The sequence below is a fragment of the Bombyx mandarina genome, chromosome 06 (assembly GCF_030267445.1).
Source record: "Bombyx mandarina strain Sakado chromosome 06, ASM3026744v2".
In the NCBI taxonomy this organism is placed as follows: Eukaryota; Metazoa; Arthropoda; class Insecta; order Lepidoptera; family Bombycidae; genus Bombyx; species Bombyx mandarina.
Genome location: NC_143213.1, coordinates 53,711 through 319,949, shown reverse-complemented (window position 1 = coordinate 319,949; position 266,239 = coordinate 53,711). Strand labels below are relative to the sequence as shown.

At 41.2% G+C, this 266,239-nt stretch overlaps 6 protein-coding genes and 1 long non-coding RNA gene across 11 annotated transcripts; 3 read left to right on the top strand and 4 right to left on the bottom strand.

The window, feature by feature from the left end:
- Window positions 1-2,479: 2,479 nt before the first annotated feature.
- LOC114251613 (synaptic vesicle 2-related protein) lies at window positions 2,480-23,481 on the bottom strand. The gene is made up of 10 exons (XM_089728225.1): window positions 23,243-23,481; window positions 21,469-21,630; window positions 20,855-21,017; window positions 19,979-20,100; window positions 15,714-15,946; window positions 14,792-14,946; window positions 13,727-13,874; window positions 11,890-12,167; window positions 4,390-4,517; window positions 2,480-2,563 (listed from the first exon to the last, which is right to left on the bottom strand). Exons 1-10 carry the CDS (start codon window positions 23,352-23,354, stop codon window positions 2,514-2,516), a joined length of 1,551 nt encoding a protein of 516 aa, XP_089584351.1. The 5' UTR covers window positions 23,355-23,481; the 3' UTR covers window positions 2,480-2,513.
- Window positions 23,482-34,002: 10,521 nt separating this feature from the next.
- LOC114251607 (immunoglobulin superfamily DCC subclass member 3) lies at window positions 34,003-155,984 on the bottom strand. 4 transcript variants are annotated; one of them, XM_028185942.2, is made up of 24 exons: window positions 155,825-155,984; window positions 84,310-84,469; window positions 82,955-83,079; window positions 73,744-73,888; window positions 73,196-73,267; window positions 72,177-72,363; window positions 71,153-71,293; window positions 66,779-66,943; window positions 66,465-66,537; window positions 65,990-66,187; window positions 65,449-65,534; window positions 63,173-63,254; window positions 62,645-62,815; window positions 62,107-62,215; window positions 61,146-61,304; window positions 52,975-53,108; window positions 52,025-52,191; window positions 49,563-49,662; window positions 48,593-48,741; window positions 47,573-47,693; window positions 47,284-47,380; window positions 46,766-46,823; window positions 44,701-44,793; window positions 34,003-42,124 (listed from the first exon to the last, which is right to left on the bottom strand). In XM_028185942.2, the coding sequence occupies exons 1-24, from the start codon at window positions 155,880-155,882 to the stop codon at window positions 41,882-41,884; spliced, it is 3,093 nt and encodes a 1,030-aa protein (XP_028041743.2). In that variant the 5' UTR covers window positions 155,883-155,984; the 3' UTR covers window positions 34,003-41,881. The 4 variants fall into 4 exon arrangements, 2 of the variants coding, with proteins under 2 accessions (XP_028041743.2, XP_089584350.1); XR_016323239.1 differs by having other exon boundaries at window positions 42,069-42,124; window positions 44,701-44,805; XM_089728224.1 differs by lacking the exon at window positions 61,146-61,304.
- Window positions 155,985-168,922: 12,938 nt separating this feature from the next.
- On the bottom strand, window positions 168,923-184,777 carry Moca-cyp (nuclear cyclophilin protein Moca-cyp). 2 transcript variants are annotated; one of them, XM_089728221.1, is made up of 18 exons: window positions 184,419-184,777; window positions 183,600-183,705; window positions 178,994-179,081; window positions 178,535-178,564; window positions 177,200-177,339; window positions 176,465-176,582; window positions 176,250-176,378; window positions 175,945-176,017; window positions 174,178-174,285; window positions 172,874-172,946; window positions 172,411-172,491; window positions 171,995-172,057; window positions 171,796-171,910; window positions 171,521-171,703; window positions 170,771-170,992; window positions 170,447-170,531; window positions 170,281-170,374; window positions 168,923-170,197 (listed from the first exon to the last, which is right to left on the bottom strand). In XM_089728221.1, the coding sequence occupies exons 1-18, from the start codon at window positions 184,611-184,613 to the stop codon at window positions 170,109-170,111; spliced, it is 1,992 nt and encodes a 663-aa protein (XP_089584347.1). In that variant the 5' UTR covers window positions 184,614-184,777; the 3' UTR covers window positions 168,923-170,108. The 2 variants fall into 2 exon arrangements, with proteins under 2 accessions (XP_089584347.1, XP_089584348.1); XM_089728222.1 differs by having other exon boundaries at window positions 176,250-176,375.
- Window positions 184,778-196,468: 11,691 nt separating this feature from the next.
- LOC114249942 (heterogeneous nuclear ribonucleoprotein F) lies at window positions 196,469-205,577 on the top strand. Its single transcript, XM_028183667.2, has 8 exons — window positions 196,469-196,731; window positions 196,925-197,053; window positions 197,948-198,112; window positions 198,460-198,598; window positions 200,687-200,841; window positions 202,743-202,867; window positions 203,416-203,523; window positions 204,181-205,577. Exons 1-8 carry the CDS (start codon window positions 196,614-196,616, stop codon window positions 204,292-204,294), a joined length of 1,053 nt encoding a protein of 350 aa, XP_028039468.2. The 5' UTR covers window positions 196,469-196,613; the 3' UTR covers window positions 204,295-205,577.
- Window positions 205,578-215,315: 9,738 nt separating this feature from the next.
- LOC149502759 (uncharacterized) lies at window positions 215,316-219,461 on the top strand. Its single transcript, XR_016323238.1, has 3 exons — window positions 215,316-215,953; window positions 218,377-218,435; window positions 218,706-219,461. It is a non-coding gene; the product is annotated as an uncharacterized LOC149502759 (long non-coding RNA).
- A 4,486-nt stretch (window positions 219,462-223,947) lies between these two features.
- Window positions 223,948-250,283, top strand: Dad (Daughters against dpp). The gene is made up of 5 exons (XM_028183677.2): window positions 223,948-224,467; window positions 235,981-236,034; window positions 246,068-246,148; window positions 246,898-247,100; window positions 247,937-250,283. Exons 1-5 carry the CDS (start codon window positions 224,188-224,190, stop codon window positions 248,285-248,287), a joined length of 969 nt encoding a protein of 322 aa, XP_028039478.1. The 5' UTR covers window positions 223,948-224,187; the 3' UTR covers window positions 248,288-250,283.
- Window positions 250,273-264,896, bottom strand: LOC114249963 (synaptic vesicle glycoprotein 2A). The gene is made up of 10 exons (XM_028183694.2): window positions 264,677-264,896; window positions 261,049-261,267; window positions 259,943-260,105; window positions 256,819-257,000; window positions 256,366-256,550; window positions 256,029-256,180; window positions 255,479-255,706; window positions 253,769-253,954; window positions 252,458-252,585; window positions 250,273-250,518 (listed from the first exon to the last, which is right to left on the bottom strand). Exons 1-10 carry the CDS (start codon window positions 264,786-264,788, stop codon window positions 250,463-250,465), a joined length of 1,611 nt encoding a protein of 536 aa, XP_028039495.2. The 5' UTR covers window positions 264,789-264,896; the 3' UTR covers window positions 250,273-250,462.
- Between the last annotated feature and the right edge of the window lie 1,343 nt (window positions 264,897-266,239).

Sequence of the window (266,239 nt, the reverse complement as noted above, 5' to 3'; positions counted from 1 at the left end):
AAATAATTGAAACAAGTTTATTCATTATGTAACCATTCATATACCAAAATGAACTTAACAAAACATAGATTCTTATGACACTAAAGTTTATTCAAAATGACCTCCGTGATTTTGAATACAGGCCTTTAATCTGCGCGGCCAGTCGTCTATCGCAGCACGAACGAGGTCCATGTCAATATCGGCGGCTGCCTTAATCAAGGATGTCTTGAGTGACTCCAAATTGGGATGAGGCTTTGAGCACGCCTTTTCCTCCAAGTGTTGCCATATCTTGTAATCTAACGGATTCAAATCTGGACTAGAGGAGGGCCAGTCTTCGTGCCGGATGAAGTCGATTTCACGCGCCGCCAGCCAGTCTTGTGTGCTCTTCGCTCTATGAGCTGGCGCCGAATCTTGTTGGAATACCCAGTGCCTGTTATTGAACATGGCATGAGAAACAGGTTCCACAAGGTTCGTCAGGACTGTATTTTGATACACAACTGCATTCGTTTTTACACCTTTCTCACAAAAATGTACATCTGTTAAGCCCCAATAAGAAACTCCCAACCATACCATGAGCGAGGATGGAAAATGACCTCGTTGGACACGCGGAATACGGTTGCTCGCTTCTTCACTACGGTGTGCGTACACCTTATCATTTTGTTTGTTGTAGCTCTCTTCTACGATAAAAATTTTTTCATCCGAAAAAAGAATTTCCCGATATTTTTTTCCCGCGTACCGCTTCAACAAAGCGCGGCATCTCTTCAGTCTCAGGTCCATTAGACGAGCATTCAAACGATGTTCTGTTTTTCTTCGATATGCCCGAAGCCCTAAGTCTTCATTTAACACCCTTTTCACCGTGGTTCTGCTTAACCCCATCTGAAGGGCCAACAGTTTCTGCTTACGTTTGGGATTTATTTGAATTCGCGCCTTCACAGCTTTTATCACTGCTGGAGTCCTAACAGACCGAGGGCGACCACTTCTTGACCTGTCATCTACACTAGAGTCTTCATTGTATCGTTTGATGGTACGATAAACGAATCTTTTGGTTATATTCAAATTTTTCAGTATTTTTTTTTTTTTTTTATTGCTTAGATGGGTGGACGAGCTCACAGCCCACCTGGTGTTAAGTGGTTACTGGAGCCCATAGACATCTACAACGTAAATGCGCCACCCACCATGAGATATAAGTTCTAAGGTCTCAGTATAGTTACAACGACTACCCCACCCTTCGAACCGAAACGCATTACTGCTTCACGGCGGAAATAAGCGGGGTGGTGGTACCTACCCGTGCGGACTCCCAAGAGGTCCTACCACCAGTGATTACGCAAATTATAATTTTGCGGGTTTGATTTTTATTACACGATGTTATTCCTTCACCGTGGAAGTCAATCGTGAACATTTGTTGAGTACGTATTTCATTAGAAAAATTGGTACCCGCCTGCGGGATTCGAACACCGGTGCATCGCTACACACGAATGCACCGGACGTCTTATCCTTTAGGTCACGACGACTTCAAAATCAATTAATGACAATATGTTAAAAATTTGAATTGGCGCGTAACCGCAACGATGCAACGCAATAACTGCAACACGGTCTTCTTTAAGCGTCCACTCCATATTTAAAAATGAGTAAAATTCTAAAAATATACATTTTTATTTTCATGAACAATTCGAAATTCGAATTCAATAAACTTTTTTGTGGCCAGCATTCTAAAAGAAAAGTTTTTACTGTGTGACAATACTTATGACCTGACTAGTTATATATATATAGGGTCGAATCCCACCAGCAGGTACCAATTTTTCTAATACGTACTTAACAAATTTTCACGATTGACTTCCACGGTAAAGGAATAGCATCGTGTAATAAAAATCAAACCCTCAAAATTATAATTTGCGTAATTACTGGACGTCATGTGAGTCCGCACGGGTAGGTCCCACCACCCTGCCTATTTCTGCAGTGAATCAGTAATGCGTTTCGGTTTGAAGGGTGTGGCAGCCGTTGTACTGTAAAAATAGAGACTTAGAACTATTATCTCAAAGTAGGTGGCGGTATTTACGTTGTAGACGTCTATGGGTTTCGGTAACGACTTAACATCAGGCGGGCCGTGAGCTAGTCCACCCACCTAAGCAAAAAAAACTACACATTATACATTAGAACAGCACACATTACAAGTAGCATATACATGGATCTCACACTACATGCTAACACAATTACAGGTACCAACCGCATGCATTCGTCAAACAAGCGGCTCATTGTGTGATACTAGAAAAATATAAATATGACATTACACGTAAATTTAACATTATTACACACGAGATCACAACTTATCCATCATCACCATGAACGCACAGGCCTCCCCCAAGGTGTGCCACAGGCCGGTTCTACAGCAAGACATATTGTGGCAAACAAAAGGAGCCACATTCATATTCTTAGTACTACTCCTGTGCCATGACCAGCTTGTACACCAGCTTAAAAAGTGGAATGAAAAATGAAATACTGTTCAAAATTTAAAATTTTATTTGTCGTGTTCTAATTTATTTTTTAATTCGGTCGGCCGGCAGTGACAATGACACCAAAGCGCCACCTGTGAAATACACATTTTACAAACTCAAAAGGACAACTGCACAGGCTGTTCTAGTTGGTGCAGTTGCTGCAGGCCGTCGCAAGCAGACTTGGCAGGGCACCGTGGCGGCGGAGAGGAAGACAATCGGACGAGTCTTTCCAAAGAAAAGCGCGCAGCCCAAGACCGATCGCGATGGCGAAATACTGTTAAAGCCTTCTGCCCCACGTGGAGGCATTAGGATCTTAAATAAACAGACAAAAGAGCAACTATCCCCTCAAAACCGGACCTAATGCGCTTCATAAAGAATTGGACTTGTGGTACGGAACCGCTCGAGTCAATAACGGCCACCCGCAATCAAATTTAATCACTCATACTGGACGCAGTTGGTGAACATTAATTTAATACGGTTTCCTTTTAAATAAATGGTATCTCCCTGCGGTGTTAGAGCCCCTATATAGTGACGTCACTGTACGAATAACCCACAGACACAGCCCCCTGAGTTTCTCGTCGGATCTTCTCAGTGGGTTGCGTTTCCGATCCGGTGGTAGATTCTTTTTTTATTTTTTTATTGCTTAGATGTGTGGACGAGCTCACAGCCCACCTGGTGTTAAGTGGTTACTGGAGCCCATAGACATCTACAACGTAAATGCGCCACACACCTTGAGATATAGTTCTAAGGTCTCAGTATAGTCACAACGGCTGTCCCACCCTTCAAACCGAAACGCATTACTGCTTCACGGCAGAAATAGGCGGGGCGGTGGTACCTACCCGTGCGGACTCACAAGAGGTCCTACCACCAGTAATTACGCAAATTATAATTTTGCGGGTTTGATTTTTAATACACGATGTTCTTCCTTCACCGTGGAAGTCAATCATGAACATTTGTTGAGTACGTATTTCATTAGAAAAATTGGTACCCGCCAGCGAGATTCGAACACTGGTGCATCGCTCGATACGAATGCACCGGACGTCTTATCCTTTAGGCCACGACGACTTCCGACGACGACGATTCTGCGATGCACTGCTCTTGCTAGGGCTACCGTTAGCAACGTCCTCAGGTTACAGCCCCGTGAGCTCACCTACTCGCTCAGTTACGCTGACATAGCCTTTAAAGCAGCAATTCCCAAAGTGGCAATAACGCTCCCTTGTGGGTGCTGCAGGCCTAAAGAGGGGCGTTAACAGACCCAGAAAATAAATGGGGCGTTGTGTAGAGGCCTGGGAGGCGATTTGTAATTCCATCTAGGAGGACTCTTAGACATCGACTGAGCTCTCGCTATAGTAGTTTTTAAGCAGATGAAAAAATGGGGGCGCTAAAGAATAATTTATTCTCAAAGTGGATAGTAGACAAAATAAGTTTGGAAACCAGCAGGGGCAGGGGTAAAGGCTACTAGCTTAGGTAAGAGAAAAAAAACTTTTCCTCGCTGAGGCTTCGTAACCCGAACGCATGATATATTGTACCATTCGTAGCAGTCCTGCAAGTATTATTAATACTATGTACTGCTATGGTTTAATCTCTCTTTTTTTCAATTATACATTTATACAATTATAAATGATTGTCTCTGTCTACTAACAGTGTGAACTTTATAATGAAATTATTAGACGAAACCGACAGAGAGACTTACGCGTATTTGTCATTGACTTATTAAAGCGCGGGGCTAACCCGCTTACACGTCGCAGCTACCACATAACTTGGTAAAGCCAGTCGCTAGATTATACAATTAAAACTTAGACTTTATATTTCTATCGGTACATCCAGATGGTGATGACTATGAATTTCGATTCTTTATCTGTTCCTTATCTAGAATTATAAAAAAATTAACAGTGAGGAATTTAACCCCAAAACATACTTAGCATGTAAGCACTGCACACGTAGAATGTTGTCTCACAATTCGTTGTGATATAGGCGCCGATGAGATTGATTCCTCCCAAGCCACTCAGCCTGGCTACCATCACACCAAGACAGGCTGCCATGCCCCTGTGAATCAGCAAAGTGTCGACTGTTCTTTCATAGTGTTTGGAACCGCAGTAAAAAGTTTAGTTGCAAAGCAACAGCTGTCATTTATATTTTTTATAATTTTTAAATTTTGTTTCTAAAGTCATTAAGGAATAAACTGTCAGCCATGAAAGTTGCATGATAATTTAATTTAATTTTATTGTAAAAATCTTCCTCCTAACAAATCCAAAGAAAATATAATTATCTAAATAAGAAACCGTCCGCTACATGGTCCATCGAGCCGAGATACCCAGGAAATAAGGGAAGTGATCAACGTTTGATATTCAGGACAAATTAGTGATGTGTAACCCATTACTCTGTTTTTTGTTTAGATTATTTATATTTATCATATTACAAGCTGGGTTAACTATGTGGTTTGTTTAATGTGTTTTTGTTGGCATTTTTTTGGTAATAGTCTGTCTTTCACACTTGTAAAATTATTTTATTATTAATTATAGGTAACATAATAGTGTGACTGTATAGTTCATTTTAGTTGTCATTATAGTTCATTAATTCAATTATAACTTCTATCAATGCCAGATTAACTAGCCCGCTTCTGCCCAAATACTTCCAAAATGAGTGAGAAAGAAGAAAAGGAGTTAGTTAAAAAACGAGCTAGTCTAAAAGGCCGATTGACTACATTCAGAAAGTACATCGAGGAATTGAGCGGTACGTTGAATCAGCAACAAGTAAATGAATTGCAATTAAGAATCGGTAAGATCGAATTATTATTTGAACAATATGACGTAGTACAAACTAAAATAGAATGCCTCGCTGACGATTTCAGCTCGCAAAGCACAGAGAGAGAAGATTTCGAATCGATTTATTACAAATCCCTTTCACAGGCTCAGGAGATTCTTTCTCGTAATTCTAAACTGTTACAAACCGATGCGCATAGTTTTGAGAGTTGTTCTCATGTGAGCAATCATAGCCTGGTTAAATTGCCTACCATTAGTCTACCCAAATTTAATGGTTCATATAACAACTGGCTGGAATTCCATGACACCTTCAGTAGTCTTATACATTCGAACGAGGCGATAGGAGAAATTAATAAATTCCACTACCTCAGGGCCTCGCTAGAAGGCTCTGCTGCTGTACTGCTTCAGGAGATTCAGTTCTCTGCCAGCAACTATTCTGTGGCGTGGAAGCTGTTATGTGAGAGGTACGATAATAAGCGCCTATTAATTCAAACACATGTTAATAATTTATTTAATATAGACGCAATAAAGAGTGAATCTTCGTTTAATTTAAGACGTTTCATAGATCAGCTGAATAAAAGCCTGAGAGCTTTAGAGTCGCTGGGCGAACCGACTGATCATTGGGACACTCTTCTCATCCACATGATGAGTCGTAAAATCGAACAGAAGACGCTGCGTGAATGGGAAGAGTGCAAAGGTCGTCTTGATAAAGAAAAGCCCATTTCTTTGTCCATATTTCTCGATTTCATTCGTAACCGGGCCGATCTATTAGAAACGATGGAATTTACTCGCCCTAACCTTCCTCACACACAAGTTCAGCCACCACAGTCGCCTAAAGGTCAGAAAATTAAAACATTAGTTTCTGTCTCCGGAACGCAGCCGTCGTCGAGTGGCGGCGCTAGTATTATTTCTGGTTCCGGTACAACATCGTGCCCACACTGTAAGGGTGAGCATTATCTTTATAATTGCGATAAATTTCTGAGCCTTAATAGTGAGCAGAGATGGGAATTAATTCCTCAGTTCAAGGTGTGTTACAACTGCTTTCGTAGTGGTCACTATTCGAATCGCTGCAAAAAAGGTGGTTGTACTTTATGTAAGCGTAGGCATAATACGCTGCTGCACACCTATTCTAATAATAAACAGAGAATTAATCAGCCCGCTCCTAAGCGTGACACTACGGCAATCGCCTCCGCCATCCAGCCTGAACCTCCTGGTAACCACGGCCTAACGTTAGCCACGTATTCTGCCGCCGCACCTTCAGAGATTAGTAAAGATGGTATATTTGCGACGGCTCTCGTTAAAGTTGTCGATAGTAATGGTCACGAGCACATCATACGTGCTCTTCTGGATTGTGCGAGTTCGTCTTGCATAATTAGTGAGAAAACGGGTCGCTTATTGAATGCCAAGTATATTGATATAGATAAACCTATTTTCGGCATCGATAAGACTAGAACGAACACTTCAAAAATGTGTTATGTTTCTTTCAGTTCACGCACTGAAAATTATTCCAAATGTCTTCTTTGTTATGTATTGCCGTCCATAACTGACGACGTGCCTTGCCATTCATTTGATGTTTCGCATTTAAATATTCCCGCTAATATTATTTTAGCCGATCCCCAATTTTATAAGGCGTCAGAAATTGACATGATAATTGGATCTAATGTCTTTTGGGATCTGCTCGGGACACGAAAGATCAATCTGGGAGATAACATCTCGATCCTCTGGGAAACTCGACTTGGCTGGTTGGTGGTTTCCGGGGATCTAAGTGATGGTCATGGATATGCTCCCCTAATGTGCAACTTTACAAAACTTGCAGACATTTCTCAAGATCTTGATCTCGGCGTTAATGACACTCAGAACTTGCTGTCGCGGTTCTGGCAGCCGAAGGAAGTCGGCCTTAAGTCATCATACTCCGAGGAGGAACGAAAATGTTTAGAACATTTCGTTAAAAATACGAAACGTCTAGCTGATGGTTGTTTTCGTGTGCGTGTACCCTTAAAACGATCTGCGGACTGCTTAAGTGACAGACAACTCTAGTTACCTTGCCGTAATGTCTTAAGCAGATCGGCCTTAAATGCAGTGACAAGAAGATCTCAGAGATCATCATTCACGACTTCTACGTGAATGATCTCCTCACGGGGTCAGACTCATTTCAGGAGACGTTGGACATTAAGGAAAAGTTGCCGCCGCAGAGCTCGCCTCCGCCAGGATGCCTCTGCGCAAGTGGAAGTCCAACGATCCTCTACTCTGTCTTACCGGTGATCCGTGCGACGATAGTTCGTCCCTCAGTTTAAATATCGGATCCCTTGAGTCGTGTAAGACATTAGGCCTCAATTGGCAGACAGCCACAGATGAGCTTTCTTTCTCTGTCGATTCGTGTGAAGCCTCGCCTTCTACGAAACGCTCTATGCTTTCGGTCACTGCACGCATTTTTGATCCCATGGGGTTAGTTTCTCCCTGCATTATTCCTATTAAAATACTATTGCAGCGGCTATGGGTTCATAAGTTATCATGGGACGAACAGCTCCCATTTGAAATAGCCAAAATTTGGGCTAATTTAATTAAAAGCCTTCCGCTTTTAAATAATTTGCGCATCCCTCGCCTTATTGTTTGCGAGGCTTATACTTACGCGGATCTCCACATTTTTACAGATGCGTCACAAAGCGCCTATGGTGCTTGCCTTTATGCACGAAGCGCGAACGTGTATGGACGAATCAAGGTCTCGTTACTTATGGCCAAGAGTAAAGTGGCTCCATTAAAGCTAACGACGATCCCTCGGTTGGAGCTCTGCGGGGCTCTGGTAGGAGTGCGCCTCTATGAGAAGGCTATTGATTCACTCCGGGTTCAGGTCAGGCATACTACTTTTTGGACTGACTCGACGATTGTGTTAGGCTGGCTTAAAATGTTGCCTAGTAAATTACATGCAATACATGTATGCAGAAAGCTATATCCATAAATCAGTCATTTAAGCTCTAAAGAGTTACAGAACGCTTTGAACTTGATTATTAGGAAGCTCAGTCTGATTCGTTTGTCGAATACAAGCTCCTAACTCAGGGACATTTGTTATCTCCTAAAAGTCCCCTCAACAAGTTCAATGTCTTCCTTGATGACGCTCAAATTATGCGTGTTGGTGGCAAGTTTGGAAACGCGTCGGAGTTTTCGTATGAGAAAAAATATCCTATAATCCTACAGTCCACTCACATTCTCACAAAACTCGTATTCAAGGCTGAACATATTAGGCTTATGCACGCTGGGCCCCAACTATTATTAGCTTCTATAAGAGAAGTCCACTGGCCTATTGGCGGTCGCAATTTGGCCAAGGCCACTTACCATAATTGTATAAGATGTATTCGCATGCGAGCACAAACAGTTACTCCTCTTATGGGAAATTTACCTGTGCACCGCCTCACTCCTGGTCGCCCGTTCGAGTGTGTAGGCATCGACTATGCTGGACCCATCTCGTCCGTTAACCGCCTTGGTCAAGGTTGTAGAATCGTTAAGGTCTCCATCGCGATTTTTGTATGTTTCAAAACAAAGGCGATCCATATAGAATTAGTAGGTGATTTAACCAGCAATAGTTTTCTCTCTGCGCTACGCCGGTTTGTATCACGGAGAGTTAAGCCTACTCATATATATTCGGACAATGGTACGTCATTCGTCGGTGCGTATAAATCGGTACATTCTTAAAATCCAATTGCAATTCTTTGCCTGATGCTTTGATCGAAGAAGGTATTAACTTCCACCTGTGTCTACCTTACTCTCCTCATTTTGGGGGTCTTTGGGAGGTGGGGGTTAAATCTATTAAATTCCATATGCACAGAGTATTGGGAAATTGTAATTTAACTTATGAGGAATTGATCACTGTCCTAACGCAAATCGAAGCAATATTGAATTCGCGGCCGCTGACTCCACTATCAAGCGATCCCGATGACATGATGCCGCTTACTCCTGGGCATTTTCTCATTGGCCAGCCCTTTACTGCAATGCCTGCTGCTGAGTACTAGGACTACCGGCTAAGCAATCTCACCAGGTTCCAGCGGTTAGAACTTATGCGACAACATTTTTGGGCCAGATGGTCAAAGGAATACATTAGTGAGCTGCAGCAAAGAACAAAATGGCGCACCAATCAGTAATCGCTGCAGCTTCACAGCCTGGTTGTGGTGAAGGAAGACAATCTTCCGCCACTTAAATAGAGACTGGGCTGCATAGTAGCTGTCTATCCAGGGTCCGACGGAGTCAACCGGGTCGCAGACATTCGTACCTCAAGCGGAGTCATCAAGAGGTCTTTTAATAAGATTTGTCCCCTGATTGCGGATTAGTTTTGGGTTGAAAGGAAACCTTTCAACATCCGGGGGCATGTTTGGAACCGCAGTAAAAAGTTTAGTTGCAAAGCAACAGCTGTCATTTATATTTTTTATAATTTTTAAATTTTGTTTCTAAAGTCATTAAGGAATAAACTGTCAGCCATGAAAGTTGCATGATAATTTAATTTAATTTTATTGTAAAAATCTTCCTCCTAACAAATCCAAAGAAAATATAATTATCTAAATAAGAAACCGTCCGCTACACATAGCATAGATCAGTATCTTAATTGCATTGAATTAAAAGCTACCTTACTCTTCAGCTAGAATAATTAAAGAAACTGAAACAAACTAGACCTTGGTACCAACTCAGACTTGGATCATATCTTATTATACATTGTTTTATTGCAAGCGCGTTTGTCGCATAAGTCGTTTCCTCTTAGAATAATTCACATGGAACTCAAATCGATCCATACTGTGGTTACCTCACGTCGTTGTGTCTCACTGAGTTTGCACAGGCGATGTCCTAATTAAACTATCTTGAATATTTGAGAAAATAAGTGGTAATTTGCTTAACAAATTCCACGATATAATGTGAAACCCGCGTACGCGTAGTGCATTAAGCTTTGAAGGACGGGGAAAACTGCTTTATAAAACAACTAGCTGGACCCGTCCGCTTCGCTGGGCATTTAAAATTAACATTATTATTTCTCATCCCCACAAAGATTCTCATCATTAACGCCCCCGCAACTGGTGCAGGGAGTCCACCACTCGTATAAATATTAGCCTATCCATTAAATACATGTACTTTCTACATGGATACAAAGTTTCAAGTCAATCGGATACATGGTTCAGTAGTTATAACGGAACATCCGTAAAAACCACTGTGGACTTATATACCTAGTCAGGTCATAAATTCTGTCACATGTTTAATGTAAAATAATTGAAACAAGTTTATTCATTATGTAACCATTCATATACCAAAATGAACTTAACAAAACATAGATTCTTATGACACTAAAGTTTATTCAAAATGACCTCCGTGATTTTGAATACAGGCCTTCAATCTGCGCGGCCAGTCGTCTATCGCAGCACGAACGAGGTCCATGTCAATATCGGCGGCTGCCTTAATCAAGGATGTCTTGAGTGACTCCAAATTGGGATGAGGCTTTGAGCACGCCTTTTCCTCCAAGTGTTGCCATATCTTGTAATCTAACGGATTCAAATCTGGACTGGAGGAGGGCCAGTATTCGTGCCGGAAGAAGTCGATTTCACGCACCGCCAGCCAGTCTTGTGTGCTCTTCGCTCTATGAGCTGGCGCCGAATCTTGTTGGAATACCCAGTGCCTGTTATTGAACATGGTATGAGAAACAGGTTCCACAAGGTTCGTCAGGACTGTATTTTGATACACAACTGCATTCGTTTTTACACCTTTCTCACAAAAATATACCTCTGTTAAGCCCCAATAAGAAACTCCCAACCATACCATGAGCGAGGATGGAAAATGACCTCGTTGGACACGCGGAATACGGTTGCTCGCTTCTTCACTACTGTGTGCGTACTCCTTATCATTTTGTTTGTTGTAGCTCTCTTCTACGTAAAAATATTTTTCATCCGAAAAAAGAATATCCCGATATTTTTTTCCCGCGTACCGCTTCAACAAAGCGCGGCATCTCTTCAGTCTCAGGTCCATTAGACGAGCATTCAAACGATGTTCTGTTTTTCTTCGATATGCCCGAAGCCCTAAGTCTTCATTTAACACCCTTTTCACCGTGGTTCTGCTTAACCCCATCTGAAGGGCCAACAGCTTCTGCTTACGTTTGGGATTTCTTTGAATTCGCGCCTTCACAGCTTTTATCACTGCTGGAGTCCTAACAGACCGAGGGCGACAACTTCTTGACCTGTCATCTACACTAGAGTCTTCATTGTATCGTTTGATGGTACGATAAACGAATCTTTTGGTTATATTAAAATTTTTCAGTATGTTAAAAATTTGAATTGGCGCATAACCGCAACGATGCAACGCAATAACTGCAACACGGTCTTCTTTAAGCGTCCACTCCATATTTAAAAATGAGTAAAATTCTAAAAGTATACATTTTTATTTTCATGAACAATTCGAAATTCGAATTCAATAAACTTTTTTGTGGCCAGCATTCTAAAAGAAAAGTTTTTACTGTGTGACAATACTTATGACCTGACTATTTATTAGTATAGATAAATAAATAGCAATTATAGTCTTTGACATAGTGCCCTAGGGAAAACAGCGACATTCACACCAAAATATCTACAGGTTCCGGTGCCTATACGAAGTAGCGCGTGAACTCATATGTCAACCAAAAAAAATTAACTCACCGGTAAGAAGTGGGATACAAGTCCACATAATATGAAAACACTACACCAATTCCAAGACCCACGAATGCCAAGCCGAAGAACAGTATGAACGCCACAATATTATTGGTGACGGTTGTCGTGGCGGCCCCGACCAAGCCGGATATTAGGAATATGCTGATAGACAAAGTCTTCTTCCTAGAAGACAACTTTGAAATGGCCAAGTTGACGGCCACAGTAAAGACACCGCTGACTAGTGCTCCCAGCAAGGTCGTTGAATCTACCCCAGTTACACATGCAATCTGAAATTCAAAACAGTTTTTAACGTAACTTTTTAATTCATGTAGTTTTGAATATTCTCACGTAACAAATGCTAAAGTTCTGTATGAAAAAATACACGCACACGAAGATCCTTGCTGACTGCAGCCCTAAATGGAATCCCGTGGTACACTTATCAGTGTCCCTCACCCTTAAGACGTAGAGAAATATCAAGATCAATTTTATCCCAACTCTCTAGCTGTCCATGCAACTAAATTGTTTCAACTTTTAACTAAACCAAGAGAGGATGAGCCACACATTTCAGATTTTAAATACTTAGTCTGGCCATAAATACTGTTACAATAAAAATAAAAATAAACTATTGCAAATAACATTTATTACTTTTACAGTGTGTTAGTTTAATATATAAATATAAAACAATTTAAAGTATAAAAAGCTTATTCGAAGTGGTCTCCATTGGCTGCAATACAGTCCTTTAAACGTTGAGGCCAGTTATCAATAGAAGCACGCCCTCTTTCCATGGGAAAAATTTTCACTGCCAATCGTACGGATTGTTTTAGGGACTCCAAATTATCATGGCGTTTAGAGCAAGCCGTACTCTAAAATTGACCATAAATCATAATCCAGCGGATTAAGATCGGGACTACACGACGGCCAGTCTTCAGCTCTGATGAAGTCCGAAACGTTCGTTTCCAACCAAGACTGCGACCGAGCTTTATGACCTGGCGTCGAGTCTTTCTGGAAGGACCATTCTTGATTATTGAACATGGTGTTGTTAAGGGGCTTCACTACCTTCTCAAGAATGGTATCTTGATACACTTGTGCCGATGTATTTTCACGCGACATGGTTCTAGGTGCTATCTTCATCTCCCGAGATAAAATCTTTTGCTTTCGGACAGGATTTCTTCGGATTCTTTCCCTTACTGCTTTGACCACCTTTTTCGTACGAACACTACGTGGACGGCCAGATCTTTTTCTGTCACAAACAGAGGAGGTCTCATTGCACCTATTAATAGCCCGGTACACAAACATTCAGATTCCAAATTCAAATGTAATATTTTGTTTATTTTTAATTGTAACAGTATTTATGGCCAGACCTTAGTCTGGCCATAAATATACTGACTACTTATAGTCAGTTTTCAGGGTTATATCGTGGTGACGCGTTTTTTTTAACTAAAGATTTAAATTCCTGCGCATAGCTAATTGTCGATATTAATACGGATACCTGTGAGTTTATGAACAAAAAAATTAATAGTATTTCACCAACACTTGTTTTTTGGAGCGTAATTTTTTTTAAGCTTATATTTTTAAGATCAGTGTCACTAGTCAACTATCAAAATCAGCACTATAACTGAAATAAGTTTTTTCAGCAATTTTCAAGGCAGTTTCATATTAATACCCACAAAAACATGCAACCTTGAACCTAGGTGGATATTAGCTTTGAGAGAGCCCTCTGATCTTACACGTTCATTTAAACACACGCTTCATTACATTTTACTTATTGACGTCCGATGCCTTCCTACATTCAATAACGGACATCCATCAAGACATAAAAAAATACTTAGCTAAACTGTCTGAATACCTGTGAAGTTTCGCTACCGGCTGCACTGCTGTTACTGATGAAACTAATCATTTCGCACAGCCCAGCTGGGCCAGTGATATTCGGGGAAGCCAAGTTCCCGATGATACTGTCAACTAAGAAGGGGTACCAGACGTAGAACGCGTTGCTTCTGGAATTCATAACAAAGATTGGTCAAGTGTTATCTTTTTTTTAATTGCTTACGTGGGTGGATGAGGTCATGGCCCACCTGGTCTTAAGTGGTTACTAGAGCCTTTAAGCATCTACAACGTAAATGCGCCACCCATCTTGAGATATAAGTTCTAAGGTCACAGTATAGTTACAACGGCTGTCCCACCCTTCAAACCAAAACGCATTACTGCTTCACGGCAGAAATAGGCGGGGTGGTGTACCTACCCGTGCGGACTTACAAGAGGTCCTACCACCAGTAATATAGGTATATTCAGTTGTTACACAATTTCTAAATAAGGCTTTTTGATATAGTAGCGCCCGCAATATTCACCATCCCTGCGGCTGGTTAAATATTCCCTGGGTCACGAAAAAACAACTACAATCGGCCCCCGTATCGCAAATAGAGATCTCATGTCCGAATCTATGTTCGTCATATGACTAATGATGACCGTGTCACAAAATTCTTTAAAATAATAACAACAGTAGAAAGAAAAATAGAGCTGAAAATTTAGCTGTAAAGATGGATTCCGTAGATGCCCTAATGATGTCGTAGTCTATCTGACTATGGTCTCGTAGTCCAAGTAGTAGCTCGTTTGGTCACATGGATTCTTTTTTTTTCGTTCATAATCGTTGGTAGCCTAATAGGCTATTCCAACCTAGAGCGGACTGTTAGGTGAGCTCACGGGCTCAACCTGAGGGAATTGCCAACACTAGCCCTAGCAAGAGCAGTGCTTCGCTGAGCCTACTACCGGATCGGAATCGCGACCCATTGAGAAGATCCGGCGAGAAACTAAGTGGGTATATGTATTCCTACATTAACATCTAGTCTAACTTTTCAATTGAGGAACGTACCTTTGTCTCTTGATTTCAATAGAACCAACTAGGAACGTTACTCACACACTGTAAATAATGCTTGTTAAATAGAATAATGTAATGGTCCCAAATAGAAGAGGCGGTTTGAACAACGGTACCGTCTGTTGCCACAGGGACCTTAGGAACGGCACATCCTTAGAACTCACGTTGCCCTCCTCGTTCAGCACTAGTTTCTTGACCTGAAGAAAACAATAACCCCTTAAAATTCACTCGACGTGGCCTGTTGCATAAAACGCCTGGTGTATTTATATTGAGGCATGCGACTGTGTCGGTGTTCCAAATCTCAGAGGCAGGTACTTTAGGCATGTTCATGGATAACCTTGTATCTATCTATCAGCCCGCAGACGTCCACTGCTAGACATAGGCCTTCCCCAAGCCTCGTCACAATCATCAGTCCTGCGCTGCTTGCATTCAGAAAAAATGATAGTAAAAAATCCAACCAGCAAAGTTTGTAATTTGCACAATATAATTACTGGTGGTAGGGCGTTTGTGAGCCCGCACGAGTGAGTACCATAACTCTACACCTATTTCAGCTGCGAAGTTATTATAAGTCCCAGTTTTAGAAGTTGAATAATATTTATAACAAAACCCATGAGACTTGTATTAAATACTAGTAACATTCGCCCGCGCTCTCTGTGCTCAACACATTTGATCGTATCCGCGTCAAGGCAGAACAGTTCGCAGCCATCAGCTGGTTGTTAGTAATCATCGCAGCCCGTAGAACTACTAACAGCAAAGTTACAAAGTTCGTATGTGCATCAGCGCCCACGCATATTACACTTGAAACCTCCACTCATTACACTAACCAGCATACGATACTTGTATATGTATTCAACTACCAAGCCCTAAGAACTTAACATAAAATTGATTAAGTCCCCCTAAAACACATCGTACGTGGATTCTGAATTAAGGATTTCTGTGATGAAGCGGAGATATCGATACTCACCGGAAACAAACCGTCTTGTCGATTAATCTCCCGAATTCTCTTGATCACTTCCAAAGCCTGACCCTCTTTGTTACTATTCAAGAGGAACTTTGGGCTTTCATACAAAAAGAACAGAGATATAGCGCTGATCCCGAGGGGCAAAGCCAGCACGATGGTCAGAAGACGCCACGGTATGAAAGTCAGAAGGCCAAGGTCATATGAGAATTTTTGATTTAGGATTCCGTATGCTATCACTGAAAGGATGAGAAACATTTTAGAAAGAATCAACATTAACTCGTGACTTATAACATGTATCAATCCTCATCCTCGCATGCTGTTGTCACTTCCATACCTTTTGCTACCTTACTTTCGAATTCCTAACCTCCAAGATCCTACCCGAAGGCGTAGTCGTAAGGCATGCTACCAGCCTGCGCAAGAGAACCCCTCCATCTTAAGTGTTTCAGGGGTGAATAGTGAAGGGTTGAAATTCTGTGTTCAGTTTTCAGTCAGTCATTTATATCAGTTATTATAGCAATCCAGCTGACTCCAAATTATGTCTCGAGTTGGACAGCGGCATATTTGTTGTTGTCCAGGGGCTCCGGAAAACACTTGAGACCAGGTGGACAGCAACTCATCAGCCCATAAGACTGGGGGGACGGTGGTGGGTGACACATCACATCTTCATCTTCATTAGTCACATCTTCATGTGACTAATGATGACCGTGTCACAAAGTTCTTTAAAATAAGAACAACAGTAGAAAAAATAATAGAGTTAAAAATTGGTAAAGATGGATTCTATAGATGCCCTAATGATGTCGTAGTCTATTTGACTATGGTCTCGTAGTCCAAGTAGTAGCTCGGGTGGTCACATGGGTCGTTTTTTTTCGTTTGTAACCGTTGGTAGCCTAATAGGCTGGTTACTGGAGCCCATGGACATCTACAACGTAAATGCCCCACCCACCTTGAGATATAAGTTCTAAGGTCTAAGTATAGTTATAACGGCTGCACCACCCTTCAAACCGAAACGCATTACTGCTTCACGGCAGAAATAGGCAGGGCGGTGGTACCTACCCGCGCGGACTCACAAGAGGTCCTACCACCAGTAATTATGCAAATTATAATTTTGCGAGTTTCATTTTTATTACACGATGTTAATTCCTTCACCGTGGAAGTCAATCGTGAACATAATTTGTCGAGTACGTTTTTCATTAGAAAAATTGGTATAGTCCCCGGCACGTAACTTGGCAAGAGTCGCTAGATGCGCAGAAGTCGTTTTTTAGGTCTCTTTGATTGTCAAGCGGGACGCGGGGAAAGACGTAGCACCGTTCCGAGCGCGCGATTGGTGAGTCAGTCGACGCTCCCCTCCCGCACCGAGTCCACGTTCCGTTCGGTCCCGGTTACACATGCGCCTACTAAGTTGTAGGAACCCTTTGTTTATATTAAGCTTTTGTTAGGAGTTGTTATTATTTTGTTAGGAGACTTTATGTATTATTAATGCATAATTAAAAAAAAAAATAGCATTCTGCACTCCTCTGTATTCTCTATAAGTGTGGGAAATTTCATATTCCTCCGTCCGCGCAATTTTCGAAAAAAGGGGTACAAAGATTTTACTTACGTATTAATATATAGATAATATAATACAATAATATTCACGTGCGAAAAGCTGTTTTGAAAAAATGATTTCCTAAAGCTGTTTAGGAAATCATTTTTTAAATTAACATCAAAAGCGGAGCGGATGATTTTTATTGTTTCTTTGTTAGTTTCCATGAAACAGAGACAGAAATGTATTTGTGTTTGCGATGACCCTGGATCATCCGACACAGATGCGATAACAATTACAATTACAAAACATCGCTATGTATGCAAATCGATTAACATATATTTCATGGTTAAAATTTGAAAAGCTTAAGGCATTTTAATTTATTTAAGAAGGTTTTTTTTATTACTAAACACGAAAGCGGTATTCATTATTTTTAATGTAAATGTTACCGTTACAAACCAATGGCGCCAAGTCTCTGCCAAAGCATGCCCATGATCGTAGAATACCCCTTAAACCCAAGGGGAAAGTTTACAAAACGATCATTAGACCTGTCGTGCTCTATGGATCTGAATGTTGAAATCAAACCTCATGCAAGAGGAGTGCATGCGACAGAGATGCGAATGTTGAGATGGATGTGTGGAATGACAAAAATGGAAAAGATAAGGAATGAGTATATCAGAGGAACTGTGAAAGTAGCCCCGGTGATTGACAAATTAAAGAGATGACGGTTAGCGTGGTATGGACATGTGATGCGTAAAGAAGCGCATGCGACTAGGAGATGGAAATTGTAGTGCAAGGTAGAGAGGGAAGAGCTCGAACGAAGAAGATATGGATGGAGTGTGTGAATTATGATAGAGATGAGAGAGAGAGAGGAGCGAGTGTTGAGATGACGGCTGATAGAAGAGAATAGAATAGAAAAATTCGCTGTGCCGACCCCACGTAGCCGGATAAGGTGGAGACAAAAAAGAAGAAGATACCGTTACAAACCATTTACAATGCATTTAGTGACAGGCTATCAGCCGCTGGCATTGTTGCACGAACTACGAGGGCTGCACTAAAAGTATCGGGAATGGAATATTTCCACTGTTCCTGTCATATTAAAATCTTTTTAATTGAAAACTTCTTGGTTTTAAAAATCTAATACCATTTATTTATTTAAAAAAAGATTCTCGGTCTTGTCACGAGGTTTTGTCAAACTTGTTTAGTCGTTGAGAAAATGGAATTGACTCGAGAAAATTCAAGAGCGATGATTTATTATGACTTTCGAAGTGGTTTAACACAAAAACAGTGTGTTGACCGAATGATTTCTGCATTTGGTGATGAAGCCCCATCCAAAACCACAATTTATCGCTGGTTTGCTGAGTTTCAACGTGGACGTGTCAAGCTCAGTGATGATCCCCGTCAAGGTCGTCCAAAAACTGCAGTCACCCAAGAAAACGTTGATGCTGTGCGTAAGCTGATTGAGGAAGATCGACATGTGACATACCGCGAAATTCAGGCAACTTTAGACAAATTCAAATTCAAATTCAAATTGTTTTCAATTGTTTTCCCGATGGATACCGCATTCGCTCTGTGAAGAGCAAAAAGCGGCTCGCGTTACTTGGTGCGTTAGAACTCTCGAAAGATTTCACGCAGGATCCTCAAATGCTGTATACAACATTGTATCAGGTGACGAATCCTGGATATACGCTTACGAACCCGAAACAAAAAACCAGTCACGAGTTTGGGTGTTCGAAAATGAGTTAAAACCAACAAAAATTGTTCGTTCACGGAGTGTTGCAAAAAAAATGGTGGCCACGTTTGTCTCCAAAACCCGCCATGTTACGACTATTCCTCTTGAAGGACAAAGAACGGTTAATGCAGAATGGTATGCTAGCATTTGTTTGCCACAGGTCGTTTCTGAACTCCGTAAAAAGAACTGCAACTGCCGCATCATCCTCCATCACGACAATGCGAGTTCTCACACCGCGCACAGAACAATAGAGTTTTTAGAGCAAGAAAACATAGAATTATTAGACCATCCGCCGTACAGTCCCGACCTAAGCCCTAATGATTTCTATACTTTCCCTAAAATAAAGAATAAATTGCGTGGACAGAGATTTTCATCACCTGAAGAAGCTGTGGACGCCTACAAAACGGCCATTTTGGAGACCCCAACTTCCGAATGGAATAGTTGCTTCAATGATTGGTTCCATAGTATGGAAAAATGTGTCAAATTTCGCGGAGAATACTTCGAAAAAGCAATAAATACATTTTTAAATAGTAATGTTGTGTCACTTCGTTAATTCCCGAAATTTTCAGTGCCTCCTAGGTACATACTATTATGCCGACACAAGTAACGCTATCTGTTGTCGAGAAAAACGGGTATCGAGACGACTAGTAGCATCGGAAATGATCTGGAAAAGTGTAGACATGTCGTACGGGCTATACAAGCGTTGCAAGGAGGACATGAAGGCAGTTAGTAATCAGTTCTACTCGAAGCGAAATATTCAACGGATCACCTGAAGTGAAGCGAACGAAGTTAATCGTGTTAATGTATTCTACTTTCAGTGCCGTGATAATTAAATAGAGTTTTAATTAGTATATCCGTGATTTTTTATTTATCCTGAACCCCAGCTCCTAACAATATCTCCTAAATGTTAGTATTTGACCACACACATATTCCCTTTACTCGATTCCGAAATTCAACGCTAAGCCCATACATAGGTACCTCATACAATACCGTCACGATAGTTATGATACTTACGCATATATGTCGCGAAACCAAAATTCAGAACACTTGTCATGATCAGTAAGAAAGCGCCCTTTACTCTCACCGAGCATGATTCACCAAGTAACGTATACGTTGCTGACTGCGCACAGCTACAACTGTAGAACAGAACATATGTCGTATTTATGTGTGAAGTTTCGTAGTACTGTGAATTTAAGATAGTACGTTTGGTAGGAAATAGGTCCACTTCGATAAAGCGACACGACATGAAAATCTTCTCATCGTGGCCGCCGGAAACTACATAGCCGATCCTGCGGGCCAAATGGTAAACAGTCGACGTCGCCTAAAACACGTCATTTCAGATCCTCCCGATCCACTAACGATGCTTTTAGGTACCCCAAGCACCGGTCATCGCTCTCGTCGAACCCGTCGCTTGCGACGAAGGGCTCGTCGAGTAAATGAACCCACAGACACAGCCCACTGAGTTTCTCGCCGGATCTTCTCAGTGGGTCGCGTTTCTGATACGGCGGTAGATCCTGCGAAGCACGGCTTTCGCTAGGGTTCGTGTTAGCAACGTCGTCAGGTTTGAGCGCGGGAGCTCGCCTACTAGTTAATGTTGCACTGATATGATCTTTCTAGACCATCAACTTAGGTAGAATAAAAAAAAGGAAATATGTCCGTACAATGTATTATGATGATATTTTCAACTAGGTAGCAACGGGCAGGTATAGAAGTTAGTACAAGCTAGCCGTTATTAATTAATTCCTTACCTATTCGCTGGTAACCTAAGTCGCGACATTCTTGTTCTGATGTGTGTGAGCTCCGGTAACCACATAACATTAAGTAGGCCATGAGCCCATCTATACAATATACTAATAATGAACAAGAACATATCAAAATAAATATACTCACAAGCTGGTGCTGATAAAACGTAAAACAGCTAATACTATCCAGTGAGTTGAGAAGGCACTCAAGGTAGACACTACGTAGCTGACCGACAAGGCTATCAACAAACTTTTTCTTCGACCCTGAGTGTCCGATATATAGCCCCATGGATACGCCATGATGATCGAACCTGACACAGAAATACAATTTAACTGACATGTACAAGAAACCAGGTCTATAACTGCGACACGCAAGGCAATCCTCGTGTCTGAGCCTGTGGACATGGCTCCATGGTATGACCATGGTGTGTCTACTGTTATGGTGCTCTGTCGGGGCAAAACGTTTCCTCTGTCCAATCCAAATATATTTTATTCAGACTTTAATAGTGATTTATCCATTCTACACAGACTTCACAGTACAATTCATTTCTTTAGGACTTCTCTTTCGTCAAATTTCAAATAACACTTCATAAGTCGTTTGTTATTTCTCCTCCTGTAAACCCGAAATATGCCAATTTTCTATTTCTCAATTTATGACTTCGGAGTTTGTTCAAATGCCACCTTCAGACTTTATTATTTTAGTTAATTTCCGGTAACTAATAGTAACTCTTAAATTTACCATGAACCGTGTTGATAGCTTACCCCCAAACGGCATGGACAGAAGGATGCTCTTTTGAGCGTGGTCCAACTGGAAGTCGCAAGAGGCTCCTGTAACAATAACGGAGAAGCCAAACATGTCCAAGCCCATAGCTATGATGGCCGTACTCATGGTGGCTAGAAGAATTATGTTATAGCGGCCATTACCTGAAAATAATTAGGCGATGAAGCCAAATAAGTTCGTAACTGATATTATTTACAAAAGACCTCGAAAATTCAGTGATGCCTCAATACATACATGTACTTATAATGAATACGTTTCCGTGACAACATTCAAGAGTGCAACGACCGGCGACCTCCCAAATTATTTAAAAATGAATAATTTAATTTGCTGCAGATAGTCATTTAAATTTTACTGTTTCATTGCTATAAGTTGACGAATATGTTAATGAACTTATGGTACTTTTCTCGAACTTTTTATTGGTTTTAAGTCGTTTTAAGTCATTTTAAGTATAAGTTTTAAGTCTGTTTAGTCTCGTGGCCTAAAGGATAAGTCGTCCGGTAGCTAACGATGCACCGCTTCGAATCCCGCAGACAGGTACCGATTTTCTAATGAAGATAAGTACTTAACTCAAGTTCACGAATAATTTTCCGGGTAAAGGAATAACATCGTTTGCAATAATCAAACCCGTAAAATTTGCGTAATTACTGGTGATAAGACGTCTTGTGAGTCCGGTCCGGTCCATGGAGCAGTAATGCATTTCGGTTTGATCTATCCTTCGCAGCCGTTGTAACTATACTGAGACCTTAGAATTTATATCTCAAGATTGGTGGTGCATTTACGTCGTAGATGTCTATGGGCTTCAGTAACCAGCTAACGCCAGGTGGCACGTGAGCTCGTCCAACCATCTAATCAATAAATAAATAAATTAAGCAAACACAAATTTATTTTCCGTAGACCGTGGCACTTGTTTATTCATCTAGATGGAATTCTTAGGTTTCATAATATGAATGAAAAATACTTATTGAGCGTTACTCAGATATCTCTCCATAGCATCGAAATGTAACTTGTTTCTTTTTGTTTTATTGCTGACGAGCATACGGCCCACCTAATGGTGAGTGGTTACCATCGCCCATGGACTTCAGCAATGCCAGAGGCAGACCCAAGCCGCTGCCTACCGCAAACTGTAACTCGTGCATAAGTTGGTGCCAAGGCACGAGGGCTGAGAACTATGGTAAGTTGGCCCGTACCGTCAGTCGAGGTGTCACACTCATCATGGACAGAATTAAATTAGACTTCGAGTCCAAAGTCCTCTCAGTTGTCCTTTTGCATGACATCGGTTAAGAATCTCTTTAACGGTGTCTCCGCATCGGAGTCAAGGTAGCCTATATCAGCAAAAATATCTCAACTCATGCGCCAGAAAAACGTCGGATTTTAATTTTTAAAGGACAGTTATTGAGCGATGGCAATGGCCAGTTCACTGGGTTTTTTTATTTCTTAGTTGGTTGGACGAGCTCATAGCCCACCTGGTGTTAAGTGGTTACTGGAGCCCATAGACAGGTACAACGTAAATGCGGTACCCATTTTGAAATATAAGTTTTTAGGTCTCAGTATAGTTACAACGGCTGCCCCACCCTTCAAACCGAAACGCATTACTGCTTCACGGCAGAAATAGGTAGGGTGGTGGTACCCACCCGTGCGGACTCACAAGAGACCCACTGACTCACGCATCTTTACGGAACGCCTGACTGTTTTCTCAATAATCAGAAAACCGTAGTCAATTATGTACATAAAAAAAACGGTTGAGAAATTCCTCACCTGCTAATTCTATAGCCTCATCAAATGTATGAGTCTTCGCAGCCTCATTATCATAACCGCAAGGTTCATTGTTGTGGAAACCTTCGTTATCGTAAGCCGATTGAAGCACCATTTTGTGACAAATACAAACTGACACTGAGAGCACGTTCTAAGCACGTTAGAAATAATACAACTACGGCTTTATTGTGTTGATGTTAGTACATTTCAATTGTATCGCGTGCTTAGTGATCGGTGAATGTTGGTGTCGGTTCGACTCTTAGTCGGAGTCAAAGATTAGGTACTTTAATTAAAATTATTTGATATTCTGCTTTGAGTATCGTAACATACCTAGTCAGGTCATAAATTCTGTCACATGTTTAATGTAAAATAATTGAAACAAATTTATTCATTATGTAACCATTCATATACCAAAATGAACTTAACAAAACATAGATTCTTATGACACTAAAGTTTATTCAAAATGACCTCCGTGATTTTGAATACAGGCCTTCAATCTGCGCGGCCAGTCGTCTATCGCAGCACGAACGAGGTCCATGTCAATATCGGCGGCTGCCTTAATCAAGGATGTCTTGAGTGACTCCAAATTGGGATGAGGCTTTGAGCACGCCTTTTCCTCCAAGTGTTGCCATATCTTGTAATCTAACGGATTCAAATCTGGACTGGAGGAGGGCCAGTATTCGTGCCGGAAGAAGTCGATTTCACGCACCGCCAGCCAGTCTTGTGTGCTCTTCGCTCTATGAGCTGGCGCCGAATCTTGTTGGAATACCCAGTGCCTGTTATTGAACATGGTATGAGAAACAGGTTCCACAAGGTTCTTCAGGACTGTATTTTGATACACTACTGCATTCGTTTTTACACCTTTCTCACAAAAATGTACCTCTGTTAAGCCCCAATAAGAAGCTCCCAACCATACCATGAGCGAGGATGGAAAATGGCCTCGTTGGACACGCGGAATAAGGTTGCTCTATTCTTCACTACTGTGTGCGTACACCTTATCATTTTGTTTGTTGTAGCTCTCTTCTACGGTAAAAATTTTTTCATCCGAAAGAAGAATTTCCCGATATTTTTTTCCCGCGTACCGCTTCAACAAAGCGCGGCATCTCTTCAGTCTCAGGTCCATTAGACGAGCATTCAAACGATGTCCTGTTTTTCTTCAATATGCCCGAAGCCCTAAGTCTTCATTTAACACCCTTTTCACCGTGGTTCTGCTTAACCCCATCTGAAGGGCCAACAGTTTCTGCTAACGCTTGGGATTTCTTAGAATTCGCGCCTTCACAGCTTTTATCACTGCTGGAGTCCTAACAGACCGAGGGCGACCACTTCTTGACCTGTCATCTACACTAGAGTCTTCATTGTATCGGTTGATGGTACGATAAACGAATCTTTTGGTTATATTCAAATTTTTCAGTATGTTAAAAATTTGAATTGGCGCGTAACCGCAACGATGCAACGCAATAACTGCAACACGGTCTTCTTTAAGCGTCCACTCCATATTTAAAAATGAGTAAAAATTCTAAAAGTATACATTTTTATTTTCATGAACAATTCGAAATTCGAATTCAATAAACTTTTTTGTGGCCAGCATTCTAAAAGAAAAGTTTTTACTGTGTGACAATACTTATGACCTTTTTTTTTTTTTTTTATTCGGGTAGAGGGGTAGAGGGCCGAGCCTCCTACGAGGTCCCCGCGCAAAAGGGGCGCGCGGGGTATATGAGACTCAACGATCTGCATGGTGTTGTGAGCAGACCACGGGCCCAAGGATTTTAGGACCCACCCACTAAACGACTCCCCTGCACGCTTACACCCGACGTCCGATCCCCTCCGAGGTCAGAACCCGGATGAGGTAGGGAGGCTACCGCGGTCAACACTACAACCAGACGGCGCGGCTCACCCCAAGGACGCCCAGCCGACGAAGCCTTCGAGGCGAATCGAAGGCTCTGAAACGTCGGCCGTCTCGGTACGGCAGCCCGTCGGGCCGCCCAGACGGTGCCGCTGGTGTCCCGGAATACCCCGCTGGACCAGAACCAGCCTGCCGGGTCGGGACGCGATACACCGTCGACCGGTCACTCTAATCACTCCACGGCAGCGCGCTAGAGTGCTGGTAGCGCGCCGCGCGGCCTCACCCCCTCAGGTCGCCCCTTGACCTTCACCGGGGGGAGGCCGCTACCTACAGGGGCCGGGACGTGCGGGCGTATTCCCGCCTCCGGCCCCCGGCTCGACGGCGACGGATCAGTGCGGAAAGGGAAGAGCTCTCCCTCTCTCGCTCCGCCGCCTCCTTCTGCGAGATGGTGGACTCGCAGAAGTCGAGTATCGCCTTCCAGGACGCGTCGCTGCCGAGCATCGTAGCCACGACGCGCGGCAGCGAGAGGTCCTCTCCTATGACCGCGACGAGGGCGGCGCGTTGCTCGTCCAATCCAGAGCAACGCGCCAATGTATGTTCCGCTGTGTCTTCCTCGTCGCGGACAATACTTATGACCTCCTTCTTTTCTTTTTCTTTCGGGTAGAGGGCCGAACCTCCTACGAGGTCCCCGCGCAAAAGGGGCGCGCGGGGTATGTGAGACTCAACGATCTGAATGGTGTTGTGAGCAGACCGCGGGCCCAAGGATTTTAGGACCCACCCACTAAACGACTCCCCTGCACTCTTACACCCGACGTCCGATCCCCTCCGAGGTCAGAACCCGGATGAGGTAGGGGGGCTACCGCGGTCAACACTACAACCAGACGGCGCGGCTCACCCCAAGGACGCCCAGCCGACGGAGCCTTCGAGGCGAATCGAAGGCTCTGAAACGTCGGCCGTCTCGGTACGGCAGCCCGTCGGGTCGCCCAGACGGTGCCGCTGGTGTCCCGGAATACCCCGCTGGACCAGAACCAGCCTGCCGGGTCGGGACGCGATACACCGTCGACCGGTCACTCTAATCACTCCACGGCAGCGCGCTAGAGTGCTGGTAGCGCGCCGCGCGGCCTCACCCCCTCAGGTCGCCCCTTGACCTTCACCGGGGGGAGGCCGCTACCTACAGGGGCCGGGACGTGCGGGCGTATTCCCGCCTCCGGCCCCCGGCTCGACGGCGACGGATCAGTGCGGAAAGGGAAGAGCTCTCCCTCTCTCGCTCCGCCGCCTCCTTCTGCGAGATGGTGGACTCGCAGAAGTCGAGTATCGCCTTCCAGGACGCGTCGCTGCCGAGCATCGTAGCCACGACGCGCGGCAGCGAGAGGTCCTCTCCTATGACCGCGACGAGGGCGGCGCGTTGCTCGTCCAATCCAGAGCAACGCGCCAATGTATGTTCCGCTGTGTCTTCCTCGTCGCGGACAATACTTATGACCTCCTTCTTTTTTTTTTCTTTCGGGTAGAGGGCCGAACCTCCTACGAGGTCCCCGCGCAAAAGGGGCGCGCGGGGTATGTGAGACTCAACGATCTGAATGGTGTTGTGAGCAGACCGCGGGCCCAAGGATTTTAGGACCCACCCACTAAACGACTCCCCTGCACTCTTACACCCGACGTCCGATCCCCTCCGAGGTCAGAACCCGGATGAGGTAGGGGGGCTACCGCGGTCAACACTACAACCAGACGGCGCGGCTCACCCCAAGGACGCCCAGCCGACGGAGCCTTCGAGGCGAATCGAAGGCTCTGAAACGTCGGCCGTCTCGGTACGGCAGCCCGTCGGGTCGCCCAGACGGTGCCGCTGGTGTCCCGGAATACCCCGCTGGACCAGAACCAGCCTGCCGGGTCGGGACGCGATACACCGTCGACCGGTCACTCTAATCACTCCACGGCAGCGCGCTAGAGTGCTGGTAGCGCGCCGCGCGGCCTCACCCCCTCAGGTCGCCCCTTGACCTTCACCGGGGGGAGGCCGCTACCTACAGGGGCCGGGACGTGCGGGCGTATTCCCGCCTCCGGCCCCCGGCTCGACGGCGACGGATCAGTGCGGAAAGGGAAGAGCTCTCCCTCTCTCGCTCCGCCGCCTCCTTCTGCGAGATGGTGGACTCGCAGAAGTCGAGTATCGCCTTCCAGGACGCGTCGCTGCCGAGCATCGTAGCCACGACGCGCGGCAGCGAGAGGTCCTCTCCTATGACCGCGACGAGGGCGGCGCGTTGCTCGTCGAATCCAGAGCAACGCGCCAATGTATGTTCCGCTGTGTCTTCCTCGTCGCGGACAATACTTATGACCTTTTTTTTTTTTTTTTCGGGTAGAGGGCCGAACCTCCTACGAGGTCCCCGCGCAAAAGGGGCGCGCGGGGTATGTGAGACTCAACGATCTGCATGGTGTTGTGAGCAGACCGCGGGCCCAAGGATTTTAGAGCCCACCCACTAAACGACTCCCCTGCACTCTTACACCCGACGTCCGATCCCCTCCGAGGTCAGAACCCGGATGAGGTAGGGGGGCTACCGCGGTCAACACTACAACCAGACGGCGCGGCTCACCCCAAGGACGCCCAGCCGACGGAGCCTTCGAGGCGAATCGAAGGCTCTGAAACGTCGGCCGTCTCGGTACGGCAGCCCGTCGGGTCGCCCAGACGGTGCCGCTGGTGTCCCGGAATACCCCGCTGGACCAGAACCAGCCTGCCGGGTCGGGACGCGATACACCGTCGACCGGTCACTCTAATCACTCCACGGCAGCGCGCTAGAGTGCTGGTAGCGCGCCGCGCGGCCTCACCCCCTCAGGTCGCCCCTTGACCTTCACCGGGGGGAGGCCGCTACCTACAGGGGCCGGGACGTGCGGGCGTATTCCCGCCTCCGGCCCCCGGCTCGACGGCGACGGATCAGTGCGGAAAGGGAAGAGCTCTCCCTCTCTCGCTCCGCCGCCTCCTTCTGCGAGATGGTGGACTCGCAGAAGTCGAGTATCGCCTTCCAGGACGCGTCGCTGCCGAGCATCGTAGCCACGACGCGCGGCAGCGAGAGGTCCTCTCCTATGACCGCGACGAGGGCGGCGCGTTGCTCGTCGAATCCAGAGCAACGCGCCAATGTATGTTCCGCTGTGTCTTCCTCGTCGCGGACAATACTTATGACCTGACTAGTTATTTTTTTTTGCTTAGTTGGGTGGACACGCTCACAGACACGAGCCCATAGACATCTACAACATAAATACGCCACCCACCTTGAGACATAAGTTCTAAGGTCTCAGGTATAGTTACAACGGTTGCCCCACCCTTCCAACAGAAACGCTATACTGCTTCACGGCAGAAATAAGCAGAGTGGTGGTACCTACCCGCGCGGACTCTCAAGAGATCCTACCACCAGTAATTACGCAAATTATAATTTTACGGGTTTGATTTTTATTACACGATGTTATTCCTTCACCGTGGAAGTCAATCTTGAACATTTGTTGAGTACTTATTTCATTACAAAAATTTGTAACCGCCGAGATTCGAACACCGGTGTATCGCTCAACACGAATGCACCGGACGTCTTATCCTTTAGGCCACGACGACTTCAATTTTGTAGGAAATACCAATAAAACTCTAATTTAAAAGCGTTTAAACGTGATTATTTTCCAAATCCTTGTGACTCTTGTGAACCCATTAGGCTAGGTGCCACCACCCTGCCTCTTTGTGCTGCAGAACAGTAATGCGTTCCGGTTTGAATACCGAGTCAACCATTTTTTAGACTTCTTCTTCTTCTTCTCCATCGCTCCCTCATTGCTGAGGATCGTGACTCCGTTTTAGCTTGTCGACTGTCAGCCTCCATCGGTTCCGGTCAGTTGCCTGGTGTAGTGCAGCGCTAAGTGGTCCGCTGGTTTGCTCGGAGATTTGGTCGGACCAACGTTTGGGGCTCCGGCCTCTAGGACGTTTTCCTTCTACTTTCCCAGTGACCATCAGACGTTCCAAGTTGTCTACTCCTCTGCGGGCAACGTGGCCAAAGTAGCGCATTATGCGTTGCAGACAGGTGGCAGACAGGCGTTGAGCGTTCTCCATTTTAAGCTGATGTAGGACCGAGATGTTCGTGCGGTGGGCTATCCATGGAATCCTTAATAGGCGGCGCCAGCACCACATTTCAAAAGCATCAACTCTGTTTCGGTCAGCTGATTTTATGGTCCATGTTTCTGCTCCATAGACTTAGGTCTTTATAATTCTCGATATTGGTGGTGACATTTACATTGTATCTAGATATTTTAGTATCCATTTAACATCAGGTGAACTGTGAGCTCGTTTCCCGTCTATGCAATAAATAATAATAAAGGGGTTTTCCAATAGGGACGCTCGAACTTTGATAACTCATAGCGGCCGTCTTGGTAAAGCAATAGCTGTCAAATTTGGCATGAATACATATTTAGTCGTGACATTTCACCATGGATCGCTTTGACGACACGATTGTCCGTCGGTATCATCGGCTCTTATTTCTTCGATGATGCGCAAGGGGCTGTGCTCACTGTTAATGGCGACCGATGTCGAGCGATGATAACAAACTTTTAGTGGCCTAGGATACATGGTATGGGTATCACGAACATGTGGTTCATTGTGGAAACATTAAATTTATTGAATTATAAATTCGAAGGCGTGTGAGATCATGTGATCGCACCGCTCGACTACTTTGTGTGGGGTTACGTGAAATCTCTAGTCTATGTAGACAAACTAGTCTATTGCCGCCATGAAGGCCAACATAACTTGCGCTCTTCGTAAAATTGAACTCCATTTATGCTGATTGAGATATGCGAGCGTTACGCGGAGGAACATGGACTCAGATATAATGCCGTTAAAAGCGAACTGATGGTATTTAAATCAGGTAGAAAAATGTATGTTGAATATTCTGGATCCAAAGCAGTTTTTAGGATAAAGTAGTTTTAACGCTCATTTTAATTTTTTGTTTTATTAATATTATTACTGTTTTTGTTCTATTCCGATTGTAGGTATTGTTTTTATTAAATTCTGGTATACTATATGAAATGTTAATGGATGCAAAACTTTAAGTAAATGAAAAAATACAAATAATTATTATTATTAAAAAATACACCACATACAGCAGAGTCGAGGCGGCCATTTGGCTGAAATTCCCTACGTAATGTCATCGAATACGCCGTAAAATAAAATTAAAAAAATTGTGGCATATGACTTAAACATATTTTTTATTTTATTTTTAAGTTCGAGCGCTTTTAATAAAAAACCTGTTATGAATGTTTGCGATAGCACACATAGATACAATGCAAAACTGCCATTATTGACTACTTTTTAATATTTGATAGCGGTGGAGACGACAATGTATGTGTTTAGTCACGTATAACGGAGATATATAGCCGGTTATAGGAAACCATTTCCTTTACCAGGTAGGTACGTAATTACCGCTACCAGTCTTGGAACATATGTTTGTTTATCTATACACAGAAAAAACATCACGATAATATAATATAATGAAATATAGTAAGGAGAAAATTGAGTATAAAGTTACTGTTCATTTGTATAATAGGGGCTTACTGGTGTTAGGACCTCTTGTGAGTCCGCACGGGTAGGTACTACCACCCTGCCTAGTTCTGCCGCGAAGCAGTAATGCGTTTCGGTTTGAAAGGTGGGGCAGCCGTTGTAACTATACTTGAGACCTTAGAACTTATATCTCAAGGTAGGTGGCGCATTTACTTTGTAGATGTCTACGGGCTCCAGTAACCACTTAACATCAGGTGGGTTGTGAGCTCGTCCACCAATCTAAGCTATAAAAATAAAAAAATAAAAATAGGGGTTAAAGTATGAAATTCAAATGGTACCTATGAGGTTCTTCTTTTAAAAAATGTGCAACATTCGATTTATCGACTTTCAGTTGTTTGTTGTATTCAGCTCAGACAAGAAAGATACGATACTTCGAAAATTCGAGTGATTTTTGAATACGAGATCCGACGCGGAACTAACGCTGCAGAAACAGCTCAATGTTGCGTTTGGAGAGGGGACTGCTAATGAACGCACCGTGCGATTTTGATTTAAGCGCTTTCATGATGGAAATTTTGATTTTAAGAACGAACCATGTGGAAGACCGCCCACACATGTGAATAAAAATGAATTAAAAAAGATGGTGGAAGCCGATCCGAGCTAAGCTACCAAGGAATTACCGACATGGTCTAACGTTACCTTACCAACAATATCATTTGCGTCAAATCAATAAACTAAAAAAATATGAAAAATGGGTGCCTCATAATTTGACTGATCTGCAGAAAAAAAAGCGTGTTGAAACTTGTGTTGCCTTGTTGAATCGATACAGAAATGAAGGAATATTGGATCAAATTGTGACATGTGATGAAAAGTGGATTCTTTACGATAACCGTAAGCCAAAAATACAATGCCTGACCTCAGGTCAAACACCGCAACAGTGTCCTAAAGCAAAGCTTACCAATAAAAAGGTAATGATAACTGTTTGGTGGTCTCAGCCACGGTCTCAGCATAGTGTTATGTTATAGCACTATAGTTTTCTCCGATCTGATCAAGCAATAACGGCAGACGTCTACTGTGCCGAACTCCGAGCAATGATAGCAAAACTTAGAGTGAAACAAACCCGACTCATGAATCGATCTTCACCCTTATTGCTCCATGATAACGTGAGATCTCATACAGCACGAGAAAACATTTTAACTATAAACCAACTGCATTAGTAACCATTCGTCACCCTCCGGATTCGCCAGACCTTGCTCCAACGGTCTACCATTTTTTCCGTGATTTCGACAATTTTCTACGTGATTTAAAGTTTTCTTCCCAGGAGGCAGTACAAAATGCTTTCACACACTTTGTAGAATATAGATGACCAGAGTTCTATCGCAAAGGCATAAATGACCTTCCTATTAGATGGCAGCAATATATAGACAATAATGGTAAATATTTTAATTAAATAAATATGTTAGTTGAAAAAAAAAAACAATTTAAATTTTTCAGTACCAATCGGCAATTTCATACTTTAGATATTATATACTTTTAGACGAAAACACTACGTAAAAGACTTCACAATGTGATTTGTAGTTTGCCCTGGCATACAGACGTCACCCGTGTCTCTAAGAAGGGTCGGACCTATTTGACCATTTTATAAATAGTCGCCGCAGTCAGATGCATTAGCAAGTTTGACATCGTGTAAATGTGAAAGCCGTTAATTTACTGCAATTTTAAAACTTATTGTATAATCTTAAAGCATTTTTATCTTTTTTCTTAGTATAAATTGGCAGGCCACCTCACAACCACTCGGCGTTAAGAGCTATATCTCGCTACAAAGTCGCCCTGATGCCGTCGGAATGACGACCATCTAGCAACTCATACTATGACGTAAATAATCTCGCTTAGCGGCAGAACTGGACAAGTCAATGGCGTCGCTCCTTGTGCGGGACCCAAATTATGCAAATATATAATAAACAATGACTTAGCGTGAAACCTTTTGTACGTTTTATCTCTTATGTTTAAATAATACGCCTGTTTTTTGGTATGAACTAAGAAAACAATATTCGTGGATATTCGTTGCAGTTTGATAATACAGTTTTGTTTATTTCAAAATTAGAGTAAGATCGCTCAGACAGAAACTGGCATGAAACCGAATACTTCGTATAGTCAAATTAATTAAATAACTGAGAGAGAGAGCGGGTTGATCCAGTGGAGCGTTCCGGCTTGAAAGGTAGCTGTTATTAACGTTAACACAATATCTAGCCTGATAAGAATCCGGTCCCGAGAGCCTGTTAGTTCTCATAAGCTCTGCTCTCCGACTCTCGTCGAAAAGAACCTCCATAGACCTATCTGCCAATAGAGAGAGCACTTACGTCAATCTATAGATTTTATCATACCAATGGCGCCTTAACATTTGAAATCCCTGCAATTGAAAAAGGAATTAGAATAGGTCAACATTCAACGAAGATCACTTTACAATAAAATTCGGTGATTTTAGTCGAGTCTGGATCTCTAAACTATAGTAATTTCCAGGACAATTATTTAAATAAAACTTATACTACTTATACTACTACTACTATACTACTTATATACTTATACTACTAGCGGTAAGCTGCTGCTTGTTAGTCAGTGCGTCCGTTGAGCGTCTGATAACATTATATAGCTGGCCCGCGACCGTGCCGCCTTCATATTAGGACGTCTCTACCTTATGATTTGCAAGCGAAGAAAATTGTCCCTTCGAAATAAGGTGACACTCTACAAAACTTGCATACACCTCGTTATGACGTATGCAAGTGTAGTGTTCGTTCACGCGGCCCGCACTCACTTGTAACCCCTTCAAGTTATTCACTCCCGTTTTTGCAGGATGGCCGTCTGAGCACCATGGTTCCTAAGGAACGTGGATCTCCATGATGACCGGGAGCTTGACTCAGTCAGTAATTATCTACAGTCGGCATCATTGCGCCACTTTGATAAGGCGGCATGAGATGAGAACCCTCTTGTCGTGGCCGCTGAGAATAACATACCCGATCCTGTCGACCGAATGGTCGACATCGTTCAAACGTGATTACGGATCCTCCCGATCCATTAACATTAAAAGTAGCGGGCCGTGTGCAAATAAATTTTCATAGGCAAAACAATGCATTAAACCCAAGTTCAAAATCACATGTATATTTTTACTTTTACAAATAATAATCTTAACAAATTTAAAATAATTTAGAACCCACTGCCCAGTGATGGTTTTCGGTTATGGATGGTAAGATTAATAGTAAAAAAACAGGTTGTAAAATTACAGTTGGAAAGGTGGGACAGCTGTTTCTGGGTAGGTGGTGGTCTTGATGTTGCGTCTATGGGCTGTGGTAAGCACATAAATCGAGAGCAGAGCTCATCAAAAATCGTTGGAACATGAAACAGTAAATAAAATAACTCTTTCTTTCTTCTTTTTTTTAATATCATTTTCAAATTCGACAAGACCGCAACATTACATATCATTCAATATCATCGGTAACAATAATTACCATATCAAAACGGAATTATTGAAATTACTTTTTTTTATAAAACACTACATTTTCATTAGTAATTATAAAGACTCAATAGAACACTTATCTAACGGTGATGGGTAAAATAGGTTGAGGTAGATTCATTTTTTTAATCTAATTTTTTTCGTGGGAATATGAAGTTAGTTTTGTCTTTTGAACACGCTTCAATCAGACGTTTGCATGCAATAGCTTAGTTTAATGATTCTCAAAGTATTTTATATAATCTATCTACAGAGTTAGCTTGGAGGACCCATACGTTTGTATGAGACGCTACCGAAGGTCTGTCTCGAACGGATAACGGAGGCAACTAGTTTAAAGTAATCTGTTATGTTATGACAATAATTTACTATGACATTATAGTTGAGGTTATTTTTCTAAATAAAATACGTATCATATCTCTAGCTCCTAGATTGACTCATAAGAAAAATCGCTAAAATTAATATAATGCAAACAACTAGATAGCTTGATTGGTTTCAAAGAACAATAACGAAAACTCACATTAGTAACTGATTGGTTTCTCTTATTACACATAAGCCAACATGTTGTAGCGCATGTTGTACCTGTTCGACATAATATCGGGAGCAAACGACCTATATAGTGTGGCCCACAAACAAACAGGACTGCAACATTCGCTTTTGTTGTGTAAGCCCTCATTAAAGTTTACAATTTCACCAAATTGAGTGTTCAAAAGACAAAGGAAACAGTCTTTTAGAAGTTAATAATTATGTTAACATTGGTGTTCATAACATTCATTTATATAAGATAATTTTATTTTGAAAGCATATATCTGACTGAATTCCAAGAAATCGCATATTTTATTGTACTACAGCTACTCTCGCTTAGAATGTTCCGAAGTGCACGCAGCCCGGAACGCAATCGACTTAAACACGTGGCGATGGTAGCCGTGAGAAGCCAGGGCTGAATTCAGTCAGTGATCTTATCCCGTTTTCAATTATTATTGCTCTCAAAGCGAACTCAATAAGTTTATCAAAGGATAAAAATGGCAACATTTAATTAATAAATAATTCGGCTCCAAAACGCTATGTTTCATTAATGACATATTTAATTCTAAATTCACGTTCATATCCCCACTTATAACGTCAATTCCTTATACGATAAATAAACTGAGCAATTCTATTGTTTTTTCGTTTCGTTGTTGACAACTCCACGCGTTGCCACGAAATAACAATAAAATGTATCAGTTAGACTTGCACTAGATGTAAAGCGCGGATGTGGCTATACTTACATTCAAATTGAGCCATCACACCCATCATTATTTATTACATTACTCATTCAAATTCGACGCCAATTGCTTTTGAGTAGTCTAAAAAGTAATTGTCAAATTGTTTTCTGCAGCGTTTCAAAGATTCTTGGTCGAAGGCAGGGTAAAATTCCCTTTTCCAACGCTTCGAATGCTTGCGCGATGATTTTACTATTTAATATAAATATTTTCGCATGTTCTCAAAATTAACGGCATGCTGAATCGATAGATAAAGTAACAACTTCCCAGCTGATCGGGAAATGTCACAAAAACCCTGTAAAATATGTCGATTTTTATTGTCGTCTGTCATTGTTACAAAATTAAACTATTCGGTCCGGTTTCGTCAAATTTCGTCGGTTTCGTCAAAAATCACAGGACAATTTTGCAGCGTCAGGTTATAACTATAATTATAATTCCCCGTTTACGAAATGTTACACATTCGAAAGTATAATTCATTACTTTTTAAACTACTCTACAATAAAAAACAGCTTTCTATCGAAACAAAAGTTTTTTTAAATCAAAGAAAACAAACCAAAGGTAATAATGACATTGTTTGATAAATGATAATTTTAAGTGAAAAATTTTAAGAAAATAAACATCGCTACGAATAACGTGAATACTAATTTATTAAACAAAAATAATGGACGAACTTAGTATAAGTACATCTCTTGCAGTTCGAACAAGAGCCGACTCGGAATAGCTTGTGTCGTTAATTCAATCCTATTTATTTCAATGCATTGGACAGGATGATATATTTCTTTAGGTTGATTCAATTTTATATAATTATAACATGCTAAACAATATGCCTATTGTGAAGATGTTAAGAGCCAAGAAGTGGAGAAGAAGTGGTCTCAGCTGTTTTTACTATTACATAAACATATTTAATTATTTCAGAATCTTGTTTTTGTTTACAAAGAAATTACCATCCTGAGCAAATGCAATTTTGACAGCTATTATTCGACTGCCTACTATCCCAAAATTAATGTAGGATCAGTATTTTAAATATTAAATTCCCCAAACATATTAGAAACAATTACAATATTATAAATACACTTGTCATTTTCTTAACATACGAAATATTATTTGATCTAGATTGCCAACATTGAAAACAGTAATCAGTATGAACAACATTTTAAAACTGTATTTACAACAATTAAATATATAATACTCTATTGCTTTGTAATTACATTTATCACGAGATAACTATACCATATAACACCGATGGCTGAAATAAATAGTCGCACAAGCCACAATCAGCAATCGCGTTTTGAAGTTGCTCTAGTGCGCGTTTAAAAGTATTTTTTAGTATGTAGTTTATTGATTGTTCTAAAACTATACGTATTACAGCTGTAACCGTGTGAAACTAATGACTTGTACCACCACTTACATCATTCAGGGACGTGTGGTCACGACACGTGGTTAACATTGTTTTTGTACATTCAACTGAATTGACAATTTTGAACATTTCGTTTCTACATATAACTATAATCGGTTTTATGTGATCAACAAGTGTTTGGTAATTTTTAACAACGACATATAATATAATAATTACGAAGCCAGTGTAACAGGCGACCCCGTTGAGAAGCATATTTAATTCTGCTGAATCAGGACTGTGCCAAATAATTTGTAGATACTATTTGGGTTGTGTTGTTGGTTGATTTGTTGACATATCAAAGGCATTATAAAACAATGTGTCAATCTAACTGCTACAGTTACTGTGCCTATAAATAATAATAAACTTCGGCGGACAAAAACTATTGCATCAATTGGAATGTGTTATTTTCTACTGTATAAATAAATAATATATAAAACTGTGGAATGAAATACCCGCTAATTGTGTTTGCAACATTAGTGTGTTTGCAGCGCTCTGCAAATTGTGCCCAAAATCATAAAACTGTTGGCTAGTGGGAGGCACTGTGTGACGTCATCGATTTAAGCACGATATCAGAAGTTCAAAGCTCAATTTATTACTTCTTGTAATATTAGTAGCTTAATTGTACTATATATTAAAAGTGAATGTAAAAAAACCTTCACTTAAAAAACACCCAAGCTGTAAACCTATGAATTGTGATCGCAACAATGATCAGTTTCAAGCACTGTTTAAGCTAATGATGCTATATACTATATTTTATACGCTAATATTATTAAAAATATAATGTATCGGGTGTGAAAATACAATACGTCATAAAGATAATACGTGTATTGTAACAAAAGAAAAATATAAAAATTGCAACTTGTGGCTATATAGTTTTAAATTGGCATTGCAATGACCGCGCGGCCAACGCAGTGATTACGTAAAAAAAAAACTAATAAAAACTGCGTCATTTTTTAAGTATACAGACAGACTGATTACTGGTTTAAGTATTGCTTATTTTCCACTCGAATGGTCAAAGTTGATGTTATTAACTGAATTATATTTGACCGACCGCGCCAAATTAATTTATTATTAGGAATATCTGCACTTGTAGAATATGCATATTATATATATGCATATGTATGCTTTAATCTCGCTTTTTCTTTTATCGGCTTGCAAGTTCCGAATGCACGTCATTACTCTTAATCAGACAACCAAACAACGGATGTACCAATATAAATAAAAATAAACCCGAGAACACGTAACAGTGCTATTTAGATCGTGTCCACGATTCCCGAATTTGTTCCGAATCAACTATGACATAGGTGTTTAAATGTTATTTATGAACAGGTAAATAAATTAGTTTCTGGAAATTTTATAAGACGTTAATAGAATTGCGACAACTTTGAAAGAAGTCCTCGTTAGATTGGCACTTGGTATTAAACAGCGGATGAGCAAACTGTTATGAAACACGGCCAGAAGTGGTCATCCGACTGGCGCGGCCGGCAGAATACCCGACTGACTAATAGTGAGCTTGAAGGAGGAAGGTAGTGGAGGCGGCCTGAGTGTACCCGCACAGCACAAGGCACGTCATGTAGAATTGCGAACGAAACTTCGAAGTCAGCAGGGCGTATCTAGTTTAATTACTATTATTTGTCAATTAATTTTGTTCATACATGTATTCAATCAAAGTAAGCGGTATATATCTATTTATTGTATGTATATATTTTGTATAATAATGTATTTATTGCCAATAGTACACCGCAAAATACCTGTTATATCTTTATATTTTCCAGAATTTCTGTAAATTAAACGGTTGTCTGGAAGAGATCGCTAAAAGCGATAAGACCGCTTATTGTACAAATGCATCTGCTTGTTTACTGTGTACAATAAAGCATATTCTCTCTCTCTCTATTCACTAGTATTATTCAGAAGATCAAGGTATGCGAGTCTGTTCTCTTTTTCTAATTACTTCTCCTACTCGTTTTGTAGATAATCTGTCCGAATGCAGACTAGCGGTTACCAAAATAAAGACTGATTAGTACCGACACTGCTGCGCTCATTCTGTGTTCACATGAAACTATAAGTAATAAAAGTACTTAATGAATGCATATTAGTGATAACTTACTTATATTAAGAATGAACATTTCCACCATTTTTCGGGGACAATATCCTTATATCCAATGTGTTTCAATTTGTAAAATAACACTGAAAACGACCACTTTAATAAATCTGTGTTGTTTAAGGCGAATGTTAGTAATATTGTTTAACACAACCTCGAGTGAACTTGCGATTGTTTAAATTATTAATAAGGTACTCGACACAGTTCAATCTTACATTAAAATATAGTGAAAAGTGATAACTAAGACAATATTAAACCTTAAACCGTTTCATTAACACACTAACATAATTATTAAACACAAATATACCGATTTGAACTATATTAAATTTCTTATTGCTTTTTCTTATACATTTTTTAAGCACAAACCGATATTTTTTTACTGTCCAAATTTAAACCCGGTGGAATATTTAAGGGTCGGATTATATTATTATAATTAAAAAAAATTGGTATTAAATCACGTAAGAGGCTCGGAAAAAGTAAAGTAAAAGTTGCTACTTACTACATGCAGTAGTAATAATAGCTGCTTACCTTGAACTGGGTAGGTTTGTTTATTAGTGTTTTAAACTTTTCTGAAATTCTGGTAGGTACTATTTTACTTCAAAAGAAATCACCAGAATCCTACTTCCAAGAAATTATTGTTAGATAAAAAATGAACTGTATAAAATTAGTATCATCAACAACAAAAAAAGTGTAAAAGATAAAACCTTGAAAAATCACTGCATCTGATATACTAATATTAAGTTATACGGAACCAAAGTTTACACCCTGTGACAAAATCTAGGGTCAAAGATAAAAATCTAGAATTTTTTGAAACCCTAAAATTACACTTAAGTCTAATTAGCTTAGTGTAATTGAATTATCAGGTACATTTTCCCTTTTTATAGTATTAAATCATCATTTATTACACGGACGCATAAAGTTGAATTTCATCGACTTAGAGGAGAGAGAAACCATATAATTAATTAATCAGCAATACATTTATATTAATCTGTTGTAGCACGTGGAATGCTAACCTCACGGGAACGATTCTAAGAGGTAGTAGATATTATTAGTAGTAGTTTAAATAGCTTTTGAATTCACTCCGTCAAGCTGGTGACTGATAAATATGTTTACACATAGTATCGGCTTTCAATAAATACACAGAGTTAAGAGGAAACCTCGTTAAAATTAATGATCTGCACATTTGTAATGTACGCGCCGGTGCGTGTGGCGATAGAGTGACGGACGCAACCATCAGAATTGCAATATAATATGTAGATTCAGCGCGAAAAGAAAATATACAGCCTGTAGCACCAACCCGGTCGGCGAATAAATGATGATTTCATTTCTGTACTTTATAATAGATATTTACAATCAAAACTTATAAAAAAAATCATAAGCTTATATATCTACATCTTCGTTTTCACACTTTATACGTTCCAAATTTATTACATTTCAAACCATTAAAAGGGTGTATAACTTATATAATTGTACCGAGGTGCTTCATTAGATAAAAGTAAAACACGACAATCGAATAGAATTAAAACAAAACGTGATGTTTAATTGTATTGTTAACTTCTGTAGAGATAAACAATTAGAAAATAATCTATGCATCTTTGAACTATGGAATAAATAAATGGACATAATTTCTGTAACAGAAAGTCACTGTTGATAATCCAACGGTAATGCTGTGCAGCTTCGGTGCTAACTTTGCACGCACGTGGCTGCTTAACGTACAGACTAACTAAATAACATTTCCAGCTTGCTATAGACGGATCGCAATGGGCAATATTGGAAAACTATAAATAAAGTTAGATGCGCTCTGAATAATAAATTATGTTTAAAAACAACTGTTTGAATTTGAAGTTTAAACTACTTTAATAAATATTGTCAACAAATCATCAGGAATGAAACTTAACTTGTTAATCTAAGGATAAAATATCAAAGAACCTTAAGTCGCTAACAATAAATAAATGTACTATAGGCTGCGGGGCGCGGGCGACGTCCGCCGCGCGCGTCGCCTGTGCAGCGAGCAGCTTACAACAAACAAAATGAGGTAGTTGCTAATTGTGATATGGAATTCATGAAAACAGTAGCAGCAGCTCAAACAACGCGGCCCTAGCGCTATATATGTAGTCTCATTAATATTTTGAACGTATCAATAACATCAAGGATAACGCGTATAAACATTTTTTTAAATTTAATATTATCGAATAGTTCGTTGTAATATTTTTATTTTTATTTATACATTATGTCAGATTTATATATTATGTACATATATATTATTTTTATTTCTACCTACTCGTTTTAAAGTTAATCTATAAGAATGGTGTTATTTTCATTATAACTGTAATTATTCGTTATTATAATAAATTTTGTGTGCGTTTTTCATGTTATTGTGATGTGATTGTCTGGAGTGGAATGTCAACTTCAATTGTGAGATAGCTTCTGTGGCTTTTTAACCTGTTATTTTGTATTGAAAATAAATATACATCTATTTTATTTCAACGCCCGTAAATATTACCGAATGTTATTAACATTTCATGAATGTATTTATATCTGTGTTCGGATTGTATTTTGGTCTATATTTTGTACGATTACTTTGCACTAATGGTATCCACTATTATTTTTAGTACTTTATTTCTTCATGCTTAACAGTTCTGAGGCTACGCTTAGACAAATGCTGTGAAGTGTTTGTGCGGCATGAGGCATGCGGTGTTGGTCCGCAGCCACAGCCGCACGCCGACACACGCGCGTGTCGCGAGAATAACTTCGCGTGGCATGTCCGTTACAACGACCGAAATTTTTCATTACAGTTTAGTTAAATAACTCTTAAATTATTTTTACCCGTACTATTGTTTACGAAATATCAGCCTTATCGAAAATAAAGTCTATAGGAACGAAACACGCCAAGCTATCCTCGCCAGCGTCCGGGGCGACGCTTCAGATCCTGTCCTATACAAAACTGTCAATCTCAAACTGGAGGGACGCGACCGGGGGGGGGGTGCTCCTACCCCTCGTGTAGTTCCGCGCGGGGGAGGGGGCAGGGGCACTCAGCCGTTGGGCTGAAGGGTGGGCTGCAGTTTGGTGTCTTCCGGGGAGGAGGGTGCGGGGCGGGGGAGCTCGTTCATGTTGTCGTCGGGCAGCTTGTTGTAGCGGCGCGACAGGTCGTAGGGGGTGTGCGTGGGGGGCGGGGGGTCGGGGGGCGGCGCCGCGCTCTCCTCGTGCCGCGACAAGTCGAACGCCACCTCGTACCGGCGCTCTCCCCTGCGCGCGCGCCCGTTCGGCCTCTTCGACTGTACAGAACACTTTATTGAGTTTAACTATTTTTACACGCTTTATACCTAGTCAGGTCATAAATTCTGTCACATGTTTAATGTAAAATAATTGAAACAAGTTTATTCATTATGTAACTATTCATATACCAAAATGAACTTAACAAAACATAGATTCTTATGACACTAAAGTTTATCCAAAATGACCTCCGTGATTTTGAATACAGGCCTTCAATCTGCGCGGCCAGTCGTCTATCGCAGCACGAACGAAGTCCATGTCAATATCGGCGGCTGCCTTAATCAAGGATGTCTTGAGTGACTCCAAACTTGGGATGAGGCTTTGAGCACGCTTTTTCCTCCAAGTGTTGCCATATCTTGTAATCTAACGGATTCAAATCTGGACTGGAGGAGGGCCAGTCTTCGTGCCGGATGAAGTCGATTTCACGCGCCGCCAGCCAGTCTTGTGTGCTCTTCGCTCTATGAGTTGGCGCCGAATCTTGTTGGAATACCCAATGCCTGTTATTGAACATGGTATGAGAAACAGGTTCCACAAGGTTCGTCAGGACTGTATTTTGATACACAACTGCATTCGTTTTTACACCTTTCTCACAAAAATGTACCTCTGTTAAGCCTCAATAAGAAACTCCCAACCATACCATGAGCGAGGATGGAAAATGACCTCGTTGGACACGCGGAATACGGTTGCTCGCTTCTTCACTACTGTGTGCGTACACCTTATCATTTTGTTTGTTGTAGCTCTCTTCTACGGTAAAAAATTTTTCATCCGAAAAAAGAATTTCCCGATATTTTTTTCCCGCGTACCGCTTCAACAAAGCGCGGCATCTCTTCAGTCTCAGGTCCATTAGACGAGCATTCAAACGATGTCCTGTTTTTCTTCGATATGCCCGAAGCCCTAAGTCTTCATTTAACACCCTTTTCACCGTGGTTCTGCTTAACCCCATCTGAAGGGCCAACAGTTTCTGCTTACGTTTGGGATTTCCTTGAATTCGCGCTTTCACAGCTTTTATCACTCCTGGAGTCCTAACAGACCGAGGGCGACCACTTCTTGACCCGTCATCTACACTAGATTCTTCATTGTATCGTTTGATGGTACGATAAACGAATCTTTTGGTTATATTCAAATTTTTCAGTATGTTAAAAATTTGAATTGGCGCTTAACCGCAACGATGCAACGCAATAACTGCAACACGGTCTTCTTTAAGCGTCCACTCCATATTTAAAAATGAGTAAAATTCTAAATGTATACATTTTTATTTTCATGAACAATTCGAAATTCGAATTCAATAAACTTTTTTGTGGCCAGCATTCTAAAAGAAAAGTTTTTACTGTGTGACAATACTTATGACCTGACTAGTTATTAGCTTCACTTGTATGTATGTTTGTATGTTTGTAACTGACTCCTTTAGGCGCGATTTTGACCCACTTTAAACGGCCAGATTTCATTCAAACTTTGTAGATTTATCGTGGACCGAGGACAAATCAATAATAAAAAAAATTAGAAAAAAAATTGAAAGAATTGAAATTCATCTAAAAAATGAAAAATAAATAATAGGTTAAAAAAACTACTAAACACGCTTTATATAAAATTCAACTAAAAAATAGAAAATTAATTTTAATAAATTTAAATTGAAAATAGTGTAAAAAAATATAAAGGTGTATATTATTGTAAAAAAAGCGTGGGGTTGCATGGTGTTATTAGTTATAAATATTTTTCTGACAGATATGAGTAGAAGAATTATTATTTGAATACCTAATATCTTAAAAAGCACCCCACGCTTTTTCTATGTTTTAGTTGAATTTTATTTAAAGCGTGTTTTTTAGTTTTTTTAAACTATTAATTATTTATTACAATCAGTCAATGAATAAAATATCAAAACGGAACTTTGTCTATCCGTTAACGCTTTACAATTTTGTTTTTAGAGAAGGTTCTAATACAAGTACTATTACGTAATAATAGTAAATGGCTATTAAAGCTAACGTTTAAGCTTTCGCTTTAGTCTCTAAAGACACCATTAAAAGCGAGTTATTGAAAAAAAGCACAAATTGCGCGTAATGTACTTAGAAGAACGATTAATAGATAACAGAAGCGCGAGCTCAGCCGTCTCCTGACACGCGGAGGAAGCTTGGAGTCGGCGCTGTCGATACAACCTGTGGCTCTGGTCACCACTATAGGCGGGGCGGGCTGTGAGCTCGGCCACCCGTTTATCCAGTAAAAAAAAGTACCTCGACGTGTAAGTTTTCTGGGATGTTGGATAGTCTACAGTACAGTTGAGTACATTATAAATCCTATTTATAAATAAAGAGCCATCGTTTTGAATTGAACCAAGCCAATCACGCGTCTCTTTTTTTTATTGCTTAGATGGGTAGACGAGCTCACAACTCACCTGATGTTAAGTGGTTACTGGAGCCAATAGACATATACGACATAAATGCGCCACCCACCTTGAGATATAAGTTGCCCCACCCTTCAAACCGAAACGCTTCACGACAGAAATAGGCTGGGTGGTGGTACCTACCCACGCGGACTTACAAGAGGTCCTACCACCAGTAATAGATAACAAGAGTGAAGTAGTCACCGAAGGGTTCTCTGTGATGTGGACGGTGCCGTTGAGCAGGGGCTCCCCGGCGTCCTTGACGCCGTTGGCGAGCCGCTCCCTCACTGCGCGACCCTGTCATAAAGCCTTGGCAGTTTTAATTTCAATCTTAATATCACGACATTAGATTCATTTCACATTAAAATAATAGGGAGTCAATAATGAAAATAATAATTATTGTTAATGGTGCAATCGACACACGGCACGGGAGGTGTCCTCAAGAAAACGACCAACCGTGTCCACCAGTGGGGCGGCCAGGGGGAGGGCACCCCAGCTCGAGTGGAACTCCAACTGCTGCAATCTGCTTTTATGCTTAAGTTAGTTTTCAGATCATACTCGTACTACATAACACTCATTATGGAAGTCATTCACGAGTTCCATTGTAAAATAATAAACATAAAAATGTAATATATAAAAATATATATTTTCACCTCAGCAGCTCAAACATGCCGGTTTCGCTGCTAGACAACAGTGAACTAAACGCGATTTTGAATCGAGCGTGGGTCAAAGTAGGTTTTTAATTTTTTAATTTTCCGTACCACGAATTGACATTGTTCAGTCATAAATTTGAAACATTCGAATTTTACTGTGCTCTGTCTCTGTCACATGCATATAAGAAAGCGAGTAAAAAAAACAAATCCCTCCACTTCGATAAAGCGGCACGACACGAGAACCCTCTCATCGTGGCCGCCGGTAACTACATTCCCGATCTTGCGGACAGAATGGAAAGCAGTCGACGTCGTCCCAAACACGTCATTTCGGATCCTCCCGATCCACTAACGGTGCTTTTAGGTACCTCAAGCACCGGTCACCGTTCTCGTCGAACCCGTCGCTTGCGACGAAGGGCTCGATGAGTAAATTAACCCTCAGACACAGCCCACTGAGTTTCTCGCCGGATCTTCTCAGTGGGTCGCGTTTCCGATTCGGTGGTAGATTCTGCGAAGCACGGCTCTTGCTAGGGTTCCTGTTAGCAACGTCATCAGGTTCGAGCCCCGTGAGCTCACCTATTAGTTAAGGCGACGCTGATATAGCCTCTTAAGGATATCAGCTTAGGCAGGAAAAAAAAACAAATCCCTTCGAAATTCGATTTTGGAATTCGACCTCAAAGAAAACACGTTCGGAAAGGCGTAATACCCTAAAATTTAAAGATATTTGTGATAAAGAAATTACGTTTTTTTTTTAAGTGAAACTTCTTTAGGCGCATGAGGGTAAAATTTTTACAGATGTAACGTCTCGCGGGTATGCAACGGAAGTATCGAAAAAGAGAGAGAGAGCGATCGAGACCGATTGAGAGAGAGTAAGACAGGGCGAACGTAGCATAAAGCAACTAGCCATGGAGTGAGAGTAGTGAGCAAGCAAGTGAGAAAGATCGAGAGAAAAAGTGAGACAGAATGCTCAGTTCCTACATACTTTAAAACACACGTATAAAGTATTTTATTTTTAATACAGCGTCTTCTGTGAGATGTTTTAATACTAACGTGTGTATGAAACCTCTTGTAGTGAATTTTAATTTAGGATATACGTGAAGTTAAAATATCAATTCACAGAGGGCGCTACCTTATACATAAAAGGTGATTTACAATTATTTACTAATGACAAAATTTTACTAATAATATACTTAGACATTTAGGATAATTGTATTTTAATTTTTGAAGGTTTCACTTCTAACACGTGTGAATTGCACACATGTTATTTTTTTAATAGCTATTTCAATATATTCCTGTTCATTTCTATGTCTCCTAAGTAATATGTGTTCTCACTGCTGAGGTGAAAAGTTATGTGTGCTACACGAGAGCAAAGTTTTTTGCATCTCGTGCTGTTGAATCCCTCACTACGCTCAGGATTCTATCATAGAAGCCTTCGCTTGTCCGGGACTCAAAATCAGCACTCCAAACAAAAAACAAGTTTGCTCTCTTGTTGCCAAATATCTGTTGTAGTTGTGTTTGATTCAGTTAAAGTGCTCCGTCATCAGGACCCGCCCGGCGGTGCGGGGTCCACGCCGGATATATAAGGAATAGGTACACGTAAACTTACATTAAGTACATACCTGTAACTCGGAGCTCTCGCCCTGGCCGTCAGTTGTTGGAACGTTTCTTCGACGAGAGCTGGTAATCAAACATCAATTAATGTAGTTGAAACACTAAGTTCTAGAAACATTTCATCAGTTAATATTTCGTTATGGGGGCATTTCCATCACTTGAAAGATTTAAATTTGAAACTTTATCTATATATTAATACGTGAAGGAAAGCTTTGTATCCCTTTTTACGAAAATTGCGCGGACGGAGGAGTATGAAAAAAAACATTACACACACTACCATGTATTTGACGCACACACGCATACATACTATTTATTGTCAAACTTTTGTTCTTGACGTCTGTGGTCAAATTGAGAATACATTAAATATGGTTTGTCTTTATTAATATTTTTCCATAGTGTAGTCTTGCCGATATTTGTGATTATAGAAGTATACAAACTTACAATTTCAATTAATTATAGTCGAATTTCGACTACTGCGGGGCCACTAGTACACATAGATGAGTGCATAACATTGTTAATGGATTACCGGTCAGGGGTCAGGAACCTCTTCCTGTGCCTCCAGATGCAGATAGCAGCCACCGCGAGCACGAGAAGCAGCAGCACGCCTCCCACTATGCCCAGCCCTGGGACGTACCATTTAAATTAGACTATTACCAGTAACTGACCAATTCAATAGAAACAAGCTTTAATCAAATTTATTTTCGTTAAAAGTTTCTTTTAAGTTGTATGATCTAATTTTCAACCAAAAAACAAAGTCTTTTGCAAGTAGGCAAGTATCATTAACACAACACGTGTAATTCACAACAATATATTACCCAGGTAGAGTGTGGAGTAGTCAGACGGGTGCGGCGGAATGGTCACAACTTGTGATTTCTGGTCCGGTCCAGGGGCAGCAACCACTACGTACGTCTTTACATTTGGGTCTAAGTCCGTTAGCTGTTGAGGAAAATTCATCTATATACCTAAGGGTTTTTTGAAGAGGATCCAACAGCGTCATTAATTGAAAATTTATCAATGCAAAGCTTATGAGGACCAAAAGCCGTTCACTTCAACTAAATCTTCAAGATCGACTTCAGTTGTCGTAAAAATAAATTTCTATCATACTTCTTTTAAGGAAATGTTTTCTAAACACTTGTTTACGAACAACTTCGACGATGAAAGAATAACGTTACAATTACGTTTTTTTTTTCCGCTTAGATGTGTGTACGATCTCAGAGCCCACCCGGTGTTAAGTTGTTATTGCAGCCCATAGACATCTACAACGTAAATGCACCACACACCTTGAGATATAAGTTCTAAGGTCTCAGTATAGTTACAACGGTTGCCCCCACCCTTGAAACGTTACGTTAGAGCCCATTCAAACATAGTCTCCGTGTATACGGTACCCGTTTTAACGGATACGACAAAAAATTATGCTTCGTTCACACGTAGGCACCGTACCTATAACGTTCAACGTATCCGTCATTCCTGGATACGATGTTCCGCCGCTATTCTACCAGGATGAAAGTTGTTTGTGTAGCTGCACCGCCCGCCGGCCCCCTCACCCCCGCACAGTTTCTATCCGGTAAAATTGTACGGAAACATGACGGATACGTATTCCGTTCATCCAGCATTCGATGACGAAACGGAATGTCAATTTACCGGATCGGTTTTATTTACTGTACACTGAATACTGTACCATATGTGAAGTCGCTCACACAACTCTATGCTACATCGATTAAAAAAGCATATTCGACAAAACGGACCAGTAAAACGGAGACCATGTTTGAACGGGCTCTTAACGTTGCCCCACCCTTACGTGGAGGCAATAAGTGAGTGGGGGGAGAGGCACGCACCGTGACGGAGTTGTGCGGCACCGTGAGCTCGACCCAGGAGTCCAGCGACTGCGCGAGGTTCTGCGTGTAGCGCAGCACGCGCGGCCCCCGCCCCCTCCACTGCACCGTCACCCCGCGCGCGCCCACGGTGTAGTGCAGATCTTCCACCTCTAACCAAACTCTTATATCAAATATATAAAAAAAAAGGCATGCCCGCTGAGTTTCTTGCCAATTCTTCTCAGGACGGAGGCTAGTTCTTGTGAATTGGCGGTAGTTCTTTTGACGTTCAACAAGTATGTACTTTCATTTATGTTGATTTTTTTTTTTATTTGATTTGATTTGATTTGAAACACGACCGGTCACTACACGCACCAGACGCTCCTGTCGTTACCAGGACCTTTCTACTACTGGTCTGGTGTATTCCAATTTCATTTTAATTCAAGAGGGTCGTTTTTAATACGCTTTTATTAGTCTGTTAGTATGTAACGGAATCTTTGAACATTATTTTGACCCCCTTCAAAACGTTGAATTAACTCGAAATTTGGTATACTTATTAAGAACCGATGACAAATCAACATTAAAAAAATTTGAAAAAATTGAAATTCAATTAAAAAATGAAAAATAAATAATAGTTTAAAAAAACTAACAAAATACGCTTTCTTAGAAAATCCAACTAAAAAATAAAAAATAAATTTGAATTAAAAATAGTGTAAGAAAAAATGATTTTATTGTAAAAAAGCGTGGGGTGCATGGTATCAGTAGTTATAAATATTATATGAACAGATACGAGTAGAAGGGTTATTTTGATAATATCCTGAAAACACCCCTATTTATAAAAAAAAGCATATTTTGTTAGTTTTTTTAAGCTATTATTTATTTATGTTTAGTATTATTTTGGTTTATGTTTTTTTTCTTATATTTTTCGTACAACAGACCATCTTGGTACAAAATAATCAAATTGGATATAAAAAATACCGAAAAAATATCTTACCTGGGACTTCAACCGGTATCGTCATGATTTTACTGAAGCCCTCTGGCTCGTAGCCCGTCACGATCACGTACAACTCCTTCGTGAGATCTAATCCTGTTAGCTGTATCAGAACAATAAATTACTCGGTGGCCTGGTCATCTTTTGTAGCGCGTCAGGGATGTTTGCAGACGCGCACATAGATTGTTTTTACGCTACCATGCGTAAGAGGTGTGCATCTCTGGTAAACAGAGTGAGGGCCAGCTCCAACAGTATCCTGAGCATGATCGCAAGCAGGCTGGACTGTATATACATGGGTCGCTGTGGTGCCATCTCCCATGGGATGTTACCACAGTAATTCATTGTGATGTAAATATAACTACTAACATAGGTCTAAGTCTTATTAACAATTTATATGAGTCATGGATACTTGAAATAAAAACATTATTATTATGGTTTATGGATATATTTTTTTTTCTCAGCTAATGCTGGTAAGTGTGAACCTAGCACGGGCTTACGCCAAGTGAGTTGGTTCATTGTGTAGTGTTGTAGGGGTTTGAGTAGTGGATGTAAGGAATCGTCGCACTATGGAACAGGTGTCGATTATTACAGATTTTTGTAAAGCGATATATGAATATTTATTAAGATGAAGTTCTGAGAGCGATGTGTGTAATGATTTTGGAATGAGTCCGGTTGATGAAATTATTATGGGTATAATTTTAACGGTGTGTTGATGCCACATTTGTCGTATTTCATCTGCTAGTGGTATATATTTTTGTATTTTCTCGGTGTATTTTTTCCTTATATTTTCAGAATTAGGTATTGCAATATCTATTAAGTATGTAATTTTTCTATCTTTTAGTGTTAGTGTAATATCCGGTCTATTATTTGTCGTGGTTTTGTCGGTAATGATGTCTCTTATTATTATTATTATTATTATTATAAATGGGGGGGACCACCACCGCAGTAATTATCACCATACGACAGTAATTATTACATCGGACAAGAAGGGACAACATCTACTAAAGCACGCTAACCATCTGAAGACATGAGTTTTAAGTTCATACAGTATAACGACTGCCCCACCCTTCACACCGGAACACCTTACTGCTGCGTGCGGCAGAGCGGTGGTCTCAACCCTTGCGGACTCTCAAGACACCCTACCACCAGCACAACAGACCCTTGTTTCTTGTCCCCAATTAAATATAATTTTTCCACGCCGTGAGACATATACATACAAAAAGACACACTTATTGTAAAAAAACTAGTCTTTAATTTTATAAAAATAACGAACTGACCCGGCAAACGGTATTTAGCCATGTATGTTATTTCTAGGAAACATTTTTTTAGTTCAATAAAAATAACTATCTACTAGGTATAAGTGTGCGGGGATATATTTATAATCGAAAGCGTTATAAAGAATAAAAGTATGTTTTATTTAGGTTAATAAATAAATCTTTCTTAAAGTAACGAATATGTTTTTACAATTACAAATTACAATCTTTGATAGCTATCTAAGCATCAAAAATAATTATTCATATTTTTACTATCAATCACGGCAGTTGAAAAAAAAATTAATCTCTCAGCGCAATAGAGTGTACAATATTCTTAGTTAGTCCGTCTTTAGCCAACATAAACAAACTGGATGGTTTTCCCACGCGAGAACATGCCACATATAGTTGTCCGTGGGAAAAGCACGGTGTTTCCAAATCTAAGCCACATACAGACAATGTTTGTCCTTGTGACTTATTGATCGTTATAGCGTATGCCAATCTAATTGGGAATTGAGTGCGTTTGAATTCAATTGACACATCTGTAAGAATCATAGGGAGTCGTGGCAGCAACACATTTTCGCCTTGAAACTTTCCGTTCAAGATGATGGCTTCAATAACGTTTTTCATTGATTTTTTAATGACTAATCGTGTGCCATTACATAGCCGTGGTGGGCTTAAGTTACGAAGCAGAATAATCGGAGATTCAACCTTCAATTGTAAATGATGGTGGTGGCATGACTGGCAAATCCAATGCATTTAAGAAATCTTGCCAAAAAAATGAAAATTTATAATTAACAAATAAAATATAGGGGCTGATCGTAGAAGGGTGAAAATTTCAGAGTAATATGAATTTTTTTATTCTAAGTCATGACAAAATAATAAACAAAATTCTTGCAAAAAAATATTTAAGTTTTTAATTAACAAATAAAAAATAAGGGTTGATCGTAGAGGGATGAAAATTTAGGGTTGTATGCATTTTTGTATGCTGTATCATAAAAAAATAAAAACAAAAAATGTTGTCTAAAAAATAACAAAAATAAATTTAGGGGTGGACCACCCTTAACATTTAGGGGGATGAAAAAAAGATGTTGTCCGATTCTCCACCCTGGCCGATATGCACGCTAAGATTCACGAAAATCGGTCGAGCCGTTTCGGAGGAGTTCAATCACGCACACCGTGACACGAGAATTTTATATATTAGATTGTACTCACCAGTATCGTATTCCCAGAAGTCTCGACGGTGGCCCATTGGTCAACGGGCAGCTTCAGGTCGTTGGAGTACTGTAAAATAAATTTTTTTTCCGACACGCTGTTCCAAGATACCCTCATCGTCGTGGAATTTATGTATTTATGGTTCAAATCGTTGAAGCGCTCGATACCTGTGAAATAATGGTGTTTGGTTTCAGTATGGAAGTACTAGCTGAGCTCTGCCAGTGTGCAATACGTCGCGATCTTGGGATACTATTGCATCAGAAACCACTTGTATTACCCTTGTCTTTGTAAATGAGGATCGCCCTTACAAATTTTTTATAAAATAACAAAGGTCTTGGGATCATGGGCTCTTAGACCATCGTCAAGACATGGTCTTGTCAAAGCAAGACATTTATTAATGACTAGCTTTTGCCCGCAACTTCGTCCGCGTGGAATAGTTACCTTGGCATAACGCTAAATTTTACCCGCCTCTTCATTTACGTAGAATATCATCTTTATAAAAACATCTTCACAAATAATGCATTATTTTAGAACAAATTTGGTTAGCATAAAAAACGTTATAGGGAGTCAACCTTAACATATAGACATATGCTGTCGCGGACTTTTTTTAGATCTTTTAAAGGGGAACAATTCTGTCATACATTATTTTAGCGAAAATTTTACGCACGCAGCGGAAGCTCTCAAAAGGAAAAAAAAACCATTTTGAAACATTCTTTATTGGTGCTTCGCTTGCGTTGGTCTTAGCGTGATGTTCTATAGCCTATAGCTTTCCTCGATAAATGGGCTATCTAACACTAAAATAATTCTTAAAATCGGACCAGTATTTCTTGAGATTGGCGCGTTCAAACAAACAAACTCTTCAGCGTTATAATATTAGCATAGATGTCAGATGAAATCCAATTTTAAATAATTATTGAATTAGAATCTCGTGCGGATACGTGAGTCAGGACCTTCGGACTGCGTGCTGATGTCCACGGGGTCGCTGAAGGCGCCGCCGACCAGCTGTCCCGGCAGCCGCGCCTGCACGCGCACCTCGTACTCGCTGTTCGGCTCCAAGTTGTCCACCGTCGCCGTGTTGCTCTTACTGTCAGTGCGACAGATTTTGGTAACAGTACATTTCAGCTACTTATGTTAACTGCAAGCTCTTCGACAAGGTTGAAGTCGTCGTGGCCCAAAGGATAAGACGTCCGGTGCATTCGTATATAACGATGCACCGGTGTTCGAATGCCGCATGCGGGTATCAATTTTACTAATGAAATACATACTTAACCAATGTTCACGATTGACTTCCATGAAGGAATAGCATCGTTTAATAAAAATCAAACCCGCAATATTATAATTTGCGTAATTACTGGTGGTAGGACCTCTTGTGAGTCCGCACGGGTAGATACCACCGCCCTGCCTATTTCTGCCGTGAAGCAGTAATGCGTTTCGGTTTGAAGGGTGGGGCAGCCGTTGTAACTATACTTGAGACCTTAGAACTTATCTCAAGGTGGGTGGCGCATTTACGTCGTAGATGTCTATGGGCTCCAGTAACCATTTAACACCAGGTGGGCCGTGAGCTCGTCCACCCATCGAAGCAATAAAAAAAGGTCCAGTGCAAAGTACACAAAGTAATTTTATTAAATGTTTCTGTTTGTAACGTTGTGTTAACATTGGTAACACGGTGGGTGATGTCATAAATATTCACATAGAGATCTTAATTAAGTAAAATTACTTGTTTGTTTGTTCACGAAGCGTCGTTCATACGATTGAACCGAAGCAGCGTACATTTAGTCTAGTCAACAAGTTCAAAAACGTGTTAAATAGACATAAAGCTCCTAAAAATATGTACGATAGCTCATTGGATGCGGAATAATGTCTACAAAAATGTTTTTTAAGGGCTTATTAGCACATAAAAAATTGCGATTGTTATAAACAAAATAAGATTTAAAAAAAAAGGAATTTGGTTTTTCCTTAATAATTTCTAAAATAATGATATTTAAGGAATTTTGAAAAAAGATCCTGAAAGAGGAGGAAATTTCCAATAAAAAAGTCCCAACTCCCGGAATTCTATCTCTATTATTTATTTAAAAAAAATAACGCTGAAAATAGCGCTCCGCGAGGTCGCTACGGCATAGACGCGCAGTCTAAAAAGCCGGTATATCGCCTAAAATAATTTTTTTATAGTATTAAATAACAATTTAAAAATTTGAATAAATTATGGTGTAATCTAAACACTTGAAGGTAAAAAAAACCCGGTGAAAAAAAAATTTTACATAGATTTTTCAAAAATTTACACCATTGTTAATTAACTAACTTTTTTCCAATCTCTGTTTTTATAAATTACGGTATAAAAGTTACAATAATTCATCTATAAATTTTTCCCATCGTGGAGCTCTTATCATTTAAGTACTTAATAAAGTTAAGCAAAAAATTTTTTTTAATCTTTATTATTTTGATAATTATAATTTTTTTTAATTAACAAAAAATTTAATTTCTAAATAATGTTATGAAAAAATTTTTTTTTTCGTAATATCTTAATATTGCTGTTTTTGCATCTACCATAGGTTTTAATTAACATTTAAAAAAAAAAATTTACGCTATTTGTTAAGAAATTGTTTATAAATAAATAGACTATTTTGGGATTTAAAAAAAAAAAGAATTACCGTCTTATTGTATAGGTGAAATAAAGATTTAGAAAAAAAAAAAATCTTATATAAATGTTTTAATTGTTTAAAATCGTTTTTTTCATATTTCAATTGTTTAAATAATTAGTTAAGAAATTATTTTTTTCTTAAAAATCATCATTGACTCTTTTCAGCGGATTAACAAAGAAATACATTTTTTTATAAATAATTTCATTGTTTATTAACTTAACAATTTGTTATAAAAAATTAATATTAATCGTTATATTTTTTTTCGAAAACTACAAAAAATTATAAAAACAACCATATATATAAAATATAGAAAAAAAAAATTGTATTTTTTACAGCATTTTTAGATATTATATGATAATGAAATTACAGCCGTTACATAATTTGTCAAGCTATAAATTGTTATAACTTTTAAACTATAAGAGATACGGTAAAGGACACTCAGGTCATTTTTATAAAGGATTTATTTATCTTTAAAATAAATTCAAAATCGATCCTGTAACTATTGTTTATCAGTTGTTATAAGCATTTGATAAATAAATGAAAACTGATCGATAGCAGAATGTAAATGAGGTAAGTATAAATTAAAACTAGTATAAGAATAGTTTAAGAATTTTTTTTTTTTCTAAATCTTTATTTCACCTATACAATAAGACGGTAATTCTTTTTTTTTTTAAATCCCAAAATAGTCTATTTATTTATAAACAATTTCTTAACAAATAGCGTAAAAATTTTTTTTAAATGTTAATTAAAACCTATGGTAGATGCAAAAACAGCAATATTAAGATATTACGAAAAAAAAAATTTTTTCATAACATTTTTTAGAAATTAAATTTTTTGTTAATTTAAAAAAATTATAATTATCAAAATAATAAAGATTAAAAATTTTTTTTTGCTTAACTTTATTAAGTACTTAAATGATAAGAGCTCCACGAAGGGAAAAATTTATAGATGAATTATTGTAACTTTTATACCGTAATTTATAAAAACAGAGATTGGAAAAAAGTTAGTTAATTAACAATGGTGTAAATTTTTGAAAAATCGATGTAAAATTTTTTTTTCACCGAGGTTTTTTTCCTTCAAGTGTTTAGATTACACCATAATTTATTCAAATTTTTAAATTGTTATTTAATACTATAAAAAAATTATTTTAGGTGATATACCGGCTTTTTAGACTGCGCGCCTATGCCGTGGCGACCTCGCGGAGCGCTATTTTCAGCGTTATTTTTTTTTTATAAATAATAGAGATAGAATTCCGGGAGTTGGGACTTTTTTATTGGAAATTTCCTCCTCTTTCAGGATCTTTTTTCAAAATTCCTTAAATATCATTATTTTAGAAATTATTAAGGAAAAATCAAATTCCTTTTTTTTTAAATCTTATTTTGTTTATAACAATCGCAATTTTTTATGTGCTAATAAGCCCTTAAAAAACATTTTTGTAGACATCATTCCGCATCCAATGAGCTATCGTACATATTTTTAGGAGCTTTATGTCTATTTAACACGTTTTTGAACTTGTTGACTAGACCAATTAGGCTTAGTGCGAGTTTTTTATCGCTCTCGATATCATAAAAGTTAACATTCCGATTTGAGCAACCGACGCGCGTGGACGTGCTCATTGTTCGTTCGATTGCCCGACCTCGGTTCGTGGCACATCTGGCGTCCAAGTGTTTTGTCGGAAGTGACTACCGGTGATAATAGATCATTGTTCGTGGCACATCTGTGGCCCAAGTGTTTCTCGGAATTTGTACCTGCGCCTAATTGCAAGGCATTGCCGCCCGGGAACTGTGCAGTGGTTCTATTCACTCTAATTCTATTCTATTTATTCTATTCACTAAAATTTCTAAAATTCCTAGAATCGCTTCGGCCAATTTAGTGTTAGCGACGCAGGGGCCTCGCCGCAAGGCGAGCGCGTGTTTAAGTCCCGGGGCAGCCCCCCCTGGGCAGTCCGAAGAAATGGAGTTTTCTCCAACCAACACACTGCTCGCGGAATTCTTAAGCGAGAAATACCCGGCCCTCGAATCAGAATTTTTAGCTTACAAAGCTAAACGCGCCGTGAACTGTTCTGCCGTGCCCGCCGCGCCCGCCGTTTCCGCCACGCCTGCCGTTCCCGCGTCCCCTGCAAGCGCGCGCAAAACTCCCGCGCCGTACACCGCAGCGTCCGTCGCGCCCAGCACACCCGTGTCCCCCATACTGTCGCGAAAAACTCCCGCGTCTACCGCGGCAGCTTCCGTTTTACCTCAGCGATCGTCTGCGGCCTCCGTCGCGTCCGCCGCTCCCGCGCCTTCCTCCTCGTCCTCCGACTCTGACTCGGATATGGAGGTTGACCTCGTTCCCGCCTCATTAACAGATGGATTCACTCTCGTGCAAAAGGGTAAGAAGTAGTAAACTCCGTGCACCGCATGCACACAGGACGCGGGAGGGAGCCATACAATATGGTTCTCGTCGCCCTCCAGTCTACCCCCGAGGGTAAGCAAATCTTTAACGTCCGAACGGTATGTAGGCTTTCCGGAATCACCGTGGAAACCCCTCATAAAAAAGGCACTCCGAGCCAGTGCCACAATTGTCAGTTGTACGGGCATTCTTCCCGTAATTGTCACGCGCGCCCTCAATGCGTCAAATGTTTGGACGATCACGCCACGACTCTTTGCACTCGCGATCAAAAACCGCGACGGAACCACCTAGCTGCGTCCTGTGCCAAACACAGGGTCACCCCGCGAATTACCGTGGATGCCCCCGAGCCCCTAAAATAAATCGCCGCGTCGCGCGCCAAAACCGCCTCCGAGCTTCCGGCCCTGACATCAAAGCCACGGCACCCTCTGTACCGAAGGCTAAGCCTGCCTTCGTGCCGGCGCCGGTGCCCAGCGGCTCGGCCTGGGCTAAACCGTTGCCGTACACGAACACGGCTGTAGCTCCCTCCCCCGCGATTCGTCCCGCCCCCGCGATACGTCCCTCCCTCGTGATTCGTTCCTCCCCCGCGACCAGCACTCCGACCGCGTCTGACAATCTCGCTCTAGCGATCGACTTTTTTCAGTCGATCAACTTTGAGCGTGTTAATGCTTTGGGTGACGCCATTCGCGCCGCCTCCACTGCACAACACTTCATCGCCGTTGTGCAAGAATACGCTGACGTATACGCGTCGTTAAATACGTACGTCCTCCCCTCGCTCCGCCGGTAATCAATGGCGTACATAAGTAGAATAAAGCCCCTATCCGTAACGACAGGATTTTTTAACGCTTACGGTCTCGCAAATCAACGTGATCAGGTTTGTGATTTTTTGCGTGACCATCAAATTGACATCTTTTTGGTGCAGGAGACCCTGCTTAAGCCCGCGCGCCGCGACCCTAAAATCGCGAACTATAACATGGTTAGGAACGACAGGCTCACTGCTCGTGGTGGTGGTACCGTCATTTACTATAGACGAGCCCTGCACTGCGTCCCACTCGACCCCCCGCGCTTGCTAACATCGAAGCATCAGTATGCCGAATCTCACTGACTGGACACGCGCCGATCGTTATCGCGTCCGTTTATCTTCCACCGGATAAGATCGTTCTAAGCAGTGATATCGAGGCGCTGCTCGGCATGGGAAGCTCTGTCATTCTGGCGGGTGACCTAAATTGTAAACACGTCAGGTGGAACTCACACACCACAACCCCGAATGGCAGGCGGCTTGACGCGTTAGTCGATGATCTCGCCTTCGATATCGTCGCTCCGCTAACCCCGACTCACTACCCGCTAAATATCGCGCATCGCCCGGATATACTCGACATAGCGTTATTAAAAAACGTAACTCTGCGCTTACACTCGATCGAAGTAGTTTCAGAGTTAGATTCAGACCACCGTCCCATTGTTATGAAGCTCGGTCGCGGTTCCGATTCCGTTCCCGTCACGAGGACTGTGGTGGATTGGCACACGCTGGGCATCAGCTTGGCTGAATCTGATCCACCATCGCTCCCGTTTAGCCCGGACTCTACCCCGTCTCCTCAGGATACCACTGAAGCCATAGACATCTTAACGTCACACATCACCTCGACATTAGATAGGTCATCGAAGCAAGTTGTAGCGGAGGACTTCCTTCACCGCTTCAAATTGCCCGACGATATTAGGGAACTCCTTAGAGCTAAGAACGCCTCGATACGCGCCTACGATAGGTATCCTACCGTGGATAATCGTATTCGAATGCGTGCCCTACAACGCGACGTAAAGTCTCGCATCGCCGAAGTCCGAGATGCCAGATGGTCTGATTTCTTAGAAAGACTCGCGCCCTCTCAAAGGTCTTACTACCGCTTAGCTCGTACTCTCAAATCGGATACGGTAGTAACTATGCCCCCCCTCGTAGGCCCCTCAGGCCGACTCGCAGCGTTCGATGATGATGAAAAACCAGAGCTGCTGGCCGATACATTGCAAACCCAGTGCACGCCCAGCACTCAATCCGTGGACCCTGTTCATGTAGAATTAGTAGACAGTGAGGTAGAACGCAGAGCCTCCTTGCCACCCTCGGATGCGTTACCACCCGTCACCCCGATGGAAGTTAAAGACTTGATCAAAGACCTACGTCCTCGGAAGGCTCCCGGTTCCGACGGTATATCTAACCGCGTTATTAAACTTCTACCCGTCCAACTCATCGTGATGTTGGCATCTATTTTCAATGCCGCTATGGCGAACTGTATCTTTCCCGCGGTGTGGAAAGAAGCGGACGTTATCGGCATACATAAACCCGGTAAACCAAAAAATCATCCGACGAGCTACCGCCCGATTAGCCTCCTCATGTCTCTAGGCAAACTGTATGAGCGTCTGCTCTACAAACGCCTCAGAGACTTCGTCTCATCCAAGGGCATTCTCATCGATGAACAATTCGGATTCCGTACAAATCACTCATGCGTTCAACAGGTGCACCGCCTCACGGAGCACATTCTTGTGGGGCTTAATCGACCAAAACCGTTATACACGGGAGCTCTCTTCTTCGACGTCGCAAAAGCGTTCGACAAAGTCTGGCACAATGGTTTGATTTTCAAACTATTCAACATGGGCATGCCGGATAGTCTCGTGCTCATCATACGGGACTTCTTGTCGAACCGCTCTTTTCGATATCGAGTCGAGGGAACCCGCTCCTCCCCACGACCTCTCACAGCTGGAGTCCCGCAAGGCTCTGTCCTCTCACCCCTCCTATTTAGCTTATTCGTCAACGATATTCCCCGGTCGCCGCCGACCCATTTAGCTTTATTCGCCGACGACACGACTGTTTACTATTCTAGTAGAAATAAGTCCCTAATCGCGAAGAAGCTTCAGAGCGCAGCCCTAGCCCTAGGACAGTGGTTCCGAAATTGGCGCATAGACATCAACCCAGCGAAAAGTACTGCGGTGCTATTTCAGAGGGGAAGCTCCACACGGATTTCCTCCCGGATTAGGAGGAGGAATCTCACACCCCCGATTACTCTTTTTAGACAACCCATACCCTGGGCCAGGAAGGTCAAGTACCTGGGCGTTACCCTGGATGCATCGATGACATTCCGCCCGCATATAAAATCAGTCCGTGACCGTGCCGCGTTTATTCTCGGTAGACTCTACCCCATGATCTGTAAGCGGAGTAAAATGTCCCTTCGGAACAAGGTGACACTTTACAAAACTTGCATGACTTACGCAAGTGTGGTGTTCGCTCACGCGGCCCGCACACACATAGACACCCTCCAATCCCTACAATCCCGCTTTTGCAGGTTAGCTGTCGGGGCTCCGTGGTTCGTGAGGAACGTTGACCTACACGACGACCTGGGCCTCGAATCAATTCGGAAATACATGAAGTCAGCGTCGGAACGATACTTCGATAAGGCTATGCGTCATGATAATCGCCTTATCGTTGCCGCCGCTGACTACTCCCCGAATCCTGATCATGCAGGAGCCAGTCACCGTCGACGCCCTAGACACGTCCTTACGGATCCATCAGATCCAATAACCTTTGCATTAGATGCCTTCAGCTCTAATACTAGGGGCAGGCTTAGGGACCCTGGTAACCGTACTTGTCGAACTCGACAAAGAGGTCGACGTGCAACCTAACCCATGCATCAGCCCGCTGAGTTTCTCGCCGGATCTTCTCAGCGGGTCGCGATTCCGATCCGGTAGTAGATTCATTCGCGAAACAGTTGCTCTTGAGTTGTTAGGTCTCCTTCGGAGGCGCTCGGGCAGTTGTTAGCAAATCCCACCCCTCTTGGCTGAGCCTTTGCTCGCCCACCTGTCCTGGTGAAACTGGAAAGGCCTTCGGGCCACCAGTAAACTTTCAATCATAAAAAAAAAAAAAAAAAGTTAACTCGAATTTTTATGGAGCTGGAACGTTTGCCTACATTTACCGCTAGGGGCGCTGTTTTTTATACTGCTGCTTAACTTTGACGCTATCGAGAACGTAAAGAAACTCGCACTAAGCACACTGTTATTGTCGACAATTGCGTGTGCCTTTTTGTAGGTGCGTAATACCAAACATTAATGGGCCTGACCTTTCGATGCAGTCCTCATTCCCTTCCATATCCTTGACACACACGAGAAACGTGTAAACGTCCAAAGAGCTCTCAGCTTCGTCGCACCGCCACGTGACGATCATGTCGCGGGACCCGAGGGAGGTCACGCGGACGTTCGTCGGGACCGCGGTCACGTACCTAGCGGTCACAAATGACAAACTTGAATATTTCGATTTTTTACAGAATCAATAGAGGCTTTGAAAATTTCTCTAAAATTATTCAACCAAACTGCTCAATGTTGTAGGTTGCTGTAGGCCCGCGGACCACATTGTAGACGAACTTTTGTGACCCGAGCCACTTTTACACTTTACAATTTAAATAAATAATAGTATAAAATATAGAAATAAAAAATAAAAACATGGTTTTGTAACTAGCTGAACTTAAAATAATTCTATTAAACATCAACAAGAAAAAAAAGATTAAGAAAAAAAAGATTAAGAAAAAAATATACTACGCGCGGACGGAGAGGTGAGCTCCTATCTAGTCCTAGCAAGAGCAGTGCTTCAAAGAGCAGTGCTTCACAAAACCTAGCACCGGATCGGAATCGCGAAAGTATGATGCGTTATTTACATTATGCTTATAATCCCCCCCAACAGGGACACCTTGCCATGCCCTAACATACTAGTAGGACCTTTTGAGTCCGCACGGGTAGGTACCACCACCCTGCCTATTTTTGCCGTGAAGCGGTTATGCGTTTCGGGACAGTATTTGTAACTATACTGAGACCTTAGAACTTATATCTCAAGGTGGCTGGCGCATTTACGTTGTAGCTGTCTATGGGCTCCAGTAACCCCTTAACACCAGGTGGGCTGTGAGCTCGTCCACCCATCTAACCAATAAATAAATAAAACGTTAATTATATTTTACATGAGATGTAACCACCAGCAGTTCCTTTCTACCCTTCCAAGGACATTAATTATGTGATGCAGATCTTACTTACCCATCTGGTACGCGGTCCAGATCCGCTCGTTGCCACGGCACATCCGACAAGTTCTCCGATATCCCGAGGACCTTCCAGCCCAGCACACGGAGCTCAGTGCCCGGTAATGCTATGGTCAAACATATCGATTACTCACGCAGTGTGGTGCGGCGTCAGGTACTTGTTATTTACTCCCTTTGCTCGCTAGTGCTGGCTAATTTCCGAAATGGTTCAACAGTTCTAAACTTGACAGTTACTGGGGGGATTTTCGAAGAATTCTTGACGTTTTACCAAACTTTTCCATCGTTGAGAGGAAAGTGAAGAGCTATTTCTACTTACAATAAAGGAATTGCTTGCTAATTGAAAAAGAAAACAATGACAAATGGATAACTAATGAATACTGCGTCCTATGAATAACACTGAAGTTGGATGTCATTGTGTTGAGACAGTGTCCACACAGTGTGAGGCTACATAAGAATGTAGTGTGGAGTAGTCTGGGTATCTGCTATTAAGCCGCATTCATTTACAGACACAGTGTCAAGCAGAAATCGATCGTAACCTTGAAAACTGTACTGATGCACTGAACCATCAAAAGTCACGTTCTGTATCTGGTTGTCGTCCTCGGTCCTGTACTGCAGAGTCCACTGCAGCACGCCGGGATGCTCCTCCGCAAACCGGTGCCAGGATACCACGACCCTCTCGTCATTCACTCGCGTTATCTTGATCGGCACTGCGGGAGGGCAGTTCAAATATTGACCGAACTAAGATTAGGGGATTAAGAGAAGTCAAACATTACAAGATATCTTCATACTGATGTCGCAAATTAAACTAGATTAATCTTTCTGGTTTTCACGTCTTTCTATCTGTTAATGTTTCTTTTACTCTGATAGTAACTACAAACAAATCTGTGGTTGTGCTGTCATGACGTAGCGGTTCGCCCTGTTGACGACTTGAACACGTTGTAACAGAAACCAACTTAGTTTTCTTTCCAAATGACTCTGATACTGAACACCGCACGAAACATTATTACACCAATTTCAAATTCCTCTGGACCAGTTAATAATAATTATAAAATAATTATGCTTACCTCCCTGCCCCTGACAGGTGACAGTTTCTGAGGGATCGCTCGCTATGGTCTTATTGTTTTTGGTCAGGATATAAGCCGTCACCTGCACGAAAAATATTAACAAATTACATTTTTTTCCCTTAGAAAAACGTAAAGCGGAGTATTGTCTTTTCACCACTTTATTTGACCTAAAAATCCGGCGGCTACAAGGTCTACGGCAAAAACGGTGCGTTCGTGATACAACAGCCATTTCCCCACTGACTGCAAGCACAGTGTGAGCGGCTCAAAACCGAATATGCACCCGTATGTTTTCCCATTCGTTCTCACACACACTTCTCCAATCTGCTTGTTTATACTATACTATACTATGCTACCTAGCTTTGATACTAAGATACTGTTTCAAGCCCTGGGTATCACATACTGCCTGCTCGTCTCTCGGTGCAAACTTTTCAAACATAATTTTACGCACACGGAATCTAGTTTACGATCAATAGGTTAATTCCAGTCAAAAACTTGCAAGATTCGTTAACACACCAGACCTATGGATCGAGACATGCGATCCTTATCTATTAAACACTAGCTGACCCGGCAGACTTCGTAGTGCCTCAACCGATAAATAAAAGACTTAAACGTTTGTATAAAATATACTTAAAACAAACACCACCCTGCCTATTTCTGCCGTGAAGCAGTCATGCGTTTCTGTTCGAAGGGTGGGGCAGCCGTTGTAACTATACTTGAGACCTTAGAACTTCTATCTCAAGGTGGGTGGCGTATTTACGTTGTAGATGTCTATGGGCTCCAGTAACCACTTCACACCACGTGGGCTGTGAGCTCGTCCACCAATCAATAAAAAAAGAAAAAAAAAAGAATCCGTCCGACGGAGGACACATCGATGGAAAAATAAAATTGTTATTTGTATTTAATTCCGAGCATTTTCATATTTATCTACCTTTTAAACCTTCTCGGGACTTCCACAAATAATTCAAGAACAAAATTAGCCAAATCAGTCCAGCCGTTTTCGAGTTTTAGCGAGACTAACGAACAGCAATACATTTTATATAATAACGAGAATTTTATATATAGTAGATATATAGATAAAGGAAGTAATGTTGAGCTCTATCAAGGTAGCAGCGTCAAATCAGCAGAATTCAATATAATATTATGCAAAATTTGTAGCTTTTTTGTTGCTATTTAGTTGCTAAAACCGCGATTTTGTTGCTTGAGCCGTTCGCGAAAACTCGCAATTACTGCTAACTTCATATAAAGCTAGCATAAAATTTTGATAAATCAATAAATATCGAATCAACTATTGAACCAAAATTTGTTGTTCATTTGTTGCTGCAAGTAAGCACTAAAAGCAAATTTCGCGGTGTCGCGAAGTCGTAACTCATACTGGTGAGGTAGTGCGGACCGCTAAACCGAATTTTTTCATAAGATTCTTGTTTTTTCTCTCATTATCTCATAAAAAACAAAATGTACATAAAAAATTAATTGATCGAATAAAAGTTCAAGGTGGCATAAACTAGAGAAATTGTTGCTGATCGTAAGAATCAGTCTATTTTTAATTTCTATTTTGTTGCTGATTCTTTAGGCCCATTTGAACACTGTTGTATGTAGCAACTAAATTTTTTGGCATTTTTCTGTTCAGCAAGTCAAGTTCAAGATGGCATGAACTAGAGAAATTGTTGCTGATCGTAAGAATCAGTCTATTTTTAGTTTCTATTTTGTTGCTGATTCTTTAGGCCCATTTGAACATTGTTCAATGTAGCACCTAAATTTTTTAGCATTTTTCTGTTCAGCAAGTCGTGTTCAAGATGGCATGTACAAAAAAAATTGTTGCTGATCGTAAGAATCAGTCTATTTTTAGTTTCTATTTTTTCTATTTTGTTGCTGATTCTTTAGGCCCATTTGAACATTGTTCAATGCAGCAACTAAATCTTCTTTTCATTTTTTGTTTAGCAAGTCGAGTTCAAGCTATCATGTGTTAAAAAAATCATTGCCAATTTAAAAAATACGTCAGGTCTTTTTTTGTAATTTTCGTTAGTGCTTACTTGCAGCAACAAATGAGCAACAAATTTTGGTTCAATAGTTGATTCGATATTTATTGATTTATCAAAATTTTATGCTAGCTTTATATGAAGTTAGCAGTAATTGCGATTTTTCGCGAACGGCTCAAGCAACAAAATCGCGGTTTTAGCAACTAAATAGCAACAAAAAAGCTACAAATTTTGCATAATTTCATATTGAATTTTGCTGATTTGACACTGCTACCTTGATATAGCTGTAATGTTGTTTACCTGAAATTTGTAAGGAGTCAATGGTTCATTTACGGTGACGATTTCTTCGTTGGTAGTTTGCGGCACTCCAGGGTACATGGTACCTTCTGTGGAATATAAGAACTATCTAGATCAAACTGTCTTCATCTAAAACATGACAATTATGTGTTTAAAAGAAAATAATTTACGGTAAAATGCTGCTTGAGACCTCAAACTACCTCCTCTACGCAATATTAATAGCATAGTTTTATTTAGAAGCTTTACTTCTGTACGATTCATCTCTTAATTTACAAAGCCTCATGCGGCGTGTCGTACAAGTGTAAATGAAATCGAGCAACAAATAGTGCCGATAAATGAATGTATTATTTAAAAGAGATGTTTCAGTAAGTAGGTATTCTCGCGTTTCCGATCCGGCCATAGATTCAGCAAAGCACTGCCCTTGTTAGGGCCAGTGTTAGCAACACTCTCGGTTTGAGCCCCGTGAACTGATCTATCTACATGTCAAGGAAATATCCTCTGAAGGCTATCCGCATAGGTAGGAATAAAAAAAGAGTGTTCTCACGCGACACGCTCCGTTGCACGGTGTAGGCCACAACATCGGCGTCCATCGGGTCCCAGTACACGCGCACCCGCGCGGGCCCCGCCGCCGCACACCGCACCCCGCGCGGCGCCTCCGCCTCCGCCCCCGCGCCCGCCACCTCCAGCCGCGCCCACGCGCCGCGCTCCTGTAGCGCGTTCCTAGCGAAGCACTGGTACACTCCTGGATATTACAAAGCTTTTATTAGCTTCAGACGCGTGTATGTTAGTATGTAACGGAAACTTTGAACATGATTTTGACCCCCTTCAAAACGTCGGATTAACTCGAAATTTGGTATACTTACTAAGGACCGATGAGAATTTAATATTTAAAAAACAAATGAAACAAAAAGTACGCGCTCGTCTGAACGATCGCCGTCTTGTCTCATCCCTCTGACTTCACTGAGCAAAGCTACTCCATAAATAATATATATAAAAGTACAATACGGCTGTCAACTCACCAGCATCATCAGATGTAACACTCCTAATGAGTAGCTCTCGACGATTCCCTTCAAACGAAGTCAGTACAACTTTCTAGAAAAATAAAGTTCACAATAAATGCTTGTCCTGAGTTACAAGTCAAACGCATTACGTTCAAATATTTTCGTAATCGTCTTCTTAGCTAACGCACACTAAGAAGATAACAAATTCTGGGTTTTCATATATGAATGCAAATACCCGACTCGGAACATGAGACACACATTAATAAAACAGGTACCCTACTTGTAAAAGTGGATGGGCAGTACTGGTCTACAATCAAACTGAAATAGCGTACCCTGCCGGCCAGAACCAGAGGCTTCCCGTCCTTGTACCAGGTGATGGTCGGGGCCGGTTTCCCGGTGGCGGTGCAGTTGAACCTCACCGTGCTGGCCCGGTACACCTGCTTTGAAGCCGGAGGCAACGTGATGTTCACTGGCTCCGTAATCGTAACATTGTAGGTCTGAAAAAATAGGATATTTGTTAAGTTTTTTTTTTTGTTTCAAACAACATTAAGTTAGGACTAATTAATTACTTGTAACAATATCTCTAGGTCATCCAGTTTTTGCGGCATAGCAAGCATTGTCAAGAATTCTGGACAATCTTACGGCCTACTTGGTGTTAAAAGGTCACCGGTGCCCATAGACATTAACAACGTTAATGCCGCCACCCAATTTGAGACAAGAGTTCTTAGGTCCTAATTTTTACAGTACAACCGCTGCTTCTGCTTCACGGCAGAAATAGCCAGGGTGACGGTACCTACCCGTGCGGACGTACAAGACACCCTACTACCAGTAATTGCGCAAATTATATTTGCAAGTTGAATTTTTTAACATAATATTGTTCGTTCACCGTGAAAGTCATTAGTTAACATTTATTAAGTAGGTACGTATTTCGTTATAAAAATTGGACAGTTAATAAGCCACCGTCACTATACTTTTAAATTTACAGACGCACTAAGATACAATAAATTAATGAAATAAAACAATTCACACAACTTTGCTCCTCGCGTTCCCCAAAAATTAAACACACACTTATCAGCTTATGATCCACGTACAGACTGTTCTCATAAATAACGGGAAATACTGACAAATATCAGCCATTCAGGTGGGCTTTGGATCAAATCACGCCGCAACTGACCGCACACATACCATAAGTCAGATAGAACACGAGTTCAACAAGCTCTTTACAACATTTGTGGATTGCTCCAAAACATTCGACTGTACAGCATACTCGTTGATATGGAATAATTAGGTATGAAGTAGGTACTTCAATAAGCCCTTAAAGAACATAATACATTAAAAAATGTTTGTCGCGCTAAACTAAAGACCAGCAAACGCTTTCAACATTGAGAAGGAAATCGGGACTGCTCTCTTTCTAAAAATATTTATGGCTGTTTTAGTAAATTAAAATATATAATGTAATTAAATGTATATATCATGCATTTCTTCGGTATAACAACGTATTTATGTAGGTATTACGTTTTTTACTATTAAATAGTTATCCGCATCCACGACATCAGCAACTCTTAGGGCATCGACAGGCCACTGCTTACCGTAAATCACTACATTATCTATATATTAATACGTGAAGCAAAAACTTTGTATCCCTTTTTACGAAAATTGCGAGGACGGAGGAGTATGAAATTTTCCACACTTATAGAGAATATAGAGAAGAAGTGCACAATGCTAATATTATTTTAATATACTGCATAAAAGATACATTAAATCAATAAAGAAAACATTACACACACTACATACCATGTATTTGACGCACACATGCATGCATACTATTTATTGTCAAACTTTTGTTCTTGACGTCTGTGGTCAAATTGAGAATAGATTAAATATTGTTTGTCTTTATTAATATTTTTTATAGAGTAGCCTTGGCGAAATTTGTGATTATAGAAGTATAAATTACAATCATAATAGTGTACAAACTTACAATTTCAATTAATTATAGTCGAATTTCGACTACTGCGGGACCTCTAGTGTCTGTAAATGTTCATACCTCATGAATCGAGACAGTGTTCATGTGAAGACAATGTGCTACTCGCTGATTGAATGCGTTAACCACGCCGCGCCACATTGTTCCGACACAAAGCAATTTTGCGGTTTGCGCGGTTGGATAATAGCCGTTATTATTATTGTACAATACAATTGAGGTTCTGATGTCTGAAAATGGCCAGTGGTCTATTTTCTGTCTCTGGGTCGAGTACCCGGTTGACATCAGCTTGGTTTGCTTCATCATCGATTAATGTAGACGGGCCTAGTTAATTTATCATTATTTATGGAAATATATATATTTACGGCATATATATCAAAAATCCGCATAGCAAGTAACATCCGTTGGCATAAATGATTCGTGATAGTAAGTGTTAATTAATCCATAGCCCTTTCAAAGGTTCGTATAGTATAAGGTCAAAGGGTACGACTAGTTAGTTCTATGTAAATATGGGCACGACCTCATTCGCTTTAATTAACAAAATACTAATTATGCTTCACGCTCTGCGCTGCGGTATAAAGTAAAAGATTTGTCGGTTTGTATGCCATAAGGCACCTTACTTCTATGTGCGTCTCTCTGGGTGCACATCATCAGCACAATCACGACCACTTGATGAGAATGCCCAACTAAGAAAAAGATGAAGATATCGGTTCAGTGTTTACGCTGGTTTGAATAATGGGCCCGCCATTAAACAATACATTTGAGACTTCGACTCCATGTGTAAATATGGCTGGTGACATTTGAGAGATGCCTACGGATTTCGGTTACCACTTAAGAACAGTTGAGCGGTTAAATAATCTATGCAACATAAAAAAATAAAAAGTTGGTGATCAAGCACCCAGGTTATAGTTAACTTATCCGATTGTGACGGGGCAACGCAAAGCCACTGTTGTCCGAAACATGTCTTGTCGGGTCCCCTGGATTCACTCTCGGTGCTTTTAGGACCCTCAACAGCCGGTCACCGTCAAGAGTCCGACGCGCGAACTAACCCATAAACACAGCCCACTGAGTTTCTCGCCGGATATTCTCAGTGGGTCGTGTATCCGATCCGGTGGTAGATTCTGTAAAGCACTGCTCTTGCTAGGACTAGTGTCATCAAATTCTCTCAAGTTGAGCCCGTGAAGTCGCCTACCCGTTCGCACGTAGCCGGAATAGCCTCTTAGGCTACCAGCGAAGAGGAATGGGAAAAAAATTAAATTATGTTTATGAAAAGCTTATGGTCATTTTATTAGTACGAGTAGTCTTTCAAGTTGAAGAGGCTAAAAATTTTGTATTTTTCACGATTAGTGCCCATAGAATGTATAAGACATTCTCAATTGTTCCGTTGTCCAGCATTCATAGCTCGCCGCAGGCTTGGGACTGTGTACCGCTGATATTGTGCAAGTCATGTCCCGTGATCACGACCAGCTAGCAACAGCATAGATGCAATCACACTATTTCTATAGTCGTCGTGGCCTAAAGAATAAGACGTCCGGTGCATTCGTATCTAGCGATGCACCGGTGTTCGAATCCCGCAGGCGGGTATCAACTTTTCTAGTGAAATACGTATTTATTGGTCACGATTGACTTCCACGGTGAAGAAATAACATCGTGTAACAAAAATCAAACCCGCAAAATTATAATTCGTGTAATTACTGGTGGTAGGACCTCTAGTGAGTTCGCGCAGGTAGGCACCACCACCCTGTCTATTTCTGCCGTGAAGCAGTAATGCGTTTCGGTTTAATGGGCGGGGCAGCCGTTGCAACTATACTGAGAATTTAGAACTTATATCTCAAGGTGGATAGCGCAATTTACGTTGTAGATGTCTATGGGCTCCAGTAACCACTTAACAGGTAGGCTGTGAGATGGTGCATCCATAAAAAAAAAAAATAAAAAAAACTTTAGGACACTGATCAATAACGTGACATGGTTTAATCTCTCAGACTCTCACCAAAATGTAATAAATAAGACGCTAACTTCTATAACTTGCATCGTTTAAGCACACAATTACGATTATGCTAAGCATATTAAGTTATGAAGACGCACAATTACTAGTTTAATAATATTCTACTATCAGTTTTGCACTAAATCACCACAAGCCGTTCAATATGTCTTCTCTTCTTCAATATATCTTCAGCATAAACATTGGTTATGGAAATAAACACTGTAAGCACACCCTGTATATTACATAGAAATGAACCAATCTAACAACGTCCTAACCTACTACCGCACCCGGCCTGTTTACACTCAATCTGAGATCTGTGATCAGAGGTCACATGGTACAAAGTGCTCCATAGGCAACGCAAGACAAATGCCCCCACCCACATCGAAACACAAAGACTACGGCTCTATTTAACCGAAACATGTGACTGATTTTCTAGAATCTGGAAGATTATTTCCGAATAATGTGGCCACATTGGTACCGGCCTGCGGGATTTGAACACCGGTATTGACGTATCGCTCTATAAGAGTACATCAGACCTCTTTTCCTTTAAGCTACGATGGTCCATGTGTTCTGATCAATATCAATTATTGCAAGTAAAACAATAACATCTCTGTTTTTCACAACCAAGTCAAACGAGTGTGAATGAGGGTAGCTGAATTCCCATTTCAACTAAACATTTATATATCCTTTTCAAACTCAACGCGAGCAGCTCCTTGCAATACTCGTATAATATACGCGTGTTACCTTAACCAAATCATTATTCCCGTCCACTGAGCACGAGAAGACTCCCTCTAGATCCGCCTGCATGCTCTGCAGTACCAACACCTGGTCTATAATCTCCAGCTCAGCGGTTCTTCCGATCGATGGAGTTAGCTTCCATACAATCTGTAACATTCCAAACGTTCTTTCGTTAAGGACATCATTATCCGTCAACCATGGACCTGGATAACTCCAATCCAGATACGAGAACGGAGGTAACTGGAAAAATCATGAAGCCAGCATAATTTTTTTTAATTATTATTTTTTACTTTGTTGGGTGACCGAGCTCACGGCTCACCTGGTGTTAATTGGTTACCTGAGCACATAGACATCCACTACGTAAATGCGCCACCAATCTTGAGATATAAGTTCTAAGGTCTCAAGTATAGTTACAACGGCTGCCCCCACCCTTCAAACCGAAACGCATTACTTCTTCACGGCAGAAATAGGCAGGGCGGTAGTACCTACCCGTGTGGACTTACAAGAGGTCCTACCACCAGTAAATAAGTCGTCGTGGTCTAAAGGATAAGACGTCCGGTGCATTCGTATGTAGCGATGCATCGGTGTTCGAGTCTCGCCCGCAGGTACCATTTTTTCCAACGAAATACGTACTTAACAAATATTCACGATTGACTTCCACGGTGAAGGAATAGCATCGTGTAAAAAATCAAACCCGCATAATTATTTTTTTTTGTATTAAAAGTTTTAATTTAACTTAACCAGGTTGATTACAACCAGATGCAATTTTAGACAATTGGAACAAATTCGCTGAACAGAGAAGACCAAAGTTTATTTACGAAAATTGAAAATTTCAAGATCCCGCCAACCTTGAATTTTTCGTAAAAGACTTGAAGAATGAGTTGAAATTTCATTGTACACGAATCCGTGGTATGTTCTAGTGATTGTTCCATTACAACTGTTCAGTCTTTTGCTATTAAACGATTGATCTGCTATTGGAAAATCAGAAAAAAAAACAGTTATTTATTCATATCATATACTTTGAACATACCTCGGGCTTGGGCCAGCCCACTACTGGACATGGGAGTACAACTCTGCTCCCCTTCGAGACGTAGATAGTGGTGTCTTGCTGCAGAGGAAGAAAGGCCAGCCCCGTCTGACCTTCCTCCCTCTCCACCTGTACCAAAGCAGGACTACTGTTTCTACTCTTGTTTAGCACTGGGTTGGTTGCTTTACACCTGGTCCGAAAAAGAGTACCTTCAGAACTGTCACTGTAACAGGTTACTTGTAACACATTAATTTAATAATTTTTTGTCATTTTAGGTAGACGAGCATACGGTCCACCTGATGGTGAGTGGTTACCGTCGCCCATGGACTTCAGCAATGCCAAGGGCAGAGCCAAGCCGCTGCCTACCGCTTAATACTCTCTACAAGCCTCTTTTGAAGAAGGACATGTCATAGCGCTCGGGAAACACCCTGGAGAGGAGCTCATTCCATAGCCGGATGGTGCGTGGCAAAAAAGACCTCTGGAAACGCACTGTCGATGAACGCAGCGATTTCAGGTAATATGGATGAACTCTGCTCCGATAGCGGGAGGTGCGATGATAAAAAGGAGATGAAGGTATCATCTCAAGCAATTCGTCAGAGCATTCCCCATGGAATATACGGTACAGAAAACAGAGGGAACCGAAGTCCCTCCGCAGACCCAGAGGTTCCAAACGGTTGATGGTTTAAAAGTAGGCAGTGCCTCTGGTCTTTAGCGCCAGCCAGCATTCACCAGCAGGTCGATTGAATTCTCGTCTCTCTTTGAGTTATTGTGTACAAAAGTGAACAAACAAGCCCGTAGACACCTAAGTCATAAAGTATTATAATCTATCCGTGCGTTTATCTTGTTTTTTTTTTTGTTTGTTAACTCGTATTTACTATTTATTGTCCTTCTTTATTCTCCATATTAACTGACTCAATTTGAATATTTTGAAACTTTTTCTTAGCGATTCATGAATACAAAATTTTTTTGTTGTGTAAATTGAATATGTCTTACTGAGAAACTATTGTATTGTAAACTCTTACCAATATACGCCTGCATCTTGTTCCTTCGCGTTCAGTATTAGTAGTTGATGCTTATTGTCGATGTAATAATATCTAAACAATAGAAAATTTTGTATCAAACTCATCATCAGAATATCGATCCACTGCTCACATCAAGCACTAGCCTTGGCTCAAGGATTTCAGCGGATAATTTTGAAGTCTATACCTGAATATTTGTGGGTTTGCGGGCTTGTTCATTGCATACGTTTATACGTTATGTGACCGAATAAAGTTGGTATTTTACTGTCATTGTTAGTTCTAAGGGTTTAGGCGTATAGTTCGTGATATAGCTACAAGGAATGCCTAACATTCACAAAGTCGAAGTATGTACATATGTATGAATTCACGCCTATATGTATGCTCCCTAGAGTCCGAAACGGCTGGATCTATTTAGATCAAAATTGAGGAATTCCATAGGATCAGCCAAATCAAAGGTTTAAAGAAAGTAATTTAGTTATTCATTATACAATGTTTAATATTGATAAAACGTATTTTTTTTGTTTAACAGTTTGGTCAATTGCTATTTTTACCTGTCGTTCTCTGATATGACTTCCTCTCCTTTCAGCCACGTGATACTGGCAGACGGACCCGAGCTGATGTTGCACGTGAGCACAAACGGCTGCCCGGCGCGCACGGTGCTGTTCTCAGGAACCACAGAGAGGTACTTTTCGATGACTGGAACAAGGAAACAGTATAGACCTCTCCGTTAGTACAGCGGGCCCGCGGTCAGCCCGCTCGAGTTCATTGGTTGATCAATTTTAGACATTCGCGCATACTGCTGATAGTATTTTGTACTTTGTTAACAGGCGCTCGACACTGTCGCTTCATGTGTGGTCATTGAGCTGAAAACTGGCACTTGCTTAGCGTTTATTATAGCGCGAAGTCCAGCCCTCGGCCAGTTTACTAGTGTCCGTGTAAACCGCAGCGTAAATGCCGCCCCCGCCCAGAGATATAACTTCAAAGTTTCAATTGTCAAAAAAAGCATTTGTATTATTAATGGCTACTCCTCCGGTAGCTCATACCAGTTTCGCGTGAAACCTGTAAGTTGTATTTGTAGTTGTAGATCGATACAATCGTTTGATGCACATAAAACGTGCATCTCACTCACTAGACGACGATGCCCTAAGGTCATATGACTTCCATGGATGAGTCAGTTTAGGTTTTCATCACCAGATACGTGAAACTAACTTTTAGTTTTTTCAGACTCTTCCGACAGTCTTATGAACTCATGCTTCTTCAATTCTTATGAAGATTTCTAGCCGTAAAGCGTGTTATGATCTCAATGAGAAGGTTCCAGCGTCCTGCCTCATTAGAATAGTACTAATACGGGTAAATTAGAGGTCCTAGCAGTGGTACATCTAGTATGGCTGCAACCATGCCCGCAAACCAGTGTTTCTATTGTTTTGAAACCTTTTACTAATCAAAGGGGACATTGCACGAAAACATTGTTCAAAATATGGTAAGCTGTTGATTTTGACTCATAATTGGTTAGTTATAATACTACCTAATGAAATATTATTTTATATTATACAATCAAAAAATAAATAAATAAATTCAAATACGGAGACCCTGCTAAAAATCAGGGAAATACGAGGCTTCCGAAAACCTGTTTTCGTATATTAATGAATAACAAAGACAACGTGTAGTATTTATGAAATAAATTAGTTTGCGAGATGTTTGAACGTAGTCAGGAGTTACTGGGGGAATATCACTTCTAATAGAAAGACATCTGTTCAGTGCCCACAAGATACGACAGAGTACAGCTTCCGGCCTTTATTTGCCACCATGCTTGGATAGGGTTTATGGATGATACTCCTTTAAAACCGATGCAAATCAATGTTTTACTTAAGAATTTGCCCGGACGCCAGTACCAGCGTGGGCTCTAAGAAATATAACTTTCAGAGGCATACAATGTAGTAGTTTTTTTTTTTATTAAAACAAAATATTCACGAGCTCAAGACACAAACATTTTCACGTGTCATCAAGTCTGAAGACACTGTTACGTGCCCAAAGTTCTTCGTTAACTGATGCTGTATCTGGTTGTATTTATTAAGTGATAATACCCCCTATCTTTCAATCTTGGTGACGCACCACTGAAAATACAAAAAGTTCCACAAACGAGGATAACGCGTGTTTGGGCATGAGAAGGGAAAAACTTACACATTCGTGGTTTAGTCTCTTTTAATATAACAGAACTGGGGGGCGGGGGTGGAAGCGGCGGCGCGGGGAGGGCGGAAAATTTCTTAGCGACCTTGTTTGCTATTTATTGCTATAGCTAAAGTAAAAAAATGGCTTCAATATGTTTCTTTTCCTCTGTGTACTCGACCGTGTTTTCCTATACGCAAACATCTATCATCTATGTAGCTCGCATCTATACTAGGTAAGGCGATTCTTTTTCGGTTATTTCTCTAGGTGGGTAGCTGTCACAGCATAGAAGGAATAAGACAAAAACCTTTATCGGGCTGACGACATTTTCAAAATACGGTCGCACACACACAATTGGAAATAAGAGCATGCAGACCGTGGGTCTACGGAGCAAAGGCCATATGCTCTGCTGGCCAAGGACAATACCATAATTTTTATTTTTATGCAGATATCCAGAAAAACCTATAGACATCTACAATAACAAATTAAATCGACGCGATAACTTCATCAGTTATGAACCAATGTTTGCGGACTAATTTCTAATATTATTTATAAATAAAATTATGTTAAATTAGAATGTAGGGTGTATGCCTGCAACGCGATTTGGGCATGACAACAATTACAGTCAGAGTCCATCCTCACTACTTACACTACTACGATTACGCTGCTTTTCCAACAGATATACGATTACCCATACAGTATACCTATGCGATTCCAATCCGGTGGTAGATTCAGCGAAGCACTGCTCTTAATGGGTCAAGTGTTAGCAAACTCTCGCAAGATGCGCCCGTGAACTCACCTTGGAGCTCACGAGAAAGACTGTGAGCATGTTTCACTATTAGCAGAAAAAAACCAGCAATACTTATGATCACTCGACCGGTTACTGCGCAATCAACAAACAGACGGGGCTTAAGATACACATTACTGGTGGTAGCACAACTTGTGAGTCCGCGCGGGTAGGTACCACCACCCTACCTATTTCTGCCGTGAAGCAGTAATGCGTATCGGTTTGAAGGGTGGGGCAGCCGTTGTAACTATACTTGAGACCTTAGAACTTATATCTCAAGGTGGGTGGTGCATTTACGTTGTAGATGTCTATAGGCTCCAGTAACCACTTAACACCAGATGGGCTGTGAGCTAGTCCACCGATCTAAGCAATAAAAAAAAAACATTATTTGTACAACGGCCATTACGAGTGAGACTCGGTCTTGCTTCAGGCAGTCATACAAACTTCTTAGAGATTTTTCAGTACTAGTTATAAAGGTCCATTTTACTAAGAAAACCTCATTTCCGCTTCCGGTATTTTCGTCATTAACCTCAAGGAACCACAAACAAAACGCAAAATGAATCTCGCTAATGAGGTGAAAGCTTTACGCAAATATTTCCACACCACAGAAAAGACAGCCTTTTATACTAAGCCTAAAGCGAAAACAACGTTTTACTTCTTTCGCCAAAAGTTGCTACGATTTTTTTCTCAGTATCCCAATTAAGGATATAAGGAAATTGTGCTCCTGTTTACATTAATTGATCACAGCACCCCACCACAGCTGCAGAGTACCTCTCTACTTACTGGAACCACATTGTTCTGCTAGCATATTATTTTTTGAGAAATTACCGGGGCTCTGGAATGAACTCCTTACTTGGTACTTCTCCTTCGCCAAGCCGAGCCCTGGAATTATTTTTTATTGCCCTTGTATGCAGACGAGCATACGGCCCACCTGATGGTGAGTGGTTACCGTTGCCCTTGGACTTCAGCAATGCCAGGGGCAGAGCCAAGCCGCTGCTTACCGCTTAATACTCTCCACAAGCCTCGTTTGAAGAATGACATGTCATAGCGCTCGGGAAACACCGTGGAGGGGAGAGCTCATTCCATAGCCGGATGGTACGTGGCAAAAAATACCTCTGGAAACGCACTGTGGATGACCGCAGTGGCTCCAGGTAGTATGGACGAACTCTACTCCGGTGGCGGGCGGTGCGATGGTAAAAACGAGATGCCGGTATCATCTCGAACAATTCCTCAGAGCACTCAGCTTTGCTGAGCGATTGTGGTGAACGCGTTACTGACTGCCCATGAATGTTTTTTTTTTTCTACAGATACTGATTGCCTGGAGAGGCTATTTCAGCGTAACCTTAACTAGTAGGTGAGCTCACGAGGCTCAAACCGGAGTGATGCTAACACTGACCCCAGCAAGAGCCGTGCTTCGCAGAATCTACCACCGGGTCGGAAACGCGACCCACTGAGAAGATACGGCGAGAAACTCAGTGGGCTGTGTCTATGGGTCAATTTGCTCGTCGAGCCCTAAAATTGAACAAATGCTCATAACATTAAAAATGCTGCTTTTAAAATTTATTATTTATTCAATTCGTGAACCCGTTCGTGAAATTATGGCGCCGAAACCTTTTGATGTAATTATATTTTTCTAGAATTTTGTCGAATTTTGTGTTAATACTTTCACAAATTCAAATCAATTTATTTCAATATAATTGTTTCAAACCTCCTTCTTAAATTTTATGACAACAACTCCAAAACCGAATCTACAAGGAAATAACCAATGTAGGAGATTTCTTATTATCTTCTGAGACTTAGCAAATTATGATTATTTTTAACTTATGAATCATTAACATGATAAAATGAATTAGTCTGGAGAACAGACCTTATTTTCACAGAGTTCAATCCATCTTCATCAATCCAAAATCATCAAATTACTCGCTGATTATAAAGGGTGTCTCGGCGCCGATTTTAAATTGATTTTATTTGAATATTTACAAAAAAAAACAAAGATTGTATTTATAATAATAACTTCAGGAAACTATAGTTTATTAGTGCGGATTTTATTTATGGAATATAACACTGTCAAGATGTCTTCCATCACGGCGAATGCATTCTTCAAAGCGGACTATCGAATTTTCAAAGACACGCCGCAGAACCTGATATGCCCCTCACTTCTGTCGCTATTTTCGTCTTCAGATCCCCCAAATTTGTTATGGGTTATCATAAACCCTTGCTTTGATATATACCCCATAAGAAAAGTCAGCTGGGGTTAAGTCGAACGATCTAGGTGGCCACGATATGTCTCCAAAGCGACTTATGATTTTTCCCGGAAACAAAGCTCTTAGTGGGTCCATGGTGACCCTAGCTGTGTGGGCTGTGGCCCCATCTTTTTTTTTTTATTGCTTAGATGGGTGGACGAGCTCACAGCCCACCAGGTGTTAAGTGTTTACTGGAGCCCATAGACATCCACAACGTAAATGCGCTACTCACCTTGAGATATAAGTTTTAAGGTCTCAAGTATAGTTACAACGGCTGCCCTACCTTCAAACCGAAACGCATTACTGCTTCACGGCAGAAATAGGCAGGGTGGTGGTACCCACCCGCGCGGACTCACAAGAGATCCTACCACCATCTTGCTCAAGCCATACACTTAACTCGTCAACATCCTCTCTTTCAGCTGGGGCACAATAACGTATCAATGATGTCGATATAGCGTTCGCTCGTGACTGTAACCGATAGATACATCTCGATCATTCTCGAAGAAAAATTGTCCGATGATATTTTCCGACGATATTGCGCACCATACAGTAACTTTGGGGCTGTGTTTATGCGCGCCAGACCACTGCGACATGGCGAATAAAAAATCCGCACTAATCACCTCTCGAACGCTACCGCTCCCCTCCCGCTATCCCCGCTGGTTGCCGAGATATTTATGTTTAAAGTTTAAAATTGGCGCCGAGACACCCTTTATTAAAGTGACGTTAATCAATATAATGCGATAATAATAATAAAGCGATTTCTTAGATATTAAATCAGACAAAACCCCGATAGTGAAGAAAACAATTCAAATGGCATATTGGCTTCGCATCCGTGCAGGATCACAACACGAACTAGCATCCGTACTAACAGAGGAAGGGATGAAGATAGAATTTAGTACGAATGAAATGGAAAGCTACTAATACTGAGCGATCGCCTAGCATCGAGTAGACCTTGAGCTAGGCCAGCTAGCCTAGCCGCGGAAGTTTAAATCAAAGTGCCCAGAGACAAATATGTGCACTCGAAAGTATATAAAAGTTTAACTTGTCAAAGTTGATGGATGTATCAAAGGATACACAAAGGGAAGTGATTCGTGAATCTTGGCTCCATGTCAAAAGATTTTTCTTCAACATAAATCAACATTAGAGGCAAGGCCTTCCTTAGAAAAGCTCCAGTATTTTTCTAATAAAAAAGCAGATGGGTTGAGACAACGCCGCGCCGCTGCGGATTCCTAATTAATGATAAAAACAATATTATGTTTTGTTTAAGCAATTTTTAAGGTTCATAAAATTTTATGTAAATGATCCACAGAACCACTTCCTATGTAAATATTATTTTAGGGCTGTTTCACGAAAGGTCAAAATATTCCAGATATAAGTTCCGACCTTTAAGGTATTTAAACCTCTATACCTCTCCTCTCTACCTCTCCTATATCCAATACAATCGTTTTTCATTACTCGATGCGTGCAACAAAACACTTCAGTCAGTTGCAGAATCGGCATGATTTGTTTCATTATTTACTTTTGTGTTCACCAACAAACGCTTTGTGATTATGAACTTATTTCTAGTAATAGTCTAAAAGTTTTATAAACTGGGTTATATAATTATGGTAAACCAACACTGTATACAAAAACTAAGAAAAAAATTAAAATTCCAAACTAAATTTCATATTAAAAACGTATCATTATATTTAAAACATTACATATACTAATGTAGGGAGTTTTATCATAATTAAATCGTTTTTCGCTACAATAACGTGATACACATATAGCATCGAAGATCCAACAAGTGAACCTCATATCTTGACAGAAACGCGCAATTACCATAGTCATTGAGTTGTTGCTTACGAATAGATTTCATTGTAGTTAGATTACACCCGTATATCGACACTTGTCCCGTTGTCTATACTATATATAATATATAATAATATTATAAAGAGGAAAGATTTGTTTGTTTGTTTGTTTCGAATAGGCTCCGAAACTACTGGACCGATTTGAAAAATTCTTTTTCCATTAGAAGCCGACATTGTCCCTGATGAACATAGGCTACTTTTTTTATTTTATTTTTTTATTTTATTTTTTGGTTTCATGTGTGTTTTAATGTTTCCGAAGCGAAGCGAGGGCGGGTCGCTAGTCAGAAATAAAAAGAAAAATAGTTAACCGAGAACTAAACGTAATTTTTATTTATTTTGTCATGAAATTTTTAGATAGCCTCGCACAGAAAAATCTAAATTATCACCAAGACACATTGATAGATTACACAGCATTGTCGGTCCAAACGACATCTCTGGACATACAGAAACATCTGAGTTAGATAAACAACAATTATCGTTTGTTTATCTGTTACTGAGTAAAGCTTTCATCCACTGAGTACATCCTCAACAAAAAACAAGCCAAGAGAATACATTTTCACGAAAACCCATCACAATTTGAATTGAACGTCGCAAATGGAAATCATTTTAGTAGCGAATAAGGTTTATTGATATTCTGAATACAAGATATCCCAGATCAACGCTGCCTAAATAAAAGAAGACAATCTTATTGAGCAATTATCTTGCGTGCGTATGTATGTCACCTATGTGTCTATTGAACCGAGTCTAGGTTCAATACTGGATGTTTACCGAAGCAGACATGATTGCAGTTGTATTCTGAACTATAAATGAGGCCATCAGTGCAAGAGCGGTCTAAGCTTACCACAGTTAGTATGGAGATAATCAGGTTCGAATTTACCTTTACAATACTTCGTAGGCAAAAAATACACGCTAAAATAATGTTTGCCAAGACATCTGTTATCTATGGATGAAACTAGGGATAGGTCGATGTTGCATCAAAATTTATTATGTTTTAAATAATTTCCAATACATAAGCACGAATATGAATTATAAGGTTAGGCCACTTTTGCGCTGACGGCCTCATATATTCTGGACATAGTGTACGTAAAATAACCACAACCTAACAATAAAATCGTCCGTCTAGAAGCGGAATTATGGTTTCCGGTTATAAAAGAGTAGAATCCGTTTTTGAAATATTAAAAAACCATACGTTCATAAAGTACTGGTGGTAGGACCTCTTGTGAGTCCGCGCGGGTGGGTACCACCACCCTGCCAATTTCTGCCGTGAAGCAGTAATGCGTTTCGGTTTGAAGGGCGGGGCAGCCGTTGTAACTATACTGAGACCTTAGAACTTATATCTCAAGGTGGGTGGCGCATTTACGTTGTGTATGTCTATGGGTTCCAGTAACCACTTAACATCAGGTGGGTTGTGAGCTCGTCCACCCATCTAAGCAATAAATAAATAAAAAGTAGTTAGGTCGAGTGATCGAGTCCCAGATAACACCCAGAAACATAGAAAGAAGGTAAGCAGTTTTAATAGCTCCTAACATCTTAACTAAGTTCTTCAGTCTACCTGTGAGAACGGTGTTTATAACAACGCCAATAACAAACAATATAAGGGACTCATTAAAACAAGAGATAGTATTAAGAGCCTGTTAGATAATAATATTTCCATCTAAGAATAAGATCTTTTATATTCCACGTGAAGAGAGTGGGCCGCGAAATAGGTGCACCTTTTTTTATTTGTTACCCTGGTAGACGAGCATACGGCGGCCCACCTAATGGTGAGTGGTTACCGTCGCCCATGGAATTCAGCAATGCCAGGGACAGAGCTAAGCCGCTGTCTACCGTAACCTTCACTGGAGTCTCCATTACATTGTGTAACGACTATATCTTCAAATTCGCGGTACAAATAAACAAGCTATAAGCGTATCCACCATACCTACAACACGACCTAACACCAATATTACTCTTCCTTCCTCCTTGCTCATAAAAAAATTATACTTAAACCAAAATTTAGAACTAAAAGAGCGAAACCGCAGGCTACATTTTGGGTATAGGATTGTAAATTTGAACGCGATAATCTCGAAACTTTTCACTTTAAATTGTAAGTGGAAGCAGCAGAGGCTCCTTGAGGGCAAGATCCCCGGTACTATGTTCCGATAACAAGGGCATCCAATCCCTTAACTGTATCATCGAAGATGGATCGCCATGTATTTTCGCCGAGTCACCATAAATAAAACAGTTATGTTGTTATTCTCCCTAAAGTTATGGCTCCGCGGAGCCCGAGTCGTGGCGGATATAAATGGCTTCTCTGGCTGAATTACATTGCCAATGACTTATTATTCAGGGTAAAAATACTGTTATTATTGTCTTTATCTGAAGAGATTGATAACTAGTACGCGGAAACTGAGAAAAATAAGCCAAGACAAAGTAGGTAACAGTTCCTCGTGTACGAGGAATGATGTTGTGTTTGTTCATAAACGTTGACTGACAATATTTGTTCAGAATTAATATTGATGTTTACATTAGTTTTCGGTTTTTTCTCCAATGTCTCATTGACTAGCGAACTGTATGAAATACATATTTTTCAACCATATTCGCCGTGGACCTAGTAATAGTTGACGAACCAATCCAAATAAAACAGGTTGGTCTGTCTACAGTATGTGACTAGCGGGCGGCGTGACAGGGTCTGGCCGCTTAATTAGAGTACATAAAAATGATTTCAAATACTTACAGGCAAACTTGAGAATAATGGGGTAGCCCAACACCAGGCCATGGTGCCTCACCCCGCACTGGTAGACCCCCTCGCTGGTGCCATCCTTCTTCTGCAGTACCTCTAGGGTCACGTTCGTTAACGACCTGCGCGTAAATAATGATAAATCTATATTATTATGTTTCCTTATTTTTTCCAAGAAGGAATTGATTGGATTTTTAAATTAATTAATATTTTTAATTATTTATATTATATTATATTTTTAATGGAGTGCCCTGAGGAATTGTTCGAGATGATACCAACGTCTCGTTTTTACCATCGCACCGCCCGCCACCGGAGTAGAGTTCATCCATACTGCCTGGAGCCACTACGTGTATCCACAGTGCGTTTCCAGAGGTCTTTATTGCCACGTACCATCCGGCTATGGAATGAGCTCCCCTCCACGGTGTTTCCCGAGCACTATGACATGTCCTTCTTTAAACGAGGCTTGTGGAGAATATTAAGCGTTAGGCAGCGGCTTGGCTCTGCCCCTGGCATTGCTGACGTCCATGAGCGACGGTAACCACTCACCATCAGGTGGGCCGTATGCTCGTCTGCCTATACGGCAATAAAAATAACAAAAAAAATAATACGCTTTTATTAGCTTCAGACCTATGTATGTTTGTAACGGAATCTTTGAACATGATTTTGACCCCCTTCAAAACCTCGGATTAACTCGAAATTTGATACTCGATACTTATTAAGGACCAATGATAATTCAATATTAAAAAATAATAACAAAAAAAAATTGTAAAAATAGTATTTCAACTAAAAAATGAAAAATAAATAATAGTTTAAAAAAACTAACAAAACACGCTTTTATAGAAAATCCAACTAAAAAATATAAAGTAAATTTTAATAAATTTGAATTAAAAATAGTGTAAGAAAAAATGATTTTATTTTAAAAAAAGCGTGGGGTGCATGGTATCAGTAGGTAGTTATAAATATTTTATGAACAGATATGAGTAGAAGGGTTGATGATATCCTGAAAAGCACCCCACGCTTTTTTACAAGAAAATTATTTTTCTTACACTATTTTTAATTCAAATTTATTAAAATTTATTTTCTATTTTTTAGTTGGATTTTCTATAAAAGCGTATTTTGATAGTTTTTTTAAACTATTATTTATTATCAATCTATCAGAACAAAGAGAGAGTGCGAGGGTCGTATATTTCCCTGTCTCTTTCTGTTCCGAACGACTAAGGCGGTCAGGCTTAAAGAGAAGGACAACCGTTACACCATACAATTAGATACATAGAAGTCTCACATATATAACATACCCTACGTAGAGTAGATAGCTAGCTTTGAGCTAACAGCGCAGCATTTTGTTTACTTACTGCTTAATCTCTTCGTTATCCTTAATCCAAACGTAAGGCTTGAGACGGTTCTGGTCATCGGAGTCGACGAGTAGTGGCGGGCCGCGCACCACCAGCGTCTCTCCGTCGGGTACCACGCACGGCAGTAGCGTGCGCGCGGGAGCCCATGTCACTGGTAAATCTATAAACAAGAGAGGCTCGTTAAAGTTATGTTATTAACGTGCTCTCCGATTATACACTTGATTGAATTGAGATTCAGAATGTGTTCAACTACCCGAGCCGTTGACAGAGGAATCACGAACCAGTGAACACACCTTCGCGTGATTTATAATAATCCCGGCGATCTCATGGTCTTATCAATCATTTGCTATGTTATAATTATCGTATGCTAATTCAGGTTGAAAACTATCGAAAGATATTTCATTGAACGCCGGCCCACCATTTTCGCGTGGTCGAGTAACAACATACAAACTTTTAAATTCATAATTCAAACTAGTTTTAATTAATCTTCCCCTTAACACACACGCCCATACGCGCCCGTACGCACACAACTTACACAAACGTATACACACACAGTACACAGTTCAGGTCACACGATTGTTAATATAACCTATTAGTATTATTAAGGTTGTAAAATCCTGTTGCCGCCTTATTTACGCATACTATTATAATGTACTTGTTTAAATTTATATATTTATAAATAAATTTGGATGTTAATAAATAATATTGATAAAGGTAACGATTGAGCCCCGATCACGTTGCGACTCTCGCTAATTGTACGGACAATCATACCTCTGTTGGAACGATTTGCGCGGCCCCATCGTACGTTGTAAGCTTATGTGCTAATCTGATATATAAGCTATGCGGTAGGCAGCGGCTTGGCTCTGCCCCTGGAATTGCTGAAGTCCGTGGGCGACGGTAACCACTCAACATCAGTTGAGCAGTATGCTCGTCTGCCTACAACGACAAAAAAAGAAAAAATGACGTCGTGAAGTTTCATCAAAATCCGTCCAGTAGTATTGCGTGAAAGATTAATCTACATCCATCAATCTTCACACACCTTCGCATTCATATAATCGGCAGCAGCTTCTGCGCTTCTTGAGCTAATTAGTCAGAGAAATAGTTACGAAAACATGAATGAAAATTATATCCAATTCCAAAGTGATAAACGAAAATTATAAATTCCGAAACTCTCGCAAACCTTTTACGAAGTTCAGGAATAGCAAACCTTCCGCGTGTCTCGGCGTGTCTCGGGTTACAGCAAATAACATCATCGCTTTTTTTTATGAGATAAATCGGTGGGCGAGCTCACAGCCCACCTGGTGTTAAGTGGTTACCGGAACTCATAGACAACGTAAATGCCGCCACCTACCTTGAGATGTGAGTTCTACAGTGTCAGTATAGTTACAACAGCTATCCCACCCTTCAAACTGAAATGCATTGCTTCACGGCAGAAACAGGCGGCGTGGCGGTACCTACCGGTGCGGACTCATGAGAGGTCCAACCACCAGTAAAAAAGAGAGAGACTGACTTACCTTATTATATACGTAGCAATGGAAAGGACTTAGAATAGGCAAAACAGGATAAAAAATCCCTTATGAAAGTTGATTATTATGTTCCACAACGCAACTCGCTTATGAGATCGAGATCTGACATTACGTACAGATTCCCTCTCTCCAAACGATATTATAATTATGCCGTGCGCCATGCGCCATCAGACAAGCCCGGAGACACCGTTCAGTAAGTTTAATGACGGACCAGTCGTGTTGGTACCTACGAAGGTAAACGAGCATACGAACTTTTTTTTTTCTACAGGAGAAAATCGCCGGATCCCCACCCGCACGGCGAAAATCTCCTGCCGCTCACAGCCGGCGCCCTAGCCCGGACCGAGCCGGAGCCCAGTCGGAGCTATTGAGGCGGCAGGACAGGGTTTACGCAGAGCATATTAGATCCATCCCGCCATCCCCCAAACGCCGGAGCGGCAGCCGCCAGCGACACAACCGCCGGCTCCCTGGGTCGAAAAGCATACGACCTAGCTAATTTTGGGTGGTTATCATCGCTGGCAGACGGCAGCTTCGTCGAACCACTCATTACCACCAATTCTATAATATCCTGAAGAGTCATAGATAGACCCGACTTTGTCTATTGCTGACCATAGATTAATTAAAGAGCTAGAATATTCGCTTGCTGATATACCGGTATGAGACTAGATAGAGTACGAATATATTCAAGAATTACAGAATACAGATTCGAGAGTTGAACCCTGACTAAACCAAAAAATACGAACCACGAGGCCTTTTGCAAAGTCATAAAGCTAGTACAGGTAATCCTTTAATCACAAAGGTACATGGCGACGGACTTGATTTCATTGAGTGACAATAAATTAATCGCAGGCTTACTTTTGAACTTCTTCATCTTTAATAATAGGCAAAAATGAGACAGGTATATTAGATCTTTCCCCCTATTTATTTATAGCTCGACTTATTTATTTTGTTTCATAACTATTCCGGAACTCACGGAATAGATAAATAAGGAATAGATAAATAATAACCTTATTTATCTATTCCGTGCCGGAACTCATCCTGCATGCCAAATCAGTGTCTTTGAAAACATAAGAAAAACATACTACACGCAATCGATAAGCATCTTGAGTCGCCAGTGACTGTCGTCAAACATCGTACAATGAGCGGGCACTAGTCTTTATAAATAAAATAAATAATAGTTTAAAAAACTTACACAATACGCTTTTATAGAAAATCCAACTAAAAATAGAAAATGAATTTCAATAAATTTGAGTTCAAAATAGTGTAAGAAAAAATTATTCTATCAGAATATTATCAAAATAACCCTTCTACTCATTACTGTTCATAAAATATTTATAACTACTGATATCATGCATCCCACGCTTTTTTTTACAATAATTACACTATTTTTAATTCAAATTTATTAAAATTTATTTTCTATTTTTTAGTTGGATTTTCTATAAAAGCGTATTGTGTAGTTTTTTTTAAACTATTATTTATTATCAATCTATCAGAACAAAGAGAGAGTGCGAGGGTCGTATATTTCCCTGTCCCTGTTCTTGACTTAAATGCATTTCTGATACCCGTAACAAAGAGGCCAACCCTGATTTGGTTCCGTTATACGAGAAAATAACAAGAAAATGCAAGAATAATAATTAGTAGCTACCGCAGTTATCAACCTCCGTAGCGTGAGTGGCGCCGCGCTTTTTTTTTCCTACCTATGCTGATAACCTTGAGAGGCTATTCAGCTTCACCCTAACGTGTGTAGGTGAGCTCACGGGGCTCAAACCAGAGTGTTGTTAACACTGATCTTAGCAAGAGCAGTGCATCGCAGAATCTACCACCGGATCGGAAACGCGACCCACTGGGAAGATCCGGTGAGAAACTCAGTGGGTTGTGTCTATGGGTTAATTCGCTCGTCGAGCCCTTCGTCACAAGCGACGGGTTCGACGAGGATGGCGACCGGTGCTTGTGGTGCCTAAAGGCACCGTTAATGGATCAGGAGGATCCGTAATGACGTGCTTTGGGCGACGTCGACGGTTTACCATTCGGAGATGCCGCGCGCTGCATTCATTATTATATATAGCATCTAAATATGTATGCATAAATGCTAAGATTTGATATAAATAGTTCTAGAATTGAACTATTTCGTGTTGAACGCTGCTAAATGGTAGCGTGTAGAATATCTTAAATTGTCAAGATTTAATAACTCGACTCTGAGGTGTACTTTTCAGCCAATCGAATTTATCGGGTTGAACCGGTATGTAATTTGGATTATTTTTTATTGCTTAGATGGGTGGACGAGCTCACAGCCCACCTGGTGTTAAGTGGTTACTGGAGCCCATAGACATCTACAACGTAAATACGCCACCCACCTTATTTGGATTCGATAATGAGTCCCGGTGATTTGAAGCTTTGCAGAGTCTGTGTTGCAGAGAACTAAGAACTCGATTTTACAGTTTGAACATTGTCTAGTTGTTTGGACAACGACAATGTTCAAAAAAATTGCTAATCGATGGACTAGTTTTGTTGAAACTAAATATCTGTAATACCATTTATGGTCCTTGCTTATTCTCAAGAGCTGTACTGAAAATGGCTGCGAGAACTCACCCCTGGCTGGGGAAGCCATCTCTTTAGATATGTTTTGAACAATCATTTAAAAGTTCTAGTGCATTCACAAAACTAATCTAATCTTATAATTCAAATTTTCATATAGCACATTCTTAAAAATTATATTTATTAATTTTTAATAAATTATTTTAATAACAAATTATAAATGCAAATGTGTTAATTTACAAAGACCAGCTGGATATATTTACATTTTAACAGCATTTTAGTGTTCTGTGACTGCGGTGCCATCTTGGTGAGATCCTGATTAAAACGTCTTATGTTTGTTAAAAACCCCATTAAAACATCATTTCAACTCAATGATTGATTTTATATAAAAGATGGATAGCAAAAAGTATTCGACGCCATTGCTAGATACAATTTCGTTACATTTAGAAACAACAAGGAACCGGTGAAATGAAAAAGCTAAGCCTAAGCAAAGTGGAAATTTAGATTAATAAAATTCGTTAATCAAACCGGATGAGTTTCTTCAGATATTTGTTCCGCCCTAAACTCGTTGCCCGTAATTACGGAGAGTAACAGAATTTTTTTACAGAATATTTTCACAATGGTAATGATTTCTTGATAATAAATTTATAACAGACAGAAATTTTTAAATCCGTACAGAAATAAGTAACTGATAAATGTATACTTTCTAAATTGACTTCAGAACAGATCAGACAGAAAAGAGATGACTTCAATGCAATAAATGTGTTCGCGTCAAGAGAGATAGCAAGATATTCACATGACGTATTCAGGTTTCCCTATTATACCTATTTCTATTATATTAATTTGTACAGATTTTAATAGAGTAGTACGTACAAAACTGTATTAAATTTACTGTTGCGTGTAAAATAATAGATACAATCAAATAAAAAATAGAAAAATAAAGTATTTTAATATATTGTTTAAGTTGAATGGGACGAAATACTGGCTAAAATATTGGATAAGTGGCTACAAGCTTCTTTGATTATTTTTCTGATTTACTATTATAAATTTGTTTAAGTGATAGCAAATCTTCATTTTGATTTTTAAAGATCTCGGACCCAGTGTTCTTAGTGCGAGTTCTTTAACGTTGTCGATAGCGTAAAAGTTAACTCATATTTGTATGGAGTGGGATCGTTTGCGTACGTTTGCCGCTAGGGGCGCTGTTCCAACTGTATACAAAATTGGGTTAACTTATCGAGAACGTTAAAAAACTCACACTAAGCACACAGAAGGCCGCTGGAGGGTCTACACTAGGCCGTTGCGCAGGTCAAGTTAAGATTTTTGTCTCTCTCACTGATCGTAACGAAAATCTTTTGTCTTTTTCTTACTTGTCATCGCGACCATAGCATTTTTGGCTTTGTTTCTTGGTGATCAAATATAAATTAGTACGAATGAAATTAAGAGCATGTTTGTAAAGTTATAACAGGTTTTATTAAACAGCGGACACGCAGACTTCCACAGTGTGCTGTGTATGGTCGAGGAATGCGGAGAAGCATTATTAATGTAATAGTGCGAAAAACCAATAGTTCTATATTGATTTACAATATATATTTTTTATTTTATTCCTTAGATGGGTGGACGAGCTGTGTGAGTGAGTTCGAAGTCCCAATTTTACAGTAGAACGGCTGCCCCGCCCTTCAAATCGAAACGTATTACTGCTTCACGGCAGAAACGGCTGGGTCCTTACCCGTGCGGTCTCACAAGACAATTTACCCAGCGGCAAACAGCTTCTGGATGCCCAGGCAGGCGGCTGGTATCAAATGGCTATCGAAACCCATAAACACCATATTATGACTATTATGACTTCCTTCCGCCGTAGAGACCCTTACATTTGGGATCAATTTCAACTTGATATTTCCAACTGTTCCTAAGAAATAGGTACTGTATTAAGTGTCGGACAGGCCGACGAGCCACAAGGACATCCGATATAATAAGGGTTCCATCTTTACCGTTTGAGGACTGTAACACGAAAACTAGTGTTCTCCCGCCGCAGAAGTCTGTTGTATTCTGAACAAACCCCACATTATTAGAATCCTAAACTTAAATCTTCATATGACGGCGAAAACCTGTTCACTTTATCCTAGTTTCGTTGTTCAGATTTAATTAATTGTGCGCTTGTTCTCCAAGATACAACAACACGGGAGGAGGAGGGTGGAACAAGTCCCGTATCTTACATTAGTGTGTTCTACAAGAAACAACAGATGGCGCTACGTAGCGTGCTATCGATATGTGTTTGTTACGAAATTTTCTGAAATAAACTAACAAATGGAAGCTGGGCATGACGCAATAATATGTTTTGATACTTTATAATATTAATTGACAATTTTAATTAGCCATTTGATTGACCATTTATATTTGATTAAACATTCGAAGCAATAGATGCACATGTTTCCTATAAAGTCATAGGAGCAAGAGACCTAAGCGCCCTTACATGCCGCCAATTGTGAGCACTCGTCAACATTCCATCCCGTAAATACGCTTTCAACTATAGCTATAGACAAAATGCGAATTCAATCGAACTGTGACATCTTGATAACGGACAACCGTGATAGTTGCTTACAAAAGATGAATTGCCAATAACACCCCTGTAAACATGTTTCGAAAATATAACTTCTGATAATATAGCCTGTCCATTTCTCACTACAGTCTCCATTATGTCTAAAATATATCGTGAAAATGTTACAGCAATAATATCGACAAAAGAGAATGTCAAAACATTCCGCAGCACGTTCGATGCTCCACTCACAGAGTTCCTTTGTATATCATTGTAATCGCGAAAACACGGAATTGATTTTATTGTTTCGTTTTGATACTTGACTATACTTTTTGTTATTATTTATTTACTGTAAGCTGTAAAGATAACAGAATAAGAAAACCAGTTTCTTTTTTTTTAATTTATTGCTTAGATGGGTGGACGAGCTCACAGCCTATCTGGTGTTAAGTGATTACTGGAGCTCATAGACCTCTACGACGTAAATGCGCCACCCACCTTGAGATATAAGTTCTAAGGTCTCAGTATAGTTACAGCGGCCGCCCAATCCTTCAAACCGAAACGCATTACTGCTTCACGGCTGAAATGGGCGGGGTGGCAGTACCTACCCGTGCGGAGTCACAAGAGGTCCTACCACCAGTAATTACGCAAATTATAATTATAATCGTGATGAAGAATTATTCTGTTATTTATTACAGTTATTCTATATGTATGTATCTCGTAATAAAAGATTGACTTGAAAAAACAATGGACAATGAGCATGTTGTTTGTCTTCCAAGCTCTCTCCGTCTGGCTCGCGCAGAAACTCTCTTCTCAGTAAGCAATAAAGTAATAACCAACACTGAAATTGGCAAACATTACAATCGCTTAAATGATATCTGGGTAAGTTTGTTGACCATTAATTTTATTATCCTATTTATGTCGTCATTTTTCTTTTTAATGTCAAGTATCTAGACTATTCGAGTAGACGTAGGTTAGTTCTGACATTGAATAGGGTGGTACAAAGGTTGCGAGATTGCACAACACGAACGTGGGGAGCTCCACATAAGGCCAGCACCTCAAGGTCGGGCTTCGGGTTAATTCAAGAATCATTTTTTAACGTTTTTAAGGAACTACTTCTTTTTTGTCCAATATTGAATCTAAAATTAGAAAGTTTAGTAATGCAATAGGAGCCATTCTTCATTTCATTGACAGTCCCACTGACTCCCACCACTGTAACGATGGTATAACTTACAAAATATACAACGGCTGCCCCACCCTTCAAACCGAAACGCATTACTGCTTCACGGCAGCAAATAGGCGGGGTGGTGGTACCTACCCGCGCGGACTCACAAGAGGTCCTACCACCAGTAATTCGTTTAAGATCCTAAAATATGCACCATAAGTCTCGCAAGATCTCGCTACACCGTACGAAAATAATGCGAATGTTTGATTCTTAAAAGGTCGAAGCCCTAACGTTCTGCAGCGATCGGGTACAATAACACCGTTATTTATCTAGAGAATAGTCATATAGTTGTTCGCAGCCGGACGGGTGCAGCATTCCGCGCGCTGCTCGGCAATCTAGGTTAGCGTCCCGCTGAGATCTAGGGTTGGGGATTCAACGAGAATCTTTAAAGCGAGTTATTCTTATGTAAAAAATATTTGAGCTCACTGAAGTACGAAGGACTTCCCAAAAATGTGTCATAAAACAATCATCGCGGGTAGAGAGGAAGATCCGGAACCCAATGACGAGAACAGAGACGGCATAACAGTGAGCAGAGACGTGTGGACGGTGTGCGGGGAACTATAATAGTATACCTTGAAGTCGTCGTGGCCTAAAGGATAAGACGTCCGGTGCATTCGTGTTGAGCGATGCACCGGTGTTCGAATCTCAGGCAGGTACCAATTTTTCTAATGAAATACGTACTCATCAACTGTTCACGATTGACTTCCACGGTGAAGGAATAGCATCGTGTAATAAAAATGAAACCCGCAAAATTATAATTTGCGTAATTACTGGTGGTAGGACCTCTTGTGAGTCCGCACGGGTAGGTACCACCGCCCCGCCTATTTCTGCCGTGAAGCAGTAATGCGTTTCGGTTTGAAGGGTGGGGTAGCCGTTGTGACTATACTGAGACCTTAGAACTATATCTCAAGGTGTGTGGCGCATTTACGTTGTAGATGTCTATGGGCTCCAGTAACCACTTAACATCAGGTGGGCTGTGAGCTCGTCCACACAGCTAAGCAATAAAAAAAATAAAAAAAAAATAAAAAAAATACCGGCAAACGTCCGTATCTTATCTTGTACTTTCGCTGCCCCTAATCCCCATCCTGATCGAGTAATCCTCTCATTTATTTGGACGATTGACGTAAAAAAGCCGTCAATCCGTAAAACTGTGACCAGTAAGAGAATAGAAACGGATATATAGAGGATGGCAGCCCTGCTTCATAATGCATCCGCGCTGCCGCTCGCTCGCACACATACATTCCGTTGGATGTTCTCGTGTTCATGGTTTGTGGCTTACATCATTCTATATTACTTCACGTACTTGTCCTAGTTACGTATTGTTGTTTGCTTAGATGGGCGGGAGAACTCTCAGCCAACCTGGTATTGAGTGGTTTCCGGAGCCCAAACGTCAATACCACCGCCCACTTTGAGACATCCTCTCCAACCCTACCCTTCAAATCGGAACGCATTACTGCAGAAACAGCAGGAACAAGCAGAACGGTGGTACCTACCCGTGCGGACTCACAATACATCCTACCATCAGTAGTCTAAATAAAACTAAAAGAGATGATTTTTTGTTAGTTTCAAAAACAAATGAAATCGTTGGACTGGCCCAAGACCACTCCAAAATAAAAACAAGAAAAAAAGCTTCATTTCAGAGTTCAAGATCTACTTCGGTTCAGAGAGCCAAACAAATTGCAATTACAAACATCTATAATTAGTAATTGCGCTCTTAGAATAAACTACTTGTAATAAAATAGTTTTGAATATAAAAATACCCCATGACTTGTCTAGAATTCTGTCGAACGATTTGTTCGAACACAAAAAAGAGTTTAACTTCTAGTGAAAAGGCAACTATAAGATAGTGTCGAATAATAACGAACATTTAGCTTCGTCGCAGTTGTATTTATTCGCTGTGCACTGCAGTGACACGTTGAAGACAATGAGACCTCTCTGCCGACGCCTGTCAACAACAGCAAGCACCCTGTGTTTGAGCATATCAAAAGAGCATCGGGTTCGCGTCCCGCGATTTAATGGGCCGCATTATTGGTCACTCCGCGCGCGCACCGCTACTAACGATACGCTCAAATACACTGCCGTAGCCTTACTTACCTATCTATGCTATACTGTCATTGATTTGCGTCATTGTAACGCAAATAAACAAGGTAAATTATGGTTTGAACCACTCCTTAATATCTAGAACCGCTGCGACGGAACGACGTTGAGGGTCTACCACTAATATTGCTAATGTTCATGAGTGATGGTGACAACTCACTATCCTGGTGAGCCAAGACAAAAAAGGAAGTGGCCGTCGTCCAAGGATAGTCCCAATTTCAATGGTGCTGTCTTTTATATGATGTTTTTGGACCTAATATGAAATGAGTCGTGTAATTGTGCTTGTAAGCTACAAAACAAAGTTTCAACTCGATCGGTGATACAACGCGCAAACCTAAAGCATGCGAACAAGCAAAGATAGTCAACAATTTGTTGTAATCAGATGAGAATCGAGACACTCAGTTTTTTTTTTTATGATTGAAGGATTACTGTTGGCCAGGAGGCCTTTCCAGTTTCACCAGGACAGGTGGGCGAGCAAAGGCTCAGCCAGAAGGGGTGGGATTTGCTAACAGCTGCCAGAGCGCCTCCGAAGGAGACCTAACAACTCAAGAGCAACTGCTTCGCGAATTATCTACAAGCGGATGGGAATCGCGACCCGCTGAGAAGATCCGGCGAGAAACTCAGCGAGCTGATGCATGGGTTATGGCACGTCGACCTCTTTGTCGAGTTCGACGAGTACGGTTACCGAAGTCCCTAAGCCTGCTTAGTGTTAGAGCTGAAGGCGTCAAAGTCAGAATACGTAAGTACATATGGGCGCAAACGCCACTGTTGGCAATAATTAACATAATAATATATAGTTTAGTTTATGCTATGTTAATATTTATTTATTATTAGCAACAAAACTGTTATTCTACCATATTTAATAATTAGCAGACACTGTGTTGATGTGAAAATGTTCAGAATATGTTTAATGTTTATATTATTGTTTAAAAACACAAATGACTGTATAAATGATTAAATATGAATAAAGCATAAATATTAATAATAATTTATATTATAATTAACAGTACCAATAATTTAATTAAGTATTGTAATTGTTATGCAATGATGTTGTTGGCGCCATCTATTATTAGGCTGGATAATAACAATGTTAGTTAATATTACTTATAAGTAATTCATGTAAAATAAATTAAATGTGAGTCATGTAAAATCACTAAAATATGTATTTTGAATATTAACCTATGTCTTGTGAATTGTTTCGCAGTAATTACATTTGTTTGTATAAAAGAAGTTGTAGTTGCTATAACCATCACAAAATGGCTAATTGTGTAAAAACCACTGAATAACTCAGGCGTGGATTTTTGTTGTAAACAAGTAATGTTAAAGTTTTATAGAATTGTATTGTATTTTCATTGTAAAAGAACTTATGTGTGTAAATCCTAGCTTAACGCCGACATACACGTTGAACTGCATCTTGGTTCTCTCAAATTTATAAAAAGCACTAGAGATAACCCAGCTCAACACAAATGAAAAATGCAAGCAAACAACTATGCATAAATTATAAATCGCAGCCGCCTTCAGGGAACGAACAGTATCCGTGACTCCCTTGACAATCGTTACAATGTGACAAACGTAATGCATATTTCATATGACGCTGACGGCGCGACGCGGTAGGTACACTGTACAGTGTGACGTCATCCCTGCTAAAATTACTGATAAATCTTACCAAACTGTCCTTAATTTAATAATGTATGTTTAATAATATATACATTTCATTCTTTAAAAAATAATCTTGAAACTAAAACATGATAATTTCATAGGATTTTTTATTGATGACTAGCTGACCCGGCAGACTTCGTGCCTGAATCGATAAATAAAAGACCAAAAGTTTTGTATAAAATAAACTTAAAACAAACAAAAGGAATTCATCCGACGGGGGACACATCAAAGGAAAAACAAAATTATTATTTTTATTTAATTCCGAGCATTTTCATATTTATCTACCTTTTAAACCTTCTCTGGACTTCCACAATTAATTCAAGACCAAAATTAGCCAAATTGGTCCAGCTGTTTTCGAGTTTTAGCGAGACTAATGAACAGCAATTCATTTATATATATATATAGATATAGATTGATAAGAAAATAATGCTAATGATGTCATTACCAATGAAATTGTTATGATTAGTTCCTTAGTACCCTGTAGCACTTCTCGCGGAAGTGAATATAGAACACGCAAATTCCTCACGTAAGTAAGTACAGTAACTGACCCTAAGACGAGATGCTATATTATGGAGAGCGCACTATTGTTACAATGATGTCATTATTAAAGAGGATCGTCCAAATTATACGCTCCTCTCAACCTCGCCAATAAATGTAAGCGTTCTGAACCTTATAAGCCAATTCTATTTCTTCAATTTATTAATACATACATATGTACGTACTTCAAATTTATATTATTTACATGAACTCGTCGCGGAATAAGAATGAGATACAGAAGATGCGATTGTGCTGTTTAACCAATTTGCCTAATGAAATTCGATATTGTATTTACGAATAACTTCCGCGATGAAACAACATCTGTAATAATAAATAAATCTACAGTGGTTTTTACGGATGTTCCGTAATAACTACTGAACCATGTATCCGATTGACTTGAAACTTGGTATCCATGTAGAATGTACTTAATGGATAGGCTAATATTTATATGAGTGTTGGACTCCCTAATAAAAATGACAATAAATAATAATGTTAATTTTAAATGCGCAGCGAAGCGGGCGAGTACGGCTAGTCGTTTAATATAAGTCGAACCCGCGAAAACTGTAATCTGCGCAGTTACTAAGACAATTCAAAATTCTAACTTTAGCGTCCCAATACATTTTTGAAAATTTATTGTACGTACGTAAAAACATTGAAGAATTTCCCAGAATCTGCGATTTGCATAATGTGAACATTAGGAACAAACATAGGCTTGCGTTGCCGGCGGCTCGAATTAAGAAAATAAGCAACTCTTTTAGGGGGCTGGGTGTACAACTTTTCAACAAGATCCCACTAAACGTTGAATTACTACCTGTTCATAGATTTAAGAAAACTGTCAAGGAACGTTTGTTCAACAAGGCATATTATAAAGTTAAGGATTATTTACTAGATGGCACTACGTGGGAATGAGGCGCTCGCTCCTGGCCTTATCATTTTTCATTTTTTTTTTTTTAATTGTATTTTTTGACTTGTTTTTTCCTTTATTGTAAATATTTTTATTTATTTAAAAAAAGAAAATATTTGAGAAATAACATAAAAAAAGCCCGCTGAGTTTGTTTCGCCGGTTCTTCTCAGGACTGTGACTTTTTTTGGAATCGGTGGTAGAGTTAACATGGTTATTTATATTTTGACATTCAACAAGTGTGTTATACTGACATCTAAGTTGAAATAAATGATTTTGAATTTGAATTTGAATTGAGACGGAGACCTCAAGCCTCGAGGTGGGTGGCGGCACGCACGTTGTGATGTCTATCGGCTCCGGTAACCACTTCATACCAGATGGGCCGTAGCCCGTTCATCTGCCGACACCGACGGAGGTTCTCACGAACGTTTCGTGAGCCCGTTTGTCTCACTGCACCTCTGCGATTTGCATACTTGTTTTTTATCACCGTACCTTCAAATTTAGGATCTTCGTAACAGCCTGATTTCGATACACGGAAAACTAAAAAGATTACACATTTATCAAAACTTTCCGACCGTTTTTTCGTTTCGTCTTTAACGTTTTCAATGCATTTCTAATTATTATACTCATGGAGGCGTTCAAAAAGTGGTTATTAACGATATTATTATATTATATTATTATTTATTAAAGTATTTAACCAAATCTGATATTAAATAAATTTGGAATACGTGAACATTTGAAATTACATAATTATCTAAGTTGAACATTTCTGGTGGTATGACCTCTTGTGAGTCCGCGTGGGTAGGTACCACCGCTCTACATATTTCTGCCGATTCTGAATTAGTAATGCGTTTCGGTTTGAAGGTTGTAACTATACTAAGATCTTAGAACTTATATCTCAAGGTGGGTGGCGCATTTACGTTGATGATGTCCATGGGCTCCAGTAACCACCTAACACCAAGTGGGCTGTGAGCTCGTCCAACCTTCTAAGCAATAAAAAAAAACATGTTCACTGAGACCCAAGCTACATACTTCTGGACGACAGTGACAGCTCTTACGACTTTTAGTTCATTATTTAGCGTTTATGAGCTGACGAGTTGACAGGCCCTCTGAATTACGACAGGACTGCTGACAGACAGGTGGACTAGATCCAATTCTCAAGATTCTCCTGGCCATGGAACCTCAAAACAACACGATATTACGTTCGTTATTGTGTATATGTGAATTAACTTATGACCCCTCTAGTGTTGAGTGGTCACCGGAGCAACATCCACAACGCGAATGCGACCATGCACCTAGCATATAAGACAACGCGTTGCAACGTGTTGCGTCACACGGTAGAAGACCTCACCTACTTTTTAGGGCTACGCTGACACAGCCTCTCAAGGCTATCAGCTTAGATAGGAAAAACTCGCCGAGCCCTTCGTCACAAGCGACGGGTTCGACGAGAACGATAACCGGGCTCGTAGGAGACCTCTTGTTTATTAGTCTAGCGCCATTTTAAGGTGCGAGTAATCACATGAGAATTCATAGGCCGGTCGAGCGCATGCATCGCAAGCCTCTTGCATTAAGTAGTGCACACATTACGCGTGAGACGGTACAGTACGTGTGTCGTGCCGTGTACGGCCAGCGTGAACGACCTCCACCAAGGCTGTCTGAACTCTATGCAATTCAATAAAATTCATACGCCTTAGTTGATAATCTATGCGTGATTTGCCATTTTATATTTACCTTGCGGGTGTTGGCGTGTTTTTTTTATTGCCCTTGTAGGCAGGCGAGCACACGGCCAATCTGATGGTGAGTGGTTACCATGCCCATGGACTTCAGCAATGCCAGGAGCAGAGCCAAGCGGCTGCCTACCGCTTAATACTCTCCACAAGCCTCGTTTGAAGAAGGACATGTCATAGCGCTCGGGAAACACCGTGGAGGGCAAAAAAGATCTCTGGAAACGCACTGTGGATGACCGCAGTGGCTCCAGGTAGTATGGATGAACTCTACTCCGGTGGCGGGCGGTGCCCTGGTAAAAACGAGATGCCGGTATCATCTCGAATAATTCCTCAGAGCACTCCCCATGGAACATACGGTACAAAATACAGAGCGAACCGAAATCCCTCCGCAGACCCAGAGGTTCCAAAACGATCGTGTGGTGATATTTCTGCGGTTAAACAATAACGCGTTTCGGTTCGAAGGTAGTGAATCTATTGCAACTAAACTTTCCACCGGAAGGACGAGAACATTCGCGTCGTTTTTTAAATTTCCGACGTCTCAAATAATTCAGAAGCTTTAAGTTAACAACAAACAACTAAATAACAAACAACTTATGACATCACCTCCATTGTAGCGATATGTTCGCACGCACTGTCCTGACACCCTCAGGAGCTGATAGTTGCTATGTCATTGTTCAACTAAATTCGACGCTGTTTTCAGAAACGGTTTACTGTTATAACGTTTGCTTAAATAATAATGTATCTGATCAAATATCGGAAACATCTGTATTGTGACATCGATAGACCCTGTTACTGCCTACAACTTGAAGGGCCGTGAGCTCTGTCCATCTATCACCACCTTGTTTTTCAAACGCATAATTATTCTCCGACAGAATGGAATACGGGTTGGGCTCCCGGCCGGATTCAGTAAAAGATTCTTCAATCGGTCCGGGTGTATTTGTTATGTCATGTCTTGTATGTGTTTTCAGCACACATAATATAGGGGACATCTTAATATAGGGATGTTCAATTTATAGTTATTATATGGTATAAACTACTAATAAATCGGAAACTTGGGAGTCTACAGCCAAAACACAGCACAAAGCACTCTTTTCCATATCCAAAACTCCCGAAATTCTTAGAACAATTTCATTACTTTCGTTATTTGAAACGGCTCTCTCCCAATTCGTGAGGTCTTGATCAGTCCGTATATTTTATGAACATCTGAAAACCAAACTACACTCATTGACAGCATCGTGAATGGGATAATCTTGGAATATTGCGCGAACATTTCTTTGTTATTTTGAACACAATCGAGCCGATTATACGAGACTTAAAATTCATGACGACGTGTCTGCGAGACCACTCGGACATAATAAATATAATATCAACTTTTTACACGGTTTTCTCGAAAAATTGAATTGATTCCGAAATATCTGTTACAAAACAACGTAATAACTTTTACAATTGCTTGTCGTTTCAACCGATCCTGCAGTGGCGGGAGCTTGACGCTTCGTAAACCAGAACTGGTGAGGGTTCACCCTTGAGCACCGCGGCGGTGTCCCTCAAAGTAGAAATGCGATTGTCATATGAGATTTAGCATGCTACATAATTACCTTGGAAACCAAACCTGCCCAGGACTGAAGGCGGACGCATTTAGCGAGTTTCTTGTTTCATTTTGTAAATATATATACTTATAAATATAACTAGTCAGGTCATAAGTATTGTCACACAGTAAAAACTTTTCTTTTAGAATGCTGGCCACAAAAAAGTTTATTGAATTCGAATTTCGAATTGTTCATGAAAATAAAAATGTATACTTTTAGAATTTTACTCATTTTTAAATATGGAGTGGACGCTTAAAGAAGACCGTGTTGCAGTTATTGCGTTGCATCGTTGCGGTTACGCGCCAATTCAAATTTTTAACATACTGAAAAATTTGAATATAACCAAAAGATTCGTTTATCGTACCATCAAACGATACAATGAAGACTCTAGTGTAGATGACAGGTAAAGAAGTGATCGCCCTCGGTCTGTTAGGACTCCAGCAGTGATAAAAGCTGTGAAGGCGCGAATTCAAAGAAATCCCAAACGTAAGCAGAAACTGTTGGCCCATCAGTGTGCTTAGTGCGAGTTTTGTAACGCTCTCACTAGCGAGCCAGTTTGCTCAAATTTGTATGCAATTGGAACAGCGCCCCTAGCGGCAAACGTACCCGGTGTTATTTTGTGAGTGCGAGTTCATATTAACGTTGTGATCTCGTAACCGAGTAATTTTACCGAAAGGAGTACCACGAATGACATTTGTGCGAGTGCGTGTTACAAATTAGTGGGTTTTAACGTTTCGATCGAGTATTTCTTTAGTAGTTCTATTTTTCCAACTAGAGAGGCAAAAGTATCATGCCATAAAGCCTAATCTTTTTTTATGAAAAATGATAATATGGAGTGAAATGGATTTGATTAATTTGAAGCATTAATTAATTGGCATGGAATGAAATGAAATGAGATCAGATATATGGGATAAAATATAATCTCTGCAAAATGCTGATTATATACTGAGATTTTTTTCAGTGGACCTTTTCGAAGACTTCGAGAAGCTACGTCCAGCGGTTTTGTTTAATTTTTTTAAATTTTCGCACTTTCACAGATACTAAACAGTTAATAAACCCACGTTACTTTGTTATTGCACAGATGGGTGGACGAGCTCCCGGCCCACCTAATCTTAAGTGGTTACCGGAGCCCATAGACATCTACAACGCAAATGCCGCCTCCCACCTTGAGATATTAGTTCTAAGGTCTCAGTATAGTTACAACGGTTGTCCCACCCTTCAAACCGAAACGCATTACTGCTTCACGGCAAAAATAGGCAGGGTGGTGATATCTACCCGTGCGGACTCACAAGACGTCCTACCACCAGTAATTACGCAAATTAATTTTGCGGGTTTGATTTTTATTACATGATGCTATTCCTTTACAGTGAAAGTCAATCGTAAACATTTAATAAGTACGTATTTCATTAGAAAAATTGATTGAAATTAGAACACCGGTGCATTGCAAGATACGAATACACCGGACGCCTTAACCTTTAGGCCAGGACGGTCTCAAAATTACACTTATACACGAAGAAATATTAAATACGCATTAACTAAGAAACATTAAATAGACAAAATAAAACAATTCACACAATTTAGCTCCTCGCGGTCCCTCCAAAATGTCTTTTCATCTTTTTTTCCTAGTTGTTCAATTGTAAATGAATAAATCAAAATCAAATCGAGTTTACGTTCTATACGGTGAAAAATGAAGAATTGTGAGTGTGAGTTGAGATATGCTACTCGCTTCGCAGGGCGTTTATTCACCGAGAGCAGCAATAATATTATTTCTCGTATATTGGTAGCACGTGATGTTTTGGCATTAGACCGTCTAAATGAAATACAACGCATTTTAACAGCATTTTAATGGGAACCAACTACTTTCAAAATTATTCGGGTAATGTCACGTGTTCAATACTATTTTGTACCTTTAGAATTAAAGTGGCTCAACCCAAAATTCTTAGTTTCTGGTAAACTTCAATATTGTAATACAATAATTGTATTTTTTTAGTTTTTCGGTTTAAACACTTTAAGGCATGCCATTTTATTTGAAAAAGACAGAAAGAGTACTTTGTCCTTTTCTAGACTAAAAGAGACTGTTTAATTTTATAAGCTGATAGAATAATATAGAAAAGAATAATAGGATACCCTCTAATCGTCACATTGGAAAAAGGTATGGCTTTATCATTTTATCATTTAAATTATTTTTTATTGCACTTATAAAACTAATTTAATTTACAATATGTAACTACATATATCTATAACTAATCCGTACTTGTCAAATTCCTCATAAATTGTCAATATTCTTAATAAAATTCCTATTAATAATATACAAGTGCAAATGTTGAGCTGCTTGCCAGAAATGATATAATAGTGCTTTGTTTTTTTGTTGTTTCCGTGTAGGCTGCCTGTAATAATCTAAATCTGTGTGAAAGGCAATAAATGATTTTATTATTATCTACTAATGGTAGTCCAGTGGTCGAAATTTGACCATAATTTATTTAAATTTTAAGTTTGAACATTATTATAGTTCTATTGTCACCTTTCTATTATCATCATTTCTATAATAATAATTGCTCCATGTCGCCAAGGCTACATTATAGAAAAATAATATTAAAGACAAAAAATATTAATCTATTCTCAATTTGACCACAGATTGATAAATCAATAAACAAAAAAAGTATAAATGCATGTGTGTGTGTGTGTCAAATACATGGTAATGTGTGTAAGGTTTTTTTATTCATTTAGTTTATGTTTTTATTGTTTATGCACAATTTAAAAAAATATATTAGCAATCTGCACTACTTCTCTATATTCTCTATAAGTGTGGGAAATTTCATACTTCTCCGTCCGCGCAATTTTCGTAAAAAGGAGAACAACATTTTTGCTTCACGTATTACCTACTTAAAATGTAGGTTCTTAATAATAATACATAAGTGTTTTGAAATATAAAACTAATCTTAAATTTTTTAGTTATACCACTTCCATTCTAAGGGTGCAATTTCGTAAACAAACTTTGCCGTAATGGCGTAACCTTTAAAATACACGAAAACTGCCCAGCATAAACATATTTTTTTAGTAACTTTAATAGAAGTATTAGAATTAGAAGTTTATTATAGAATTTATTTAATTGTAATTACATATTTAGACATACTTAACATAATTAATCTTGGAATAGGTAATTATTTCAGCTTTTTTTAATTAAAGAAATTATGTTTTACATAGGTTTAATCATTTACCCGTTGAACGTTTATAAAATGATTGTATTTACGGTAATAGTGTTGATGATCTTCAGTAGGTGGCCCAAATATACTAAAATTATTACGAGCATCCATCCTTATTTATAAATGTGTAAAGAAGCAAAATTATTATTACATTGTTCAAATTTCTATATAATTTATAAATATAAATCTGTACGTATGTACCTGTAAATATGTATATTGCGCGCGCGTGTGTGTGTGTTAGTGTGCGCGTGTGTATATATTTCTATAATAGATAGGTACACAGTGTGCAATTCATTTCGAAATTATTCTTGCCCATCTAATGATTGTCTGGAAGAGATCACTCTTAGCGATAAGACCAAGAAAGAATGTTTCACAATATTTATTCATTTTGTGTACAATAAAGAATACTCTTTCACTGGTGGTAGGACCTCTTGGGAGTCCACACGGGTAGGTACCACCACCCCGCCTATTTCCGCCGTGAAGCAGTAATGCGTTTCGGTTCGAAGGGTGGGGTAGCCGTTGTAACTATACTGAGACCTTAGAACTTATATCTCGAGGTGGCGCATTTACGTTGTAGATGTCTATGGGCTCCAGTAACCACTTAACATCAGGTGGGCTGTGAGCTCGTCCATCCATCTAAGCAATAAAAAAAAAACAACTCTATCTCACTCTCTCTCTCTCATCAAACAACTCTTTAAAAAAAAGCAATGATTTAATAAGAATTAAATGAAAAAGCAAAGAATTAATATGTATTTACAACTAGCTAGAAGTTTATAAAATTTTCTAACCGAAAAAATATATGTGTATCAACCATTAGAATAGATAAAACCTTAAAAAACAACATTATTATTAAAAACGAAAGAAAAAATCTTGATATTGTATTGGTTTCACGGCAAAATTTTTAGTGACTACTTAACTTGCTTGAAAGTGAAGAAATACTCTCAAAATCCATTAATTTGCAACTCGCACTCGCACATACAATAATCGAGAGGCTCACTTCGGTAAAGCTATTCGATACATGAGACAGCAACATAAACAAACCTTCTCTCTCCCACAAAATGAGATTCATAAGCTTACCACTAGGTGGCACTGATACAACCTCACACAAATTAAACATATCATTAACATCGACTGAGTAAATAAAAAAACTCGCACTAAGCACAGGTACATTACCCATTACTCGAATAATTATAAATATCGTTAGAAAGCTTGGCATTTCAATTAAACGCCTTAAAAAAACCCTTGCGTGCTACCAACATAAAAGAAAAAAAATATCGCTTCTCAAGATGAATAAACGTCCTGCAAATCCAGTAACTCGCACTCAGAGCTCCGCACGTTTCACCGTGAAGAGCGTACACTCGATGCGAGTCAATCGATTCCATTTTTGAAACTCGCACTAAGCCTACAGATGGGGTTAAGCAGAACCACGGTGAAAAGGGTGTTAAATGAAGACTTAGGGCTTCGGGCATATCGAAGAAAAACAGGACATCGTTTGAATGCTCGTCTAATGGACCTGAGACTGAAGAGATGCCGCGCTTTGTTGAAGCGGTACGCGGGAAAAAAATATCGGGAAATTCTTTTTTCGGATGAAAAATTTTTTACCGTAGAAGAGAGCTACAACAAACAAAATGATAAGGTGTACGCACACAGTAGTGAAGAAGCGAGCAACCGTATTCCGCGTGTCCAACGAGGTCATTTTCCATCCTCGCTCATGGTATGGTTGGGAGTTTCTTATTGGGGCTTAACAGAGGTACATTTTTGTGAGAAAGGTGTAAAAACGAATGCAGTTGTGTATCAAAATACAGTCCTGACGAATCTCGTGGAACCTGTTTCTCATACCATGTTCAATAACAGGCACTGGGTATTCCAACAAGATTCGGCGCCAGCTCATAGAGCGAAGAGCACACCAGACTGGCTGGCGGCGCGTAAAATCGACTTCATCCGGCACGAAGACTGGCCTTCCTCCAGTCCAGATTTGAATCCGTTAGATTACAAGATATGGCAACACTTGGAGGAAAAGGCGTGCTCAAAGCCTCATCCCAATTTGGAGTCACTCAAGACATCCTTGATTAAGGCAGCCGCCGATATTGACATGGACCTCGTTCGTGCTGCGATAGACGACTGGCCGCGCAGATTGAAGGCCTGTATTCAAAATCACGGAGGTAATTTTGAATAAACTTTAGTGTCATAAGAATCTATGTTTTGTTAAGTTCATTTTGGTATATGAATGGTTACATAATGAATAAACTTGTTTCAATTATTTTACATTAAACATGTGACAGAATTTATGACCTGACTAGGTATGTATAAATATATTAAGACGTTGTTTTGATTATGATTTTAAATGATAAAATGTTGTTTTGATAAATATCACAATAATTTAGGGCAGACAAGAGTATAAAATGGCGACGTGGACAGAGTCCTCTCCCGGTCACCGTTCTCGTCGAACCCGTCGCTTGCGACGAAGGGCTCGACGAGTAAATTAACCCACAGACACAGCCCACTGAGTTTCTCGCCGGATCTTCTCAGTGGGTCACGTTTCCGATCCGGTGTTAGGTCCTATGAAGCACGGCTCTTGCTAGGGTTCGTGTTAACAACGTGGTCAGGTTTGAGCCCGGTGAGCTCACCTACTAGTTAAGGTTATGCTGAAATAGCCTCTTAAGCCTCTTCTCAGCTAAGGTAGAAAAAAAAAAGAGTCGTCTCAGTCAGTCTCGGGCACTCAGTCAGTATCAGTCTCTCAGTCTGTCAGTCGGTCAGTCGGTCAGTTGAAACGAAGCTGTCGGTTTACCCTGTCATTGCGAAAATTATTTGTTGAGAGTTTCAATAATTATTATTCAAATGGTTTTATTGACTTTTATTGCAATAAACTAAGTTCAACCGAATACGAGGGTTGATTGAACTGCCGCTCAGCCATCCCTGGCGCCGTCATATATTACATAGATAATTAATTAAAGCTGTGGAAAAATAAATCAGTAGGATGTGGATTCGGTTAACGAAGCAACTACGTACTACTTTTTCGTTTTTCAATGAGAGACATGCACCGAAGCGTACATACTCGTTTATTCGGTTTTTGCGAGTCGTAGATGCAATTAAAAGTGCTTTTACGGTGTAATCACACGTTTTTTTTTTGCTACCATTATATGTACGAGTTTATTATATGAGCATTTGCAAAATTTCGCAGTTTCCGTGGTCACACGGCCGATTAAGGTATTATTCTTCGACATCTGAATATTGTGCTAATTACCATCTATGTTTATCGACAAATTATTTCTAGACTTTTACATTTCATTTAACACAGAACGAACTAACGGTATCTTGAGGTCTGGCAGTTTGTTTGACTTGGGTTTTCATGTGGGCTTAGGTTGATTTCACAACAAGAGGATCCCAGGTGTTAGATAGGCGCCAACCATCTTCTGCATTAAAGTTGGGATGTTTTTATTTCATTATATTGGTCTGGCGCACCGTACGCCCAATTAATTTGTTATCTTAGTGAATATCTGTTATTTAGTGAAATCTTCTAGAACGGTTGGCGCCTCTGTCCAGAGCATGTCGAAAGACTGCAGACTCGTGCACCCGGTTGTTCTCATCATCCGCATTTTTCCCTCATCCGGCCTCTGTACGAGGGCTCACAGTCACAGTCCAGCTTAGAGACACCTGGATCATGCAGAGGTATGCTGCACTCAACTGATCTTAGTTTCTTGTGTATGTCTATAAAATTATTGTATAGGCGCACGTCTAAAGATGCTGCGGTCCTTGTCTGTACCTTCCTTAATGTACGGCCGGAATTTGAAGCATGTCACATGTTCATATGAGAAGTACATATGAAATTGACAAGTGACGATCGGATTTAAATTTCAAAACGAAGTACTTAAATATGCATTTGGCGAAGGCTAATTTTGTTTGCAAACGGCTTCTTAATAAATTCCACACAGCGCACGTAGCTCTCGTAAAACGGAACGATCGGTAAATTCAAAACTAAATCATTTAAATGATACAAAATCTTCCGAATGCGCTTGGAAATGATATCGGAACTCATTAAGTCATATTGCGGTGTAAGCTTTATGCGAAACCATTGTACAGGGTCGGATCAGGAAAACACGGATAAGATGTAAGCAATATGTATTCACAATTAATGAACAAAAAACTATTTAAAGCTTTCAGCGTTATCTGAATATTATCTTGAGTGTTGGGGTATATTGTGAAGTCATACGGGGACCTCGCCGCGTCTTACATATTTCTGCAGCTAAACAATCAGGCGTTTCAGTTTGAAGGGCGGCATTCGCTATACAACACGATATAAGCGTTGACCTTGAATCACAAGGTCGAAAATTGAAAATGAGATACATAGTGCTCAGTCTCGAACCTGCGACCACAAAATGCACGTGACAGTAGTGACTTCAACCACATATTACATTATTTAAATGAACCTTGAGTCCAGCCCTGTACAAATATGTAAGCAGAATTCAAATCACGCGGTCCATTGTTCTTACAGCGGAAGTCGCACCAAGTTCCTCTCTTATAATGTAGTTTATTTACGAGTCAATATTCTAGGCGGGCCTAGGTCCGACCAGTTCTCTGAACAATTCTGCATATCCTATGACGATGTGGTGCAACGTGAGAATGCACCTCTGACGGTGATCACACGGCATACCTCACGGGAAACCTCCGCCTGTTGGAACGCAACTAGCATATCAATGATTGATGGCTGGTTTTAAATGATACTTTTTTAACCAAGACGAGACAAGAGATCTACAAACTAGTAATATCCGTACTTTTGCTTTAGCATTCCCATAGCTAGAATAATAGTCACAATAAATAATTATTCGTGATACGACTTTCCTTTTAGACTCATCCACACGTTACTCCGCACAATAGTATGAAATTCCACTGGGCCATTTCGATAGCCACCATGGAAACGTATATATATATGGCCAGAACTAGACATTTAACTGAAGCGAACACAGAAATGAACTCGTCGTGATGTAGAAGAAATCACGACCGGTCTATTCGTATCAAACCATGCGACTGTGCTGGTGCTCTAATCGAGCAGGCCGGTACCTATTGCTCTAATGATAAATACGTACTTAGTTCTTGTTCGAGGAATAATTTCCATGTTCATGGAAAAACATCGTGGCATAAAAATAAAAAAATATATAAATGTCTTCATTATTTTACCATTGACTAAGGTCTAAGCACTCTAAACAAAATAATTGTCTCAGGAGTTCGATAACAACTTAACACTAGATGGGCCGTGAGCTCCTTCGCTGTCTAAGCAATAAAAGAGAGATCTGTTGATAAAACAGAATAATACAAGTACCAATATTTGTTAAATGCAGCCTCTCACACTCATATTCATACTGGAATGTAGGTACCTAATGCACCTATTGTTGGTATTCCTGAATATCCGTGAATCCGCCTTTTTTCGTTTTTTTTTTTTATTGCTTAGATGGTTGGACGAGCTCACAGCCCACCTGGTTTTAAGTGGTGGAGCCCATAGACATCTACAACGTAAATGCGCCACGCACCTTGAGATATAAGTTCTAAGATCTCAGTATAGTTACAACGGCTGCCCCACCCTTCAAACCGAAACGCATTACTGCTTCACGGCAGAAATAGGCAGGGCGGTGGTACCTACCCGCGCGGACTCACAAGAGGTCCTACCACCAGTAAATTCTTACCACCACTGTGTAATCAAGTGACCGGTCTCTAATAATAATTTGGTATCTCTAACATTGCATATAATCAGTTGGTGGTTCAAAAGACAATCTGGCTTGGTTTCTAATCTTACAGTAACAATGAACTGCAATATGTTGACAACAATCTACCACTCCGAAACTATGATGATGTGATTATGTTATGAGAGCCTTTATTACTATTGCCGTCTCTCTCTCGTCACGCAACTACAATGGGAACATTCTATAGCGCAGTGACGTCATCGTCGCTTGTGACGAAGGACTCGGCGAGCACATTAACCCAAGAAAGAGACAGCCCACTGAGCTTCTCGCCGGATTTTCTCAGTAGGTTGCGATTCTGATCCGGCGGTAGATTCAGCGAAGCACTGCTCTTGCTAAGGGTAGTGTTAGCAACGTCGTCAGGTTTGAGCCCCGTGAGCTCACCTACTTGTTAGGTTACGGTGGCAGTATAGCCTCTCAAGGCTATCAGCTTAGGTAGGACAAAAAAACGTTATTTGGAGCTTAATTTCCTTAAACAAATACTAGATGTGACCCTATGAATACCGGATAGAGTTACAGTACCGGGTCAAGACAACGATGTTTTAATTACAGTTCTTTACATTTCACGTCGCCACGACTTTGGGCGGCGCTAGTCTGCGTTATATCTACCGCTGGGCGTTCTCTTCTATTGTTATTGTAGACAGACGAGCAGACCGCCAACTTGATAGTAAGTAATGTTTGTCGTCCATGTATAATCAGCAATGCCGAGAGCACACATGAAATTCGTATTATTTTTAAACAATATTTGCAACTTGCGTGCACTTGCGCTCGAATGCGTTAGGCAAGTCAGTTGACGGAGGCCACAGTAATTATGTATTTGATTAATAAATGAATTGATCAGTTTCGAAGTACCGAAGTGCGTGTAGAGGGATGACCTCGGAAGCCGCCCGATGTACTTTTACAGCGAATCTCCGTTTTATAACCGCCATTATGACTTTATGGGCAATCCGTAGTTCCGCCTTCGATATAATCAGCATTATTCTTTTATCGGAGTCGAGATAGAATCTCGTATAAAATTGACATCAAAACCAAGCTCACAATGAACTCCATTAGTGTCCTCACGGGTCTGCAGTCTCGATGCTTACCAACATTACTCCGAGCGCGGCTCCTCATACTAGCCCCAACTAGGAGACATATGTATATCGGTTTAGATGTGCCTCATACTCGCATTTTTGAGATCCACACAAACTATTGTCATCATGTTCACAAATAAATTAATCTTATGCACAATTTTGTCACAGCTATTTACCAAAAAATAAGACGAATACTTTAACAACCTCAAAGAAGTAATTGAAAATTTTCATAGAACTACATACCTAATTCATATTTGCCGATGTTTTAATGTATCTTACATAAACATGATGAAACTTTTTTTAAAGTTGCGTCATTTAATATTCAATATTTATTTATGAATCAAATTAGATAAAATTGTCAAGATTTTTGTATGATTCTAAAACAAATAAAGTACTTTTAAACAAAGTAACTTTGCACACGACTTTTTACAAGCGAGCTTTCGTGGTATTTTCCCTTTCCGATTATAGGTGAAGTAGACAGAAGTATTGCGATGTAATTGAGGCTTCGATCTCATACCTCAAGGTGAGCAGCGACGTTCACGTGATGTCTATGTGCGCCGGTAACGTGTCAAGACCAGCTGTGAGTCCGCACTCCGTAAAAATTCAGTTAAAACAATTTACCAGCTGACATTAAGGCTTTGCGTTGAAACGCTACGTTTATCAGTTCGCGTGACGACCGACAGTTAGGGGAAGCAAAGGGCGGGGTCGTTACATTGGGTTCGGTGACCCGGGTGCAGGGTTGCCGTTGCAAATACGTTGCTATAAGGATAACAATTTGTACCGATATTTATGATAGCGGTTCTAACCAACGCAATGTCCTTTCATCAGCACAACAACGACCTAAACTGAGACATGTCTTAAATTAATTTCAAAAACGTCTGTATTTCCCCGTGAATGGTAAGGCACGCTTTACAGCACAAACAAGGAACGTGAGACAAACCCGTGCGCGCTTACCCCCCCCCCCCCTCCCCCCAACCGCACCGGACTACTTTAAAAAGTGGCGCAACATTAAATATCCGATCCAGACGACGGGGTAACGCAAAGCCGCCATTACCAAAAATGTCTTGTCGGATCTCCCGGACCTGCTCTCGATGCATTTAAGCTCTTCAAGCACAAGTCAGCGTCCTCATCGATAACGACGAGAGTTTCAGAGTTAACATAATATATTAGACTTCATATATTATATACTAAAGAGTTGGATGCTACCAAAACATTGAACGCGGCACCCGAATTAATGACCCACAAACCGTATCGTCGATTTGATGAAATACCCCCCCGTCCCCCCCCCCCCGTCCAGTGTAAGCGGTAACGAATTCATCAATTCCAACCTCAGCGCGGGCTGTACACTCCGCACAAACAGAGCCGAGCCGCGATCATTAGTCAACGCCATAATAAGCACCGGGACATCAATCAATGTTACTTTGTGATGTGCTTTCTTTTCACGTACGCGCTGATCACTTATAGATTACACAAAGGACTTTTTTGTTAATCATCAACTTCTACGACCTAGGTAAGTGTCCAGGACTAATCTAGAAGTGTTATATACTCTAAGGACCTCACTTATAACAATCGCCTGTGCGGATGCTTTATAGAAGATGTGGGAGTATGACCCACTTCGATAAAGCGGCACGACACGAGAACCCTCTCATCGTGGCCGCCGGTAACTACATTCCCGATCCTGCGGACAGAATGGAAAGCAGTCGACGTCGTCCAAAATACGTCATCTCGGATCCCCCCGATCCACTAACGGTGCTTCTAGGTACTTCAAGCACCGGTCACCGTTCTCGTCGAACCCGTCGCTTGCGACGAAGGGCTCGACGAGTAAATTAACTCTCAGACACAGCCCACTGAGTTTCTCGCCGGATCTTCTCAGTGGGTCGCGTTTCCGATCCGGTGGTAGATTCTGCGAAGCACGACTCTTGCTAGGGTTCGGGTTAACATCGTCGTCAGGTTTAAGCCCTGTGAGCTCACCTACTAGTTACGGTTACGCTGGAATAGCCGCTCCAGGCTACCAGCTTAGGTAGGAAAAAAAAAAAAAAAGGGAGTATGACCCCCCGGGACTTTTTTTTATTTTTTTATTTTTTTTTTATTGCTTAGATGGGTGGACGAGCTCACAGCCCACCTGATGTTAAGTGGTTACTGGAGCCCATAGACATCCACAACGTAAATGCGCCACCCACCTTGAGATACAAGTTCTAAGGTCTCAAGTATAGTAACGACGGCTGCCCCACCCTTCAAACCGAAACGCATTACTGCTTCACGGCAGAAATAGGCAGGGTGGTGGTACCCACCCGCGCGGACTCACAAGAGGTCCTACCACCAGTAATTACGCAAATTATAATTTTGCGGGTTTCATTTTTATTACACGATGTTATTCCTTCACCGTGGAAGTCAATCGTGAACATTTGTTGAGTACGTATTTCATTTGAAAAATTGGTACCCGCCTGCGGGATTCGAACACCGGTGCATCGCTCAACACGAATGCACCGGACGTCTTATCCGTTAGGCCACGACGACTACAACATTACTCTGCCATACTAATATAAGAAAAACACGTCGATAAACTACATAATATTTTGACGTACAGCAGAAAATGTCCCCGCATGGCTGGCTATGTCGTATGCATTAACTCCAGCTACTATAGATACAAATATTTTACTTTAAAATATCATAGCCCTTCCCTTCTAGAAATAAAGACTGTATCTAAATAAAAAAGACTAACGTATTTAGACTTTGGCACTACTCTACGTTGGATAGAGTTACAGCGGTTCATTTGATATCAGACTGTCTCTATGTAGAGTCGAACCACTGTATTTAGAAAATAAATGTGTATGTATTAGAAGAAAGTATTGTTTCAATCGCAATCGAAAGCTAGGCTGTTACCACATGAATTTTTTTATTGATATTTACTACCCGCCCTCCAGGATAGTTAGCAAACCAGTGCGTTAGAGACGGCTCACAGTTTTCGGTGACGACAATGATGTCTCTACTTGGTAGACCGACGATCCCAATTTTGGTTTTTTGGAACTTCGATACATGTTGTATGCATGTTCTTAACAAACTATTCTTGATATTGTCATTAGCGTGATTCAAGTAATTGTCAGATGTCTTATCTTATGACAGCCTCCCCTACAGAACCATAACATTCTCATAACGATTACATTTCATACAAAGTTTAAAATCGACGCGACGTTTACAAGTTGGCTGTTTCGACTTATAGGATTTGTTTACAGAGCTATTTTATAATTGATACTATTTTAAACGTGATGGAACTGGCGGGCACCCGATCCAGGACTAAGCCACATCCTGCGTAGTCCCATGGGCACACCGGCGTTTTTTATTCCTACCTATGCTGATAGGCTTTGAGAGGTTATATAAGCGTTACCTTAGCGCACAGGTGAGCTTTAGGGGCTCAAACCTGGAGGTGTAAACACTGCCCTGCAAACACTGGCCCTAGCAAGAGCAGTGCTTCGCAGAATCTACTAATCTACTACCGGATCGGAAACTGAGTTTCTCAGTGGGCTGTGTTTCTCAGTGGGCTGAATTTCTCAGTGGGCTGAGTTTCTCAGTGGGCTGTGTCTATGGGTTAGTTTACTCAACCGACGGAACCGTCCTTTCTAGCAGGGCGCCATGCTGTGGGACACTTTGATTCACTTCGCAGTAACAAGTTTTTGCTCACACGCGCATGACTCACATACTAAGAATTCAATTAAATAATGTGAGAAATCTGAGAGCAAAATCCGATAGCTTGTGAATATTAGTTTCAATAAATTGTTACTTAAGGACTTGTTACTGGTGGTAGGACCTCTTGTGAGTTACTGGTGGTAGGACCTCTTGTGAGTCCGCGCGGATAGGTACCACCGCCCTGCTTATTTCTGCCGTGAAGCAGTAATGCGTTTCGGTTTGAAGGGTGGGGTAGCCGTTGTAACTATACTGAGACTTACTGGTGGTAGGACCTCTTGTGAGTCCGCGCGGATAGGTACCACCGCCCTGCTTATTTCTGCCGTGAAGCAGTAATGCGTTTCGGTTTGAAGGGTGGGGTAGCCGTTGTAACTATACTGAGACTTTAGAACTTGTATCTCAAGGTGGGTGGCGCGTCTACGTTGTAGATGTCTATGGGCTCCAGTAACCACTTGACATCAGGTGGGCTGTGAGCTCGTCCACCCATCTAAGCAATAAAAAAAAAAAAAAAAAAAAAACTTAAATATTCATACTTTTTTTTTTAATAAGTTTCTTCGTAAAGTAAATTAATTAAAAACTATTATAAGGTTACGAAAATTATGAACGCTGAAGACTGTGAACAAACCCGAAATAACAATTTTATTAAATGTTTCACATTATTTGAAGGGTGGTTTGAAGGGTGGGGCAGCCGTTGTAGCTATGCTGAGACCTTAGAACTAATATCTCTAGGTGGGTGGCGGCATTTACGCTGTAGATGTCTATGGGCTCCAACAACCACTTAACACCAGGTGGGCTCTGAGCTCGTCCACACATATAACATATATGTTTAAGTACCTAATATCACTATAACACTACACCTACCAAGGTTCATCTCTTCACTCCCCTAAGGTAGACTGTCAGAGAATGCCGATGGCATTAAGTCCGCCTTTATACTGTCTACGTATATAAAGTTATAAATAAATAAACTAACTAACTACTAAATAAACTAACTAAACTAATAAGTAAACTAACTGTACTAAGTATATAAAGTTATAAATAAATAAATAAGCAATAAAAAAGATACGTTAGTCAAGCTTTTAATACAAAATCGTGTTTATTCTCCGATTGTGATATTATTAACGAAACAACAACTTGTGAAGATTAATGAACAGAGATCCGTTGTAGCGACAGAATGTGTAATAATAATAATAATAATAATAATAATAATAATGTTTTTATTTCAAGTATCCATGACTCATATAAATTGTTAATAAAACTTGACCTATGTTATTAGTTATATTTAGATCACAATGAATTACTGTGGTAACATCCCATGGGAGATGGCACCACAGCGACCCATGTATATACAGTCCAGCCTGCTTGCGATCATGCTCAGGATACTGTTGGAGCTGGCTCTCACTCTGTTTACCAGAGATGCACACCTCTTACGCATGGTAGCGTAAAAACAATCTATGTGCGCGTCTGCAAACATCCCTGATGCGCTACAAAAGCGGGGCAGCACCACCAGCACCCTAAACGCGTTATTGTATTGAACAATAATAATGTAGGCATGCGAATGTTTCCGTTGCTTGCTTGGTGTCGGAGAGGGGGCGGCATTTCCGGGGCAGGGGGGAGCGGGGTGACGCGAGAGCCTCCAGTGCAGTGCGATCGCCCTAAGTCTACATTATTCACTTCAGACTATTTTCGCGCGCTTTTTATCAATGACTAGTCTATATGATCGAATGCCTCTGTGTTGTAGATAAGCAAATGAGCATAATATAGTCCATCTGATACTTAATAATCTGAATATTAAAAAAAAAAAAGAGATGCCCGCTGAGTTTCTAGCCAGTTCTTCTCAGAACGGAGGCTAGTTTTTGTGAATTGGCGGTTGTTCTTTTTGACGTTCAACAAGTATGTACTTTCATTTATGTTGAATAAAACTTTTTTTATTTGATTTGATTTAATTTAATATCACAAATTGATGGCCGCCAGCTTCGAGCAGGGCTGGAGGTGAAGCCACGTGCACGTTGCCGCCGTGAGCTCACAAAAAAGTTTCCCAGCGTTTTCTAATAGTTTTATTTTTATCGAATGATTGTTTTACTAGATAGAACAGGATAGTTTGATAATTTGTGTGAGTTAATTGGAAACATTTAATATTTTTACAACGAACGTTTTGTTTATGAATGGACGGATACCTGTTGTTGACGAAAAAAACTAGCAGAGCTTTTTGTATGATTCTGAGTGCTTCATGAACTGTCGGCTTGTTTGTAAGGATGTTGGTTGCGGGGCGAACCTGACGCACTTGGAGTACCTTAAGGCTCGTGCTACCTGGTTTGGAGATTTGGCAACACTGATTTAAAATAAAACAAGTTACTTTATACCTACAGGTAAAGGCCACGACACCAGCCGATATTTCATATAATTTAAGAATTCAAAACATATTTTACTGGAATACTAAGTAAATATTTCCCCCTGTACTAAGTAAATGTTTTACTATCAAATAAATGATTTTCTTAGGGACGACATTGAAAATAAATGGATTTTCTAATTATTAGTTGAATTATGGATGAATGAATGGTAAATTATATAATATTATAATATCTTGCACTGCACTAAAATTCGCATGTCAAATAATGACGCTGCTTTTAACTTATGTAATAACTCATTCTCACTATGCTTAGCGAATAAATGATTTCTTTCTTTCCTGATAGTTTGACCGAATGATCTGAGCGTTCCTGAGCCTTGTCAAGGATGCCGTTTTGCTTCGTTGTATGTATCTCCTACACGACCGTGCGCCTCTGGTATCAAATAATCACTGCGATGGACGAAGTCTCAATTTATTCATACTGTTGAATCGGGACGCGTGATTTCTTTGCGGCATAAATAGATGGAACGTTGGTGATGCTTGATTTAACCATAAGCCACGTGGTTCGGTCTCTGCTCTAGAAGCCTTCTCCTAACATAACAAATATTTATGTTCAAATTATCAACAACACACCCCCGCATTCCCAAACAACGAAGGGGATGGCTTAATACGTTTTTATGTAGTGCTATAAGTACTAAACGAACGTTAATATGCAAATTATAATGTTCTCGGTAACGAGGGGGCGCGTGTTAAATCGTCCGAAGATGGAATTCAAATTTCTAGGGTCCTTCATATCAAATAAACGTGTCTTTAACGATTGCCTTTTGCCACACGACGTACTTGACGTTACGGGACTTCATTGAACACAATGTTAATGTTGACGCTCAACTTGAGGCTTGAGGTTGAAGTCTCAAACGCATTGGGGATACGACTATCGTATCCTTTAAAAAGTTACGTATGATTTCACTCTCAGCCACAACTTTAAAATCAGGCTATTTGACGATTTTCATATACCCATGAAGAAGTATGGACAGGCCAGATCTAAGCTTGTATAGCGTGGACCTACCACCATGCAAGATACGTTGAGGAAGGAAACTGGAATAACCCAAAACTCTTAAGCCAACTACTCAACCTACAACTTTAATGGAAACAACCCTTAAATATTAACTCATCTCAATCTACAGCAAGGTGACCGCACCAAGACTGAGGGAAACGCATTACTACTTCACGACAAAAATAAGCAGGATGATGGTACCTACCTGTGTGGACTCACAAGACTTCCTGCCAACAGCAATTACGTAAATTATAATTTTGCGGGTTTATGTTATTCCTTCACCGTGGAAGTCAATTGTGCACATTTGTTAAGTAAGTTTAGTACCTGTCTGTGGAGTTCGAATACTGTTGCATCGTTAGATACGAATGCACTGAACGTCTTATCCTTTAGGCCACGACGAATTAGAATCCTGCTGTTATCCGTGATCGTATCCAACCGTAAGTATTTTGTAATCATACACACGTATTAGGATGTCGTGTTTGGACATCATCGGCGGTCCTGATCCACCATAGCATTACAAATAAAGCTGTAACGAGCTTGTAAGTCCACCCGCTCTCCACGCAGAGTTGTTATCGATCAGACATGGCCATTAAATTATATATCGAAGATTACACGATTTTATTACGTTATCCACACAGGTATTCCAATTAATTCTTTCGATGTTTTCTTGTACCTTTTACACAGTTGATTAGCATACCTCACCTAAGCCCATGACAGACTAAAATCTGATATCCCATAAACATTTTGTTTGTTAATTTATAAGCCAACTCCGCCGGTCATCGCGAAAATAGAAATTAGAAAATAGAAAATAGAATTGAACAAATGTATGTTCATTCATTTAGGCTAAACTAAATATTTTGATTAAGCTTCAAAATTTCCTTCATATTATCTCACATAATTTACGACTATCCACAAACTAGGCTCGTGGAGAGTATTAGACGGTAGGCAGCGGCTTGACTGTGCCCCTGGCATTGCTGCCGGCCATGAGCGACGGTAACCACTTACCATCAAGTGGGCCGTATGCCCGTCTGCCTGCAAGGAGAAAAAAAAGTATTGAAATAATATTTTTCACAATAAAGTAATACGGACACCATTTTTTTGGCATTGTAGACTGACGAACACACGACCATCTGATGATAAGTGTTCACCTACGCTCCTGAGTCAACAATACCAGGGGCACACACAGCCCAGCCGCTGCCTAGCGATCAGGGGATATTAATATTCTAGTGACAAGCCATCAATTTTTTTTTAAAACGTTAGCTTCTTGTGAAGTTGTGTATTAAACTAGACCTCGTAATTACCCACATTGTGATTAGTGCAGACTGTATTTTTATTACACTATTTTGTTCCTTGATCGTGGAAGTAATTCGTGACCACGAGTTAAGAACAGTTTTCATAAAAATTGGTACCTGCAAGATTTGAGCCCCAGCTTCGTCGCATTGCTCGATAAGACCAGACCAGGCTTCTCATCCTTTAGACCACGAGGTCTTCGTATAACAACTATACATCGACAAATATGGGTTCATTCGAATAATAATAATTCCTGAGTAATTTTTTCTTATACTTCTTATGTAATTTTGAAATAATTGAAACCAGTTTGTCCAGAGTTCATGCCTGTTCGTAAACAATTCGTTGTACGTCTGAAGCAGCAGTAACGAGTTAAAGGAAACCGCTCAGCTTGTCATAACGCTCGCAGCTTTTGTTCGACATCAAAAAATATTTGAACAGTTTGTTGAATCGCTTCGATCTATTATTAGATATTCGTATTCTTATTTTAAAATTGCTATTTATAGCAACATAGTTATAGTGGCAAGACGCAGTTAGCGCCCGCAAACGTATCAACTTTTTATTTATAACGTTTTACTACGGTCACAGGAAAATCGTTTTGAATTGTGGAGACGTGGATCGGCAAACAAGCTGCCGGTTCATGTAGAGTTAGGGGCCTAGGAGAGAGAGCCTATCGGAATCCACTAAATAAATATCATAGACCAGTTCATGACAACATGAAGGCGAAGTTTCATTAGAATTACGCTAACCCCACGCTTGTGACCGAAACGCTAAGCTGCTTCTCGACGGAGCTACTAATTCCTTTAAAAGTGTTTTTAGCACTGCTGTCCATTGCAGCTTGATATCAGTGTAACGCAAGTTGGATATATAGTATAACTCCTTTGCACCCAGTTCCAAAACTACGTTCTTTGAAACAAAGAGTACAATCACGAATCCTAGCTGGATTGGTCCATTAAATAATCTAATGCTCCATCTATAGCATATGACATGAGATACGTGCAGGCCTGAATGACTTTGCGATCGGGTATCTAGAAAAGTCACGATTTAGTCCAGCTACCTTCCGATGCCTGGGAATCGAACCGCAGCTTATTCCAGTAACAGTTTCACATTCCTAGCACGCCGACTAATAGCGCCTTTCACCTGCGCCGCGTCCCAAGCCTCCAATCTACTCACGACTATTGTCTTGACTGTTTATACTATTATATATTACACTATATTGTACATAGATCAATTATCCAGCTCTGTGTAATTTATAATAGATACAAGACATTACAGTTAAATTGAAATGATATCTCGATCACTATATTTGTGAAATATTTATCATTTATAAACATTATGTCATTTAAAACGCTCGTGACATTAATTTAATTGTTGTGTATTAATTTATGATCTATCTATATCTATCTTTAACCAGTTGCTTGTTTAGGCCCCAAATGGAATGCTCAGGCAATGAAGTTAAGTTCAGCCAAATCATGTTGAGTTTGAGCGGGATCAAACATACTGTTGATCTAAAACATTGAACTGATTTTATCAGCTATCATTATTTTAGATATTACAATATTTAAAATAATTATTGAGAATCAAACACGAATCATCCCTATTGTGTGAAATTTTTTGAAAGACAGTACAATAAAATCACAATACTCTCTAAGTGATCTAATGATGGAGCCGAAGACGAATAAGGGAACTCTGGAGTGACCACAAATTAGTAGTTGAGTTTGACATTATTATTGTTCTCCTAGATATATCTTTGTGTAGTGTTCAAATTTAGAAATAAGTTATTATTGTACCACTTTTGTATGCTGGTATTCGATGCTGATCCCTTTAGAAAAGTTGGGTCCCTTCTAGAGATACTTAAAATTAAACACTTCCCGAATGCAAAACGTTGACAGTGATAAGAAAAAAGTGTTTAACCGATGAGTGTTGCCATTATGCCGCGCGTGTGGATGTCACATCTCGACGCCGACTCGGAACCTATTTGTGGAGGTGAGATCTTGCCTGAGAGGAACCGCAAGAAGCATGCTGGGTGTGACACACAATATTGTTGAAGAGAACAAGTATTTACATTAAAAATAAGTGTGGACGATATAATTCACAAACCAAGACTGACAAGACACTGAATAATGGACAAAATATCTCTAATAAAAAAAATCACGAATAAAATAAACAAATAAAATACTTTCCCGAAAAATTAAACAATTAACATTAACATAATTTTAAAGCAAATATTTTTATCAAAATAGAATCCTAAGGGCTCGCCAATAAGGCTTGCTTGTTGTAGAATATTAATACGCTTTAAGTCTAGAAAACTAGATAGGCTAGTGAAAGTACGTCGCTAGGGCATTGACCCCCACTGTACTCATTGCACTGAGGTACTGAGATGAATAATCTATTGTAACTAAAAAATAAAACTATTTTCACGTGGACTTGGTTGAGAACACATCAGCCGATGTCGCTAGTCGACCTACTTCAGTAGGAAGCAATGATGGGTTTGCAGGACGGGAGAGTCTTTCATTCATCGTAACTGAGACTTTATAGCATCCAAAAGGGTTGACGCCATGTAGGCGGTAACGGGTACACCACTCGGAGCCGTTTTCAGAGATCACTGCTCCACTTTGAGAAGGCGACACGACATGAGAACCCTCTTGTCGTCGCCGCCGGTAGTTACATACCCGATCCTGTGGACCGAATGGTCCCCGACCCTCCGGATCTATTAACAGTGCTTTTAGGTGCCTCAAGCACCGGTCACAGTCGTCGTCGAACACGTCGCTTGCGATGAAGGGCTCGACGAGTAAATTAACCCATAGACACAGCACACTGAGTTTCTCGCCGGATCTTCTTAGTGGGTCACGTTTCAGATCCGGTGGTAGATTCTGCAAAGCACTACCCTTGCTAGGGCCAATGATAGCAACACTCCCGGCTTGAGCTCTGTGAGCTCACCTATACGTCAAGGAAAAGCTAAAATATTCTCTCAAGGCTACCAGCATAGGTAGGAACAAAACAAAAGGAGATCAGTGCGAGAAAAACATAATTCTAAACAGTCTCTACTATCTGAACAAACCATAAAGCGGAACTAAAACATACAAAGCATTTAGTATCAATCACGTTCAGCCCTTGGACTCAAAAGCTCCCTTTCCAACCCTACCAACCCACCCCCCCATCGATCCACACCCCAACGGCACTAAAAGCCATGTGTCACGCAAATATTCACGAACTATCCAAAGAATATGTCCTGTTATATAACAACAGTACCAGACGTGTGTGTGTCTGCACATTAAAGACACTTACAAAAAACGATTACGTCACGATACTGAGTACCTACACATGTATCACATGTACTACCTACAGCTAACCCAAATGACCGGTTTAACATTTTTGACTATCTGTTTGTTCGTTTGAGCATGACGCTAAAAAACTAAACCTACTAAATATGGTCTCAAATGCTAAACGCGAAATATATGTGTGCGTACCATAGTTGTTCTAGGCTTTTGATTTTGAAACGTCGTTTTTATCATTCCGCGAGGTGCGTCTAACGGACATAGGGCACACAAGATGTTTTTGCGAAAATTTATGACTTTCACAAACACATATTACTGCGCAGAATAGCTTCAGGAGAAGGATATTATCATACTTGGTGGTATTCTCCTAGTCATTTGTAGCAGTGGACTACGCACGCGCTCATACGTTTTAGCGATTCGCGTTTTTTTTTTATTTATTTTTTATTGCTTAGATGTGTGGACGAGCTCACAGCCCACCTGGTGTTAAGTGGTTACTGGAGCCCATAGACATCTACAACGTAAAATGCGCTACCCACCTTGAGATATAAGTTGTAAGGTCTCAGTATAGTTACAACGGCTGTCCCACCCTTCAAACCGAAACGCATTACTGCTTCACGGCAGAAAGAGGCAGGGCGGTGGTACCTACCCGCGCGGACTCACAACAGGTCCTACCACCAGTAATTACGCAAATTATAATTTTGCGGGTTTCACTTTTATTACACGATGTTATTCCTTCACCGCGGAAGTCAATCGTGAACATTTGTTGAGTACGTATTTCATTAGAAAAATTGGTACCCGCCTGCGGGATTCGAACACCGGTGCATCGCTTCAACACGAATGCACCGGACGTCTTATCTTTTAGGCCACGACGACTTTCATCTCGTCTCATCTAAGCATTTGATAATATATGTATTATAGAACAGCATCATCGACTCACAGATAAATCAAGGCTATACAGGTGGATCTAGAGGTTACGAAGTCGTAGTTTCGATGGAGAAGAAACCTAATAACCTTATAACTAATAGCGAGAGCTCTCGAGGTCAGTCACTTGTCCATACGTCTACATCGTGGTGGCGCCATTATCAAAACACCATTTTCATATTACCTCATCTTCTGTGCATAGGAGGCCACCGTCAATATTGAACTGCGATTATTCCTAAATGTTTCTGACTGTTTCAATTGCGTTGAAATGCCGGTTATCCGACCATACTACTGCATTATTTGTCGTTGATAATGGAACTAATCAAAATAAATTTGATATTCCCAGTGCACGCCCACGCTTCCTTTAAAATATTCATTTCTATGTGCACTTCCCTTCGTGAGTCGCTTCTAGGGCCTACATTCGGTATTATAACAATGAACAGTCAAATAGCGACGTGCATTATACAGAATACTTTAAATAAAACGTAGTTTCGTGAAAAACCTTGAATATTGGGGCCTCGGGGCGTTATCAGTCGATTTCTTTATTACGATGGTAGAAGCAACCAACTCGCACTACGGACTTCTACAAGCGATGACTGCTTCTACACGCGCTGGGAGGGGCTGGCCTGTCCTTTTACTACGGCTGAGAGCAAACAGTTTCCAAATAAACAAGAATCTGCATAGAGTTTATGTCCTTTGCCCTGTGTGCATGTGGCACACCGTTGTCAAATGATCGGTATCTGTTTTAAAATAATGAGTGACGGCCGCGACATGAGCGAGAGATATGGAAATAAAATGAAATTACGCTTAGTATGTAGTAAGTAGTAATAATGAGGTTTATGTAATTTCGGAAGCAGAGCAATAAAGCGTCCCTATTTGAAGGATTATAATAATTGAATTATTGCACCACAAGCCTCAAGGTGGGCGCCGCATACGAGTTGTTACCCTGTGAGTGTCGATAAGTGCAGATTACCAGTTGGAGAGAGATCTCGGGCTCCCATCTCAACGAAAAGAAAATGGTCAGCGAATTACCTTGTTTTTAGGAGGAAGGATTACTGGTGGCCCGGAGGCTTTCTAACTTCACTAGGACAAGTGAAAGAGCATGGGTTCAGTCAGGAGGGGTGGGATTTACTAACAGCTGTCGTGGCGCCTCCGAATGAGACCTAACAGCTCAAATGCAGCTGCTTCGCGAATACGTCTTCTGCCGGATTGAAATCGCGACCCGCTGAGAAGATCCGGTAAGAAACTCAGCGAGCTGATGTATGGGTTAGGTAGAGTTCGACGAGTAGCGAATTACTCAAACAGGTCCGTGATATTTAAATAGTCGTGTCGAGGTTAGCGATAGAACACGTCACACGAACCCTTAGCAGTGAACCGACACGGAACTAATGATTCTCACACGAGATCCCTATTGCTGTACGTTTCCAAGGAATCTAATTAAATACAGTAACAGTTTTGGCTTCGGAGAGAATTTGTGGATACGTTCAAGCAATTACGACTTTATATGTTACGATACTTTTTGTAAGGCTATCGAATTTTGTACTGAGTTTTATTAGTTTGAAGTTTGCCGTGTAATTAATGTGTGGTGGGTGTGATGTTAAACTTGATAATGACAGTCTAAAATCGATAATCTCTTAATTTGGTATAAAAACGAAAATAAACACTACATACAAACAATAAATATGTACATGTCGGAGACGGGCATTAGTTTTTTTTTTATTGTTTAGATATATGAACGAGCTCACAGCCTACCTGGTGTTAAGTGGTTACCGTACCCGAAAGACATCAACAACGTAAATGTCACAACCCACCTTAAAACATGGATTCTAAGTCTCAGTTTTACGGTACAACGACTGCTCCATCATTCAAACCGAAACGCATTACTGCTTCACGGCAGAAGTAGACAGGGCGGTGGTACCTACCCGTGTGGACTCACAGGATGCCCGCCACCATTAATATTTTATGAAAGGTCAAACAATAGCGAGATGATCAGCGAAAAATAACTCATTCTTGTTTTTTTATACGACATTTATTCATTGTCTATCGATTTGATCAAATTAATCGTATCGTAATGTCGTATGGTGTAAATCGTAGTCGGATCGATTTTGTGTTAATATTTGCTAACAAGTTGACAACAGTCTGGTAGTTTCTTGTTTTCAAACATTGTTCTCTGTAAATATATTGAGTTTGGGACTAGCCTTTCCTATTATAACTTGATGGGTTTATAATTAAAGAGATTTCTAATACAATTCGTATTTTTACTGCGTGTGTATGTTCCTCCCCAAGCATCAAACGACACCGGCTCGAAATGACGGCACTTTTCCAAATACAATCTGCAGTTGACATTTAATACGGCGGTCTTCCATGCGCTTGGACAATCACCTAATGTCAACACCGAGAGAGACACGTTGAAATCCAATTCATTAATATTTTTTCACTGCGTAGTAGTTAAATCATTCAAAAAGAACTGAAGGTCGGTCAACATTTACAATTATATTATAATTATGTTAGAATATTTCAGAATTCACAAACGAACCGACGAGGTCGGGCGTTGTTTAGACTTCACTAAGAACATCTGACGACTGTCTGTCTGTCTGTCTGCAATTAACACTTTGTACAACAAACTATAGGTTAGAGCGGAGGCCCCGGGGGCTCGTATCTACGAGCACTTTAACAGAAATATTGTTTCTTCTCCTCGTTGAAGAGACTGCCCGTTGCGCTTATTTATGTAAGATACTTCACTCACTGCTAACATCGCACCGTCATGTCACAATATGCAATATTTAGGAAACATCTATCTATCAGCCGGTCAGTAAGACTTCACACCGACCGCGTGTCATCGAGCAGCGCGTGACGTCAGCAGTGCGCCGCGCTGGTGGCTGCCCTACTTCACTAATTAACAGCACTTGCACTTTACCAATTAAACATCATTAATAAAACAGGAAAGTTGAGGAGCGACCAATTAGTGCACTCGTGGAGGATGGAAGATATCGGTGACGTGATGATTAGAAGGACGTTCATTATAGAGCTACTGACAAGGAACGTGCGTATATCTAAGATGTGACTTCTGTAAGCCCCAAACATCAGACTGAATTCCGTCGCCCATCTTTAGTGACGATCCGGTAATGAATTTCCAAAAGAACAGATTTTCAATATACCCCACATTTTACAAGCTACGAATTAGGGGAAAATTTAACTAGAAAAGTATGAATTTCAAAGTAGTTCATCATCATCATCATCATCATCATCAACAGCCCACAGACGTCCACTGCTGGACATAGGCCTCTCCCAATCCACACCACTGAGCACGGTCTGCGGCTCTCCTCATCCACTTCTTGCCGGCCACCGTGCGGAGGTCATCGCACCACCTAGCCAAGGGGCGTCCCACGTTACGTCTTCCGCTGCGCGGTCTCCACTCGAGGACCCATCTGCTCCAGCGATCGTCAGTCCTACGGCGTATATGGCCAGCCCACTGCCACTTCAGCTTGCTGACTCTTTGAGCTATGTCGATGACTTTAGTTCTCTGTCGAATAATCTCATTCCGGATTTTATCCTTCAGAGAAACTCCGAGCATGGCTCTTTCCATGGCTCGCTGAGCGACTTTGAGCTGACGGACCAACCGTACTGTGAGTGTCCACGTTTCGGCTCCGTAAGTCATTACCGGTAGGACGCACTAGTTAAAAACTTTCGTTTTCAGGCACTGTGGGATGTGCGATGAAAAGATTCCACGTAGTTTGCCGAACGCGGCCCAGCCCAGTTGGATCCTTCTCTTGATTTCCCTCTCCAAGCAGTGTTTACCCATCTGCAGCGTCTGCCCAAGGTATAAATATTCATCAACAGCTTCAAGCGGGCAGCCCTTCACGACGATCGGACCCGGGCTAATGTAACAATTGAACATCACTTTGGTTTTATCCATGTTCATCCGGAGTCCAATTCGTCGCGAAGAATCTGCTAAGCCGTTGAGCATCTGCTGCAGATCTTGCAACGATTCCACCATGAGAACGATGTCATCTGCGAACCGCAAGTGTGAGATGTACTGGCCATTAATGTTTATGCCCATCTTTTTCCAATCCAGCGTCTTAAACATATCTTCCAATGCGTTGGTAAACAGTTTCGGGGAAATGACATCCCCCTGTCTCACTCCCCTACGCAATTGGATAGGGTTAGACTGCTGATTCTGTATTCGAACATTCATCGTGGCACAGTCGTAGAGGCATTTCAACACCTGGACATAGCGATGGTCTACCTGGCATCGTCGCAGAGAGTCCAGAACAGACCAAGTCTCGATGGAGTCGAAAGCCTTCTCATAATCCACGAATGCTAAACACAGGGGCCGATTATATTCTGTGGTCTTTTCTATAATCTGCCGCACTGTGTGTATGTGGTCTATGGTTCCATAGCCGCTCCGAAACCCAGCCTGCTCTGGGGGCTGAAATTCATCGTATACCTGTAACCTGCAGCACTGCGGCATAGTCACTATCGTTATTTAAACAATTAGAGCACTATGAGGTAGACGAGCGGCTGGTCGGTGAGGGAGTACGAGCGGCGAACAGTCGGGCCCTACACCCTAGAGAGCTTCGTAAGGCAACCGAATTAAAAATACACTGAAACGATTACGAGCCACACGACGCCTAAATTCGTCTAGCTTGCTTTATACAAGGTCATACGATCTAACACTCGTGCGTAAGACACCAGAAAAAAAAATTACTTCATTAACGACCGTCGTTTTAAGGACATAGATTAAAAACCGTAGACCCGATTGTAATGTTTGATAGAAGAAAACACATACATCATAGGTTTTTCGCCACCGATTTTTTTTACCAGATATCTCATCTCAGAAAAGTCCTTTCGTAGATTTTAGCACAAATTAAATTCATATTTACCCAAGTAGAAAGAAGATACTTTATGACAGTTTTCAGCTGGACAGCCCCCTGATAGTATCGACATCTTCCGTAATCGTCTACACTCGTGGGGCACTACGGCCGTTGGCCGAGGGCAACAACAAAAGCCTGTTTAAGCCAATTTTGCAATTTCAAACGTCTCGCATTCTTTACCGGCAGGGACAGACAACTTTTGTTACTATACTATACTATGACGTATATACTAAACCGCAGTGAATATATGATCCCTTATGTGATTAATTTGGATGCTTTCACTGTACTCTCTGCAGCTGGGCACCATTGAAATATTCAAAGTAGTACTAGCTTTCTACATAATATAATATTGTAGACAATTTTTTCGGCACACGATATTTTTATCATAATATTCGGTAAGTTTCACCATTAAGTCAACTGTCACCATCACTAGAGCAACAATAGGTACTGATAAGTTGCTGGCTACCGCCAAAATAAATTTGCGAGATACTGAAATGAAAATGACTAAAAAAAAATCATATCTCACTTCCATATTCTCAGGAATTCATTGCGTATAGTCTTTAATGATTAAATTAAATTAATAAACTACATTTTTTCAGTTGTGTCGCTTCCCGCACGTGGCTGCGTAGTAAGCACACGCAACGTACCGTGCTTCAGCTTCATTCAGTTCGCGACGTACTGGACTCTGTACGTACTGGTATAATCATTAAATGAATAACATAAAACGTAATTATATAAACATCATTTTAATAAATTAAACCATCTAGATAGACGTCATTTTTAAATCCATTTGCATATTTTATTACTTGTATTCTTCATTAACTAAACATTATAAAATACAATTATTTTTAGTAGATACTATTTGATAGAAAACATTTTTTGTTCATTTACAATAACAAAAATTTACATTGACGCAAATGTGAGAATTATTATACATTTTCGGCTTCTTTTTGTTTTTTATGAGTTCACACTGAAAAAAAGTAACTGTCTTCTTCAGACAGAATATTTGCTAATCTATGTACTCCTGAGCTTATCAATTACGACATATTGCCAACAGGCTACTAACTATGTTTGATACGCGCACTCAAGGTATTCTTTCACTGGATCCACATCAAAAGGGAAAAATGTTATAAATCATGATGTAAAAATTCTATTATGGTCTGAAAGTCACTCGCTTAATAAGTTTCAAGGAAATCTAAGTGTTATTGTTGTTTTGTAGATTGTCTTCTGAGAGTCACAGCGTTTGATAGTCAACATCTGTTATATTTGTTCTATGGAGCAGAGTTCGTCGACCGGGGCCGCCACGCGCTTCGGGTTCCCAAAATCTACACAAATTGTGTATAAAAGTTTTAAAAACATCTTGTGAAAATAGACATTATGTTTTGTAACAATCACCAAGAATGGCGGGAATCTATTTTATAATTAAATATCGTCTCGCTCTAAATGCGATGCGCATCCATTTTAAACGTCTCATTTAGACGTTGAAAATTAACGGCATAATTAAGAACTTACTTTTATTATACGTACATAGATATTTCAGAACGGTTATAGATAATGAACAGATTATGTAGCGTTATCATTTCAATTTTCTTATTTTGCTTTTATTATTCATTAACACTATATACTTAATTATATATTGTACGTATGAAAGATGCCCTTTTATTTTTATATACCACAAACAAATTCACCTGAATTGATATTATGATGAAAAACGAGGGGTACATAGATACCTGACCTACAAAACGAGAGTTGGACAAGAGTCAACGGATCGGAGTTGTGTCAGCGGCTGTTCTCACAGAAGCGACAAAAACATTACGCCATTCGGCGGTGTCATTCATGGGTGGACAAAGAATCATTCGGGCGACTAGTCTAACCAGATTTCCGAAATAATTCCGGCCCCATGACCGAATACCAGTTAGACTGTCTGGCCTTTAGTGATGGGACGACCGCTGTCGATATTACGTATATATTTTTGTAAACCATATATCCAATTTGAGGTTGAATGGAATCTTGCAGGGCCCCATGCGAGATGATATCACGCGACGCGGCTACGTGTTAACTAGTGTTCGCGGCAAGATCCTGTCAGCAGTGTGTTGTTAATGAAGTCGCCCCGGTCTGCGGTAACCCATCTAGCGCTCTTCGCGGATGACACGGCTATCTACTACTCGCGTAGGAAAAGTCGCTATTGCATCGGCGATTCCAGATCGCAGTAGCCACCATGGGACAGTGGTTCCGGAAGTGGCGCGTTTACAGCAACCCCACGAAAAGCACAGGAAGCAAGGAAAAAAGTGAAGTCGGCCACAGTTCGTGCTGCTGTGCGGTGACTAACTAAAAGGGTCACCCATACTACCTGGAACCACTGCGTTCATCCACAGTGCATTTCCAGAGATCTTTTTTTCCACGTACCCTTCGGCTTTGGAATGAGCTCCCCTCCACGGTGTTTCCCGAGCGCTATGAGATGTCCTTCTTCAAACGAGGCTTGTGGAGAGTACTTAAGAGGAGGCAGAGGCTTGGCACTGCCCATGGCATTGCTGATGTCCATGGGCGACGGTAACCACTCACCATCGGGTGGGCCGTATGCTCGTCTGCCTACAAGGGCAATAAATTAAAAAAATATTTGAAGGTGGGCGATGGTACGGGCTAAGTTAACAGCGTACCTGGCATTCGAAGTAGTCATTTGAAATAGCTACATAATACAGTCAAACCTGGGTAAGTGAGAACTGGATAAGTGAGAAAACTCTATAAGTGAGAGTAATAGCCAGGACCCGTCATTTTAAGCTCCCAAAACCTCTATTAGCGAGAAACAGAAACCTCTGTAAGAGAGAGTCGTTTTTCCCTCATGGACCTCCGTAAGTGAGACTGCTATCCTCTCTGACTGAGACTCTATACCTCTATAAGCGACAGTCGAGCTTTATTTATTTATATTATTTAGAAGGAACAAATGACAAAACAAATTACAAATTTAACATCTGCTATTTTATGACTCATTCTTAACTTTCGTGGAACTTCCTACCATTGTTTTTGTATTGTTTTCTCGTTAATATTGAATATTCTATTTCGTGGAACTAAATAACGTTGTTATTTTATCGTATGCTTTTCGAATGGACACGTGTGCCTGTGTACCGTCCTTTTTGTCGCACTTACTCAGTTTATCGTTAATCAATTGCGAAGGAAAGTTCTGTTCTGCATCATGTCAAAACGGAAAATTAAAGTACTGTCATTAAGTGATAAACTTAAAATAGTGAATGCGTTTGAATCCGGAAAATCGCGAAATGAAATTCAGAGGGTGCATTAGCGAGAAACTCGGGTTAGTGAGAAACCTCTATAAGCGAGAATGAGATTGTGCTCCCTTGAACTCTCGATTACCCAGGTTTGACTGTATAGTAATAATACAGTGCACAATCCAATAGAGAAACCTTGTCGTTTGCGTTGTATGGTGTAACGAATCGTCATTAATTAAATTTCTTGAGGAACTCAATCTCAAGGTTCTTTATAATGAAACGATATTTGTGATGCGCAGTTTCATTGTTGGCGAGACCCGAGGCGAAACCGAACTGTGATTCAAGACGATTTAGGAGCCACTACGGCTAATTAACACCAAATGTGGGTACTCCCAACCATGCTCACGATATATTATACATTCAGATTTTATTTATATAGTGAACAAAATCTGAATGTATAATATATATATATATATATATACTAGCTGACCCGGCAAACTTTGTTTTGCCATATATAAGATTTCTAGGGAATTTCTAGTGTAGAAAAAAAAACTAACTTATTGTAAGTGTTTAAGGATGTGGTAAATGAGTGAAAGAGGTATGTAGTGCTGTGAACGATGAGGGAATATATATGTCGGCGCAAATATGACTATTTACCTGCTGATCATCAACTAATTACTCTGTGATAAGAAATTGATGTTAAACAGTTCCTTTTATTATAATTTCAATACTTTGAATACGTGTTTGAAAAACGTGTAAACCCGCTCACGTGTTTGAAAAACGTGTAAACACGCTCACGTGTTTAAAACGTGTCAACACGCTCACGGGTACGAAGCCCCATAAATACGGCCGTGCTGTCTAGCACTGATTGATTCGTGTCCGAGCCGTTGTACTGTACGGATATCTCTGTCACGTTGTTATGCTTCTCGTGCAATATACAAAGTTTTCGTGAAGTTCTCGTGAAGTTTTGTTTCGGAAACCCAAACATGAGTCATTCGTCAAGAAAGTGATGACCGCGACGTCAGCGGTGCTGACGTCACACTTTTTAAAAACACTACGGACGTCCCTTTTCCGTCATATAATAAAAATAACAAAACCTCATTCAACCACATAATACCTCATTATAACAACAAAAAATGTCCAAATAAAAAAAAATATGTTAGGGGTGGACAACCCTAATCACTTAGGGGTATGAAAAATAGATAGTAGCCGATTCTCAGGATTACTGAATATGCATAAAAAATTTCATGAGAATCGGTCAAGCGGTTTCGGAGGAGTATGGGAACGAACAATGTGACACGAGAATTTTATATATTAGATATATTTTATCTATAGTTTAATCATAACTATTTGCCCATTAAGAAACTGTTAGAAAAAGTTTAGCGTTTAATAAGTTACAGTTTTTAGAAATAACACTAATTTACTGAATTTAAAAACACGCTTATCAATTTTTCAAATTTATCACATTCTTGATTTTTTATTATCTGAATAAAAATTATAATATTATCAATATTATCGTCCATAATTATTATAAAATATTTTTTGTATCTCAGGAATGTGGACAAGATAGGATCATAATAACAAATTACATTTTTGCAACGTTTCGGTCTTTTATTAGACCTTCATCAGGCATCTGAAAATTACACATATTGATAACCAACAATATAAAAACAATTGTTGGTTATCAATATGTGGTATTTTCCTGAGATACAAAAAATATTTGAAAAATTATAATTTTAAATTATTAATATTTTATATAATTATAATATATATTAATAATAATAAATTATAATATTTTAAATAAATGACGAAGGATAATTTTGTACCTACTGTAGAACTAATGCGAAATATCGATAAAGATATTTCGATTTTCAAAAATATACTGCACGTCACTATTATTATTGTCCTTCAAACTGAATCGAGTATAAGCCGTTTTTGATAACGGCTAACTAATCTTGATTTTTGTTACAGTCATAGGATGCTTGCTAAAAGGTTGACCTGATTGACCTCAAATAAAAATATAGTTGGGGTAGCCAAATCACACTAAATAAACTGCTGTACTTGAAGCCTACGATGTTAACAAGCATCCACGACACATTGCTGACGGGATTTCAAATATGAACACTGGGGGTAAATACTTTACACATTCAGGGTATGAGGAGGTCAGATAATGTACATACACGGGCCAAGCTGAGCGTAAACTTGTGTTGTTTTAATAAGTTGACGTGCAAAGCGAGGGTGGTAGACGTCGTGAGACGCCACTGGCGCTTGCGTGAGACCGCGGGCACAGCGCGTCACCTCGCCGTTTGCAGTTTCAAATATATTGTTGACCATGTATTCCTGACCGCGACGGCTTGCTGTTATTCTGTCAGGAATGTTCACTATCTGAATATTCGTTTTTTATAAAACTGAAAACGTACACATTCTATCTCGAATCTTTCGCATTGAGAGCACGCAGTGGGCTTCGAAAATGAAAGGAGAGGCGAGAGCTGGCTGACTGCCAAAATACAATGCTCCCATTAAATTTATCGATAAGAACAATAACAAACATCACTATCATATCGATAAAAAGGTGAATCGAGGTTAATTCTTAGCCGTGTCGCAGGTTTATCCTTGAACAAATATTATAAACGCAAAACGTTTGGTATACAGATGTACATACGTCGTATGTATTGAAGCGTCTGACACAGCAGTATCGAATGTGTGTTGATCCTTACAAGGTTGCGTGCGAGTCTACTTCGAAGAGTATTGTTACATTCAGACTTGGACTAAAGCAATTGAGACTTCAAGCACATGTCTCCTGCCAAGAATAAGTGAATTCACATTTGTTCACATTAACTGAAATGTAGAGTGGTAAGTTCAAAGTCGGAGCTCACATTCCAAGGGTTCAAAAGCAGGTGCACTTGCATCTGCAGTAAAAGTTGTAAAACTGGTTCAATTCAATACATAACTGTTCTCTGTAAGTGAATAATAATACAGTTACAATTACAGTTTTTCCATTGAATTAAAATGTTTTAAATCTAGATAGAATAAGCATTGGCTGCCGATCTAGACTACCACGATCTGGATCAACAAATACGAAGACCGAAGGGGGTCTACCCAGTCCTGGAGAGTGTGGACAGAACGAGAAAGAACATAAGGAGAACTTTGTGTTTCAAACTATAAAAGAAAAAACAACCATCGAGAAGCCCTTATGAGATTATAATGACTTGGTATGGTAGTACATCAGGGAAAGTGTCTCTCGTAGTACGGACGAAGCACGACAGATGGCGCACGAGTAGTTTGAAGAAATCGTTATTTTTCATAGAACTAGCGAGCGTGACCGGGATTCAGTGGTATTTTATAACTTCTTTTTCTCTAATTTAATGATTCCTTCAAATCAAAGGTCATATATAAAACAGTGGCTTTATACAGGGTGTCCCACAAGGGTATATCAAGCCGAAAACTTTAGGTTGAGGTCTAGTAGAATAATAAATTCGACGAAAAAGGTCGTTACCAAGTAAATGGTTAAGTACATAAGTATTTAACGACGAGGGAACATAACTAACCAACTGTTCTACTGCCAGGCCTTGAAATATGTTTTACGTAAGGTACCGTGCATGATTCGTAATAAAAATAAGGCTTGCCACATAATAATATGAAAAGATTAGATTTTTTTTATTGCTTAGATGGGAGGACGAACTCATGGCCCACCTGGTGATAAATAGTAAACGGAGCTCATAGACATTTACAATGTAAATGCCACCTCCCACCTTGAGACATTGAGTTCTGAGTCTCACTTCTACAGTACAACCTCTGCCCCATCCTTCAAAGCGAAACGCATTACTGCTTCTCCGTAGAAATAGATAGAGCGATGGTACCTACCCGTGCGGGCTCACACCAGGAAGCAAACGTATTAATATAGATCGTACGAATTGAGTACGCCCACTGCATACATTTTTCTCCGCCAAATAAGCACTGTCACTATGATATCGCTTTCATTAAGCCCTCTTTGGCACATGATCAATAATCTGTATATCGGGTCGAGGTTACATAAGTGATAACTTGAATCACTTTTGTCTCGAAAAGATTTATGTTCTTAAAACAAGTTTGACACATGAAAGTGTAAAAATAATTGTAAAAACTTCCGATTGCTTTCGGAAGTATGAAGAAATACAACAAACGTTATAATGTGGTTGGTGGCCTACGAGTAATAGCGCTCGAAGAACTCAAAACTTCGCGGGATGTTTTTTTCCCTACCTAAGCTGATAGCCTTGAGAGGCTATGTCAGCGTAACCTAACAAGTAGGTGAGCTTACGGGGCTCAAGCCTGACGAAGTTGCTAACACAAACCCTAGTAAGAGCAGTGCTTCCCAGAATCTACCAACGGATCCGAAACGCGACCTACTGAGAAGATCCGGCGAGAAACTCAGTGGGCTGTGTCTCTGTCTGTGTAGAGGCATTAAATTGTTCTACTAGTTTAAGATTCGATTGTGACCAATATATTCAATTAAACACTATATACTTTTAATGTTGATTGGAGAGCTCAGAAATGGACATCCGTTTATTCAAAATTCAAAATTATGAGTCGATATTGTAGTCTGAGCGGAAGGAGGAGAACAATGAACCGGTCCTTGCAGTACGGGTTTGTCCTAGTTTTTGTTGGAACATGAACGACTTAGACTCAATTAAATTAGCAAGGGTATGGGGGATACGCCAAGTGCAAAACGGTTGCGCAACGTTTTCCGATAGAAGCAGCACACAGTGTGCGGCCGAGCTTTAAAGGATTGAAGTTTCAGCATCACTGCTCTCAATGTCGGCCTTAATATTGTATTGCATTACTTGTGTTTTTAATACAAATTCCAGCAGGCGCTTCGCAAAAAACACAATACATTTTAACTACAAAACAAGTTTAACAATAATTTTGTATCAAATCACGTAACAAAATTGATATAAAAACCCAAATGATTCCAACAACATCTCTCGATATTAATAATACGTCCTTGAGCGAGATTAGGGCCCCAAAAATATCCGAATCGCTTGTCCTTGCAAGGAGGGTGACTCCCCTCAGCTCAGTACCCAATACTTGCTCGATTGTGCAGGTCAGGCTCCCACAGGTACGCCTCCCAGTATAAGTAGCTCGCTATATACTTCAAGTACAATATACTACTTATTATGGAACAAATATGTTTCTGCTTTTAACACAATAGGGTTTCATTCAATATCCACACTCGCAAATTATCGTACCATACCTGTACCAGCATCATACGTGTCCCTCGTGAAAGAGGTTCGCAGGTTCGAGGTTGAACACGAAGCACCACGTTTTCAGTACATTGTTAAAAAAATCATTTAAGAATTGTAAATTTTATCTTTATCTATTGTAGCTTTAGCTTTTGAGTCCGTACCGTGATCTAAAATACTTGTTTGCTATTTTAGCATATAGTTTACCCGTATAATTGAAGTGACACTAAAAATGTCAACAACAAATGTAATCCTTTTTACATATATTGCTTGTGACGGTGGCCAGTCAGTTGAAGTCGTCGTGGCCTAAAGGATAAGACGTCCGGTGCATTCGTATCCAGTGATGCACCGCTGTTCGAATCCCGCAGGCGGGTATCAACTTTTCTAGTGAAATACGTATTTATTGGTCACGATTGACTTCCACGGTGAAGAAATAACATCGTGTAACAAAAATCAAACCCGCAAAATTATAATTTGCGTAATTACTGGTGGTAGGACGTCTTGTCAGTTCACGGCGTGTACATTGTATGCCACATTAGGGTCGCATCCTCGTCTGGAGCGCGCTCGGTCCGTGTGCTAGCAAAATTGGAACGAGGTTTGCATTAAACTAATTTAAATACGCCATTTTCAGTTAACAAAAGAAACTAAGGTTCCCGCTAGCATCACTACTATCTTTTACTACAGAACAACTTTGGACGTCACGATCTTTGTTGGCGTTATGTCCCTGATAGAGGTCACGGGGGCACCGAGTCGTCGCCTGGTCCAGATTGGACAGTTAGACCAGTGACCATTACCGTTTACGACTGGCAGTGGTATTGGCATTATGAGGGTCAATGATTGGTAGCCCCTTACCACCATGCGTGTTCGCGTCTACGAGGGTAATAAGAGTGACCTACATTATATAAGGACAGACAGCAACAGTATTCTTTGTGACTTAAAACAGCTTAAAAGATTATTGCACGTCTGCATTTGTCTGGTACGTCGACTCGTTAGTCACACACTGGCCGGTTGTCGCAGGTCAGGAGTGACACCAGCACGCTGATCCGCTGACACGAGTGTACCGTACAACCAACCTTCTTACATCATCAAATAAGTTTCAATTCTCCTTGTGGTCGAAAACGTTCTGCTTCCTTCGCATTTTACCTACGAATATCCTTAACAAACTATTTGAATGCAGTTGATGCGATATTCAGTACTTCCTTGTCAATTTCAAAACATGAACTATGTAATTGATTTTTTATGAGCGCGGCGCAGACTCTTACACGCTAATAAATAAACAAGAAGTTAAGCGCAAGAGCTTTGAGTATTGCAATATAACAGTTTATATCTGCGAAGTGGAAAGCGGAGCTAACTTATCTTTAATTGTATTCAGAAGTCAATCAGACCTGCTTTAAATTTCTTTTTTTTTTTATTGCTTAGATGGGTGGACGAGCTCACAGCCCACCTGGTGTTGAGTGGTTACTGGAGCCCATAGACATCCACAACGTAAATGCACCACCCACCTTGAGATACAAGTTCTAAAGGTCTCAAGTATAGTTACGACGGCTGCCCCACCCTTCAAACCGAAACGCATTACTGATTCACGGCAGAAATAGGCAGGGTGGTGGTACCCACCCGCGCGGACTCACAAGAGTTACTACCACCAGTACTTACGCAAATTATAATTTTGCGGGTTTCATTTTTATTACACGATGTTATTCCTTCACCGTGGAAGTCAATCGTGAACATTTGTTGAGTACGTATTTTATTTGAAAAGTAGGTAGGTGGTCGGTCTAATGTGATCGTTGTCGTCGTGATTTACAGGATAAGGAGTCTGGTGCATTCGTAGCGAGCGATACGACTGTGCCGGTGCTCGAATCCCGCAGACAGGTACCGATTTTTAATGAAGATACGAATTTAACTCATGTTCATGAATTATTTTCGGGGTTATGGATTAACATCGTGTAATAAAAATCAAAGCGATTTTTTTTTTTTTTTATGGCTTAGTAGTATTAGTAATTTGCGTAATGACTGGTGGTAGGACGTCTTGTGAGTCCCAACGGGTAGGTACCATCGCCCTATTTCTGCCGTGAAGCAGTAAGGCGTTTCGGTTTAAAGAGTGGGGCAGCCGTTGTACTGAAAAATAAGACTTCGAACTTATATTTCAAGGTGGGTGGCGCATTTACGTTGGTGATGTCTATGGGCTACAGTAACGAACTTCGATTTCGAACTTAGATGCCACCCCGGCAACCCTGCATCCCTATTTACATAGCGCGTAGGTACCACGTCGCGACGTCGTCATAATACTTCATCTCCCGGGATGCATAAGCGACGGTTGCGTGTAAAACCGCTTGTCCGTCAGCGTCAACGTAGCGAAAAAAAAATTACGATATTATGATGCTGTACGCCTACAAAAATACTAATTATAGAAAGCGTAATGATTCGAGTGAGACGTGAATCGCGAGGCGGTGCGGTGTACGCGCGGAGGCCGCGGGGGGCGCGCGCGGGGCCCGCGGGGGGCGCTGCAAGGTCAGGGGCCCGCCGCGCGAGCCTGCCGGCCGGCCGCGCTCTACGCTACACTACTCACTACGACTACTGCCCCTACCGTTTATATCTTTAATTATGATTAATGTTTGAAAATACATAAACAGCACATTTGTGGATCCCATTGCCTGTTTTTTTAACTGAAGAAAACATTCAATGTTTTGTAACTTTTGCTCTTTAAAAGTTTTTTTTTCTAGGTATAACTTATTTTGTTGTAACATAAATGAAAACATAATTTCACAAATAAATATGTTTTTTACTGCCACAAATCCGGTCAATGTATGTAATTACACTGCACAATTATTCCCGCGTAACCTTCAAGAGCTAAATATCTAGGTTACCTATGTTTCTCGGTCAGTGCTCTCTGGCGCGATGAGCTGACATAATTTGTCAAATTCGTTGGAGAAAACCCACGTATGTGCATCACGTATATTTTTTGTTTGAGTAGGTATCTATTTGTAGGTATTGGAAAAATCTATACTGTACAATCATATTATGTAAGTACCTGTGTTTATATAATGTCATAGATATAATATGTTTGTTATCAAGAGGCTTCTGTTGTTAAATCAACAAGATTTTTTTTTGTGTTCAGATTTTTTTAATGCACATTGTGTAAAGATGTAGTTACATATAGGTACTTCTTTATTTCACCAGGACAGGAGGGCGAGCAAAGGCTCAACCAGGAGAGATGGCATTTGCTAACAGCAGCCTTAGCGCTTCCAAACGAGACCTAATAACTCAAGCCCATCCTAGAGAAAGCCTAGTAAGATTATTAAAGAAGTAAAAAGAACAGCAAAGACACTACACCGGAACTTGTGGTAGGCAAAGAGAACTTGCAATAGTCCGGCATCTTGCCTAAACTATCCGGCTGCTTGTCTTCTAGAACATCGATTTCCGCCCCCGTGACTAACCTCAAAACGCCGTATTACAAAAAGCTGTGCTCCATTACCGTCGACCTTGAACGAGTAAAGCACGCCACATCTAGTTGCGATACAAGCCGCTGCCTCAGCGGATCCGAGTGGGAAATTGTATGATGAATGGACAAGTAAACGACTAAACAATGGGCACATATTAATTTATTGTTGGACCGCGCACGCTTCGGCGATTATATCTTCATAAATAATGCTATGTATGTACATATGTGACGGTCGTACGTACCTTTAGAGTTCGATTGACACCCATTTGACAGTGTATTGTTGACGGTAATGGATGCTTGTCAGTGCTTCCTACGAGTATGGGTAACCGTGATATGATCTTCGTCATGAAGGACTCTGTTCGCGACACCACCTTCCGGGGCCAATTGTGAACATAAGTCAACATTTTCATCAAAAAGCCACTGTTGACGCGTACAGTTATAACAGCAAACTATTAATTTCAGTAAAGCCATTGTTTAAGCTGCGTATCTTTTAATTCTAATGGATTTATATTTAAAGACGCCACAGCACGATCTTCATTTCGTTATTTTAATATGAAAGTTTAACTGTACGCAATGTACATCCTCCAGATTTAATTAATAGTAGGTATTAATAGGTACACAGGAAAAACAATGGATTCAGTGCGTTGTAATTTGACTGTGTAATACTGATAATACCGGAAGGCAAACCGCACTAACTGTGTCAAAAAGATAAGGAATAAAACCGTCGTTTGATTTTTAAATCACGTTAATGCCTGTTTGTGACCCACAATAAGTAAGTAAAATGGGCCCAGGTACGCGCAAACATGTATTTATAGAAATTGTTTTTTTTTACAGTATCTACAACGTAAATCCCGTCACATACCTTGAGATGTTAGTTCTAAATACCTATAACTTCTACAGTACTACGGCTGCCCCACCCTTCAAACGCATTACTGCTTCACGGTACGGCGGTCCGTCAGCTGGGTCCGAGCCAGCCTGCCGGGTCGTAACGCGATACACTGTCGACCTTCCTTCTGCGGGTTGCTCTTCCACGATATGTCCTACAACAACGGCGACCGCAGCCGCCGACGCGTCGTCCCATACTCTTGTGCCAGCGCGCTAGAGTGATGGTAGCGTTCGGAGCAGCTTCAAACTCCTGCAGATCACCCCGTGACCATCATCAAGAGCAAGTCGATCAGGTCCGGTCCTATCTCCGCGACGATGATCTGCGAAAGCAGTAGTACGCGAGCGTGTGCTCCGCTGCGTCCTCGTCGCAGCCACTGCAGCCATAGCACTCGGGCGTCCGGTCCCTCTGGGCGACGAGGTGCTAGTAATGGAACAGCCGTATCCCGTGAGTAGCTGCGTCACCCGGAAGATGAGACGTTCTCGGTCGCGATTCACTTAGTCCGAGAGGACGGGGCGGGTCGCTTCGACTGCTCGTCGCCTGTAGGCGGTGTCCGCCAGGCGGCAACACCACGCCTCGGGCACGGCTCGCCGAGATCGGAGCCCGCACTAGAACTTCCGTCGCGCCGAGACGCAGCTCTTCTTTGGAGTGGAGATCGCATCGCCACGCGTCATCAAGTCAAACAGCGAATGCTTACCATAGTACCTTCATTTTGTTCGAAGGGAAGACACGGCACAGCGCCAAGAATATAAAGCTCATTAGAAACTTGATCGACATCTTCAAATGAAACTGAATAGAAATAGAATATTTTTATCAAAGAACATATTAACGGATTAGCTTCGCAGCGATTTCATTTACTTAACAATTTCGAACGCTTTCCTTAACACAATTTCGTGATTGTGGCTGACTGAAACATGATTTTTAATATAAACGAAGGACGCTTACTAGACTCACACATTCATACTCTTGAAAATTGAAAATGGAATTTATCACTGTAATTTGTGTAAAGAGTCCTTATTTATAGATGAAGATAATCAGATACGAGGTCGAGATAAGTATGATGGGGGTAATTTATGTCTCGCCGACTTCATAACGAATTTATAAATTTGTGGACGACGCCGCGACGTTAAGAAAAAAAAAACGAAAAGGAAAAGGCTTCTATTTTCTATATTTTTGTGCCTGCATTGTGTTGAGATATAACTAATGTGCGGTGTAAGGTACCTTTACTCCAGAATTAGTAAAATCACGATTAGAACATACTGCGGATGTAGTCCGCCCGAAGGTTGATGAAACCATACAGATGGCAATGGTGACAATCCATAGCATTAGTATCTACACTTCGTTTGAGCTTGGCATTACAAGGCACGTTGTCGCCAGACTGGCGACTGGTCGTGAACTAAATCAAACCAAACGGATAAGCGGAGCCGACCTAATCTAGTTCAAGACGATTACGCAAGGGAATGAAAGTGGACGCGCATAGCTTCGAATACAAACATAGTGGTTGTGGACATGTGTCGCTCATGGACATCAGCAATCCCAGGGGCAGAGCCAGGCCGCTGTCTAGCGCTAAGCACTCTCCGCAAACCTCGTTCAAGAAGGACATATCAGCGCTCATCAATCAGTGTTGCCTAACTAGATATAGGTAAATCTCGCCTTAACCGACAATAATAATTACGCAACGAACGATTCGTGGTGAAATGCTCAAATAAATATACCACACGTTCGAATACTCACTGAGTACTCAACTGTGTTAATAGTTCGTTACTAGTTCGTTAAATTTTGTTCTCCTATTTTCGTGAGACTCGCGATTTTTTTGTACCCACAACATTAAAACATTCCTCACAGCTATTGTCAAACTTTTATATAAACATTTATTATATTATATAATCCCAAACCGCAACGTTTATAGTTCGTTTCTTAAATATACATTTAACAGGTCTCTGGTATGCAGTATCTCGATTTAGTTTAGCAAAATTGTATTAACCATGTTTTGAGGAGATAGAGCAATAAAAAATATGTGGAATTTGTCATATCGATAAATGGTAAGCGTCATGGTTTTTTAACTTCTATGTTATTTTCATTTTTTATTTTATAGATAGATGGATAAACGAACTCATGACTCGCCCAGTGTTAAATGCTTACCGGAGCCCATAGAGCTCACTATGTGAATGTCTCGACTCGCTTTGAGACATGAGTCTAAGTCAAACTCAGACGCATTACTGCTTCGCGGCAGAAATAGGGAGGGTCGTAAATAGAGGATGGTGGCGTAAATAGAATAAATGGTACCTGCTTGCAGGATTAGACCATCGACTTTAGCAAAATACTGGTGATAGATAGCTCTCAAATGCAACTTTTGTGAAAGCTCATCTTTAATTTTTGTAAATTCCACCACCGTCTTTACACTTTCTTGGTATATTCACACAAACTCAATTTAAGTATTCTTAAAATTCAGATAATTGAAATAAAACCCAAAATATGTAATTAATTAATATGCTATTTATTCCCGATTTTGCGTTTGTCGTCGTAGCATATATTTCTGTATATATGTTACTTATTGAGTACTATTATAAGTCTGAGTTCAACCGAAACAAAACTACTGCCTATTTACCAAATGAGGGTAGGGGTCTAAAGAGGTATTAGCTAGCAGAGTTCTTGTGGTAAGACTAGCGTTGACCAGTGTAATTTATTAAGAATTATAGTTGAATATTATTCTCAAACTTTTAGCATTTTTTAATTAAATTCTTAACGTAGGTATGAGTCATGCGCGCGTGAGCAAAAACTTGTTATAGCGAAGTGACTGAGTGTCCCACAGCATGGCGCTTTACTGGGAAAGGTGGTTCCGCCGGTGTGCTCGTGGTCCTACGTAGGGAGCAATGAAAGGTATCACCATTTATCTATAAAAAATGTTCGACAAAAATACAAGAGAGTAAGATAATATAAGACCCATAATATTTAAACATAATTACTTATTTTAAACTCAATCCAATGAAAATTTTTATAAAGGTTTTATTTGCATCTGAATAAAAAGTTGTCCCGTTGACATAGAGAGCTAACAAAATTACATTTTAAAATTTCATAAAAGCGCACCTGTGAATTTAACTTTTGTCAACTTGATGAACATTAATAAGTTGAATTGGTATAAGTTTTCAATACAAAGGGTGTCTTCTTAAAAATGTTGCAGAACACTATTGAGTTACAGCAATTTATACGATAAATGCACCCGGTGATGATTCTGTTATACCACTGAGTGGTCCTTATCAATTGAACACTGACAATGTTCTCCGAAGGACGGGCTGAAATTATTGAAGATTTTTGACTATTTAGCTAGGAAAATATTGTAATGTCCTTTTTTTCCTGCCTATGCTGATTGATAGCCTTGAGAGGCTATTTCAGCCTCTCCTTGACGTGTAGGTGAGCTCACGGGGCTCAAACCGGGAGTGTTGCTGAAACTGGCCCTAGCAAAAGCAGTGCTTCGCAGAATCTACCACATGATCGGAAACGCGACCCACTGAAAAGACTTGGCGAGAAACTCAGTGGGCTGTGTCTATGGGCTAATTCACTCGTCGAGCCCTTCGTCGCAAGCGACGTTTAAAGTAATGTAGAGTGTATAATATTTGTACCGGTTTTGATCTATCATTGTAGCACTCCCTCGGAAAAAAACGCTTATTCGTTATGATAAGACATCCTGTATAATCGGCAGACACTATGACGATAATAGTCTGTCTCAAATCAGATAACATATACACAATAGATTTGTTCATAAAAGATGGTCCCGAAGAAACGTCCTACCTGCTCTTTGGGTTAATGTCAAGGGCACGTGTCGATATTTGGAGCATTTTACTCTGTAGTACCGCAACAAACATGCGACACGTGTTAGAGGGAATTACACCACCCTATGAGGTAAGAATGAAACCATATAGGTATTAATCTCAAAACTCATGTTCTTTAGAGAAAAACTTTTTTATCGTTAGATCGACATTATTGCGGAAGATGGTTTTTCTGGTGCTTATCCTAAGCTAAATACTAAATGAAATAGCTAGAATAGTTGGAACTTCTGGTTCAAGTCGAAGTCCCTTCGACTCTGCTGTCTCAGTGATCTATAGCGTACGTTCCGTAGCCAGTGCTCTCAATAATTATTATTGTAGAAGAAGCATTATCTCCTTTTTACCATCACAACATCCGTAACCCAAATAACTATTAGTTCACCCTCACTGCCTAAAACCACTCCATTTTTCGGAGTAACGATTAAGGAAAGATCTGGCAGACCGACGACTCAAATGTTACCGCTCGGAACTTGTATATATGCAAACTTATCTTGAAGATGGTGTTAGCGAGAATAAGGCATCTGTCACATATATTGTGTTCGATGATGGCTACCCGCTACCCACTATCCGTAGCTGGAGATCATTGCCGCCACGTGACATCCGGCTCTAAAATGAACTATCCTTCACGGTGATGATGATTCGAAGAAGCGCACATACCTCCTTCGAAAAAAGTTTCAAAATATTTTAGATATAACTACGCTCCTGTCATTGCTGAGATAGCCTTGGCAATGGTACCAGTAACTCCAGTTAAGACCAGGTGGGTCCTACGCTCTACACTCGTCTGCTTTCGAAGTTTTTTTTTACAAAAAACAAAATAAGTTTGGTCCGCTATACCAGGCATCTTTTATCGAATAGCTCGTTCAGCTTAGATTTTATGAGGCATGTTATTATTACCTATTTACATATTGAATGTTGACCTTCTTTTTAATTTACAATTTTTGACTCGCCCAAATACGGGTAAATTTTTAGTTCGAGTTTACCATACAACATTCCTAAATATCGTGAGCATACTCTTCAGTCAACGCTAGGTAAACAAGAAGCATCTATGTACATGAAACAGTACAGTGGAGTGTACTGACATTACAAGTGCCAACAACGATAGCGGCCGCCACGCCTCACAGAGCACGGATTTGCTTCAGTGATCGCGTCAAATGAACCAGATAATCTATGTACTTCAGATCTGCCCGAACATTATTACAAAATATATCATGTGGAATGGAACCCCTTTTTGTCTGTTTTACAATTTAAATGAGAGTTTTAGATAAAGATCTAATCGACTTTGGAACTTGGTCTGCGCGTTGTGCCGAAATGTCACTACTGAATGGAATTTCACTCTCACTAGCACAACTATCACTAACTGTTTGCTACCGCAATAAAAAGGATTGGAGGTAAATAGCGAAGCCAGAGTGTCCGACAGAGAAAACTCATTAAGTACATCATAAAATGAAAATTTCAGACCACTGATTGTGGCTATAAACTGGCTCAAGTTTGAGCCAAATGACTTCGTCCAAACTTATATCGCGTACCTACTGTAAGTTCACAACAATTATATGTGCCCATGGTGTTCCACTACTGAATGAAGACTATCCAACATCAGAAAGTCGTGATCTACCCGTTTCTTTGTGTACTTTATCCAGCCCTTACGATTATAGATGATTACGAACAAAATTGTGTATGAGACATCGATTTTAAGCGCCGGGAAAGTCATCCGAAACCTTTCTACTCACCTTGATTCACATCTCTGGAGACTAAAAATCAAAGAGGACATTAAGATAATTATGTTCCAAATTTGGTGAACGCTGAAATACATATTTAAAGTCAGATACTACTGGGCAAGATAACTTATTTACGTTATCCGCTAGAAGAGTTAAATATATTTCAGGTGGTTTACCTAAACCCCTAGTCCCCCCCCCCCCTACATTAAAAGATTGGCAACCCGTAGAGTCGAGTATGAAAAGCACGAGATGCTCGATAAAGCGAGGCCAAGACTCGATAAGCGTTGCTTATTCCAGACCGATATTCCCGAAGCTCTTGCTGTTTATTTCGTGCTTTGATCTTCAAAATGTATTATTCGAGTTGTTTCTCATTGTCCCTTCTGAGATAACGTCTCTTGTACTTTATTTATTGAAAATTTATCCAAATTATCTGAAAATTCAATCCTCGTGTTTGTGCTTTGTAGGGTTTATTTCAAACGGCAATCATTTTGAGTTATTTTGTAGTGTGTATACGATCGTGAAGTTAAATTGAGATAAAATTAATGTTATGTGCTTTACTTTATCGACAGAGATGAATTAAATAAAGTACGAAGTGCTTAAGTATTGTCAAATTGCCAAATGACCACAGAGCGCAGTTCTATGCTCGGTAAGGGTTGATATCTTTGTTACTTTTAGCATTCCAACTGTCAAGCCACTTGTTCTTGTCTCTCGTACAGGTTTCCAGAACTTAGCACAGAGAAGAAAATACCAGTTTGGGGTTGTTGACTGTATAATGTATATTCATATCCTAACACCTAACAATAGCTTTAAGTGTGTAAACAATAAATAATCACTAGGGCTGTAAACTAATCTGTAATAATTAAATTGTGTTTTAAAAAAACAACAACATTACGACGTTTACGCGCTAAATCCATAACGCATGTGATGTCGTAGCTAATTTTAGGATCTAAAATCGGAAGGATTCTTTTTCAACTAATGTCAGAAGTAAACAAACCATCGCACGTTTACAAACTGCAACCGCGGCTGCCAACCGACTCCTGGGAAACTATACAAGCCAGCGAGTTGAGTACATAACAGCAGGAACGTTCCTCGACGTGCAATCCCAAGTTGTTCTCGACTTCGACGAACTCTTTACTCCTGTTGACTCCTTCAATACCTCTACTACACATGTATTTATGTAACTATTATACATACATACATACATGCATACATTTGTGAGGGTGAGAGTGCGTGAAGCATGTTAGTAATTAAAAATTATATTCGGCTGACTTATCCACCGTTATTAAGTTATTATTAGTTAATGGTGGATCCGCAAAGTGATTTCGGTCTGTGAGTGCGACTCCTACTGACTTTGAGCACCGCCAGGCGATCTGAAGAGCACTCGGAGGACTTGTTGCATTTAAATCTATTGGCGATTATAGAATATTTGTCAACTATATCGGCTGGTGATAACGTGGATAAACCGCGGATACTCGCTCTATAGGAAACCCTGGAATTCCTCTATGAAAAACAAAAAGTAAAAAAACCTTATTAAAACTATTATCCGTTTAAAAATACGATTTATTATGAAAACATATCTGTTTTAGGCGCGATAACAGTGTATGTTACAACGGCGAATACTTAGATCTGAAATTACAATATTCACGGACGTACTAAGGTCGTAATGCTTTTTTTAAATATAACCTATACAGTAAAACGAGTTCACGGTCCACCTGGTGTTTAGTGGCTACCACAATGTGTATTCCACGACCGACCTTGAAACATGAAGTCTAAGTGTCAGTTGTACAGTTGGTATAATGGCGGTGCCAACACTTCAAGACGAAACGCATTTCTGCTCGCAGCTGAGGGAGCGGGTTGTGCACATCCGTACAGTCTTACAATATGCCCAACAATCAATAAATGTTCCATAAATCTTATTTCTTGGCGATGAACTGCGCATACGACTCTGAGTCTGAGTGTCTGAGACGTCCATTGCGCAAGGCCCAAGTTGCTGTTAAATTTGCTGTGCCCGCCGTGAAATATTAAAGTCCCAATACAGCAGCAATGATTCTGCCCTGGAATTAACGATTTCCATGGACAGTGGTAACTACTAACAATCAGGTCAACCACAGAAATGCGGCAACCCTTGGCATAGAGAGATAGTATGTTCACAGCCGACACGACAGGACTGCCTTCGAACATTGACTTCGTTAAGATGTTGTTAACAGTTCTTCGTTTACAGATAAATTGCTAAACACTAGTACATAATTCGCGAACACAGTTCAGTATTTTATTAATTGTCAAACCACTAATAATTAAGAAAAACTATTCGGAACGTCTGAAAAATAATAAAGTATGATAAATACGAGATCAAGCCGCAAGTGTTTTTAACTTCTCTAGGTATCTCTTTGAGTGTAAGATACTCTGCCGTAGCAGCAACTAGATTTAGGAAGGGGGGGTAACTGCCCTCTCTTACGCGTTCCTGATTACGCCCCTGTCGATGTACGAACGCGGGAAAAATGTACGAACTGGTTTATAGAAACATCGACGGACGGTGCTGTTGATTGATAAAATTCAGATTTTAAAGATTAATGTAAATAAATATACGCACACTCTTCGAAATAAGTCAGGTACGATTTTTGGTAGTGAAGTGTTTCGGTAAATTTAAAATATTTCATTGTAGATTATCACATACATTTATTATAAGTAATTAAGGACAACATGTAATTGAATTAAATTTAATTCTACATTGTACCGCGCCACATTATGAACTTTAGATAAGCTCTTGAACTTTGTTAGCAATAAAACCGCTAATTATTTCATTTAAAAGGTTAATTACAGCAATTAAAATTACAATAACAATTATAGTATCTTAAACGTATTATTCGGTCAAGATAATATTTGTAAAGTGTTATTGTATTGAAATCTGCGCGGGCGCGCCTGCATACGGGCTCACGACGTAACGCAGCCATCACGTTATGTATTATTCATTACAATAAATTTCAAACAAAGATTCGAGTGTCCGAGAGGAGGCGAACTCGCGGGCCAACTGACGTGACACTGTCTTCATCGCCCATGGACAGCGTCAGGTGCTGAACAGAGCCGTACTGCTGACTACTGCTTCCTTCTATGTCATTCTCTCCTTGAGCCTTGTTAAAGTAAGACATATTGTCCTCTCGCTCTGGGAACACTCTGCGTTTCGGCTTGAAGGGCGGGGCAGCCATTGTAATGTTAAAACGGAGACCTTATAACTCATATCTCGAGGTGGGTCATCCCCTGGTGGGGCAGTCTTTACAAGAGGCGCCACCGTTGCGATGTTACAACTTTCATGAATGACATGTTTCGTTTTCTTTGATATGTAACTTTAGTAGGAGTAGTCAGTAGGAGCTCAACAGAGCAAGACCCGTGCGATGCACTAGACCACAACCTACAGTAAACATTACTTTTTTAGAGATAAGTTTTCGTTTCGTGCATTGTGTAGGTTTTTTTTTTTTTTTTTTTATTGCCCTTGTAGGCAGACGAGCATACGGCCCACCTGATGGTGAGTGGTTACCGTCGCCCATGGACTTCAGCAATGCCAGGGGCAGAGCCAAACCGCTGCGTACGGTGCTGAGCCCGGGGTCTAACCAACATGATGACCGTTTATGATTATTAAATAGAATGCGTTTTTCATCGGAAGTTACTATACGGTTCAAAATCCCTTCGTTTCTGTGTCTGTTAAGCAACTTAACGCGTTCGTCACCCAGGCATCATTCAGTTCGCGCGGTATCCACTTGTCAAGTTTAATTACGTTGCCAATTTGGCGCAAATATATCAATATTGTTTTGATGCTAACGTTGAAAGCTGGTGCTAGCTCAGCGGTAGGTGAAGTTGCGCTAATTCCCACTGTAGCATTTAATTCGTCATTGTTGACTTAAAATTTCTGGCGATTTTCAGGGTTCATTTTTTAGATCAAAATTTCTTATCCAAAGCATTCAAACTACAATTTCTGCACTTGGTCGGATGTGGCACGACCCGCAGTATTATTTGGACTTTGGAATCTGTTAGGCACATATCCGACAAAACAAAACAATCTCCGATCAAGCGATAGTCTAGTACCTACATATTACGCGACACATCCGAGGCGGTAAATAGAAAACCATTAACATTGTTGTATCTGGCATTATACGACATTATTGTCAGTTCAAAGAAGTGTTTGAAATTTCTTAAAAAACATGAATCGAATAAGAATCAATAATTCGTCTTCAGCTCGGAGTATCGGAAACATATAACTATAAAGTTGACCAATATATTTACGTTTTGTAAAATATAACCGACGGTTGCGCTCCTCTCGCCAGAATTGTCCGCCCTGCCTATTTCTGCCGTGAAGCAGTAATGCGTTTCGGTTTGAAGGGTGGGGCAGCCGTTGTAACTATACTGAGACCTTACAACTTATATCTCAAGGTGGGTGGCGCATTTACATTGTAGATGTCTATGGGCTCCAGTAACCACTTAACATCAGGTGGGCTGTGAGCTCGTCCACCCATCTAAGCAATAAAAAAAATAAAAAATAAAAAAAATTAAAAAAAAGAGTGACGGGCCGCGCCGCGCGCTCTCCTTCCGCGTCCCACAACTAATGTCTCAAAGTACTGTGCGCCAATTTGCAGGGACATCTATAAACTAATTCTATGCTTTTAGTGCAATCAAATGAAAATCCGACAATGTTAATTGCTGCCGATCTATAAACATCACAAAAAGGAATCTAGTTCCCGGTTAAATACTCGTAAAACTTTTGGAACATGACTGGGTGAGCCGTGTGTTACTATTGGCCCATACTAGGCTGCACTAAAAATATCGGGATTGGAATATTTCCGCTGTTCCTGTCATATTAAAATCTTTTTAATTGAAAACTCCTTGGTTTTAAAAATCTAATACCATTTATTTATTTAAAAAAAGATTCTCGGTCTTGTCACGAGGTTTTGTCAAACTTGTTTAGTCGTTGAGAAAATGGAATTGACTCGAGAAAATTCAAGAGTGATGATTTATTATGACTTTCGAAGTGGTTTAAGACAAAAACAGTGTGTTGACCGGATGATTTCTGCATTTGGTGATGAAGCCCCATCCAAAACCACAATTTATCGCTGGTTTGCTGAGTTTCAACGTGGACGTGTCAAGCTCAGTGATGATCCCCGTCAAGGTCGTCCAAAAACTGCAGTCACCCAAGAAAACGTTGATGCTGTGCGTAAGCTGATTGAGGAAGATCGACATGTGTCATACCGCGAAATTCTGGCAACTTTAGACATTGGCATCAGTCAAATACAAATAATCTTGCATGAACAATTAGGTGTAAAAAAGTTGTTTTCCCGATGGATACCGCATTCGCTCTGTGAAGAGCAAAAAGCGGCTCGCGTTACTTGGTGCGTCAGAACTCTCGAAAGATTCCACGCAGGATCCTCAAATGCTGTATACAACATTGTATCAGGTGACGAATCCTGGATATACGCGTACGAACCCGAAACAAAAAACCAGTCACGAGTTTGGGTGTTCGAAAATGAGTTAAAGCCAACAAAAATTGTTCGTTCACGGAGTGTTGCAGAAAAATGGTGGCCACGTTTGTCTCCAAAACCGACCATGTTACGACTATTCCTCTTGACGGACAAAGAACGGTTAATGCAGAATGGTATGCTAGCATTTGTTTGCCACAGGTCGTTTCTGAACTCCGTAAAGAGAACTGCAACCGCCGCATCATCCTCCATCACGACAATGCGAGTTCTCACACCGCGCACAGAACAAAAGAGTTTTTAGAGCAAGAAAACATAGAATTATTAGACCATCCGCCGTACAGCCTCGACCTAAGCCCTAATGATTTCTATACTTTCCCTAAAATAAAGAATAAATTGCGTGGACAGAGATTTTCATCACCTGAAGAAGCTGTGGACGCCTACAAAACGGCCATTTTGGAGACCCCAACTTCCGAATGGAACGGTTGCTTCAATGATTGGTTCCATCGTATGGAAAAATGTGTCAAATTTCGCGGAGAATACTTTGAAAAGCAATAAATACATTTTTAAATAGTAATGTTGTGTCACTTCGTTAATTCCCGAAATTTTCAGTGCCGCCCTCGTAGACACAGCCCACTGAGTTTCTCACCGGATCTTCTCAGTGGGTCGCGATTCCGATCCGGTGGTAGATTCTGCGATGCACTGCTCCTGCTAGGGCCAGTGCTAGCAACACTCCGGTTTGAGCTCCGTGAGCTCACCTACACCTCAAGGAGAAGCTAAAATAGTCTGTCAAGGCTATTAGTATAGGTAGGGAGGTTGTTGTGAGTTACTATCAGGACAGACTTCTCCTCGTGTTTCAAGATGAGCAGAGTCAGATGGTTTGCCCGCCCAATGCAAAAATTCTCCAGAATACAGGCAGAAGGACCCACTAAGTAAAAACGTTGGGATACAGATCCGTGAGATGATTTTGCCGTATTACTTGAAGTCTCTACTTGATAATTTAGATCAAAAATTAAATTAAATATTTTACAAAAAATGGCTGTATGTACCTAAAATACAAAAGAACTAATTACAGTTTAAAACATTTAAGTTTAAATCGTGGGAATTTAACAGGAACATTACTATCGTTCAGTGCCGCTGACGGCAGCGGCAGAATGTTGGAGCCAGTCATGTTCATGTGCTCCTTTCGGGTAGTAATTAGTAAGGAGCTTGTTCCTAACTATACATATTTTCTTCTCGCATATCTTAGTGTCAAATTTTACAATCTTGATATTTCTCTAAGCAAAATCTTAATTCGAAACAAAACAGTTCGTATTACAGAAATTGTTTAAACCTTAATTGTGTAATTGATCTGATGTAAAAGAATTTCATTCTGAAAGAATTCTGAAAAGAAAATTCTGTTCCTGTCAGGTAAATAATATAATACAAACTCAGCGTTAATGTCAAACTAACTTTGTCAAAGGCGATTTGAAACAAAGTTTCGAGATTAAGACAAATCCTCCGTCTTTTATCTAGTTTACGGATTAGAGAAACAATATCGCTACATTTTTAGATAGAGTTTTGTAGAGTACCCAATTATTTAGATTAACAAAGTTCACTCAGTTTTCATAAAACATTTTAAAAAGTATTTCTATCCTTAGTAGATATTACATGATATTAATCAGGGTTGAAACTATTCTAAAGAAACGGGCGTACGATTCCGGCTTGGTCTACCTACTCTAGCACTCTACTTCCTATCACTAGGCTCTACATAAATATTCTTACTTTATTCTGCTTCTAATTTCGACCTCAAAGGCAGACAGGTATTGGGCCCATCTGACGGTGGATGATCACTGATATTCAACGACAACGACTGTTATTGTTGTTGAGTTGCAGTTAACTAAGACTCTTTTCCGGTTTTTTTCTGTGTACTTATACTATGTCCTTCTGAGAAAGAGGTGACGGGGAGTTCATTCTAGAGCCGAACAGTACGTGGCGAAGAGGATATGAGACACAAAAAGCAACGAGGACGACCGTGGTGACCCGGCTAGAGCACCGAGATGACCTCATGGTGGGTCCTTAGTACTACAAAGTAAACACGCCCCTGGTCAGCACCACGGAAGAGCCACTGTTCCGCAGCGAACGAAACTGTTGTACTTGTTATGTGTACGGCAATGACGAGCACGTTACTAGTGCAACTGTAGTAGCTGCGCCTTAATGTAAATGCTATTTCTGTTATCTACGTCTATTTCAGTACGACATGTATTATTGTTATAAATACATTAATACGAAATGAAACCTTAAAAGTTGTTTAAGTTGCGTACACCCGAGAAACTACTACCTTTATTAATACATATTTCATATGTATGAATAAACAATACAACTAATGAAATATAAGCTCCACGTCCGCAACACATTACTCTGATAACATTGAGACTCGTACAGCAATAAGGAAAGCTTGAGTTATGGGTATGACGTCACAGCCAAGATATTTTATCTTCGAAAGTCGTTTGTGGCCTCAAATTGTCCATGTCGTTTACCGATGACTTACTCTTAGGGATGGTTTGAATGTTCAGAGCGCTAATCGTAAGTAAAATAACGAACAGAAAATTCGTGGCTCATGACTGCTCACTGCGAACAATCTGTAAACGATGTGTGTAAGTAATTAACGTAGTGATATATTTGTAGATTTGTCTATGAATTGTACTTGCTACTTGTTGGCCGTCTCTATAATTGGAAGTGATAAATAATATAACATCAGGTGATGCGTGCTTGTGATCGAATCTGTGGCTAATAAGATTCTAATTGGACACTCATAAGATGATATTTCTAAACATTTCTTGTTTATGTAAAATTTCAATGGTTCACTTTCAATTGTAGTATAAAATAGGTCATATCGCTTCGAGATGGAGGTAGTAAGTTTATGTTCGTCAAATATTTCAATTATAAACGCACAACGCTCTGGTTACCGAATTCTAAAACTTTAACTTGAAACAAAGCCTTTTCCTAAAAGCATTAACACGAATTATATGAATTTTAAGCTGATTAACTAAAAAGCGCGTAATTTATTTATCAATCAAATAATAGTTAAGACACGATAGGCAACTACAAAATTATAGTAAGTAGCAATAAAAAATTACGGAATGTCATATAAATTAGTGATATTCGTAATGGGGATAACAATAATATTTGGACGCATCTTCCGAGGAACGCGGTCTCACGACGTGCGTGCGTACGTACAACACATCGCTACACGTTAATTAAAGTATCTCTATACAAGCCACCGGTGCGGCGTAACTAATAACTTTACCGATAACGATGTTTTGTTTCATATCAAAGCGAGGGCCCCATGGCGCCTCAGAGACCGGATTACGATCAAAATTGTAAGAAAAAAAAAAAAGTCCGACGTTCTCCGTTGAAGTTCGTAATTGGATCGTTGGATACCTGACCCAGTGACGTGCCAGTGACGGACCAATTATATTGTTTTTAACTTACGAAGCACAACGAACTTCGAAATCAAGGCAGTTCGATCTAACTTCGTTCTAACTAATTGGATTGTATTGGTAAGGTCAACTGACCGTATATTAGAAACATACAGATTTATTTTTTCTTGTTTTGAAACAAGACATCTAGTGAACTAAATACGCAGTATGCAAATCGTAAGCAGGCGAAGAATGTTACGAGAGGACGACGCTAAGGAGACGGTGTGTAAACACAAATCATAGCGCGGCTACGAAGGACAAACAAAATAGTTTCCAAACAGGATCGATCACCTTACCGTGCGTGCCGTGCCGACGCTCCTCGCGTGCCTCTCTAGCTCTACATCTAGACTTACTTGAAGGACCAAAACATAGCTATAGAGTATGGGGACAGGCTAGGTTAGGCCGGTGACCCGGTGGCCGGCGCAAACAAGCCAGGCGCATGCGTGGAGCGCTGTAAACACGGCTAGCTCCCGGGCCGAGCACGTGGACTGCCTGAACCACATTACGAAACACGAAAAACAACAAACCGTCGGCCGCTGCCGCGATAACACCCAGCACCAACACTCGCAATAATGTGACCGCCATAAAAACACTAGCATTTGCACGAAACTCGGAATATCTCGATTAGCGGGCTGCGAGAGGACGTGTGACGCAGCCCGCTTCCTCCGGCGCACTGCCGAGCGCGCCCCGCCCCGCCCGCGCGACCACCTTCTCCATTCAACGCATTTTCTGTCATAAGCAAATCGATAATACCACTATACTTCCGCTTACAAGCACGCGCGCTGCATCACAAACAGGAATCAAGATGCACCGCGACCTACGACCGACCGACATTCTAGTTTTTTGTCAGTTACCGTGTTTCGAAACTTAGCTGAGTTTTAAATTAGAAAAATTCAGTTTGACTCTTGTAATGTGATGAATGAATTTTATACATATTCAAACTAAATGGAAGTCTGTTGGTTATCTATGTTGATAAAAGCCTGAAATAATTATAAAGTATTCCTTATTCCTATCTCAGTCTTAAGGATCAGGGCGCGAACGTAGCACAAAACGATCAATGAATGAATAATTATACAGCCGGCTGTGACCCGTGCGTAGTAAGTTGGGTCAAAGTTGCAGCCCGGTGGGCGCGGTGCGTGGGGTCGGGTGCCGCGGCTATCTGCGACTCGTTTTGTTATGATATCGGCCTTATAGAGCAAGAGCCCGCGACAGCCAGACCTTCGTTATTTTATAAAAGCTGAAAGTTTCTCTGTGTATGTCTCCAACACAGGTAAGAACGACCCGCGATTATAGAGTTTCGATTGTGGTTACTTGGGCAGGTAACAGGCAGTAAAGGTATATAAAATAGTACCTTAAATTCGTTAAAGTATAAAGGTTTTTTTTTTAAATATTTACTCCAGAATATCTTTAGAAATCACGATATCCGTTGCCGGACACTTTTTCCAGTTGTTACCCCCTGCCAGACACCCCTAAACTTTAATAAATTTTAATTATACTTTCGTTATACTATAAAAGCTAAATTTTATATATGTTACTTAGGGACTTATAAAAATATGTTACCCCAATAGCCGGACAGTTTTAATGGTTCTTACATCTTGCCAGACACATTGAGAGCAAGCTGTAGGTGCGAGCGCGAGGTAGCAACTGTTCAAGCGGGTGTGAGCGAGATAGAGTGCTTAGTCTATTGTGATCTTTTACTGCACATCAGCTGTCGTTTATAGGATTTATCCGTTCTAAGCAGTGATATCGAGGCGCTACTCGGTATGGGAAGCTCTGTCATTCTGGCGGGCGACCTAAATTGTAAACACATCAGGTGGAACTCACACACCACAACCCCTAATGGCAGGCGGCTCGACGAGTTAGTCGATGATCTCGCCTTCGATATCATCGCTCCGCTAACCCCGACTCAATACCCGCTAAATATCGCGCATCGCCCGGATATACTCGACATAGCGTTATTAAAAAACGTAACTCTGCGCTTACACTCGATCGAAGTAGTTTTAGAGTTAGATTCAGACCACCGCCCCGTCATTATGAAGCTCGGTCGCGCTCCCGATTCCGTTCCCGTCACGAGGACTGTGGTGGATTGGCACACGCTGGGCATTAGTCTGGCTGAATCTGATCCACCATCGCTCCCATTTAGCCCGGACTCTACCCCGTCTCCTCAGGATACCGCTGAAGCCATAGACATCGTAACGTCACACATCACCTCGACATTAGATAGGTCATCGAAGCAAGTTGTGGCGGAGGACTTCCTTCACCGCTTCAAATTGCCCGACGATATTAGAGAACTCCTTAGAGCTAAGAACGCTTCGATCCGCGCCTACGATAGGTATCCTACAGTGGAAAATCATACTCGAATGCGTGCCCTACAACGCAACGTAAAGTCTCGCATCGCCGAAGTCCGAGATGCCAGATGGTCTGATTTCTTAGAAGGACTCGCGCCCTCTCAAAGGTCTTACTACCGCTTAGCTCGTACTCTCAAATCGGATACGGTAGTAGCTATGCCCCCCCTCGTAGGCCCCTCAGGCCGACTCGACTGAATAAGGCGATATTGATATTGATATCGCCTTATTCATCAGTTCAATATCGACGACAATGAGGAAAATTATAAGAACGATTAAATATTTTTCTTTGACATGTAATATTTTGTTTGTACTTTATAATATTAAAATAACCTTTTTTATTTTCTATAATATTGCTATGAACGTAATAAAATATTTTTTTTATTGGATATCTTAAAAGATCACAATAGACTAAGCACTCTATCTCGCTCACACCCGCTTGAACAGTTGCTACCTCGCGCTCGCACCTACAGCGGGCTCTTAATGTGTCTGGCAAGATGTAAGAACCATTAAAACTGTCCGGCTATTGGGGTAACATATTTTTATAAGTCCCTAAGTAACATATATAAAATTTAGCTTTTATAGTATAACGAAAGTATAATTAAAATTTATTAAAGTTTAGGGGTGTCTGGCAGGGGGTAACAACTGGAAAAAGTGTCCGGCAACGGATATCATGATTTCTAAAGATATTCTGGAGTAAATATTTAAAAAATAAACCTTTATACTTTAACGAATTTAAGGTACTATTTTATATACCTTTACTGCCTGTTACCTGCCCAAGTAACCACAATCGAAACTCTATAATCGCGAGTCGTTCTTACCTGTGTTGGAGACATACACAGAGAAACTTTCAGCTTTTATAAAATAACGAAGGTCTGGCTGTCGTGGGCTCTTGGGCTATTACGTACGTGCATGACTTTGTATCATTGTCGAATTTTTGAACCGCTCTCATTGTCTGAGCCCTCGTATGGTAATAATACTCAGTGGATTTCTTAACGTCTGCCGTGCACAGACATGTCACATTGTAGCAAAACTTGACTTTTATGTATTTACATTGTTAAGCCGAAACGTTTTCTGGTATTTAATTGTACAAGCACGCGCCGGTACTGACAGCGGGCCCGCGGCTGACAGCGGTACTTATAACACGTAAATATTAGTCGACCTCAACATCATGAGGTACTCGCCTCGCCTTACTCGAGCCACTCTTACTGCTTCTCCAGTGTCAACAAATATCAACACTTTATTATACTTATCTGACTGATAATTCCTATGTTGAGTACTGGCCGAAAAGGCATGTTGCAAGCCCGTGTGGCTTGATACCGTCGTTTTCACTGTATCTGCCGCAATCATCACACGATCCGCCTGCGACGTCGTTGTCGCGGTTGTCGCGAATGTAATTAAGGCTAACTTAGCTCATTTGCGCTTTGTTTATTTTAATACACAGAAAAGTGAACGAGGTCACAACCTGTCTGGTCACCGGAACCTATAGAGCTCACACCGTGTATGTTGCCTCTACCTTGTAATTTTTTTATTTATTGCTTAGATGGGTGGACGAGCTCACAGCCCACCTGGCGTTAAGTGGTTACTAGAGCCCATAGACATCTACGACGCAAATGCGTCACCCACCTTGAGATATAAGTTCTATAAATAACGTGAGCTTTATGTCTCAGTTGTATAGTACGTAGCTACATAAATTTTAATTTTTGTATTTGTGACTTTCAACCATCTTGCGAGATGAACTTCAGTGTGTTAATCGTGAACAACCTGAAGTTTACGCGTCGTCGTCGCCACCAACCAAACTGAGCCACAGCGGAGCGGACTGTGTTCCGGCCGTACACCGAGGGAGGTACAGACAAGGACGGCAGAATCTTTAGACGTGCGTCTATATAATCATTTTATAGACCACATAAGAAACTACGATCCGTTGAGTGCAGCATACCTCTGCAGGTCATCCAGGTGTCTTCAAGTTGGACTCTGACCTCGTACAGAGGGCAATGGGGACAAAATGTAGATGATGAGACAACCGGGTGCACAAGTGTAACGGATGGTTTCTTGTTTATATTTTAGGTTTTGATGAGGAAGATTTTACAATAAATAAAATAGGATGCACATCTTGTATCTGACAATTGTTGCTTTGTAATTAAACTTTTTGCGGGCGTTCCGAACAACAACACGCTCTGGACAGAGGCACAAATCGTTCTAGAAGGTTTTACTAAATAACAGATATAAGTACTAAAGATCACAAATTAATTGGACGTACGGTGCGCGAGACCGTTGGAATGAAATAAAAACCTCCCAACTTCAATGCAGAAGATGGTTGGCGCCTATCTAATACCTGGGATTCTTTTGTTGTGAAATCAACCCAAACCCACATGAAAACCCAAGTCAAATAAACTGCCAGACCTCCAGACACCGTTAGTTCGTTCTGTGTTAAATGAAATGTAACAGTCTAGAAATAATTTGAATGGAAAAATGGCTGTTTTCAATATTGCTAGCTACTGGCTGTTAGATCGGCTTTCTTCAGGGCGCAAAGACCTGGACCCCGAAGAAAGCCGATCCCGACCGTATTGATGCATTTGAGATGTGGTGCTGGTGAAAGATGCTAGGAAATCCCTTGAAAGCACGTCGCACCAACGTATCGATCCTCCAAGAACTAGAGACGAAGCTTTCTACCATCTGCTTACGTAGAGTTCTGGAATACTTTGTCCACATTGCCAGAAACGATGACGGCAACTGGAAGAAGCTAATAGAGGTAGAGGCCCGACACGTTAGACTGACCAGTGTGCTTAGTGCGAGTTTTTTAACGTTCTCGATATCGTAAAAGTTAGCTCATATTTGTATGGAATAGTATCGTTTGCGTACGTTTGCCGCTAGGGGCGCTGTTCCAACTGCATACAAAATTGGCTTAACTTTTACGCTATCGAGAACGCTAAGAAACTCGCACTAAGCACACTGATCCACGCTATTCTCGACACCTGAGTTCACGATGCTCTACACTCGGCGGTAGATAGGAACAAATGGCATAGTGATTCACAATAAACTCTTGTTGCGAGGAGGTGGTGACGACCCTCAGCATTGAGGAAACCGAAGCGAGAAGAAGAAGAAGACTGGCTGGTAGTTAGCACAATATTCAAATGTCACCCAATACAGTCAATCGGGGTAAGTGAAGCCTTCAGTAAAACATTACCTTGAATGTTATTCGGTTTTTTTTTCTTTAATTTAGTTTATTATATTTAACTAACTTTGAAAACAAAGTATAGACGACATCTTCATAATAACTCATGCGCCGCTAAAAATTTAAATTTGTGTATTTGCCGACGTCCGTGTGTCATTTTAACTGAGAAAACTTGGCAACAAGCTTCGATTGCGCCAAAAAGTTTTCTTTTGCACCCTTCGTTAGTTTACACTTCCATCTTTAATCAAAATCAAAACTTACACAATTGTTTCTTTTATTGTCATTTATTTTGTCATAAATTTGTCGAACTATTTTGTGTTTATTATTATATCAGTGTCAGTGTCAGGCCCAGGTCAATATTAGCACGATAGATAGCAATTAGCGAAAACCAAAGAAACCACAATATAGTCCTGGATATAATCCCTGAAGAGAGTGAAAGACACTAATGACTTCCGGGATCGAAATTTGCAATTACTATTAATTAATAGACAGTATTGACATAGACAAAAAGTTATATTTACATCTAAATTGGCAAGCTAAACTTCTAATTACTAAGTTTGAAGTAACCAGCGACTTAAAAAAGAAAAATTTGTACAAGATAAAAATGTAGAGCACTAATATGTATTTTGACTAATATTTGAATTAGGTATCCATATCCGCCCATTCTTCGCGCGACCTCCACTTTTGTTGGAGTGCTGGAGCGAGACTTAGAGAGAATTATATATCTCTTTCTCTTGTCTTGACGAGTGATATTTTTAATTAATTGTAAACTAGCTTCCTCCAAAATTGCATTATTACTTCCTACTAAATGCGGAAGATTTTTACTGTTATATAATCTATTTTAAAATGTAGTAAGTACATATATTGAAAAATGTATTAAGTTTTATGCATGTATTATGCAATAGCCTGCTAGTTGAGCACTCCGTAGCCCTCTGTGTGTACCATATACCCTACCCATTCCCATTATAGTTCCAACGGCTACCTCACCCTTCAAACCGAAACGCATTACTGTTTCACGGCAGACATAGGCAGGGTGGTGGTACCCACGGAATAGATAAATAAGGTTGGAATGGTAATGTAGGCGGGGCAAGCGTGCCACAGTTATGATTCTACAATCATAACTCAACCGATTCTTTCATTCACCGCGTTTAGTGCCCTTCGGACTACTTTGGCGAACAGATCTCCGCTTTATAGTGCCGTGTTGTGCAATTATAACTTGTAAAACAAAAAGTCAGACCTCAAGTATAGAGCGAGGAGGTATATCTTTCGATCGGTAAGTCGAAATTACCATTTAATTACAATATTATTTGTCTAAAACATAAAAATATACTGAGCATTATGAAATTCCAAACATTAACAATATTATTGCAGCAAGTTATAAATAGCATACATTGCGCGATGTGTACTCGCCCAATGAACGCAATGACCAAGTCAGCTTCCACTGTACTACATGCATTGCGTTCTCTACACTTCTATCTTTGAAATTTCGGCCTTTGCCCTGATTGGCCGTGGTGCACGGCGCTAGTTTGTCGATAGTGAGGTGACCATGTGGTGAAATAAAATCATCGACAGAATTCTCGACTATATTTACATTTGACATGGATAATTTTTGCATTATTTTATATTTAATTAATGATACCTAGTATATTCTTAGTGAGACGTATTTTAAGTAAAATAAATATGTATTATTATTATTGAATTATTATCATTGAATTAATGTGAAGGTACATGGGACATGCGGACCTCTCATTTACGGGTATTTACTATATTATCTAAGACGTAATAAAATCTAAGTAAAATGCTATTTGACTTATTTATTTATTTTAAAACATTTTTTTCAGAAAAAATCCATAAAATAATAATAATACAATAGTCAGCACACAAACAGTTCAACAATACAAATAGAAAATGAACAATATACTAATTCAATTAATTAAATATACAAAGGAAATGAATTAGAAACACATAATTATATCAATACAGTAGTAACCACTCTATGTCAATATTAGCTATCATTATGTCAATCAGTCAACTAATTTGGAGAAAAAATAAAATAAAAATGCAATAAATTATAAATGTTAGGTTTCCTAAAGAACCTAACGCCAGGGAACAATGGATTGACGTGACAGGTAGAGGAAACTGGAGACAAAGACAAGTACTATTTGCTCTAAACATTTTACTGAAAATGATTTTACCATTATTTATTTATTTATTATTTATTTATTAAGTTGCACCAACAAAGTGATCATCAATACAAAACATTGACAAATTGACAAAAGTTCATGGCTGATGTCACCTCAATTATAGGTGCAATCGACAGTGCATTAACATCAAAAATAAAAAAAATATACAGCTAAGATTTGAATACATTTCATTCATTGCTTATGATTAATTTAATTGGGAGATGATCCGCGACAGATTTTTCCTGTAAGTAGTGAGACAATCAGAAAAAACATCTATTTCACTTAAAATAAGTTCAGCGCAATCGGACGACTCCGAAGGAACATTGACGGAGACCGCGCTACCGTGGACATTATTGTAGTCCCAAAGGATTCTGTTTAAGGGAGAGTAAGCACCTAAATTCGAACGAGCGGGCTTTCTTATAAACGGTTTATATTTCTTCGTTCTTGGTAGGTACTTAGGGGCTGATATTTTTATCTGGGTTAATAGATTAGGCGTGTCGGTTATTCCATGAATTAATTTGTACAGAAATATACCCCCCATTAGTTTTCTCCGGTTTAGAAGAGAGTCCAAATTAAAGTGGCAAAGTCTATCTTCATAGCTGGGTAACTTCCTACCCAGATTGTAGTTGTAAGACAAGTACCATAGAAACCGTTTCTGGACACTTTCCAATCGTTTCTTGTATATTTCATAGTAAGGATTCCACACAATGCAGCAATATTCCAAGGTACTGCGTACGAGAGCATTATAAATTGTGATCTTAGTGTGTGGTTTTTTGAAATCTTTGCAATTGCGAAATATAAATCCCAATGTTTTAAAGCTCTTTCTGGTAATATTCTGAATATGTGTGCTGAATTGCAGCTTACTATCAATGGTCACACCCAGATCCCTAATAGAGTCTACCTCAGATAGTGGTGCACCATTAATATGATACGTTCGGGAAAATGAGCGTCTTTTTCTAGTAAAACGAATTACATAGCATTTACTGATATTCAGACTCATGCCATTCGCACTGCACCAGCCAAACAAACTGTCCAAATCCCTCTGCAATAATTCAGAGTCAAGAGATGAGTTTACTTTCCTGAAGAATTTTAAGTCGTCGGCGAACATATAGAACTTTGTGCTACGAAAACACGAGCCAATGTCGTTGATGAATGCATTAAAAAGTAGAGGACCCAAATGAGAGCCTTGGGGAACCCCAGACAAAACTGGGAAGGACATCGACGAGTGACCCCCCGCAACAACCGTGGACGATCTGTTCGTTAAATATGATTGAAGCCAATGCAAAAGTGTACCAGCAATCCCGTACGATGACAGCTTCGACAGCAGTAAATTGTGGTTAACTCTGTCGAAGGCCTTACTAAAGTCTGTGTATATAGTGTCTAATGAATCTCCATGGTCAACACCTTGAGTCAAGTCCTCGACAAAAGACAACAAGTTCGTAGTTGTGGATCTTGCCTTAATGAACCCATGCTGCTCCGTAGCAAAAATCTGTCTAAAATGCCAAGACAAAACGGGATACAACACCATTTCGAAAACTTTAGCAAAAACCGTTAGAATGGAGATAGGCCTATAGTTCTTCACCATGCCGGTGTCACCACTCTTAAATAGCGGCAAAATCAGTGATTGTTTCCAAGCCAAAGGGAATACACCAGAGCTCAGAGATTTATTAAAAATAATTGAAAGTGGTGAGCTTAATGCGTAAGCACACCTGGAAACAAATATAGACGGTAAACCATCTGAGCCCGCTCCCTTGTTTACATCAAGTCTTTTTAAAACCCTGTAAATCTGAGACTTGGTGACAGAAATGCATGTCAAGAAATTCATATTTGAAGACTCAACAGACTCATTAAAGCTGTGTATGCTGGTCGTATTATAGACTGAGGAGAAATGGGCAGCAAAAAGATTACAGATACTAGATCCATTCGTTGCTGTAGTGTCGTCAAGAGACATTTCGCCGGGCAATGTAATTTTTCCACTTCTTTTATGCTTTACAAAGGACCAAATTAACTTAGGGTTAGATGCTAAAGACGACTCCAGATTCTCCAAGTATCTGGTATAATTTAGATGTAATAACTTAGAACAGCGTTTCCTGAGCAACACAAAGGCTAATTCGTCGCGGGGATTACCGAATTTGCGAAATCTCAACCTATACTTAAATTTTTCTTTAAGCGTTCTAATTAGTATGCTTGAAAACCAGATGGGGCTATGATTGTTGCGTGGTACAAATTTAGGAACGTGCCGCTTTACTAACACTCTTAGGTAGGAATAAAATACTGCGACCATATCATCAACCGTAGCACAGGCCGTCAATTCATCCTCCCATGGGATAGCACTTAAGTCGCTAACAATTTTGTTATAGTCTGCTTTGTAAAAGTGTAATTTAGAAGAGCATATTGGCAGTAAGGACTCAGAGCACTCAAGAGTAACACAGAACTGTAGTGGAGGATGAAGAGGATCAATAACCGAGAGTGGATCTGGGCACGCTTCAAGCTCTGAAATAGTTATGGTACTTAGTATAAGATCCAATATTTTACCTCGAGAATTCAAGCAGGAATTGTACTGACCCAAGTTGTTGAGTGACATGAAATCAATGAGCTCATTGTACAGTAAACTATTTGTAGTTTCACATGAAAGGCTAGACGTATGCATTTTTATCCAATTTATGCCGCTCATATTAAAGTCCCCCACTATAAGGGTCTCGCCGCTGTGATCATCCAATGTACGATTGGAGTTATTAATGAAACATTCTAGTATATGAAATTGAGCAGGTGGAGGTAGGTAAACAGCGCAGATGTATAAGTATTTCAATCTGTTCTTAGTATCACGCAACTCAAGCTTGACCCAGAGATCCTCACAATCCGATTCGCGATCGAACAAGCGAAACGATCTGAAACGCGTAGACACTGCAATTAACGTGCCCCCTCCCTCCTTGGTGCTGTGGAACCCCCGACTTTCTCGATCTCTCCTGTACAGTATATAGCGATCGTCAAAGAGTTCGTTATCCATAATACCACTGTTCAGCCAGGTCTCCGTCAATATTACCACATCGAAACCACAACAGACCACATTCCCAAAAAACTCAACTGTATTTGTTCTTAAGCCTCTAACGTTTTGGTAATACACGTTAAGATTATGAAGAGCGCCCTATAGTAATGGTATGGCAAGTGTAGCAAGCTTATGACAAATTATTCAACAAATCGATATTCTTAACGTGGAGATATTTACTTTCGTCATTTTTGCGCATGTAGATGCGTCCATCTCGCACCCACACGTACCTGTAGTTCAGTTCTTTTGCCTTGGTGCGGGCTGCGGCATGAAGTGCCTTATTTTCAGGACTTAGGTGCTCAGCAACGTAGATTGCAGTTTTCTTATTTCCACCGATACCTAGGTGACTAGTATTCAGTTTGTCATTCTGGTTGCTTTTGTTGAACTTGGTTGTACATGCCAGGAACTCGTCACGAAGGCGTTGGCTATTGAATCTTACGAGTATAGACCGGGGACGGGGACTAGTGCTGTTTAATTTAGCCATTCTCGAACAGTGTTGGATACTATTCTCGCCGATAGCACACTTTATTGTTCTTCCCAACTGTTGCACGATGTTCATTAAGTTCTCCTGCTTGTGCTCAGGAACACACTGGATCTCGATATTGGAGGACCGCGACTGTTGATCCAGAAAAGCAACTTTGGCCATAAGACCGCGATTGTTCACACGGAGATCTTCACATTCTCGCTCCAATTGTTTCATTGTTGCAGATTGAGCACCCTGCACAGATCTGATCCTTTCCAATTCTTCGTTAAAGAATGATAGCGAAGATTCCAAGGTTGACACAGCGTTCTGAACTTCCATTAGCTTGGGCAAGAAACTCATCTTAAACAAGTTCTGTAGCTCCTCTCGAATAATGTCACGGATCCCCTCAGCTGGCATACAAGAAGAGCTATGGTCGACCACGCGAGTTTTGGTACGGTGGGTGACATAATCGTGTTGCGGAGTGGACGCCACTCGAACCGGTGTGTCAGAATTATCGCCCCCCTTTCGGTCCCTGCTACAACATAACACGCACAACCAGACAGCTTTGATTTCATTGGTCATGGCAGCATAATCCTTCAAGGAAATATTCAAGCAGGAGTGGTGAAATACGGCATCACAACGGGAACAGCGCAAGAACGGCGTGTCCTTTATTTTATCGAGGCATCCCGCACATTGGATAAGGGTTGCCATTTTGATGATCGGAAGAGAAAAATATATTTAATGAAATAAAAATATTGCTGAATTCACCTCTGAAGTACAGTACGCCGAGTACGGTCCTGTGTCGTTATTTCAACCGACCGTCGCGTCGAAGATGTAATGAAGGTAGTTTAATGCGGCAATCCAGATGTTTTTGCGTCGAAAATGTATTTACGATATCCCAAACGTCCTTATCGAAGCTTCAAAATGACGGAAATACACTAATTATTGATTACCACAATGACTAAGAGTCGGCACTTTACTCAACACTCGAAGATATTAAATTAAATGAGGAGCAAATTTGACAAGATGTTGACGTATCGTTGACGTACGAACGAAATATAAACCATAAAAAAATCAGAATACACTTAGTTTTGAAAAATTCATTCGCAATTAATAGCAAGCGCCAACTGCTTAACAAATACGTTTTATTCCAGGGACAATGACTATTTGTAATTAATAAAAGTAAAATAGTTTTTTTTTTTCAATATTTATTTCATGTTTCATTTTCCCCATTCATTGATCAGATAATTTATCGATAAAGAATATCGATTTTATCTAGCACTAGCGTATATGAACATTTTTGTTGCCTTTTTGCGTGTGTGAGTAGGCATACCTACGGGTGTTTTGTGCTAGTTTGCGAACGAATATCTGTCCTGAGCTTTATGTGTGGGTGTTTTTGTTGTGTGCGAAATACTTGTAATCACAGTATGTGTATGTGTAGAAATTAAAATAATGGGGATGAAGCGGCGACACTGGTTCTAGTACAAAATTAGAGCAAAGGCCTTTCCAACCTTATTTATCTATTCCGTGGTGGTACCCACCCGTGCAGACTTACAAAGAGGTCCTATCACCGATTCGAACACCGGTGCATCGCTAGATACGGATGCACCCGACGTCTTATGCTTTAGGCCACGACGAATTACCTATTTCTGCCGTGAAGCAGTAATGCGTTTCGGTTTGAAGGGTGGGGCAGCCGTTGTAACTATACTGAGACCTTAGAACTTATATCTCAAGGTGTGTGGCGCATTTACTTTGTAGATGTCTATGGGTTCCAGTAACCACTTAACACCAGGTGGGCTGTGAGCTCGTCCACATATCTAGGCAACAAAAAAAAAAAACACGACGATGTAAAAAAGGAAGTGGATTTTTTAATGGGAGTATGCAACAGCGACATTTTCTCCGGTGGTAGATTCTGCGAAGCACTGCTCTTGCTAGGCCCAGTGTTAGTAACACTCCGTTTTGAGTCCTGTGAGCTCACCTATACGTCAAGAAGCTGAAATAGCCTCTCAAGGCTATCAGTATAGGCAGGGAAAAAGAAAAAAAGACATTCACGGTTCGAGCCCCGCGCCGCCCGCCGCGGCAGTCACTTGTCAGCGGACACGCGACTGTGGACCTTAATATCTCCTCAGGTTCAAACGCAACAATAGCATCCTATCATACATTTAGCACCTCCAACCTCGCCGGATGCGGCTTCCATGGTTTTTGTAAAAAATTAAAAATAATTGATCTCTCAATAATTATTCCCAGCAATTTATTAAAAACTTCTAACTTGTGAATCAAGAGATTTCTTTCTGTAATTTATTGACTTCAATGTGATGTCTTCGTTTTAAAAGTGTGGCACAAGGATAAGCACGAGGCAGAGGACGAGCCCGGGGCCGGGGTCGCCCGGGGTCTCTAATATAAATTAAACACGTTTCAGAGTTCATCAAGTTTATTGAACAGGACAGCGAGCTCCGCGGGAGGGCGCTCCGATACACTCGACACTTACCAATGTTAAACTGAGCACAGAGAAACCGTTCAACCATTCATGAACATTCCCCCCGCCGCCGCGGACTATGTGAAGTGACACTTCTCAACTGCACGTACTGACGGGGGGGGGACATCCCCTTACTATTGTGTGCCGCGCAAATGTGTGTTGTGGAGCGCCGCGGGGCTCGGCCTTCTTAGGGAAGTTTCACTTCTGTCGCGTGAGTTCAGTTAACACATGCATGTATCTATAATTAGTCACACTAAGGTCACACAGAACTATGTATTAAATGTCACCAAACTAACTTTAACTATTGTCATAAAACATTCAACACAAACATACATTATTTTGAATTCATTATGGATATTTAAAAAAAACGGAAGCGTGCTCTCGGAGTTTCACCACGATTTTAGTTTCATCCTACCGATAAATGAACAAAATTGAAAGCTGTTCTTAGTTTATTGGTCAGCACTTCATTAACAGCATTCTTAACGCGAATTACTTAATAAAATGATTTAATTAACAAACAATGTTCTCGAAGGAACTAAAGTCTTATACAATGACGTCACTCGTTTTACGGGGAAATTATTTGAACTGAAGTTTACCGCAGCGCGCGGGGGGGAGGGGGGGGCGCACTCCAACCTATCATGTACAATTTTTAACTTAACCAAAATATGGTATACCCGGGTTGCAGGAGCTTATATTAAACAAATAGGTGAATAATAATTATACTTATAAATTGGCACGCAAACTTCGATTGAAATGCACGAGGAAAAACGATTTAATTACAAGTGGTAATTAAATCGGGTAAAGTTACAAAGTGTATATTGATAAAATTGTGGAACGACGAGTCATAACAACAACAAATATTTTAAAATTTAACGCGACGGCACGTCGCGGCACGACGCGGCACGTCGCGGCACGACGCGGCACGACGCGACGCGACATGAGGTTGCGAGGCTGCGCGGTGGCGCGGGCGGGCGGCGCTCCGGCACGTGATCATTTGTTACGGAACCTTGTTTAACCGATTTCTTGTCAGTGTATTGAATTAGTGTTAGGATCTGGCGCCTCATTCATATAACTTTTGTATATTGCATCGGCCATATTTATGTAGAGTGACGTGTTGGTGCAGCTACACGCGGGGCGGGGCGCGGGGCGGGGCGCGGGGCGACGCCTCGGGCTCCGAGCCGGAAGACTCGCCGGCTTCCTTGTCTTTGCTCACTAGAAATCAAAACATTTAATATGTTAATGTTTATAGATTCTACTTATTTAACGAATACCAGCGTGGAGGAGCGGGCCCGTACCTGCGGACGTCTTGTTCTCCCTGTTCTTTTGTCGAGACTTGATGAGACGGACGATCTCCATGAGCTCCTTGCGCGCCTCGTTCCGCTCGTCCTCCTGCGGGGAGCAACGGTCACCGTGAGACAGCACTGCGCCCCCCTGTCCCCCCCCCGCCGGGACGGTACTCACCTTCCGCTTGTCGTCCGGGCGAGCGGCGTCGGAGCCGGGCGCCTCTCTGGACCTCTTGCGATGGCGCTGTCGGGGGGAGCTGGACCTGAAACATACAGAGTCATCAGCAGCCGAGTGACAGGTACGTAATGTAGCACGAAGGACTGGCGACGTAACGCCACGCCGCGACACGACAAGCCACGCCGCGACAGTTGTTCTCTAAGCTAAATGTAAATGATAATAACTATAAGGATTTAAGAGCAGTGCTGGGGTGCTGTGGCCGGCCCGGGCGGCGCGCTGCCGTCGCTGCGCGGGATGCTTGCAACCTGACTCGTGGTACCGAACCTGTCGTCGGAGCGCGACCGCCGCCTCCGGTCCCGCGCCCTGTCCCTGTCCCCCCGGCCCCTGTGTTCCCGGTCGGGGGTCCTGCGCCGGTCCCCGTCGCTCGGCCTGCGGTCGCGTCCCCTGGACTCGGAACGCTTGCGATGCTTGTCGTCTCTGTCGCTCTTGTGGCGGTCAGTTTTGTCGTCCTTGTCGCGGCGCTCAGCTCGCTCGAGCTCTTCTTTCCTATAAATTGTAACTTTATTATAATACTAATAAATTAACTGCCGTATTTTAATTTTCGATTTAAAAAACAAGCATATTGTAATAGATTCAATTTAAACAAACCGTTGAAGGTCTCTCAAAAATAGAACTTTACTTCTTTATTTTATTATTTATTTATTTAAAGTTGATTTTGCTGTAGCGTGCGCTGTCCCGGACGGCTCGTTGTCCGGTGTAGCGACTGACTCACTCGTCAAATAGCGAAGAATGATCAATTCGCGGTAGAAATAGACAGGGCGGGGCCACCTTCCCGTGGGAGCTCTCGCCGGTACATGCCCGTCAGCATCTCCGGCCCGCGGCACGTCGACACGACGTGAACATTATTACAGCGGAGGGGGACGCGTGATGTACTTGAGACTGCCCAGATAAAGGTCCCCCACTAAACGACTCCCCTGCCTTCTCGTCCGACGCTCGGTCCGCGCCGAGGTCGCGGCACAGTTCCTCCCGTACTCCGCTTCAAAATACTGTCACATAGTTATGATAAATAATGACCTGGTGTCGGATGCCTTCCTGTCCCGGTGCAGCGAGTAGCGCAGCAGCGTGACGGGGTCGTAGGGCGCGGCGGGGTCCGGGGGCGCGGCGAGGGGCGCGGCGGGGGGCGCGGGGGTCACGGCGGAGGGGAGGCGCGGGGGGAGGTCGCGCCGGGCGTCGCGCGGGGGGCGGTAGTTGTCGCGGCTGGAAAACATTCATGTTATTTTTTGTTTCTTGCCCTCGTCCCACTAGATCCCGGTATATATAGTTCTTGATGTGACAGAAGGGCTACCGACCTGTCCTCCCCGTGCTTGGGGTTGACTCCGAGCGCCAGGGCGAGTTTCTCTGCCCGGGAGGACGTCCTCGTCGGGGAGCCTTCATTTTTGCGTTTCCGGAAGTTGTTATGTTCATCTGCTCACGAAAAATCGTAACATTAGATGTTGTGTGGGTGTGGGGCGCGGAGCAGTGGCGCGGAGTAGCGGCGGCGGCACTGACCGTCGTGCTCGGTGTCCGCTTCGAAGTCCAGCGCGTTGTAGTCCACGCGCTCGCCGCTCGCGTCTGCACATGACACATTCAATTAACTATATTTGTTTTACCATATAATAATACCAATATTTTATTATTATTTATTATTGTTAAATCTCTGTCGATATATTAATGTAAGGCATGCTGTGATTGCCTCTAATTAGAATTGCAGTTAGCAATTGTTCTATACATGTCAATGTTATTTTATGTCTTAATGTAAGCCCTGTTGGTAATCCTTAAATAAATAAATTACTTATAATAATTTCAGTATTCATATATTTTATTTAGTTTGTCTTCTTTGAAATACGAATGACTATAATTTATTAATATATAAACAAAAGCAAATTAGTTGGGTAGAAAGAAATGTAGAATGATATGCAACTGACCGGCGGCTCCTCCCTTGGGCGCGGGGTGGGGCGCGGGGTGGGGCGCGGGGGGGGCGGGGCGCTCGGGGGTGCCGCCCTCCTCTGTGCCGCGAACATTAAATACAAAGTTAGCGTCGTGCAGTCCCTAGAGTCCCACACGAGATCACCGACTATACTAATGAACTATTAAATGGGCAACACAAATAATGTGATAGAGAATCATTAGATTAGAGAGTGTATCATGAGTGTTGAAGCCTAAGTCTCGAGCGGTCTCCAGCGGTGGTCACCTGATGTGTTCATCAAGAAAGGGGACTGCAGGAGATCATGTTTTGATGGTAAGTTATATTTATTTCTCTGTCAATATTTAAAGTAACAACAAGACTCGTCTGACTTGTGAAATTGAAGTCAAGCATAGATTATATAAAAAGCATGATTTGTAAATAAACAGAGTGAATTATGAACACGCAGTGTGTCGCATACGCACCGGTGTCGGCGCGGGCGGGCCGCTCCCGGCGCGCCGCGCGCTGCTCGCGCTGGGCTCGCTCCACCTCGGCGCGCTGACACACAATTGCAATCATTAATCGCGCCGGCGCGCGCGCACGTGACGTTACATTACGTAGACTCACGAGCGCTCATCGTTGCCAGTCTGAGCGCAACGTGGACGTGAATGGTCACGGTTGGTTTACGCACTCATACCGCTGCCTACTGTTAAGTACTCTCCACAAGCCTCGTTTGAAGACGGACATGTCATAGCGCTCGGGAAACACCGTGGAGGGGAGCTCATTCCATAGCCGGATGGTACGTGGCAAAAAAGATCTCGCACTGTGGATAAACGCAGTGGTTCTAAATAGTATGGATGAACTCTACTCCGGTGGCGGGCGGTGCGATGGTACAAACGAGATGGTGGGATCATCTCAAACAATTCCGCAGAGCAATCCAGCAACTTTATTTATTTCCATTATAATGGGGTTTCGAGAGCTAAATCCACAGATTCGGTAGAATCTGGCGCCAAGTTCCGTTCAAAAATCCCGTTGACGTTGTAAACGGAGCGCCAGACTACCGATATGTATAACATGTAAATGAGATTTATTTAAATATTGTCTGACCAAATATTGTCTATATAGCCTTTCAGAAGTTACAAAAAATATATATTTCAACCTTGAAACAGACAAAGTGATAATGTAATGAATCAGAATACGACTTTAGGTTTTTTTTTTTTTTTAAATTACCATATTAAGTAAAGTTTAAATCACAGGCACGCTCATGTCTCCTTCAAACTTGTATTATACATTGTTTTTTATTTATTTATTGCTTAAATGACTGGATGAGCTCACAGCCCACCTGTTGTTAAGTGGTTACTGGAGCCCATAGACATCTACAACGTAAATGCGCCACCCACCTCGAGATATAAGTTCTAAGGTCTCAGTATAGTTACAACGGCTACCCCACCCTTCAAACAGAAACGCATTACTGCTTCACGGTAGAAACAGGCAGGGGTGGTGGTACCTACCCGCGCGGACTCACAAGAGGTCCTACCACCAGTAACTACGCAATTTATAATTTTGCGGGTTTGATTTTTATTACACGATGTTATTCCTTCACCGTGGAAGTCAATCGTGAACATTTGTTGAGTACGTATGGTACCCGCCTGCGGGATTCGAACCCCGGTGCATCGCTACATACGAATGCACCGGGCGTGTTATCCTTTAGGCCACGACGACTTGCGAATGCTAATAAAATACATAATTGAATAAGATTATTAAGTGCGGTGTGGACGCCTCTGCTCACCTCGAACTCGGACAGCTTGATGATGCGGCGCTGCGCCTGGCGCCAGTGCGGCGGCGTGCCCGAGCGCGAGCGGGAGCGGGAGCGGGAGCGGGACGGCGTGCGGTACCGCTGCAACAGAGACCGCGCCCTGAGCCGCCGGGGGCTACACTTATATTAGCTCCTTACATATGAAATTGGCGTTTTGTACCGAAGGAATATAAAGTCAATTTTGTTGTAAAATATATTTATTTAATTAGTCAAAGTATGTACCGTTGTTATCTATGCACTTTTTCCATCTCATAGGTAGTTCATTGATCCCTTTACTAAAATACCACGAGACGGCGAGTCGCAGGCATTCCAATTGTAGCTCATCTAACATAGTGGTTGTTTGTTGCGCAGTGTGTGTGTGTGTGTGTGTGTGTGTGCGGTCTTGCGTTGTCGTGAAGCAGCAGGGAGCGATTCACCAATCTCGGTTGTTTGGCAGCTAGTTCTTCCTTCATGGTTTGCAGTTACTGACAATAGATATTATCTGCCGTAATCGTTTGGCCAGATTTTAGAAAGCTGTCCCGTGCCGACACCGGCGCTAGTCCACCAAACACAAGTAACTTTTGTCTGAGTCAATTGTCGTTTAGGGCAGGATATGGCTAGGTCCCCAGGGTTCAGCCATTGCGAGGAGCGCTTCCGATTATCGCACAGTATCCACTTTTCATCACAAGTAATGATTCGATTCAAAATTCCTTCATTATTGTGTCGGTTGAGCAAAGTAACACAGCAGTCGACGCGCGTTTGCAAGTTCGATTCACTCAATTCAATCACTCAACTCATTCATCGTTCAAGTTTTTTACTTTCCCAATTTGCTTCAAGTGGATTAATACAGTTTTATTACTTACACCAAAACGCCTGCAGCTATCTCTCAAGTGCTCTGTGTTGGATCCGCTTCCACAATAGCCCATAATTCTTGATTGTCCACGTTGGTCTCGGACCGTCTATGGGGCTGGTTCTGAATATCGAAATTTCCAGAACGAAAACGTTGAAACTAAAAACGTACCGCGCTTCTTTTGCGGCTCCAGCGCCGGACACGTCATTCATCCTTCGAGCTGTGTCGGCAGCACTGCGTACTCGTAAATATACCGATACTTCATGTTGTCCATGGTGCGGTAATAAGCGACGCCAAAGGAAAAAATAATGAGGAAAAACAAATGAATGACTGTTTTCAAAATTCATATGTGCCAACTAAATGAATTTATAAATTTGAATTTGTAATTCTTAACCAAAGGGGAGATATTTCAAATCAAAGTGGTCAGTACGACAAAACGCTAATTTCATATGTAAGGACTTAATATTAGGGGTTAAAGTATGAAATTGTAGATTTGTACAGAAAAAATTATATTCGTTTTTTTTTTCATTTAACATATTTATTTAAACAAAATATCTACTATAATTATCTATACATTGCTGCCATCTTATAGGAAACGAGCTGTTTCTGCAGCGTTAGTTCCGCGTCGGATCTCGTATTCAAAAATCACTCGAATTTTCGAAGTATCGTATCTTTCTTGTCTGAGCTGAATACAACAAACAACTGAAAGTCGATAAATCGAATGTTGCACATTTTTTAAAAGAAAAACCTCATAGGTACCATTTGAAAAAAGTTGCACTCAAAATATTAAACCATGAAGGTTCTGTGTCAATTCGAAGTACCTATTACAGTAGAACGGCAATTTCATACTTGATCCCCCATCACACCCGGGTGCGGGCCCGGGGGGCGCGGAGCCGGTGGAGCGTACTTACAAAGACTCCTCTCCCCTTGATGATCCTCCCGCTGCGGGTGTACACGTTCCGGTCCCTCTCGCGGTACCGGCCTCTGGACCACAGCACAAGTCAGTAAGCGACCTCCTTGCACTACATTTGTACTTGGGGGGGGGTCTCACCCCTCCGCAGTAAAATTGTGCAAGTTTTGTAAAATTTAAACAGAGACGAAAATAAATAAAAGTATTTTTATGTGTTAGTTGTTCTCATTCTAATTAATTTATGCTTTATAGTTAAGTTTAAAAAATATGTGAACATGACGTGGCGTGAAGTGAGTTGTCTGGCACCTGTCGCGGGCGGGGTCGCGGCGGCTGGCGCCCTCGGGCCGCAGCAGGAAGCTGTGCGGGGGCACGGCGGGGATCTCGCGCGGGTCGAGCGGCGTGCTGAGCGCCAGCGGGTGGCCGGGCTCCTCCCTGCTGACGTCACAAGGCGCACGAGATGGTACAGAGCCGTCAGCCTCACTTTGTACTTGTGTTATAGCCGCCTGAATACAATATAATACCTCTTTTTTTCTTTCTTTTTCTCCTTTTTTTCTTTTTTCTTCTTCTTATCTTTCTTCTGCGACGGGTCAGACTCGGCTTCGCTCTCGTCTTTTTCCATCTCTTGTTTTCGCTTTTTTACTGTTGATAAGAATATTTACATAGAATTATTTTTTTAATGCTCAGTTGTGTGGACGAGCTCACGACTCACCCGGTGTTAAGTGGTCACCGGAGCCCACAAACATCAACCAAGTTAATACCGCCCCTCATTTTAAGGCATGAGTTCTAAAAGTCAGAGCTCATTTTGTGCGGACGTAGGCAGTGCGCAGTCCGAGGGCGCTCCGGTGGCGCTCCGGTGGCGCTGCAGTGGCGCTCCGGTGGCGCTCCGGTGGCGCTCCGGTGGCGCTGCGGTGGCGCTCCGGTGGCGCTCCGGTGGCGCTGCGGTGTCCCCATACAGGTCCACATAAAGAATGCTTCGCGCGCGAGGCGGGGCGGTGCGGAGTGAGTGCCGGGCGACTCTAATGAGCTCTGACCTTAAGTCTGAGTTTTTACAGCCGCTGCCCCATCCTGCAAGCTGAGTGTGGTGGTACCTACCCGGATACACAAGAAGTCCTACCACCAGTAATTACGCAAATTATAATTTTGTGAGTTTGATTTTTACTACACAATGTTTATTCCTTCACCACGGAAGTCAATCGTGAACGTTACATTAGTGAAGTCTCCAAGATGTAATGTAAGTGGTCGAGGACGGAACGTACCGGTCTTGATCTTGACGAGCTCTCCGCAGTTGACGACGAGCACGTCCTGCAGCGGGCGCGCGTTGCGGTCCACGGACAGCGCCTCCAGCTGCCGCACCAGCGCCGCGCCCCCCACCACCGACCCGAACACTACGTGCACACTGACAACCGACGCTCTCTTACTAGTCTTGTCCTCGGATACACTTCATAGCGCAGAGAGCTTGCAGAGAGCTTGCAGAGAGCTTGCGTAGAGCCGCAACTCCACCGACTCTGTGCGGCAGCTTGCATTCTTTCAATTAACGACGTACATAGTTTTGAATACATTTTTTCTCACTAAGTTATACCTTGTATAATTTACAGGAGCGCTATTGTCGGTGGCGGTTTAGTTGATAGCTTGCCACAGGTATATGTAACTGAGTGAGAAGTGGTCACAACAATTGAGACTTCGATGGTAGTGTGCGGCGCGAGCACCAGCCAACGAACCCAACTCTTCCACATTTACATTAATTTTTACATTAATATGCGAGTGGACATTTTTGTAACCATTTTTTTTATAAAATTTCCTTAAACGGTTGATTTAGTCAATCTAGACCAGAGGTTCCCAACCTTTTTTTTCTCATAGATCACTTTCAAAATTTAACTGGTTCCAGTGGACCCCTGCGGCTACACCATTTCTGCCGTATTCCCAAAACTCGACAAAAAATGTGAAGATTAAATCTGACTATGGAAAGCGTTGAAACTGAGTTCCGACTACGAATTAGTAATTTTCGAAAAAAAGGGGGAATTGATTAGTTTAGTAATTAATTGTGTTGTAAGAGGATGTCAACAGCCAACAAAATAAAGTTGACAAAAAAAAACAATATTTCATTAGGAAAACTCCCCATTCGGAAACAATCTGCACCAGGGGTCGGCAACCTGGGGCTCACGAGCCACATGCGCCTCTTTGGATATGAAACTGTGGCTCTTTAGTTCCATACGCAAATATGATTTATTTTACAAAAAAAAAACGTTTAAAAATTGTTCTGAATCGACTGACGAGGATTGGGCATTATTTCTATCTGTTAGCCCATTGTTGTAAGTAAATGTTTGTTTTTATTGTTTGCTTAAATAATAAGTGATTATCTAATAATGCCATTTATATAATCTAATTTGTGGTAAAAAACACTACTTATATAAGAATAAATATATATTTTACTTATGAAATTTATTTATGCAAGTACTATTTATTGTTGGCAAGAATTTTTTTTGTGGCTCTTTAAAACCTTTGAGATTCGTAATTTTTGACTCTTGTAACTCAAAAGGTTGCCAACCTCTGATCTAGACCAACAGAGCTGCGAGTCGGTTGTGGATACTCACTTGTCGAGATGCGGCGCCGGCTGTGTTGTTCTACAACACACAGAACAGAACAACAATGGCGGCGGCGCCCCCCCGCCGCGGCGCCGCTGGCTGGCCCGCGCAGACTCCTCGCAGAGAGCCACCTGACCGGTCTATAGCCTTCATTGCTGATGTCCATGAGAGACGGCGCCGACTTCCCACCAGACGGGCCAGACGGCTATCTTTGCAGGTAATACAAATATTTATATGATCGTGATGACTGCTGCATGTTGACATGAAAAAAGTGCAAAATATATCATTATTTGTAATCCCAGCCAAACTGTGTGACCTTTGTTTTCATTGACACCCTTGCAACCTTTCACATAACTGAGGTAATAAATAATACTAATAGTTTTAAAAATTAGTTTTTGTTTACATTCTTACTGTGAATTTAATTTTGTTGCTTGTAACAGTCTTACCCACTTCCTCTCCACAACTTACATAAAGAACTGTGACCCATTGGTATCCTTTCCTCTGTTTGCCATTGACAATAACAATGGCCTATCATGTTTCAGCTCAAATGTCTCGTCTAAAATGTAAACAATTTTTTGCCATGAATTTTAAATCAAAGTTTTTAAGTTTTCCTGTAATATTTAAGTCTTACTCAAAGGGAATTATATAGTTTGTACCTAGTCAGGTCATAAGTATTGTCACACAGTAAAAACTTTTCTTTTAGAATGCTGGCCACAAAAAAGTTTATTGAATTCGAATTTCGAATTGTTCATGAAAATAAAAATGTATACTTTTAGAATTTTACTCATTTTTAAATATGGAGTGGACGCTTAAAGAAGACCGTGTTGCAGTTATTGCGTTGCATCGTTGCGGTTACGCGCCAATTCAAATTTTTAACATACTGAAAATTTTGAATATAACCAAAAGATTCGTTTATCGTACCATCAAACGATACAATGAAGACTCTAGTGTAGATGACAGGTCAAGAAGTGGTCGCCCTCGGTCTGTTAGGACTCCAGCAGTGATAAAAGCTGTGAAGGCGCGAATTCAAAGAAATCCCAAACGTAAGCAGAAACTGTTGGCCCTTCAGATGGGTTAAGCAGAACCACGGTGAAAAGGGTGTTAAATGAAGACTTAGGGCTTCGGGCATATCGAAGAAAAACAGGACATCGTTTTAATGCTCGTCTAATGGACTTGAGACTGAAGAGATGCCGCGCTTTGTTGAAGCGGTACGCGGGAAAAAAATATCAGGAAATTCTTTTTTCGGATGAAAAAATTTTTATCGTAGAAGAGAGCTACAACAAACAAAATCATAAGGTGTACGCACACAGTAGTAAAGAAGCGAGCAACCGTATTCCGCGTGTCCAACGAAGTCATTTTCCATCCTCGCTCATGGTATGGTTGGGAGTTTCTTATTGGGGCTTAACAGAGGTACATTTTTGTGAGAAAGGTGTAAAAACGAATGCAGTTGTGTATCAAAATACAGTCCTGACGAACCTTGTGGAACCTGTTTCTCATACCATGTTCAATAACAGGCACTGGGTATTCCAACAAGATTCGGCGCCAGCTCATAGAGCGAAGAGCACACAAGACTGGCTGGCGGCGCGTGAAATCGACTTCATCCGGCACGAAGACTGGCCCTCCTCCAGTCCAGATTTGAATCCGTTAGATTACAAGATATGGCAACACTTGGAGGAAAAGGCGTGCTCAAAGCCTCATCCCAATTTGGAGTCACTCAAGACATCTTTGATTAAGGCAGCCGCCGATATTGACATGGTTGTTCGTGCTGCAATAGACGACTGGCCGCGCAGATTGAAGGCCTGTATTCAAAATCACGGAGGTCATTTTGAATAAACTTTAGTGTCATAAGAATCTATGTTTTGTTAAGTTCATTTTGGTATATGAATGGTTACATAATGAATAAACTTGTTTCAATTATTTTACATTGAACATGTGACAGAATTTATGACCTGACTAGGTATAATTTCCTTTGACTGAGACTTCCTCCTGGAAGTTTGTTTTGACGTTTTCTTAACATATAGAACAAATTATCAAATTTTATTAATTTATTTCGACCCATGGTGATGTGAAGATTTATTTCTTTTTAATTTATTTACATTATTATTTGAGAAAAATATTTTAATTAAAAACTTTACAATCTTTATATTAAATCTAAGAACATAACTGTCCTGCCAAAAAAGAAATTGTTTGATATCCCATACATCTATCTATATTTGTTAAGAAATCTCAAAGCTCTACATTACATGCAACCCATTTTTTATGTATTTTTATGGTTTATCTTTTTTACTTTTCGTTAAGTAACAATGAGCACATGACTGCATGACATTGGTATTAGACGGTTTCCAAAACCCACTGATATCATGATGTCAATGTTATTTCCCAACTATACCATACTATCTGCCTATTTCTGCTGCAAAGCTTAAAACTAGCTAGGCCTTGAATTCATTTACTGTGCAGCATTTATCTATGTAAATTGAAATGAGTATTTAAATGTATGTTCATATAATAATAATATAATAATTACTGGGAACAAATAATGCAGTCATCCAGCCGAATAATAGGATTCCCTGTGTTTAGGATACCAGAGATTGACATAAGATACTTATATATGTTTAAATATAATATGACGGATTAAGCTGGTATTATGACGTTTTTAAAATGATGACATCATCATTATCATGTCTTGCCACAGTGACAGTAATTAAGACTCAATTTTTCTATGAATTTTATTTATTACATTTGAGGTGCACAACTATAGCAACAGAGAGCTCTGCCCCGTTCGACTGCACGAGCCAAAATGTGTTGTGGGACAAAAGTAATTCATATTTATAGTAGAACAATAGGGTAATTTGTTCATTAATTTTCTAGAAAACAGTAATAATCATTTCGTGATTTGTTGAAATGTTGGACTTATAAAAATTATCCAACAATTTTAACATATAGATAATAAACACCTACACAAAGAGCAAACAAACCTGTTCATCACACAAATGTTTGCCTATTTGCAAAGGAGAAACCCCATTCTGGGCCTAAGCGTTACACGAATGGGATATGTGCCAAAAAATTCGTCATTTTGCTTGATTAACCTATTGAAATCTTAGCTTCATTGGCAATGGCCAAGTGTAGAAAATAAGTAGAATTCTATTTTTTGTTTTAAACAATCTTTGTAAACCTCTGCAACACTTATTTCAATATACGTAACTAGCTCCACAAACGTGCGGATTAGAAATAAAGCATCCCTAAAATAGGATCGATTTAGTGGAAATCGATAGTGTTAAAAATAAATAATTATCCTTTGTTTTAGGATAAATGACTGTTTTTATAGGTATTTTAATCAATGTAAATAAATCAAATCAAATCGTGACACAACTACTTACAATGGCGGCAATTCAAAATATCTACAACTGACAAATATAGCATTTGATACATTTGTGTTTTTTTATGGCATAGTCACATATAAAAATGCAAAACTACCCTTTCATGCTATATTTAATGCTGTCAGTTATGGATATTATTATTTTGAATTACCGCCATTGTAGTTGTGCCACGATTCTTTAAGTATATAAATAATCGATTTGGTGTAATCGATTATACCACGGAATCCTCTAGTAAAAGGGGAATGAATGTCAATGTCAACGTCAACGTCTCAATTAGGTATCTTGGCACAGGCATGTTTTTAATCTGTATTGGGAATTTTTGGCGGGAACGCGAGGAGTGAAGTTGTGTGAATTGTTTTATTTTGTCTATTTAGTGTTTAAATGTGCAATAACGGTGGTTTATTCACTGTTTAATATCTGTGAAAGTGCACAAATGTGGGAAAATGAAACAAAGCTGCTGGACGTAACTTCTCGGGTTCCTCCAAAAAGTCAACTGAAAAAATCTCAGTATATGACCACCATTTTACTGAGATTATGTTTCATGCCATATCATCTCATTTCATTTAATATCATCCCACTTGATTAATGTCTCAAATTAATCATCTTCATTTCATTTCACTCCATATTAATTATTATCATTTTTCATAAAATTAAGAATATAAATTAAAATAAGACATGACTTAAAGGTCTTAGTTACCAGATCATAAAATCCTTTAAAAAAAAATAATCTGTATTGTTATTCGCATAGATTACGCTTTTCGTGTTTGTACGCAAGTGAATGTGTTTTTCCATATTTCTCGAGATTTATTATTATAGCATAATATGTTATCTTGGTTGGGCACGGCATCAGGGTAGTCAGTTGCCTCCTGCACAATTTTTAGATACCATACTGTTATATTATGATAATCGTAACGAAGACGATGACTAAAACCATTTATCACAGTTGTGTTTTTTTATTTTATCATATTGCATCAAATCCCCTAGTAGATACAATATTAACAAATGCCAGCCAGGTAGTGATTTAAGTGGGCCTTAGTTCAGTTGAAGTTTTCAGTAAGACCAACCAAATAAATCTGATTTCACCACCTACGCTTATCTACCTACTTACAACCTCATCGTGATAAGCTTCAAGTGCACTGCACATGTGGTTCGTAGGAAACAGCCCCAAAAATATCGTTTTTTATTAAAATAACTCGAACAATAAACATAACCTAAAATGTAAACATTGTCTGATTTTACCAAGTTGGCCATTGCTGGGAGACCTGAAAATTGGGCTCATGAAACCTTCTTAGGTATTATAATCTATGCCCAAATTCTAGCACTGTAACGCCAGGCCCAAGTTTGTATGGATTTCGGGTTTCTCCTTTGCCCTATGTGCAAATCAAACCCTCAACTCATCAGTCAGATTTTAACCACTGCACCACTGAGTCAGTTTGTCCTCTATGCATTTCTAAACTGTTGCTAATTGTGATGAAATTTGGCACAGTTATTGTTAGCAGTCCAGAGGTTTAATAGCTATTCATTTAAATAGTTTCAAGAAAACAATGTTTTTCATACAATTAAAAAAATTTAAAGCAGGGTGTGCTCAGTGGTGTGGATTGGGAGAGACCTATGTCCAGCAGTGGATGACTGTGGGCTGTTGATGATGATGATGATGATGTGATCTGGTTTTACATGGATTAATAAAGTTGAGTTACCTTCAAAAGTACCACCGTAGATAGACTCTCCTCCAGTTCCATTGGCATTTGTGAAATCTCCTCCTTGTATCATGAAGTCTTTGACTACTCTATGAAACACCATGCCCTGAAGAACAATATTAATTTTGATTGCTAAATTCAACTAAATAACAGTAAATTAGAATACAATAAATATGCGGAATGCTGCTGATAAATAGCAGAAGCAAATTTACAAGAACACTGCAATCAATATAGACTGAAAACAGTTCAGTGACTTTACTTTTTTCAAGCTCTCTTAGAAGCTCACAGATAAAAAAATTAAATCAGTGTAAATGGTCTAGCAAGCTCCTTAACCTCCTCCCTTTAGTTCTTGCCACCTGCAGGTGTTCTACAATTTTGTTCACAGTACAGTGTGACAATTTTTAACATAGCATAAGAAGAAATAATCTACTAAATCAACATAAAATTAAGGATAAGTTTTTATCTAATTGATTTAGTTATTAGTATTTTTAATTGAAACATTAATCATTACTTTTGTGATAATTGTAATATTACTGTGTGAGAAACGACCAGCATTTCCACCTGTCATCCTTTATAGGAACTGTTCCATGACACCTGATATACTTGAGACTTTCATACAAATTGTATGTTAATCTAGACTCAGCCGCTATGTACATATCATTTTGCAACACTTCTTTTTAATTATTCAGGTCGCTATAGGTCACCGTTATCTAACTCCTGTAAATTTGCATGAATGTTCTACCTAGAATTACCTCTTAGATTGAGTTAAAACATTACAATAATCAATATTAGAAAAACAATAGTGTAGTTTTCGGTCACCTTATAAGTGAGTGGTTTGCCAGTATTTTTTCCAATGCCCATCTCTCCAGTGCATAAAGCCCGGAAGTTCTCCGCGGTCTTCGGAGCCACCTCGTTGAACAGCTCGAACACTATTCGACCGGATGGCATACCGCCGATCGAAATATCCATGAACACACGATCTCTCGGTTTCTTATCCTCACCGTCTACCGTCATGATTAAAATCCACTTTAAAGGTCTTCACAAATTCACAGAAAGTTAAAATAATTGTATGAACACTATAAACAATGCCGAATTGATTAAATGTATGTTGCATTAAATTTAACCAATGGCTTATGGCTTATGGCACATTGAGTGTTTAATCTATGATCATAGATTATACACTCTATGATGGTATATTGCACCACAGACAAAATATTATAGCTATTAAGTAGGTACCTAACTATGTGTATTTTTTTAAGAGATTTTATGACCTGGTAACTAAGACCTTTAATTCATGTCTTATTTTAATTTATATTCTTCTTTATATGAAAAATGATAATATGGAGTGAAATGAAATGAATATGATTAATTTGAGGCTTTAATTAACTGGGATGAAATTAAATGAAATGAGATGATATGGGATGAAATATAATCTCAGTAAAATAGTGGTCATTTACTGAGATTTTTTCAGTGGACTTTTTGGAGGATCCCGAGAAGTTACATCCACCGACTTTGTTTCATTTTCCCACATTTGTGCACTTTCACAGATATTAAACGGTTAATAAACCACCGTTATTACACATTTATTAGAATGTGTAATAGATTTTAGAAATTAGATTGAAAAGTGTTGGAAGGTCGTGATGCTGTCCACGTATAATTGTCTATGATGCACTGCATTTGAATTTGAATTTATGTTCTTTTACTTTTGATGTGCGGTGTCATTCTGAAATACATTTTCTCTTATACCGTAAAATGGGGCGATTAGGGACAAATTCCAACTTTATGAGCAATTTTAAGGTAGTTGTTGATGTATATAATGCTATATCAGGATCAAAATGATTGAGTCTTGAGGGCATCTTTGTTATCTAATTTAAAATTATGCAACTAGCATTCCAGTTTAAGCAAAAAATGCAAAAATAGGTGTAATCCCTATTTACCCGAAAATTGCGGTTAATTGGGACGAAATGAGAAATTTCCTAGGGTTTGCACTACTTTTATTTTTATATATAGTTTTAATTAATTTATTTATTTAGTTGCACCAACAAAGTGATCATCAATAAAAAAAATTGAAAAACTGACAAAAGTACATGGCAGACATCACCTCAATTATAGGTGCAATCGACAGTGCTGATATTTCTATCTGGGTTAAGAGATTAGGTGTGTCGGTTATTCCATGGATTAATCAGATGAATACCCCCACTCTGAACAAATATTAAATATTTTATTATGTATTACTTAGACATTTTTGTCCACCTTGAGATTTTATTGATCTTGTTACATGTCTCTGCAAAATCGACTTACTTATATTAAATTGCTTATCTATTTCAAATAAAGACTTATTCCCAATTTCGCTTCGAATAAACCAGATTTTTACCAACAAATTTAAAAAATATTGTTATAACTACATAGACAACCCTACAAACCTGTACCTATTTATACTTAGGTCGTTTCCATTTCACGTATTTTCATCCCAATTGACCCCTTTTTCGTTGTTATTTGTACCTAAGACGTCCCCAATATCCCCAAAAACAACAGATTTTTACATGTATTTTTATTTAATCAAATACATTAAAACCAATAACAACTGAGACTTACCTTTAATATATATGCTGGTTCAAACACTAAATAACGTTTATAAATCATAGTTGTCTTCTATTATTATCAAATAAATAAAAGAGAGCAAAGTTTCTAGCACTAAAATAATGACCACCACAGGAAGTTAATTTGAAACGCGATTTTTTATAAGTTAGCAGCTATCATCATGCATATTCAGAGTTGTTTTGTGAACTTTCAACATTCTACTATTAAACTACAAAAAATGGAAGATTTTGCAAAGAATATAAAACTTATATTGAGCGTCGAAAGATTTTCCCGGTTTTTTCCCGATTCGCCTGTCAATCCCTAATCGCCCCATTTTACCGGTACAAGAAAACACAATGTTTCTTATTTACGTTTTAATTAATTGCTATTGCCGCTAAACCACCTATCAAAAAGTAATTTGATTGATAATTCATTTGATTAATGTAGTCATTAAGTCTGCAAATGAGAATACGAAGTGAAATGAAATGAAGTTGATTAATATTATAAAAAATGGCTTTTAATTACATGAAGTAATATGAAATGGGACTAAAAAATAAAATGAATTCTCTTTAAAAAATAAAGTCTCAGCAAAATTATTCAATATTTTTTCATTTTCCCACATTTGTGCACTTTCACTGACACTAAACAACAAATAAACCACGGTTCTTAGATATTTAAACCCTAAGAAACACTAAATTAAAAAATAAAACTGATGTAAACATTTTACTTGAAATTAACAGTCTTAAGTTGATGTCATTGTCAATCTGTTTTATTAGTTATTAGCACTGAAGTATGGTTATTTGTCAATGTATCTAATGTAACCAAAACAAATTTTACTGTTAATTTTAGCTTATTAAAACCTTATATTCATTAAAGGTTTTCTCTTATTACAAAAACATTTCACACAACTTTGCACCTTGCCTTCCCGCCAATTGTGTATAATATTATATTTTGTATATCACAGTATTTATGGTCACACTAATACTATATATATTAAGCAGATATTAGCAGTGGTGGATCATTCCCGATCCTGCGGACAGAATGGAAAGCAGTCGACGTCGCCCAAAACACGTTATCTCGGATCCTCCCGATCCACTAACGGTGCTTTTAGGTACTTCAAGCACCGGTCACCGTTCTCGTCGAACCCGTCGCTTGCGACGAAGGGCTCGACGAGTAAATTAACTCTCAGACACAGCCCACTGAGTTTCTCGCCGGATCTTCTCAGTGGGTCGCGTTTCCGATCCGGTGGTAGATTCTGCGAAGCACGACTCTTGCTAGGGTTCGTGTTAGCAACATCGTCAGGTTTGAGCCCCGTGAGCTCACCTACTAAAGTTAGGGTTACGCTGATATAGCCTCTCAAGGCTCTCAGCTTAGGTAGGAAAAAAAAAAAAAAAAAAAAAGTGGTGGATTTACACTAGGGGCAGCTAGGGCAAGTGTCCACAGCTGAAAATTTTTTAGGACCGCAAAATTTTGAATGTAAACATTTTTTTAACTCTTATCAAGATTGCTCAATATAATTAATTTATTCTAATAATTAATAATTTTCTTTTTAATGATAATGATAATTCAAGAAAATCAATTCATCCATTATTTGTGAATTATAATTTTGGCACTTTTGGTAAAAATTAATAATTAAAATGATTTAATCAAGTTATTTCCTTGGAAACTAAATTAATAAACGATTTTTCTATTTTCTGTAATTAAAGATATTTAATTAGTTTTTTTTTTGTGTAATATAATTATAAGTCACCCTCAGTCAAAATTTATAATTGTTAGAAGAAGAAAAAATTTTTAGGTTTTTGGAACACATGACATAATATAAGATAAAGTTTCCGCAATAAATTAGTTATTTTAATTTTGAAAAATAAAATATATAAACTAGTAGCTTTTGCCCGCGACTTCGTTCGCGTGTAATAGTTCGCAAATAATGCTTTATTTTAGAACAAATTTGGTTATCATAAAAACGGTATAGTGAGCTAATCTTAACATATAGACATATGCTGTCGCGGACTTTTTTTTAGATATTTTAAAGGGGAACAATTCTCTCATACATTATTTTAGCGAAACTTTGATCGTTTCTGCAGCGCACGCAGCGCAACCTGTCAAAAGGGAAAAAACCCTGATTTTGAAACATTCTTTATTGGTGCTCCGCTTGTATTGATCTTGGCGTGGTGTTACGTAGCCTTCCGCGATAAATGGGCTATCTAACACTGAAAGAATTTTTCAAATCGGACTAGTTGTTCCTGCGATTAGCGCGTTCAAACAAACAAACTCTTCAGCTTTATATATATATAAAAGTCGGCGCGTGTTTTTATAAACCATTAGTTGATAACTAATAAAGATGGGACGACAAACAACACGTGCAAGCAGTCATCGAAAACAACACGTGCAAGATAAGAATCGTAAACAACATCGTCCCACCACGATACCTTGCTATAAAAACGCTCCGTTGTTGTCTCTCGAGCTCGATGCCCGGGACACCAGTGCTACGAGGCCCCTATTGTGTTGTGCTGTGCAATTGTGTGTGCCCAAAGTGAGTGTGTTTGCATCTAGCGGTGTTGTGTCGGCGCGGAGACGTTCCGAGCAACGTAACGCAGGACCCGGGACCAGGTGAGTTGTTCGACACTTTCTTTTTTTAACATCAGTTAATTGCGGGTAGTTGTCGATCAGCCTGGAAAAGCTGCGTACTCATTTTATTCTAAGAATAAAAACCGAGTTACGTTAGCGCCTTCGAGTCTGGCCATCTGTGTCCGTTCCCAGTCCTCCCCTACCCTTCGGGGTCAGGAGGGGCTGTTATTAAACCCGCGTAGCTGAACTATGGTGGTGGTTTGCGGCGGCGTCGGGAACCCCGTATTTAGTTCCGTGCTTAGGTTAATAAGATTAGTCCCTATATAGTTCTATTGTTATTTGTCATTTTTTATTTAATTGCTCTTTTCTTTTTATTCTTACAATTAACCTAAGATTTAATTAAATTTATTATTAGGAGTAATTGGTAATTATTATTATAGGGTAGTTAGTTCCAACTGCCCACTAGCGCCACTGTGGCAATTTATGTACATTAAATTAGTTATAAATTTAGATATACCCTCCATAACTTTAATTTTTTTTTTAGTAAATTTTAAATTATGTTTTTAGTAAATTCCGTATGACCTTTACTGGTGAACCGACCGACTTTCATAAGTGACCATTTTAGTAGTAGTTCAGTCCAGTTTTACTTATTATTAGTTTATAATTTTGTGATCTATTTTCTTTTGCTTTCCACGGGACGTACTGTGGGTTCTCCCGTCGTGGCCGGTTGATTTTTATTTTTATTTTTATTATCATTAATTTTTTTCTTTTCTATTAATTATTAATTTTTAATTTTCTCATATTTATTAAATTAATTAGTTAGCTGACAGTTTTCTATCCCCCTCTTATTTAAAGTTGGGGTGGAATCCTAGTTTCTTTTTACTACTAGTTTTTTTTCTTTTATAAGCCCATCGAGTTGGAGCTCCTGAGGGTAAGTTAGTTTTGTTTGTTTTATTTACTTTTCTTTTAATAGTTGTTTTACCCACGTACAACTCGGCAAGCCGGTCGCGGAGGGTGCCTGCAGCGTAGCTCGGGCCCATTAGTTAGTTCCTACCTTGCACACTATTCCATTCGTTTTCATATATTAATTCTAGTTGACTAATTTTTTAATTATAGTATACCTAAGTAATAAGGTGAGTCGGTCGTTTGTCACCAATAGTAAGTAGTACCGATGTACCGTCAGCCGTAGTGGCCGTTCATAGTTCGGCCAAATCATGTTGGGGGGGAACCCACCCCCAACTATCAGCACACCCGGCCCGTCTCATAAGGGACGACAGGCAATGCCGGAAGTTCATATACCAACACCAACACCTGCAATCCGTATGGCCCCGATGGGACCCGGTGCGGGCAGTTCGTCCGGGCCTTCGGCCGCGGCCAGGGGATCCCTGAGGATCGTACCGGTGGAAAGTAACTTTCCTTCGTCGGCCGATCCCTCTGGGCCCTCTCGGCCGCGGAAGAAAGCCAGGTCAGAGTCTGACCGAGGCTCATCGGGCGACCAAGATAAACGCCCACGTATAGGCCCTTCCTCCAGGTCGGAGGGAGAAGAGAGCGTGACCACGTCCACGGATCACTCCTCTACCGAGTCTATTACTCCTTCCTTGTCAAGATCCACTTCCCTCTCTGGGAGTCCAATCCCAGTCCAACCCGTTCCTAAGCCTAGAGCACCCGCCAGGACAGGGATTGCTCCTAGGCAATTAAGAACCCCTCCTCACTCTCCTTCCCCAACCTTATCCCCAATCCCGGTGGACTCTATCCGAGGTCCCCCGCCCTAAGCGGCACGGCGGGTAACCTGGACCCCACCAGGTATATGGACCTCGAGTCCACCAGACCGCATCACGCCCTATGATAAATCCCACGCCCTCTACCTCCTATGCTGCTATGGCAGCTAGGCCGGGTATCCCATCCATCCAATGGACATCCCAACCCTCTCACGTCCTTCCCCCGAGGCCGAAGGGTCGTGCCCAAGAGGAGCTGCGCCGACACCCGCCAATAATGGTGGAGGCCCTCCCTAATTGGTCCCGCCACATGGCGGCCATTAGGGAGCGCCTTGGCCGCGCCCCCTCGGCGCGACCCTTCGGCGCCGGTTTTAGATTCCTGCCGACGTCGGTAGAGGAATACAGGGTGGTCCAGACCTACCTGTTGGAGGCCTCTGCCAGGGATAGTACCATTAAATGGAACTGCTATGCCCTGACAGGGGAGATTCCGACTGAGGTGGCTGTCCGGGGCCTCCCTGCCGATACTGACGCGGCAGAAGTAACCGATGCCCTGAAGGAGCTGGGGTTTCCGGCTCGTCACGCCAGGTGCATCAGGTCCCAGAGAGGGCGCCCGGGCTGCGTGTTTCACGTAGCCTTGGACCACCTCTCGAAGGACGACCTCGCCCGCCTGTACGCAGTCAATGAACTGCTGTACTTGCCGGGGGTGACGATTGAGGGATGGCGACCAACCCGTGGGCCTGCACAGTGTCATCGCTACCAGGCCTTCGGGCACGCCTCCAATAATTGTCACCGAGCGGTCCGTTGTGTTCGATGTGCCGGCGAGCACGTCGTAGCGGACTGCCCGAGGCCGAGGGACGGCCCATTCTCCTGCGCCAATTGCGGGAAGGACCACGCGGCCGTTGATAGGCGGTGTCCGGTCTACCGCAAGAAGGCCAGGATGATGGGAGTGACCGTCCCTCCTCCTGCGCCAATGGTGCCTCGACCCGGGAACACAGCTCTTCCCTCTGTAGCTCCCATTCCGAAGGGGAAGGGGAAAGGGAAAGGGAAATCCTCCCAGCCCCAACCCCCTCCCCTGTCCTCACCCATCCCCCCTGCCGTGTCAGTGGAGGCCAATCCATCAGCGGCAACGCTGATGGCAGAGGCCAACGCTCCGCGGCGGGGTATACCTGTTCCTACCCCTCGTGGTTCACACGCTGTTAGACCGCCCCATCCAAATAGCAGCGTTCCAGCTCGTGCTGGAACACAAGCCCCGCTAATATCAGGTCCCAAACAAAAAAAAAATCGACTAAAAAAATAAAAAAAAAAATTAAGGAAGAGAGCCCAACGGGATGCAGTGGTGAGTGCTCCTACTGCACCGGCTCCCGCGGTTCCTACAACAATGGAGGTGGACGTAAACCTACCCATCGACCCAACTTCTCAACCGATTTCACAATCGGGAACGACCCCACTGCCCCAGGCTCAACCAGCCATCTCGGGCATATCTCAGCCCCCTCTCCCCCCGCCCACAGCGCGAGCGGCGCAGCGACCGACAGGCACCTCAGCCTGCCGGATTCGCTGCTTGGCTTCTCAGATTGTGGGAGAACTTGACCGAGGTGATCTCCGGAGTAATCCGGGATTACTCCGGGATCGCTTCGGGTACCAGCCCCTTCGGGGCTATCCTGTCGGGGTTCTACCAGTTGATGACGAGGCTCAATGGCTAGCCAAGAGCTTCGCATCATCTATTGGAACCCCGACGGGATAAAGTCCCGGAAAAACGAGCTGCTTGTTCTCGCCCAGGAGTACAACCCTGAGGTTCTGCTCCTGGGCGAGACCAAGCTACGTCCTCAGGATGCGTTCAGGATTCCCAACTACTTCATGTACCGACGTGATGAGCTTACCCCTGCCGGGCGGCCGTTCAGGGGCACTGCGGCCCTCGTCAGGCGGGACGTGGTGCATGATCAGTTGGATTTGCTGTCCTTCACATCGACACGATCGGTCGGTGTGAGGGTACACACCTCGGGCGGGGATATGCGGATTTATGCCGCGTATAGACCCCCGGGGCCTGAATTTCACCCTGAGGACATAAGACGGGCCCTGAATCACGACAGCCGCCCAGCTCTGCTGGTCGGGGACCTCAACGCGAAGCACGTCGCGTAGGGCTCCCGACTTAACTCAGCAGTGGGCAGGCGGCTGTTAGAAGATGCCGATAGGGGCGACTTGTCCACTTGTGGACGAGAGGGGCAACCGATGCTTTTCGGCTCAGGCCCGCGCCGATGTCCTGGCCGTAATGCTGGAGCGGCAGTTCGCTCCTAATGACTCTGCACCCTCAGAGGCCGCATTCCACCAATCGGTGGAAGAGAGCGTAGCAAGCCTACTCTCCTCCCCGGTGCCACCGTTGGGAGATGATAATTTCATCACTCCCAGCGAATTGCGCCTCATCATCAAGCGGATGAAGAGGCGCAAGGCGCCGGGTGAGGACGGTATTCCCTCCCTCGCATTTTTCCACTTCCCTGAAATGGTCGTGTCATATGTGACACGGCTGTTCAATTCCATTCTGTCCACAGGACACTTCCCGGGAATTTGGAAATTGGGCAAGGTTATCGCCTTGCCCAAGCCCGGCAAGGATAGGAGAAATCCCTCCAGTTACCGTCCGATCACTTTGCTGTCGCATGTGGGCAAGTTGTTCGAGCGGCTGCTGCTGAGAAGGATGTCGCCTTACATCCTTCCCAGATCCGAGCAATTCGGGTTCCGCAGCGGTCACTCGACAACGCTGCAATTGGTCCGCGTTATGCACCACTTGGCGGATCGGTTCAACGCGCGCCAGTACACGGCCGCAATCTTTCTCGATATCGAGAAGGCCTTCGACCGTGTCTGGCATGCGAGACTGATCCACAAGCTGGTGCAGAACACGGACCTCCAGCACGCCTACGTGCGACTGCTGGGGTCGTACCTGGAGGGAAGATCCTTCTTTGTCGCGGTCGAGGGCGCCAAGTCGTCGGTGCGCCCACTCACGGCTGGAGTTCCTCAGGGAAGCGTCCTGGCACCATTCCTCTACGCTCTCTACACCAACGACATTCCCACGCTCGAGGGAAACCTTCAAGCGTGGGAAGTAGACGTGAAGTTGGCGCTGTTTGCCGACGACAGCGCCTACTTCTCGTCATCCAACGTCCCCTCTGCGGCCATTTCGAGGATGCAGAGGCTTTTGGACTTACTGCCCCAGTGGCTGGACCGATGGAGGGTCGCGGTCAACGTGGGGAAGACTGCGGCTATGCTCTTCGGTCCGGTCCGCACAACAGTCGTCCCGGGACAGCTCAGTCTCCGTGGCGCTAATGTCGAGTTTAGATCCAGCGTCCGGTACTTGGGGGTCGATATCGACCGAAGTTTGAGGATGACCGCCCACGCCATGTCGGCGTTGGCGGCCGCTCGCTATGCGAGATTCCTCCTCCGGCCGGTGTTGACCTCCAGGTTGCCGGTCAGGACTAAGCTCGGCATTTATAAGACGTATGTCCGTTCCCGTATCACGAACGCAGCTGCGGCCTGGTATCACCTCATCCCGCAGGGTATGCGGGCGAGGTTACAGGTCCAGCAAAATCTGGCTCTTCGCACGATAGTCGGAGCAGGGCGTTACGTCAGAAATGACGTAATCGCCCGGGATCTAGATGTGGAGTCGCTCGAGGAGTTCATCCGGAGGCTAGCTCGTAATCTTTATGAGCGGGCTGACGGTGGACCCCACGAGCATCTCCACAATTTAGCTCCCTTGCACGCCAGACCACCTGATGGTCGGGCGCTACCAAGGAAGCTACTGGAACCCCCGGCAGTGGTAAGATAGTCGGCTTAACCGGAGTGATATGGGAGTGCTCATAATGAGTGCCCCCATGGGACTGGGCTGTCCACACTCGTCACTTCCCCCCACATTGTTGGGGTGCCCCCCTATGGGGACCCATTTTCCACCCCCGAGGGTGGACCACTCCCCCGTTTGGGGAGTGTTTTAAGTCAGCCCCTCCCCGTGACGGACTTCCCCTTCTGGGGAGCCCGGAGCGGGTGAGCGCCTTACTAGTGCCGCGGCTCCCCCTCTGATTTGTAGAGGCGGGGCCGCGGCATGGGGCCGGTGGCGGGCCCCACGATCGCTGACTGTTGTCCCTGGTTGTACATAGTAGTTTAGTTAGTTTTAGTTAATCTTAAAAATAATAAAAAAATAGCAGTAGGACACAGAGGACAGCAGCCGGCGCCGGGGTGTCACCGCCGTGGGCATCGAGCCGTCACCAGACAGCCCATCGTATTATATACAAGTATATATAGATGTAAATTGCCGCCGAACACGCAGCGAACAGCGTACCTCTCCCCAAGTCCTCCCTGCATCATTTCACCCTTGCCCTATGTGGCAGGGAGTTTCAGCCCGGGTAGTGGGGTTTGCCCCGAGGCCCGTTCCGTGCCCCCGAAAGGGGGTACGACGACCCTTCTTCTTCTCTCTCTCTCGAGCTCAGAAGCGAGCGAGTCGCCGTATCAGACGGAACGCTCCTGCGTAATATACGCTCTGAGTTAACATTTCTGGCTTTATTGACTTACGAAGACCGCCGCTTACCATGTCGCTACCCGAAAGTGGAAATACTCCAACATATATATATATATATATCTCTTATTTTCGAATTTAAATAAAATTTCTTGTCGGTAATAGAATTTACACGACACCAATGAAACTATATTCGCACGAATAATAGTTTAAAACCCATTAGAAACGATGGATGCAACAGGATTTGACTATGAAAAGACGCAAGAAGTCTTCAGCGATTTAAATATATATATATTTATATATATTTTCAATTTCGAAGAAGGGAAATGTACATTGAATTCACAATGACCATGCCCCGTTTTGGTAAATGTGCCATGCGGCATACAAAATACGAAATCGCAAGTGCTAGAATAGATAAAAGAATACGCACAACTATAAAAAAAATATACATCCTAACCTAACCTACGACATATTATATAATATGCAAAGAAAAGTATGTTTTGTTTGTCATTTACATTTTTTTAATTAAAATAATTTTCGTTACTATAGCCTTTTGTTTATTTAAATAAATATTTTTTACTGCAACAACATTATTAATTTATTTGTATTCCAACTTTTCTTAAAATATGAAGTTATGAGTATACATTTATCAAAACGTGAAGGCAAGAGTACACATTTGCCGGGAAATGTACATATACATTATATTCAGCCAAATGTGCACATTTCTGTAACATAATATATAAAATATAAGTTTAAGTAATATTCCAGTATTGGGGTGGATTTTTTTTTATGTCCAGGAGCGGCATTAAGTTTAAATCCGGCCCTGGATATTAGCAACGCCTCTCAGTCTTGTGAGCTTGCTCACCACTTATTCAGTTTAAGTTTTGCAGTACATTTCAAGAACATTTACTGGTGATTAGGTAGTTTAAAAAAATACGAGCCCGGCACATTCCCCTTGTCTGTCAAGCAGTTGCAGTTTTTCTATCTTTTTTGATATTATTTTGTGATATTCTGCCGATGTTCTTAGATTTTTTTGCCAGTGCTAAATAGGGATATATTAAATTTAATTAAAATCTTAACAACAGTTAGATACATCTCTTGTTTGGGAACTTTTTGGTGTGAGTATGGTTATGATTTGCAGTTGCTTTATTTTTTCAGTTTAGGGTATTTTTTTATTTAAACGTATACATTAAGACGACCAAACATTAAGACTTACATAACCACGACCACTCCGCCAGGAGAGAACGACTGAGAAGAAGAATACAATATAGTGGTATTATCAAATAATCAATATCTGTAAACAAGTGAATAAATGTGAAAATATAAATCAAAACGGTTAAAATATTGTTAAATTTCATGTTAACAAATACCACCTGTTCGGTTTTGTCCCATTTTAATTAATTGAATTCCATTTCAACAACTTTATTACGTTAGTGAAATACACTTTTTAAACAAATATTACTTCTTCTTTTTGAAGTTTGCTATACGGGCAAGTTTCTTTGGCCTATCCAAAGACGAAAAAAGCAATAGAAATCTGATGAAGTCTCTGGTTTCGCTGGTTTTGTTTCGAGAATATTTTCTAATCTTTCTTTGTCAGTTAAAAATTAAAATACTTTTGTTTTCAAAAATATAATTTACTCTATATTATTAATAGCAGGAGCAATGTTGGGGTCGGGAGATAGCGGCTATATTGTAAAATTGCGTGGCCTGCCTTTCTCCACCACCGTCGAAGATGTCATCGATTTTCTAAACGGGGTTAAAATAGTTGATGGGAAAGCTGGTAATTAATAAGTTTTAATTTTGACCTAAATAAGAAGCCGATTTTATCAAATATAGAAAAATTTATTAAAAAAATATTTAAAAATTACCTATAGCATGTTTCAATTTTCTACAGTTATTTAACAACTTTTATGCTCATAGATAAAAAACCAGTTTATTAAAAGGATTAAATGCAAAGTATCCCGTTTCTATAGGTGTGTATTTAACTGAAATACGTCCAGGACGTCCATCAGGAGAATGCTTTGTAGAAGTTGAAAGTCAAGAGGATGTGGACCTTGCACTCAAAAAAGACAAGGAAAATTTAGGAAAAAGATACATTGAAGGTAAATTTTGAAGATTTTGAGTTATTATTGATTTTTAGAAGTGAATGGGGTTGTTTTTCATATTCAGTTGTTCAATTGTGCATAAAAAAGATATGTATTTAGTCTAGGCTTCGATTAAAATCACCTAAATTTTACAATATTAATAAACAATTACTATGAAAGGGTCAAAAAGAATATTTCCTGCAAACAGAAGATTGATATTCCTCAAATGTAATCAAGTAATAGACATAAAAAAATTATATTGGACTAATTTCTTTGCATCCCAATTTTTTAAATCAGGTGTTGTTGCTTTGTGAATGTGGATGAAGGGTCTATCTGTCTTCACTTTGGATTATTTGTTTCTTCATAATATATCATGCATTTAAAACTGCTTACTGTTCTACCCTGCAAACACAAATACATGATCAACAAGATACTAGAAGTAGTATGGTGCTACCCATCTATCAATATAACAACATTTCTTAAATTGAATTACTCTTAGGACTCTACTCCGGCCTTCACTGTTATGTTAGTGTGTATCCTTCAAAATTGATTGAAACATTGTATTATAAAATTGCACACATGAATACTCCAAACTTATTGTCTAACTAGTGACCAGTTCTACTATCATTTGTGATCCATTTTGTCTGTGGTAATAGTGCCACATTTATTTTGTGTGAATAATAGTAATTTCATTTTTACCTATATGTTAGTTCAGTGAAAATGATGTAAATACTTACTTAATGCTAATAAAAGCAGTGTGGATGCTAACATCAATATCAAAGTGTCAAATAGAAAATTATTTTCCAAAATGTGGTTTTTTGGGCCCAGTTCTAACTAATGCTGTACTAAATTTTTATATGATTTCATAAAATTACCATATATCATATATCAATGTGGAAATAAAATTTTCAGTATTTGCAACTGATCGGCAAGACATGGAATGGGCTCTTAATGCCATGCGGCAAAATGAAAATGGATTTGACAATGTTCCATTTGTCTCTGATGACATGGGTATTGTGAAACTCCGGGGCTTGCCTTATGGTTGCTCCAAAGAAGAAATTGTACAATTCTTTGATGGTAAGTGACAGTTATGAACACTCAGCATTTATTATTATCTTGGGGTTAAAATTTTTGGTTTTTGAATGGTGATGCTTTGGCAAAATGCAAAACTTAAATTATTTTAATTTAAAAAAAAAACATTTGTTTCAATTACTCATACTTTGACACCTAATTAAAACTTGTCATAAATTACACAGTAATTGTAATAACTTGCGATTAGTATTCTCATTAGTGTGTATAAAAAAATCTGAAGTATCCGAAACCAGTTCCTAACTCACAAACATGCCATAGAGCCACAGCAAAGTCATCAAGGACCGAGTACAATACATAACATAATGTTTATTTGCACGTGATGCGGGGACCAGGTATTCCAGTGGCACCGGAGGGTGTCCACTTGCTCTCGGATCAGACGGGGCGGGCTTCGGGCGAGGCGTTTGTATACTTCGTAGACAAGGAGAGCGCACAAGAGGCTCTCATCAGAGACAGGGAGAAAATAGGACACAGGTGGGGGGATGTTCATTTAAAAGTGTTGCTGTTTGGACCTTGAGACTGGTGTGTTGGGATTCTCAATGATTATTTTGATTTATGACTTTATATTTTACAAAAATATCAGAATAAGGAAGAGCCATCTGAATTTTATAGTTGACTAGTTGCTGTAATCAGCTGAATACATGAATCAATCAACGTAAAAACACAAGCAAAATGATTTCAACAATCAATTACACAACCGAAGATCTCATCACCTCTGACTATTTTTTCAAGACTGTGTTATTGTAAATGAAAGAATAACATGACAAAGTGAACATTAAATCATTGTTAACTCTGACCCCAGTACACCACCCAAGCCAGCAACATTTTATTTGGTGTAGAGGGTTAAGTATTAAACCTGCGTGCTATGGGTCTGACTTTATCTCAGAATATAAACAAAGTAATGTTGGTGGATGATAAACAGGTTGCCCGTGGAATCCTATAGACCTATAGCAGACTGGTGGTGCTTAGTTCAAAACTTGAGACAGCCCATCAACTCAGCACTGAAATTATTGAAAATCTACTGTCAATGCTATCTTTCATACATTTTTATTATATTTTACACATAGTTGAATGTCTGTAAAACTGAAACAATACAGAACAATGTTGATTGACCTTTAAATTATATCCAATTCAGTTATTTTAAAAAATACCACCTCCTAAATGTAAGTGAAGCTATATTATAAAATCACTTTAAAGATACAGTGGATACGTTACAATGATATATAAAGGCCGCCGTTAGTTATTTAATATCCTAATTTTTAATGAGTACAAAATTGGCATAATAGTGTTTGTAAATTTATGTCTGATGATTTTTATGAGCCTGTGGTGGTCCTCTGTGGAACAAAGGCTTTCTTCTGTTTACATATCACTAGTTTCTGATGTAGGAGAATGAAAATGAAGGTCAATTAACAGGCAATGGAGATACAGAAACTGTTTTTAATAAATAAAGATGAGCAGAATACAATGGGTTGACAGAAATAAAATAAAATTATACACTAATAAAGTTAGCATTGCAAAAATGATGATCGGCTATTGAGTTGTCTAAGGTGGGCGCAGGGCAGAGGGCGCGGGGCACTGCGTACCGAAGGAGGAGCGGCGGGGCGGGGGGAAGCACTACGCATCAAAATTATATTTTGTCCGGGATTTTTTTTCAAAGGGTTTAGTTTTTAGGAATAGTAAATATCCCGTTAACGTGTTTTTATGATATATTGTTACACCTTGGTTTAAGGTACTTGTCGGCAGGTTAAGCAATCTACAAACTACAAATATTTATAGCTATTATTTATTGATTAAAATATGCCAAGAAAAATAAAACCATATTTTTGAACTAAAATTACTTATATGTAATAGCATTGAATGTTAGTTGTTTCTCACCGGAGATAGCAGTGTTGGTCCACCTGCTCTTGAGAGGTCACTATCGCTCATGGACTACACGCCTCGGGTGCTTGTTTCAATACCAAATGAGATCTTGTTTGTTAAATTATTCCACCTCGAGAAAGGAATTTACAAACAAGCAAAGCCAAGTGAAGGATAATAATAATCTCGATATACTACTTTTAGTTTATATTCTTTTCAAGAGTTTTATTAATTCCGCATGAGTATATATGAGAATAAATGATGAAACAGATGTACATTTTGAATAAGGCAACAAAGAGTAGCTTCACTGTATCGGACTGAGCAGTATACAGGGCTGGAGTCATTGCCCACGACGAAGACTCATTTGCACGCGGAGGGGGAGGCTTACTCTGGGATGTTTTATTTATTTATTTTTTATTGTCCTTGTAAGCAGACGAGCACACGGCTCACCTGATGCTGAGTGGTTACCGTCGCCCATGGACTTCAGCAATGCCAGGGGCAGAACGCTGTCTACCGCTGTAGGCGGCTAGGATGGAGTATGAATTTACTAAAACAATCAGTATTTGTGCTTAGTTTGGTAAATGAACACTTTTTTGGGCTTTTAGACGTGGGCTTTTGACAGGAAGCGATTACAATACACCGTGTATTGATTATTGTAACGAGCGGGAGTGAGTCAGTACAGCGAACAATGGGTTGATCGTGCAGGTACATAGAGGTGTTCCCGAGCGACAGTGAGGAGGTGCGCGCGTACGGCGGCGGCGGCGGGGGGCGCGGGGAGGGCGGCCCGGCGCGCGCGTGTCGGGGCCCCCGCCCGCCCCGCCCCGCGCCCTACGCCCGCGGCGCGCGCCCCCCCGGACCCCGTGAGTACCCCTCACCCGTACAGTGGTGCCGTGAGAGCGGGACGGCATTACGCAAGCGAGCACGTAACCGCACCAAGTGACTCGACGGTCCTCGTGCGAGCTTAAGCCTCCGTCTCGACTCGACGAACTGAATCCCAATGTGGGTAAAGCGCAGCCATCAGATTCGTTAACACTAGAACTACCAACAGTTGTTATTTCTACTGGACCGGTCCGATATTTAGTTGACTATATAAACTATAATAATATAAATTCAAAGAAAAGCTTTAAAGAAAATAAAACATATTTCTAAATTTGAAAATACGTACCTACTGCTATTTACATAAACGGCATTACTGCTCTTTGTTTTTTTTTTTTTTTTAGGTTTAGTACCTACCGATCTTGTATTATTCTGTCTGCTTTGAAAGTGCTATTTAATCTTGTTGGTATTATTTAGATCACAACAATTTTTTTTTAATGTACACTTAAAAAAAAGTTTTTTTACAGCCAGCACATAATAATATAGGTACTCTTCGTTTTATTTTCATTAAAAAAACCTATTTGGCAAATTTTTCGTATATTTAGAACTCTCGAAGTTCTTCAAGAGGTCATTAAAATTTTTCAGTTCAGATGGATATTTATACTCTGTTCTAAGTTTTAATTGCTACTGCGCGCTAATTGAAACAAAAAGTCAATATACTTTCACCAATTATTTCGTTGTATAAAACTCTGGCATTTATTACAGCTAAATCGAAAATGCTAAAAAAATACTTGAAAAGGCCAAAAGCGTAAAACTTTTTTTGGAAAAGATCAAGTTTTTTCAACAAGAACTCTGAAAGCTTTTAGTTCTAATATAATCCGTCATTCGTCGGTTAATTATAAAAGCACTAATTACAGTGCTCTTCATTATGCTTCGTATTCCATATTATGCTTTGAACCCAATTACTGCTTTGAAAATGGTATTTATAGTATTTATTGATCATCTTCCTGAAGTCCATTCAGATTTTATTTTTTGTCCATGTAGTTCTATCAGGAGTAATTTTAATTAGTTTATGGTCATTCTCATTGGAAGATAACGACAATCTAAAAAGATTTCTTGATCTACGTACGTTCTGGATGTCTCTTCTTAATTGCTATTGCTGTCGGAGGACACACACCTCTTCTTCTGATTGATCCTCTGAAATATCTGCTGGTCCAGTTTCAAGGTCGAAAACACGAAATCGGAAAAAAAAATTCTTATGTTTGAGATATTTTTGGACGTCTCGGCGTTTTTAAGCTAAAGTTTCTGAATACAAATATGTTTAATATATTTTCCCTTATGGTAATAAAAATCGTCACAATTTACTTACCTTGCAAGCTACGATAACTCTAAATTGAAAGAAACACATTCAGCACGATGTTCACAGTATTGAAAGTATTTCAACCATATAGAACAACTGCCAATAAAAAATTACTAAATACTGTAATGAGTGAAGGCATTTCGATTGTATACAACAACATCAATAATATAATAAAAAAGGAACACAAAACATTACAAATTCCGAGCATTAGGGAAAACTCAGTTATTTTAAAGCAGTCTTTTTCCAGGAATTTCCATTTTCTGGGACCGTAGAAGCGGCTTGACGTATTACAAACATTAAAAATATATAGGTACCATTACAAAATATTAAAAAAAAATCAATACAAAATCTAGTGAACAATTAATATATGTAACGGTAGTTCTAGTGTTAAACAGCTCGTAACTATTGTGGTGTTATTGAAGTGTTTACGGCTTCCAGATTTTAGTCTAAATGAGTTTAAGTGTATTAGGGTTGGGCTATCAATGGGTTTGTGGTCGCGTCGTGTGCAAGCCGCGGGTAACACCTAGAACCACACTATTCTCGTGCTTGTCTGCCTTGCATAAAGGCTTGTACAATGCTCTACAGGGTACAACAATTTCGGGATGGGTCGCGGCGGCGGCGGCGGGGGCGGGGGGTCGCGGCCCGGCGGGACCCACTGCGTGCACATGCGGGGCCTGCCCTTCAGGGCCACAGCGCAAGATATAGCTTACGTGAGCATATACCTAAAGCTAAAGACTTCTGCATGCACGTATCGCACGTTATATAAGCTTTCGCAAATTTAGTACTCGTCTCATATCTAGTATTTTAAAATATTTTTGTAATCTAATCTAATAAACTTTTGGAGTGATGGTGGTCTGCAGAAGACGCCCGGTGCATTCGTGTCAAATGATGCGACTGTGCCGGTGTTCGAATCCCGCAGGCGGGTTCCAATTTTTCTAATGAAATACGTACTTAACAAATGTTCACGATTGATTTCCACGGTCAAGGAATAACATCGGGTAATTACTGTTGGTAGGACGTCTTGAGTCCGCGCGGGCTGGTACGGCCGCACTAGATGTGCATTAACCTTGTTGATGTTTATAGGCTCCGGTAATGGGCCGTGAGCTCGTCCACCCACCATATCAATAAATAAAAAATCAATTAGTGAATCTTTTTTCCTCATTTTATTCTCAATTGAATTAATTCGTCTTTCTTTCATAAAATCATTCATGTAGGTATTTTAAAATTGTGAAATACATTGTACACATAATATTTGCAGTTCTTCAAGCCGATCCGTCCCGTGAACATCAACATCCTATTCGACAATTCGGGTCGGCCCTCTGGAGAGGCTGACGTCGACTTCGAGTGCCACGAAGACGCCATGAGGGTCTGTAATCTATACTCTGTGTAGCACAATCCGTAATGTACACTCTACATTGTACATTGAACACTGTACACTGTACTGCACGCTTCGTATGTAAACTCCGCAATGCACACGGTGCAGTATACCCTGCACACTCCGTACGGTACACGTCGCACAGTACGCTTTTCTTATTTTTTTATTGCTTATATGGGTGGACAAGCTCACAGCCCACCTGGTATTAAGTGGTTACTGGAGCCCATAGACATCTACAATGTAAATGCGCCACCCAGCTTGAGATATAAGTTCTAAGGTCTCAGTACAGTTACAACGGCTGCCCCACCCTTCAAACCGAAACGCATTACTGTTTCACGGCAGAAATAGGCGGGATGGTGGTACCTACCCGCGCGGACTCACAAGAGGTCCTACCACTCGCACTGTACACTCCGCACTGTACTCTCCGCACTGTACTCTCCGCACTGTACTCTCCGCACTGTACTCTCCGCACTGTACTCTCCGCACTGTACTCTCCGCACTGTACTCTCCGCACTGTACTCTCCGCACTGTACTCTCCGCACTGTACTCTCCGCACTGTACACGCCGCACTGTACACGCCGCCCTGTACACTCCGCACTGTACACTCCGCTGTTCGTGTAGTCTGACGTGAGTATTGTGGTTGGGCAGGCGATGAGGCGGGACAAGAACAACATGGACCACCGCTACATCGAGCTGTTCATGAACTCCGCGCCGGGGGCGGGCGGCTTCAAGGGCAACCGGAACTTCAACAGGAACTACTGAACCGCTCGTCCAACTGTTCTAGATTATGTTCTCCCATTCTTTAATTAATTATATTACTTAGTTATTACATGCTGAGAGCGCACAGTAAATGTCGTCACTTGTAAACTGGAGGCTGGAAACGTGCTCACGAGTACTCACAGTCGGCAGCCCATTAGCGATGCGCTCGCAGACATCTCCACAGAGGAACCTCCGGAAAGGTTCACGAACAGAACGTGTAATAATGCGACGAGGACATTTTGTTGAAGAACACGGACGCTTTCATTTCGTAGTTTGTTTTGTTCGTAAACTGAAACTTGATGTACATTTGTTTGGACGATTCGATATTTTGGGAATAAAATTACTTTATTTTCGCTTTGATGTTTTAGGAATAACTCGTGTCCTTATAGATCTGTATGTAGGTCAACATTGCGGTGCAGAGGGAACTAACTGTACAGCGCGGTGCCTTACCGTCATAAGGGATGGTATTTCATTTAAAAAAGTTAACATTAATATTATTTGTATTTTTACAAAAAAAAAAAAAAAAACTATAGGTAGAGGTCCTAAAAATGAATTTGTCTTTTTCAAGTTGAAAGCATTGAGTATTTACATTAGAACAATAGAGTGTACTTAAAATTGTAATACTTTCATGTAATCTATAACTCTCTTTAAGAAACAAGACTAATATCTAGATAATGAAATTATATGTAAAAATAGAATGGTATAAAATATCTTGCTTGCTGTTCTGGTCGTCAGTAGCCCAGTAGGAGAACTCGATCAGTAAATAGTAGCTTCATTTAACGACGCGGCTGACGACACAAGGACAGGAACAAATCGTTAATGTAGCCGTGTAATATACATTTAGACTTTCCAAAAATATAAAAGACACTCCTGTGTGTTAAAGAGACCAACTTATAAGTGTTATTATTTGACAAAGTCCTCGCGTACCCTCCGCACACACGTACACGCACAGAGCTCACGTCGGCGTGCGACCTACACAATATAAATAAAACCGACTTTTTGTTTTATTTTTAAAATTATCTATTTGAGGGTATTTTAGTAGCTCAAGCAGTAGCTGCGTCCGCGGAGGGAGGGGACATCTCGCTGCAGCCGAATCTATATTTTTTAACAAAAACTTATGCCGAGCATTTTTCGCACTGTCTCGTTCGGTTTATTTGAAATTATATTAAAACTTACTGCCGATGCTGGGACTCCTGTAAACTGTACAAATGCAAATAGAAGTATCTACCTCTTCAGAAATATTTTTTGTATTGGTTAAAAAAATTAAAGTTTTATTACCAAATAAATGGTCGTATATTTTCATTTTTGCAATCTTTACGAGTGATCTCTTCATGATATTATTATCCAATACCCAATATAGCACCGACAGTGGTAACCAGTTTAGAAATACCTAAGTTAAAACCTATACAATTTGCTACGCAGTCATTGTGCTTATTGTTACGTGACGTCGCGCTGTTGAGGTGTGAGAGAGATGGCGAGATGTCACCGCCAAGCGCGTGCTCTTTCTCCGTTACCAAATTTATTTAAATCAACAGCGCTTTGTAATCTTTCAGGAGTTCTCACATCGCTTCCAAATCCATTGGGAGATAATAATATTATATTTGATACCACCAAATGATGGTGCTCTAATGAGTAACATATAATAACAATCAACTTTGCACGTAAACATGTTTTATGTTACGTAAGTCTTATGTGCAATAGGACATACAAATGTTTTTTGAAATTACAACAATCCTTCGTGAAGTCGAGTGGGGCGTCCTAGCTGAGACGAATCTTCTTCATTCTCCTTCTATTCTCATGAATAATAAATTCTAACATTACTTAATAATATTCATTTGGTAAGCTACCTGTATGCATAGATATTAAATTCTTATTAACTTGTTTCTTGGTACGTTCGTACTGCGTAAACTCGCATTCTAAAACAAAGATAATACCGGTAGACCGGTACACGACTCGCTTGGTGTAAAGTGGTGACCGAAGTCCATAGATAACACTGAGCGCAGCCACCCCCCGGGACGCGAGCTCCACGTCTCAACTATATTGTACAACAACTTCAGTATGGCTCACCATTAGAGTCAAAACTTATTCGCGACAGAAATAAGCGGGACAATGGTACCAGCATCAAATGCCGGTTGGCGATGGCGGTATGCCGATATAATGCTGAGTATTATAGGGAGGTGCTGCAGGACGACGCCCCCGCGCCCGGCACGAGACCGTAGAACCGAGGGTTACCCGTGCAGCCGCCCGCACATAGATATCACTGGTAGTACGACCTCTTGTGAGTCCGCGCGGGTAGGTACCACCGCCCTGCCTATTTCTATGGTGAAGCAGTAATGCGTTTCGGTTTGAAGGGTGGGGCAGCCTTTGTAACTATACTGAGACCCTAAAACTCAGCTCAAGGTGGGTGAAGACATTTACGTTGGAGATCTCTATGGGCTCCAGTAACCACTTAACACTAGGTGGGCTGTGAGCTCGTCCAATCATCTAAGCCATAAAAATAAAAATTCACCAACTTTTCTCAAATATTAATAAAAACACAAATATATAAATTAACTACAAATCTACAATAATTTTCAAGAGTTATTATTGTTTTATTATAGTATTATTGTTTTGTACCTACACCTTTCCGTCATGTCGGCTCCTGGTCCTGCAAGCAGTCGCCAATAAAATGAGCTCACCAAATAAATCATGAGTAATCATTAGTGGGGCGCTGGGTGGCAGCGGGCTGAGCGTTGAGCGGGGCGATAAGCGGTAGCGAATATCAAAAACAAATTTTTGGAAAGATAGGTAGTGGTTGGTTTTTATTGTAAACTACCAGGAGTGAAAAATGGATCGTCCCATAATCGGGGTTTGAACGATACTTATGATTGTGCATTTCACTATTTATTCACCATTTCATCACTCTTCGATTCATTTTTAATAACATTCATTCGTAAATTCAATAATCAGGGTATATAGTAATATAATTTACAATAAACTAGTCTTAACGCGCTCTCATAAGATCTTTAACAGCAGACGTTACAATTTGCCCGCTGCCACCCTTGCCGTGAGTCCGACAGCCCGGCACGGCACCCGCCGCGTCGCTCGCAAACAAGCGCTCTTTTGCACCAGCTACTGAGCTACTCATCTCATCATGTTTGTTTTCTGCGACATGTCTACTGCATGCTTACGATTCAACTCCCCCCCCCCCCCCCTCCGGTACTATTGTTTATTTTTTCCCGTTTCCCAACTACATATTTTATGATTGACATAAATCATTATTTGCTCAACTGTTTAGATAAACTTCTAAGGAACAAACTGTAACATGGCTTAAAGTTTACCTTTGTGGCTCAATTGAGGTTACCGATATTTTGTCATATTTTTATAAACATTATTTTATTATTATGAACATTAAACACGAATGGGAAAACAAAATTATTACTAGAAGTAATATTTAACAAGTAATTTTCTCTTTTGTTTTCTTATTGACATTTTATTCTTGAGCAAGTTCCTAAATTTTTTGAAGTGAAAACTTCTTTAGAATCGTTGTGATTTCAAACCGGATGCAACGGAAAAAACGACAGGTAAGAAACACAAATACAAAAATGTGTAGTATGAAGCCAGCAAAGAATGAGACAGAAATATACATACAATTAAATACAGCGCCATCTGTGAGATTTTTTAATACTAACGTGTGTATGAAAGCTCTTGTAGTGAATTTTAATTTAGGATTATACGTGAAATTAAAATATCAAATCACAGAGGGCGCTACCTTACAATTATTTACTAATGACCAAATTTCACATATACTTAAGACGTTTAGGATAATTGTATTTTAATTTTGGAAGGTTTCACTTCTACCACCTGTGAATTGCACACATTTTGTTTTTTTTTTCAAACATTCATTCGCAAATTAGCGGCTGTGCAAATGGGTTCGGTACTCAATTGGCGAACCCGTTTGCGCTTCCTCCTACACTAGTTTACGAATGTCTCACGAATTTCTCCTCCTTTTTAATTCGTCAATAGAACATTGAAGAGAAAAAGAGTTTTGAATTCTTTCCCAGACATCATTAACAGCCATGCTGTTTTTATGGGATTTCTTTTGATGAAGATACGCTACACAGTAGACGTCACGATCTATGAAAATAGCGAAACGTCCGTTGCCTTCGCAATCCTGGGCGCAACTGTAGTCACACGAATGTGTGGGAGACTACGCGAAGGATCGCGGTTCGCGTCCTTTTATGTTTGTTAAAAAACCGACACAGCTTGGAAAACCACGAATGCAGCGAAAACTTTGCATAATCATTTGCAAATGTCGTCCTACACTTGCGGGTTTGCGTATTCGTGCGAATGTGAGTGACCGGTATAACAATAGTATGCAATGCAAACCCTCAAAAACGGTTGGAGAAGTCGTGTGTGGCCACGAAGACAACTGCTTATTCGTTCGGGCCACGAGCGGATCTCTTGTGGTGATTTATTTGGTTCAACGGATACATTAATAATATAATCTGCTGCTGTCGTAAGACTAATGTAATGTAATGTATATGTCCAATACGAGTGGACACTGAACCACAAAGGGTTTAAAACTTATTTCTGTTATCTGTAAGATTTGATTTGATTGGAATCAGGAATGTATTTTTCTTGTTTTTTGTGCAATAATTATGGAATTCGATAAAAAAATAAGGAAAGTTGAAATAGACTGAGTTAATAGAATCAACATTTTAGCGGTGTGCAGAAACCCATGACAACTGAAACTACTGCAAATGAGAAGTAATTGAGGTGTTGTCTGTTGTTGGGGGACGCGACAGAGCTGGGCGCCCGCCGCCGGCGACGCCGCACGGGGCCCGGCGCCCGCCGCCGCCGCGCCGCGGCGCTACACATCGGATGCTCCTAACCTATATTAGCAACTGAATTGTGATGCTGATGGTTAATTCGTCTAATTTCACTTTAGACATTAATGTATTTTATAACAATTAATGAAGTACCTAATAAGCATGAGATATATTATTGATATTATGCATATAAGCATGAAATATTATATTTGATTATTTAAATTTTGTTTTATTTTTGGGTGGTAGGGGATCTTTTACACAAAAAGCAATAGTCATTTGTAGTACGCTAATGTAGTGTAATGACAAACGCTATTCATATTATAGCTAACTTTTGAACCTGCTATATTACGAGTATATCGTGAATCCTGATATGGACAAAATTCAACACCAAAGACTATTTCCATTTTTAAGAGCGTAATAGACGAAAATTGGTATCGAAATATATGTATATTGATACCGCTAACATAGCATCAGGCCAACTGTGAAGCCTAAGTTATTAATAGAAATGGCGCCTGCGATAAGTACAAGTCATTATATATTTAAACACTTATTGGAACATTTAGATTATTATTTTTAAAAGGCTATATTACCTAAATTTTTGTTTTTGAATCGAGCCTCAAAAAAATAATGTCCAATAGATACAAAAGCTCCATATCTTGTTTAAGTAATGAGGCGAGCGGCGCGCGTAGGAGTGGTGCCGGGCGGCGCGGCGGCGCGGCGGGTGCAGTGGCGACGTCTCCGGCGCGCCGCTCAGTCCGAAGCCGCGCATTTCATTTGCTCAAAAAGGTCGTATAATCGCTCCCTTATAATCATTGTTATTTCGACAATTTTTAGCTGTTCTGAATAATGGGACCTATATTACAACTTGTTTCAGAGGAAACACAGCACTGTAAAAGTTTTTACTTAGGCACTTTCTAACTCAAAACGAAATATACCTACATAAATTAAATAAAGTGAAAAAAAAACAGGAATCCACAGCTCACTATGCCCGAACTCTCCTTAAAGCCTTTAATATTTTGAAGATGGCCATGAAAATTATCCAAGTAAACTAGGTACAACTAATGAGGTCGTATAATAATGGATCACAATTATTTTATTGTCAAGAACCATGTGAATGTGACAAAATGGCAGAGGGAATTTGGCGCCAAAAACTCTCGTCGTTGCGGCGCTGTGTCTCGTCGGCGACGGCGCGGCAGCTGCCAAGGAAGTAAACACGTTCAGCCTTATTCTTGTAATACTTTTGTATTACTGCTTTTGATTGATATTACCCATACTACGAGTATGATGAATTAGAAAAATAAAATTGTTTTCTTTTATAGTGCTTCTGTTTCTCTTTGATTTGCGCGAGTTTGTCGTTTTAAATTGCTCATAACTGACTAAATGATTCAAATACACTTCAAAGTCAAGAAAGTAATACATATAAGACTCGGACGATTTTAAAGTTCTTTATTTAATTGGTAGTCTACGCGCTAGGGTTGGGGGTAAATAAAAATTCTCACCGAAATACTCGATTTAATTATCACGACACTTACGACACCTAGACTATCACTAGTAATTCTCCAATCATAAGAAAACTTCATTATCACAATTCGTTGCTGTGATTCACGTCAGGTGATCGGTTCGCTATTTGGCTTCGAGTAGAACTGATTATTAACTGCCTTTTTTTTTGGAAAGGAATGATTACTTGTTTTCCAGAGGTCTTTCCAGTTTCACCACGACAGGTGGGCGAGCAAAGGCTTAACCAGTACGAAAGGGATTTGCTAACAGCTGAGCAACTCGAGGGCAGCAGCTTCGCGAATAAATCTACTACCGGATCGGAATCGCGACCTGCTGAGAAGATCCAGTAAGAAACTCAGCGGGCTAATATATGAGTTAGGTTGCACCTCGAACTCTGCCGAGTTCGACGAGTAGATACGGTTTCCAGGCTCCCTAAACCTGATCCTAGTGTTAGAGCTGAAGGTGTCTAGCCCTGAGGTTAATGGATCTGTAAGGATGTGTTTAGGGCGTCGACGGTGACTGGCTCCTACGTGAGCACGAGTCGGGGAGTAGGTACTCAGCGGCGGCAACGATAAGGCAATGATCATGACGCATAGCCTTATCGAAGTACTGATCCGACGGTGACTCCAGATGAATTGCCTTCATGTCGTCTTTGCAACGCTTTTATAGTTGACAAGAAATGTATACACTTTTTTACAGTACAACGGATGCCTCGCCCTGCCAACCGAAGAAATAAGCAGGGTCGCGTAACCTACCCGTGCGGACTCACAAGACTTCCTACCAACAGTAATTACGCAAATTATAATTTTGCGGATTTTTATTACACGCACCGTAGTAGTCAATTGTGAATATTTGTTAAGTATTTCATTAGAAAAATCGGTATCCACCTGCGGGATTCCAACACGGTACAGTCGCGTCGCTTGACATGAATGCAACGGGCGTCTTATCCTGTAGGCCACGACGACTTATAGTATAGTATAGTAGTCGTTTTTTTTCCTAACTAAGCTGATGGCCTTGAGAGGCCATTTCAGCGTAGTAGTAGTATTAATAGCATTAGTGTATTTGCTATTTAATAACATATGGCATTACTCGTACCGCCACAACACTTTTCGAACGTACTCTCGATAGTACCTACAAGTTGTTTCGATACCCGTTTTCCCTATTTGATGACAGATTATATTACTAGTCGGTACAAGTACAACTTGTTATGTGTACTGCGAAGAATTGGATACAATGATAGAAAAGCTCGCGAATTTCCGGCCAGCCTTAGCTAATCGCTCGTCCCCGTTGCTTCTTCAGGACAATGTCGACCTCGTGGGGCACAACAGACGGTCTCCAAGCTACAAAGGAGGCTTTGCGCATTCCACCGCACCCACCAGATCTTGCGTCGACAGACTTGTTCTTTTTCCAAAGATTGGGAAGCTTCTTGGCAGGAAAAGAAATGAACTGTGAGGCGGTACAAAATACCTTTAAATACTTTATTGGCTGCCGTACAATTGACTTCTTCAAGAAGGGCATTGAGAAATTATCACTGCACTGGTAGAGTACGTCGATACTATGACTGCATATTTTGATTGATAGAAATAAAATAAAAACTTACAAAAAATGACATTAACTTTCTTCATGTTAAAACGGCAATTTCATGGGAAATACCTAATTATTATATTTGAGTCATCCGCAAGTAGAGGATATGTTTTTTCTTGGTATTGTATATTGTGTACCTACTTACTATATTTTGAACATTAGAATTTCTGGCAATTCGACGAATCTGTAGCGGGTAGCTACCATAGAATACTGAACATTTGACAGATTTTGACAGATTTCGGTAGGCAGCGGCTTGGCTCTGCCCTTGGCATTGCTGAAGTCCATGGGCGACGGTAACCACTCACCATTAGGTGGGCCGTATGCTCGTCTGTCTACAAAGGCAATAAAAAAAAAAAAAAAAATATGTCTGAATCTAGCTAACGAAAATTTTAAGATAAGTTTTCTCTTAATGATGAATGCCCACCACTATATTGTTTACTAACTAACACTAACATCCCGTTCCCAGTTAATATGAACTATCTCTTAACATTCCCTAATCCTAAAGTTGTAAATGCATTAGCTTATTTTATTTCCCGCAATAACATTAAACTGTAAAAATATTTACAATTTTTTCTCCCGTTCTCATGCTTCTCATCTACTATCATTTAACTATATCACTGATATTCTATCTACCTGATATTGGCAGAGTCATTCGACAAAGAAGAGACTCGAGCTATTAAATAAAAAATAAAAAAAGATAAGTTAACGTATATAATATATCTAAGTACAAGTTTTAAACATCAATATCCGGATCGCAATATCTACCTAACAATTTCGACCGGTCGGTGGAAGAACTTCCCTTTATCGTTAACCCCCAAAAATTAAATCCTTAATTTCATAAAACTTCTCTTATTACACTAAATGGTTACCAGAATCCGTTATGATCACAGCGTACCGCCGCCTCACAGAAGAGGTGTGGTAGTACCTGTAAACCTTATTTTTTGTTTCACATGCAAGATAAATAAAAAAAAATAGTTGAAAATCATCGCAACGCATTAAGGATAATACAAAACAATCATCAATAATGAATAAATCGGGAACACGGATCCTCATGAGTCTGATTAGACTGGGTGATGAATCGGCAGCACACCGCACCGCACCGGTGGCGGCGCACTCCTCAGATATAGAGGTACAGCAGATAACACGCGCAGGGTCGCAGCTCAGAGCTTTCCGCGCCTTCCCGGCCCGGCTTCCCCTCTACGCTGTCGCGGTACTACTGTACCGAGTTCTATTATTGAACAGAATTTAAAGAGAGAATTCAATTTTGTTTCAAATTAATCTGAAATGTCACGAACGAATCTTGAAATCCACTCCCTGACCTATAAACATGTAAAAAAATGTGAATACAGTTCTTAAATTTTATATTTAATTTTTTATTAGCGTTATAATTGATGACTGCACTCATTACACAATTTGCAGCATCCTTTTTTCTCCCTGTTGAATCGTTGGAATCCTGAGGCGTTATTCCAACTGCACACGGTTTGATAGGTGAGCTCACGGGGTTCCCATCTGGGAGCACTTGCTAACACTAGCTTTAGAACAGCAGGGCCTCGCTGAATCGAACGCCGGAAAGGACTCGTGACCCACTCAGATGAGAAACTCAATGGGTTGTGTCTATGGGCTAGTTCGCACGTCGAACTGTTCGTCCCATTGGACGAGTTCGCCGAGAACTGTGGCCGGTGCTTAAAAGCATTAAGGGTGGATCGGGAGGATTCGATAAGACAGGTGCAGCAATATCAACAATTCATAAATCGGATTTAATGAAACAATTAAATTACAAAACGAGGCAGGCACGTCCTCGGGAACAGCGTTCACAGGCAAACTCAAGATAACTAATAAATTATAAGAACAGTATAGTTAATCACTTGCCTCGATACCTTATATGTTAATAAATAATTATTAGGTTCTTTTGTAAACATAACAATGGTGATTTTTGACGTCCAGTTTATTTTTCAGACTTGTCAATTGTAGTTCTTCGACTTCGATCGAGTAACACCCAAAAATGTACCTACTAGAAATAATCACAGCGCCGAAATATCGGGAACGCATTCAACATGAACATCGTCGTAAGGACCCATTGACAATAGTGTTTATTATTTATAATATACTTAAAAATTATGGAATATAACATCCGTTCGTTACACAGCAAATCCCCGGAGCCATAACACTTTATGCGTCATAACGCTCGCAACGCTACTGGGACTCGTATATTTCAACGCTAACGTCAGATAAATTGATTTTCTTTACAAAAAATCACGATCGAGGTATATCTTACCGCCATTAGATGTACCGTGACTACAACAGAATTGCTCGTAAATCAACTTAAATGTATATTGATGGGGATTTGAATAATACATTATTTTGTAAATGATTCTCGCACACCGTCCGCGCGCTTCGCGGGCCTCCTCCCATCCTATTGGACTGGTGTTTATCTTCAATCTTCAGTGCGCATCATTCTGTGTACAAATTCAAATACAGTCAAACCTGGTTAAGTGAGAACTGGATAAGTGAGAAAACTCTATAAGTGAGAGTAATAGCCAGGACCCGTCATTTTAAGCTCCTAAAACCTCTATTAGAGAGAAACAGAAACCTCTGTAAGAGAGAGTCGTTTTTCCCTCATGGACCTCCGTAAGTGAGACTGCTACTTATACCTCTATAAGCGACAGTCGAGCTTTATTTATTTATATTATTTAGGAGGAACGAGTGAAAAAACAAATTATAAATTTAACATCTGCTATTTTATGACTCAACTTCCTACCATTGTTTTCGAATTGTTTTCTCGTCAATATTGAACCTATTCTATTTCGTGGAACTAAATAACGTTGTTATTTTATCGCATTATTTTCGAATGGACACGTGTGCCTGTGTACCGTCCTGTTTGTCGAACTTACTCAGTTTATCGTTAATCAATTGCGAAGAAAAGTTCTGTTCTGCATCATGTCAAAACGGAAAATTAAAGTACTGTCATTATGTGATAAACTCAAAATAGTGAATGCGTTTGAATCCGGAAAATCGCGAAATGAAATTCAGAGGGAGCATTAGCGAGAAACTCGGGTTAGTGAGAAACCTCTATAAGCGAGAATGAGATTGTGCTCCCTTGAACTCTCGCTTATCCAGGTTTGACTGTATATGAGTAAGGGGGAGTCTCCGCCAATCCTAAGGGTTACTGTGGAAATCGCACTAGTGTTGCCCTACGCAGCAGACTCACGTCGTCCCACCGCAACGCACCACGACGCCAATACAAATTAATTTTCAATCTGAAGTTGTTTGTTTTCTAATCTTATGTAGATAATCTATTCAAATTGACTCCGTTGGATCATTTAGCGTACATTGTTAATAAGTTTTGTATACTTAATACAAGAAAATCAGATTCATTATTTATTATCTTGACTAGATTATTAGTTCGAAAACAAACACCAAATACATATAAGTTTTTTACATCAGCCCAAGGGGACACGACGGGGTTTTGAGGCCGGAGATAAGACTTCGTCTTCGCACCGGGAAATCTATTTAATCTTCTTCTGAGTCGGTGGTTTCGTTGTTGAAGGTCGTGTCTAATTTAAAATGTTGAGCACTCGATGCACAATGCTTCCCCACGTCTTCCTGTCCTCGGCAGTCTTTATAGCCTCGGTTATTGGCAGGTCGGTGAGCGTCTTTACCAGATCAGACCAGCGGGTAGATGAGCGTCCGCGTGATCTTCTCCCGTCAACCTGACCGACTACCATCAGCTTCTCTACGTTATCGGGGCCTCTACGCGCGATGTGGCCGAAGTACGTGAGAATACGTTGGAAGCAGATAGCGGACAGCCTTGTGCCAATACCGAGATCCTTCAGAATGGTTAGTTTTGTCTGGCGTGCCGTCCATGGAATTCGCAACATCCGTCTCCAATACCACATTTCAAAAGCTTCGATCTTTGCCCTCTCACTTCGTCTTATCTTCCAGGAATCTGCACCCGGTCACCGTCCGCTTGCGACGAAGGGCTCGACGAGCGAATTAACCCATAGACACAGCCCACTGAGTTTCTCGCCGGATCTTTGCAGTGGGGCGCGTTTCCGATCCGGCGGTAGATTCTGCGAAGCACTGCGTTGCTAGGGTCAGCGTTAGTATCACTCCGGTTTGAGCACCTTGAGCTCACCTACTAGCTAAGGTAACGCTGAAATAGCCTCCCAAGGCTATCAGCTTAGGTAGGGAGAAAAAAAAAGATTCGGCACCATAAAGGAAAATTGAGAAGACCAATGCACGTACCAGCAGGTTTTGCGGGATATATTGGGGTCTTTCCATATCCTAGTGAGGTCAGTCATTGCTCCGTTGGACATTTGGATTCTTCTAGCTATCTCCTTCTTGCTGCCACCCTCGCCACAAAAAGAGAGCCAAGATAAATGAACTGGTCAACAAATTTCAAATCCTGAAGTTCATTAGAGCGAATAAGCATACCAGGTCTATCCACCAACAATACCTTGGTCTTCGCCTTATTAATGGTAAGGCTAACTAATTCACTCTCCTCCGCCACCCTAGTAAAGAGTTGGACTAGTTCTTGCTCGGATGATGCGAACAGTGTGGTGTCTGCATAACGGAGGTTGCTGATTTTCCTGCCGCAAATGGACGCTCCATCCTTAAATGACTGCATTTAAGGCTCGTCTCATAATGAAGGCGCTCGTTTATCACGTACAGTAGGATCTTGCTTGCATGGGGTATGAGTGCTACAGTCCTGTAGCTGCTACAGGACTTGGATGAACCCTTCTTATGCAGAGGTATTAAAATAGATTCCTGCCATTCCCTAATCCATTCGCCGTTACTCTGTATTTGATTGCGTAAGTTACGTATAGGTCTTTTTTTTTTTTTTTTTTTTTTTTTTTTTTATTGCTTAGATGGATGGACGAGCTCACAGCCCACCTGGTGTTAAGTGGTTACTGGAGCCCATAGACATCTACAACGTAAATGCGCCACACACCTTGAGATATAGTTCTAAGGTCTCAGTATAGTCACAACGGCTGCCCCACCCTTCAAACCGAAACGCATTACTGCTTCACGGCAGAAATAAGCAGGGTGGTGGTACCTACCCGCGCGGACTCACAAGAGGTCCTACCACCAGTAATTACGCAAATTATAATTTTGCGGGTTTGATTTTTATTGCACGATATTATTCCTTCACCGTGGAAGTCAATCGTGAACATTTGTTGAGTACGTATTTCATTAGAAAAATTGGTACCCGCCAGCGAGATTCGAACACCAGTGCATCGCTCGATACGAATGCACCGGACGTCTTATCCTTTAGGCCACGACGACTTACTTTTCTTTATATTAATACGTGAAGCAAAAACGTTGTACTCCTTTTTACGATAATTGCGTGGACGGAGGAGAATGAGACTTTCCACACTCAGAGAGAAAATAGACAAGTAGTGCAGAATACTAATATTTATTTATTATGCATAAAAAAATTTTTTTAATAAATTTGAATTAAAAATAGTGTAAGAAAAAATAATTTTATTTTAAAAAAGCGTGGGGTACTTTTCAGGATATTATCAAAATAACCCTCTACTCATATCTGTTCATAAAGTATTTATAACTACTGATATCATGCACCCCACGCTTATTTCATAAAAAAAATTAATATTGAATTGTCATCGGTCCTTAATAAGTATACTAAATTTAGTTAATCCGAGGTTTTGAATGGGGCCAAAATCATGTTCAAAGATTCCGACACAAACATACATACGTCTGAAGCTAATCAAAGCGTATTAAAGTACATTAAATCAATAAAAAAAAACATTACACAAACTATTGAATTGTCATCGGTCCTTAATAAGTATACCAAATTTAGTTAATCCGAGGTTTTGAAGGGGGCCAAAATCATGTTCAAAGATTCCGACACAAACATACATACGTCTGAAGCTAATCAAAGCGTATTAAAGTACATTAAATCAATAAAAAAAAACATTACACAAACTACCATGTATTTGACACACACACACACACGCATATACACTCTTTTGTTTACTGTTAAAGTCTGTAGTCAAATTGAAAATAGATTAATATTGTTTGTCTATATTATTTGTCTATACTCGTAGTGTAGCCTTGGCGTCATCTGTAAATATAGAACAATGATGATTATAGAAATGTGATAATAGAACCATAAGAATGTAAAAACTTATAATTTTAATTAATTATGTATAATAAATCCAATCTTTCCCAGCATATCGCCACAAGTCATCCGTCCACCGGACAGGGGGATGCCCAACGCTGCGCTTACCGGTACGTGGTCTCCTGCAAACAAACTGTAATAATATTTTTGTAGTTATTCAATATGAACTGTACAGTAACATGCGTACATGTATACATATGTATAGGAGTATGTGTCACCCCTAACTGGCAAGTAAGAGCATAAAGCGTGAAAGAGTATATTTTTTCGAAGGGTCGAGCGGCGACGGAGCCTGGCGCCGCCGCGCCTGCTCAGCGGGCCGACCCTGCCGACCCGACCATCACTTCATTATGTTATTGTTAAATCTATTTGTTTTCTTCAAGGGTAAATAAAACAAGCAGAAAGTCTGTTCGTTGGTAAGTATGAGCCGTGAGCCGCTGTGTCTGTCGCCACTAATATTACGTTTCGTCGAGGACCGTCGGCCGAGAGCGCATCATGACTCATGAGCAACCACTCCTCATTGCGCCACGCCAGTCTGCCATCGACGGTAACAATGCGAAATTATTCTTCCCATATTGGTTTTTGTGTTGAAAATAAATGATGAAAAACAATGATATGTCTATTGTATGATTACATTTGTTCGCCAAATATCATACACTAGCTCGTACTACAAGTAGGTACAGTAACGGCGTGACTATGATGCAGGCCGCCGCTGTCTTTGGAACTGATACATTTTACCGCCTAATTGTTAGTAACCTAAGGGGCTATTCCTACTACTCACGCACCGATAGATAAGCTCGCGGGTTCAACCTGAGATAACTTGCTAACACTAGCCCTAGCAAAAGCAATGTTTCGCAGAATCTACCATCAGATCGGAATGGCGACCCATTGCGAAGATTCGACGCGAAGCTCAGTGGTTTGTTCGCACGTCGAACTCTTCGACAAGTTCGGCGAGAACGGTGTGCTTGAACCGGGGAATCCGGTAAGACATGTTTCGGGCTTCGGGTTTCGGATTGGATATGTAATTACCGGAGGCCACGATAAGGTGGTTATCTTGTCGCACCGCTTTATTAAAGTAGCGTTCTGATGCTTCCTTAAGATACTAAAGTATCGGTTCTAGGTTTATGTCGTCGTCAATATCAACATTGCTTATATACCAGGGTGCTCCGACGGCTATCCTTCCGATAGAAATCGGATGAGCAAGTTTTGTAGTGTCCCCTGTTGGTAAGGGATACCTAATTTACTTTGCTTGCAGTTCATAGGGTAAAGTTGACTTGTATGATAATTTTCAAGCTTACCCTTAAATTGTCCTTAGCTCAATTCGCGTTTTTGTTAAAACATTCTGATATACCACTCTTCTATTCTCTATTCTATTCTCCACTATTCTCGCCACAGCTTTGCAGAATTTGGAAAATCTTACTAAATATAATGTAACGAACTTTACACTTGTAAATCATTACAATATAACTATGTATTTTACGGACAAACTTATACCCCCAAGTTAATTTTTATTTGAAGTTAAATATTTTGAGCACGTCATTTTGAAGTCCTGCCGCCGTGATTGCAAGGCAACCTCGTATCGGTGGTAGGATCACGGTTTGCGCGATGAACCGTGACTGAGATATTCGCAGCGAGTAGCATGCCGATTAACTAAAAAAAATATCCCTTAGACATGTATACACCTTGGTATGATTCATATATTATATACCTTCATTTAATATTAGGTTGGGGAGATGGTGCCTACTATTTTGAACCACACTAATTACCAATTATATTATAAGAAACAACATGGATATACATAGCAGGTCAGCTTCCCTTTGCGGGGTTTCCTGAGCGCTAGGACATGTTAAACTTTAAACGAGGTTTGCGGAGAGTAGTTACGCAGCGGTAGGCATCAATGTGGGTGTATCTCTCAAATTACTGACGTCTATGAGCAACGCTAACGCAAATGTGAACTTGAATACCGAGAGAGAGACATTGCGAGTCGGATTCCGGACAGCTGGAGTCCGGCGCTCCTCGTGCGTAGTGCAGGGCCGCCGCGCCGCCGCGCCGCCGCGTGCTCATCAATCGTTCACATTTCACATAAATACTGCGATTTTGTCTATTTTCGCGGCATTCGCGAGTCGCCGCGACACTCGGCTGGTGGGGTGCTCGGGCGCCATATTGGATATTGCACGCATCTTTAAAATTACTTACTAACAACAAATAATATATTAATAATGAAATAAATACCGAGCTATGTTAAGAAAACTTTTTTTATCGAATGGTGTTTTTCTGCTTGTGCTCTACGTTTGTAAAGTAAGTACATATAAAATCTAGGTTCAAATGTAGTTTCGTGTCCTTTACCCACATAATTATTATTATTATTTTTTACTAAGGTTTATAATTTCAATAACTTTATTCGTATATTAAGTTATTTTTTTCTAAGTAGATATATTTCGCTTAATTTCATCATAAAGGCAACATCTTCCATTCAGGCCAGTAATTAGTAAGCATTCGGTTCCACTCGGACATTATTAGAGGCTCAATCACACTGCGGGCTACCGTGAGAGTACTCCCCACAGAAATAATCTTGATATTCTTTCTGTGGTACTCTCCTTCAGCCTTCGCCTTTAATAAATGGAAACATATATGTAACATAGCCAAAACTACTTTTACTCACTGATAGATCGCCCAGTCAACATCGGAGATAATAAACGCGAGTATAAACTTTAAAACTAGTCTTAATTATTATGTCAATAACTTGAGAAAATCGAAAACAAAGACAACACAGTAACTTCCCTTTGAGGTGTGTTCAACAGACCGCAGAGGGAAGTTCCATTAAATTTGTTTTAACGCTTTTTTTGAAATTAAAGCAAACGGCTCCAGTTGAGCCCGTTGAGTTCGCTACGACGCCGCGACGCGGCGAGGGACCCGGACTTCCGATGCACAGGATATCGCCATCAGTGTGTACCTCAGAAAAATCGCGTGACAAAAAACTTATCACCTTCAGATATGAGGTCAAAATATCAATTATATTGGTACATCGGAACGGGACGGACACACTATTATCTTAAAATCCGTTTACAACTCCTCCGTGCAAAGCCAAGAGGTCGCTCATGTCCATCTCGCTCAGAGGTTCCCAGCGAGGGCTAACAGATGGCTTCACGTCTGTATTCTAGTTAGCAATAAATAGATGTAGACTGTGGACACTTTAAACACACGTCTTCAATAAAAATGGGCAGATTGTGCAATGTTCAGACCACTTAATGTATAGGTATGTTTGTACAAAGTCCTGTTGCAGTTGAATGAGTCGCCCCGTGTCTGTCGTCTGTACACGACGCCGCGTGTAAAGCGAACCATTCACTACATATCAGACGCGACCGGCCACACACTGGTCCCGCCAAGTACTTCATTCACTCTATTCTACATTCATTTGTTTCTCTTTCACAATGCTGCAAAGATTACGTTTTAAAGCTAAAAGTAGCAATAAAGGACAGAGAGATAATAAGTACCTATAGCCAGATTCGTAAGAAGTCCTGCGGCCGCTCACATGCTCACATGCTGACATGCTCGCACGGCCAGCACATTCTGGCGCGGCCAGTGGCGGACCGACCCGTTGAACTGGTTCGCACGTGAATGGCATACATAAAGGTGTTCAGAAACGTGGCTTTGACCTTGAAACTTTCAATGTAGATGCTCCAGGGATGCCAGACCGCTACACGCACACTCCGAATTGTATTAAAATTGCTGAAAATATATTATAACCAAAACACATTTGTCATGAATTTACACTTAACTCAAAAATCAGAACAATATCGAAGGTTATTATTAATATTTTTTAAGAGTACTGTAAATACTTTTATGAAGATGAGCCTGACTGATTTTATATTAGGCAAAGCCTTATCCGCGGTGCGGTCAAATATGGCTTCAACGTCTACAACAGTAGCCACCCGATTGCAACGCTGAGAGCCTTGTTGGGTGCTCCCTCGGTACCCACTGCCCACGTTGTTGAGGCGATTAACGATTGAGATTTAAGACTGGACATTATCAATTATTTTCTTATCTCTCAGCAACTTAAACATAAATAAATATTGACCGAAATTTGGGTTTGCCAGAATTAATTCCAATATTGTATACTATTGTATAGCTCATACTGTATCTATAGAGCAAAGCTACAAAATGGTTTTAATAAGAGCCTACGAATATTACTCAAAACTATCCGAGTACAACGTTTCAACAATTCGGTGAAAAAACAAGAGCGTGGCAGCCCTGAAACGCCGTATAGCTCGCAGGTCGCAGGTCTACAGCGATTTGTGCTGATGTCCCTAGCGATCCTAGCGTTCCTAGCGACCGGACAGTCACTCTGTTGCCTACAAATATTGTCTAAATATACACATACACATACTTAAGTAGTTGTAATCATTTGTTTGCGCCGAAGCTTGGACGTTACCACTGTGTGTGTAGTAGTGTCTTCAGCGCGCACAGAACCAAGTGCAAAGATCATCTATCTGCTTATCATAACAATTAAAATGTTTGAATCTTAGAAACGGCTGATTGATCGCATTTGACGTAAAAAGAGCTGTGATTATATACATACCTAGTAGATTTATTGAACTTTTAATAGAATAAAGCCAATGAATATGCAACTTATTGAGAATTCAGTCATTTCAGTTGTAAAACTATATAGTACCTGCAGCCTGGCTCGGCGGGCACTCGCACACTCACTGTCACAGTTAACTAGCAGGCCCAAGCTACTTATTACATACGAGTATTTTTTTGTGCGTCATCCATTTCAGAATTCCATATAGTAAAAAAATAAAGACTTAATTCCAGCAATACAAATACAGCGTACATACTTTGTTTCGTTCATTGATTTAAATTATTTTACGTTAATCATATGACCTATGTCCCTTCATAATGTACTTAATTATTATCCAACAGCTTAGTGTTTAGTTATCAAGCACAATGAATAGATTCGTAATATACCCATTAGTAATTGTGGTTCAAAATATTAAAAAAGAATCCCGATTATTGAGTTACCTTTGATCATTAGAAAATGTCAAAGATATAAAATGTGATGCGTAAGGCTGGCAAGAGGGCAAGAGTGAACTAGAGTCCGAGACAGATTTGGTTTAATTGCCTCAAGAGGTTGATATCAGACATGCAGCGAGAGTGATGGCGGGCGGCGCGCTTGTGTGCATGCGTGTGTGTGACGGATGGCGCCGCACGCACACGAGCGCGCCCACCTGACGCCGCCACCGATGCCGCCGGTGGCGCCAGTCCTTCCCCGCAACCCGGGGCTCACACCCCGCCTCCGCAGACGCTATGCCAGCTCACAAAATTTCCCAGCAATTTAGGGAATTATATGTAGTTTAGTAACTATTAAATGGAACTATTTTATTATTTTTATGCTTGTGTTTAAGTGTTTTATTACCATCTTCGAGGGCTGAGATTATCATTGATATTTGATTTAAAATTAAATTATATGAAACGAATATTAAATACATTGATAGAAATATTTGTTAAACTACATTTCTGTTAGTACATGATATTTTTTTCAATCTTATGTTCTTATATTCGGGGTTTCAAAATCTTTACACTGCAGTCCTGCCCGAAATAGTTTTCCTAAAAAAAGATGTTAATATAAACGCAATGTAAGGAAGCTATAAAATATGTAGTTAAATCCAAAATAAATATCGATAAATTTCGGGTAAAAGTTGAGTGTTGTGTGTGCAGCCCCAGGTGGCGTGCCGGCCGGCGCGGTCGGGCTTGAGCGGTCCATCCCGTCAGTCAGTCGAGTGATCGCACGCGGTGCATGATGTTGTGTGGACGGCGCGCTCGTGTATCATGGCGCTCGCGTAGTGACGCCGCGGGCGGCATGTGATGTTCCGGCGTCGCGCGCTGCGTCGGCGGCTGGCGTCGCTAGGAGTAGCGGCGGTGCCTGACGACGTGCTGCGAAGGCTGGCGCGGGCGCTGGACGCGGGGCCCGGCGGTGCCCTGTGCGTACCGCCCGCGCCGCCTGATGACCGTAGGCTGCGCCTCGCGCTCGCCAGGGCCTTCTGCTTCCCAGACCTGCGCGACCTGTCCGAGCTGCGTCGGATGCCTCACTGCACCGACAATTCCTGCTGCAACCCTTACCACTGGAGTCGTCTCTGCAAACCCGGTACGTGCCTCTCGCGCCGGCAACAAGTGCATTCAACAGTGTGATCTGCCGATGAGATCGTTTTCTTAAATAGATTCTGGTGTCAGTGTACGGATATTCGTGGAATGAATGCCATTGTCGCTTTTAACGATGAGTACGGTTCTCTCATAATCTAAAATAAAAAATCTAACCTAACTTTGATGCGACTAGTACAATCACTAATCACTGTTACGATTTACTAAAAGATACGACCGTTTCTCATATAAATAACATTTGTGTGTCGCCACTCGCCACCCGTCTGCCTGCTGCCTGCTGCGTGTTCCTAATTCGAAAGATAATTTTGATCAAGAGTGCGTGCAATCAATACTTTTCCATCGAATCATTTGCATTTGGTTTGTCGACATCCTCACACTAAAGTTAGCAGGCAACTTCACGTGGGTTACATTATCACGCGGGTTATCAGTGCTAATCGTTATCAGCGTTATCGCTACTGTTTGTTTCTGTATCTATAGTTACGTTAGCGATGACGTCAGCGTGGCCGCGCGTGGCCGTTCACATACACACTGCGGACTAGTACTGAGCATTACTGAGCAATGAACACCGCGCATCAACAACTCGTGTTCGTACAGACTACTGCAATGTAGCATTACTAATTGACCGCGTACACTGTTGCGTAGGTATTTTGCAATATACATACTTTAAACATCTAATTGTGCCATTACATATTTGTATAAAAGTTTCACTTTAAATATTTTACCAAGAGCAATATATACAATATTATAATGCGAATATTTGTTAATATTGAGTTGCGCAGTTTCCGATATCAGGAGTCTGTGCGCAGAGAGGTGTCAAGACGAGAACGAAGTAGTTGCGTGTGCGCGCAAAGCTAGCAGCTATCACCTAATCTCGAGTCGAGTGAGGCGAGTGAGGCGAGTGAGGCGAGGGTCATTCGTTTGCGATAAGTAGACAAGGTCAGGTCGCTGGCGCCGAGGTGCCGCGCCGCCCGACGCCCCGCCTGCCTTCACTTTTAATTTGTCAGACTATAGAGTGGCGGTACGGGTAAACGCTGCATTCCACTTCCTTATATTTCCATTCGTCTGCACACCACCGCGCCAGTATGTCCCGTTTTGATTGCGTTCGTTTGTGGAATCGGCTCAGATTACAGGAACTTATCCAGGCAGCGGCTTGGCTCTGCCCCTGGCATTGTTGAAGTCCATGGGCGACGATAACCACTCACCATCAGGTGGGCCGTACGCTCGTCTGCCTAAAGGGGAATAAAAAAAAATTTTTTAGCTGATAAGTTTTTTCATACCTAATAAAGAAGTTTTAGAGATTTTGGCGCTCCGGACGGCAAAGGTTTCTTCGTTTATTCTGAAAGTTCTCTTCTCTATTCACTTCTCTACTTTTGAGCAGTCGACAACACAAAAGCGGTGTTTTAAATTCGTTAATGTCGCTTCGAGTATCTTAAAAACCGTTTTATCTATACTATCTATACTAATATTATAAAGAGGAAAGATTTGTTTGTTTGTTTGTTTCGAATAGGCTCCGAAACTACTGGACCGATTTGAATAATTCTTTTTCCATTAGAAGCCGACATTGTCCCTGATGAACATAGGCTACTTTTTTAAATCTTTTTTTAATTTTTTAATTTTTTTGGTTTCATGTGAGTTTTAATGTTTCCGAAGCGAAGCGAGGGCGGGTCGCTAGTCAAACATATAATTACGATTCAATACTATAATTTGACAATATTTTTTTAATTCCTCAAAAACGGGTACTTACACACCGACTCACCGGTCCATTATTCCTGTAAACCTGTAATTGTAGAACCTCGATGATGGCTGTTAGTATCGGTAACAGATACAAGGCAGCTTCAGAAATTCCCGTATAGGTACATTTAATATCTGACGAACGTGTTTAAGCGTGCTTCTGTTCTTTATCCTCTACTGATGTTTGTCGTGAGATTATTTATTTACTTGTCTGATTTCGATGACAATGTCAAACAGGATTATATTTTCATAGTACCGTCTATAATTATGATACATCGAACGCTCCAAGGGAGTGGTGCCGCAGTAGTCGCGGTGGGTGCGGGTAGCCCGAGGTTATGAACAACTGTGACACCGACTCGCGCTCGACCCGCCCCCTGGACCACGACACACTCCTGACACTGGCACTACTGCTCTGTCGATGACGTGTGGCGCGCGACAACATCACCCTGACTAATTCATTAATGCCTCCCAATATCCAATTTATCATGCTGTTATTGTAGCACCGGGGCGCGGTTGGTTGTGTCTTGGGTGCGTAAAGAGTATGCACTGACTGTAACGGTCACTTCGCGATACTGGATCTTACCCAATAGCCCCACTGTGGTCGCTCCACTCTAACAAAACCGCGAACACTTTAGGAGAAAAAGTTCCACGACGGAACACTTATAGCTGCTACTGACCCATCTTGGGATGTCAATAGTATTTGACAGGTCGGATTCGGCTGTCACATCTGGATGTCATCATGTCATCTGGATCCAGCTGTCACATATACAAATCAAACATCCACCCCTCTAGGGGCCGTTACTGTATTTCTGTCGGTATCTGCTCTCTCTGTGAAGGGTTGCAAGAGTTGCAGAGAGTTCATTCTTATGGCTCATAGGGGGGGGGCGGCGCATTCAGGTCGTGGTGTCGCTCGGGTCCGGCACCGGCCGAGGCCCAGTGAACTACGAGCATCTATAGGAATACGAAACTATAATACACTATATGATCATAAATTAATGATTCAGCAGTAACGCTTAATGTTTTTTGAAAGAAAATATTCATCTGATTATTTTGCGACAACAAATCTCGGCTTTGAGGTGTGATTCAATAATGATTCCGCTATAGAAGCGCAAGCGCTCATTAGCCGCTGCTCAGTGGCGGCTGCCTCTACCGCCGTGCACTCTCTGTTGCGATCGAACACAAATCATTTCGGAGTTCGATAAATCAGGAATGTACCGTCGCACGATGAGGCTGTTTATCAACATCTACTTTGTGGATTAGCATAGGTTAGGGCCCGACCAGCAGGCCCTGACACTGCTGACGTCCACGAGAGACGAGCGAGCGGCATGCTCCTCTGCTTACGATGACAATAAACAAACCGTGACAACCGCGCATACATGGATCCCAGTTTGAGTCTCAATGTCTTCATGAAATGGTTAAACGACCTACTTCAATGCATTGCAATGCGCTTAACTACCAATTAAAGTACTGTGGGGCCGGAAGAACACAGTTGTATAATGTAGCGTTCAATATAAATAAACTATTTAGAATTTCAATAAAGTTTTTCCACATCTATCAGTCATATAGTGTAGATCCCGTTAGAAAACTCTCCTGTTGTCTGAACGAACACGGCATTGCGCTACGGAGATGTGTTGTGTGATAAGGCACAAGGTTTGTTCCAGACATGATGTTATTGATCTGTGTTTTGTGAGATTCGAATCGAATATACATTTGACAAGGAATAAAAAATGAATACCATACTTTCTGATGCGGATACCTCATTATGGATGTGGCCATCCAAATAAAGAAATTAATCACCAAAAACAAGCAAAAACCTGTAGCGGTCCAGCTGCGCCGGTAATTGTCGCGCCCGCGGACCGGTACGCGGTGGACCTCACCTGTGCAGTTTTTTGTGAGGTCTGCGCCGGCGCGGCGGCTCGGCTCTCGGCGGAATTACGTCGCCGCACTTTTTGTTAACTTTCGCAGTCTGTGCCCGTTCGAAGCTCATCCAGCTTCGGTAGGCGTATTGAGAATTCCTTCAACTTCCCGTGTCGCAGCCGGGTCATGAGGCGAATTATTTTAGGCTTTATACTTTGTTTGTTTTTTGTAAGGTTTTATTTGTATAAGCAATTGGTCAGTTGTGAATTCGCATCTTTTATTATATTTCTATTATTAATATTATCTATCCTATCGCGTGTTATCTACAATTATTATAGAATTGAAGTTATAAGATACAAGCGGCCTACTCCGGCTCCGCTCGGGTCTTTAACAAAAATTTCAACGATATTTGATGTTGTTTTATTTTTTTAAATAAAAGAACACTTATTACGATATAACCATAATAGTTATACATATGCTGTCGGGACACTTTTTGTAAATACTCGTAATAATGTGTTCTACAAAGTCGTAGTACATTATTTTGTTTTATCATCAATAGTTTTCGCAGGGCACGCGATGTAAAGAATACTTTAAGTATTTTTTTTAATCCTTGGGTTCATTATTGGAGTTTTTACTAAAAACTTCAATAATAAAAAAATAAGGGTTCCTTACTAGGAACCCTTATTTTTTTACAAAAAGATATAGCCTATGTCACTCAAGAATAGTGTAGCTTCCAAACAGTGAAAGAATTTTTCTAATCGGTTCAGTAGTTTCGGAGCCTATTCAATACAAACAAACAAACAAATCTTTCCTCTTTAAGTATAGAAGTATAGATAGATTACGAGTAGTATAGCAGTATAGATAATGTGGAGCTTCTTGAGCCCGACAGATTTTTAATTCTGTTGTAGGTAAGCTTCTAGGTAAGAAGCTAGGTTTGCTTCATGTGTTTGGTCGAGAAAAAATTAGATCAATTTTGTTGAAGCTGCTTTTAATCTTATTAGTAGAAAATAACTTATGTATTTCCTATTTTTATCTCGCTATAATGACGAAACACGCAACTAATTTGAAATCGTATAAATTTGCAATGTATGAAATCACAGATATACTCTATTGAATAATTTTATCTGTAACTACTAATAAATAAAAGTGAGTCGATCGCTCATAAGGGTAAATCCACTTGAATAAACTCAAGGTTGGTAGGGTTTTTCTCAAAACTTCTCTTTTATGTCTTCAGTAAGCATTGCTTATGTGTATATCCCAGACGATGTTTTTAATTGTAACTCTGTTTTATCTACTTTTACCTGAAACTTTGCTGAGACTTTTATCGACAGTTGTTGTAATTTTCATGGAACAAAAGACTAGTGATGATATGTTATAATTATTGTTCATAACTAGCCTATGATTGTCATTCTGCATAAACGCAGGATTCAGCAGGGGTCAAATAAAATATACCTAATATAAATGAAAGCAAAAATAGTAGGTTATTTCTGCATCTAAATTTACTGAATATACATATATATCTCCTCGTCTAGTACTGAGTACTAACTGACGAACAATGTATTTTCAGAGCTCGGCCAACAATCATAAACAACAATCTTTAGAACGCAGTGGCGCATTACATCCGCCAAGTGGCGCCAACCGCTCCGGCTCGCGCCTCTCCTTGCCTCTTGCCTCTTGTGAATGTCTCTATGTAAACCGTCGGTGCGCTCGCGGGCGGAGGAACCGGGGAGGGGATACTTATCTTATCCTCGACGGGCGACGGCTCGGCGATGACTCGAAAGATGCGAGATCATCTTAAAGTCAATACCTTTCGCCGTCGCCGGCGTCACGATCGCCTCGGGGCGAGAGGCCGGTCGTCACTTTGACTTCGTAACGGAAATTAGTCACCCGCATCCGGCTATCAAACCCACATACACGACATGGTGGACACGCATTATCGGGGATGTTCAAGCGCAGCTCACGAAGCTATCCGCAGTCCCCGTCATCTGAGCGGCACGCCGGTGGAGTCCCGATCTAAAGATGTCGCCGAGGCGCGCGTACGGGCATCCATCTGTTGTTGATGTGATGCTAGGAGCCAGTAGCAGCTAGTGCGACGCGTCGCGGCGGCGCGGCGGCGTGGCCGATATTTATTTAGCCATAATTGCTTGTCGGCTGGCTGGCGCCGGCGCCGTGTCGCGCCGGGGAGGGGGCCGCGCGGGGGAGCGGCGCGGGGGAGGGCAGGTACGCGCTCCGGCTGCGTAAGCTCAGCTCGATTTTCGTTATTGGTTTTTTCCCTTTTATTGTAGTCTGGTCATGTTTTGGGTTGCTTTGTTGAATTTGTGAATGGTTCTCTTATTACGTCGGCCGGTCCGCACGGTCGCCCGGACGCGTTGCTCATTCTTGTGTACGAGTGTACGACACACGCTTCTGTGTCGGGTCGATCATTGTGTTGAACAGGCCTCTCACTATTATGACACGACTATTTATTGTTCTAATATTTAACTATCGTCAAATGAAGCTCTTCGCTATGTCGTTTTGTGTATTTAATGCAATCGATTTAGAATCGGTCAATACTCCGAGTTGTTCGGCGTCGTGTACGTAGCCCAGTGACCGGAGGCACCTGTGCTTAAACCGGTTCCTCCCGATGGCGGCTCATACGAAACTGGAAAAATCGTCATATTTTATGACCCACACCTACCGCGAAACGACTAGCTCTTTCATTTTATGATTTTACTTGACGTCTAAATAGTTTTAAGTGCAAATAATCTCCTTATACGTCCAGTGCTGCGGTCTTAGCACTCCTGACCTACGTTATCTGTGACATTTAAAATTTAGATGTCCTTTTCACCAAACGGTTGATGACACATGCTTTGAAAACCGATCTTCAGTCGTCACGACCGAAATGTCGCGAATTGTTTTGTTATGTGTTTGGTGCACACGTCCTGTGAGAGCGAGTCCGGGGGACAGATCTACAGTCGTGAGTTCAAGTTCAGATTTTAAAATTTGAAACTGAAGATAAACGTTACTACGTTGCCTTTAAAATCTAACTTTAATAAATGTTAAGGCATTGTTCTGCGGCTTGACCATTCATGTTTTGATTAAAGTCATAACTACCTACATAATTACCAAAAGGGAATGACATTGTAGTAGTAGTTCACTCTCAACCTGGACTTGCTGGAAGTGCTAAAAGCGCAACATCACATTAAGGGTAACAATATCGCACTAAACCTGATCTGGCTGACCACACGCAGAGAGCCTATAAAAGTTACCTGAACACACAAAATAGTTCAATAATGGGCAGAAGGACGAGACGCTCGGACGGCTTCATCACACTCCTGTCGATAACGAAGAACCCTTCCTTTCAGTGCAGCTCGACACTAGTCGTGGCGTCGTGTAATGTTTGACTTGCGTCTAATGAGAGGTGCTGTCCCAACACTTGTGTACGGGCTATATGATAGCAAGTGGACCAGTACGGAAGATACAAGTCAGTTGAAGCAACAGCGAGTATTGCTCATAATTGGAAGTGATTGATTCCTTAGCAACCGCGCCACCGCCACGCTGCTCCCTATTATCTGTTCGTCTCCGTTTTTACATTCGTCTCTATAGTTGTAAAGCGGCATAGTTTCAAGATAACCAATGCTGTCTAGTCTGATAAATATTTTTACCCTCATATATGTATAAGAGGGTGCGGACGATGCTGTTCACAGCTAAGTCAGAACGGCTGTCCTGCTCGCCTCTGTTCGCCAGCTGGTACTGTGGGGTTGGATGGTCCCGCTGGTGACGAGGGCAGGTGCGCGCGAGGGTGAAGCCGGCGCGTGGGTGAGGCGGACGCGCGGCGGGCCGGCGCCGTCGCTGGCGCCATCCGACACGTTATAATTCGGGCGAGCTATTTCTGTCGATTCACACGCGTGCGCGCTCGCAACTCTACCTCTGTATGACGGTTTTTTTTGTTGTCATAATTGTTTGTTACCTCTAGTTACTGTACGATTTCGCCTGAAGGGACCACAAAAAGTGAAGGCCCTGAAAAGACATGTCGTTGTTTTTGAAGGTTTTAAATCCTTAGATTGTTATCTAAAAGTAGTAAAAGAGGTGAAACCCTGAAGCAGTAATGAGATTCAGTGTCGGCGGTGAGCTCTGATGACGTCATCGTTGCGCACAGGTGTCGCGCTACCGACTAGTTCGGAGCTGGTTCGGAGGTGCTCATTATGTTATTGTATATGTTGTACTGCCGTGTCCTTCACGCGCGCGTACTACGTGACGCTCATAACGCGCCGACCAGTTTATCGTGATCCCAAATTACAGTAATAATAGGTATATAGTTCAAAGATTTATCGACCTGCAGAAGCAATTAAACACGACTATGGGCCATCGCTTAGTGCAACACCAGTAAGCGCTGAGTGAGCGCAGTACAAGTACTAACTGGGCCCACAGACAGCAACGTCACCTGACTTTGCAAGCACGGCGGGGACAGGGGAGCGAACCTTGATGCTAAGTTGCTCGCGTACAACCGGACAGTCTTCAAGTGAGCTCCTATTGTTGCCGCTCTTGATTTTTATCCACCATTTATAAAACTTTTAGGAAGCTACATATGATTCTGTATCAGAAAGGATAATATTCTACTAGTTGTCACGACATGTCTTCACCATACTAACTTGTCCAAGACGACCCACACTCGCTGGCACCGACGCTAATTATATTTATGTAATAAACAAAATATAAGATATCTTTGAGCGATATTACCTCGGAGGCCGCACCGGCTCGAAGCGTGGCCCGCGACTGCTCACTACACACTACTCTCAGCAGGCCACCGATTTAAAGCAAATTCTTTAATATTTAATTATGAAAACGGCTGCTATTGTTTTTAAGAAATGAAGCCTATAATTCGTTAATTAGGAGCGCCGATGAACGACATTTCAATGAACTAACGCTAACCAAGACCAAGGGAAGCCCCTTGGTCTTGTTTTTCACAAAAAAAACTTGTCTCTATTCCTAATTTAAACTTAATCATATTATATATAGAAAAGCTATTTTATAAAACAATTCTTGTATGGAAAACAGTGTGGCACAAACTAAAAAGATACTAGTTCTGAATGTAACATAACCGTTTAAAGTAAGCCATGCGTAATTGCATTCCTTGAGTGTGCCGCCGCCGCGTCGACTCAGCAACAAACATACACCGCCGCCGAGCCCCGCCGAGCCCCGCCGAGCCCCGCCGAGCACGGAGCGACCACAACTGCGCGCACTATACAACAGTACAATCGAAGCACACTCCCGCGTCCGCTATAGCTGCACGACGGCAAGGAACGATTGCGTTCTTCAAAACGAAGATCGTTCTCGAACAACTTGACAATATCATGGAGAGACAAGGTCACGGCCGAGGAAGTAGTGCGACGCGCTAAGCAGAAACGGGAAGTATTCTACTACGTCATCATGGGTCGAGAGTTGGAGTGTCTAGGGCACATTATGAGAAATCCTAAATATGAGCCGTTATAGTTGATGATTCAAACCAGAGAAGGTAAATGTTATGACTGAGAAATCTGCGCAATTGCCACGGCAACAAGTAGCCGTCCTCGGATTGGATCAGTTCTATCCAAGACTCAAGTCAGTTTAATGACCGCCGACCCTCAGGTCACCCTCAACTCATTAAGAGATGACAACACGAAACACTCATTGTTCAACCCATTGCCGAGGGTTACAAACAGTAGTTGTCGACACGGAAGTGGTACGATGGGCGCGTACTAATCGGACGAGCCGACCGACTTATGTACAACCTACAACATTTATTGCTACAGATTGAACGTCCAGATTAATCACACACGCCGGTCCTTCGCGGAGCTCACACTTGCATTTTAGGTTGACTCAAGATTTCCATTCGATTGCGCGATCGGTCCACTAAGTGAAACTCTAGTTTCGGTTAAAAACAAGACTTTTTACACCGAACACCGAACAGACTAACCGTTCACAATAAAAACGTGAGTCGGATCGGTCTACAGTGGACGGACTAGTTCCCTGGGAACGTTCTGGCGCGTGTGCCGTGCGAGTGAACAGCACATCCCGCCGCTCCCGCCCGCTGTGTGTTTGTGCACGTAGTCGTAGAGTGTGCACACAACACTACACGACCATATTGGACGAACTTGGAAACAGGAAAACGTTTTTCTCTCGATCGATTTAACTTAAATTTAGCTGATCAAAACGCGCCAGCACTCACTCTGCTATTATTTATATATATCTGGTAAACTACGCGCGTTACACTACCCGTTACTTTTTGTTAAGGATTCACTGCAGTAACTAAAAAGTTTTAAATTAATTGAACGTTGTAAGCTTCTCTTTTCCCCCTTTACCTATTCGCTAGTAAACTAAGCGACTATTCCACCTATGCGTGGACGAGTAGGTGAACTCACGGGCTCATCCTGAGAAAATTTGCTAACATTAGCCCTAGTAAAGCCTAGCAAAAGCAGCACTTCGCAGAACCTACCATCAGCGAGAAACTCAGTGGGCTGTGTCTATGAGGGACTTCTCGAGCTCGTCTCAGGTATACTGAACTTCTAGATAATTGTACCAAATCGATGACAATGATCTACAACGTAGACTTGAACCGGATATTTGCAAGCGCTTTAGTGTTAGATAAGCGCGTCATGGTGTTAACGAGATGTTAATCGTCCAACAGATGTGGTTGCGTTCGTGTAAGAATGTCATTAGCAGTAACGAAGCGGCGCGGGCGTCGGTTTATAAAAATCCAATAAAAGTGACGTGCTGATTTATGTCGCGACTCTGGAGCATTCCGAGCGTTCGCTGCGAGCGCTCCTCAGTATGCAGGTGCGTGCACCGGAGCCGACGCGCTAATGTTTTGACATTTCTTGCGCAACGTCCGTGAGGCGCTTCTCGGAACGCGCCCGAAGACAAACTCATATCAATATAATAGGATTGAGCATATCGGAATGGTTCAGATAATTTGTATTCATAATGGCCGTTCGGTCGAAAAACAATCCGGACACGTCCGCTGGTGCCAAAGCCTGGCGCCGAATTGCAAATTACGATTGCACAATTCACATTCAGAATTCGAAAACACTAATGTTGTTCGAAATTCAAAACGAGCAATAGCGCGTGCCTGTTTGGATGTTTGTTTATAAATGGAATGTACCGCGTTCCAGATTTAAACAACGCGGCAAACTTACCCGCGAGCTGCTCCCGCGAGACACTCACGCAATACTTCTACCATATATTAGGTTTGTCTAGTTGCACTGGGCCGGCGGTACGGTGTGCGACGAGGCCACACGGGTAGGCCTAATCATCACTTTGGCGACTGCGACCTCATGTCCCAGGGATATTAAATCCATATTCTAGTATACATAATTATGTATATGGATTCACTTGCACATAGAGCAAACATGTACCGCGTGAATTGATAAAGCATATTAAATCTGTCTTCGTTTCGCAATACCAATATTATTTGGTGATGATGAAAATAAGAGTCTTGCTCTTGCCCTTCCTCTTTGTGGAAATGAAGCACCGGGGTCTGGTACTGGTCATTTATAACCGAGATGCGTGTCCACCTTGCTGGTGCTATAGTTTAACTACAGTAAATCACAAAAGGTAACAAACGACACGGCTGTCAAATGGCTGTGGTCGAGGCTGGCGCGGCTCCTGGCTTGTTCTATGTAGTGCCTGTCTCGAAGGATGACTTCCGAAGGACAGGACATCGCGAAGTGCACCTTCCCTCTGCGCCAAAATATCGAAATTAGGCGATTGTCTGTTTCCAAAGGTCGGGGTGCAGTATCAATATTGTATCTGTATCTATGTACAATAGTAAAATATATTATATAATTTGTAGCGGAAACCTGATGTAACTTTGAAGACATTAGAAGAGACTATGTATGGGGGGATACATTTGAAGGAATATTAAAGTAATCTGTATGTTTTCGTTTGTTTCAGAAACCCCCCCGCCGCCATACACTCGTTTTGCCATGGATGACTATAAACCTAAAGGTAAGATGTTATTTATACTAGTACACTATGATACGTCTATGATACTCGTATGTACGTACGCCTCATTCGTTGTGTGTCTCCCGGTGAACTCACTAATTGTAATGTAATCAAAAAGTAACGTTATCCAAAATACAAAGCCGATTAGAAAGAAGCTAGGAGCCGTTCAGCCCTGGTGGCGAGGGTGGCGAGGCTGCGTGGGAGCTCGTGAAGTAACAATCGATGTACTATTTGAGCGCATCTTGCGATTATAAGTGCAACAGTATAGTATCAAAAATATTTGGTTAGTCAATTTTGTTTTATATTAAAATAGTGCCCATAACGATCTCTCAAACAAATGTTTGTGACACAGACAAACAGACTCGATGAAACTAGTATTCCGTATGGTCCTTTTTTGCCATTTGCCATTCTGATGGCGATAGCGCTCTTCGACAATTTTTGATTACGTCACGACGCGATCCGATTCTAAAAATGAATAAACTTCCTTGATGGTTGGCGTTTGTAACGACTCCGGCTGATTGTGGTTTCAAGCGCAGGGCATTCATTTGAGTAGAAGTAATGGTATGATGCCACGATGCCAATAGCTCAATGCCCCAGTCTAGTGATGGTGCAGTGGTAGTGTGGTGCGGTCCGCGGAGCAGGCCGACCGGGGTCCGCGCCGCTTCCCGGGACGCCCCCGCACGCAGCGCCTCTCGGTTACACAACTCAACTTGGCTGCACTATTTGGATTTAAACGTTCGAGATAATATGTTGAAGCCGCATTCGATTACTCGTAACATAATATTATGAATCACACGCTCTAGAAATTTATTTAGATTTCTACTAAGTGCTCATGCAGACTTACGTTTTGAACCGAATTGGCAGACTATCACCCTGTGAACACATACGACAATTTGAATTAGGCTAGGCTTCATTAGCAGTAGCACCACCCTGCCTCCCCGGGGGTGCGTACAAGGCGAGTAAGGGAGTTGTCGTGGTTGATGGTCGTTTACCCGACCGGTAGAAGTTATTGACAAGTGACCGCACGTCGCGATCTGGTCCCAGCGCATTCCGACGGGCCGCCATCTTTAAACTACATTAGGAACGCTTGCGCCGGCGGCACTCATCACGCCGCGCCGCGCCGCGCTCGTGCCTTATAATACGCTTCCGCGTACCGTGTTGTTGGTCCTCTGTGCAAGGGCTAGTCTGGTACCTTCACATTTATGTTATATTATATGCAATGTTTACTATTCACTTCAAATAGGAACACATATCTAACTACATGACGATCACGACCACTCTGTCAAGAGTGACACGGCTGAGAAGAAGAAGAAGGAACACATATGTAACGGTGCGGCGGCCGCGGAGCGCGGCTGTGTGACCAAACGTCAGGTGCTCGCTGATAATATAATTAGTTATCAGTGTAGCGTAATGTTAAACGACACGAACACACCCGACTGCAATAAAACAATAACTAGAAAGCGAAAAACAACGAATTAAAACACATTAATGTGTAATACTTATAAATATTAACTTTAAGTTGTATTAATATATTTAATGACACCTCAAATGCTGAAATCCGTCACAAGGTTGAGGCTGATAGAATGTGCTAAATTATTAAGCTTTCCTTATACTATATATTATATAACTAGTCTGGCCATAAATACTGTTGCATAAAAACTTTTCTTTTTTTCAACTTTTTAATTATTTTGAATTTGGTACACGTATAGTATTTTAAAAACTTCTTTCGATTTTGCGCAATTTTACCTATTTTTTCATGCTCATTATCAAATTACAATATGGAATGGGGTGTTAAAGATAAAAGTAAATAGGATTGCAGTGATCGTCTTACACAAAGTGGGTAAAGGAGTAGTCGGTCATATTCAAAGGCTTGGTATCAGTCGTATACAACAACACTTCGTCTGTCGAAGAACAGAAAAGATCGGGGCGGCCGCGTGCTGGTAGAACTACAAAGGCTGTTATGCTGTTAAAGCCAAAATTCGTCGAAACCCCATTAGGAAGCAAAAAATCTTATCGCGAGAAATGAAGATTCCCGCTAGGACTCTGCCGCGTATTATAAAACAAGATCTGAAGCTCGGTGCTTATCGTCGATATACAGGACATGCCCTAAAACAATCTTTACAATTAAATAGAGTGGATACGCATGTGAAAGGCACGAAATGTCGATAGAAAATTTTTCACGATTAAAGAACACTACAATAAGCTAAATGATAAAGTGTACGCTCACAGTTCTGTAAAACTTCAGCCAAAGTGTATCAAGATACAGCCTTGGATCATGTTGCGAAACTTCTCAGCAATACACTTTTTAAAAATATACCGTGGACTTTCCAGCCGGACTCTACACCTCACACAAGGCACGAAGTACCATAGCCTGGCTTGAAACCAACGTTCCATACTATATAAGAGCGGAAGACTGGCCCTCAATTAGCCCAGACTACAACTCAACTTCAAATTACGGTCAGTTTTAGAGGACATGGCCTGCTCCAAAAGACAGGGCGCGGCGACATTGTTTCTTAAAAAATCTGTGGAGGAAGCAGTGGCGAAATTTCCCTTGGAGACACGCGCGTGAATCCATAGATTCGTGGCCAAGCAGATTGAAGGACTGTATAAAAGTCAATGATGATCATTTCGAATAGAATCTTTTTTTATTTTGTTGTTGAGACTATAATAAATATGTAGGTATAAATTTTAATAATATTACATTACTCCATTAAATAAATGCATTTTCATTTGTAACAGAACTTATGGCTGGACGAGGTATATCTATAAGCGTTTTTGTTCTTTCTATCCAGCCCTATTAAATACATACACTGAGTCGTTGCTGCGGCCTAGCGACAGGACGAGGAGTGCGCCGCGGCCGGGGCTCCCCGCGCCACACTCGAGGGCTGCAAATGTACCCCCCCGGGATTCCCTGTAGCCTTCATCATAGGATTTCCCGCGGCTCTCCAAGTTCCTGGCGCCTACACATCGATGCGCCCAAGCTCACTACCGATTCACCTTATTGTTTCGATGATTAGTTTTATTTTCTGAGAAGTGAATAAATCAATTGACTCTAAAACTTTAATTGTAACTATACTGAGACCTTAGAACTTATGTCTTAAGATGGATGGCGGCATTTACGTTGTAGATGTTTATGGGCTCCAGTAACCACTTAACACACCAGGTGGGCTGTGAGCTCGTCCACCCAACTAAGCAATAAAAAGAAATCATTTTATTTTGTTAGTATAGGTGTTTATAGGCATCAAAACTCATATATGTATGTAGTAGGTATGTGTAGTCATGATGGCGCTTCCGTTATGGAAGACAAATTAACGAAGTTGACGAATCATTTCAAAGTTGTGGCAATAGCGAACATCTTAGGAGCCTCAGTAAGAAACTAGTTTTTATAGATCCGCGGCCCGTCCACTCGGTCCCCGCGCGAACTGCCCCGCGGCCGAACCCTTACGGTCGAGCGGATCCGCCGCTTGGGTCACGCTGACATTGAAATTCCATTCCATTACACTTCTCGCGTGTTTCCCAGAACCCATTCATTTGTCGCGTTAACGTTGCCCAAAACTCTAAAGCCTGCAGAGTATTATTCACTTAGAGCGGTTGCGGTAAGATTGAAAGTTGTCTGTCGCGCCGGGTCGGGTGCCTTTCTCTCGAGGATTGGCTCTGATAACGGCGTGTCCATTAGCGTTATCGCAGCGCCGGCGCCGCCCGGACCCCGCCGCCCCACCGGCTCCCCAACCTTACCCTTTTATTATTGTTCTCGGCGTATCATATTAAACTCTATCATTCTAAACTTAATCTGAAAATTTCACAATATCTCTTAATGTAGTTTTATGAGATACTTGATAAATAGTCACTGTTTTTTTCTTGAGCACTAATGCCAAAGGCACCGTCAAGCCGTTGCCTACATCACAACCTCTCTTTCAACGTTCGTTTGAAGAAGGGCATGTCAGAGCACTCGGAAACGACCACGGAGGGGAGCTCATTCCAGATGGTCGCGTGGCAAATAAAATCTTAGAACACTGCGCCTGTACTACATATGTACCTACCATCCGCCGTCGCCGGGAGTGTCATGCTGAAAGAGACATGACAGCACACAGAGACAACTGAACCCCCATTGTCCACCCACAAGTTCCAAACGATCGATGAGAATGAGATAAGGAGAAGCAATGTACATGGATAGAATGACTATAGTTCAGACTGTTCAGTGCCATTTCTTCATCAAAATGAGCGACGTTGCGAATTAGGCAGAAAGAACATTTGCAATATCCAATAGCGCAGTATCGTGACGAGGCCAATATAATAAACAAAAGCTAGTACGAGTTCTTCATATTAACGTTATTATAACGTATCACAAACAAGTAACGAACACTACATCCCGAGAAGCAGTGCGACCCTCCTCCTCTGTGTTGCCTGTACACGAAGCACAGTGTCATTTTTAACCTAAAGTGTCAAGGAAATAAGATCGATTATCGTTTGAAAGCTCCCAAAAATAGTCGGTAATCGGTAATGCATCAGGAATTTATCTATAAAGAAAGTAGTTTTAAAGTGGCTCGGAGCTGTCGCTGGTCGGGAAATGAAACTCGCTTTAGTATTTCTATCAGTAAACAAGACATGGCGGGACCTGTGAGCGGCGGGTGTGTTGTAGTCAGAACAGCAGCCACCTCACTGGGTGCTCATCTACAATATCTTACTTCAAAACATACAGGTTGATATCGTAAAGTGTCTTCGCATATACAGCGGACAGAATTTTATATGAAAATGGATATTATTATTGAGAAATCTTATCAAGTTATAAGAACATAGCTAGCCACCTGTAAGTATCCACCTAAACAATAGTTGGGGCTAAGTACTCGACATATACTGCCTCAAATCTTCAGTAACACTTAGTGATGCTGTTCTTTGCTTCATTTTCATTAAAATATATTGTCCTCACGACCGCTAATGGCTAAATATGAGCGTACCGGCCGCTCTACCTTAGGACGTCTTGTGAGTCCGCACGGATAGGTCCCACCACCCTGCCTATTTCTGCCGTGAGCAGTAATGCGTTTCGGCACGCAAGATAGGACAGCCGTTGTACTGTTAAAACTGACACCTTAGAACTCTTGTCGTAAGGTGGCTGGCGGCATTTACGTTGTAGTTGTCTATGGGTGGGTGGTGGGTGGGCCTTGAGCTAGTCCAACTATCAAAGCAATAAAAAAAATGTTACGGGTGCTTCTTGCTGTACCTCGTATATGTATAATACATATATACATACTTTACTTGATATACTTAGTCTGGCCATAAATACTGTTACAAAGGAAAACAAAAAAAATCTATGGCAAATAACATTTATTATTTTTACAGTGTGTTAGTTTAATACATAAATATAAAACAATTTAAAGTATAAAAAGCTTATTCGAAGTGGTCTCCATTGGCTGCAATACAGTCCTTTAAACGTTGAGGCCAGTTATCAATACGCAGAAGATAGAAGCACGCCCTCTTTCCATGGGAAAATTTTTCACTTCCAATCGTACGGATTGTTATAGGGACTCCAAGCTATCATGGCGTTTAGAGCAAGCCTTACTCTCTAAAACTGACCATAGATAATAATCCAGCGGATTAAGATCGGGACTAGACGACGGCCAGTCTTCAGCTCTGATGAAGTCCGAAACGTTCGTTTCCAACCAAGACTGTACTAGGCGGCACTGAAAATTTCGAGAATTAACGAAGTGACACAACATTACTATTTAAAAATGTATTTATTGTTTTTCGAAGTATTCTCCGCGAAATTTGACACATTTTTCTATACGATGGAACCAATCATTGAAGCAACCATTCTATTCGGAAGTTGGGGTCTCCAAAATGGCCGTTTTGTAGGCGTCCACAGCTTCTTCAGGTGATGAAAATCTCTGTCCACGCAAATTATTCTTTATTTTAGGGAAAATAAAGAAATCATTAGGGCTTAGGTCGGGGCTGTACGGCGGATGGTCTAATAATTCTATGTTTTATTGCTCTAAAAACTCTATTGTTCTGTGCGCGGTGTGAGAACTCGCATTGTCGTGATGGAGGATGATGCGGCGGTTGCAGTTCTCTTTACGGAGTTCAGAAACGACCTGTGGCAAACAAATGCTAGCATACCATTCTGCATTAACCGTTCTTTGTCCCTCAAGAGGAATAGTCGTAATATGGCCGGTTTTGGAGGCAAACGTGGCCACCATTTTTTTTGCAACACTCCGTGAACGAACAATTTTTGTTGGCTTTAACTCATTTTCGAACACCCAAACTCGTGACTGGTTTTTTGTTTCGGGTTCGTACGCGTATATCCAGGATTCGTCACCTGATACAATGTTGTATACAGCATTTTGAGGATCCTGCGTGGAATCTTTCGAGAGTTCTGACGCACCAAGTAACGCGAGCCGCTTTTTGCTCTTCACAGAGCGAATGCGGTATCCATCGGGAAAACAACTTTTTTACATCTAATTGTTCATGCAAGATTATTTGTATTTGACTCATGCCAATGTCTAAAGTTGCTTGAATTTCGCGGTATGTCACATGTCGATCTTCCTCAATCAGCTTACGCACAGCATCAACGTTTTCTTGGGTGACTGCAGTTTTTGGACGACCTTGACGGGGATCATCACTGAGCTTGACACGTCCACGTTGAAACTCAGCAAACCAGCGATAAATTGTGGTTTTGGATGGGGCTTCATCACCAAATAAAGAAATCATCCGGTCAACACACTGTTTTTGTGTTAAACCACTTCGAAAGTCATAATAAATCATCGCTCTTGAATTTTCTCGAGTCAATTCCATTTTCTCAACGACTAAACAAGTTTGACAAAACCTCGTGACAAGACCGATATTATTTTTTAAAATAAATAAATGGTATTCTATTTTTAAAACCAAGGAGTTTTCAATTAAAACGATTTTAATATGACAGGAACAGTGGAAATATTCCATTCCCGATACTTTTAGTGCAGCCCTCGTAGACCGAGCTTTATGACCTGGCGCCGAGTCTTGCTAGAAGGACCATTCTTGATTATTGAACATGGTGTTGTTAAGGGGCGTCACTACCTTCTCAAAAATGATATCTTGATGCACTTGTGCCGATGTTTTGATACCTTTTTCACAAAAGTATGGCTCAGTCACTCCTTCATAGCTAATACCCCACCAAACCATCACTGAAGTCGGATAGTGCCCACGTTGCACTCTGTCGACTAATTGGGAAGCTTCCTTAGAGCTTTGAGCACAAATACGGTCATTTTGTTTGTTGAAATTTTGCTCAATTGTAAAAAAATTCTCATCCGTAAACAATTTTTTTCTATGACCTCCCTTTGCGTACCGCTTCAGTAGTTGTTTCGATTTTTTAACCCTATTCTATTTTAAATTATCAGTTAAGAAATGACCAGTACGTCTCTTATAGGCTGCAAGTCCTAAGTCATCTTTTAAAATACGCGACATGGTTCTAGGCATTGATTTAAATATACTAGATGAGTAGTTACCGCGTCAAAGCGTAACCACTCAATATAAGCCCACAGGCGTATGCCCGGCTTATTTCATTCAGTTACTTGCGTGCCGTCGTCCAAGTAATAAGTCCTGAAAAATGGCTTAATTTGTGGCGAAAGAGTGCCTTTCGAGGTCGGAAATACACAAAAAGGCAAGCGGGATTACTTTTCACACATAATTTTATCAATTCTGTATTGATTTTCATTGTAAATAAAACAAAAACTGATTTTAAAGATCATCAAGAAAAGGCTATGAAATTAAGGTTCAGTATTGCCAGTAAAACATCTTTTGGTTTTCGAATGATTATAGGAAATTTTTATATTAATAAAATCCAGAAATTTTCGAGGCAGATCATCAAATTGATTCTGGCTACCACAATGGTTTCTGAATATGCGCCTGAATAAAAAAATAATGCGGTACACATTAAACTAATCTCTTCATCCGTGCATTTTCCCGGGTATGATCCCACATTTACACGAAATTAATATGTCACTTATGTATTCCAAACATCGATATATTACCACCACCGGTAATATATCGATGATTCCAAACTGTAAAAAAATAAAGGAAAAGACAATAAAGTCTTTCTTTGGTTCCGTTTCCGTAGGATAAAAATATACTGTGTCCTGTTCCAGAACCTAAATAAACTGTAGACAGTTTCATGAAAATCTGTACAGTTTCAGCCATATATTCATTCAGTCACCATTCTTTGAATAATGGGCTCAAAAGGAAAAAAACACAATACAATTATTACACAATTATATTGAACCAGATCAACAATGTGCGATGGGCTGGGGCTTTGTCTCTTCCGTATAGGTTGGAGTGCGGGGTGAGACAAGGCGGGTTGAGTTCGCCTACGCTCTTCAACCTGTATATGAATGAGCTGATCGGCGAGCTCAGTAGGACCAGGATTGGTTGTTTCATAGACGGGGTGTGCGTAAACAACATCAGCTACGCAGACGATATGGTGCTGCTCAGCGCGTCTATCTGTGGCCTAAGGCAACTTGTTTCTTTGTGTGAGGGATACGCCAAATCACACGGTTTGGTGTACAACTGTAAAAAGTCGAAGATCATGGTCTTTGAGACCAGGGGTGGGACGCATGATAAAATACCTCCCGTAGTACTCAACGGAACGCCATTGACAAGAGTTTATAAACAGTAACACTGGGGTGCGTTCGCCGGACGACGTCGATACGAGTCTCAGAAGAACTGAAAACAGTTTGCTACTGACGCTACTCCTTAGTCCACTACCAAGTCCTTCACTCAAATGTAAGAGTCGTCTGCATTCTGGATGAGAAGGCACTCTACTCTACTTGCAGACACTTACGCGACGCGACGCCACGAGAAGTGAATTCAATATCACAAAACTCGCTACGCGGGACTGGGACCGCCTCATCCATCATTACCACCCTGATGTTGACTTTTGAGGGTTTCTTCATAAAAACCGTTCACATCCTAGCTATTCTCAGTCTGTTTGCTTCTAGTATCTTCAATTATTTATATCTACTACAGTGATTGTGTGATGTCAACATATCGTCATTTTCACATTATGATTTTAAGGGGTTTTGCTCCGCGACGTACTTACCTGCATTTTACTTATGTATATATTTATTCGAAATCCGCGCGACAGTAACTACAAGAGGTCGCAGTCCGCCGTGCTCAGGGAAGTGTCATTGGTGACGATGCGTTCGGAACCGTCACCGGCGTATGCTAAAAGTGTTTACACCCTTTTTGGTACCAAAAAATGACAAAGGAGATGTTGCAAATTGCAATGCGCCGGCGTCACGTGTCCGGCGGCGCGCGACCGCCGACGCGATGCAAATGTTATTACTCGTAGAAGGTAGGTGAGGCCGGCCGGGTGGCGCGGCGGGCGCAAACTAGTTATCGACCACCGACTACACGCGTACTGCTGCCGATATTACTTATGTATTTATTAAAATTACGACGCGCCTTGCCTCACCAGTCGCCGCAGACACACCTAGCTGTCTCCTGTAGCTGTGTGTTTGAAGCTTCTTGTTGGTGTTTGTGTGCCTCGCGTCCGGATCACTATGTTCTATGAGTTTGGATTTCTAAACTACTACTTACCGTGGAATAAGTTTCTTCGTAATTATAACTACGTAAATACTTACAAAATATTTTGACTCTTAGCTTAGCTTAGCTTAACTTAGCTTAGCTTATTGTTTATTAATAAATATGTACTTTAAGTCAATCTACTATTAAAGCAACTAGCCGTCCACACGTAAAGTAGTAAAGTAATATAGGCGGAGTCCGCAGCCCGTCACCCGTCACCCGTCACCCGGTCAAGATGTACACGTGACGCCACTTCGATGACGGATGGTTGCTACAATGCATCACATTACTAAACAATTATTAACTGTCTAGCCAGGGTTTCTCGGTTTAAACTCACGATATTATTCTGATAGAATTTTCCAAGCGCCTGTAAATCACCATAAAGCGGTCGTCCCGGTCGACACTCACCGTAGGACTTCTTCGATTGCGCATTATTCATACATTGAGTACTGCATGTAATACAATGATGGATATATCTTACTTCCAGATCACGGAGAGAGCACGGAAGACGCGCGGAGGACAGACCACGAGCGGTTTGACTCTGGCTCCATGGCTACTGACGGAGAAGGTGAGTCATAGCTTACTCCTCAAGAATCGAGCCCAGCCAGTCCAGCCTCGACAACGATACTTGAACGGAGCAATATCTGACGCTCATGTGTGAATGTACCACGTCCCGGTGGTTAGGATTGATCCCGACACCACCACGTGTCTGCACTAACCTTGACGATCGATTGCCGCCAGCCCGACGCGGCGGCGCCACCCACACACCGTTACGCCATAACTTCATGGGATTTATACCACCACCACCACCACACTGACACCCCGCTCCGCCGTTTCACTTCACTTTACCGTTTAGAGTAATGTACGACATTATTAGGTCAGGTCAGGAATGTTTATTGCCTATTCAATAGACATCAAAATGTGCACCTTTCATACAAATAAGATAGAGTTTCACGATGCGGGTGCAGTACGCGTATAACCGTAAAATTGAAAAATCATAAGTAAGTTATGTTTCGTTTAGTAATGCTCGTCGTAATGTTGACGTCCATCCGCCACACCTCACGTTGTCAGCGATCACTCCGTATAGAGAACATTTTCAGAGATCAGAAAACGGAGATTGAGCTCTTCGCTCAATGTTCCTTTTAGGTATTTGTCTAGTGTAATATATTTTTAAAAGAGACATGACTCTTAGGGATAGGGCGCTGAATTGATTAGGTATTTGTTACGATGACGATGTGTATGACCTGTGCCGGGGCCAGTCACGTGGGCGTGGACACGGACAGACTGGTCTGACTCATCATGTTCACGGTGTTGCAGAGCGTCAGAGTTGGGAGACAGAGTGGTGTCGGCTCGCATACTGGGAGCTGACGCAGCGCGTGGGCCGTCAGTTCGGCGTGAGGATGCGCGCCGTGGACGTGTTCGGCGGAGGAGGCGGCGCGTGCGGCTCCGGCCGGCACGGCCTGTGTCTGGACGCGCTCGACCGCCTCGACCACCGCCCCGACCTGGCGCAGCCCGACCAGGTACTAGCACACGCGCACACACACACGGCTGTATTTATTAAATATATTCAACTCAATGTGTCTCAATTACTTTACCGTAACTGACTCACTACTCATAATTCTACAGTAAAATCTCTCGTGTGTGTCCAAGGACCAAAGCAGTACCTACACAGTACAAGAATTGTAAACGTGTGAAGAATGTAATGATTCCAATGTATACGTTCGGTCTACTGTTCCATCAAAGACCAAACTCTGCATGTTGGTTACTCTGCATCAGAGTCAACATTAAATAGGGCTCAGCGACAGTTTGCTGCATTAATCTGCTCCGAGATACCGAGACTTCGGTCGGTCCACGATCATGCGAGTGTCGGGCGGCGGCTCGCACGCTCCCCGCGAGGACGAGCGATGCCGCGGACGTTATCGGCGTTGCAGCGCGCTATCAGGCGGCGCGGCAGAGGTTATCGGACCCGAGACCGCTTCAACTAATGTACACGACGCCGTCGCGAGCCAATTATATTACAATAGTAACGCGGCCCCTGTCGCCTTCCTGCGCCTTCCTGCGCCTCCCTGCGCCTCCGCTCGGACCTCGCGGGTCGCGGGGGGTCGGCTCCACCGCCCGGCACGAACTTCTTCCTTGTTGTAATTATACTTAAGTTCGACCTCATGTCTCTATGACCGCATTCGTTTGGTACGGAGTTGAAAGCTTGTCTAATTTGTAAATCAGTACATTGCGATTTTCAGTATTATAGGCTTGATTTTTCAGCGATTTATGTTCACGTCTTATTCCATGACCCGACCACCGCAGCAGCGACAGGTGGAAGACGGCCATGAATGATAGTATGTGGTGCGTGTTGCAGGTCCGCAAGACTCGTGCCAAGATAGGGCTGGGCGTGACGCTGTCGCTGGAGGGCGACGGCGTGTGGGTGTACAACCGCGGCGCCGAGCCGGTGTTCGTGTCGTCGCCGGCGCTGGACGCGGCGGCGGCGCGGGCGCTGCTGGTGTGGCGCGTGGCGGCCGGCCACTGTCTGCGCGTGTTCCCGCCGCCCCCCTTCGCCGCGCCGCGCCCCGCCCCGCCGCGCCCCGCCCTGCCGCGCGACCCCCGCTCGGTGCGCATCTCGTTCGCGAAGGGCTGGGGGCCAAAGTACTCGCGACGTGACGTCACAGCGTGCCCGTGTTGGCTTGAGGTGCTGCTGGCGCCGCCCAGCTGACCCAGCCCCACCGCCCGGTGCGCCGCCCGGGACTGCAGAGAGCCGCGCGTCGTGCGAGATGTTCTCGACTAACAGTGATAAACTAAAAGTGAATGATACTGTATGCGCACAAGAATTGAAACGTTGAAATCCAAAGCGGGTTCCGTGGACCTAAAGGAGTACCTACGTTATATTTATTGAAATTATTTGAAATGAATTCGTAATATACATTAGCCATAGTTTATGCAAGTTACAGCAATTATGAATTAGTATTGCATGCACAATATTTACAACAATGAAAATAAATAAGTTAAAATTATTAAATTAATAATGTTCTAAAAACGGGTGTCTTAAATTAAATGTAAAACAGTTATTCGATGAATCTAATAGCGATTTGTCGAAACAAGCACAACGAGCACGCCAGCACCGCACCAGCCGCGGGCGCTGAGCCGCGTCAGCGGGGCCGGCGCACGCTCCGCCCCGCCCGAGTCGACCTCACGTCTCTGTGTGTTCATAAATGACCACGAAATCGGTCAACCTTAATGTTTTTACATATTGTACAAAAGCTGAATTCTCAGATAAACAAATAATATTGGAGCTATAATAACGTGTAACCGTCCATTTTGTATTTAATCGTAACATTAAATGATACCGTGAGAGCGCTGAAAGTTTAGCTGCAGCACTGAGTCGAGTCGAGCGGCCCCGGACGCGTCTGTACTCTGCTCTACTTGTAATCTAATTACTTACAATTATACAACACGCCTTACTTTAGCCTGTAATTGTTTAAGTTAAGTACATACATAGTGCATAGTCTATACAAATTAATTTCAATTTTATACAAAACTTATTGATACACTATAATATGTCTATTTTCGTATTCGCGAGCGAGGTGTTGAACTCGTGTAGAGGCTGTGTGAAGCATTTGTGGCCGAGTCCGAGCGGGCCGAGTGTTGCATTGAGTACTTACAGAGAGCATGTCGCGGTGTGCGTTTGGTAGGGTAATACTGTCAATTCTCACTGACCTATACGAATAATTGTATATATAAACCGTATATATGTATAAATGTGTATAATATGCAAGTGTACATTTGTATTGAAGCTCGAATGTAAGGGTGTTTAGTTCGGACAAAGTGAGTCGACAATAAGATGTTATTCTAGTCTTTATAAAAATCTTACTTTGTCATTATCCACTAGTTTATTGCGATTAAAGTTAAGTAATCGGGCCAGTTTTGAAAACGAGACTTGTTCGAACAATACTAGTGCTCTTCTAGGTGAAGCTACGTTAATTCAACTGAATGTCTGCAGATAAAGTGCCCATATCAATGATATTCCAAATCGAAATAAATAAAATAAGTGTATTATAATGAAACCCAGTGCGGCCGGTCCCCCGGTGCAGCGATGGACGCTGAGACGTGTCCATTGCTGCGTGAAAGGGCTTTAAACAAACCCTACCTATCTTCCCGGAGGCCAAACGATAATGAAACATAGTCTTTTAACATTATTTATTGGAAACAATATTCTTTGGCTCTTTAGTAACATCGTGCGCCCTCAGTAAAGCGAGCACAAGCTGCCCACAGGTGTGTGTGTGTGTGTGTGTTTCATTCAAAAATATTTCAAATTTTTATTTTTATTTTGAAAGAACGAATTTAGCACATTGTACATTGATTTTTTAAGTATAGTAAATGTACAAAGACCCGAAAAGAAAATTGTTGACGACTGAGATTTGTAAGTTATCACATTGTGAACCTGCCATGGTCAAGTTACCGATTTGTTGTTTGAACTCTGAGGAAACTGCATACCTAAGTTTTATTTATGGACAATATTCATATCGTTTTGGCTTCGGGAACGGCTCCCGGTCCTTTGTATCTAAATAATACGAAGGAGAACTTCATAACATATGTAGCAGGTTGTTCTTGAGAGTCACCAGTTTATTTGTTAAGTTTAGGGTCTGACTGATGACGGATGAATTTAGAAATATGATAAATTATGAATAAAGAAAAGAGGAATATTTTTAAAAGTTTAGACCTTTTATTTACACACTTCATCACCACCGACCGACCTAGACCTGCCTAGACCTGCCTAGACCTGCCTAGACCAGACGGGCTGTTCAGATTGTTGATTATTTCGTTTACAGTTGGTTTGTTGTCGCTCTCCACTATCCTTCATTATCTCCTTATATTTGTTTCACCTTCAAATTTATTCTAATTTCTTGAGGGTAGTATTTGGCAGTAGGTAGCAAGCGCAGCCGCAAACTGTAACAATCATCGACATTAGTAATGTTGTAACGGACGGAGCGATCTGCATCTCGAGTCTGCGGATATTCGTAAATACTTTAGGTTCCATTTTATATACTAGGTATTAGGGGTTAAAAACTATGAAATTACCGATTTGTACTGAAATATTGAAATTCGCCCTCTAATAGGTAGGTCATTTATGCCTTTGCGATAGAACTCTGGTCATCTAGACTCTACAAACTGTGTGAAAGCATTTTATACTGTCTTCTGGGAAGAAAACATTTATCACGTAGAAAATTGTCTAAATCACGAAAAAACTTTTAGTCTGTTGGAGCAAGGTCTGACGAACACGGAGGGTGACGAGTGGTTTCTAATTGAAATTCCTATAAAGTTAAAATGGTTTCTCGTGCTATGTGAGGTCTCGCGTTGTCATCTATACTAATATTATAAAGAGGAAAGATTTGTTTGTTTGTTTGTTTCGAATAGGCTCCGAAACTACTGGACGAATTTGAAAAATTCTTTTTCCATTAGAAGCTGACATTGTCCCTGATGAACATAGGCTACTTTTTTTTATTTTTTTTTTATTTTTTTTTTTGGTTTCATGTGTGTTTTAATGTTTCCGAAGCGAAGCGAGGGCGGGTCGCTAGTGGAGCAATAATGATGAAGATCAATTCATGAGTCGGAGTTCTTTCACTGCAAGTTTTGCTATCATTGTTCGGAGTTCGGCACAGTAGACATTGCCGTTATTGCTTGACCAGATCGGAGGAAGCTATAGTAAATAACACCATGCTGAGACCACCAAACAGCTACCGTTTTGCGGCGTTTGACCTGAGGTCAGACATTGCATTTTTCGCTTACTGTAATAGTAAAAAATCCACTTTTCATCACATGTCACAATTCGATCCAATATTCCTTTTCTGTACCGATTCAACAAGGCAACACAAGTTTCAACACACGCTCCTTCACGCTGCAGATCATTCAAATCATGAGGCACCCATTTTTCATATTTTTTATTTTATTGATTTGACGCACACGAATCAATATTGTTGGTAAGATAAAGTTAAGCCATGCCGCTAATTTCCGGGTAGTTTGGCTTGGATCGGCTTCCACCATCTCTTTCAATTCATTCTTATTCATATGTGTGGACGGTCTTCCATCACAAAAGCGTTTAAACCAAAATCGCACGGCGCGCACATTAGCAGTCCCCTCTCCAAACACAACATTGATGTTGCGAGCTGTTTCTGCAGAGTTAGACACGTCATCTCGGATCCTCCCGATCCACTAACGGTTCTTATAGGTACCCCAAGCACCGGTCATCGTTCACGTCGAACCCGTCGCTTGCGACAAAGGACTCGACTAGTAAATTAACCCACACACACAGCCCATTGAGTTTATCGCCGCATCTTCTCAGTGGGTCGCGTTTCCGATCCGGTGGTAGGTTCTGTGAAGTACGGCTCTTGCTAGGGTTCGTGTTAGCAACATCGTCAGGTTTAGAGCCCCGTGACTTCACCTACTAGCCCGGTGACGCTGGCATGGTCTCTATGGATCATCATATTAGGTAGGAACAAAAAAAGCAGCGTTAGTTCCACGTCGGAAGTATTCAAAAATTACTTGAATTTTCGAAGTATTTAAAAAAAGTTTCACTCAAAAATCTCAAACCATGAAGGTTCTGTATCAATTCGAAGTACCTATTATTATAAAACGGCAATTTCATACTTTAACCCCTATTATTTTTGTATACATTAAGGTAGTTGTGGATACTGTATATGATATGCAATAAAGGAATTGGGTAAAATTGATTACTATTAAATTAAATTAGGGTTATTGTATGAATGATTGGCAGTAGCGCCATCTAGTGGTTTGATTTAAAATCAGTTTCATAGATTGTACAGGATATAATAAAAATAATGAAGTATAATTATTCTGAAAGCATAGACGATACTGTGATGTGGTATACCTCCCAGGACAGCCGCTATCGTGATGAAGGGCGGGATGCAGCCGTACTCGATGAGGGCGGGGAATGCGACCGCGCCGGTGATGGTGCCCAGCCGACCGCACATCAGGAAGGTGGCCATGGCCATCACTCTGAAGTTAAACAATCTTTTCACGTTCAGCGACTCTTAGCTGCTCGGATGGTCTCTTCTCATACGTCCTGGACCAAACGCTCGACAAAGCGCTCAAAACAAAACAGCCAAATGCTAAGTGAGCAATACATTTCCGGTTATAGTGAGTGCCGGTTGCAGCTCGCGGTTAACAGTTCCTAGGGAACTTTGATGACTCGGTGCGTGTAGCAGACCGCAGTGACGGGACGGTGTACTGCGGGCGGGGCGCACGCTGGGGACGCCAAGCAGTCATGCGTTTCGGTTTCAATGATGACAGTCTTTATATAAACAGGATTGAGACTACGACCTCATGTCTCAAGGCGGAGGGTTGTGACATTCCTGTAGTGATGCCTGTGGGCGTAACCACACGTAAACACTTAAAGCCCAGAATTATAATAACTTATCTCCACAATTCATATAAAGTTTCGCAGCATTTATGGATTACTATTATGATACAGAATTATAACAATAAAGGAAACCAACTTTAACAAGGAAAACGAAGTTTCATCAATGTAGCCTTTTTGGTATCTATTGCTAGTGACTTCGGGGGCTACGCAGACTTCACTGAACGTGCAGGCGAGCTTACGGGCCAAGCAAGAGCAACGCTTCGCAGAATCTACCACCGGGTCCGTATCGCGACCCACTAAAAAGATCCGGCGAAAACACACTGGGCTAATGTCGAAGTCAATTAACTATGCATTATGTGTTCAAGATAACATCAGATTCAATAACTATTGGATTAGACGCATTCAACTCTAACACTAGGAGCAGGCCTAGGGACCTCGGTGACCGTACTCGTCGAACTCGACAAAGAGGTCGACGTGCAACCTAACCCATGCATCAGCCCGCTGAGTTTTTCGCAGGATTTTCTCAGCGGGTCGCGATTCCGATCTGGTAGTATTCGCGAAGCAGTTGCTCTTGAGTTGTCAGGTTTCAGCCTTTGCTCGCCCACCTGTCCCGGTGAAATTGGAAAAATCTTAGAGCCACCAGTAATTCCTCATTCATAAAAAAAAAACCTCAAAAACAACATCAAATCTTGATAACATTTTATCAAATCAAAAAACCGGTGTCCCTTGAAACCGTAGCGAGGTTACAACAAAAGCAAATACCTACATCGAATTTATAAATATTCCTTGTTATGAAGTCGTATGAGTGTTCCTCCATACCTCAGTGCCGTCGGGAATAAATCTACAGCAATACTGGACATGGAGGCGGCGCTGAGGGCGGTCAGCGCCAGCGCGGCGGTCACCACGACGACCACGGACACCGAGCTGGTGCCCAGGGACGGCAGCGCGGCCAGCAGCACGCCGCTCGCTATGCCGCAGAAACCGGTCACCAGCTTCTTGCCACACCTGCCACGAATAACAACTATAGTGAAACCATGAGAAGACTTCAAACAATCAAAGGTTTTATTTTGTGCCAAAGTTATGTAAGTGTACATATACCTACATATACCTAGTCAGGTCATAAATTCTGTCACATATTTAATGTAAAATAATTGAAACAAGTTTATTCATTATGTAACCATTCATATACCAAAATGAACTTAACAAAACATAGATTCTTATGACACTAAAGTTTATTCAAAATGACCTCCGTGATTTTGAATACAGGCCTTCAATCTGCGCGGCCAGTCGTCTATTGCAGCACGAACAACCATGTCAATATCGGCGGCTGCCTTAATCAAAGATGTCTTGAGTGACTCCAAATTGGGATGAGGCTTTGAGCACGCCTTTTCCTCCAAGTGTTGCCATATCTTGTAATCTAACGGATTCAAATCTGGACTGGAGGAGGGCCAGTCTTCGTGCCGGATGAAGTCGATTTCACGCGCCGCCAGCCAGTCTTGTGTGCTCTTCGCTCTATGAGCTGGCGCCGAATCTTGTTGATATACCCAGTGCCTGTTATTGAACATGGTACGAGAAACAGGTTCCACAAGGTTCGTCAGGACTGTATTTTGATACACAACTGCATTCGTTTTTACACCTTTCTCACAAAAATGTACCTCTGTTAAGCCCCAATAAGAAACTTCCAACCATACCATGAGCGAGGATGGAAAATGACCTCGTTGGACACGCGGAATACGGTTGCTCGCTTCTTCACTACTGTGTGCGTACACCTTATCATTTTGTTTGTTGTAGCTCTCTTCTACAATAAAAATTATTTCATCCGAAAAAAGAATTTCCCGATATTTTTTTCCCGCGTACCGCTTCAACAAAGCGCGGCATCTCTTCAGTCTCAGGTCCATTAGACGAGCATTCAAACGATATCCTGTTTTTCTTCGATATGCCCGAAGCCCTAAGTCTTCATTTAAACCGTTTTCACCGTGGTTCTGCTTAACCCCATCTGAAGGGCCAACAGTTTCTGCTTACGTTTGGGATTTCTTTGAATTCGCGCCTTCATAGCTTTTATCACTGCTGGAGTCCTAACAGACCGAGGGCGACCACTTCTTGACCTGTCATCTACACTAGAGTCTTCATTGTATCGTTTGATGGTACGATAAACGAATCTTTTGGTTATATTAAAATTTTTCAGTATGTTAAAAATTTGAATTGGCGCGTAACCGCAACGATGCAACGCAATAACTGCAACAAGGTCTTCTTTAAGCGTCCACTCCATATTTAAAAATGAGTAAAATTCTAAAAGTATACATTTTTATTTTCATGAACAATTCGAATTCGAATTCAATAAAATTTTTTGTGGCCAGCATTCTAAAAGAAAAGTTTTTACTGTGTGACAATACTTATGACCTGACTAGTTATAATTTTCTTTGCGAGAACTAAATTGCGCCCCCCGGAAAAGGTAAATAATGTCCATAAAGTGTTGATTTTCATATTTTATCTTTCGTGTGCTACATAAAGTGGTTAAAAACAACTTACCTATTGATGAGCACTCCTCCGATACCGTAGGTGAGCACGGAGCCCGCGCCCACTGCCGCGCTCTGCAGGTACGTGAGCATGTCCGTGTGCACGGGGAGGCAGGGCGGGGCCGCGCCGCCGTCGGGGGGCGGGGGCGCGCTGGGGGCGATGGCCGAGCACAGGCTCTCCGCGTCGTCTGACCCCAGCATGGCAGCGAGGTGAGGGTACCACAGTCGGACGGTGTTCGACCTGCGCGAGGGTACGTCAGCAATTTATAGAGACGGCCGCAGTCCGATGTTGTATCTAGTATGTATCGGAAACTGGTGGAAGTTGTATGTAGCACAATATGTAGCACAGTCATTCCAGCAGCGCCGTCTGCTGCAACGGAACACTATATACATTTATACGGGTTTGCTGAGTCATATACCATTTAGATTGCAATCCAGGTTAGATTTAGGTACTACTTGTACCTACGATTTAGCTAATATTTACTGTAATGATTGTAATTTGTTTTGTGCATCAATAAAGTAAAAAAAAAGTGGGCCACGGCTAGTGAATATAAGTTTTATACCCAAACATAGATCCGGCATGCAGCACGCACATTAGCAGCAACCACTTGCCGTAGGGAGCGCGGAACAGTGGCGCCAGCTGTGCCCCTCCGCCTCGCAGCGCCGCCACTCCGCCCCTCTGACGCTCTTGCTTTTCTTCCACCAACTTCTTTATCTGAAAGTAATTCAACGTGACTTTCACTGAGTAACGCAAGGTTTTTGCAAAAAGCTAAGTTGTACGCTTCGTCCACAATGGGTGATGGTGCGTGTCGAGTACGAGCGTGCTAGCCCCGCCACGCTCGGTACGAATGCAACGATAGTCTGTTTGCCGCAGGAGCTCAAACTGGTTAACATACTCACTGGGAACTCCTCAGCAGGCTTCCCCGTGTTCAGGGAGTATATTTTGCGGAAGGTAGCCATAGCTTCATCGTTTCTGCCGCGCGACATGTGGAACTTAGGACTCTCTGGCAGACAGAGGAAGACGATCCCCGTGAGAAGGGGCACCAGACCCGTCGTCAGCAAGAATATGTTCCACGAATGAAGCACTGTGGATGTTTTTGTATGTTCGTAAAGTCTGACACACAGTAAAATCTTGGAACAATTGTGGAAATGTTGTAGGTACTGGAAATGTTTACATTTGCGGAAATAATAGAAATTATAAGATGAACTTTTTTATTACATATATGTTAATTTGTTTTTTGACAGAAGCCACCGTCGCCAGGGAGCCAGCCAGACCGGCGCACCGTCTGGTGCTAACACGGAGATCATTGCGAATCAAATATCTATTAAATTGCAAAGTGTAGATGTAATTACCGAAATAGCCCGGATATATCGTGATGGTATATTTATCGTCGAGTAGGGCCCAGGCGAGGAGCGGCAGCGTGGTGCTGGCGAGCGTGTAGAACAGGCTGCTCAGCAGGATCACGCGCGCGCGCAGCTCCGTGCGGTGCAGCTCCGCGATGTACGAGATCAGAACCGCGAACGGCCCGTTGAACCTGAAACCACGATACGTCTGGCTCCCAGCTCCTAGCTCCTAGCTCCTAGCTCCTAGCTCCTAGCTCCTAGCTCCTAGCTCCTAGCTCCTAGGGCGCGGGGTTCAGGTCGCGACGTAAGAGATACCCAGGGACGAAGTATTAAAATTTATTAGTCACTAGCTGACCCGGCAGACTTCGTAGTGCCTCAATCGATAAATAAAAGACCTAAGCTTTTGTATAAAATAAACATAAAACAAACAAAAGGAATCCGTCCAACGGGGGACACATCAAAGGAACAACATTTTTTATTTTTTTACCTTTTAAACCTTCTCTGGACTTCCACAAATAATTCAAGACCAAAATTAGCCAAATCGGTCCAGCCGTTCTCGAGTTTTAGCGAGACTAACGAACAGCAATTCATTTTTATATATATAGATTATTATTATATATTTTACTTGTATTGAAGTGAAATTTTCGTTAACACCTTTATGATTTGAAATTCAATAAAATGAAACTGACTCTCGTAACACTACAATAACCGGCGCGAAGCATCTTTGTATATAAAAATGAATCCCTATTTCGCTTGGTGACGACATCACGCGCGAGCGGCTCGACCGATTGCGCTAATTGTTTTGTTGTTGTCTTTGTTACTGCCAGGAGAAGGTTCTTATCAAGAAAAAATAGGAAAATTGCGCGGAAAATTAGGAAAGCTATAAACACTTAATCACCATATTCTAATGTAACCTTATGGCGTTTGACATAACATTGACAGAATGCGTGCTGCAAATATCCTCATAGAGGAGGCAATAAAACTGAATGTCCTTTAGAACAAATGCTTCAGTTGAAGTTGTATTGATAAAATACGGGGATATAAAAAAATTGAATTTCACAGTTGCTACGGGACCAATAAACGTTGTGCGCCAATATTTCAAGGCATCTAAGTATACAAATGAAGCTCCTGGATTGTGTTGTACGAGCGGTCGAGTCAAATTGACGCAATAGGTACCGCCACCGGAGCCACATTTATTGGTTTGGAAATAGGACATTCATTGGAAATAAACCAGATTCTAAGCATTTTTTGACTCATATCCAGCAATACAATAATTGCTTTCAAATGACGTCATTTGGAGCTACAAAAGCTATTCAAGAAAATTTAATGCATCTTTCAAGGTTAGTATATTGAAAAACAATGAACTTTTACCAACACCTGTCTGTTGCAAAATACGTTGGCAGGGTTCAATTAAAATGGTGTATCAATTGAAAGGGCGTAAAATACATTGGTAGCTCTACGAATTGCCAGAAGCAGCCAGAATTGACTAGGCAATAGACAGGGGATAGGGGAATGGCAGGGCTGACAAAGTATTTTGAGAGCCTCGTGGTAGAACCTGATGGTGGTACTACAAACACTTCGCTATACAACATCCTATATTACATCATTTTCTCAGGTTCAGATTTGTATAAAAGAAAATTCAATAAAATCAAGAATAAATGATGGTCTCCGAAACGAAGCAAGGACAGGAAGCTAGTATATATATATTATAATAATATGTATATAATGTACATATATATGTCTACAATACTACCAGTAAAAATACTAGAGTATAAGATAAGCAGAACACAATACTATTTAATGCTATTTGGTAAAGTCCACTATTCGATTTTAATGAAAATATAAGACTCGGTTAATTTATATTATGTTAATGATTTTACTACCGATAAAATTTTCAAACCGGAGGCTCAATGATATCGACGGATACAATTCACCTTCCGCAGTATTGTACAACAGCTCGTTCTGTCGAATGTTGCGCGCATTAAAATAGTAATAATACATTAAAGTGCAGCTTTAATTCTGTTAAAGTCAAAATGTATTTACTAATAAATTATGTTTAATGTGTCTCTGTACCGACGCGATGCGACGCGACGCAGATGTGCGAGCGTCGCGTCGCGTCGGTGGAAGACGCAGCGCGTGAGCGTGGCACTGGCTCGTCTGCGGATACTCGAGCACGTGCCTCGCGTTCAATGCGTTAAATATAGACCGCTTGCAGCCATCTCATCTCCGTGGATAATTAACTTTCTACTTTATGAGACGAGTATGTATTAATATGTATTTGCAAAACAAATATATTTTGAACACATGAAGACCTGGAATATTTAAGTATTAGACATGGAGTTTAAAGATGCTTGCACGAGAGAGTGGCACGTTCTTTCAATAGACAAATGCTTCGTACGTCGGCGGTTCGACACATGCTCGTCTAGCTGCAGACCTTGGCTTCAAAAGTTATTGTGTTTTTATAGTCGCATGCGGCTGTGTGATGGCCCGCCCGTATTTTACTCGACTATGTAGGGAATATAACTAGTCATATTACCGGGAGTACACACACATCACCACCACGCTCAGGGTCGGGAGGCTATGATGAGGTCCTTACAATTTACAGAATAAGTAAATTCTTCTCAAACATACGACCGACACAAACGTCGTATCATTGCGACATCTGGTGCTATGGATGCCGGAGATGTACACAAGTACACATGTGAGACTATATTCAATGCCGTAAGATGAGACAGACTCCGACCTGGAATCGAAGGCAAGCCCCGTGGCTTAGTGCGTTCCTGGCTACCGGGCATCATTGTAGTGCGCTCATCTTAGTTCAATTTCACTCCTGGGTCTCCTCGACGCCTTACCTTATCTGCACTGGTACCTATATCCTATGTTCAAGGTCACCGGAACCCACAGGCAGCAGGGGCGCCACCAGCCGCCTGGAGAGATGACGTCAAAGGCGTCACTGTCTGATAACAATAGTTGTTCTACCCTTAACAGCAGTCCGCGTGACTATTCCGGGCAGGAATAGACAGAACGGTGGCACCTCCCTTGCGGATCCAGCAGACGCCTGACGACTATTGATAATACATTTAAAAGACAGTGAACATTACACAGATGTGTGTGACACTCAACATATACTCACAGAAAGCCACTGGCGAACCTCATGACTAAGAGCGTGGCGAAGTTCTGGCTCATGGCGGCCGTGAGCTCGACCAGGCCGGAGCAGAAGAAGCCCCACACCATGATCTGGCGCCGGCCGAGCGTGTCCGACAGGAAGCCCCACACCATCGCGGACGATATCATTCCTGGAAACGCTTTACTAGTGAACAGCGCGTATATAAACGCGAGTAGTGAGGACAATGCGCCCCATCAAAATATATTTATTTAAATAGGTACTATATAAAAACTATATAAAAAACAGATTGCCGCTGATGGCGGTGTCTACGACACAAGCAACCAGCGGTTAGGGCTCCAGAGTGAGAAACCTCCTCACAATACGCGCCGCATCAAGGATATATTTCCGTAGTTGTTCGTCATGATGGCTTCCTTCATCATTGTAAAACGAAACCTTTAGTTTCCCCGAAGAGGTGACTGAATCGGTCAGGTTACATCAGGTCCTGTAGGAACTACGGTGTAACTCCCTGCTCTGCCATTAGGCTATGCGATGCGACATACCCACCGCCTTCGGTCTCTTCCAACTTCTGGTAACTTAATATTTTGAAATAATTCGAATTCGATGGCCACTAGGGTCGACTGGTAGTGAGGGGGCTTCTACCGATCTGCCTGTTTCTATCGCGAAGCAGTAATGTGATCCGATTCCGGTGGGACCGTCCCCAGCAGCCGTGGCTGGTAGTTGATACTTAGACCTCATATCTCAAGGCCATCAACGCTCCGGTAACCACTTATCACCAGATGGACGTTGAATTCGTTCAATCGTCTATGTGCAATAAAATGTTATAAATAAAATAAAAAATTAAAAGAAGTCTCTATGATGCAATATCGGCAATCATACCAAGTTACATTTGGTTTATCTCCACTGAATCTACGGTTGTTGTGCCAATGTTACCGATAACATATCTCTATAACATAATATTTGTAAGACGAATCCTAAAACAAAGAGTCATTACGCGTGTTTGGCTACCGCGGAACAACACTCACACGAGGTGACCGCGACCTTCAGCTCGGCGCTGGACCGAGCGCACTACGCGATGCGATGCGGTGCGATGCGGCGCGATGCTATGAACATACCTCCGTAAGTCATGGCCGTCACAGTTCCCATATCCAAGAGAGACAAGTTCATGTCGCACTGCGCTCGCGAGAAGATGTACGAGGTGGAGCTGGTGACGGAGACTGCGCTGAAGAAGGCGGGCAGGCTGCACAGCATCAGACACAGATTGAACTTGCCGTATCCCGTCGCTGCTATCGCTGTCTCAAAGTCCGCGGCTTCTGGTTGGGGTGCTGCGTGTTCTAATCGTCAAATAGATAGTAAAACGAAACATTAATAAATACAATATAATTTATACAATCGACGACTTCGTTCACCAGGTCTTCGCGAAAAAGTCACATTGTTTACGTGACAAAATAGGACATTCATCTTTTTTTTTTATTGCTTAGATGGGTGGACGAGCTCACAGCCCACCTGGTGTTAAGTGGTTACTGGAGCCCATAGACATCCACAAGGTAAATGCGCCACCCATCTTGAGATATAAGTTCTAAGGTCTCAAGTATAGTTACAACGGCTACCCCACCCTTCAAACCGAAACGCATTACTGCTTCACGGCAGAAATAGGCAGATACCCACCCGCGCGGACTCACAAGAGGTCCTACCACCAGTAATTACGCAAATTATGATTTTGCGGGTTTAATTTTTATTAAACGATGTTATTCCTTCACCGCGGAAGTCAATCGTGAACATTTGTTGAGTACGTATTTCATTAGAAAAATTGGTATCCACCTGCGGGATTCGAGCACCGGTGCATCGCTCAACACGAATACACCGGACGTCTTATCCGTTAGGCCACGACGACTTCATATTCCTCAACTTTTTAAAATAACGCGATAGCTACAAAGGGAACTTGCGCGGTACGCACGCAGCAGGTGTTGCTGTGCCGCGTGGCTTTAGACCTCCAGAGGAACGCCTGCAACGGCTTGTCTACATGTTGCAATCGATGGGAGGGTATCGCCATACAGGTATCTGGCCTCTTGGGGCCGTGCGAGAGTCGAGCCAAACTACTCGGCGACGAGCTCGTCCTTAACAGTTCCTCAGAGCACCCCCCGCGGCCAGTAGAGAGCACTGAGAGCGCCAGACTGCGCAGTAGAGGACAGAGGCCGGCGGCGGCGGCGGTTGGCAGCCCTCCAGCGACTCGAATACATCCAGACCGCGCTCAGACGACGCTTGTTTTCGTTCTCTCTAATTATTCGAATTCCTCCACAGTTTATTTTCACATGAAATTTTTAATTTCTCGGTATTTCATTGGAGCTTAGAGGAAAATTGTCTGATTGTTATTGTTTACAATAATACCTCTATGAGGAAGTGAGGAATGTGCACTGTTTACACCAACGTTCTTCTAGTAGATAATACGTGTTAACGTTTAACTTATCTTATTACGCAGCAGCAGTCTTTCATCAAAACATTTCCCTACCGGATTGCGGGTTCGCACTCATAGAACATACCACGGGCGTGGGTCGCGGCCCACTGACTGCTGAGTAAGCCCAGCGAGAGAGAGCGAGCTGGTGTTGTAGCTGAGGGTCGAACTTTTGGACGAGATCGTTTTTCTCTTTGTGGGATGTGATCGTATTGAAGTCGCTCCTTGCGAGGTGTTGATGCTTAAGACTTTATGTTCGATCGAATTGTTTAGTTTTTAAATGATACCATCGCAAACCGAACGTGCCGATGCTGGACGCAGGCCCGAAGTGGGCAGGGTAGCTGAATAACAACTTCAATTTACTGTTTTCACTGTCCTCATGATGTTGATTTTGATTTAATCATTTGATGACTTTGATTTAATAATAATATAATGATATAGTTAGTGAAACTGGACATCTTAACATATATCTAATAATATGTCGATTCGCGTCCTGACTTCAAGGATCGATTAACAAATGTTTGTCGGAGCCCAGCTAAGCGCAACCAGCCAGCTCAACTTATTCCTTATCATTGTTACCAACTTTGTGCTTTTCTTTCGTTGTTTTTTTATTGCTGACGTGGGTGGACGAGCTCGCGGCCCATATGATGTTAAATGGTTATTGGAGCCCATAGACATCTACAACTTAAATGCCGCCACCTACCTTGAGATATGAGTACAAAGGTTTAAATTTTTACAGAACAAGGGCCACCCCACCCTTCGAACCGAAACACATGACTGCTTCACGGCGGAAATTGGCAGAGTGGTGGTACCTACCCGCGCGGACTCACAAGGCGTCCTATCAACAGTAATTACGCAAATTATAATTTTGCGGGTCTGATTTTTATTACACGACATTATTCCTTTACCGTAGAAGTCAATCGTGAACATTTGTTAAGTACGTATTTCATTAAAAAAATAGGTACCCGCCTGAGATTCGAACACCGTTGCATCCCTCGACACGAATGCACCGGACGTCTTATCCTTTAGGTCACGAGGACTTTAATTGTTGTTGATTGTAGATGTTCTTTAGTAAATTATATTGGGAAATGAATACCTTTTAAATTGATAAGGGCTGTTTGTTCGACACATCACGACGACTGATTGGGCAGGGTGGCTAGTTTTTTTCCCCTACCAGTTCGCTGGTAGCCTAAGAGAGAATTTGCTAACACTAGCCTTAGCAAGAGCAGTGCTTCGCAGAATTTACCACCGGATCGGAAACGCGACCCACTGAGAAGAACCGGCGTCACACTCAGTGGGCTTGGATAATTCTCTACGAGGACTTCTCGTGGGTCATTGAGCGAAGTGTTTTTTCATCACTATAATTTTCATTGATAAAAAGGCTAGGTATAGTGAAAGGACAACTCGCGAACATTGACAAAACGATTGCTGTCGCTCTGCAGCGACAGCGGCGTCTCTGTCTCAACTAGACTTGACAATAATGAGACACATTGCATTCTCCCGACATAAAGAGTTGCTCGTGTTAATCCAAGCTATTTATAAGCTGCTTATGTGTCAGCTTCCCTTTCAACCATTTCCGATTCAACCCGACACATGAATGGTAAAGCCAGAACAAGCTGTTTTTAACAAGCTTTTGTTAGCTTTCACGTATCTCTATGTCTATGTGATCGGACGGAATCATTTAACTTAATTTTAACTAACTCTCAGACGTCCGATTAAGTATAAATTTGCACACACATCAAGTACCGATGAGAAAGCACCATCTTTACGACTGACCTGATATCCTGGCCAGGATCACCAGGACAAAAAAACTATTTATTAAAGTCTGAACCCGGTCTACTGTTAATGTGTGTGTTTTCACTAAAACTTTTTTAGTTAACTTTATGCTTTATTGATTATTTAAATAACGCTACGGCACCGTTCTCCGCAGATAGAACATACAATTGTTTTGTTCCTTCCTTTATTGCAGTAGTGTATTAAACGTATATTTTGTGTTTCTTTTAGTTTCAGGATAACCCGGCGATGTCGAGTCGAGTCGGCGAGGTCTGTGTTACCGACATATCAAAATGTATTTTTTTTCGCAAGGTGGGAGAAAAACGCTTTACTTAAAAAGACGTTGTGACTGAACGAAAGATCTGCAATGGCTGCTACAAAATTTAAATCGGTGTGCAGAGAGGCGCGTCGCGTGGTAGCCCGACTGTCTCCCTCGCCGCAGTGGCACACTCACAGTACGCACCACCGGTCTACCTGGTGGCCGCGAGATTGTGTGATGAGTCGAGTGCCGTACGTACCTTGTGCGAGTTTCTGTAGATTAGTGGAGGACAAGCCGGTCACCTTGTACAGGTGGTCGTGGGGGATCTCCTCGGCGGGACGAGCGGCGCCCGCGTCCTGCCCCACCGCCATCGCGCAAGTACGGCTACCGGCCGGGCTGGGCGCTCCGAGACGGTGATGCGGCTGGCAGCTCCGACGCGACCGTCCTCGGGCGGACACTCCTCGTACTGTCGTCCCGCACACACTTTTATACGTTAATGATATAATCTTGATATCTCCGTAGTTTGCAGAAGGATTCTGTTCTATGTCTTGTACAAACACGGGAGCCGTACTCCTCCGCGCGTTTATATCGCTTCGCAAACAACACCTGTTACCTGAAAATGCAATGAAATCAAATACGTTCAGTCGAGATGTCAGTTTATCAGCTGTGTGTCTGTCTGTGTGTTTGTATGTATGCCTGTTTGTATGTTCGTTAGATATTAAATAGTATATGAGTTAGATATTAGTATAAAGAGGAGGGAGTTCGTTGTGAACGAGTAGCGAATCCAAAAAATCTTGAGTGAAATTGACATCATCATGACAAGCAACTTACCACATATTTCTATTGTTGTCGACTGCGAGGTTCGTTTTCGTAGCGCCGGGTATACTACAGCAGAAATGGTGCAGCTCATTTAGAATCTCGCAACAATCCGAGGGACGAAATGCGTACCGGCTCATTAATAAGACATTAATAGAGAGCTCCGACCTCCTAGATCTCAGCTTATTATAATATTGGACTTGGGTTGAGACACTTGTATCGTCCGGTGTGTGTGGCGACCGGATCTAGGCTTTTTAAGTAGTTGTGAACAGGAGTAGCCATGAAATGACGTCCAGTTCGAGTTGTCTGGATGAGGCAACGCGTTGCAATGCTCAGATCCACAAGTACCAACACCTTCCCAGCGGAAGCATCTATAAAGACGACGGAAGCTTGTAGAATGACGCGTGACGGAATGATATATGACCACGTGAGCTGGCCAGGGTGTCTCGGGCCGCGCGGACTCACCACTACCGCTCACTGTAAGGCCCGAACTTGGACGGGGTCGCATTACATTCACACCCGGAGAGGCTGTCGATTGGCCCAAACAATGTCAAGTTTGATACAGAGCGGAGGAGCCGACCCGCGCGGCTTCGTAGTTCTGAACGACGTGTCAGTTGACACAGCGGCAGTAAACATTGACAGATCGAGCACTTGCTTGTTTACTAGTTAGTCTATTGTTGTTCTCTGAAATGTCTTGCATCTATTTCGGTCATGCACGTTTCTACAGTGCCTAAGGATGTCTTTAAATAACAAATACGATAAACAAGAGATATGACAGACACAGCGACATTATCGACAATAGCGCGTGTTGCCGTGAGCGCCGCGCCCCCTCCGTGCGACCCCGCCCCGCCGGTTAGAGTTTAAATGAATAGCCGGAAACAAATCGTTTATATGGTCTCAAACTAGGATTCCATATATTAAGGGTAAGACACTGGTATACTTACATATTACGTTTAAATACTTAGTCTGGCCATAAATACTGTTACAATAAAAAATAAAAACAATT

Bases quoted from the DNA above. Each gene is read 5' to 3' on its own strand.
- LOC114249942 (XM_028183667.2), top strand. From the start codon at position 196,614: ATGTTGGGGTCGGGAGATAGCGGCTATATTGTAAAATTGCGTGGCCTG. The intron at 196,732-196,924 runs GTAATTAATAAG...CCGTTTCTATAG, and splicing joins AATAGTTGATGGGAAAGCTG to GTGTGTATTTAACTGAAATA. The intron at 198,113-198,459 runs GTAAGTGACAGT...TGCGGGGACCAG, and splicing joins AATTGTACAATTCTTTGATG to GTATTCCAGTGGCACCGGAG.
- LOC114251607 (XM_028185942.2), bottom strand. From the start codon at position 155,882: ATGGCGGTCACATTATTGCGAGTGTTGGTGCTGGGTGTTATCGCGGCA. The intron at 83,080-84,309 runs GTAAGTAAACAA...ATTTACGCGCAG, and splicing joins GATAACGAAGAGATTAAGCA to GTCGTTAACGAACGTGACCC. The intron at 73,268-73,743 runs GTAAAAATAGCA...TCTATTGTTTAG, and splicing joins GTCATATCAGAGAACGACAG to ATATTATTACATCGACAATA.
- LOC114249963 (XM_028183694.2), bottom strand. From the start codon at position 264,788: ATGGCGGTGGGGCAGGACGCGGGCGCCGCTCGTCCCGCCGAGGAGATC. The intron at 256,181-256,365 runs GTGAGTATGTTA...AATTACTTTCAG, and splicing joins AGCCTGCTGAGGAGTTCCCA to ATAAAGAAGTTGGTGGAAGA. The intron at 253,955-255,478 runs GTAAGTTGTTTT...TATTCGTGGCAG, and splicing joins GGAGGAGTGCTCATCAATAG to GTGTGGCAAGAAGCTGGTGA.
- Dad (XM_028183677.2), top strand. From the start codon at position 224,188: ATGTTCCGGCGTCGCGCGCTGCGTCGGCGGCTGGCGTCGCTAGGAGTA. The intron at 236,035-246,067 runs GTAAGATGTTAT...TCTTACTTCCAG, and splicing joins GGATGACTATAAACCTAAAG to ATCACGGAGAGAGCACGGAA. The intron at 247,101-247,936 runs GTACTAGCACAC...TGCGTGTTGCAG, and splicing joins ACCTGGCGCAGCCCGACCAG to GTCCGCAAGACTCGTGCCAA.
- Moca-cyp (XM_089728221.1), bottom strand. From the start codon at position 184,613: ATGACGGTAGACGGTGAGGATAAGAAACCGAGAGATCGTGTGTTCATG. The intron at 183,706-184,418 runs GTGACCGAAAAC...ATTGTTCTTCAG, and splicing joins GCAAACCACTCACTTATAAG to GGCATGGTGTTTCATAGAGT. The intron at 170,532-170,770 runs GTTCGGTACCAC...TGTATGTTTCAG, and splicing joins CGGTCGCGCTCCGACGACAG to GTCCAGCTCCCCCCGACAGC.
- LOC114251613 (XM_089728225.1), bottom strand. From the start codon at position 23,354: ATGGTGCTTCAATCGGCTTACGATAACGAAGGTTTCCACAACAATGAA. The intron at 21,018-21,468 runs GTAAGCTATCAA...TTTCTGTGTCAG, and splicing joins TCTGTCCATGCCGTTTGGGG to GTTCGATCATCATGGCGTAT. The intron at 14,947-15,713 runs GTGAGTATCGAT...TGTTTTCTTCAG, and splicing joins GACAAGACGGTTTGTTTCCG to GTCAAGAAACTAGTGCTGAA.